Below are 288,358 nucleotides of genomic sequence, written 5' to 3' on the forward strand. Positions count from 1 at the left end.
ATGAAAATGTGCTTCTGCAGCGAGCACTTTTTCAAGCAAGATTATGCTTTTATGGTTCTTACAGCTTGACTATTTGTAAAACGATAAAGAAAAGCCCTACTCCAGGAAGAGAGAGGTTGCAATACTATGTACACTGCCTTACATGGGCAATTTTCAGTGCTAAGGGTGTCTCTGTCGGATGGAATTTAGAGCAGTGACGTCACTGCCTGCTGCTCTCCCAGATTTTGGGAAAAAGAAGTTTCAGTTTTTGTGGGATTTGAAACTCATTGATTCTTAGAAAGCGAGGTAAGAGAAATGGAGAGTTGCTGCAAAATGTCCGCGTCTTATTTAAGAACCAGTAACGCTAAAGTGCCCGACACAATGTCGCGGTGTATCCTAGTAAATACACAGTAGAACAGTAATGCAACGTATTGTTCTTTGCAAAGGTGAATCAGTTATACAGCTCGCCAGTGCAATGGAGGGTGTGGGCTTGTTGTGGTAAGGGGTACTTAGTTTTTATTCCCCCTGCGAGACGAGTGGCACTGGCTAAACTTTAAAAGACTAGGGCTGTGCTACAGGTTTTATGCTTAGTCATTTTTAGGTTTGAGTGTCGTTTTGTTAGAGTGTAGTTCCGATTGATTTCTTGTTATTGTTATTAATATTTGGCTCTTCAGGGGAACTGCAACTCATACTCGACGTTTTCCTAAACGTAGAGAAGCCATGTAGTTCAAGGCGGAAGTGAGTTGCTTGCAGCTTGTGAACTGGGCGACATGGAGATTTTTTTTAAAAAGAATTATTTATTTGCGAGGAGGCGAGATAGCGTTACCTTCTCCGAGAAAAAAAAAGTTTATGTTGGGAGTATGTACAAGTGAGCCCAGTATAAAACGCAACTTTTGTTTCCCGTTTATAAACTGCCTTGTGCTACAAATACAATAATTTTGTAGTTTGCTACAGTGTTACTATTCAAAAGAGAATCACAAATTATTTAACTGAGCCTCCGCCCTCGTAATGATTTTAGAGGACTATACTTGTCATTGTTTTTTTGCATACTATTACACTATGTAGCCTATAGGAACGTTTAGAATGTTGTAGCAGATGGGCTTGTGATTCAGTGACGTGTACTACAGGAACACCTTTTATTGCACTATGCTACAGGATGTGTGGCTCGTACCAAAAAGATTGTTGGCCAAAATAACACCTTTGCTGCGAGTGGAACAGTCCACTGTTTGAAGGAAGTAATCAGGATTCTGAACAAGTCACACAGATAAGTATTGGGTGGTGTGATAATGACATACAAATTCCAATAACCACCATGGTTAGGCAGTGTAGGAGGTTCAAAGGGACTTGTTTGCTTAATAGGCTTTAGAACTAATATGATAAAAAATATTGGGATGACACATTCAAATACATTTACAAATGAGCTGTATTACAGCACATTTGTCTAATTCTTCTGAAATGCAGTGATCGCAGCTGACTGCACTGTAGTGTTCTGAGGCCTGCACACTCAGTTGCAATCAAGTAGTACAGAGCTCGGCTGACCCTTCAGTGGAGAAATTACTACTTGTTGCTATATGCAGTAGGGTAGTGTGACCATGTGCCACGTTTTTGACTATAACATGATAGCAGTAAGTCTGAATCTTAACACAAGTCATCTGCAATTCCATTGTGAAATAGACCTACATGAAGACAGTTTCTGCGTTGTGGATTTCTAGCACAAGCAACCAGTCATGTTTGTGAAGCCAATACAGTGGCTTCTTTTAAGAAACAGCTGGATGAGATCAATTAGTTACTAATTCCCAAATGGGCTAAAAGACCTTCTCTTGTTTGTAACATCTAAGGGTGTTTTTGGGACACTGCTTGAGGGCTAGTAGTTTCAAATCAACTTTACTTGATGAAACTACCAAAGCTCCATCAGATGAGTGGCACTATTTTGCATTAGTTATCGGTGAATAAAATGTAATGGAATAAGAGCTGTCTAAAATATATTCACAGCATTTTATTTGAAAATGGATCTGTAGATGGGACACTAAGGTTCCCATTAATTTTAGGCATGCCATGTCAACACAGTTTTGAAGCAGCAGCTGAAAGAGAGATTTGAGGTGTGGATAATATTCCTTGCTTTTCTCGTCAAACCCCTTGCTTTTTATTACTGCAAGTCTTTCTAATGCACACCTTTGCAAATGGTGAGCAAAGGCAGGTGGAAGATTCTCCTCAGTCCATCTGCTAAGGGTGTGTATAACATGGGACTAAAAAACAACAAAACCTTGAAAATATATAAGGCACTGAGGACCAGATCAAATTAGTTTGTGTTTTTTAAATAAGACTTTTACAGAAAAATCACAGGCCCACAGTTTTTTTTTGTATTGAACCAACTCAGCTGTGTAGCTGTTTGTCATCTTGCTGTATGTACTGCCTCTTTGGGATAGTTTCCTTCTGTAACACTGACTGTCTCAGTTTGCATGCCTTGTGTCTTTGGCAGCCTACTAATGTCTTAAAGAATCCAGCATAAACAGGGCTTATTCAGTTACATTTATCATTAAACACAAACAAAGCATGCAAACATAGGCAAACGAAAGTGTTTGTGTTTGCGTGCCTTGACAGGTACTGTAAATTGCAATGAAGGGGGAGGGTGGGGCACATTTTAAAAGAATTCTGTCTGATCAATGAATTCTTACTCATTTTAAGTTAGTACAGATTTTTAGAAAAATGAGAACTGAAAATCTTCCACTTTAATGTGCTTGTAAAGTTTACTTATGTGTCTCTATTTTTACATAACTACAGAGCATTAAACATGTTTTCCTAAAGGACTGTTGATGACACTCGATCCCTCCTTTGTCTCTGAGAAATGTGTAATTCCTATAGGCAACTTTTACAGTTAAATCTATCTTTTGTGAGGCTGTTATTTCAGCTTGAATATTTGTCTGTGCTGTTAAATAAACAGCATCTGCAGGAAATGGTCTCTGAAGCCTATGATGAAGCATTATGGACTTAAGTTTAATTGTATGATAACTGGTCCAGACTGCACAAATTATTGTTAGAATGAAATAAATTAAGATGTGTTAGTTTGAACTTAAGATTTTTTTAAGTTCAAAAATAGTTCAAATTACACTTTGATATAAATTCCTGCATAGCTCTTACCCCAAGTGTTTTATCATCAAACTGAATATCAGGGCTTGTCATTTCTGAAAACTTGAAAAAAAACAAACTGAGATTTTGCATATTGGAAGTTCTAATTAGGCATGCAATTTTACTGAATATGCCTGTGAAACTTGACACTATAGTTGGTGAAGTAGTAAGAGTAGCACGTTCAGTGCTTCCCCTCTCAAACAGCATTAACACTTTAAGTTCTTTAAAGAGAACTTTACAGTTGACATCAGTGCGAAGAAACTCTTCTGTAAAGCACAGTTTGCAAGGCATGTGATAGTGAGGTATCGTGTTATAGTGTTCACATAAATTCATGTGTGCACTGTTGGGAATGCAAAAGTAGTACTGGATAGCTTGAAGCAGTCTAATATGTTTTGTTTTAACATCAAGCACAATGTTTTCTTATATATGAAAATGGTTTTAAAGCAAGTATACACGCAGCAGATAATTTTAAAGAGAATCGTCATATAATTTTTTGGGTGTCAATTAGTCATGTAAGTTTTAAAGGAATATGGGTGTTTGTTCGGAAAGAAGCAAGAGGAGCTTGGAAAGCTGAGAATTAGACAACAGATCCCCTCAGAGTCGGTGCTGTGGCAGGAGGAATGAAAATGATTACTCTGCATGTATCTCCAGTGAGCTGTTGCACGGCAGGCAGGAAGAGAAATTAATATGGGCTCATTGAGCATGATTGATTAGGAGCCAAGTAACAGAAAAGGGGCATTCCTGACAGTGTCGTGTGTCCGACGGAGAAAGGTATCACTTGGTTCTGTTCAGAAACTTCATCAAAGGAAGCTTCCATTTCTGCTGCTGGCACTTGTTTTTTATGAGATTGTAGGTATAGATTAAAATGTAAGGTCTTTCTTGTGGCCAGTTTTGACTTTTGCTGATGTGTGTGTAAACAAGACATCAAAGTGTTTGGAAACTTTGGTGTCAGAACTGTCTGAATTTGTGAAGTCAAATAACTTAAAACAAGATTGGCACATTCTGTCAGAAATGGGCAAATATTTTCTGCCTTGCTATCATGCGTGTTGTAAAGAGTTAAGAGATTTCTAGGCCTTTTCTGGATTAAAAACTCTGTCCAAGTTCCAGATGGCAAATGTATACTATAGAAGAGTCATGATGCTTTCAGTGATTATTCTGTAAGACAGATATCAATTTTCCTCATGTTGATATTTTTGTAATGGCAACATTAAACAAAAGTCGGTTTAGGAAATGCTGAATGCTTACATAAAAAATGTGGTTGGAATTCAAAAGGCTGCAATATTAAGATTTTTCATTTTCAGTTTTAAAGGGCTTGTCATATATTGCACACTGGTCTAAAATGTCGCACATCTTACAATGCAACACCCCAGCATTTTATCTGAGAGAGTTTGTTTTTACCTCGTGACTATTTAAATCCCAGGATCCATCAAGCTAGTAAAGGGAAACAACCACATAGGAATAAGAGCCCATTAATACTTCTAAGAGGGGGGAAAAAAACAAAGCACAGCAAAAAAAGAGATACAAAACAAGAGAGAAAGGCCAGCTCGGAAGAGATAGATGAAGTGTTTGAGTCAATAGCAGTTTGCTTTCATTAATAATTGCTTTTCAGTTTTGTGAGGTTCAGTTTCTTTCACATGTGTCAAACTTAAGAAGCCTGCATCAACCTGCCATACTGATGCATTGGAAGTGACAGGTGCTTTGAATCTTTCTGTTCTTCTGAGTTTGTGTGTTGTGACTAAAAGGTCATGTACTGCACATCAGCGTTTATTTCCTTGTATTTTAGACGTGAACGAGCCTAAGAACACCGCAGAGAGAGGGAAAGCCGAACGAGATCCAGAGCTATTTTCGCTGTGTGACGTGTGGAGAAGGAAGAGGTATGTAACCTAGCAGTGACCCTGTGAAGCTGCCACTGCCATGCACTCTGACAAACCTGTACTCAGAAATGAGGACTTGGGCATTTCACATTGTGCAAAGCCTTGTGAATCCAAATGCGTTTCTCTTGCAGCCTGTTAGTGGAGAAGTCAGAAAAGAGTCACATACAGTACAAAGAAAAACAGCCGATTTAACCCAATACTTTAGGATCTCAAAAGCCATTTTGGAAACATTTGTTCAGTTCATTTCATTTCAGTAAATTTCACATTTAGAATAATACAGAAAATAGTAAATAATATCTTCTTTCATATTATTTTGTTTTTAGTTGTTACATATCCAGATTTTGAAATTGGACATAATTCCCACTTGGGCTTTTTCCTTCTTTTATGCAGTGCGGTGATTGCATGTTTCAGGAGACTGATTGCTTCTGCAATCGTCATTCATATCTGACTGGGAGGTATTGGTCAAGGGAAGCAAACTAATGTTGAGCCAAATGATAAGATCTAGCACTGCATCTGCGTGGTGCGTAATTGACAACTATCCTATTTTGGTTCTCATGGCTTTTGAGAAATGGTTTGGTAGCGAATGTTTGTTTTGAGCAGTTATTAGAATCCCAAGATCAACAGAAAATAAACTAAAGAATAACATACTCAGAGGCATTAATACAACAAATAAGCATTGGAAAAAATATCTAGTATTATTATATAATTGCATATACCCACTGAATGACAAATGCACGTTCAGTTTTGTTAAGGGACAGATGAAAATGTTCGTGTTAAAAGGCGATAGTAGTAGGAATCATTCAAACTAATGCTGTAAAGAGTGGATTGTTCTTTTTAAATCAAGTGTGGAGTGGTTACTCTCAATCATAGTTCAAGAGTAAAAAAAGGGAAACTTTCACAGACTATTCCTTTTGCAGTTGTAATGGCAATATTGGTGAAGTCCTTCTTGAAATTTATTTCTAAACTGCTATTTCTGTGCTTCCTTTGCATACCGTTCATGAAAATGCAATTAACATACTGTATCTTCCTACTTCATGTTTTTTGCAAAAATGTGACTTTGAAAACCCGATTATATAAGGATTAGTTTGAATTTTATGAAGCTTGTGTCAATATTTAAAGCGGTTACACAAACCTGCACTCACACATGCTTGAATGGCTTGCATAGCTGCAACCTTTTTATAGAGGTCCCCTTTTTGGCACATTATAATTGCATTAATCTTTGTTTGGAAACACTTCTTAAAATCTGGTAATCTAATCCCAATTTAAAACTGGAGGTCAGGTCAAGCTTTCATTCTAGGTCAGCTCCCGGGGGATATTTTAGGGTTATTTTAATGATACACTAAGTCATATCGCAGTAGAATGTTGCAAAGAGAAATATAGAGCATTCCTAACAAAGTTGAAAAAAACAGAGGATAATGTATATTACTAATTGTTTCTCTTGAGATCTTGATGTGTGATCCCTCGGATTGAAAACTCAACTTTTATCTTGGAATCTAAGCCCAAAAGGTGAAGAATATTCTTTTTTACTAATTTTAACTGAAGATATATTAGTTTCTGGTCAGTATGCCAATGGACACTTGTTTTGTCGCTTGAAATACCAGAACTTTAACCTCTAAATTAAAATTACCTCGAGTGAGTGGTTCTTTTTCTAATTCATAGTTGGCATAGGAAAAAAAGTAGACCTGCATGTTAGTCAGGTTCAATCTTTTTGTATTGCTTTGAACTACGGGTTATTTTATTATTTATTTTTGTTTGATGTTGTGGTTGAAAGGGGTCCATAGTCAACAATAGTTAGAGGATGTTGTTAGAGATGATTATTCTGCCCTTTTTATTGACTTTTGAAAGTTTATTTAGATTCCCAGATTCAAATTTTGTTTGTAAATCTAGAGGCAAACAAACAAATGAAGTTTTTCCTCTCAGTGCTTTTTTAACTTTGTATCCACAATATGTGCTGTAAACTATTTGGCATTGGAGTGGTGAAACTTCCTTTAGAAAGAGCATAGAGGACTTATTTGGATTTATTTTTGAGTCCATTTCTCCATATTTGGAAATATTTACCTACTAAAGTTAAATGATGTGGGGTGGGTGCTGGGAGGTGAGTCAGTTCCCACTAAAAGCCTTTCCAAAGCTATTCGTAAGGCTTTAGAAGGGATATTCTAAACTCAAACACAGAGAAAGAGCTTGTTTCAGGGAGTTGAAGTGAAGTAAGTAATGCAAAGCTTTGCTACTTTCTTTTTTCTGGTGGGCCTAGAAGTGGTAAATAACTTTTTTTCTTTTATTAAAAAAAACTGTAGTCACACACTTTTAATTAAAGTTATATAGGTAGTTTTTCACCTGTCTGTTTCACACTACATCCCTGTTCCATCCTTACTTAGCAGTAAATAACATTTGTCATTAGGTGGTATAAAAACTGACTTATTTGATGTGTTTAAATGTGTATGGTTTCCTATTATCTCATTAGGCAAATCACATTCAGTTCAGTTTATGAATGCATTGCTTTTAATAAGGGTTTCCCTTTCAGCTTATTTTTGCTTTTTTTTAAATGAAGATCTTTCTTCTTTCATCTATCCCCCTCCTATTGGCTGTGGGCTGTCCTCTAGTTTTCCACAATATGTCTCACAAAGATGATTAAATCACTGATAAGACAGGTTGTAGCTTGTTTTGGAGTGTGCTTCATAACAAACACAGAAGTAAATCCGTTCTGAGTCCAGTGCAAAGTTTGAATTTAAAATATTTAAGCCATGCATTTATGTTTTTTGCTTAAAGTGGAGCTTTATTTGTGAGAAAGTCAGTAAGTCCCTGATTGTTAATTAGGTCTGGAATGTTTTCTTTGACTGCCTTGAAACCTGGGGGAACAAGCATTTAGCATTTAATTTTCTTCCTTTATGGTTTATAGAATATTGTTTCACAATAAATTAATACATGTCTTTATTTGATTTGTACAGTAAAGATGCTATTTCTTACATGCTGTGATCTTGTGAGTTTTGTTGTATATCTGGGTGGAGGTTTTAAACATTACAGTGTTCTATAAATATATCAGTTAAAGGCCTAAGTATTTAAATATTCAAGTCTTAAAGGCACATTGGGCAGCTTCAGTGTACAGTTGTACAGTGTCAATATCACTCTGTAGAATGTATTTCATGCACGTGGTGTATTAAGGGCGATATAAGTGCTTGCATAACAAGTTCATATTAAAATTATCTTGTTTTTTGTATTGCTTTGTTTAAAGATGATAACTGTATATTATTGCTTTTGCTGTCAGCATGGCCCTTGGGCTGCATTATTTGCTTTGTTTCAATCAAAGCCATAGGAATCATGCTACGATCTTGTGAGTAAATGGCCTACACATCCCCATGTTTAATATTGGGTTTTACAATTGTGGTTATTGCCTTATGTAAATAATACATATGTATAATGTATAGATTTTGTACTTTTCTACTGTTCATGCTATCTACAACATGAGGTGACCTCAAGATACTCAAAATAATGAAAGCTTTTTCAGTATTTTCTGTGGTGTGGTGCACGTCTAAAAAAGCCCGCCATTCATTCCAAAGTGAGTGCCTGTTTGTATACTAGATACAGGAGATAGTATTCCACATCGGAATGTGTGCTTTTGGAGTTTGTAAGTTTAGGTAAGGTGTAGGCAATTTTATTTACATTACGAGAACTCAAAGTCCTAGCAGTACATTTGTGTAATATATAGGTGTGTATGAATTTGTAGATGGTTTCCAAAGAATACATATAGTATTAGATCTTTATTGGTTTCCCCTTTGGCACTTTCCTGTAGTTCTGTTTTCCTATTTGAAATGTCATAATGCCTTCAAAGCATTCAGTAATAACCGAGGATAATCACGTGCTGCACATAAGACAGAACTGCTGTTATTATGTTTATAGGAAATGCTAACAGATATCATGGAGCTACTGTTTTATTTTGAGTTCCAGATTCACATGTCCAGAACCGTTCTTATTCCAGGATAAAGCTCAATCAATTAAGTTGTAATGAGAGAGGTCTACTTTTCCCTTTTAATTTACTAGAATATTGTACATGTATACTTGAATATTTCAGAGCTGGCAATGAGCATTACATATGTTCTTCAAACACTGTGTTTTACAACTGAATCTCTGAATGCAGTCTTTGGACGTCTAATATATCTCATAATGATTTTATTAAATGGATTTTATTATTTTTACTCTGCTTTAATTTTATTTTTTCTCCACCTCAGAAAAAGACCTGCTGTGCTTAAAGTCATCTTAGACAGAATTAATATGTCAATTTTCACTTCAATACTTCTATCTACTTTTGCATCATTTTTTCTTATTAATTCATGAAGACCCTTGTGTGGGTTTGTGGGTTGCAGTAACCCCGCAGGTGACTTTTTGAACTCTGTAGTTCAAATAATAACGTGAAACCCATTAGTGAAAACTCTGTCTCCTCCTCAGAGATCTGAAGAGTGCAGATTTCAACCAAAGTATGTTCAAAAGATGCATAGTAAACAAATAAAAATAAAAAAATGAAATGAAATAAAAAAAAAAACTGAACACCTTCCTTTCCAAAGAAATCCAATGATTTCTTTTCTTAGGCTTGTGGTATGTGCTTTGAAAACATTTACACTGTTTCTGAAATGTAGTTTTATGTTTTTTTGAAAGAATATATTAGCCATTTATTATACAAAGTTCCACATTCCTGGAAATATATGTTTTATTAGCAAAGTTGGACTTAAATTTGCTTAGTTCCTTATTTCTCCACCATAGCAATTGTTCTGTTGAGAATCTGTAAAGTATCTGAAGGTTTTAACTAGATTTAATATTTGGTGCTTTTCATTAGTTAAATGACCCCTTCTTTTGCAAGTTAACTTTCTCATTTTTGGGGGTAATCTGTATCGTCTTTCAGGCAGTTTTTACTGTAAATGTATTTTTCCAGGGTGACTTGACTTGACAGTTTCAAAGGCTTTTTCTTTTGCCAGCTATCAAGCCGTGCATAATTTAGTCTGTGGTGCGTGACTCACTTCACTGCCGAAGTAAGCTAACTTACGACTTCTGCCTGGTGTAAAATGTTTACTGGCAGTTTACATAATAATGTCTATCTGAATCCATGAAGGAAAGTGGCAGGAAAAGGTAGAAGTAATAGGATTTAATGTAGCTGTGAGGAATGATATAGCAGACTTTAATGATAGTGCAGTGTGATAATCTAATTACCTTTTGCTTGATAGTGCACAAGACGTGCACTCAACTGTTTTCCTTGGGGGTAACTTCCTGTTTGCTTCAAAGTCTTCGGTCTTGTTAAGCCCACACTGTTAGATTGGCCGCTGTGACAAAACTGCTGTTTTTGACGTCAGATGGCGGTGTCAGAAGCAAGTTGTCTGAAACTTGTTTCCAAGATCCAAAGAACCTGTCTTAAAAACACTTTCTTCCCGTTAAGAATCAAATTTCTGAATAAAGCGTAACTGATAAAAAAAAATCGAAACAATTAAACCTTTTCCAGATCCCAATTTGTTCTCACAAATTACCTTGAACATTTTGTTGAACAATTGTTTAATCTGTTTGCCCCTTAATATAAAGGTCAGTATAAAGGGGTTGGTATTACTGTCAAAAAATAAAGTGATGAGAACACATCTTATATTGAGTGACCCCTACGTTTTTACAGGGACTTGCTGAATATTATGAAATTACACATTTCTTTCAAATCATATTATTAGCTTGAGATAAAAAGCTTTTCTATCACATGACAAGTAATGAGATTTATATTTGCTTTTATCATAGAATAACTTCCCATTAGAGGCCCTGTTGAATTAATCATGGATTCAGTTACATTGCTTTCCATGGCTTGGTGAAAATAAGCACAGAGCCCCATTTGGTATCACCTAATGGAATTCTTATTTCTTAAGAAAAACACAAATCTACACTGGTTGTTGTATTGATCTTTACATCCTTTAAATGTCACGCACTTTTCATTTACACAAATAGTCCTTAAACAAACATGGAAGATTTTGAAAAATGTACATTTACATAAATATAAAAATGTTTACCTTCCTTCATAGTTTCACTGAACTTTGTGCTAAAACTAAAAGTTATTACTCCTTTTAGGTTGTGGTGACTTTTTTTCCCATTAGATGTTGCGGCTTTCTGAAAAATCATAATAAGTGTTAATAAGCTTCTTGAAAGTGTGACAAAAAAACACTATCTGTCCTTTCTTACTCTTTCTGCCAGTTTTATAAATATGCAGAAAATGTTTATCTAAAAATGTTCTTGGCAACCCAAATTACAAGTTGTGAGACATTCTCCAGTATCTCATTTACATTATTAAATATGTTTAGTGTCCCATACCACTTATAGTGACAGGGACCTATTATTTGTGTGTCATGTCTTTTCACATCGTGCTGTAAGTGCCTTAATGCACCATCCAGTTAGACATGATGTTATTTTTAAGCACCTGATATATAACTGACCTTTCAACCTCTTAGTGTCTGTGCTTAAGAACTCTTTAGTGATTCTAAACTTTCATTAAAGGAGAAAGTGTGATTATTTGCATTAATGAAATATGCACAGGAACCCCAGAAGTGACAAGTGCAAAGGCGAAGCACAGATTTGAAGATCATACTTAAAACATCGCTGTTTGAAAACGACAAAAACAATTTTTCTAGTTTGAAAAAGTATGGAACCGTCACACATGGTCAGCTTTCACTTCTTCTCCAAACTTTCAAAATGCCCTGGAAAGCTACGTGTTGGCCATTGTGCCATTTTTCATTTCCTTCAAGACTGACGGAAAAGAAGAAATGTATCTCAGTACATACTGAAAACCTGTAGCTTCATCGGTGGTATTATTATCATATTACAGTATCAGCATGAAGAGCAATAATATATCAAATATCTTTATTCTCATACCCAATTCATAAACCACTGTCGATGTGAAATATTTGACAGTAAGGTAATTTGCTGGCACGTGAACATCAAGGGGTTTTAATTTGTTCTCACCAACAGATAATTGTGAGATCTACATTCTTCTGCAAACATCTTACCTTTAACGATTTAATTAAAATATTTCCTGTGAGATGTTCTGTCAGAAATGAAATGTAATAGCTGTTTAATTAAGTAGCAGAGCAGAATTTGAAAGGTGTGACTGAAAAAAAGGTGCTATAAAACATCATAACAGTTTAAACTACTTTTTAGTTCTCAGTTGGTATATATTTTTCATGTTGCAGTGATACACATACCTAAATTGTACTCAGATATGTGCATTTTGTAAGCCTTTAAACCTTTATAAATTATTCTCATCATACTGGTAATCTCCAATGGAACAAAAGCATAAGCATGAGATTAATTAATTTCATCTACCTATTTTAAGCTGAAACCAGATTTTCTTGCTTTAATCAGGCATGTGTAATATAATATGTTCAATTATTGTTTGCTGAAAGGGTTCTAATGACAACTTTTAATTTCTGTTTGCCACATTTGTTGCTATGTGTGTACATCAAAAACGAAAAGTCTGTGCTTGTGGTCCTGAAGTTGATGAGTTTTATGCATTTGTTAATTATTTTGTTCTGCCCATTCCTGTTTTTTTTTGTTTTTTTACAACTAAATTACTTGTAACTGCCAATGCAGCCCAGACACAATCCTCTTTATAAAGGTTACATACCTTAGTGTCTACAAACATTTTTAGTCTCTTGGAAGTGTTCCCAAAGTCAGTATCAAACTTTGGCTACTTCTAAAGTCACGCGCGACAGATATTTAGAAATGGACACCCTCCAGCCTCTTGTACTAGACAAACAAAGAAAACTCTCTTTTTGAAATGTGGAATGTGTATTTATTGTGAGCTGAGTTTTTATATACTATAAATAATAATTATTAATATTTCCTTATGGACTTTGAATGTACTACAGTATGTGATGTCTTTTATGGACTTCATGCAGTGGATAGGTAAATAATAAAGGGAGTAGTAATAAGGTTAGGTGACTAGTGATAATTTCCATTTGCCTGCTTTCAAAAGTCATGTTCAACATCCCTACACTGTCTCTTTGGTGGTTACCTGTGCATGTTGTTCCATTAAGGTCTAAAATTAATCTGTAGGTTAAAACAATGCCCAAAATGTAAATCAAGATCATATCTCCATCTGATTGTCAAAGTCATGGCTCAGCTGTGGACAAACTTGAAAATGTTGTATGCATATAACTAGGTTTTCTCACCTGTTAGATGTGTGTATGTATCAGAAGAGATGACATCAGTGGTGACTTTAATGTTATGATATCAATTTTAAATAGCCAAGGCCAAACTTCTTCAAACAAGTGACTGTTTAGTTACATTCAGTCATCACTATGAGCACCTACATCTTTCCTTTTGAAAGCTGTCAATATTTTTCCTAAAAAAAAGCTGTTAAACAACATATCAGAAGGGCATCTGTGTTTTGTGCACATGAAAGATAGCGTAGACATGGTCCATACGCACAAGTCAGTGCATGAGTTCAAAATGTTGAAATGAAATTAATTCCTGATGGAATAATGCAGAACGTGGCTCATACCGAAGACTGTCAAACTTTGGTAAACGTGGAAAAGGCCTCTTAATATTCTGTGGTTTTCAACGGATGACCATAAACATAACCTCCTAAAATCAAATGGCGTAAGGAGAATATTCAGTATGAGAATTTCATATCTTTTAAAGTTGCTGGTTTAAATTTAACCATTGCAATTGACTCTATCCTTAATCTACCATAATTATTTCTATAATTATAATTAGTTGTTATAACTTGACATTTTGGTAGGTGAGGTGTGATGTTATGTCAGCCTGTAGACGCTGAAAGGTGTCAATGAGTATCAGAATGTTTAATAAGATGGTGTGATTGGTACACTGGCAAGACACAGATTCTTCAAGGAGCATGTGATATTACAGTTGCAGGAAATTAGATTGTGTTCCAATAACATTCAAACTAGGTACTAGCAACCAAACAAATTATCAGAGCCAGATGGTCTCTTCTTGTTTGTAATCTTTCTTAAACTCGTATGTACACAAATTTAACATAAAAACTTACAAGCAGTACAGGCTGTCTCAATCAGTTTCAGTAATTTAATGGAGTTTACCAGTGTTGGCAATGAGCACTAAGGAAACTAAAGCTAACTGCTTAAATGAAGTGCCATAAATTTGAAAAAGCGGCCTAATCCACTGACCTTAAGTCATAGCTGCATGCTGCTGTGGTTTGTGCAAAAAAGAATTCACCAGAAAATGATCTCTGTGATTATCTTCACAAGTGAAATAAAAATATTGAAGTACCAATGTATAGAGATACAGTATGCTTAATGGGATATTAAAAAGGTAAAAACAATGTGTTTTTAGTTGAATTGGACCTGTAATGCTCTTTTTAGCATATTTGCCTTTTGAAATCATTCCAAGATCATTGTTAACTTTTGTCTTTCTTTTTGGAGGTTTAAGGCTTTTGTGCTACATTATACAAGTAGCGTAATATGACAGGTATAATAATGCTTTTTTATTTTTCAGGAAAGCTTTGTATTATTTTTATACAGTGTCTAATAGTTTGTATTTGTATTTTCACTGCAGTTTTGTTAATATGGGGTTTGCACAAGGCAGCAGTGTAGAGAAAGTGGTTATGGCATTGGACCCATGTCTGGAGGGTTGTGAGTTCAATTCCTGTTAGTGGATGGTACAGTTGTACTGAATGTTGTGCTTTATCCCCTCTTGCTCCATCCCCCCAGTGGTACAAATGGAAGGGGGTGTCCCTGCAATGGACTAGATCTCTAGCCAGATGAGTCCTCTAGGACTTTACTGCTTTTGTGAGTGTTGCACTAGTACTCATTTGTGTAGATTAATCAATCCCTTCAAATTCAAATGTATGGGTGCCTGAAGGCTTCTTTCCATTTTGTTTTGAAATTTAGATTGTCTTCTGATGAAGACAGTGGCCATACTTGGTCTTTGATAATCTCAATTTTTGTGTGAATCTTGTGGTTTACCAAATGCTTTGAATTTAGGGTGAAACGGATCACTTTTTGAGAGCTGTGAATGAGCTTTGAATGAATGAGAAAGTGATTCAGAGGTGATGGTAGCTGTATTAATTGATTTGGAGGAGCTTGTGCTAGACGCTTTTGCATGTTGTGGCCACAACCCCTCAAGATGTGTATAATGCATTCTGGGATGAAAGACTACAAGACCTCTTCTTCTATTCTTTGTTTCGGTATTTCTAGAATTTATTTTAAAAAAATGTGGGGCTTTTTTATATAGAGGTATATATACTTAAGGTACATACAGAATATTTAGCTGTGGTGAAAAAAGTATTAAAATGTAAGTAGAAATTACAGACATGGTCAAATTGCACCTTTTTATGTATTACTGTAGTAGGTTTTTTACATGATAGTACAGTGACCAAGACTTTTTTAAATCAAAGCTTGTTTATTTATGCTTTTTTTAAAGCATTTTTCAGAGTGAGAAATCATCTTCTTATTGTGGGACCTGGCTTCTTACTGTCAGTGACAGTGCGGGCTTAAGTCAGTTTACATTCTGCCTCGTAATAAAGCAATTGAAGTCATCACAAGTTGCAGTCTGTATCAGTGAGAAGTCGTCCATTCAGAAGACAACAGGCCTGTCTAACGTGCATAAGAATCACGTGCATGCTGGTGGGATTAAAAGCCATTCAATCCTTGGTGATCCCAGAATGAGTTTGAATGCAATTACCTACTGACCTAAATCATTTCCTGGCAGTGAGAGTTGCTGTCCTTAAACAGCTTGTCGGCACCTGCAGTCACTTCCTCCCTTTTTTCTGCAGAGTTTAATCCCATGGGTTTGGTGTTGAGAGAACCTTTTTCTTTATATAGATTCATTTCATGGAATAACTTTGCTCAGCTCTTTTAAAATGTGCATGTTCATTTCCAGAGGGACAGCAGCGTAAAGATATATTTGTACATCCCTGTATGCACAGCTGTAAAAGAAAATGGAGACTTGTGGTGCGTGCATTGTATCTGGTACTTTTTTTGCGCACTATAGTTTGTACTGCTCTTGCATAGAAAACAATTCCTTAATTTTCTGAAAGATGTGGACATTTTTTCCACATTAAGATAATTGAGGTGGGGCTGGGTGGCAGAGAAGTTTAATTCTCTAGCCTTGGCTGTCATTATCTGATTTCTCTTTCTCATAAAGTTGAATATTAAACTGTATGCTCCTCTTACACTAGTATTCAATGGCCATTACTCCCTTGTCTTAAAAAAAAACACTTTTTCGGAACACTTCAGTATAATTTCTTTATTCACTCAGAAGAAGATCAGAACTAAATGTTCAGATAGTTTTGGAGCTGAAATTAGTGTCCTTGCAAACTTTTTTTGTTGAAATGACTCCAACTCTTTGCTTTGCCATCACCTATTTGAGGGATCTGGAATGTCCAAATGGTGGCTTACAAAGATTTAACCTTTGCAAACACGATGTGTGGAATTGGTATGCCCTCACATGTTAATGATACTGGAAGGGTAATGTTAATATTTTGTTTACTGTTGTGCTTTAAAATCGGGCTTCAAAATAAAAATAAAAACACTAAAAAGTGTTGGCTCATGGTGCACAACTGCTAACTGCTTGGCTGGGAAAACTCAAGAGCACCTTTAACTGCAAGTGACTTCAAACTGGAAAACACATTGGACAGTGACAGTTTTGTGTATTTGTGTACACAAATAGATTTATCTCTAAATGATACTTGATCCCTTATAAGTAGCTTAAAAGCTGCTGCTGTTTGATAGTTCTGTGTCATGTATTGGAATGTACTAATCCTTTGGTTATTGGCCTAGCTAACAAGTGAAGTACAGTACCTACTGTATGCTGGATAACTTAAAAGTTTTTGGTCTTTTTTGCACACTTATTGTTAGCAAACAGAGTGCAATGAAGGGAATTGTGCACAAAATATTTAATGGTAACAAAATGTGTCAAGGCCTAAATATAAACAGTATTGTCTCAGCCAGAATTTCCACCAAAAAGCAGAAAAAACACGACAAACTGCATACACAAAGTAATCAGTGTTCCTCATTCTCAATTAAACAGCTGCCAGAGCAGAGGAAAAACAAGCTTTTTGAGGGTGGTCTTTACTTTTGCTAGCAATGCCTATAAAACACCCTGAACCTGACAGCTGGCAGGGGGAAAAGTGTCTACTTGACATATTTCTTTTTTAGTCAAGTGAAAACCTCCAGTAAGATTTTTAGTTGAAAGAAAATCATTTTTTTGCTCTGTTCTCTTATTCTCTACTGAAGGCTACATACAAAGGTCTTGTATGTGTATATTGGACATACTGTACAGGGTAAATAATCCCCATTGCTATGTTTTTATTTTGCCATCTGTTCTTGAGCTTTTGTCTAAATTGAAACTATTTATCAGCTGGGTTCTTGTCTGAGATAGTGCCTGGTTATATTGACTGATAAGCAGTGCAGAGAATACACTGGGATGCATTAGCTCTGTTTCATATATAAAGGTATGGAGAGAGACACTGGGAGAGTTAAGGAGATATACTGTACATACATCTTTGTTAGAAAAGCACTGTACTTATTTAAATCCTGAAGTGTACAGTAGTAAACACAGTGTGTCATAAACAAAGCTTGTGTTGTAAGTGGGAGTTGCTCTTACACGTAAAGAGCAGGGCAGGAATCTTGAAATATGGGGGTTGCAGCACATTTCTGACACTGAACCCTGATGCAGAGAGTCCTAGAAAAGTGCCTTTCCCGGAAGACTTTCACAGGGATTAGTCAAGGTTAGCAAACAACATTTCAATGGGGTTCATGTCCAATGGTTGTCAGACCTTCTAAGGATTGTGATACCCAGAATATTGATGTGGTCGCCATGGCTACTAATGCAGGAAATATTTCATGTGAAGTGTGCATTGTTAGAAACTGCAGTCTGGAGTAGAAGACTACAACTATTCCATGTGCAAGTCCCAAAGCTGATCTAATGTTATCTGTTAGTACATGGGATGAACAACAAATGTATTGATTCTGTTAAGATCACACAAGAACTTTGTTTTCGTAGCAGTTTATTTAAAAAGTGTACTGCACTCACATGAGGCAGGCTAGTTATTCATGCCTATGACTTGCTAGCCAGCTAGTATTCACATGCATAATCAGCCATATCATTAACTTTATGTTGTAACCACCTGTTAATTGTTTTCTCTGTCATGAAAGTGTGCTGTTGTTTTATTTGCATTGCTTAACACTGCAGTGCAGTATCAATTCAGAGTATTAGTAGAAAATTATCAGTAGGCAAAGGTATAAAACAGTTCTCTGAAAAATGAAAAAATTCATATAAAAACTAGCCTTTCTCTCTTTGAGAGAGATACAGTATGTAACATCTTACTCTTACTGTCACGCGCCATTTTACACATATTAAAGTATTTATATTCGTTCTTTCTCTTAACATAGTTATTGCGGTTAACTCAATGAAACATCTGAGAGATCATTAAACCCAATTTATTAAGCAATGACTATTCTTTTACTAATTTTTAATTTAATTTGGACTTAAACCAGTGATATTTTCCTTAAGATGTCTTTGAACAGTTTTACTAGGATATTATTTCCATAAGTTATTATATATATGAGACTGTGGGCCTCTTCCTGTGTCCCTGGTTATACTGAAACAGGGGAATAAGTAGTTTTATAACGATGTTATCGGTTTGTTTTTGCTACTTTGTGCAAACAGACTTCCCACTGGCATAGATTGAATCATCTTTAAATTATTGTACGGTCCTCATGCTTTCATTTCTGTGTCCCATTTGCGAATGGTCGCTGTGGTCTGAATTTGGTAAGTAAATGCTTTTTAATTGTTTTTAATGTAATTTAAGTAAATATTGCTGCAAAATGAGGAACAGTGTGTGCATTAGTATCCTAGTAGCAAATGTTTTATAACCATGCCTGACAAACAGTATTAAAGGTTATTAGGTTTGGTGCATGTGCACTGTGTAAAGTTAATTTGGGTTGACCTTGACCAGTAAATATAGATTTATCCACAGCTAGAGAAAATTCAAAGGGAGTTATGTCTGTCTTTTCTTTTTCAGCTAGCAAAGAAGTTCTTTTGGCCTATAAAAAGGAAATTATTATTTGTACTATGAAGTGTGCTTTGCTAGCATAAGTATCTAGCATTTGTCATTATCCAGTAGTATGAGCTGGTTTGAGTTTGAAGGTTTGAGAGCTGGTTAAAAAATATATTTACGTTGATATGTTGGTTTGTAATTTTTCAGTCACTTATCTGAATTTATCCTAGGTGTTTCTGAGGTGTTATTGCACTTATTGCATTTATATCCTCTTCAGTTTTAGTTCTAGTTGTATTTTATAGAAAAGGCAACTGGCTGTTCTGTCTTCTAATGTCTGCATTTTAGCTCCATTCATAATGTACAAATTTCATTTCTTCTATAAAGGGGCAGTTCAGAGTAGCTCAGAGAGGGATATATAAACAGGAAAAGGCAGAGTCTCAGCCCTCAGGCTGTGGTTTATTCCATATACGGGAGGAGAGGAGAATTCCAGGCATAGTGGGCATTCCTCTGAGCTGGGAAGGAGAAATTTTAGCCTTGCAAAATAGAACTTTTGGTAAAAAGTAGCTAAAAAGTATTATAATATCATTGCAATGACAGGGGTGTTGAAATGTAAATTTGACTTTTATCTTCTTCAGGTCAGTGACAATATTGGCTATAACCTGCAGTAGGACTGATTGGTTTGTGTTTATAATCAAAGCAGATTTGCTGCAGGTTTGTTTGATGTTTATGATAAACATTACAAATGTAAGCTACTATTGCAAAGCAGACAGGAGCAAAACATCAGTTAAGTTCATTCTGACAGATTTTAGGCGTTTCTCTCCATTTCCATTGTATGTTTTCTGATCGAGAAATCACAGCTAAACTGTGATTTATTTTCATTACACAGCCATATTCACTGTTTTTCCAATAGAAGAGATTATTTGACTGAAAATTTGTGCAAAAATTTAAAAGGAGTTGTCTTTGGTTTAAGGTGAACTCTATAATAAAACACTTATTCAACAGGTTTATAAAAAGTAGCTTTATGTTCCTGCAGTATTTTCAGAACACCAATGGCTATGAAAAGAAAGGGTGTACTAGGTGTTAGTATACACTTTTCCATGAGAAATTAAAAAGGCGGTGATGTAGGTGCCCAGTGAAGAAATAATATTTTCTTGGGGAATATCTAAAAATATAGGGTTCAGGGTTCATAACCTCCCTCAGACGAGGGTTATGAATGATAAAAACCAGAAGGTTTATAGATACAGAAAACAAGTCTATAAACTTTTGGGATATATAGTGTTCATGAAGCGGTAAGTGAAAAAGTTATTTTTCTTTTCGGCAGTTGGAACACCCAGCTGTTGCTCAGCTCTTCTTTAGCACTCTGATAGTCCCTCTTGTGCTGCAATGACTAAGACTGCACCAGCATTCATCTGAAATGTGTGTTTGTGAGGCCATCTGACATTTTTCACACTGTTCCAAAGTGTCTATAGCAGAGGAGGAGTGATGAGGGTTTTACAGGTGCGCAGCAAGGGGCAGCTGGTGCACACCTGCATGACTACAGTCTAGGTGTCTCCAGTCATGCTTATGGAGAGATCCCATGCAGTTCCATAGCTGCCATGTAATCATTGATTTCTGAAGACACAGGGCAATTGTGCTGTGACAATGGCAATGGGTGGTTTTTTTTTAAGACTCTTCAGCCTGAAGGACCAGAATTCCCTTAATCAAACAGATTTTTCGGAACCAATCGAATCGGGATGATTCAGGATAGCCTGTAAGAGCAAATGGATTGGAGGACCGGGGCTGGAGACTCTTGTTCTAGTCCGAAGACTCTTGATGGCTCAGTCAACTGGAGCTCATAAGGAATAGATGAGAGAAGGAAAAACCCCATTTCCTGCCAATTACCATTTCCCCAATGTCTAATTCCAGGCCTTTAGACCATTATTTCTGTCTGGTCACGATAACATCTCTCTACATTCCCCTTTGCTGCCCACAATGCATGTTTATCCTAGAAGGAATTCTGACTTCCTTGTTCATGTTGCAAGGCAGTTGTCTCTTAAAGGCTGCAGGGTAAAGCCAATCATATGGGTTAATGCAGTTTTGCATTTCACTTATTGGGGTTTGTCTATGTAAATAGTGCCTAGTCGCTGGAGGGCTGGAGTGTCTGTATGTTTTCAAGGTCTTTTAAAGCAGCTGCACCTGAAGAACTAAGGATACTGTTGAATTGGTCCAGTTAACCCAGTAATCAGCTAGTTAAGCTTGTTAAGAGCTGGAATAAAAACCCATGAAGACACTGGGCATCCAGGAGTGGGATTGGACACCCCTGGACTATGTCATGTGAATTGTGCATTGCCATAGTTAAATAACGAGATCTGTTTGAACTGATCCAGCAATGTCGAGGCTGTAGGGCTTAACCTGTGCTCTCAATGAGCATGTGTACTGGGGATGGAGCTCAATTGCTAATATCAACTATCAGTGTAAGTATCAAAGCACAATTGTATTCCTTTTTCAATCATTGTCTGTATGCTGTAATCAACATTTTGTGATTTCTTAATTGTACCTCATTATATCTTGTGTTTTGTGGCGATTCAGATTTTTTCTGTGTTAATCATTTGTCTTGATAAACACCACCCAAAACACACACTTTACAATATTTTAGGTTGGCAAAATTAAAATGATTTGTTCTCTCATTTGTTCATTTTTTCCTTATTGTGCATGAATCTAATTTTGGCTGCTGGATACTGGAACAGTATTAGCTGCAAAAAAATAAGTTTTGTACTTCTATTTTTTGCTGCAGACTATCTCTGCAATGCATCTGTCTACACATCTGTGCAGGTCAGAACTCCAGCTGCTCATTAAAACAGATTACTTGCAGTTACTTGTGGTAAAGCCTTCATTGCTTGCTTTTGCATGAAAAGGTATTAATGGTAGAATAGATCATTTGAATTAATCCTAAAATAGTTGGTATGTCCATTTCACTTTGTTCTGCCCAGGGAGCTTTACTGCCTCAGTAACATTATTCTAAGTCATAATATTTGAAAGAATGAAAAGGGAGCTGTTATATGTGGAAAACGAAGTTAAAGGGCTTACAGGGATATGCAAAAGTGTGCACATAATTTAGTTGTTGAAAAGGTTACATTTCATTTTTTAATGTTTTGAATGTAACAGACATTTGACTGCCCATGTTCTGTAGTGAGGGTATAAGCATTCTCCAGCAAGCAAAGAATATGATCCAACATGTCTTACTTTATGAGACTGAGTGACCCTTCAATGAGGAAATGAGTAATAGAAGCACAACAGAGAACATTACTTTACTAGAGTTGTTTCTAGATGTGTGCTTGAACATATCACTTTGGAGATCTCATGTCATGTCCATTCTAGAAGGCTAATAGATTAATATATTCTACCAGAAACAAAAGGCATTAGTTTGCATTCATGAATGTGTACATATGTACCTAGACTGTTTGACAAGTATACAGTCATGTCACCTTACTTTACCTCACAAGCTACAAACTGGTCTGGTGGTAAATTGAACCTGAAAGCTATGGAAACAAATGAGACATTAACAGAAGTCAACTGATCAGCTACAGTATGTGGAGAGAGAAAAATCAATCATAATCATGTTGAGGGAAACCTGGTGAAATGCTCAGGATTCTCATGCCTATAACTTTGAAACCCGTCACTTGAAACCTACTGTAACTCTATATGACCTATACTGTGCTCTTTTCCTTTTTAAAATGGAAAAGTTTTTTGCCTTGTTTGTCCTGAAATCTCATTATTAATCTCTTGTGAAAATGTCTTTCAGAAAGTATCCAGAGGCTCAGAGAATGTTCCCTCATACCAGAAAGCATAAAGACCTTTTCAATGAGCAAATTGCATTTTTTTACTGATTAGCAGCCTTTGAAATTAGTTTAATGGCATAATGTACATGAATTGTCTGATCACTTAAGTTTTATTAGCAGTATCCCAAGTTTGAATGGAAAATGGCTGTGCTAATGTGAGTGTTGGTCTCTTTGACTTTTTGTTGAAATGGGCTGTTATGCTTAAAACTGTTTCAATTCACTTAATAGAGCCAGAACTAAAATGAAATTGCTGCCATTAAAATGTGGAATTTTGGAGTTGATGTGCATATTTTAAGGGCTTTTCAAAGAAAAAAGGTTTCACTACTTTTAAAGGCAGAATATTAGGTTTGCTGTTTATATCATTAGATTATATGTGTAATTCTAGGAAGTGAAGGAACAGATTTGCAGTACATACTATTGAATAAAAGTAATTATGGTAATTATGTAGGAGCCTGTCATCAAAGCATTACAATAGTATCTATAACACGCTATAATGGAAACTTAGTCATCAGTATTTCTTTGTAGATTTCACATTTTGTGCTAGCTAAACAGTATAATATAGCTAAAACTATTTTAGAAAAGTTAAAATGTGAGTGAGGAATAGGTATTGTAACATCTTTAGTTTTAATGTATAATTTTCTAGGAATGTTCTAAAAAACGTATTTCTCTTCTCGGCTTATTTTCTGGAGTGCAAGATGCCTGTGTAACATGATGATCCAGGGGTTTGGTTGTTTCATTTACTTCTCCAGTGATTTACTTAAAATTAAACGGTGTCAGTCATATCTAATGTTTGCTTTCACACTCTCGTTTGCTTTGGTTTTTGTGATTCATTGCAACAGGGGAAATTCTGACACTGTTAATTTAGCAGAAGATAAACACGTCCCTTGATGGAAAGATTGTGTACTCTGCATCTTTGTTCCCTTGGAGATGCAACACATCCCCTATTCACCTCTAGCATAGCTTTATATCCAAACAGGAGGTGATGCACACTAGAAATAGAAGACAAATATCAAAATTCATAATAGAATTTCACAACAATATAACAATTCCTCCAAATCCTTGGGTATAAATACAGGGCTCCACTCATTGCTCTGCCAAAGTCCTCCACCCCATTCACCACCATTATTGTAGCAGCCCTGGGGTGGGGTGAGGGTTCCACTGCTTCCCACTGCCACTGTCTACCTGGTCAGGCTGTAGCCCTCTTTAACTAAAGCAGGCAAAGCCAAAGATCGGAATTGTTTTCATTTGGTTCTATATTTGGTTTTATATAGCGCCTTTACAGGTGTCTTCTCAAAGCACTTCTCAAAGCAATGACAACAACAGTAAAAAATAAACAAGATATACACAATGAAAATACACAGTGAGAGGAGACAGTAGATGGGGTTACTGAGTACAGCAGGAGCAGATGGGTATATAACAGAACCATTTAAGTAAAGGCCCTTCTAAAGAAGAAAGTTTGGAGTCTGTATTTGAAGGAGTTTAGAAAATCTTCCCTAAGGATATCAGAGAGTCACCTTCTCTATATTCCCTTCCCTTTTGATTTTGGAACAGCAACAATATGGGGGTTTATTTGGTTTTTCATGTGTGATGATACAATTTAGATAGTATAGCACTTTTAAAAAGCTATGGTCTCCAAAATCTTGTGTCACACTTCTTTTCTCTGTTTATGGCGTTTCTTGTACTGTCTGTTATATGCTGAAGGCAAAAGCTTTGTTTTCTGCATGGTGTGTGTGAGGCCCATTCAGTTATTTTCTGTCTCTTCCCTCAGACAAGCATCAACCATGCAGACGTCATTGCCTTCTTATCATCATACTTTGTTTTACATTCTTGTTGAGAGGTGCTACTTTCAGATTTCACTGGCTTTGACGTGAAAAATCACACCCAACATTTTCTGCTTATGTTGCTTTTAGACTCTCTAAGCCAAATGAAAGCCGGCCAAATTGAATGCTTGAGAATAGCAGAGATTAATCAGTGATATATATGTGAATTTAAAATACAGAATTAATAAAGAAACCATGAGAAGTCCAATTTGCTCTTAGAGTTACAAATGGTCACACGGACTCTCATTGTCACTGTGGTCAAGTGCTAAAAATATTAGTCTGGAATTCTAATACCACACTTTTAATGTTTTTTAAATATAAATGAAATTAGAAGGCATAATAAAAGCATTACGAAAAGAAAAAAAACTAATATAGAGTAATGCTGTTTCTTAGGTCGACATAAGGCCTCAATCCTATAATTCTCTGTACTTCAATTTACATTTCCAGACTGGTGTAATTCACAAAATCCTAGCCTTCAGGTTCTAAGTAGCAAAAGGCATACTTGTATCCTTCCAGACCTTTAGTTATGAAGTAAAAAAGATACCTATTTCATTTTTAAATTGTTACCTTTACCCACTTCAACAAATGTTTATACAGTTTTTTAAAGAAACATTTAATAGTTTTCTTTATGTGTGATTACAAGGCAAAATGATCAATTTTGAAATGAATAGTTGTCTCTTCCATCTATGTTTGGGTGAAGGAATTATCTGTACATACACTCTGACTATTCACAGGCATTTTGGTGAATTTTAAAATATCTAACACTAATAACCATAATGCTTGAGCAAAAATTACTTTATTAGCGATGGAGATATTTTGTAGTGTTTAAACCTCAAAGCATAAGATCTTGTGATTTTCTGTTTCTGGATTACACTATTTCTCTGTTAAATTTAATTTTTAAGGGCTCTCAAAGTTAGATTGATATCAGAAAAGCTTACGATTGAAATTTAAAATAAGGTGTTTAAAAGCATTACTCCTCTCACCTTATTAATAAAAATGTTGCTACTGACTTTTTATTTCCATTTTTAAATGGTATAATAAAATCAGAAAGCACTTTTCATTATGGTCTCATTCTATGAGAACCGCATGTAAGAGGAGAGGAATAAGGGGCAAATCTCAATTACACTCCAAACCGGGCATGTGTAACACTAGTCTCAACCTAAAACACCATCAAATACGCATAATATTTAATATTATTTAGAAACTGTGATGACCTTCCTTTAAATGTAGATGAATGAATGTTACCCACCTGATTGCTATGTTTCATAGCCCACAAATTCCTAGTTTGACTGAGAACCGCATTTTTTAAACACCATTATATTGTAGCACATACAAGTTTTGATTCTTTAAATCTGCAAGAACTGGTCTTTAAGAAGGGTTTCTTCCATGGATGAACAATTTAATTGACTGGTTACAGAAATCTTGATGCAGTTATCCAAATACAGATCATAGAAGATATTGTACTGGCTTCAGACCTCTAATACTGCTGATGGAAATCCCTGACTGGGGATGTTATGTGAATTATTTCACTGTGGATCAATTTTTTAAAATAAACATACAGTATGTAATTTATAAACTTATATATTACCTATTTGTCTTTACATTAGGCTACATTTGTCTCTTTCCACATTTCTTGGTTTATTGCTGTTATTAAACGTAGAAGCAGCAGTGTGCAATACTGTATTTATAACCTTTTTTCAACTTACTGTACAATGTAATTTTTGGGGGAAGCCAGACCTCATCATTCTGCAAAGACATATTAAAGAGCAACTTGAGTTCTTTTAAGTCTTCAATTAGTCTACAGTTGTTTTTTAATTTGGCCCGTTACTTGTAAGAGTACTTTATTTTTCTGATTAATTATATTTTTTTGCGTCATGATTTTTTTTATTGCATCCAGAGGTACCACCCAGAAAGACTACCTGTGCAGCACTGGTTCCAAAGATACTGAAGTTTCTAAAAGAGCCAGAAGACCAATGAAATAATTAACATCGTATGCACACCACATACAGAGAATTTTTCAGATGCTGCCGGGGAAGCTACTTTGGGGTCTGGGTTTTAAAACCCAGACAGAATCAAAGATGAAGTGGTATTGGTCCCAACTTTAAAACGGCATATACTATCAGAGCTTTCACCTGTTGTGATGCAGAAGAAAGAATAAGACCATTAACCTCGGGATCAGAGTACTTAAAATGTGTTCATGGCAGCCAGATTTGCTTGCCTTGAAATTTCTCCATATCCGCAGAGGTGGCAGGCAGTTAAGTTGCTTTTTGTGTGTCTAGTCCTGTGGTGTCCTGGCATACCCAGCAGAAAGATTAAGTAAGTAATCTCGGCTAAAAACGGGCTTTGTATTTACACGCTATCAAGTGTAAAAAACAAAATCAGTATGAAGGCAACACGTTCAAAACATCTGCAAAGAATCTGTAACTAGCCCTTGCTCTGTTTCCCAGATATTTAGAGAGCAGGCCATGCCAAGGGGGTAAATTGCTTGTTAATCACAATCCGCCATCATGCATTTGAATTGTTCTCTAATACTCACTTTGGATAAAATGTGCAGCAGGGGTGTCTTTATCACCCATCATTGCTGACTTGCTCACTAAATATATGAGTTTGAGTTGAAGTTGAAATACAATCAGTTCCTCTTTCAGACCCCTGAAATGAAACACAATCACTTCCTCTTTCAGACCCTTAAAATGACACTTTCTTTATAGCCCTAGTAATTCACATTTGCATTCAATTGTCTCAATAACAATAGCAGTCACTTCTGACCTTAAGAGGGTGCATTATGTATAACTCATTATCTACAAGGCCTGCAATATCTGACATAGCGGCCAAATTTGAATTGATGTGACAAAAAACATTTGTTAGCTTTGTAATTGATCACTAAGGTGCAGTGACAATTTTAATGTATAATAAATAGGACAGGGTAATATTTTATATATGATCTTAATTTGCTTTTATAATCAAATTAAGCTCTGTATATCTATGCAAAGAAAGCCCTGACTAGAGCTTAAACATGAATTTTATGATTTGCTTGTATTTTAATAAAAGTTTTATTGAAGTTCTATTATAGTTCCGCATATAGATAAAACATTCTTATGCAGTCCCAACACTGAATGTGCCCTATTCGTGATTGTCAGGCTCAAGAGTTATGTATAGAAATTAATTAGTTCATAATTACTGATATCAGTCTTGCCAGATGACAAAGTAATGGCAGCAACTGCCCGCTTGACAATTTAAACTTGTATCTAATTTTTACTATAGACCTAAAATTATATTTAGACCAGCAGTTTTGTAAGGATGATGAAAAACGAAAGTTTCAAATTATTTTTATCTTCTGAGTCAGAATTTGGACATATTCTTCTTCTGCAGTGCGGTGGAGCTGGTTTTTGATTCTTCCACAGTAATTTAGGACCATATGTCCCCATGCTGTTTGTATATTTGTGTCATTATGATCTTGTTATTATGAATTGTTATGCTGTTCTTAACAGGATTGTAATACATCTAAAATCATGTTTATCTTTGCATGTATAAATACTTTGAATGCTTCTTACCTATAATTGATTATACAGAAATTAGGGGGTTTAACATTAATGGTTGTTTATGAAACTGGTACATCTTAAATAGCCAATAAAAAACAGTTGTGTTTTGCCATTTGGCATGCCCTAAAACTAAGACTAATTATGAATTTTCCATGCTGTGCTGATTGATCAGGTATTACCATAAAAACATCTGAATAAATCCCTATAATGATGCCCTGTGGAGTGTTTCAGATGAATTTTTTTCTTTTTAAACCCATTTGCGTACGCTAGCCAAAACATTGTGTTCTACGCCATTTGTTATACTGCAGATTTGTTTTTTTTTTAAAAAGCGTCTTGTGTATCCTGCTAGGTTTTTTTCTGAATAAAACGTTCTGTCACTGTTATTATCCTTTTAAAGCAACTTCTAATTAAGTTCTTTTAAACTTGTAGACCTAAAGGATGAAATCAGAATACTCGTGAATGTCCAGAATTGTGTTTTTCTTGGCCATTTTTTTATTTGTGTGGAAAGGTAAGTATACAAGGGAAAGCATTTGTCTCGCATGGTTTCCTGATATAACATTGACCTATTACACTTTTTCTCACAAGCCATTTGTATTCGAAGTAAAGGAGGTCAGCAAAGTCTGGAAGCCATATGCTGTGAAAAATTGCATCTCTTTGTAGAGGTCAGCAGTTTCAAAGAATGTTTTCTCTACGTTTCTGTCTGACTGTCAGGTTACCTGGAATCCCTGTGCTTCTACCTTGATTCATATCACAGTTCTGCACATCTTTTCTTTCTTAGCATATTATTCGGCTTCACCTGATTATTATCTACTTCAACTTGGAAAAGAAAGAGCCGGCGTGAAGAATTTATATGTATATATATTTTACATGAAGAGAGAAAAAATTGTCAGTTTTGCTGAATATACATTTTTGAAGTCTAGATCACATAAACAATATGAGAATTATGTTATATTTTATATTTTTTGTCTGTTTAAGCATCTTAATTACAACAAAATGAAGATGTCTGAGATTGTGTATTTCCATGAAAAGGTTAAACCAGCTTAGCTGAAAGGGAGTCTGGTAGTAGTATATCTTTCTCTTAAAGTGTAACCTTTCTAAGTAATAATAATTTGAGTTAAATAAATGCCTTACGTATTAATAAAAGTTATATACAGTAAGGATAATGATAGAAATAAAATAAAAGTGTTTAACAACAAATTTATATTTTGTGGTTTTATTTTCTGAAATCATTGAACAGAATTAAGAAACAGGCTTCTTGATGATACAGATTATGCTTCAGTACTTACAAAGAAAGGAACTTTTTAGATCAGAATTTATAATTTGCATGAGAAGACACTGATAGCTGGTCTGGTTAAAGTTTATCTGTTGTTTTTGTGTGGGAAAACAGATGGCCAAGAATTAATATTAGAATGCAAGCTGTTAATTTGCTGAATTCTCAGTATTTAACAGGTGGTCCATGGAGTCTGGGCTACAGCTGAACCTTTTTTACTAAGTCAACATATTTTTCAGTGAACCTTAGGACTTTAAGTCATAACGGATTCTTATCAGAAATAGTGCCAGAGGGAGGAAAGGTTATCTGAGTTCAAGTCCACATTTTGGGTTGTGTCCCCATTAGCACACAACAAAAATGTTAAGCATTCACACAAACCTTTTGTTTATTATCAAACATTAATTTTGAAAAAACAAACCCTAGCATGTTGCAAGAATTGCCAGATGTCTAAAAGTGATACTTCTTTAAAGCATAGCTTTCTAGTCAAGTGGTTTGAATAGTGCCTGACTGTGAGCTTAAATTTCATCTCAGACTTGCCTTGCCAGTTTAAATGAAGACTTCTCGAGCCTGAAGTCATATTTTTATGCAAAAATATCATTCAGTCATGTTTGTTTTTACTTTCGGGCTCCCCTTTTACATAGTACTGTCCTCTTAAAACTTTTTAACCAGCTAATAAATTGTACAATTTCCTACAGTATTACCAATTAACTTTTTTTTTTTCATTTTAAGAGGTTATAATATGATGTGCAGAACTGTTGTGGCAATTCTTTTTTATAGGTCAGAGACATAAAGTGTTCCGTATTTTGAAAAATAGAGCTTTAGGAGACAGTTTGTTTTGGTTGCAACATTGATTCACATTGCATGCTGTTCCCCAATAAGTATGATACTTTTAGCTGTACAGTGTAAAACTGTGTTTTAATTGTGAAGTTTTAACTTATACCAAGAAGTTAAGTTAAGTTACCATGGTTAAGAGTCTCTGGTTTAACAGACTGAAGCTCTGTAAATCTGAGAAGAATTTCAAATGAGAGGAGGCCATTCATCCAGAGGATCTCATCCAGTCATTTCTTGATATAAGCCAGGGTATCAACAACAACCAAAAACAACAACCTAACTAGGCTTCAACAACATGTGATGAAGCAGTTTGTGAGGCATATCAGCGACCCCTAAAGTGTATTTTATGGTTGCCTTGTAATTGTACCCAACGCAGAACCTTTAAAATGTGCAGAGAACTTTGTGCAAGGAGTACAGGCATTAATATGACTGTAATGCAGGATAAAGCATCCCATAAATTTCTACTAAAATTTCTGTTTTATCTAAAATGTATTAATTATTACTAAAATTTTTGTTTATCCTTATGTTCTCATTTTGGGCTGTTATTATATATTTTCTTATGATAACTTCATAAGTCCAGTGACGTTAATTTACTCTTGTATAGCAAATATTCTTACTTGGATTTGATTAATTATGATTTCAAAATAGCCTAATTAAAAAAATAATTTAAACCACATGTGTGCTTTCATTTAGTGTTGTTGGTAATTGTAAAGATGTTGCTTTTGATGTGTTTCATAAAACCGTCATGATTTTAAACACTTACAGTATGTTTTCTATGCAGACTTAAAAAACCTGAATTTTAGTTTGTTTAATGTGTAATGGGATATAAGTCTGTAAACAGGGGTCTTAACAGCGAAAGGCAGCAGCTCCACTTATTTTCAATCAGTTTTTTACCCGAAAATTCACAATTTGCATACAGAACATCATGGAACATATTGAACAAGTAGCTCCTGAAGATACAAAATTACTTTAATTGTGAAGAGCTTTTGTGTTAACATAGGCATTTTAAAGTTAATTTGATGATTCACCAGTAACCATTGTAATGATTTTAGAACTGTTAGAAAGGATTAGTGTGATGTATTGTGCCTTACAGCTGCATTTTGAACAAGCTGGATCCTTCTGATAGTAGCAGGGAATCAGAAAATAAAGAACTGAAAAAATCTAACTGAATGAAGGTAAAGAGATTGATTCAAAATTAATCTGACTTTCAGCCCTCTGAACTATGAAACATACGGAAAGTCTTTAGCCAATTTGGGTAGATGTTGGTGTGATTATTATTTCCAGTAAAAACACAGTATGCCAGAGGACTTCAGTGTGGCCCTGTCATTACCAGGAATTATTAAAACACGAATTGGTCAGTATCCCTGCATGTTTAAATAGACATGCAAGATATTGTGTTACCAAGACAGAAGATAATTTCACTGTTTTAGAAATCGGTTACTGTACATGGAATGAACAGTAATGGCAACAAGAAGTGGCATATTTAGAGAAATATTTTTAGTGGTATTTTTTTCTTCTTCATAATCCTGGCTGTAACACATTGAGCTGAACCACTGTTTTCAAGCGTGCATTGAGTGTAGGAGTGAATACATAGGCTACTCGCCAGGGTTTTGGTAAATATGAAAAGCAACTGTACTTGTCAACAGCAATCAGCACTTTTAGGAAATGATGATCCCCTTGGTAAACCTGTTTCTATTCACCATTTCTTTTTATAAATACAACTAAATACTTCGGTAACTATTACTACTACTTTAAGTAAATTAGTCTGTTGAGAATAAATTTAATTTTGTAATGACAAGCTAACTGAGACACACCCTGGAGCAGCTTGTGGGAAACAGGAACATTTGCAGGCAGGTCCAGGTAAAACACACATAACAACCATAAAGAAAGCTTGCTTTTATTTACAGCGCAAGGGAAAGATGCCAGTACAAAACAAGTAGGGCTGGGCAGAGGAAATGTTTTCCAGCAACAAAACCAAGTCCCAGTTTCTTCCATCTCTCTCTCTCTGGTGCAGCTTACGTAACAGAGAATCAGCCCTCTGTCTCTGCGGCAGATGTTGACTGACCCTGAAAGCCTCAACTTACTAGTTTTTAAACTTTCAACAAGTTGTCTTAAACTGAGGGTGTCTGGTTATTTCCCACAGTTTTCTGGGGAATGTAGTTCACACAAGATTTCTCCGTCTTGTCTGAACCTACTACTCTGTCACAAAAAGACTTATACCTCAAAATCTTTAAATTAAGTATTGTATCTTACATTGTGAGATGGAAAAGAAAATGCAATAAATGATGAGGCTGGGGAGGTACTCCAATATTTAATCTTTCCAATTAAATATCTAAAAGTTACCTTCAGCCAGTGATGCTGTTGTCTAGTATGAAAAGAGGGATGGTCAAGGTGTAACGATCACCTTGATGCGGGCAATAGAGGACATCGGTGATAAAGCTCATAGCAGAATTGTGGGGGCTTCCGAGTCGCTCAATCAGTAAAGGCACCTGCTGAGCACAGGTAAATCTGTATAATGGATTTGAGGCTGTCACTAGCCGACTATGACCAGGATTTATTTACCCTGTGGTGTCACAGAATTAGCCGCATGCCGCCAAGGGTAGGGTGCGTTCAGTCAGCCAGGACACACAAAATGGCGCACCATCTTCTGCTACACCCCATGTTTGCAGACATGCTATGCTGTAAATGGGGGACATACCTCTCCTCCAGTCAGCACTCAACCTCCGGTGTTGTGTCAAAAAATAAGTGGCTCAGTGTTGGGCAGGTCAATGAGTATATCTATACTTATTTTCTGCTGTGAGCAGTCGTGGGGATTGTAGTTGAATGCCAACGCACAATTTGCTATACCAAAACAAGTGGGTGTAACCAAACTAAATAGCAATTTTAAATAAATGGTGAGGGCTGCCTGCTAAACACAGGGAAGGCCAGACCCCAGCATTCTCAAGGTCTCCCGCCCTAGAGGTCATCTTTGGCATCTTTGGAGTGGAGAGGAATGTAAAGAAAAGGGAAAAAATTGATTGAAGGAAACACTTGGAGATTATTAAGGCCAACAAAGCTTCAGATATAGTCGGAAGAAGAAAAACTTCTGTTTCATGTGTATTGCATGAAACAGAAGAAACAGGACTGTTCAACAGGGAGCAGTTGCTTCAAAAAATAGGTTTTTGCAACTTGTGATACCTTTGTGCGTTGTTCACTTATTTTCCTTGAATACGTAGAAATGCGGAGGAACTCACTATCACATTTGTGTTCACTAAGGTTCCATCTCATTTATATTTACGGCATAGGTCTTGAAGTAGATAAACTAACAACTAATACATACCAATTTTGTCTTTCTGAATTGTTGTTTGCTGACTTGCTGACAGGACATGGTCTAGCTTCCATAGGTGCATGGAAGAGTGGACCTCGCGAGTCGAATGAGTTGGTAAGGTGTAGTGAAGACAATCCCTCTGAGAAAGGAGAGTGCAAAGCAAACAAGCAGCATTCCCTGCAGCTGTCCTCTGCTGTGAGACAGGCAACACCAGTGCTGGATCCACCAAATACCCTGTAGCGTTTCCAGAAAAGAACTGTTGCCATGAATTTTTCATGAGCAGTGAGATTGAAATGCATGAAAATGTATAAAAAGGGGAAAAAATAAGAATAGTTTTAGTACCAACTCAAATGACTCCTGCATTGTTTTACATGATGAAACATTGCTCTAACAAGGGGGTCTGATTAATTTAGTATAGCTAGTGTTACCATGGGGTTACTCACATCATTAGTGTCAAATGTAGCTTAACTAAAGGAAAGAGTTTAAGGCATTATTCATAACGTTTGAAGAAAATGGATCTTTTTTCCCTCCATCTCATATCTGTGCGTTTTTTTTGGTTTTAAATCAGCTGTATTAAAGATGCATGCAAGACTTTTCAGCTGTGACAGAAAATCAACACAAAAAGATGAAGTGTGTTGGAAGGTTCAGAGGTTGATACTAATAAGCAAGAACAGGTTACTGCCACACTTTGTTAGTTATATGCTATAGAACGTGGTTATAAACATTAATATCATTAACATTTCCACGTGTCGACCATTCTGGTAAACATATATTAATTCTTGTTTTTGTCTTATGTGTATTTCAACATGACTTTATCAATTTGTCACATCTGGACACCTTTTCCTTTCTATGGATCTTTCCAAATATATTATGATTGTATTTAGAACTTCAATTCACAATTAAATTAAAGAGCACAAGAAATTGAGTATTTACAATATGTATGGTATATATACCATACATACAATATATCACCTATAAGGCTCTGCATGGCTTGGCACCTCATTTCCTGTCTGAGCTACTGTCTTCCTACTCCCCACCTCGCAACCTTCGCTCTTCTAATTCTGGTCTCCTATCTGTCCCCCAAGCCTGTCTACGCTCTATAGGTGACAGGGCCTTCTCCTGTCATGCCCCAAAGCCCTGGAACTCTGTCCCTATGGATATCGGAGAGTAACCTTCTCTAAACTCCTTCAAATGCAGACTCAAAACCTTCTTCTTTAGAAAAACCTTTACTTAACTGGTTCTGTTCTTTACCCCTCTGCTCTTCCTGTATTCAGTACCACCATCTGCTGTCTCCTCTCTTTGTTTTTTTCTCATTGTGCATATCTTGTGTATTTTTTATTGTTGTTGTCGTTCTGTAAAGCGCTTTGAGAACCCACCTTTAAAGGTGTTATATAAAATAAAGAATGTTATTATTATCTATTATTATACAGTGCCATCCAGAATTATTGGCACTGAGAAAAATTTTTATTTTTTTATTTTTCTTTGAATAATTTTACCTCACTGAAAGGTTAGATTTCTCTCATATTTTCAGTATAAGATCAAGCTGATAAAGAACAAAGACATTTTTTCATAGTCTTTTTTACTCATCTTTACCAAGGGTGCCAATAATTCTGGAGAGCACTGTATGTAGTCTTGTTTTGTATGCAACTTTTAGAAGTGTGTTCCTTATAAATACAAATCAAATTCCAGTTATACTGTAGGTGTAAGCAGAATATGGGTGACATTTTGTTTTCATGTCCATAGAGTGCTTCTATGGCTTCAGCACAAACTGTCTGCATACAGTATCCCACACAGATGTGAGATAGGAAAAGGACACTTGTGTTACAACTTACAATTTATCAGATTCAAGAATGTAAAAGAACATGTGAGGTCCTAAAGACTGTCCTTTAAATCCATTTTTTTCCACTCAACAAATAGTTGGAAAATTGAATTTTCATTTTAAAAGTGCCTAAAATTAGATCTATTGTAGCCGAAATCCACAAGACTTATATTAACTTGCAATGCGGGTTTTTTTCATTTTTTTTCTTTTTGTGTTGAAGAAAAATTTAGTTTGACGTTCAGAAATTACCAGTCAGACAACAATTCTGTTTGATATATTTTTGCTACATAATTATTCTTCACTGGTGGTTTTCAGTTTGATCCTCAAAATGATCTGAATTATCTGATCCTTAATTATTATTTTGTATTTTATGTGAATCTTGACAAAGTGGGTAATGTTTTCAGTGTATTTTTATTTCTCCATTCTTGACAATGAACTAACAGGTTCATTTGTATCTGTTTCACATTGGTATTAAACATACTGTAAAGAGGATTTAGATTTAAGGGGCTTATGCAAACTATCAATATAATGTGATTATATTTGCACTCTGGAGGGCAGTTCAGAACTATTTCTAAACATGTGCTTGTCATTTTGGAGGTGAAATACACTTACTCTTCCTGAAAGGATCAAATGCGTCACAAGATTTAACTTTAAGACTTTAATTTGCTTCAATTCAAAATTAATGGCTTGAAAAGTATTATGCCATTTAGTGAATAATTCACTTTAACTGAACATAAGTTAGAGATTGGTATCATACTTGGTGGTCCACAGAGATGTTCGCTGGTGAATAAACATAATTCTGCCAGAATGATATGTGTATTTGTACATTTCCTGGCAGATTCCCTGGAATCTGTTAAGAAACTGCTGAATGAGGATCAATAACAATGGATCAGTAGAATTGCCATGGATTAATAGCATTGTGCAAGACATATCTAGAATTGGAGTATATTGTATTTCAAGTAGTGAGAATATTGTCCTTCACTTTTTTTGTAAAGTGAGTTTGTACAGTAGCTTAAATATGTCATCTCAGTGCTTCTGCAGGACATGCCTTGGTTCTTGTTCAATCTCCTCACTGTCATGAAAGCAAGGCACTCTTGGGATCATTAGTCTGCGTTTCCCCTGCAAGCGTGACTATCTGTGCTTTTGTTTATAAAACACCCTCGTCAGCCTTGTTACAAAATAACATTGAAGGGAGTCTTAAAAAATGGCCACACTGTCCACTCTATCCCTCAAACTATTGTTGAGCTCTAACAGACATGTAGGAGTATAAATAGCTGTTGATCAGTCCACTCAGTTGTGATAAGTCAGTTTTGATGAGTGCAGGAGGAATCAGCATGAGTTACTCGAAGGCAGATTACTCATTGTCTGCCAGGAAAGTTTTGAAAGCAGTGGGCGGTGTTATGGTGCATTTGTTACTCCTTGCTTCAGGAAGATTAGGAAATAGCTGGCATGCTTTGCCAGGAGAAAGGGAGAACTAAAGGGCATTTTTTGCTGTTTTTTTTCTGACGCAACAAAAGGGGAAAGATGCTTACTTTGCAATTGTACGAAACAGTTTTGTTAAGGCCTTAAAACACTTGATCTGTGAGAACTGTTAATACAGCAGACAGCTTAGTATTTTAAACTATGCTGTTCAGTAATTATATTTGTGGTGCCATTACATATTGATATTCTTTGAGAGGGGATACTGTAGTGAGAGTCACTTATTAGGAGTATTTATTGTGGAAGCTGTACCTTGTAACTTGTCACCATATTGTGAAATTTAATACTGTGGCTCTAGAGGATTTTGGAAAATGTCATTTTGATTCTTCTTAGAATACATTTTCATGATTATTAATAATTGATTATAAACACTTCAGTATTTCACACAATGCCCCCGATTGTCCAGAACTACAGTAAGTTGAACAGTAGACCTAAAATTGTACTTTTGTGACCTTTGGGAAATTTGATGTGCTAGTATGAAGAGTCAGCTTTTATCTGTGTCAGCATTGTTTGGGGAAAAAAAGACCATTCAGTTCATCACAAACAGCGCTAGTAGTAATTTGTGTAAATGTTCAGTTTTTCATTGTTAGAACTGGAAATACATATGACAGGAAGGAGAGTTTGGAAAGCATAAATAAATTAATGGAGTTTAGGAACTAGTGAAGCTAAATATGGTTCAAATCCATATTGGAGTGCCGTCAGTGTGGAGTTTGCATCCCAGCTTCCAAAGATGTGCTGACTGGGTTAATCTGAGTGTCTAAATTACCCGGATGTGCTTGTGTGTATGCGCCCTGTGATCAATGAGTGGGTGTAGCATTCCATATGTACTCTTGCCTTTATGCCCTGTGCTTCTAGGATAGGCTCCAAGTTTCTGCAACTTTTACGAGGTCTGGCAGTCTTTTCAACAAATATTCCATGAACCCGAACATAACTGAACTAAATGCTTTAACCCTGGCTCAGTTCAACCTGTCGTGAAACAGCTCATAATTTTAGCACCATGCAGTTCGTTGTGATCATTGGATCTAAAGCAGTCTTTTAACTGGTGTTGTGTTTAACTACATGGTTCACTCACATCAGCAAATTTAACAGATATAAATAGGCCATTTTAAAAACTCAAGAAGATGTTAATTCTGCAATGAAAAGTAAAAAGACAAAGAATTAGATTGGCTGTGGAGCCTTCTGGAGTTCTCTTACTTTTCAGTTTAAAAATAACCTCTTATAGTTCCTTTGCAGCGCTCGCCGTGATGCCTTTTCCCACTCACACCGTGTTAAACATATGCTCTTTGAGTCCTGTGAATATTTAACATTTTTTAAGTCAAAATTATAAAGTTCAAACCTGTCTTCTTACGTTTAAGTGTCATTTTAGATGGTGGTGGACAACATAAAGCCACCAATAAAGTAAATTAATTTTGCCCCTAGAAGTGTTGTCGATGGTGAATGCAGTCAGTAAAATGTTTTATTTCTTCAGAGTGCAGCAGTTAATGGATTTTGATCATGAATTCTGCACATACCATACTTTTGAGGAGCCTTGCTTTGCAGGCCATCATTTTAAAGAGTGGAAAAAATCTATTTTGATGTCCTACATTTTTCTCAATTTCATTTTTTGCTTTTGGATGCTTTAATTACCAAGAGGGAAATGAACTATTTCTTGGTTCAATCTTTAAAAAATAACGCCAAAGTATGCATTTCTGAACTGTTGAATGTGTGTGATGTGTTCTGGGAATATTTATCGTGCTAGGGAATATTGTGTGTGTTTTTTTGTTTCCACAATGAGGGGAAATTATTTCCTTTTTTCCTCTTTGTGAACTGGGTTCATAACCTGAGAAGATCTGCATAATGCTTTGAAACATGACTTTGTTGCAGATAACCTCACTTCCACTGCAGTACGTACCCTTAGGCCTGCCTGCATTTCTAATGAATTATGTTTAACTAGCATATAAAATAATAATAAAAAAACAGGTTTCTTTTACTGTGGGTACAGTGCAAAATCCACATCTCATGCCGGCTGTTCCTCTTCAAATGTACTGTGTGCTGACTCCTGCTGGTAAAGAATTATAAAAAAAAATAAAATGATACCATTGAAGTCTTATTATCAGCTACAGGCTTGTAGAATAAGTTTGGAAGCTGCTTGTCTAGTTTAAAGGGCCTGTGGGGACGTGTAGCTCTGCCAAGCATGATAAAATAACTCAGATCCTCATTGTTATGTATCTCTGGTTTTCTAATCCAGGTCTGTTGTCTGCTTGCATGGGGTACGCAGAACATTTAAGTGCAGATGGGATACACTTGAAGTTTTAATGCTGACTGGGTGTCTGCAGCGCTGTGATGGTGATAAAGAAGTTATGCCTTAAGTGTAGACATGATTTCCCTGTTGAGCCCTTCATTTGAAGGACTCAGCTAAATGAAGGACTTAACCCCTGTTAAATCTTTCATTTACAAAAGTGCTTTTTAAATTAAGGAGACTGTAAAAATTCAAATAATAGTGTTATTTAAGCTAAAGCCCATGCATTGCAGCACATATGTCCTGTTCAACATGTATTGTCATTCTCAGAATCTCTGAAAATTCCACATTGTATAAACAAGGTGTTTCTGGAGGGTATTCCAGTTTAACCTTGCCAGTGTGGGGGCTAAGTTATGGTTTGTGAGCCATGACACTGGATGTAAGTTTAAAAGCATTGCAAATATATTTGAAAAGCTTATTGAATGTATATAAAAAGGAGAAGCAGAGTCGTGGGAGAAAATACAGTGTTCTAACAGCCTTTCAGGATAGATGCAGACATTCATGTTGACGTTATTCATCAAATCAAAATCAAAATCAAATCAAAGTTTATTTATCAAATGCACAACAATATGGCGTGCAGCAGTAGTTGCTGGCAATGAAATGTCTTAATGAAATTAATCATTTCCCAATAAGAATTAAAATTAAATGGTCTGTAATAGCCCCTCTTTCAAAGAGTAAATTATGAAAACTATGTGCCGGTGTTGCATGGAATTTAAGACCAGGGTCACTGCTTACTTTAGAGTTTGATTTCCAAATGCAGCCGAACAATTCCTGTTCTTCGTTACTTTGAAATGTTATTCATGTTTTAAATTTAAGTGTGCTACTATGCAATAATCTGTGCTTAAAGTTTGCATGAAATATTATTATGTTGTGGTTTGTATTTTATTTTGTATATAGGCGTTGGACTAGCATGCCTCATCTGGGTTGCTCTGAGATGTTTCCGTGCCTGCTAAGGCTTAGCAGTGCAGTGCTGGCATGTGAAAAATGGAGTGCTCTGTGTATAACATATGGCATGGGCCGTGAGCGCACAGAAATCCTCTTATGCTATCCCTCCAGCAGGGATAATACCTATTGCAACTCCTGGCACAGGACCCTTCTGTAACTTTTTGCGCTGACTGTAACCACAATCTGGTTTAATCATTCATGTATTGGTGCCAGGACGATTACTGGAGCTATTATGGGTTGGTTCCATCGGCAGACCTGAATCAAAGCTGTTTTGACTCCCTCAGGAAATGCAAAGGGTTGTAGGAGTATGGAACAGACTGTGCAGCCATGTTGTTTCAAGACATGGCTGGATGAGATCCTGGGATCAATTAGTTACTAACTACCGAAGGGGCAGGATTCGCCACATGGCCTCCTCTCATTTGTAACTATTCTTATGTCTGCTCTAGTGCAGCACCTGTATGTCTTTACAGTACTTTGCAAGCATAACTTGCCTTCTTATGCCCAAAGTATCACTTTTTATTTACTTTATGAACTAACCTGTAAGGTTATTTAGCAAAGAGGGTGATTTGATGTGGTTTTAGAGTAGTGCCTCAATTCTTGCTTTGCACTAATTATTTAGTTGCTCTGTAGTGTACAACAAGTAACCATGGCAGAAGTGCAGCCATAAACTTGATTTCTTAATTTTGCCATGGTCAGCCTCCCTTTTCTAATGCTTGGTATGTGTGTTGTGAATCAGTTCTCGGTGTGTGTCAGTACTGGTAATTGTATCTGTTATCAAAATGGACCCTGGGTTCTCTTTGTGTATTAATAATACAAAGTTGTCATTGATTTTCCTTTTTGAAATTGTTGGCATTTAAAGTTAAAAAATAAATCAGGTAAAATTGATATACACTTCATTAAGGCAAACATGTAAAAGCGAAGCATCATTTTTTGGTAATTATTTGTTGCAGTGTTTTTATGAACAATGTAAGCAATCAATCCTATACAAACAGTGTACTTTGTTGCTATGGTCTTGAATATTCAGGTGAGTTGAACAAGTCATTCATATTTGGTTTAAGAAGTTTGTTTATTACACTGAGTGAAAGACTGGCCTTTGCTTGGAAGTATTTCAGCCTGCTGTTTACCTAGAGTCATTACAAAAGTAACATGCTATAGGTTTCAATACTCAATTGTTGCATTTCTAATTCCTCTTATTATATTTTAAGCATCTACTTTTTAGGACTGATTTCACACTTCAGCTGTAGATACAGTACATAGCTGATACTTGCTCCTTGAACGTGCAACACATTTTTATTTCTGAATTTTGCAATGCTGTTTTTTGGTAGAATAATCAGGAATATTACAAATTTGTTAATTTTATGCATTTCTGCTCTGGTTAGTTTTGACAAGATACCAAAAAAACATTTTCATTTTTTTTTACAATGAATTATTTCCACAATTGTTGTATGTATTTAAGGTGGAAAGTGTAAAGGAACCTTAAAATGGGAACAGCATTTTTCTTTCTAAATGTATGTGTGCCAGAAAACTATGATATCTAGCTTTCACATTCTTACAGAATATTTTCTCCTTTTTTGGAAGCAGGTTATAAAAATTGTTTTTGGCAAAGACACTGTCATTTGAAGTTATTTTTATGGTAAGGGGTAAGCTACTTAAAAAAGCCATCTACAGTGGGAAAAAAAACATTACATTTTAATGTTGTGTTCTTGTTGATTGTGCTTTTTTATTCAATAATTTTTTAATGAATTGTTCATTATTTTATTTAGACATCATAATCACTATTATTTTACATTTGTCACAGTAGAATATCCATTCAAATGGTCTTTAAGGTGTTAAAAACCAGGAAGCCCTTGAAAGGTCACAAAAGAGCTCTAGGTGACCCACTGCCACCCCACTAACTTGTGCTTGATACGTAAAAGGTTTGCAGGAACGTAGTATTTCAAGGGTGAAAAGAAAAGCAGATGTATTTACTTCAGGATTTAAGTGTTAGGGGGCTGATAAAAAATCAAGAAGATTGTTCATTCATTTGTTGTTAATCTCTGAGAAGGAATTTGTGATTTGCAATATATTAATTTTTTGAAAGTTAATGTTTGTAACCCCTCTGGGTGTTTTGTGTAATAAAAGATACTTTTACTATTGAGGGAATGAAAATATTGAAATGTTGCATGTTGTTTTTCTCCATACGTACAGTATTAAGAACAGTTTCATAGAATGATGGAAATTCTAAGCTGTGTATACAGTCCACTAGTACACTCTCTATAGAGTAATCTAGTTCTAGTAATCTCTAGTACTGCTGAGCTCCAGCCCTCAGGATTGTAAAGGTGTCTTTAATCAGGCTAAAGATGTTAATCTTTACTACTTAAGACAATTATTGGCTGAATTTGGTAATTAAGGTCTCAGCCAGAACAGAACAGGATCAGGGTTTGAGTTATCCCTGCGTAACATGCCATAGGATCACTTTTCTGCAGATTATACGGCTGTTAAACACACCTAGCCTATGTGCTGTATGGCAAGCATCTTTAGGTTTTTTGTCCTTATTTCTTAGAAAAAAAAAAGCTTTTGTAGCACCACTATGAATCTCATAAGTTTAAAATACCATAAGCGTTCATTTTAATTCTAGGCTTTAAACTTTTTATTTTAACACGCTGTTTGAATTTTTATTCCTTCACTGTAGTGACTAGAAGATGAAAATAATGTGTCCACATAAACACCTAACTCTTTCTCAGAAATAACTTCAATAATCGGCTCTCCACTTAATTACAGCCTTTAAAGTCTGTGCCTTCTCAGAGAAGCAGTGTAAGGTTTTCATGAATAGCATGAAAGATGATGAAAGGAGAGCCATGCTGCGCTCTGCGCTCTTTCTTGTCCCATTTGCTTTTAACAACACTGAGAGGCAACTGGGTATTGTGTTCAGTGTAACCACACAGTCTTTTCACATCTCCAAACTGAAAAGTTTTACTCAGATCAAAACTTAAACACTTAAACCACAGAAAGTAAAAGGGAGCTACTCTTTCATTATCAATAGGAGACCCTGTTAAAAACTTGTGAAAATCAGATTTTTCAAGCAGTGTTAACCTTTAATGATGTTTATCTATTTCAGAATGAAAACAAGAAATTAGAAAAGGAAGCATCCTGCTCATTATTACTTTCTGTTCTACTTTTTGATTGTCTGAATATTGTATAAAGATATGACCCAAATAGTATTATGGTAGAAAAACAAGCAGGGAGAAAGTATATTTTATGTCACAATTAACAATTATACTAGATTTACAGTACTAATTGGACCCCTGCCTTCATAAGAAAGGTGGGCATTTTTATACCAATGAGAGACAAAACTAACATGCTGCACACAAGATACTGATTCTTTACGTTTTTAACTAAAATCTAACACTGATCACAGAGTAATTGGGCACCCACTTCCAGGATTGTTTTATAAATTTGCTAGAAGTAAGTCCGTGATGGAAACTTGCTCATAATGCAGAGAAAGTTTAAATGATACTCTTTTAGTGGTATAATAGTCACACCAGTAATCCATCATTTAATAACTACAGAATGTAGAAATGACTCACAATGTGTTAGAGATGTATCACCTTTTAAAATGATATCTTTTACAGTAAACCAGAGGCACAAACTGTACCTATTAAAGTGCTGTGTTTACGGTTTCATCTTTTGTAGTCTATTTAATTTTCTTTTTCAAGTAATAATGAAATAATAATTACTTACTTTGCCTAATGTCTTCATTTTCTTTTTGGATAATAAATGCTGATGACCTAAGTTTAGCACTTCCTGTGGATGCAATAGCCTCTGGTTCAATTTGTCAACTTCCTAATGTAGTGACAGCTGAATCACTTGAGATTACATTCTTGCAATTTGAGTTACTAGTTTTGCAAAACCACTGAAGGTGTTGAAAATAAAGATACTAGAGTTCGCCTGGAAAAAGAAACCCAATGAGGCACAATAGTAGATCAATCAGATACCTTTTTTCTGTGAAAAGGGGAGTTTCCTGAAATCTTCTAATGACAAGAGCAAGCCTTTGTGTTTGTTTGATTGTTAAAATGGGATCTGGGCTATCTTTTAAATATCTTCCACCTTGTATCTCAAAATGTGTGTAAGAATATGTCAAGGGTAGCTTAAAGACTGAGTGAGTTAAATTGCAGGATGTATCAGCTGTTAATCACCAGAAGTCCCATTACCTTTTGTTGTGTGAAAACCTCAATGGTTCTTTGTGGGAATGCCCACAGTGTGAAAAAACACTTTATGCAGTTAGGCTACTTCTGTTCCTGTTCCATTTTGAATATCTATTGAAAGAATGTGATTTAGAAATGTACACCTGAAAAATGTTTTAACTTCTTTTTCTGTTTTCTTAGAGACAGAATTAAATAAGAAAAATCACCTATTACAGGGGAAAAGGGTTGTTCTGGTCTTAATGTATTATTCTATTTTGAGCTGATTAGAAGTTATTACATCTATAATTAGCTAAGAGGATGAGATGAAAACATGCTTTTAAGTCAGTCAATAGGAAAGATTCATGGGGTTCATATGCTTTCAATTTTTGTGTGGTATTGGAGAAAGAATGTCAAAATCATGCTGCATCTTCAACAGAGGAAATCGGTTTTACAGTCTCATTTATTATTGTATTTATTTTTGTTCTTACACCCACAGGTTTGGCACATGTACCTAGATTATTAGTATTATTTTTTATCTGACACTGTGTCTTACAGCTGAGAAGGATTATATTTAGATACGCTTTTGTTACAAAAGAAGCAAGCAATCACAGAGACTAAAGATGTCCTCCTAATCCAGCATACTTCTTATGCATTTTATGGATTATTTAGCATCAAGTCACCTCAAAGAATACTAAAAAAAAGGAACAGTGAGGCAATCAAACAAGACTGTGTATAATTATAATGTCAGAATACAGGATTTCAATGTATTGATATATCTGGAAAACATAGTTACAAAAGATTTTGAAACATCAAAATGCGAACCATGTTAAATGAGCAGCATCTTATTTTGATTTTGCTATCCTTAGTTTAACGATGAAGTCAATGAGTAAAATGACAGTAGTAAATCTTTGACTCGGAGTTTGAAAAAGTCTGTTCCCTTTTGTTCTTTATGGGTGAAATGTATCATGTCAAAATGGATATTCACATAGCTAGATATTTAGTCACCTAGCTTAGTGTCTCATCAACAATCTTAAAATCTATATAACTAGTTTTAGCATTAAAAGATTCACCTTTAAACCCACTTTTTCTACAGAGCAGTATAGTCTATGAAACTTTGCGGCGTCACATGTGGTAGAAAATGGTTCCAGGTTGCAGTAAGTGTGAGAAACAGAAAGAGAAGTTGTTCTAATCCTCCATCACCACCTGGCTGCAGAAAATACTGGATAAAAACTTTGTTGCTTCTAATCAGTTAAGGTGCTTAACTGCACAGTAGAATTAACACCTTCACACCTGCTGTTAGGGTTTCAAGGTCTGTGTCCTAAAAAGACACGAAGTTTGGAAGCCGAAAGGATTATGGTCATTTGGAATCATTTACTTCTGAGCTCCAGTACTCTGGGTTCCAACCATATTAGAGCACAGAAGGCCAGATTGTTCTCAAATATGCCTTCACTGGCTGAAGACTGGGCACATAATCACTTTAACAGCCAGGCGTTTTTGTGATATCCAACTATTTTAATTCTGTGTCTCATGTCTTCTTTCTCTCTTGAAGTTGTGTGATTACTGGAAAGGCATTGGTTTGCTTTCCTGTTTTGCTGAGTAGCTTTCTCAATTTATCTTTAGCTTGAAAACATGCATTCTTAACCCTTGTATTCACTCTAACCCTTTATGTAACAATTTTAATTCTAAAACTGTTACACCAGAGGTAATCATATTAGTTTTATAGTATGTACTGTTTTTAGGATTCTGTGTCATACTCCTTATTAATAAGGGCTTTGGCTGTCTTGGCATTCTATACAAATTAGAGGATCAGTAGAATTTGCAAAAACATGGGGATTCTGTGATCTCTTTTCTTTTAGTGCACTCATCTTGAACCTTCTGGTCTAGGAATGCTAGGCACTTTACCAGTGAAGCAAGGATGTATCCAATTCAATATCAAGTCTTTTCCTAACAAAAGAAGAAATATTTACCTTTATAGCATTCAAATTTAATCCCTTCTCTGTGAGATTTTTTAAAATAACAATTTCTCTTCTCCATGTTTGGTGATCCGACTCTATCCCATTAATTCTTATGGGAAAAGCCTCCTGCTTTAAGATGGATAGGCAAGGGTTCACTTTTACGTCCTGAACCACCATATTTACATTGTTCTTATGGGGAAAGGTTCCTCTTTATATGCTGTTTCGCTGTACATTGGGACTTTTTTAGTCCTTAGCCCAGACGTTTATAAGAACTGCCTAAAATAAGATGAGATACCTTTATTGGCCATATACAATTTCTTGTATTAGGAATTTGTCTTTTCGCATACCCCAGCTTGCTCTCCATGAGACACACAGACAGGGAGTGAATACACCCAGTAGATTCCAGTAATTTTGATGAATTAAACAATGAAGACTGAAGATTGTACAGTACTATACATGTATTGTGTTGACAATGCATTTAAAAAAACAACAACAAGCTGCCACACCAGTCAACAGAGCTTTTTTAAAAAAAATGTTATGGAAGAAAATAGAAAAACAAATAGGCCTTTTTGTTATACTGCATTTTTACAGCTGCGTTAGGAGTGAAAGAAGCCTACTGTTTAGTCGGAATGAAACAGGCATATTGTACTGAACTGGATTCATCCACTTAAATAGTTTCAATCTCTTGCACTTGTGGCATGCAGAAAGGAAAACCACATTGATTGAAATTACGCTCTTCCAATAATGAATGTTTTTTATAATTGACCGTTAGCAGTAGTAGTGATTTTTAATTAGCACTTATTTGTTTTCCCCACACAAATCAATTCTAATTCTTAGCCTCATTAGATGCATTTTATGTATTTTTCCAAATCCAAACCATACAGTATGTAGAAGGTTATTTATTATTTTTTGTTAATTTGCTAATTAAAGAATAATAATGCTGTACCCAGGAGGAGAAACGGTAACACTGTTTTACAGCTCTCTGTTACTTTATGCTTCTGTTAGGTTTTTCCTTTTTGGCATGTTTCACACAACTGTATAAATTCTCCAGCTCTGCTAACCTTATTGGTAATTTATTTTAAAAGACTTGTATTCTTCTATTGCATTGTGTATTGTAAAAAATATATTTCCCCAGTTTAAGTTTATAGTATAAAGTGTTCCTTTTCAGTGTGCTTTGCTGTCCTAGGCTCTTAGGAATCTGGAGGGCTGGAGGGCTCTTAAGCACTGTGTCCTTACTATCTTTTATTTGGACAAGTTTGTCTGACTTAAATGTTTGTCTGGGTTGAATTTTTACAAAGGCAACTATGTGGAAAAATGGAAAGTGTTAACTTTTGCTTCGAGAATGCTTTTGTCTCTCTTTTTTTTACAGCTTTTGTTTTTCAACAAGGCTGTAAATTTAATTTATGTATCATTTTCTTGCTGTAATGCCAAAGCTGTTCTCGAAATCTGGAATCTGGAAATCAGAGAAGATATTTAAAAAAAAAAACAATGATTTAATAAATGGAGAATTTAAAATGCCCACAACATTCAACTAAAATAAAAAAATAACAGTAAAATAATATTAATATAAATAGCATAGACTGACTGTGACCACTGACTGTGACAGGTAATTTAACTATGATTTGTTTCATGTGGTAAGCTCAGTACTACAATATAAGGGCTATAATGTGGACACATCGCTAGCAGCCATATCACTATTCATCTCACAACTGGCAACCCACTGAAGCTCAGCAGGTGTGAGCCTGGCCAGTACCTGGATGGGAGACCTCCTGGGAAAAACTAAGGTAGCTGCTGGAAGGGGTGTTAGTGGGGCCAGTAGGGGGTGCTCACCCCACGGTCTGTGTGGGTCCTAATGCCCCAGCATGGTGACGGGGACAATATACTGTAAAAAGGCGCTGTCCTACGGATGAGGCGTAAAACCGAGGTCCTGACTCTCTGTGGTCATTAAAAATCCCAGGGCATTTCTCAAAAAAAGAGAAGAGGTGTACACCAGCATCCTGGCCAAATTTCCCATTTGACTTTATCAGTCATGGTATCCTTATAATCCCCATCTATGAATTGGCTGCCGTCGCATCATCATCCAGGTGGGGCTGCGCATTGGTGGTGGAGGAGAGGCCCCATTACCTATAAAGCGCTTTGAGTGGAGTGCCCAGAAAAATGCTATATAACTGTAACAAAGAGACATGTTTGCTATTTAACCCCCGTCCTATACTCAGATTCTATTCTTTGCTTTTTCCATTGCGGTAAGTGGAAGATTTAATGCAGGGCATCTGTAAAAAAACAAGGAAAATATTAGAATCTTGATCTTAACTGTCTGTTTTATACTGTATATTCATTAATGAGTGGGACAAGTTAAAGTTCCCAAAATATTTATTCGAGATCATATACCCAGAGTGATCTCAAAGTGCTTTTGAAGCTGCATGAAAAGTTATTTCCCTGCAACTGATGTTGTATTTTAAAACTTAAGTCATAATGATGGATTGTCTTTCTTTGCTATTGATTACAAACCTTTCACTTACAGTACTAGACCAAATTGGCTTAACTTTCCTGTATTCCTTAATTTCTGTGTTTCTTTTCCTACAGCCTAACCTGCCAGATAAACTTTTTGCATATTACTGCTTTGGACATTCTGTCTTCTTTGTAGAACTAACACAGCAACTGGCTGTTATTTTGTTGTTTGACTTGAATGACTCACTTGTTGTTTTGTCTGGAAAGACTGAAATGAGCTAAATTTTTCAAGGTGTTCTGAGCATACAAGTGGAACAGCATACTGATTACTGGGAGCGGAGAAAAAAGCACCTAGGAAAAGGTAGAAAGTTTATAAGCAAGATCAAAAACAACACTTAGATTGAAGTTTGGATGCTCTGCTTAAGTTTGTACCCAGGAGAGTGGACATGCTTCTCTTCCAAAATTAGGAAGACCTACAAGGCAGACGAGACAGATGAAATGAGTTGAAGCTTCCAAGAGAAAGCATTTCTTTTTCTGTTGATCTCAAAAAAACAGGATGAAACTGAAGCTACTGAGATTCAGTCCCAAAGTACACATCTTTTTCATTGTGTCTTCAATTTCTATTTTAATAAAATCTTTTGTAGTTTTCAAGTGTTCTAAGTTGGCAGTATGCTCTGTCAAGCACAGCAATGATGTTTGCTGTAAAGCAGGTAGATTAACAGCATTTTGTAATGTTGTATGCCTGTGCTTGCATTGCAAATTCTGAAAAAAATGATTTGGTGATTTGGTTGTGTGCAATACTTAAAAGTGTATGTTTTGACATTTCAATCTGTAAATTCAAATAAAAATATAAGTCAAGATTTACCGCAGGACATAGTTTTTATTAAGAAGGAAATTATGTTTCTAGTACAGTACAATTACTTTGTAATTATGGGGTTCGGAACAAATTGGCAAAATATATCAATATTCATCCTCTAGATTAATCTAGATAATCATGGATTTTATAGTCTCCTGTTCAACAAGCAAAATTGATAAGATAGGACATTTTGAAACTAATCTTTTTTTTTCTTCCCACTACCCATGTGCATGCTCTGAATAACACAGTTCACATTTGGTTGTTAATATTAGTGTTAAAATGTTAAGATTAGTATTATTAACACCTTAGCCCTGGGACAAAGATCCAAAAAGTTAGTACCATCTATTAATAAGACCTTTGCTGCCTAGATTTAATTTTGTAACTGTCAACAAAAATCAGCATAAAATATTTATATTGCATCTTTAATGTATAATTCTTCTCTTTTTATCCTATGTAATTTCCACATGTTCTGCTTCACAGCTAAGGACTATATAATAACTGCATTAGCCCATCCAGCCATTGACACTGTCTAAAATGAAACTGGAATGCACTGTAGTTGCTGGTAGTGGAGAGCACACTGACAGATGGGGTCCTTCAATTTTTAAAGCTGTTTTCTTTGCTTCATTGAGCCTCAGCACATTGCATCATGTAGCACATGAACATCAAGACAAGGGAAAAAACATAGGATTACAAACTTTCATTTCTTTGCTTAATTTTAAGATATATTCACATACAGTGACCAAAAGTAACTGAAAGAGTGCCATCTTTCAGGCTAGTGTAGATATAAATCCTGCCATACACAGGTTTAAGACAGTTACCTGTATTATTATATTATTGCTGTGACATAATGCTGTTGTAGCTATTGTTGACCTTTGCTCTTCTGCTGCTAATTCATTCTGTTCATACTGAAAGGGCTGGCTGGTGATTCACAATTATTTCACTTGACTTTAAGCAATGTTAGCTTTTTTGCTTTCTTTGTTCTGGCTTCTAGATGTTAAAAAAAGCTATGATTGTGTTGTATAACAGTTATACAGTGACAAGCAGATTAGCTAGGAGCTCAGGACAAACTCTGTTCTCTTTGAGGAAGTGCTAAATATTAAACCCTTGTGAAATGATAGTAAGCAGACATCAAGTAATCATATTATTGAATCTCTGATTGAAGGTTTAATAGCATGTAAAAGTAGATAGGAAATCTACTCTAGGAGTGGCATTATCTGTTATAGTATAGACTGGACTGATTTTAACCTTCTGAATAGCACGTTTGGTAAAACAATGTAAAACTTTTTTTTAAATTTAATTTTGTTTATTTCTCAAGGAATACCTTTTTTCTTTCTGTTCTGACCATTACATTTTATTTCTTCCAAGGATACTTAGAAAATAAACGTAAATTATCACCATGTCAGCATTACCACCTAAATGCATAGACACATAAACACCTAAATTCAATATACTGTATATGACAGTGTTTTCTGATATTTGACTTGAAGATGGTCCTCACCTAAATGGGTAAAGTTACAGTAGGTGCCAAAATTGCCTTCCTTGTCATGAACAAAGTGGAAACTACTAGGATCTCTTTCGGATACTCATGAGTCTCAGTTAAACTTTAAATTTCCTTAACCTTGAATCAGTTGTTTTAAAACATCTTCATGTTTAATTCTTCCCTTTTCCTTAAGCTATGCATTGTATCAGAGACCCTATTGTCAGGCAGCAGTCTCTGGTGGAAAAAAGGGATTTGGCTCATTACTTGAAAGGAAGGGGGGGAAGGGAACTTAATTTACTGACCAATTATCCCTAATAAAGTGTCCATGCTTTAATTAATAATTACTTGAATTGCTGTAATTACATTTGCTCATTATAAAGTACTCTGGTGCCTTTGGCTTATGTGATAATTTAGTGTTAAAATGACCAAAATGAAAAAAAGAGGAAATCCCTGTTATTTCACTTGCTTTTAAGCTAATGTGTAATGTTACCAATTAAACACATTTACCGAAAATCTTGTGTACTGAGGTTCTACATTGTTTTAATACATTTCCAGAAAGTAAGTTGCCATTTTGAGAAGAGAAGGAAGATGTTTTAGAAAAGAAGATGCATAACATTGAGCTTAAAACAGCGGATGCAACACTTACATCTGGCTTTACTGGAGATTAGCATTAGTATTCTGAAACTCTGCACAGCAGAAATCTGCTATAGAAAATGTGCACAAGTTTGCAAAGGTTTTATTTACACCTGCAGTGACTGCAGATAAATGTCAACTATGTCTTTATCCTCCATACCAATACAATATGTACTGTAGGACCTCCTAGGCCTTTTTTCAAGTTCAAGTTCACATTTTATTTGTTATTCCAGCCATATACAAGTATCCAGTGGAACAAAATATCGTTCCTCCAGGTCCACGGTGCATATACAGACAGGACAGACAGGACACTGACATACACATTGTAGACAGGATACACATAGTGCAAAGTGCAGATAGTGCAAATACATAGTACAATATACACACCACACTGGGGGCATTTAAACCCTGTTTCTGGAATTGGAGTGGGTGCAGGTAGATTCCAGGGTGTTGAGGAGCCTAACAGCCTGCGGGAAGAAGCTGTTCCAGAGTCTGGTGAAGCTAGCCCGTACACTGCGATATCTTTTCCCAGATGGTAGGAGGGCAAAGAGTTTATGGGAGGGGTCATCTACTATACTGTAGCCCCTGTGTAAGCAGCGTTTGTGATAGATGACAGAAATGGAAGGGAGAGAGGCTCCAAATTTCAGCTGTTTCCACAATTCATTGTAGGGTCTAGTGTCATATCGTTTCACCAGTGCAGGTAATTACTGGTGCTAGTTGATGCCTTTAGTCAATCTATAGTATGAGCTTCTTTAGACATTTGTTTACCTGTTTCTGCTCTCAGTCTTAGTTTAAAAATGCTCAAATTCAAGTGTGTTGCTTCAACAATGTCAACAGGGTTAATACCATTTACAGATCCCATTCAGCTTTTTAAGACTTGAATGTAAATTTATACACAAGCCACAAATTGAAATTTGTGATTAAAATCTCAGCTGGAACAAAAAAAAGAAACGGCAGTCCTTCAGGACCATATTAAGGAACCAGTAAGCTAGGTTACTGGCTTAGCGTCCTTCATCCACAGCTGGGGTGCAGCTCTTGACCCAGAGCAACATTAGGAAATCTGTGCAGGAATTCCTGGAAGGAATACTGTCTGTTGTATGGGGTGATTTTCCAATGCTGTTTGCCTATTTCATCATCATGCTTTTAAAATATGATAAGAGGCTGTGTATGAATCAGATTCATGTTTGAAAGCATAACTGCTTCTAATGAATTCACCTATACAGTACATCTGTACCATACATCTTTTTTCTTTTTTTTTGCTTTCATGAAAACACGAGATAGACTCTTTGGATAAGCAATTTAGTTACAAATAAATGAAAGAAAATGGGACAAATGGTTGCAGAACCAGCATGCCCTGTGATCGTTACAAAGCAAAAGCAATTTTTATTTTATTGGCATGAGAGCCATCACCAGATCTTCTCATTCTTGTAGAATTTTTGAATTATCTCCTTAGCTGCCTCAGTATTGTCTTTGAAAGTTCTGACTCTGCTTGTGCAATCCTAAGTGTATTTTTTTCTTTACCTGGACTTCTCTGTACAAAGGTTTGCAGTCATAATATTATTTGCATTCCAAAAGGGTATGTGCACTGTGGCCTTGGATGGCACCCAACACACAAGCAGTACTTTCTGTGTTCATGGCAAAGAGATGAACCACATTCAAAACATTAATGCTCGGCCTGTTTAATGTTTTTGAGGGCTATGTAGAGTTAAATAAAAAGTGAAAATAATACTTAACAACACCAGTAATTAGTTGAGATCTTTCTGTTTAATTTTTTAAAATGTATTTTGTGCTTTGAAGGTCAAATACAAGTTTTGATGAAAAAATTAATGAGAACAATGATTTTCATTATATTTAAATGTGGTAATTAATTTACCTGAACATCATTTTAATGATTACATTTTTAATATTTGATTAATTTTCCCACCTTCCACTCCTGCTTACAAGCAAAGTCTGTCACTTTCTGTGTAAGCAAATGGTTAATGTTTTGTGTTGGTTATGAAATTGTTGTCTGCCAGCCCTCCTGTATAGTGCTTCATTGTCTGACCATGAGTGAGTAGCAGCTTATCGTGTGGACTGTGTGATAAAATCCAGATGCTTTTTTATTACCTTGGACTAAAGTTGTGCAAGAGAAAGCAACACGGGGCCATCTGACCTCACTGTAATTATCTGTGATAATTGACATGTCATTAGCCCATAATAACCTGGGTATATGTACCAATTCCAGAACATGAAATATAGGTTTAAAATAAAGAAGTTAAACAAGAGAAGAAGAAGAAGAGAAGGTGAATTCTGTGACACAACTTTGGCTCTGTTATTATCTGCAATCATGCAGACTTTAGCCAACCAGTAATCACCTTTCTGATTGCAGCTCTTTTGATAAATGCCCTAATTCTTTTATCTTTGTTTTATTGGCCTGTATTTCTCTTATGCACATGAGAGTACCAGTAGCAGTAATTCAAAGAGTCATGGTGACATAAGAAAAAACAAGGTGCATCCCAGTTTTTCCTTTTGATCTTTAGAAAAGCTATATAAACATGATATAAACTTGAATTGTTTTGTCGAAATGTTGTATATGCATTTGAGCAATTTAAATAACCAGATGTGATGATGCCCAACTTCTTCCTCATACACAAATATAGGGCCCAAAACATGATGAGCATATCAGCCACTGTCACTGATAAATGTCACTGATAAATGCAGACATAAAATTGTAACTAAGCTATTTATCAGGCTACCTTGAAAAAACTACTTCCTTGTATCATTGATCATTAATATACTTCATTTATCAGGGGTGCAACCCATTCTTTAGTTTTAATTCATGAGATTGCATCACAAATCTTCACTTTGAGCAGAGATACTTGGCCAGGACGCCCAATGCTGCACTATTATTTCCAACAGCCTTTGAACCCCTGGCATTTCACACTGCTACAATTCACATTGCATTACAGGATGAAACAACAGAGACAGTTATACAGACATTAACTCTTTAACTTTAATTTAAAATTAATTTTTGTTGAAATTAGAATGAAAAGCTAGTTAATATAAGTCTGTGTGAGACAGTATTTGAAATTCCTGACTGACTTACAAAAATGGAAAATGGGCTAAAACATTCCACAGCCTCAAAAGAACAGAACAGAAAGGGATGGTCCTCTAGGGTTTGGGGCTTTTTTCTCTAAACTAAAAAAAGGTCAGAGTCCAAAGTGCAAGGTGTATGTTTAGTGAGTGATCAATTCCCTGATGACATCACAAGCCAAACCATTCACGCCCTTAAAGGTGAGTAGTGGTAGTCTGAATTTTATTCTGAATTCTACAGGGATCCGGTTAGAGAAAACTAAAATAGAAGATATGTGCTCATGCATTTTAGTTTTACTTAAGATCTGAGCAGTCTGGACATGTGGCAATTTAAGAACATATTCGGATACAATAGGCAGCAAACCAGCACTGTATTAAACTATCTTTAGAAACGTAAAAGGTATGCATGAATTTTTCTGCAGCAGACTAGAAGAGATATGAATGGATGTGAGCAATTTAAGGAAGGATGACAAATAAACACCTATACAACATTTTAAACATGAGCTTGAAACAAGGCTCAGACCAAAGATAACACCAAAATTGCCAACCTGTGTGCATGGACTGATTCCAAGACCATCAGCAGCCAAAATAAAGTTGACACTGGATGGATAGTTTTGATAATCAGCATAACTTCAATATTGTCTAAGTGAGATTTTGTTGCATCCATTATTTAACATTATCGAAACGATTTTCATGCAATGATAATCATGTGTCACCAGCATAAAAATGAAAACTAATTCCAAAACTATCAAGAACGACCCAATGGTACTATATAGATTTACTTGATACGAAGAAGTAGAGAGGACAAGTACTTTTTCTTCCAAATACATCATATCCTGGAGGTTGAAGAACAGCTATTAATTAATTCCTAATGCAAGAAATTGTATATGGCCAATAAAGTGATTCTCTCTCTCTCTTAATAGATGTGGTGGAATATCAGGATATAAATTGAATTATAGCATGTCACAGATTATGCATGTGACAAATCTCACTAACCAAATCAAATCAAATCAAAGTTTATTTATCAAATGCACAACAATACAGCGTGCAGCAGTAGTTGCTGGAAATGAAATGTCTTTTCTGCGAGCTCACAAAAATCACAAGAATCACAAAAACACAAAATTGAGGTTATGAAAATAAGGTTACATAATAATAGATGTAATAGAAATGGAATGAAACTCAATATGAGTAGAGCTGCTCTGTGTCCATGGTGTATGCAATATACTGTATACAAGTAGTGCAGTTATGCTGAATACAGTGAAAACTGTGTGTCCATGTAGCCATTACAGGTGATTTGCTAAAGGAGCTGCAGGTTGGCTATTTAGCAGTCTTATTGCCTGGAGGTAGAAGCTGTTCCGTAGTCTGTTGGACTTGGAACGAATGCTTTGGTACCACTTACAGGACGGTAGGAGGGAAAACAGTTTGTGACTGGGATGACTGGGGTCCTTGAGAATGGACCTGGCCTTCTTCAGACATCTAGCTGAGTAGATATCCTGGATGTTTGGTAGCTCACAGCCTCAACCTCCCTCCATCCTACTTTAATTTTGACTGACCTATCATGATTTTATGCTTGGGTATATGCCTTGTATGAGACTGATGTATTATTGTGTCTGTGATAAAGTGATGCTCAGTTCTCTTTGTTTCGATCTCAGTTAGAGTGAGTCTTGTCAAGATGCTTATCCTTCTAAAACTGATGTTGTCATTGTCAGTGACATCCTATCCTTAGTAACCATACTAAGTTTTTAACAGCCTAAGATTAAACATAACACTTTTCATCTTATCTGAGATATCAATGACATATCCCTCACAAATATTAAATATACATGTAGGCTGTGCAGGCAAGAGCCTTATTTTAAATTGGTTCACTCTAACTCTTCTAATTGGCTGTGCATTGAATCTGAGAAGAGCAGTCCCATCCCACTGGATTTTCTGTTAAGCTGTGATGCAGCTAGTATTCGTTTTGGTGATAAACAATTTCTTAATATCAAGCACATTGGCAGTCTGAGCAACACTCAAAGGGAGCACATGGGTGTTAAGAACTTTCTTTCACACTACTATGTACTTACGGGCCATCTTGTATTAAGCCTTTAGGACTATTGTTTTATACCCTTAAAACCTTTAAATATTTTAAGACAATTTATAAACACAATATACATATGCAAGTTGGGCACCAACTTGTTATAGTACATAATCTCTAAGAATGGCACCCTTTTTGACTCCATTTCCTACTTTTCAGATTTATTCCTTGAGAGAGTACAGTATATTCCCAAAAAAATCTGATTCCTGGTTTATACTCTAATATGGGGGAACCACAACTGATGTTAAAAGAATCATGGGCTAATGACCATAATCATAAGAGATAAAGCTGGGGAACTTGATAGCTACCCATATTAATTACCCAATAATTAAAGCACGTGTTTTTTGGGGAAAAAATAGATTACTGTGCTTTACCACTTTAATATCATTACTGCTTTTCTGGAATAGAATTCAAATCAGACCTTGATATTAACTCTTGTTTTATAATGTAGTAATATACGGTGTAATGCCTTTTTATATGTTGGTTCATCTTTGCAGTTTTTCTCTTCCTAAATTGTAAATGTTAGCATTCACGTGTATTTTGTTTGTCAAAATGAATAAAAAATAAAAATCATTCTAGTGATTTAAGAATAATTAGACTCTTGATGAGTCTTGGCGACTTTGAGTATGTTCTGAAATCAAATGAAATGTAAACTGCATGAAGATATACAGTATAATCTAGTAATACATTTTGTACTAGATGGATGAATTATAATGCATGGTTTCTGTTAACTAAGAGGACATGGCCAGGACTGAATCAAAGCATGTACCCTCCCACAAATTGCAAACCCAGTTTTTGATGTTTCCTTCTTGTTTGACAGAGATGTCAAACACTATGAACCCACCCCTGAGTGCGGGTCTTGTATTTTAATCCTAGGAGGTGTGGTGCGATTAAGATTTAATCTGATCCTAAATTCTGTTTTTTGGGAGATTTGTTCTGATTTTTCTTAAATGTTTCTGCAAGGCAACAAAAAACCCCACATTTTAACTCTCGGAAACTAGAAGCAAGAGTACAGATGTGGATTTCAGTTTCAGGAGAGTAACGACTCCCTGCTGTACTTCATTCTTCTAATCCATGCCCTAAACTTTCCACCTGTAAATTTAAAGCTAGAGGTATTGAGAAGGTATTTCTTTTAGCTGTTGAGCTCACGAATTCAAGATATGAAATAGTTGGTCACAGCTTTTCAAACATGTTCTAGATGATGTGCTCTTCTTTTGGATGCTTGGACAAGTTGCTTTTCATATTTATTTCTGAAAATTACTATACTCAGGGATAGGACCAGTTGTATTTTAAGTAAGTATTTCACTGTAAAAAGGGAATGAGGCATGCTTTCCAAAGTTTTCCTGATCAGTTGTTTCTGAGACTTGTCACACCAGCTGCGAATCGTTTTCCAGTCTTTAGCAGTTATGACATATGCCCTCAAATGTCATGGAATGACAGAACAAGATGTTCTGACAATTTGTCAAAAGCTATTAAGTGGCTTATGCGGGTATCTGGTCGCATTCCACTGGATAAATGAAAGGTATGGAAGGAGAACAGAGTGCTGCTTTGGCAGCAGTGAGGCACTCATACACGCATGTTGGTTATTTCCACAAGGATCCCAGTAAAGGTGGCACAGACTCCAGTCTGTTCAGTGAAACTTGTCTTTTTCCCCTGCAGCTCGTAACGTTGTCTTGGCCTCATTGTTTCCCAGCATCACACATGAATTGTGCCCATTTCTGTTTCATGCTGTATGTGTTCCTTTTCCCCTGCCCTGTATTGCCTTGTATTGCAATTTCTCTTAATTCTTGTAGCTACTATTAGCAGATTAGTGAAGAGAGTGTTAACATAAGCTCTGTTGTTTTTTATAAAGTAGTGGAAGTTGCAAATACTAGAGTGAAGGGAGGACTTTAGTCAGAGGGATTATATACACCTGCAAAATCTGCACAGCATTAGTTGTTTATACTGTACATGTTGTATACTGGCATTGTCAGTAAGACCTATATGCATCTGAAGGTGTACAGAGTGCTGATATGTCCTGTATATGAATGAATGTGAGCTTGATGGTCTTGAAATGCACTCCACAAGTGAATCATAAAGGAAGGAACCGGTATACCCATTTCATTTAATTATATATAATTATTTTTAAGTTAATAATTTCAGTGCACTGGGCACATTTATTTTCTTTCATAACAGAAGGCACACATATCAAAATTTAAATGATTAACAAAGGTTTTGCCTAGACCACAAAACATATTAAAATCTTTGAATTTGTGGAGAACACCAAATGACTCAACTGATAAAAAAGAGAGTTTGTTTACATATAAAAATGCATGTCTAGAGTGCATTAAAATTGCTAGCTTTCAAAAATGTTAAGAAACAAAAAGCATTTAAAAAATACAGCACACAGTGTTTTGTTTGTAGAGCCACCCAAGAACCATTACAAAGATAACATTTATTTACTTTATTAGCTTTACTGTCAAATTAAAAAAACAACATGTTTTTCAATATTAGCAACTATTGCTGCATCGTTTTTGCAGCAGGGGGTAAAGCTGAGTACACTGGTTTTATTGACAGACACCTACAGTTCTCTGTACAGACAGTATATTAAAAAAGTGTGCAATTGCCAGCTACAGTTTGTAGACAAGTTGTTCTTTTCCTCAGGTCCAAAATGAGAACAGGCTTTTCATTCCATCAGAGCTTTCTGAAGCCCCAAAACTAAAGTGATTCTACACAGTGTCTAAGACTCTTGAAGGATGCCAGAATATTCGATTCCAAGGGCTATCGTTCTATTTGGTTTTTCTGCTCTCTTCTGGTCATTTAAGATTATGAGCTAACAGAGAAATGCCAAGTTTTCACCCTGCCAAGGAGAGTAACAGAATCTTCTGGTAAACAGTCAAAATCATTTGTTTCAAAAGCCGTGAAAGACACCACATTTTCTGGTTTATTCTATATCTTGATGTAGGGCAACCTTAGGTTTTATTCTACACATGTGGTTTCTGGGCTGCCAGAAAGCTGGTTTGCAAAAGCTCTTGGAAAATTAAAGCCATTACTGAATAAACTGATTTAACCAGATGACAAGAGATATAATTGAAAGGGGTATAAAGTAATAGACTCACATTATATGCATAGTGAATATGAAAACTATAGGTAATAGATTTTCATAAGCACATTTGTTCTCCCACAGCAGTATATGGTGTTTGAAAAGACATTTTAAAGTTTTAAAGTTTAAAGACATTCAGGAATGCATAAGAAGGTAGGATGTTTTAATCAAAAACAATAACATGATTGTACAAAGTTTTGCCTTCCCCCAGAGGAGTTGCAGTTTAAATCATCAAGAAAGAGTGTTAAAATTAAATCACAGAAAAAAAGCCCTATTCACTGTTCAGGAATAAAGTCTCAAATCAGTCTAAAAACTGGATGGTGTTGAAGTGAAACTCTTGGCGTTTGATAGTGCTAAACCAGATGTTATTTTGTAAAAACTGGATTGTAGTATCAATATTTAAATGGAGTGAGTAAGCAATATTTTTGCAGTTTAGATGGTTAGACATTTTAGGTTTTGCATACTGAAGTGTTCCTGAAGTACCAATTTATTTTGTTCCTTTGATTTTACCTGTCAAGTACTTGTGTTGGAACTGAATCCACAGTGATATCCTCTTGTCTGAAGTGTGCAAAGTTTCTATAATGAAAATGGTCATCAGGTTTGGGAAAAAAAATAGACGTGTGGAAATAGTAAAAATATAACACAAAATGCAATCTCCCTCTCTTGCAATATTGACACTATACATTTTTACTAAAACCTTTTGGATAATTAGGTGTTTAAACTATTATAAATGTAATATTCTGTAATACTGTTATATATAATATTGTATGAAATATAGAAAAATTAACTTTCTCTGGATTTACTACTGTAAGTATAAAACAGAATACCCATGAGAACGGACAGAAATAGACTACAATAGTATATATCGGGGTTAGCTGTGTAAATTTCTTTTTAGATTTTAAGGATGTCATTTTTCACGCGGAAGATCATTTCCAGTTAAAAACAATGATACACAAGGCTTGTAGTCTTTTGAAAATCACAACACTAAAGAAAGGTATCCTCTCTTAGCTTTAAATGGTCCCTGTTAAGTAAAGCCTGACAAAGAAAGCTATAGAAACACATGAATACCCACAGTAAATCTAAAATGTAGCACTCAGTACCCATGTAAGGTATGAGTCCTAGGATTACTTTTTGAAGTGAGCCCAAATGTTCCCATTTGAACCTTTAAAAGGCACCAGTTCAGTTATGTTCTAGCTGCATGACATACTTGCTCTGTCTTTGTCTCTTCTCCGTCTATCTAACTTTCTGAAGCCTGCTGCTCGGCCTCTTGTCAACCTGTTATAAATTGTGGAGATTAAAAGCAGAATGTTTGTGTGCTGGGCTCCATATAAGGAGACGTTTCAAACTTGTTTTCCCAAAGCATTTCCAACAAGTTTGATATGAGCCCAGCAACATTTCTAAGAGCATACATTGTCATAGATCACTCCAGAGTGACAGGAAGGATAATGTGTTCCCTCTAACCAACGAATGATATACTATCTTTATAGCTTCGTTTTGCACAGGTTTCTTGGAAAATTAAAATCATTACTGCTCAATATCCCCAGCTAGCCTGTCAGTTGAAGTTTTCAGAGTTTGTAGACATCTACAGCCTAGGGCCTGTTTCAGTTTGTTTTCTGAAACTCAGCTGCTTCTGTCCTCTAATTACTGTGGTATGTGACATAAATTATTTTCTGAATATATGCAGGAGATTTATTTTTTGGTAATCATATAACATCAGAACACAGAATGGAATTAGAATCTTGTCGAAGAGTGAAAATCGAAAATACACAAGAGCACAGTGATAATTATGGTATTAAACTGAAGAGTTCTAAGGTTGGAGGCATTTATTCTATGCTGGTCCAGTGGTTTGATTAACTGAGCTCTAGCCTAATATCATGCAATGTTGATTCTTTTTAACTGTTCCTTTTTGTCTGACAAGTATTTATGTGGGATGTTCTATGTTAGTCAAGAGAACTGAAATATGTCCTATTTTATAGAGTCATTTCTAGCCATGTCGCCATGCAGTCTACAGAAGATTATTATCTGACGAAAAGTCAACGCTGTATAACATGACACTTACACTTTGCTTCCAGAAACACTTAAATAAATGGTTTGTCCATTTTGTAGGGCATAGTTTTATTGCTGGGAATGCAAGTTATTAATATCATACTTAATTACCAGTAATAGTAAAATAAATGTCATGTGTAGTTTTGCCTGATGTTTGGACTACGATTGTACATAATGATCTTCACATCTTATTTGATTAAGTATAGCTTGAGGTCTTGTGCCAATAAATCATTCCTCTAAGTATAGGTCATATTGACCTACTTTATGAAGGTTTGAAGTCTTATTGGCTGAACAGTCTTTTGCATTGATTTAAAATTACATGTCCCCATTTGACAATGTGTCTGTGTGTGCTTTGTCTGAAGGCTTTTTTGATACCAAATTCCCTTCCACACTTCCATGCATCCCTCCATACCTATTAGAGGAAAAGAGGCATATATAACGAAATTAAGTGAAGACTTCTAGAAAATATCAATCACCGGAGTTCCCTTTTGACCTTCACACTGCCACCAGGAATCAGAACATTTCCCTTAGCAGAAGCATGTCTGATTGTATTTTTGTTCCCCTTTTATGCTTTTAACAAAATTTTGTTGTTTGACCAAATGCCAACAATTAAGAGGAGAAAAAAATGTTACGTCCATTTGTCTCATTTACTTTGTTTATTCTAAGTAGATCAGTGATCCAGAAATTTCACCAACTTTTTTTAAACTGTCAGCTTCTAAAATGAGGTAGATCTGTTTGTTCTGGACATCTGAAACTCCTGATGTAAGGAACAGCGTTCTGCCTGTGCTTCCAGTTGATTTATACCTGAGTGTGCCTTGTTTTATTGTTGAGCCTGTAGTAGTCCATTACATTGACTGTCAATATTGCTGAAAGGGTTTTGAATTCTTGTTTCAGGTTACCATTTTTTGATTACAAGGGAGCAACAACTAAGACCAATTGGCCAAATAGGGCCAATGTGCAATAAGAGCACCAGGTTAATATAGAAAGAGACCATAAAGTTTCACTTCACACAGTATGAGAATCCTTTGCGAACAGAACTAACTGTAAGTAAACGTTTTAACAAAAGAGACATTTTTTAAATGACCATTTAGAAAGTTGCTTCGAAGCCTAGAGAACTATTAACTGAGCAGGCAGTGTAGGTCACTAGCCTCTTTGCTGAAAGGTTTTCCAAAATGTGACCAGCACTCCTAAGGCCAATTTTAGCTAAAATTTAGGGAAGGTTCCTTATCCCTCTTTTCTTCTTTAGATGGAATCCCACATAAGATTAAGATTAGGATTTACTTTTATTGAGATGTTCTGAGGGTAGGTACATATATAATGCAAATTGTATAAGAAGTAATTTCTGGGGGAATTGTTAAACCACCATCCTGCAATGTAGTTCACTAACATGAAAAAAATTAGCTTCAAACTCAAGAAAAGCAGACTACAATAAACTTGAAAGCAAATGCAAAAAGTACAACTGTAATCTTTCATTATTAAATTATGAATTAATCGTTAATTTTAATCTTTTCAAATTCATAAATTCCTGCAGATATTTTTGTGTTTTTCTGTTTATACACTGTTGTCTCAAATTCATTTCAATTCTTGGCTTGTCTGAAGTGCTGAAAATAAATGCCTTTGTCTTAAAAAAACAAAATAAATCTGTTAAAACACGATTCTCTGTTTTTTATTGTAATGAGTTATGATTAATTAAAGTGAGGTATAGGTCTCTGCGTCTAATTGCAAATGTCTTTAATTTTCTGGTTCATTACATTTCAGATAAAATGTTTTAGCTGTTTAATCTAGCTTGTGCTGAAGAAACATCGCTTTTATATTCTTAAGTTAATACTACTCTATTAATGGATACAATTTGCAGATGATGCTAAAATAGGAGGATTAGCATACACTGATGGAGCTGCAAAGAAAATTCAAATTGACTTTCAAAATGACAGATTTCAAGACAGGGCAAACACTTAACAAATGGCATTTAAAGTAGAGACATGCAGGTGTTACATGCAGGTAGCAGAAAAATGATAGAAGATGCCCTATAAGATGGGAAGCACTGAGCTTGAAAAATCTATTTGGGTAAACAACATGTGTGGAAGCAAAGGAAAAGGACATATCATGCTAGGACCTATATTTAAAAGAACAGAATTGAATATAGTCTTTGTTAAAATTGTAGAATGCACTAGTAAGACTTCAGTTTAAACATTGTGTACACCATGTTGCAAAACCATTATACTTATGATCCAAATATTCAAAGTCAACCCATTGGGCAGTGCAACATGCAGCAAGGGCATAAAAACTGAGAAAGGAGACACTTTTTTACACAAAAAGTTTTCTTTGGGAATGTATATAAAGCTGTGAATCCAGGACTCTTGAACACATTAACCAGATGTTTCAATTACAAGGAATTTAACTTAAAGACACAGAGGTATTTAATAATGTCCTCACTGAATGGCTTGGAAACAAGTGTTTGAGTGACAAGGTCAGTGGGAACTGCTGGAATCTGTCCGTTTATTTCAGTTCTTTGCGAGTTTTTTCCTCTTAATAAACTTTGGACATTGGTGTCTCACATGTAGCACATTCCTTTGTTTTGTCACTGGCATGCAGTGCATGTGCCAGTCCTGTGGTTTTATTATCAAGAGAATGAAAGGGAAGCTCAAAGGTGAAGGTAGTGAAAATGAACACTGACCACAGGTAGAGTCACTGATGTCTCACTGATGGCCCCTAAAGCGCCCTCCTTGTTCTGTCTCCCCTTCATGCAGATTGAGCCATGTCTCATCAACCGTGGAATCAACCCCAAGCTGACGGTGAGGAGTACGGGCATGTGACAGCAAGGATGGAAACCACTCCTTCATTTGGCACTCCCAGCATCTCCGTGTCCCAGCAGCAAGCGCCAAAGAAGTTTGCACCTGTTGTGGCCCCCAAGCCGAAGTTCAATCCCTACAAGCAACTAGGAGAAGCTGCACACAGTGGGGCTGGAGGTAGGATTTGTCATTATTTCAAGTTCAGCAGCTCTTCATGCAATGCTGTCGCATTCGCTGGAATCCCGGTCTTCCCTAAGACAGATCTTCAGCTTTATTTTCTGCACTTAAAACTCTGTTCAAAATTTGATGCCGGAGCATTGTAAAGTCCCAGGATTATGTATTATGTTCTACTAGTATTCATAATGTGTTCAGTTTAACTTTTTCAGAGACACTAACTTTTACTATTTGAACCTGCAGCATGTTTACAGATTTTGTAATGCTACACATGCTTTATTCCAGATAGTATAGTTGATGAAATGTAAATCTTATCTCAGTGTTCCCATGAACTTTAGTGCCTTTTTATTAAGCTGTAGCAGGACTGCTTTTTTACTGTTTGGAAGAAGTCATTATGTATGTTCTCAGTGAATAGTCTGTCACAGAAAAGAGGGGGGTGGGACTGAAGTGAATAATGAGAGGCCTGGTCATTAAAAAAAAGTGTTGGCTGCATAAGTCAAGAACGTTTTTTAGGGGGTTGAAATAACAGAGGTAAAAAAAAACCTCATTATTGTTCATGTACATTATTGACATTTCCTTTTCCTAGACAGTTTCCAAATAACTTTGTATGCACGGGTGCGCGTTTGCCATCATTGCAGGGTGACCATAAGGAAATAAGTCTGGTCAGCTGTGAAGTCCTGGCCTTGTTCCATGCTTCACAGTTCACATAATGGTCACATTCATCGGTGGCTTTGGGAAGCACATTCTGCCAGTCCAAACCTGAGTATTCAGTGCACTGGAGGTTTTCAGCCCTGACGGAGCTGCCAGTTGCTTTGAACACGACAGGCCCACAGAGTGAACCTCCTGTTGAATATTCATAAACTGACAATTGTGAAGCTACACGGGCTGGGGAGGCTGGCGAGCCGTATTCAAGGACCTCTATAAAAGATGACATGTACACGGTGTACAACAAACATTGCCTACTGTAATTACTGTATAGTATGCACACACTGTAAACACCCTTGTTTGCATTACTGTAATGATGTTCCCTTGGCATACTTAGACACACACAGAAGAGGAACCGTTTGATGTTTTCATGTTTTTTTTCTGTTTTTTTATCTTACAGCATAATGTAAATTATGTTAATGATGAAAGTATAAGATATCTTTTGTATCTACTGAGATAGTCATCAGACATCTCCGTGGAATAAAAAGAAACACACGTCATTCTCCTCTAAATTCCCTGTCTGCGGACTGTTAGGCAGGTGTGGGAAGATTTCCATCATTACTGTGCACTGCATGGGAAGTGTTGGAGACCTGCAAAATCTGTGCCACACCCTTTCCTGGTTTTATTAGGTCCTTGTATGATTCCCTCAAGCTGAAATTCCAGACAGACTGGTCTTTTTTCAAATATATTAAAGAAAGAATATATTAAAGAAAGAGAATGAAGCAAATACAGTATATTATTTCAGTGTATTAAAGACCAAAGTGATGTTTTTGCTTTTTGAATATGCTCAGACTACCATTGCAATTAAATACAGTGTCTGTTAGAACTTATTCACACTTCCCTTTATAGCAAGTGATGTTAGACACATTCTAAAGGTTAAATACTTCCTTTAGAGCATTTTGTTTATAAATGGAAAAATGTTGTCCTTCATCAAATAAAAATAATCATAAAATGTTAAACACTCACTAACTGTAAATTAAATGTATAGTGTGCTATCAGCAAACCGCAGTGCATAGTGGACTAATTAAAAGCTTACGGTTAAAACAGTGGTCTTACTTGTATTACAAGGGCATTTAAGCTGGCTTTGACTCAGCACGGTAAGGTCATATAGAAGCTACATGAGATAAAAACCTTACAAATAGACTGAGATTATTTTCTTTAGCTTTGATATAGTCCTTAATGTTAGAGGTTTTCTTGACAAAGTGTATATAGAAGAAGCTTTCCAAACTAATGCTATTAGTTCTTTAGCGATTTTTTATCAGTAAATTCCTTTTTAAAATTATTCGGAATTTATTGGAGTAATAAAAGTTTCTCCTTTTTTTTCTCTAATTGGCTGATAGCAGCTCTATTAGATACTGGTTTCCATAGTTACAGTGTGGTTTTTCAAGCCTTAAAAGGCTACTGATTAGAAATGACTTTAACTTTATCTTTATGTTAAAATGTAGTATTAATTAAATAGCACTATTTTGGCACATTGCATAGCGTTAAAAGATAATTTAAACTCTAAAGGGGTTTTGTGCCTGCAGCTTCAGGATCTCTTTGATGGTGAATGAAAAAAAATCTTCTTCTTGGTTCATCATGTCCAATCAAATAGAGTGCTGTTAGATTTAAATAAGACCTAACACAAATAATAGAACCTTCTGATGAGTTTACTTCACTTTTTGGATGGTGTGTGAAAATTAATATGTTCTACAAGTAGGTGCAAGAAGTAAAAACAAGCTTTTTACAGAACTTTGCACATTCCTTAGATGAATAGCCGAGACAAAACTTGTGTTTTCAGCAAGAGCTGTTGTTTGCAGACCACGGTATCAAAGATTCAGCAGCATTGAATATCTTGTATAGAAAAGAAAAAAAAACTTTTGAAAGAGCTTGAAAGAAATGTTTATTAGCACAGTTTTCAATTAGAACTGTTTAAATGGATGGCAAGATGAAATATGCTTGTGTTGTCAGGTGATTGTTAAAAGGGCAATGTAAAAATATGCCTCACAGAAAAGCAATTGTAGGTCTAAAGCTCTCAGCTCCTGCCTGCCGCCAAGAGAATCTAAAGAACAAAAAAGAGCTGAGCTATGTGTTTTCTTCTCAAAGTAATGTAGGTCAGGGTCTTTTAAGGAGACATATTAATTGTGTATAACCCGAAAGGGCCTTCTGTATTCAATAAACTGGATGGACAAGGACTACAAGTCTGTTCTACTTCAGTCTTGCTTTAAAGATTTATTCCATAATTTATACAGGGAAATATTTCATTTCCTTTTAGTTTTCTAAGTGTGTAATTTCAAGTTTAAAGTTTGTATTTAGTTCTGATATTACAGAAAATATGGAAATGCTTAAATTGAAAAGTGTATTTTTTTGCATATCTTTTCTTAATTACATTTATTTAGATGCTGTTGAGTGTGTGTGATACTCTGTAACATTCAATCTACCTTTTTTTTGTTTATTTTTTACAAGGTAGCAGAAAGGCCTTTTGCCAGAAATGTTGCTGTTACATTCTTAATGTGTAACCTTGGGTTATTCATACACTGGCCAGCAGTGTATAGTCTTTTGTAATCCTTCTTTTTTAAATCCTTCCAAATGCTTATGTATGAGTAATTTATTTAAAACAGTGTCTTGTCATTTTGATCAGAAAACATAACAGCGGGGGTGGGGGTGGGGTTCTCATTAAAAGAGATGGCTTGTCTATACTGCCTGTTTAAAATGACATGACATCTTCTTTTACCTAATTCATAAAACTACTAACTGGATAAATAATGTGATTGTCTAGATGTGCCAGCTTTCTAAAAGTAATGGTAAATTAGCAGCTAGTGTCAAAGCAGCCAAGAACCATTAGTATGAAGTCAGAACACCCCTATGTGCTGTACCTTAGTTATTCCCATAAAGACTGGAATAAGTCCCATGGAGGGTATGCCTTCACAGTAACTGAAATAATGGAAACTACAAAATAGGTGTTTGGAGAGTATTGCACTTTATTAAAAAATAATTTTGTGATGTGCTTCCTTAAATAAATCAATATTCATAAATTGCTGAACAGTTTCTATAAATTATAAGATATTGCAGCAGTGTTTCATTGCTGTTGAACCCATGAGGTTGTCAAGGCAAGCTCTAAATTTATCTCCCGAGAGCCTCCAAAACTAAAACTTTGTCAGCAAGAGCGTCTAATGTTTACATTATCTGAAGTTGCTGTCTGTGCATTATTTGTTAATTATAAATGAATGCCCAGATTCTGCCTTTAATATATTAAACTGTTTAGAGTATACAAGCTTACATACAGCTTTGTTTGCATTACTGTATGTAACATTCAGTCGAAAAATCTGATTAAATCAACCTGTATAAAGTTTTATACTGTAGGTGTTTGGAAAAGACTTTGAGCGCACTGCAGAACATAACATGAATAACATTAATAATAATAATCACTATAATATGACTGCTTATCAAGAAAGGTAAAATGCAACAAATTGCCACAGAAATCACATTATTAGTTGGGAATCAGGGGATAGGGATTAATTAATCAACTGTAACATGCAATATTCTATAAAATACACTTACTTTTTCTTTAACTTGATACAAATGGTTTCACCTCTCCTTAGTTATTACTCTTTATTGCTAGTTTAAATGCTATACCTGGGCTTTGTAAAAAACAATTTGGAAGAATTTTCAATTAGTTTTACTTTATGTCTAAAGAGCCAGGGAATAATATCTCACCTTCTATTTAGAGCATGGTATCCTGTACTGTTTGGTATTCATACCATTCAGTAAGATGATACCAGATTCTTAAATTTGCTTTCCTGGACATTACATGATAAGATGTTCAAAACAACCAGCAGAATGCTTCATGTACTTTTTATCATGTCTCTATAGGATTGTATGGATATAATTTAACACCACACCTTGAAGGATAGTAATGAAGGAACATTCACTTTTATTATCAGTCTAATTTTGTTCCATTTCTTTGGAATAATTAGCTCTCATTATTTCTAAGTAGAGATTTTATATTACGTTTAATGGCACACCAAATTAGTTTTCCCTTTTATTGGTGTGTAATGAAAAACTGTCATTTTACTATGGATCATGTTGTGAATCACCTGTGTCAGTCTCCTGGGAAACATGTGATGTTTGCTAATGCTAAAGCTGAATCTTGAGGTTCCCCTCCAATTTCTGGGATTTTTCCATTTTCTAGCCATAGCTTTGTTTACACAGGATCTAGCTTTTTCAAGAATTTAATCGCTTTATTTATCAGTGGAAAAGAAACAAATCACTCCAGAGGACAACAGCAGCTTTGATTTAACGAGAATCCTATTCCCTGCCCTGGATTGGCTCCAAGAGCCTAAATGCAATGAATTTGAGTTTATCTCTGCTACTTATTTGCACAGGATAGGATGCCAGATTAATATGATTTGCAGCTGCCTCAAGCACATTTCACATTCCCTCTGCTCGTCCAGTTAAAATGTTGTGGATGTGTCTGTCCCATATGTCAGTGCATGCTCCTAAAAGGTTCAAATTCATGTCCCACCCCAAAGCTTTGCTTACCTCAAGCTAAGGTGAGCAAAAACTGTTATTGATCCACTGTTTTCGTTACTACTGTAACACACTGGATATTGACGCTTGTAGTCAATAATTTTTGTATGCTTCAATGTACAGTATGTCTCAATAATTGAAAGAGAGAATTAACTATAGGCCACTCAAGAGACTATGACAAATATCAAATCTTTTTTAAACAGTTAGTTTTGCTGCCAGATAATTTGCGAAAATAGTGCTGGGATTGGGAATGACCCAAGCCTTCTGAGTAATCCCAGATGGTACGGCAGCAACCACACTGTGAGATTTAAGGGCATCACGTGATGTACTGTAGTTCAAGAGAAGATTAATATATGGGTCACCTTTACCTGGTACATTAATCTAAGGCTGAGGCAATTCATTGATCTATTGATACGTTGAACTTCCCTTCCATCTTCCAAGTTCACTTTTTGTGTTGCTTTTTCTATACTAATGAGTCCAGTTTAATCAGTTTATTTGCTATGATTGCACTAGTACTTAGGCATTGTAATCTGTAGTTCTTTTATTACTATGTTGTATTTCTGTGTTTCACCCTCTCATATGACATTGATAAAATGAAGCATACAAAAAAGTTGCATAAAAATAAGAATTACACATTTTCACCAGGCTCTAGTTTGTTTCTGGGAGTAGAGATTATTCTGAGAAATACCCATCCGTGCACTTCTGGAATTAAAAGTTTGTGCGTTTTAGAAGTAGGAGTATCCTCAAATTAATCCCATCACTCATGCAGATGAAACCATTTGTTTGCATTTTCCTCCAGTGCTTGGGAATCCATGTTCACTGAATTTATAAGAATTTTTGTAATTAAGAATGTGTGATGGGGGGGTAGTTCAGAATATGGTATGCTCACATATGAAAATATAATTGTAGTAGAAATCATATTGATAAATAACTGCTGTTCTTTAGATTTTAGCAAAAAACTTGTACTTCATGGTCAAGAGAATTATATTTTTTGTTTATTTGTGAACATTAAGGTGATCTAATGTTTGCATCTACTGTATATTTCCCTATTAAGGGAAAGGCTTTTCTTGCTGTTTCATTTTACAGGCAAGATGCCAGGCTGAGTCACATTAAATAATTAGGTGTCACTTAGAGGAAGCAATAAAGCATTTCTTAGCATCAACAATAAAATATATTATTTAAGCTTCAACTAAATGGAAGTGTGCCTTTCTGTACATACTGTGTTGAAAGAATTGTATCTGAGGCTCATGTTCTTAATGTTTGTGTGTTAAGTTTTAGTTGGTCTGAAAGTATATAGGACATCTATTTACTCAACACAAGGTGTCCCCCAGAATAACACTCCAGTTAAGAAAAACATCCAAAGAAAATGGAGACGTTGTTTTGATTTACTCCGGTTAATTGCATATCAAAATGTCAAATGATTCTTCAGTATGCAAACTAAGTGATGTGTTGTAATGCAGAATACTGCTGGAATTCAATATGGCAGTTATGACTAATCATGCACGGGACATGTCTGAGCACTTTACTGTGCTGTTGCACTAGCAAAATGTAAGCTACCCGTCCTTCTCTCTAAGAATAATTCCTGCGAATGAATGCAACCTAGTGTGGTTTTTAATGGTTCCTCCGCCTCGTAAAAGTTTTTTAGTGACAGTTAGACTTGCCAGCAAAATTCGTCAAGCCTGTAGACTGACAGTAATCCCAGAGTTGTAATTTGAGGAGGTGGTGATGGGGGCTCAGTGCAACATGAATAGATTTTTTTAAAAACGTCCCTTGCAAGCAGAACCTGGCAGGATAATTAATAATAATTATAATAATTCCTTACACTTATATAGTGGTTTTCTGGACACTCCACTCAAAGCGCTTTACAGGTAATGGGGACTCCCCTCCACCACCACCAATGTGCAGCCCCACCTGGATGATGCAACGGCAGCCATAGTGCGCCAGAACGCTCACCACACACCAGCTGTCAGTGGGGAGGAGAACAGAATAACTAAGCCAATGCATAGATGGGGATTATTATGAGGCCATGTTACACCCCTACTCCCTGGGATTTGTAATGACCAAAGAGACTCAGGACCTTGGTTTTACATCTCATCCGAAGGATGGCGCCTTTTTACAGTATAGTGTCCCCGTCACTATACTGGGGCATTAGGACCCACATAGACTACAGGGTGAGCACCCCCTGCTGACCCCACCAACATCTCTTCCAGCAGCAACCTTAATGTTTCCCAGGAGGTCTCCCATCCAGGTACTGACCAGGCTCATACCTGCTGAGCTTCAGTGGGCTGCCAGTTGCGAGTTGCAAGGCGATATGGCTGCTGGCAAGAATGCCTGGGGCGTAAAGCAGGACCAGGGGTACACGAGGAATCGTCCCCTGGATGGGAAGCCAATTCATCCCAGGCTCATGGAGAAACAGGCAAGTTAGAAACCTGGCCAGCTTGGCCAGGAAGACGCAGTTAGAGCTGCCAGAGAATATCCACCCTAGCATAGAGACACCCAAAGCTGGATGTGAGTCTAGGACCTTGGAGCTATGAGGCAGCAGTGCTAACCACCATGCAAGCCATCCTCCAAAACATGGGTGTGTTATTAAAGCTGGTCCCCATGACAGTATCCATTTAAACCAAACTGCTAGTCAAATGTTATTTCAATAGTCAGCAAATCTGTACCTTCCCCTATCTTCCCTTTACACATTTAGTCATTTCAATATTTCAACATATTGTACTTGCACCCATTCTTTAAAAAAACATGTGTGTTGCAATGGTAATCTACCAGATCTTGTATTTTCTCTCTATTACTAAAGACCATGGTTAAAAGTATGACATTTTGCAATAATAGTTTTTTTTATAAAAAAAACCTGACATCATTACAAAAATCAAGGTGTCTGAAGGCAGATGAGCTGTCTTCTCATTTCCCCTATTTTTAATTTATGTGATTACAGTAAATGGTGTTTCCTGGAAATTGTCCCCACCTCTATAAATACAGCCGTAGAGGTTACTGTAATGAGTCAGTTCAGGAAACGGTACACTAGGCTACTTCCTAAATCAGACAGGCACTCCAGGGCTTTGCGGCCTGTACTTCTGCAAAGCCAGCTTGTAATATTTCTGAAAAATGTAAACTTGCTTCTCACTTTTTGCGTGCTTATACAAATGCATGTGTAAGTGTATGCATTTTTATATATATACCAACATTATCTTTCATTACTTTCTCAGACAAGGCCTAGTGTGCCACTGTAGGTTGCTAAAGTTGGGTACTGAGCCTTAAAAATGAACCTGATATGTTTTTTGTGGAGTATGCTGATTACATACTGTATCTTCATCTATCTATAAGGTTGAATGTCTTGGCTCTCTTAAAACTCCAATTCAGGGCTTGTCATTGTGTGACTGATAACCTAATTTTAAGTACTCGAGGGTCCTTATTTAGTTGAGCAGGTTATCTGCAGGTGTACTGTATATTTCATTTTAATATTTTAAAATGCTTTTTCTTCAACCAATGAAAACAGGATGTTAAAGGTGCATAAAATACAGAATATTGAAATAAAAGTGATCAGTATTTTTATTCAGATTTACACCATGAATTTCAAATCTGCACATTAATATGTTGAAACTGCATTTATTTTTTGCAGATGTTTATCAGCTCTCTGTGTCAGGTCTTAGTTGGGACAGAAGGCACAGTATCTTTTCCCATTAATATGATTCCACTCCAGTCCCAAGCTGGAGATTTCCGTAATTTAAGTGTAATTTAAATTTACCTGTAATTTACAGTAGGTGCTGTTCAAGTATCTATTTGTGGCAATAAGATCTTTTCTTACTCTGTGATATTAAATGTACAAATCTAAATCAGAATGAGAGGGTCTTCTTTTGTTTTTATCACAGTGATAAACTTTTGTTCAGAGTAAATGTGCACTATGGAACATGTTCATCTGTGCACTTTCCTTGGTTCATGTCCTGACTTTCAGAGATCTGAAGCGTAGTTAATTGAAGTTAAAAAGACAATTATTTATTGTAAAGATTTTAGAAATGGTTATTCTGCTGTTTTTATTTTGTTTTGTGAATATCTCTATTTTAAAAGTCACAATAGTCAATAAAAGTAAATTGATATTAGCAACCAAAGAGCATTTTAGTGAAAGAGAAACATACAGTAATATCCATAAAGCAATAAGGGTAATAATACCTGTATTGGGATATGGTTTTGGTTTTAATACATGAAGGAGAAGTATAGTTCTGCGTATTGATGAAAGCTAACTGTAGTCAAGGATTTTCAGCCACTTTTTAGATGGTTCTTTTAAGGGCAAAGCACATATACCACAGGTAATTGAACACTTTTATTTTCACATTAACTGCTTATGCCACCAGTCACACAACCATAAACCTACCTATTGTAAGCCAGCTGCTCATTATGCCCTGGTTGAAAGCTGGTAAAAGCTATTGGCAAAAAACAGTCAACACCCCCAGGCTTGACTTTAGAAAATAAAAAAAATGGTAAAACCGGTTAAGTGCATACATTTCTAGGAAAACAGTGGTGTTGTAGATATTGATAGGTGTAATTCCAGTCCGTATGTGTTTCTATTCCAGGCCGCATTAGAGGCAGAAATATTGTTTAATAAGACTGCTGTTGTTGCATAGATTTATAAGGTTGGGTAGATAGCTTAAAAACCTTTCTATACCATTTCTGAATCTCTTTCCTTCTGTATAAAAGCACTTCAATCTATCCAACAAAAGCAATTCCATTAGAAATGGCACATTTTCAGGCACACAACAAGACTGCTATTAAATAGACAGGCTGCAGAACTGCATGAGTAATGTTGACAGGTGAGGTCAGAGTTTTTACAAGTGCTGTAGCTGGCACCATTATAATCACTGCAGGTTCTTTAAAAACAAGAAACCTAACCTTGTTTGAAGGACCCTATCTTTAAAAGACATACAGGTTAGGCCTCAGTACGTCAAGTTCATTTCTTAAAGGGATTTCTTCCAAAGACTTTTGATGTATCTTTAACTGTTACTGGAGTTTTTCCCTATTTCTGTTGTTCTGTTGGATTTAAATGCTTAAAATTGTACGCCTACAATCAGACAAAATGACAACACAAAGATCTCAATTGACAATCATAACAGGAACCTCTGCTAAGAATTTTATGTGTTACTGTCGCCGTATTGAACTGCAACTACAGTAGGTGTCTGAAGTGTGCCTGAAGAGGACAAATTCATAGTGTTATGTAATGACAGCATCTTCTCTTGTTTTTTTATGGTTCATTAGGTACTGAATACTGTTTTTTTTCTCTCACTCTATTTTTGTCTTTCTCAAACCCCCAGTCTGATGTGTTTTATTTTTTCTTCAGGATATCAGCAGAGATGCAAGCTTTTGTCCAATTTCAGCAGTTGCAATAAATACAATGCAGTTTTCCTACAGCAAAAAGTGATGTGCTCTGTAACATCTGATTTATTGTGCTCATTGAGGCATTTACAGCAACTGTTCTTTTTAACAGTAAGAGGGGTAAAGTTATTATGGCCTCCTTTAGGGGGCACATGTTGTTTTTTTTCTCTTTGAAAAATAAAAATATCACCATCCAGTTTCAGATCATTCCGAAACAAAATAGGAGACATGCACAATGTCACAGAATAAATAAACAAGATCACAATTCAACAACAAAAAACATTTTATGTTTTGTACATAAAATCATCTATGGAGACACTGTTGTATCTTGTTTAAAACAAAATTTGTATTTCTACAGCTGTACACTGTGTTTTTTTTTAAATATACATACAAAATTAGTTTTTATTTATACAATTAAACTGTAATGTACAGACTTGATAGACTTGATTACATACTGTAGGAAGCTTTTGACAGGAGCTTCAGCTCAACTTGCTGATGTTTCACAGCTAACAGTGTCTGAAGTGATCTTATCATGGATCTCCGAGGGAAAGACATCCTGAGCAAAGGGCAAAAGTGGGTTTTGATGCCTGTGCATTAATTCAAAGTGTGAGGGAAAATAGGTGATCTAATGCAGATCAACTGATTGCAGATTTCAGACAGGGATCTTTTCCAGGATGACAATATCTCCATTCTTAGCGCATGTGTGATTTCTACTGTATATGTCAAGGCCAGTCACCAGATCTGAGCCCAGTCTAGCATTAATGGGATGCCTGAGATGGCGTTTTCCACCTCCATCTACCAGGCATGAATTATCTCAGATACTTTTATACTCACCACAGTAAATACAGGCAATATGGGCCACACATTGTGACTTAGCACCCTATTAAGTGACTTTACTATGGTGTTTCCATTTGTATTGTCAACTACTTGTAGCATGAGGTAATATACATCAATACAGATCGAATTATGTTGTATGTTTTGATGGATTGTCATTGGAATGATGTAGTACTTGATGTGGTCACTCCTTTATTCTTATTTTATTGTTATGTAAGTCCTGAGGAAGCTCAGGAATTTGTTAAATGTGTTTTTATGCTCTGTGCAAAAAATGCTGTATTGATTGCTTCCTGGTTTCTGTGTTCCACCACTACTGTATGTCTCAGATATACCTAAACAAACTGTTGAGTAAAAAATTTGTGAGTGAACAACATTGGTTGTAGTCATAAATACATCAGCACAATCTTGGAAATGAAAACATAATTAACTTTTGTATTGGAACAGTCAGCCTAATTGATGCTGACAGAATACAGTATGTTGTGTGACTCAGGTGTTTCAAATCACGTGGAATCTAATTTTCTTTCCAGTAAATGAATTAGAGCATTCTTAACAATAGATGGATTACTTTTAATCAAAACATATTATTTAACAACTGTACCTCAATTTGTTTTTCCCCCTTTTCCCCCTTAAATATGACCATAAGAATATGGGTCCTATCATGACGGATGAGCAACAGATGCTTACAGTTATGTAACCACAGAGAGCTGAAAAAACAACATCTGTGCTAGCCTGCTTCTAGGGGGGTGACCAAGAGTCAAAGGCTCATTTTTTACGTGTCTTTTTTTAAAACGGATGGCAGCATGAGATACCACAAATACTGGGGTTGTAAAAGTGATGAAGTTCCCTTGGGAACTAAATCGTTCAATAACATCGGAAACAGTTATGAAATTAGGAGCAAATGCAAAGTCTGATTTTTTTTCAGTGCCTGCAGTGTTTCATAAATAAGGCCCCCGGGGACTTGTGGTTTGATTCTCAGGTCTCTTCTTGAAAGAGACAAGAATATTGTTAAGACCTTTCTTCTATCCAGTCGAAACTATCGAAAGCAGCAGATCACACTTTGCTATCTAATGATATGGAGGAAAAAAAAAGTTTAATTTACATTAAAGGGTGTCAATTCATGAGACTGCACTCATGAAATTTCTTATTGAATATTAAAAATAAATCCTGAAAATAATAAGAGCAACAAAAGAATAAAATTCTTATTGTCCTACTGGACAATTCTGAAAGAGAGACAGTAGTGAGAAATCTTATGGTACTTTAATGTAAATAAGTGCATTCTGTTTGGGATAGAGAACTATAGGATGATTCTATAGAACTATAGGATAACTTTAGTGTAAATCACTTCATGTTATTGTTATCAAATGTGGTGAAACAGGAGCGCTTAGTGTGGGGAAATTTATATATATATATTTAAGGCCCTTTAAGTTCTTCATAGTGAGACACTTCTATAGAAAAAGTAGTTAGCTACAACACGTGTTTTAGTGCTTTAAACATTCTCTCAAGCCATATTTTTAAATCAAAATAGCTTGAATAGCATAGTTTGAATTTGCAATTTATTATGCACTTAGCATATACAGTATATGAACAGCTTTTTTTTATATGAAAATTTTAGAAACTATCTGTAACAGTAGGTTGGTCCACCTTCACTAGAGATTCCAAACACAGCATGTGACGGCATCGATTCCACAGGATCTTTGCAGGTGCCAGAGACCACTTAGCCAATAGCAGCTGACACAACTTTGTACAAGATGTAATGAGCAACATTAGGTGTGCCTAAATTCAGCTTCCTGTAGGTAGATTTTCATCCATTGCCTGCAATCTTTTGAGACTGTCCGAACTGAAGTGTTATTCAGGTTTGCTGTTGCTATTAATAATATTAATTGTTGCCATTAACAACATTTGTATCAGCTTTTTGTTCCAAAGCACTGCATACAAAGGTGAAAGCCTGATCTGCTACATCTTTCTAGTCCACAGGGTCCATGGGACGTACTCAGCCATTTCTACTATCTCACAAGTCTCTACTATTTCTACATTCACTGCCATAGAACATAACATTTTCTCATTTTTTATATGGCAGTGTACATATTTTCCACTATTTTACCCTAAGAGTTACTGTTATCCTGAATTGCTTATAAGCCTTTCCTTTTAATAAACTTATTTTTGTGTTTGTAGCCTAAACTACAACCATTTTAGTATCAGAGTGGCATAGAAAGAAACAGCTAAGAGGTGGATAATGATTCATTTTTTTAATGACCTTTAGTAATGCCAACTTGTGGTCTAGGGTTACACATTGTGTCTGTGGTAACAAAAAAAATATGTAAAAGAAAACTAAATAAAATTGAGTATTAAGTAACCTATGAGTTTCTGGCAGGTGTAATGATAAGCTTGCCACCAAAGGAAAAAACTTTGAATGCAGGGAAGGGTTTTAGACTGTTATCTACTTAATCATGAGCACCTGCTCCAGAGGCAGGATCACTGGTGAGCAATCTACACCCAGCTGTCGAGTAAAAACCTGGAGAATTTGGATTAATTTACAGTACTTTTTTCTCTGAGACAAATTGCAACCTTGCTCCTGTGAAGAGCTTTTGTCAGCATTGCATTTAAAGGCTTAATAGAGGATAGATCAGTCATGCAGAATGTAAACCATTTGTTCATGAAAGCATTCTAGGTGAAAAACACATATTCCTGAAGTGTCATAATTTTGTTTGCCTGAACAGTTCAATACATACTGTACTAGAAAAAATTATGAGAAGTGCCTGCATTCTTCTACGATAGTATCATGTTCAGTTGGTTCTCTTTTTGAATCGAAAGAACCCCTTCACTGCAAATTAACCATGCCTGTTTAGAAAAGCCATAAATATTGCCCGTTGTGAATTGCATAATTTAAATTTATGTAATCATCGCTCTGATTTTTAAAATAGTAAAGGATAAGTAAGGCCAATGTTATTTTTTTAGAAATGCTTCTCTAGAGGCTTCTTTCACTATTGTGTGACTACTGTAATCCCCAAACTCATTTTCTGTCATTTAATCCTGCATATTATAGTCATTGTACCTTTCACATGTTGCTTCTTAACTATTGGGCAACATTTCTAAGAGGATTAGAATTGCAATATTGGAGTAGCCACTTGAAGCCTTCACTGACCAAAGCTCTTACAATAAATACTTTTGCTGTAATGAAGCACTATAGCATGTAAAAAATAGATGGTTTGTCAGTATTCAAAAATGTTTTTATAAGGATTTCATTTTATACTTTGGATCTGGTGAGCTCACAATCTGGTAACTGTTGTGGATTATTGAGTTTGTAATAACTCCAGGGGGCGATATGAAGAAGCTAAATCACTGCAGTTTTGCTCTTCAGTGACAGTGAGTGTAGGTGGAAAGGCAGCAGCTTTTCTTTAATCTGAGGACCTTCCTCATTAAAAAAGGAAGTTTCTTGTGTTTACATAGATGTCACAGAACTCATACTGTACCTTTTGGAATGTCATTTCTTGAAATTCTGAGCATAAATTAATTTTTATTGTTATTTCAGGAACACTCATTGGGGAGCTTTCAGTAATGAGACAAGAATACATTTGTATTAAATACTGTATACACATATTTCAGTGGTAAGTGGAGAGGTGTGCATTACTGTGGTGCTCTCATTACAATACTGTGCAGTAGAGGATTGGTGGTTATGTGGGATGTTAAAAGCAACACCTTTTTTTCAATTTTTCTAACCTCTTTTAATATCCTGGATTCTTCACAAATGTGTTTTAGTTTCATAATGACATGCTAATTCACTTCTTTGGATGTTGAATGTATACTTAAATCTAGGAATTGAAACATTCATGAAACTTGTTTTGTTTTTTTTAGTATTTTAAATCCAGGCAGCTTTCACTTTTAAGCTTAGAAATGAGAAATTTCCAAAGAGTTGCAGGGAAGCAAAACTTAGTGGTCAAGGTTTCAAGCACACTTCTGCTGTTAAGGTATCACCACGTGAAGTGAATAGTCATTATGCTGCTAAATTGGTATAGGATTTGTACAGCACTTTTTACACAAGTTAAAGACAGTACCTGCAAACTCAGAGCTTTTACTAGACTGACTTAATGCTCTACAGTATTTTAATATAATTCAATGCATTTTGTGTGTTTAACAATGTTTTTATATACTAGTTATCTAGTGAGTGACCATACACTGTATGCTCTTCAAACACATAATTGGAAATATAAAAGAGTGAAACATGACAACAGTCACTGGCAACTGTAAGGTAATGATTTGGAAGTGTTGATAACACTGCATCTATACAAACCAGCGTTATGTACCACTCCGGTCAATGTTTTCAGTATTGAGTTGCTTTTACTCCATTAAGGTAATATAACATTTTATGTGGTTTTCATTGTTTCTCCTTTGAAATCAGAGAAAGTTGATACCACGCAATCTCATACCCACGATTATAAGTAGTGGTCCATATTTTCATGGTTTATTTTTTATGTGATGCCCTTTAAATTTAGCTTTGTTTCCCACTTAAAAACTAAACATCTGCTAAGTACGAGACAGGGCAAGCCTCTTTTTGATTAGCATTTCAGCTGCTGAGAGTTTTACCTCATTGATAGTTTGATCCCAGTACTTCTTTATTTTCGGTCCTGCAGTTTACCTGACCTTTAAAAGAGGCATCCTGCTATATAATGTGCTATATAATAGTCACAACTACTGTTTTTAAAATAAATATGGTCAATAATGATAAAAACACCCTTTGCTCACAGGGTAATGAATGTTTTGCCATACTAGGATCTAGTGGAAGAAGTGATAGCTTTCAATTGCTATTTAAAGGGGGATGCGTTGCTGCAAACAAAACAGTGAAAACGCAAACCTTAATATAATTTGTCAGTAAAAACAATTTAAAAATGTTTGCAGTTATAAGTACTAATAGTAGTCAGTATGGGGTAAATTGCTCATTCTGTCACATCCAAAGCACTATTCTGCACCTCAAAAATGATCAGGAAGGTGGACAATACATAGCTTGTCCAGCTGCTTGGGATTTTCACTCTGGATGTCTTGCTCATTTATGAAAGGATCAGGCATCCATATGCAGAGATTATGTTTGCTTTTTTATTTTGTGCGCTTGGTTTGAAAGTTCATGGGTAAGCACTTGAAATATAGAGATTAACGGAGATGCTAATGAAAGCATAAACCTGGCAGAGTGCCGGCTTCCTCCCTAACAGCCACGCCATCTCCACCCAGCATCTTAAGAGGAATGAGGCCAGCAGGATTTCACAGTGGTTACTCATTACATTTCTGGAGAACATGATCTAGCCTGATTGGAATGAATTGGGACATGTGAGGGGAAACCTATATCGGCTTTATTCGCAGATTTCAAATTAAAACGCAAACTGTCTTGTAGGACTCTCTGACATGAGGACAGTATTTGGATGTTGTAATCAAAGTTACAGACAGGAACCCACTTGCTCCCAGAAAAAAAAAATCCATTACCCAGAGTTTTGCTTTTGATTATAATCTATTTTGGAAGATTTTCAAACTGAAGAATTAAAGTCAAGGAAGATGAGTTGGACGAGTTGGTGGCTATGTGACGAGTGGCCTGAACAAAGAATGAACAAAGAATTCCAAGAGGAAGAAATAGTGCAACTTCTCCCAACTGAGATAACGTATCATCCATTAGATGTCCTGCAATTGCTAACTTTGCATTTATCTTTGTAAATGAGTGTTGCTTACTTAACTTAATTTCATAGCAGCTGGAGAACAGTGATATGCTTGTTACATGGTATCTGGAAACAGCAGGTTCAAGATGCTTCCAAATAAACCTCAGTTTTCATTGCACTGCTTACACGTCATTTTCTTCCAACACAAGTTACAAACTGAGCACCTACACTGTGGTGTTAATCCATCTCCCTCTATTGCAAAGTGAAACGAAGTTACATACCACTTGTTTTCTGATTAAACGTGGAATTAAATAAAAATAATTCCATACCAGCTGAATTAAATTTAAATACACAAAGTTCACTTTAATTTCCCATGCATTTAAAATGTTTCTTTATATAATGTTTACTGTTAAGAGCATTACAAATAGAATATGGATCCAAATGACAATTTGTGAAAACCGAGCAAGGGAGGATTAATTTTTATTAATAAAAGAGAGACATAAACTATTTTGTCTGGGAAGAATTTTAAAAAGTTTGTAATTTATCTGTACAATGATAGACCTTTATATACAGAAATGAGAATAAACTTCATATAGATGTTTTTTAATTAAAACATCATTGCAAAAAAACTTCAATTCCAAAGCTCCCACATCATGAAATACCAGAAATGTGGAGTTAGGGTGCACAGTTCACAGAAGAAGTAACACATGGAATAATGCATTCTTCTATTGCAGTAGTAAAAAAAAGAACTTGGTTTTCAAAGACATTTGCCCTTGGTAGTCACTTCTTGCACAAAATACTAAAATAGTTAAATCTCAAGAGTATTATGAGCATAAGAAAGGTCCCATACTACAAGAAGAGGCTGAAAGAAAGAAGCCAGGGTACCAGCTTTATGACCATGGCTGAGCAGCATGTTCCATGTTCCCAAATTGTCAAACAAACCTAGATTCAAACTTGTGTTTCAGGAGAATTTTGTTCAATGCTGGACCTGTGACAGGCAATTTACTGCATTGCTTCACATGAGAGGTTTCCCATTAAGAAAATTGCTGAGGATTCCTAGCTAGAGGACTCCATGATATGGAATAAAACATGTTGGAGGAATCAGAAAATGGCATTGGTCCAGTTGACTTGGTACACTTTGTACATACTGTACCAAGACAAAATCAATTAACAAGCTTACTTCAAATGGACAACATGTTGCATGATAGAATTAGGAAACTTTAATGGCTGTTTTGACAGGTAGGTCTTATCATTTGGAACAGAATAAAACTGCCACCTGGAATTGTGACCTGGCTTCTTCAGAATAACACTGGTAATGGATTAGAAATGTGTACTGTACACTATCCCATAGATTCCAGTAGAGACTGTACATTCATAACTTTGGTCAGTATGGTTATTTGTATCCTTTGTCATTATGTTGCTTTGTCTGTTTTTCATGTATGTTTTTCATTCAAGCTATTTTAATAGATGTTCTATTTAATTTCTTTTTAAATTTTATTTTGGTTTGCATGGTTTCTTCATCAAATAGGAAAAAAAATTAAAAAAAAGTTAAGGCATGGTTATGAGAATCAAATGGTTTCTAGTGGGACAAATTATTTAAATATTTAAGTTAAAAATAAGCATTTTTTTCTGTTTTCTTTTTGTAATACAGTATATGTAACTTACTTAAACCGGAAAAACAATATATATGTTTATATGTAAAACTATTATGCGAAAAGATTGATTTTCCATTTATTTTATATTACTTGCTTCTTGTAAGCAGTTGTACTATATTCTTAAATTTCAAAACCCTGTCTTAATTTTCTGTTTCTTTTATCAGAAGTCCACATTGACTCCCATGTATGACATATTGCTGTCTGAGCTGTTGACATAGACTTAATGATTAAATATTGTACATATTATTGGGTTATTTACTTAGTATTTCGTTCATGTGTTCACGTAATCAGTAAGCTGTACTTCTTTTATTAATTTCTTAGATTAAGATCAGACAAAAACCTTCAAAAATGAAATACATAAAGATCATGCATAGATTGAAGTACTTACCATAATTAGAACCTCCAATGACATGGGTTAAAGAAGTGTGTCATGAAGTGAAATTTAAATCTCCAGACAAGACCATGTCAATCTGCAGACAATTATTCTAGCTAAAAAGCCACATCGCCAAGGAGATTACCACTTTAACTCATTATTCCCCTTCACATGTCCTCAATAATACAGTATATAGACTGTCCCCATTTAGCTGTTGTTTCCATCTAACCTTAATTCTCTTTGCCACTAACGTGGGACTAAATTGTTTGATCGAACATTCATATACCTTATACATTCTTGGGGACATTAATAAATACACATCAGTATATTATTAAATATTCTATTTCCACAATAACTTTTGAAAGTACTACTGATCTACCAATACCAATGTGAACTTGTATCTAAGTTTTTTTTTATGTGCTATCATTCAACATGTTATTTAAAATGTACTGAAAACGTGGGACTACATTTTCTTTTGGTTCTACAGTGTGAACAAGAGATATTTTAAAGCCCAGTACTTAATCAGTGTTTTAGTAAGTGGCATTTGGTACTTTTTTGTTTATGAAACTTCAAGTTAAACATTTACTTCATTTTTTGTTTTTAGTCACACACAAACAGAATAGAAGAGAAAGGAAATTAGAATACATAGAGGTCAATTTTCTAAGTTCCTTATGTAAGGAGCTGGAAAATTCACTTTTGGCTCTCACATCTTCCAGTGGAAGGGAAAGAATCATTAGAGTTGCATATAATAAGCAGTGGTTTTGCATAATATGTATGCTTACATCAGTAAACGCTGTTATCAGAGAGAAGTTCTAAGCAAAAGGCAAGTTGTGCGCAGGACGAGATGTGCTTAATAAAGTGTAGAGAAACCTGAAAACAGCATTTTGTATTTAAAGAAACTCAGACTGAAAATTAAATTCTCAAATTTAGCCTATTTCCTTGCTATTTTACTGATCAACAGTCAGCCGACACATCCAGCTGTTTGTTGGTTTCTTTCCTTTATGTGCCACAAAGAGACTCCACAGGAAAATGACCAGTTAGGATTTAACGTACTTTCATGAACCACAGACATAAATATGTTACATAAATGTAACTGCTGCTCAAGAAATAGGGCAACAAAGATTCAAAAGCTTTTTTGTTGAGATTTGTTCAAATGTTTGCAAAAATTTTACTTCGTGTCTTGGGAAGAGATCTATATTGTATTCTTTTCCATTGCAATCTCTAGAGATTCACTTAAGTCTGTTTCCTGAAATGATGACTTTCTATTCTTTAATAGTATTAAAACTACTTTATACATATATAATCCCTGCATGGTATGGTCATATATTAAATGAACATATAAACGTGTTCAAATAATTAAGTCTTGATTGCCATTTAAAATCTTGTTTCTTTTTCTCGTCTGTTTAATAAATGTTCTCAGGTCTTACTTCAGTGTCAAATATTTGGATTATCTTGCATGAACAGTCTTACCGATCTGAAAATGTCACTTAATGTTACATAACATCCTCCTATTTGTAGTGCTACCCATCTCACCATTACAGAAAAACCACGAACCTTGAATAAATCTATTTTAATACATGTTCCTTTAATATACTGTATATTTTAAGTTAAAGTTGTAACTTTCAGAATGTTGTAAAGATATTTAGAACGTATATGTAAATTAAATAAAGTTAACATACAGTTATACGTTTTAGCTTTCTTCTACATACAAATATGCTTAATTTCCTATTTTTTACATGGATTGTTTTAACATGGGCCTCAACTCAAACATACACTTCTTCTTTCCAAAAATAAAGCTGTAGGTTTATAAGAAATGTATTTGAAGCTTTTCATTCACTAGAATCACTAAACATTCACTGATCCAAAACCAATGGAGAGTAAAACAAAGTAGTTATAAGTGAAAGTATGGATTTGGGTAACAGATACTCCATTCCCAGTGGTCAACACACAACTCATCACTTATAATTACAAAAGATTCCCAAAGTTATTGTCAGAATGATAATCTGATTCGGGACACACACACTGATGTTTTATTTAACAGAGATGACATGAGGTGTGAAATTCGCAAGTTGGTATTTATCTATGTCCGCCATTAGAAGCAGTATAAGCTGTAAATCTTGTAACTCATGGCTTACAACAAAGACAGATGCCGTCTTGCAGAATTCTGTCCAATTCTTCTTGTAGAATATGGATAAATGTGCTTTTTCACTAGTGTCTGAGCTCTAGACACCACATTTCATCCCATTTTAACACTGTCAAATTCTCATTGTGTAGCAAAGCTGTTATACATGAGAAGCAAGAGCTTGAATATTTTCATGTCAGGATGAGCCTACAGAACAGACAGCAGGTGAGACCACGGAGCCATAGTGTCAGGTTACTATCAATCACTAAAAAGGGAATTCTGTAGTTACTGGGCACTCCCGCCCAGACCATCACACTTGGACGTCCATGTGGGTTGTTCAGCTGTAAGCATGAATTAGCCTTTTGTGCTGCATGTCTGTCCTGCACTCTCTGACATCTATCAATGTGGTTGCACAAAATCATGATTCGTTGCTTAAGAGGCCTTGGCTCAACTGCTGGTGAGTCCACCTGAGGTGTTGCTCATTAAACCTTATCCTGTTGTGTCAGTGAACATTGGTGAGCCCTGGTCCCTGTGTGCAAAATAAGATTTTGCAAGTCTTAGTCGCCTCCACAGATGAACTGCTTATGTGTTGTTCATGGTGCTATGGAACTGGCAGTGCATAAATTGTCACAAAAATGGAACATAATGATAGTTTGATCTATCCATGATCTTGGCAGGGTGTTGTGACTCAAGGTCTCCCAGATCGTGGTCTGTTATTGACAGACTGAGCTTGGCTGTAACATCTTGCCAAGTTAGAAATGGCTGGCTGTGAACACCCCAGATGGTAAATGACAGTTTGCTGACTTCTCTTGGTGAGAGACATCCTCGCTCACTAATGAGGAGATTTCGTGTTTATTCAACAGTCAAAGTCACTCAAATCTATCACAATCAGACATAAACGATCAGCTAATCAAAATAATAGCAAAAGAATTACATCATTATCCAAATTCCATATGCTTTATTTTTAGAAACATACAAGGAGTTCTAAGTTTCTTTTGATGTTCAGTGTGGTGTGTAAGTACTATATACTGTATATATGTAAAATTGTTTTATAATTATATAGACCTATTGTTCTTAAATAATGTTATTTTGCATTTATGCAGATGGGCAAATACTTCTGCCTTCTGGATTGAGCTGAGTTGTCATCTCAGGTAAAGAGAAGAAATTGAAACAAGCAAAAAAGCAGATATCAACATTCAAATCAAGTACTGTCCTAGAAATTTATACATGAGTATCTTCACTGCTTTACTATCTTGCTGATTTAACAGCGCCATGTGGGACTGTCCTTGAGTGCACCCAGGCATTGGCACTTAGCACATGGATAACTAACTTTGAATTTAGGCAGTCTGTTCAAAATGAGTCTATACTATGTATTGTATTTTTTTTTCTCTCTGGACAACTGAAATGGGACTCGGTGCCACACAAGAACTCTACCAGTGGGTACATCTTGGCAGCCATGTAGCCGGTGGTACCTGATGGATCCTTTTCTGTTTTCACTTATCTAGAAAAGAAGCTAACCTGCCTCAGGCTGTTGTTCAGTGGGTCTTGAAAGCATATGCTTGTTGCTTTATAGTTGTGACTTTGCATTTAAGTCTGCTGTGCTGACCAGATCAAATGAGCAATGACAATGTTACAATAATGAAACAAGACCCATCTGTCTACAGTTATTGCTGATTTGAACAGACTTTGATATCCAAGCTAATTCTAAATGCATATTATACTTTTTGTCAAGTTTTCAGGTTCAGTAAACAGGTCGGTGGCATGCAATTCTGGAATAAAAAGCCATAGTTTCAACAATCAAATTTACCCTTGAAATGAGCCTCTGCTTTTACATATGTAATGTAAATCTCCAGTTTTTGGAGAAAATGCAAGGTGGAAAAATAACAAAAAAGCTGTCAGGGTTCTACTCTATCCATTTTGTTGGATGAATGCAATTATATAATCCCCCTTTTCTTCTTTTTAATCTTAAACTGAGTTCCTCATCCCACAGACATTTTCTTAATCCCATAGAAGTCTATTTAATCTATGCCTGTTCATTTGCAAAATTATTATCTGCAAAGACAATGATTCCAGTTCCTGCATTACAAGCCAAACGAAAGAATAAGACTCTCTTAAATTTCATAGCTAATTAAGAGAAGAGTTCTGTATTTTTTTTTACTAGAGGGTAAAAATAAACTATTTATTTTCAATATCTATAGCATACAGAAATCTGCATTAAAAAAGATTGCAGATTGAGAATAATATTGAAACTTAGAATGCAACACTTTCTAATGTTTTTTGTATTTTTAAAATACTGACGATAAACTGTAACTCTTTAATGTATATTGGACGTCTATATAATATAAAAAATAAAAACATAGAAAAATATTTTTTTCAATTAAAATATTATATAATTGCACTTATACAATATTTTGATAGAACACATTGTAATAAGGCTGTAGGTCCATGCTCTGTAGCTATCACTACAAATCGATTGTTCTGATTATTTTTTCTTTTTAAATCATTTGTGCAGTGTGCTGTAGGTCCAAAGTTCCATCTCGTACTGCACAACAGCAACAAATGTCCCAGAACTGAGAGTGCAGTTCCCAGTCTGGCTGTGGAGCTTTGCACTATGGTTCAGGCTCTGTTGTTTGGGACCCCTGCTGTCATAGTCCAGTAGTTATTTTTGTTTGCTGTGGTTTCTGTAATGGTGGTGTACAGGCAAATGTCAAGTTCCTAGCAATAAGTCATGAGGAAAAAAAAAAGAAAGCATTTTGTTTTTCCAGTTTTCCAGCTCTATAAAGCTCGTTGCTTTATTTGATCATCTTACTCCTCATTACCAGCCTTAAAATCATATATGTTTGTGTAATTGCAATATGCGCAATTTTCAACACAGCATCGCCTTTCTCAGCTAAAAAACAACAATATTTACATGTGTACATGCAGTGGTGGTTGAATTTTATGCGTGGATACTTGACCATAAGGTTATAAAACTTTTATAGCTTTTACAACTGTTCAAAAACATGTACTGTATTTGGCTTGAAATACTGTATTGCCATTGCTTTACCCATTTAGTGTGCAGGTATGTAATTCTCGTCCATCCCTCATTAGTTCCAATAAGTAACAGTGTGGAGAAATAGTTCAATTTTACTAACGGGTTTATTTATTATAATGTAATTGGAAAATCTCAAAAATGTTCTAGCTTTACTTAAGTATATAGTAGTAGGATTTGAAAAAAACTTATTTCTTTAAAAACAGAACGACAAGAGCATGGGGAGTCAACTATGTACAACTTGTACAGTTTCCATTCTACAAATAAGCACATTGGTTGAAAGTTCTAGTGAATTCACAAAAAAAGACTTTTGAGACATCTGTAATATAGACGTAGGTTTGCTGGAATTTCGGACACAAATGTTTCTGGCTTTCTCTCAAGGGGCATGGCTGCAGAATTGTGCGACTGCTCTAGCAGAAGTAAAAAAAAATACAGAAATGAAAAAATCAAGTGTCTGATTGCTTGGCTGATATCAAGAATGTGTATATAAATGTTCCAATTATCCTGAAAATATTTTTAATCTCCATACTAATACGCCGCTGGAGTCGTCTCCATCCCTTTGTCAGCTCAGGGGCATTAATTTGCCACTCTCTTATGTAAACACTCTTGTTCCCGTTAACCAATTACACCTCTCATGGTTTCTCAAATAACTTTAATTACTGATTAGAATTCCTGGATCACAAAGCAGCTACTTGAGAATAATTATACTTAATAAAGAGGAGAGAAGTTGTTGCATCAAATCGGTGTTCCTGCTGCTTCGCTTGTTAAAGCTCGCCTGGCGCTCCAGTCACACTTGTGAATGCAAATAGAAGAGGCTTCACACGCAACACGGGTGAAGGGCCTGCTTGCTGAGAGCACGACCTGTTTCAGCACCCAAATCAAAAGAATGTGAAGCCAGATCCCTCTGAAGCCTGAGGCTGAACCACGTGCATCCAAAGCCCTCAAAAACCGTATCGGGTACTCGCATTCAGATTAAGCCCAGTTTGTTCATGTGCTAGGGAGAATTTTAGTATTAACTGCTGCAAAAGAATTGTGTGGGGTGAAGTGTGTCGGAGGTAACAATGGGAAACTTAGACAAGGAAAGGAGAATGAGTTAGAAAATACATATTGTAGTGTGAGGCTGTTTTAGCTAAAAAAACAGTGGTGTGTAGAGAACAAACTTTTAAAAGTTGAAGTTTTTTAAACTTGTTACTAGTACAAGGAGGGCTAATCATTAAAAAAAAACTGATAAACTGATGGGAAAAAAATGCAAGACTGAGCAGGACTGTTTCTCCTAGTAGTCAGGGATTTCTGGTGTGAACACTGAACTGCTCACTACTCTTTAGCCTGACTGTGTCCCGTGTTACCAGGGCAACATGCAGTTTCACCTTCAGTCACTCTCAGCTCCCCTCTGGTATTGACAAGCACCTGACTCCCAGTGTATCTTCCTACCAAACATCCACCACAGAAAGGGCAACACCGCAATATCTTGGACACAAAAATAGGTGCTTACCAAGGAAGAAATCAGTAGCCTACCAACATGGTGGATGGAAGACTAAGTTATGTCTTGGTATTGTAGAGAATCCGGTTAGTGGTAGTTACACAGTGGTGTGTAAATTAGTTTTGGTGACTTAGTGTTACAGGTCTTTTGTCAAACAGTAAATACCTTTGTGGAATATTAGAGGGTTAGGCTAATCCAGTTCACCCTGCATATGGATTTTAAATGTTTTGTGTGATAGCATCGTTCCTTTTTAGGTCTGTGCATTTTAAAATATTATTAAATCCTTGTGATATTAATCATCGTGCTTAGATACTGCGTATTTTCCTTATGGTTATGGGATTTGTTCACTGTTCTTAAAGTACACTTGGTCACTAATTCCTCTGGTTTTAGCCAGTCTCTACAAGTGGAAGCCAACTTTTAAGATACAGGATGTCAGTGGTCTGATTTATGTGTGGGCACAGTCCATGTTATTGTGTCCTTGGTTTCTTAACCAAATATTTAGTTGTTTTTGTTTTTATGAATACTGAACTCAGAGCACATGCTTATATATAATTATGTAACTTAATTCATGTTTTGAAAGGCGGTGATGCTCTGTGTATTTACAGTTGTGAGAAAAAGTTTGTGAACCCTTAGGAATTATCTGGATTTTTGCATGAATGGCTCCTAAAATGTGATCTGATCTTTATCTAAGTCATAATAATAAATAAAGACAGTCTTATTTAACGAACACAACACACAACATTTTACATGGTCATATATTTATAGAGCACATGGTTTAAAAAATCAAGGTAATTGATGGAAAAGGTATGTGAACCTCTAGGATAATGACATCTTGAAACGAGGGTAATTGGAGTCAGGTATTCCAATCAATGAGTCCGGTGTTCCAATCAAATCAGGTTTGGGTTTGACCTGCCCTGCAGTATAAAACAATCACACAATTTTGGTTACCTGCACTTCACAACAGAATTCTGTTGAAGTGCAATATGGCCCGATCAAAAGAGATTTCAGAGGACCTCAGAAGAGTTGTTGAAGCTCATAAGACTGGAAAGGGTTACAAAAAGATTTCTAAAGACTTGGGCCTCCATCAGTCCACAGTCAGGCAGATAGTTTACAAATGGAAGAAATTCAGCGCTGTTGCTACTCTCCCTAGGAGTGGGCGTCCTACAAAGATCAGTGCAAGTTCATGCCGTACAATCTTCAAACATGTGACAAAGAACCCTAGAGTGACAGATAAGGATCTGCAGGCATCTCTTGCACTTGATAACATCTGTGTTCATGAGTCTGCCATAAGAAAAACACTGAACAAAAGTGGTGTTCATGGGAGGTTACCACGGAGGAAACCACTGCTCTCCGAAAAAACATTGCTTCTTGTCTCAAGTTTGCTAAAGACCACCTGGATGTTTCAAGCACTACTGGAACAATGTTCTATGGACAGATGAGACAAAAGTTGAGCTTTTTGGTAAATGAACACGGCGTTATGTTTGGAGAAAACAAAACACTTCATAGCAACACCAAAACTTCATCCCAACTGTGAAGCATGGAGGAGGGAGTATAATGGTTTGCTGACTCAGGGCCTGGATGGCTTCCAATCCTTGAGAAACCAATGAATTCCAAGATGTATCAGGAAATTCTACAGCAGAATGTCAGGGCGTCTGTCTGTGATCTAAAACTCAAAAGAAGTTGGGTCATCCAACATGACAATGATCCAAAACACAGGATTAAATCAACAACAGAATGGCTCAAACAGAAGAAATACTGTATGAATGGCCAAGTCAGAGTCCTGACCTCAGTCCCATTGAAATGCTGTGGCATGATCTGAAGCAAGCCGTTCAAGCAAGACATCCCAAAAATATACTTAAACTGAGACAGTTTTGTATAGAGGAATGGGCCAAAGTACCTCCTAACCACTGCACAGATCTGATTAGCAGCTACAGAACGCATTTGGTTGAGGTTATTGCCAATAAAGGAGCTTCCACCAGTTACTAAATATAAGCATTCACATACTGTTTGTTTAAATTGTTTAAACCATTTGTTCAATAAAGATATGGCAATGTAAAATGTTGTGTGAGGTTTGTTAAATTAGACTGTCTTTATTTATTATTATGACTTAGATGAAGATCAGATCATGTTTTAGGAGCCATCGATGAAGAAATCCATATAATTCCTAAGGAATCACAAACCTTTTCTCACAACTGTGTATACTAATACATTTGAGTTTCCAAACCCTTTATGAAACCCATTAATCCTGCTTTTAGTCTGTAACTTTAAGAAATGAAATGGCTTTTAATTTCAATGGCCTTGTCTTCACAGTAATGTGATATATACATTTTCATATATAAAAACTGGGATTTTTGCAGTGCTAAAAGAAAATAAAAGCTGAATTCCTTGCCATGTTTCACAGTCACAGTACACAGGCACTGTCGGGCCACACTACATTCAAAAGCTACATTTTGTGAAGCAATGAATGTCTTACCAAGAACTGATAAAAAGAACACATTCTCAAGACTACTATTCATCGGCTTCAGCTCAGCTTTTAATGCTATCATTCAAAAGAAACTAGTCAAGAAACTCAGTACACTGGGTCTCGACACCTCCGTCTGCAACTGGATTCGGGACTTTCTGACAGGCAGACCTCTCAGGCTTGGAAACCACGACTCTGGCACACTAACTCTGAACACTGGGGTCCCCCAGGGTTGTGTGCTTAGTCCATTGCTCTACTCCCTCTGTACCCACGACTGTAAGGCCAAACACTACACCAACTTCATCATCAAGTTTGCTGATGACAGTTGTAGGTCTGATCACAGACAATGATGAGAGGGCCTACAGGGAGGAGGTCAATCTCCTTCCAACGTCGTATGAAGACAACAACCTTACGACGTCAGCAAAACCAAGGAGCTGATCGTTGATTTCAGAAAACTGCAAAACGGACATGCCCCTACCCACATCAACGGGACTGAAGTGGAACGGTTAAGTAGCTTCAAATACCTTGGCGTCCATATCACCGAGGTCTCTCAACGCCACCTGTCTGATCAAGAAAGTGCAACAGCGCCTGTACTTCCTAAGACGGTTGAAGAAGGCTAAGATATGTCCCCAGATCCTCACTAACTTTTACAGATGCACTACAGAAAGCACACTGACTGGTTGCATCACAGTGTGGTAATGCAACTGCAGTATTGCTGACCGCAAAGCCCTACAGCGGGTGGAGAAAACTGCCCAGTCCATCACTGGGGTTGCTCTCCCATTCATCCAGGACATTTATGAAAACAGTGCTTGAGGAAAGCTCTAAGCATCATCAAAGACCCCACACACCCCAGCTACAGACTGATTGACCCTCTACCATCTGGAAAACGGTACCAGAGCATTCAGGCCCAGACTACCAGACTCAGAGACAGTTTTTACCCCCACACTATCAAACTATTAAACTCCCAGCCTCTCTCACCTACGATCTGAACCTCACCGTGCCCTCTCTCTTACCAAAACTCAAACACACATTGAAATCTACCTCTACCTCACATGTCAAGAAGCTCACTCCCCATAATTTTCTATCCTTTATTTAATTCTGTTGATGTATGACTTTGCACATCTGATGTTGTTTTGCACATTCTCATTGTCTCTGTCTTTCTTTTCTTATACAATTGTATTGTTGTTTTTTTGTACTTTTTACCGTCTGAGAGCTAGCTAAATAGCATTTCGTTATACCATATACCTGTATATGAGTATAATGACAATAAACTTGAACTTCAAAAGAAAACAGTTGCCGCTTTTGTTCTTACCTTTTTTTGCAGTATGACAGTTACATGATCACAGTGATACCTTGGTAACAATAATGCTTGTTTGTGCAGGTCTTTTTAGCAGGTCTAAACAGAGTGAATAAACAAATATTTACGTAATCAAAAATGAGGATTATTCATTCAAGAATAGGGAGGGTACTTCACAGCCCTAGGCATCAGGATTAAGTAAAATAGCATGTGCATGGGCCGAAAACAACACTGGCAAGATTTTGCGTGTACTGTATGAAATGTTAGATCTAATATTGCCAAGCTGCCAGTAGATCTTCAGTAACTCATTGTTTAGGAAAAGACAGAGCAGTTCATGGAAAATAAAAATCAAAGTAACAACATCATTACTCCAGTTTGTTGTGATTCAGAATCAAAGGTGTGTTACTTTCAGGGAAACCACCTTCATATTTGGTTCCAAGTCACAGATACAGAAAACCAAAGTGTTATGAATCAGTTGAGGAATTTATTTTGTAAGAAAACCCCCGGTTACTTACTAGTGAAACAGTGCAACGGGGTGTTTTTTTCTCTCATTATACTTTTAAAATTTAGATAAGTATAATTTGGAATTAGTGCTTGCAAGGTTTTTGTTTTTCTCTAGAAAGCATGTGTGTTAGATTTAATCCAAGCACATATTTATAGATTTTTGATAGACATGTGAGAGAGTGCTCATGAGTTTTCTGTTGCAGAAGCATTGTCTTTATCAACCTGTGTAGTGAACTGTTTTTTTCAGCTGTTTCCTCAGAAGTTTAGCTCAAGTCATTACAAACCCTTCCCATGAATTCTAGTATTGAAAGGTGTTGACAAGTAAGAATCTCTTACTTAACATTCACACCATCAACAGTATGATGTATAAGTTCAAAGGAAAAATGGAAATAGTGTATTTTTGCTGCAGCACTACTCATTTCAGGTCATTTCCAAGTTAAAGAAGAGTTAGTCAAAAAACAGACACATATAAAGCTTCCAAACTTACCTTTAGGTTTTGTTTTTGAGGGAAATTAAGTTTAAGATGAGATCTGTTAAAATGAAACTATTAAATCATTATTCACATTTTTGGATATAGATTTTCAGGAATCCCGACACTAAGTCTGTGAGTAAAACTCTTGTATATTTCCAATACTCCTGTTAGAACTCCTCATTCTCTACTTAAGCTAGTTAGGATAACTAACTGAATCAAGATGACTTTTATGAATTAAGTGGGGAAAAAGAGCTTTTCATTTCCAGCATCTGTTGCCCCTAGTGACCAGTGTGGTCACCGTGGCAACTAAAAAAGCCAGTTAGTATTCAGATAGGCTTCGATGGTAATTACCTGTTTCAGCCCAGCTGCGTACCATAGTTACTATTTATGAAAGACAGAAGAGTTTGAAATACAAAGTGTAAAAAAGTGTGGTTATGTATAGAATGTTGGTTCTCAGTAGATTTCCATAGTACAGGGATACATACTGTATAGCAATGTTTACAGTACCTGGCAACTTTTGACTAAATGAAGCCTTTACTTCATGTCAGGGTCTATCTGCATTCGTCAGATCTGGAATATTTTGAACATTGCATTTTAATTTCATCTTCTAACTTTTATACCTTTCATTTACTTGTCACCCTTTCATTTGATTATTTTCATCTTATACCATTCAGCTTACTTTTTTGGTGTATTTTTTTTTGTTAGGCTAAGACTGCAGTTAGGTGTAATTTATTTGCACCTTAGTTCATTTATTGTAGGAAGGATATGATTGTCCTGCATTATCTGGGGATGTTTTAGAATTAGGCCATCATTATTGTGTTGATTCATTATTCTTCAGATCAATTACAAAGGAGTGGTGTGATTGTCATTTCAAGGTTTTCAAGAGAATGCCCAAGTGGATTGGTTGTGCAGATTTAGGGTACCAATGATTCCTGCAGGGGCTTAATCACAGTATGAATCTTGGCAGGAATCAGTTGAGATACATAAACATTGCTCTACATAATACAGGGCTAATACAGCAGTGGTTCTGACAAATGAGGTTCGCACCTCTGTAGAGAAAATTTTAAAATTCTCTTGACTTTCTTGTGGAATAGGCATAGCGGGTTACAGCTGATACCTTCTGGGAATTGATTCTTTTTCAGTTATTCATACAGTTATTTTTTTTAAAGAAGTGAAGAAAATAGTATTAAATACATAAAACAAGATATTAATCATTTTACCTCTTGCAACTGCTTTGAAAATATTTTTTTTAATTGTGTGCTTCAGTTTTATTTCTTATTATCATTTGTTTGTGTTTTAAAAGAAAAAGCTGTATGACAGACTGTTTTGTCACATTCTTTTTTTCTTAAGGCTAATTTAAGAAGAGTGAGTTGACCTCCCATTTATAATTAACCTTTATAATGTTTTTAAAGGTGATGCCATGTACCCCAAAACACTCTAATGAGACACTAATAATTTAGTTATTTTTTCTCAGGATTTCAGGGTTTGTGAACTGTGAGGTGTGCTCTGTAGTCATTGTAGGCGTTGTACTAAGAAGTGTTATGAAATTTCCTGTCCTTTCTGGCTGAAGTATCTTGCATGATATTTCCCATAATTGTCATTTACAGATTCCTATTTCAGTTACTTGTGCAGTGAGTTAAAATCTTGAGTCCATGTTCTGAGATATCAGTCCCACTCAATTTCTGCATTTAAAACAGACACCTTTAAATGGTTTTGACTTTTAACATTCTTATATAAATCAAATGCTTTGCAAGGAGCTTTACCTATATTAATTAGTCAGTAGTGACAGACAAGTGTAAAAAAACAGGATTGCTACTAGACTAGATCCCATTTTGAGTAATCTCATTGGGGTTCTTAATACAAGTTGAGGTGGGAGTCTTATTATTTAAAATGATCACATGCGACAGCTCTAACTCCTGAACGGATATTGAATGTCATGCTCACAATCTGAATAATTTTATAATTCATCCAGATTTAATGTTTCTCCTGTTTCATAAACACAGTGCTCTACAAGTTTAATTACACATGTCTAAAGCTACGTCCGAATAAAGCCGGTCAGCAGACTCAGTTGAAATCAGTTAGATTCTTAACAACATGAACAAAAATAAAATTTTCTGAACAAGATTGATCAAAGTCTTTAGATTGAAGCAGAATTTTCACTGCACTTTATTAAGGGCCTTGAGTTCTGCAGCTTGCGTCTGGTTAGGTATTTAGAAGTACATAGTAAATTGATTCTGTATCAACTCATTCTGTATGTAGGGTGAAATAAAATCAAAATCCATTTTGTAAGGCGACTTCTCATTACTAGAAAACCATCTGGTTGGGCATGCTGGATTAGTGTGGACTTTAAAACTACAAATTCTCTTGGATTCCTGCCTTCTGATTGGGTAAACGCACTCTCAAAGCCACACATTACAAGCAATGTACATTTTTTAATTTAAAGAAACAAATGCGTAACCTTGTTTATGATTTAATATGAGTTAATGGAATCCAAAAAACCTACAGCAAATGAATGAAATATATTTTAGTTCAAAATGTTCCCTAACCTCCTCCTTCACCCTGTTTCTGTTACCATCTTGTCAGACATCTTGAGATCCATCTGTCTTAATACAGTACCTAATGTCTTCATCTTCTAATCTACTTCAGCAAGTTTCCTTTTAATTCTAAATAGAAATTCAGTCTTGTCCACTCATGAATTTTGATCATTCACATGTATTGCAAATTAAATGAAGATTATGAAGTCCAGACATGTTAAATGCAGATAACAGCTTTCATTAACTGACATATGCAAGGGTAAAGCCTTCAGATATCCTTGATGTATGGTTGTGAATGAGAAACATCTTGTGAGCTATCTGCTGATAATTAAATATATTATATGCTCTTGGTAAAACCACTTATCATACTTTTGTTTTAATCACACGCTTTAATATTCTCTTACTGGAAAGATTGAAAGCATTGTATTTACAACTTTGTTGAAAGGAATTTGATTCAATTTGCAAGATCATTGATAAAATGGTTTCACCTTTTCTGTTTTTCAGGCGACTTCCCACCACCTCCCCCACCTGTGGATGACCTGAGCAGTCTCCCATCACCAGTGGCACCCTTCCCAGCTCCTCCACCTGCTGATGGGGCATCTTTCAGTGTTCAGGTAAGGAAGCTGTATTCACGTCAGAAAGAACACAGACCAGGAGAATCAGGTTCATTCTCATTCTTTTTGAAATTCTCAGCTGGGAAAGAGATCATTTACACAAGTAATAATATGTAGCTCTTATATCAGACCGTTCCTCCCAAAGGCCCCAAACTGCTTTACAAGTAGGAAAGACAAGACTTCACTTACCATTACTACCAGAGTCGAAGCACAGAGCCCCCTGCAATGGAGCACAGCAGCTGTTACATGCCAGCAACGTACCAAAGAGGTGATAAGGTTCAGAAGTGAGAAATGTTGTAGCTGGTAAATTGGGCTAGTTAGAATGTGAAATTCCCTAGTGACATTTACCACTAGACCTTTGGCTTCATTAATCATCTGAAACATTATTCCTCCTCTAATGCCTTCTCTAATGTAATGCCTCTTAGCGTACCGGGGCATTCGTTTGGAAATGTTTGCCCAGAGAGAAGACCTTCTGCCTGGTCCACAGAGCCCCTTCCAACAGTGATCTTATTGCATAAAGTATTGTTTCCTTTTCCAAAAATTGATAAGGGGAGATGTTCCAACACCAGGTCAGGATGACCCGTCGAAATATGCTTTTACCATGATAAAGCACAAAGCTTCTATAGTGATTTGTATTACTATTTATTACATGTTAGAGGTTTCATTGATCCCGCAGTAATAATATATTTTGCTTCTAAGTGTTTTTCTAAAATTCGTGAATGCTAAAGTACTGGCTGTCCTTAAATCCTATGACCCACATTGGGTCTGTCTGCATGCTTTACACAAAAGGAATTTTTGCTATCTCTTTAAAACACTGTATTTTATTTATATGATATTAATGAGAACAGTAGTTATTTATTGTATTAATGCAAAAAAGGCTAACATTGTACAAACTGTACAAAATGTGCAGTGGTTTTGGAATGCAAAATACTTTTCACTGTGATTCATAAGATTGTATTGCAAAATGTAAAGGAGTTTGAACACTCTGAAAAACAATTGCATTAAAGCGGCAGACACGTAAACAGTATTAATATTTTTACGACAACTGTTTAAAAATTACATGGACTCTGACGTCATTGTTAAGCTCTAGAATACATCCGCATATCTGTTTTTTGAGTGTTTTTTTGTAGTCGGGAGTGACATATTTTTATTGTCCTATATTGTGTTTACCAAAATGTGCTTCACAGTGGCAGTAACTCTGTACTTTATCAGTCCTGAGGTGTTTAGTTGTTTGTGATGCAGAAGGTGATCCTCAGTGGACTAGTTCCCTAAAACTGATTTCCCCCTTGATTGGAGTCAAACTGCAGTTTGTGAAAGTACTATCTTGGAAATATACCACAACAAACACCCTGCTACCACTTTTTAAACCTAAAGACAAATTACAGTCTTTTTTGTATATAAGGAGATAGTGTTCTCCAAATGTACTGAAACAACTGTCAAAACCTTTTATTTGTGCTTTGCACCCAAGCAATTGGTTATTTGTGATCATTTGAGAGTAATATGTATAATAGTATATGCTTATATTTGGGATAATTCCATGCATATATTTGATCATACTCAATATAATGTTTGTGCAACCTAGTGATTCAAATGACATTAACACTCAGTAATGTACTGGGGACAAATTCACGTAAATTGTTAAAGTCAGTAATATTAAGTAGTAAGTATTAAGCATCTCAAATCATTACACAAAGGGTTTGGTGAGCTCAGTGGGCTACATAGTGCATTTATTGTCTCAAAGGGATGTGCAACTAAATACTGACTATATTATACCTTTCAAAGTTACTTAAAGTAAATGTGTTACAGTATTCATGTTCATTTGAAGTCTTTGAGTTGAACTCAAAGTATGGTTTGTCTAAAATTTTCAAATGTATGCATAGAATTAACCAAAAATGTATTGTATTTATATAGTTCTTAATATTATAATCATCAATTGCTTCTTTAAAGGAAACATGTTTTAACTTGGCTGTCCCAATAGTTTTAGAGGGCAGTGTATATGCAGACGAAGTTAGTTTGTAAAATGAGAGTTTTTAAAACTGCACATTTAATTGCCTACAAATTACAGTTAGGCAACACATTCAATCTTTGCAATTAAGCTGTTCCCTGGAGCCTCCCATGTAACTTCATAGAATCAAATGAAAGAGGGGAATTCAGTGGGTTCCAAGTTTTTAAAAAAAAACAAGAATGTGTATTTTTGTAACTTTTCATGAGCAGAACTACAGTAAATCTAAAACAAAAAAAGCAAATATTGAAAATATACACACTGAAATGAAATAAAAGTAATCAAATCAAAAGATTAACAGAAATATATATATATTATTTTAAAATGCATAAGTATACTTACGGAAGTATATTACAGCTACAAAAATGTGTAATTATGCCTTTCAGTCCAATATACAAGAGTTCCTTCCTGAGTGAATTGTGATATGAGACCTAAACGTTGCTTCATTATTCTAAGCATTAAATGCTTCTAAAAAGACTTGGTGCCTAAATCTTTTAAGGTTTTGTTTGAACCCCCACATTCTGCTACTCAAATTGAGTTTAAAATAACTGCTTGAATCACTCTGAATACTTGATTACTTAATTTATTCTCTTCCCAGTACAATTTTGTATATGTACAGGTTCACAATATTGGCTTTTGTTTAGATGAAGTCTATACAGTAAATGGATTAATGTTATTAGCAGTACCATACTAAAAATAATTAAACAAAAATGAATATTATAAAAATTACAGTAAGAGCAGCCTTCTTCTTAACCCATTATTTCATGATTTTACATATTATTTAATGGGTAACCATAGGAACCAAGAATTATGTGCAAAGAAATACTGAGATATTTACCTCAGTTGTGCACTTAATTGAACTAAATTTAACTAAATTAAGAATGACAGTGTTAAACACTGTATGATTTCCACATTGTTCAATTCAGAGTCTGAATTAAATCAGCAGAAACATTTATAGAAATCTGTTTATTTAGAAGAGAACCATTGTGCTTTTAAGATTCAGAACCTTTTTTACTAGTACAATGATTTCAATACCATACTCATATTCTCAAACTCATATACTGTAAAACCAAAACATACATTTTATTAAAAAAGAGGAATGCACAGTTATGGTGTTTCTTCTGTTTTCTGTATTATGTTGTTCGGTATTAGTTGAAAGCATTTATGTAAGTACTATACAATTTCTAATTTAAACAGTGCTTCCACCCATAATGGCTTCTGACAGGTAATCAAAACACATACCATTACAGGAGATGCAGTCTAACTAGCTTAAAAAGAAATAAGTTTTTTCACTGCAGTGGCAACATCATTCCTCAGTCAAAAACAAATATTTTCACTAAGATGAATCCTAATTCCCTTGAATGTTCAAACAAATCAGCTTCCAAGTCTGGGATTGTCAGTCCTTGACTTTCTGGTATTGTCTTTTGTGTATTTAGTTGGCTTACGAGATATGTGGCTCCATTTTTGGGAGCTCTACTGTACAGGAAGAGGGCTGTGTCTTTCTTCTTCCGTGTCTGTGTCCTTTTCAGTCGGTCAGCCCAGAGCTCCAGCTTGGAAAGGGCAATCAGCTGCACTTCCTGGAATTTAAAAATGCTCAGACCACTACCGTAGTTGTATTTGCATTTTTTTTTTGGAAATACACCTACTGTATTTTTAAAAAATATTTACATACGTTGGAGCAAATAAGGAGTTCATTTCTGTATTTAAAGTAGAAAGAAATCATCAAAGAACTAAGAGTCAGAGTATTGTGGTAAAAATGCTTCTCAGCTTTAAAAATTACTTTGAATTATTCCATTCTTTGAACAGAAATGACTTTAAAATCTTCTGTAACATTTTCTTCTTTCTTGAAGGCTAAGATTTGATAAACTTTGGACATTTGTTAGTCTTCTAATTTCAGTACAAACTGAAGGTTTGAGTACGATTTGAAGGTTATAATAACATTATCCCTTTATTTTTTTCACTTCATGTACTGAACACTCATCTCTAAATAAATGTATGCATTGAATTCGAAACACATGATGTTACGAAGGCTTTCAACCCCCATCGCCTTTAGATTTATTCAAGCCACTGCATGCCTTGTATGTATCCTTTACATTACATGGCATTGCCACGTTTTGTTGCAATGTGGTTTTGATACAAATACTGTAGGTATTAAGTACACAAAGTTCAGTATTTGAAATAGATGTATTCAGTGCTGAACAACTTCCTTAGTTATATCATAGACTCTCAGTGTGTTCTCAGTGTGGCCCTTTCAGGAGGAAAAAAAGTCAGTAGATTTAATAAAGGCCCATAGGTGATGATGTATTAAAAGTGCCAGGCAGTGTACTGGTTAAATGCCTATTAGGATGTATTGTGTGAAAGAAGTGGGTCTAATGATCTTTTAAGTGAATTTAAAGAATTGGTTTCTCGGAAGCCCGAAGGTTACATGTTCCAGTAAAACGTAGGACTCGTTGCATTCGTTGCTTTCAGCGGACCTCGCTTCTCATTACCATAATCAAAATGAGCTGGGATGCTCTTTTTCCTGTATGTCCCTTAACCAACAGAGGAGGTCACTGGAGCAGTTAATACCTTTACAAGAATTTAATAGGATTGACTAAACTATCATCTGTTCTCTACTTGTCTGTGGGGCTTAAACCTGACCGTTTTTAAAAGTATTAGCCTCATAAAATGCAATAAGACCAAAACCTCAAACTAAAAAAATGATCCCCTATATTTCTCTGTTCTAAATAATATCCAGGTAAAATTTCAAAACCATGTGCTCATCACCAGCGAGTATTAACAGCTTTATTTGACCCTTTTCAAAAATACAAGCTCTTTAAATCAGCTATGTTTGCTTAATATGACGTGTTTTGTTGTTGTTTTCATTCTGACAAAGGCATGGTGCTATTAGGGATCTCCATTATCATGCAATTCTCTAATTATTCAGAGAATAGCTGTGCAGCATCTTGTCTGAGGTCGAATGTGCAGTCGATTAGCAAAGAGCCTACTTTGCAACTGAGGAGATCAGCACATACTTAAGTGGTTGCTGTAAGTGTATTTTGAAGAACTTTGCAATCATCTACAGGAAACTCAAGTGCTGTAAACCCTTGAAACAGTGAAGAGGTCTTTACTGAGAAAATGTGTCAAAAAATACTCTGATACAGATTCTACACAAAAGACAAGCATGTCCTTTAGCAGCAACTAGGTTTCAGCTTTAAATAAACATTAGATGTCTGTGTTAAGGGAAAAAAAAACATCCTTTTTTTCCATACATGTCCTTTTTTGGTAAAACACTAATGAGCACTACGTGGAGTATTTTCACATTTCAGTACATTTCTTAGGGATTTTGACGGTGGAGGTGGCCTGTCTTTTCTAATCTTTTTGATGATGTCTTCTCTTCAGGTCAAAACCCCAGAGAAGACGCTAGAAGAGCGCCGTTCTAGTTTGGATGCGGAGATTGATTCTCTCACTAGCATCCTTGCTGATCTGGAGAGCAGCTCACCTTACAAGCCCAGGCCACAGCAGGTATGTAAATCACAAAGATTCTAGAACATATTGAGAAGTTTTCCCTCTTTGTGGAAAGAATCACTTCTTGTACAGCCAATATGGGACCTCTCCCACTTTTAAAAAAGGAACATACATATTATTCAAAGGTCATTTTTAATAATTATCTAAGACATTTTTTATGTTACCTTTACTGTTATTGCATTATACATTATACTCAGTTTAAAACTTGATTTTGAATTTCACACATACTGTATGTCCATGTACAGAGATTTGGACATCTCTTACCCTGAAGAGGTAATAATTGTTACAGTATACACTGAAATTGGTACCCCTGTGGGCTGAATGTATAAGCGCCATTCATAATTTTCCCTGCCATGGGTTTGCTTGTTGTCCAAGGGAAGTGCAGTAGGTACAAATGACATATGAGGTACTTTCCCTTGTGAATGTAGCAGTTTAGCATCTGAAGGTGATAAAAGAGGTGGAGAGGTCCAATTGCCAGCCGTCCTGGGGCAGTGAATCAAGGACAGGACATTGCAATAAGAAATACGCCTTCATACAGCAACTTCGACTGCTGGCACAGGAGAACTTAATTTTAAAACCATCCTCCATTTTCTGTCGTTAAATTTAGCTTCTACCAACATAGTGTAGTTCCCTTAAGGCATTGCATTATCTCTCAAATTAAAAAGCTACTTTTGCAGTTTCATTACACTACATGGAGTAGACCCACTACTGTCAGTGTCTAAGCAGTGTGCAAAAGGAATTACAATCTGCCATGCTCCACTGCTTATTCAGATCAACAAACATACTGTCGCTTCACAATGAAAGCAGGTTTTGCAAATGTTAGGCAATGTTTTAGGAAAACTTACAGAATATCTTATACTTTTGTTCTTTTTATGCTAGAATACAGTTTGCAACATATTGCAATAAATTACTTTGAAAATGTTTAAACTTTAAAAATGACAAATTCATAATTTCATCATACTTATAAAAGCCTGACAACGAAGGAATGCTTCATGCAGGCAATAGCATTACAATCAGTGAAATGGGAACAGATGGATGCAGATGAAATCAACAGAAGAAGGATCGTCATATTTCAAAAACATAATATTAAGGCTCAAAATGAAATCATCCCAAAGTCAGTTATGTCCAAGTGTGGACATATATGGTCTGCATGGTTAATGTTGAAATTAAGAAAGAAATCAGAATAAAGAGTGTGTTTAACAGACTCCATAAAAGGGCTAAGATTCAAAAATGGAAAAAAGAGTTTACTTGGCTACAAGTGTAGCGTCAAAAATCTAAAATATTAATGCAAAAGAGGCAAACAATAATGCAAGTTATTTTCAGTACTACACCTGTAACTGGACTGTAAAAGATAACATGGGGTTAGTAATAATAGATGTTGAATAGTGAATATGCTAAATTGTTTTTTCATACAGGTTTGTACAGTAGACAGTGTCAATGACATGCCCCATATTATAGAAGCAGGGTTGTGAGATTTTACCAGAAATAACCCTGAGATTCTACTGGGGACAAGGACAGTTAAAATTAAAGGTTGCCAGGGCCTGATGGTATTTTCCCTTTCATACTTCTTTGAACGCTGGCAGTACTCACTGATCAGAGAAGGAGACTAGGAGACTGTAGTCCAGTCAGCCTCCCTACTGTTACAGGTAATGTTATGGAAATGATTGGTAGAGCTAACATAGAGGAATACAGTACTTCCAAAAAAATTGTATTTTAAAAGACAACTAATATAGATTGAGAAAGGGAAAGCCTTGTTTATCTTACTAGAAATTTTCATACAAGCATCAAGAAGAGTTAGATTTCCAGAAAGCTTTTGATAACACCCTGTATTAAAGGTTAATTAACCTCTTGGTGCAGGTATGAATACCTCTAAATGGGCAGGTATAAGCAGTGGTGTACCATAGGTATCCATTTTATGATCTTCTTGCTTTTCCTGATATATTCAATGATTTTGATTTTGATTTTGACACAGTCGATAGTTTTGGGATTTCAAAACTAATTCAATTTTGAGATCATGCAAAAATAGGTGAAGTGTCAAACAGGAACGATTACCAGGAAAAACTGAAAAGACCTAAATCTTGGATTGGGCCAGCAACTGGCAAATAGATGTTAACATTTATAATTGCAAATTGATCAACACAGGTTATAGGGATATATAGTACACACAATAGCAGAAGGGTTCAGAGGTGCAGAAAGGAATACATGAAGGTGATAGAAGTGCTAATAGAGATGTTTCTGTATTTCTGTATTAAATACAATGCAAGGAAGAGATACAAAAAGCAAAAAAAAAGCTTAACTATGTAATAAAGTATTGCACTTAAATCCAGGGATGTTATACTCAGGCTTAAAAATGCACTAGTAACACCTTATGTAGAACACAGTTTTCAGTTCTGGTGGCTTTACCACATAAAGGACGCTAGAAGCATAGAGGCTTTGAACCCTTTAAGGGTTCAAAGAAAAGCAACAACAATGGTTCTTGACTTCAGGGAATTGTCACAGGTTAAGAGAGCTAGACCTTCTCGGCCAAGAACAAAAAGAGATTCAGAGGAGATGAGAATCAAATATATACTCTAAAATCTTAAGGGGTTTAGATAGACCCCCAGTTTGACCATATTTCATGCTCAATATTTGAAAAGGGAAATGGGTATTTAAGAGGGAGAAGTGGTTCTGTACACAAAGCTGAGACAATCCTTGTTTGTAACTGGAACAAGCCTCCTAGCCAGTAAACTGAGGCCCGCACTGTGGAAATCTATTTTCTTACACAGACTCATTTGATGATTCTCAGTAACTAAGTGGGAATTTGTTTTGGTTCTCACGAAGAAGCATCTTTCTTATACCTCTAAATGTTTGTGACATACAAGCTTTAGAATTTTGGTTGATTTTGGGGTTGCCTTTGCGAGTTGGACTTGATAATTTTGTTTTTTTTTTCTTCTGTCATCGATTTGACTCGTGAACTCTTTTAAAAGTACTGTAATAAAAAGTGAATAGCAGTTTAGCAAATTAATTTGCCAAACATACTGCACTGCAAAAAAAATATGCTTCTAGAATCTACCATTTTAAAGATTTATTTTAGGTTGTTAGACTAGGAATGTATAGAAATTGAAACTTCAAGGAAACAATTACAGTTTTAAAATGGCACCTTTGTATCTTTTCCCCTGCATGCTTCCATATATTGTTTGTTCTTAACATTGGTTTCTCTTAGTTTTTGTACAGACTCAATTACTCTGTAGCTGGGGAGGTCCTAATCACTTTGGAATGAGCACTGGGAATCAGTAGCATAGCCCTGAGGTTGTGCTTTTCTATTTGAGTGAGATGAGAAAGCTTTCCAGATAGCCAGATGGCTCGCCTCTCACTGCTCCTTTTAAACTTATGTTAACCTTGGATGTAGGTTGAACCTTCAGTGACCTGCTGCAGCATGCCACATTGCCAAGTCCTACCACTTAGACAGCAGTGATCAACCTGTGCAAGCCAAGCCTGGTTTAACAAGGTTAAGAGCATATGATCACCTGTGTTTTAAACATCTGACCACTATTTACTTCATCAGGTAACTGCTGTGTTTATTTCTGTTTTAGAAAGGTTTTTGCAGTTAAATGTAGAATGCAGTTGGTACCACCTACTTTTGATTTCCAACTTAATTGCATTCAAAGGTTCCCAAAGTGCTTTGTGTAGAAAACGAGAGGCAATGGACTCATTTCAATCACTGCCCAGTTTTGGCCCCACTACACAACATGTGTATGTTGGATTGCAGGAGCCCATAGTGGAATTTAGCCGGGATGACGGAGTTCTATTCTTAGAAACAATGCCATGTGATCGTTATTACCCAGAAGTAGTTAAGATCCAAAGGACAATCCATCCTTCAATAGAGTGTCCTCTATCACAATACTGGTACAACAGGTTTTATAAATTCAAGATTCAAAGGAAGAGTGTCACTTACTTGTCCACCAACATCATGATTTTCCTTATTGGTCACCTATCCCAGTGCTGTCCAGCCCCAGCCTTGCTCAGCTTCTGGGATCTGATGAGATCAGGCTCCAGGGTTGCAATATGCTTTATTTATGTGGATAACAATCCAATTTATGCTTATTTTCCTCCTTTAGTATCAGCAAAAGTAATATCTGATTTCGCAGTGACGGCATGCCATTTGAGATGAGATCCTTGTGTGCCTTCCATGTGTTATGCTAAACCGAGTACACGTGCTCAAGATAACATGAGCACTGTCATTTTTTGCATGCTTGCAAAGGCGTAGGGTTCACAAGGGAAGCTGGTTTTAAAAATTTGGTTTAGGCTCTGGGTTTGGGGTCACCTGGCCTGGGAGGTCTGGTGTACCTGCAAATTGTCAAGTTTAATGCAAGCAGTAGCTGCAGTGAGTGACTGAATTCCTCCAGTTAAGTAAGTAACCAGCTGGTTTAGCTCAGGAAAAGAGCAATCCAAGTGAAAACCTTTACCCTCCAGGACAAGGAGTGAACACCCCTGATTTAGTCAATTTGGGTGATAGTGCAAATAATGACACCTGAAAATCAGAAAATATTAAGGTTTGCTGAGTGCTGTATTTTAAGGTGCGAAATGACACTGACATCACGTAATGGTTGCAAGGGCAGATCTGTGTTAAGACAGAAACAGCTAAAAGTGTTAAGGTGGCAAAACAGTTGCATTGTAGTACTGCATAGACTAGATTTCCTATTTTTTATGCACAAGGTTACAATGCACCAATCGGTAGTGGCACATTACTTAGAAACAGAAACAGAAAAAACATTAAGTACTTTTTATTATTGATCTTCATTTTGAGCTGCACTGTGAAATAATGTAGCTCTCGTCATAAGGATTCAAAATGGTGCAGGTTTGAGGTCAGGCCGCAGCCGTGTTTGCAGGAAAGCGAAGGAGTAGTTCTGTTTTGATTAAGCCATGATGCTCCTTGACTTGAAGACAATTTCACACATGCAGTCAAGTTTTGTTTAATGAAACTCAGTGGTTACTGTGTTCTAATTTATACACCTGATAAAAAACAAGCATGATGCACATTCTGTATATACAAAAATGAAAACAATACTTCTTAGTAGGCTCACATGTCCTGGAGTATTTGAAAGATAAGCTACATTAGTAAAAGAAGTGTTTTTGATGTCAAATAGAACTGTACCTTAGTATTTTAGTTCTTTTCATTTGCTTAAGAATGCTTGTGTTCACAAAACCCAAAGTATCTGTCATCTTTTCATCAACGTTGTCAAAATTCTCATTTTTAATGCTCTCATTCTCATTTTTTATGTATACTACACAGAAAAATAGTTCAGGTGTGTTGCATGTCTTGAAAAATATCATAGGTATATAATATTTTATAAAAAATGTTTTGGTATTTCTGTATTGCATGCAGTATATTAAACAAATGTATTTTGTAATTTATTCTCCATATTATTCTAGTACAAAAATTAAATGTGTTTAATAAGCTCATGCTTATTTGCCTATTTAATGCTTATTTAATTCCTATTTAATGGTACTGACACTGTTTGTCACCTATCAAAATGCATGAAGCTTTGCATATACTGTACATGCTCGTATGTGTTCAGTGCTTCGGTTATGCAAGTGCTTGGTGAATAATTCCTAAATAAAATATAGTAAGCGAAGATTTTTGTACATGCATTAGTGAGAGGTACAAGCGGGAGAATGAACTCGGAAAGCTTTTGTCAGTGTTGTTTGAAAAATTCATGGGCACCTTTACAATCTTTAAAGAGCACTGCAGGTCAGGAGCATTCCTTCTTTGGCTTGGATTGGTGTCCAGGACTTTGTGATTTTGAACCAGGTCTCTTCTCTGTTTAACAGTACCACACTTCAGGGTATAGCGGATGATTTCATCAATGTGTAACCAGGCAGAAAACAAAGCATTGCTTCCAAACCTGCCCATTGATAATGCTGTTAAAATGGGTCACTTTCAGCATGTTCCTAAAATGTGTTTTCCCATAGGGCTTTTATAGGAGGCAATATATGCTTAGGGGAAGCAAAATGAAAAAAAAATAATTCCAAATAAGAAGCTGTGGTATAGGGGGTTGCATTTAATTCTCTCATTGCATTGCTCATTGCTCCCAGTGGAAGGTTTAAATGTATTTCTCTAAACCAACCTACAGATATATTTTAAATGACTTAAGTTTCCAATACTGAAATGATCAGCTTAGTTTTAACAGAATTTGTTTTTAAAGATGCTTTCAAACTGAAACTAATGAGAAGAACTTTGATCCAAATTCTTTTTCCTCCATCCACCTTCCCCACTAGAATTACCTTTGGCTGACCTCTTTGAATCCAGCTGCTTGCCTCTGACTTTCATGTGGGTTGCATTATTCCACTACGTGACACAAAATGTCACGCTCTCTTTGCATAACCTTTCAGGATTGATATTCCTGCACTGGCACAGCTGTTCCACTGTATTCTTCCACATGTATAAGCAAAGAGCAGTGAGTGTCCTCAATTTGCAGCTTCTGTATTCACTCAATTAAAAACCCAACATACCAAGATCAATTGCTTGCTCTTTATGGCACTCTTCAGAGCTTCTGGGACAGATTCTAGTGGTCTGTTATTTCCTCAACAGGAGTTTTGGGAATATGTACATTTGAAGTGCTGAATACCTTTAGATAAAGTTGTTATAAAAGACAGTGTGCTTATTATGCTGTCAGAAAAGCATGTTACAAAGGTACTTCTTTTATTAATTGTTACTATCATTAATTGATTTGATTGATACTTTTATTTGAAGTGACATGCAAACATGCACAGTATGTACAGTACCTGTTTATACACCTTGTTCCAAGGTACTACAACAGTGCTCCACCCAGGATTTGAAGCCACAGCCTTCCCATCATGTGACCGGTGTCCAGAACACTATGCCACATTCCTGCATATTTTGTTGGAAAAAGTCGATCAGTATGTCTTAATTTTTTAGATTAATGAAAGTCTCAGTTAATGGCACAAAGTGAAGTCATGAAATACACTTGTTATATACTGGAAGTCTACTGTATGTCCTTTATTATTAATTCATTTGAAGTAGCATTTTGAATTCACTGCAGGCTCACAATTACTATTTCAAGTCATATAGTTTGAACGCAAATATAAATTCTGTCCAGGCTTTCAGTATTGCAGAAGTGAAAAGGCCCTAGCCCAGTCTTTACACAAAGTAATGTATGGGACATAAGTACAGTTAAGAGCATTGTATAACATGGGTAATAATTTGTATGAATTTTTTGAAGTATTATATTATTACATTTTTCAGCATACTGTAGATTGTTATAACCATTTCAAATGTATTAGCTTTGTCTCACTGTCTTATTCCTCATACAATTGATATGGGCTGTGGATATTACTATGATGCGATGAAAAAAAAGACTTTGTATTATATTTAGATGTTGCACAATGGTGCTGCGCCCCTGGCTTCATATGAGCATTTGTTCCTGCACTCCAGCACAAGATGGACAAATGCAGAGAAGCCCAGTTCATATACAACAGAAAGAAAAAATCAGTCTCAGAGAGTGGAGGACGAGACAGAAGCAAATCTAACTACTGGAAAAGCTGCAACGTCATGTTTTTTAATTTTCTTTTTCCACAATTCACGCAGCACATCACCACTGCACCAGTCCTGTAGTCCCAGGATGTGTGTCATTACCCAGCTGCTTTGGCAAGTGCCAAATACAAGTGATTTGGGAGACAAATTATCCAAATAGCCTCACAATAGCTTGAATGATTCTTTGTTTTTAACTGATTACACCAGGAGAAAATTACTGTCACTATATCAGTAGCTCCACTAGAGTGGAGGTTTTTAACAGAGGTATTCAAAGTTCATGCTGTCAACTAAGATCAATGCAGTGGAATTATATTACAGGTAGAAAGTCCTGTGTTTTTTTTTTGTGAATCATGAACAGTAGACTACTTTGACCTGAAGCAAAATACATGCGAAAAGAGTTTCCACATCCAGCTCTGAGTGCGAATCCAGAAAAATTGATTTTGTCTGAGCCCTAGCGCAGGTTGAGCCAATTAACTAGAAGTGTGAATCAATATCTTCCGGCTCAGAATTTGAAATCGTCTAAAAGGTAAGCACAGCCCCTCAAAGCCTCAAAGATGGCAGGAACCCAAATTAATTTATGTTAAGATCCTCAGAGTGTGACATAATCAATTTCAGCTTCATTGTCACTAATAAACAGTGGCCCACATCACTGGCCTGTCCAAACATATCAGATCTGTGTTGAATAAAGTTAACAAAAGGGCACAGATATGTTTGAAAATATCACTCACATCAATGGCTATGGCAGCAGTGCTGTGTAGCCTGAAGAAAGGAGTGCAGTATAACAGCTCATTAAACACAGGCCTTTTATTGCTGTGCATTTAAATCCAGTATGCACAGGGGCTATCATTCCCTCATGGTCAGAAAAGGTTATGTTTTAGCTGTTAAGAAGTATTGTTGCTGAACATTTGGTGCAAATGGCAACAGACTACAAGTCCAGAGTAATTTAATGACAGGCTCTAAATAGATTGTAAATAAGATCCTTTAACAACATTTTTGTGTTATTTTATGTTTTTTTTTTATTTATGGAGTGCATTCAATAGAAAATTGATAGGATCACAGGTTACAAGGGGTCTCTACAACATTTTGACTTTAATTTTTTTGACCAATAAATGAATACAATAAGTCCCTTTAGGGCTTTGCATGCATGTAACATAGACTTAACATAGATGGCTTTGTATTTTTTAATTGACTGTCATTTTACTGAATTTGCATGAAAAAATAATACTTATCACTTAATAACTACTCTAATGTGTAAGACTTATACATATGGCTGAATGAAGTATTTTTCATACTTCCAGTCACTTTCCAGTCCAACCTTTTCATTTATCTTTTTAGATCAATGTTTATTTTATACTTATTTTTAATATGTTGAGGTTATTTGGAAATAAATATGTATCTTTTTATGACACAGGAAGTGTCATTCATTTTTGTAGACATTTTCTTATACACTTTTGTTTGCTATAAAAATACTTGTATCTTTTGTTTCATTAAATGTTTTTATCCTGCTTGGAAAGATCAAATTCAGACAAACATTTATTCTTTTTCAGTTAAATCTTTCACAGCAGATGGACTTAACCTCCTCAACTTTTTAATAAAATCATTTCAGTTTTCATGCTCAAATGTTTCTCATCAAGGCTTTCATTTATTGTTTAATTTGTCCTTAAAAGTAATGGACATCTGTGTATTCTTATTATTGTTTTATTTCTTATAAATAATGCTAAAATAAGAATTTCAAAGTAGTGTCTGCTAACCTTCAGAGAAAACCAGCAATAGAATGATTTGGTTTGTTACACATTTGAATATTGTTTGAATGTCAGTTGTCATTTAAGGTAGTCAATGGTCCACAAGGTTGCCACATATTGTGGGTACTTTGTAGTATTTGCATACAGCTGCTTGTTTCCATTCTGTAAATTATTCCTTAGCTTTCTTTTGAATGGCAGTGGTTATTTTATGTATTAAGCATTCCTAACATGTGCCATACCATAACAGTTCTTGCAAGGAATTGGCCAGCAAAAAGATGAGCATTGTCTCTATTGTACTTTCTACGTTTGTTCAAGTCAGAGTTTCAGAATTGGCTCAAAAGGGTTTACAACCTACTGTCCTAGTGAAACCTGGGGGTTTATGATGCACAGTGTAACTCTCAAAACCAGCAGAGTAGTAGTACAGTATTTCATCACTCAGTTAAACGAGAACCTAGACAGTGTAACGTTATGTGCTGGTTCTGAGTGGGACATACTGTATCTAGAGATACGATGAGCTGAAGACTCATGTTTTGTTGTACTAGACAATGGTTTTTTCCTAGCATTGAAACTGAATTCAGTTTGATTATCTGATGTTGAAAACCTAATAAGAAGAGTTGCTCTTACTTTCAGCCACTATATCTGTACTGGAGATAATCCAAGATAGGCTTGCTTACTCGGAGACCTTGAGTTGGGAGCAGTGAATTATTTAAACAGCATAATACTTTAAATGTGTAGTCAGTGGCTGCTATCTTCGCCAAGATAAATGGACTAAAAATGGATGGATGATGTCAAGACCTTTAAGAAGACATTGTTTTTAACTGCTTGAATGCTGTGGTCAAATAAAATATATGAACAAACCTCCAGTCTCCAATAACCAACTCTTCTAAATTCATGCATACAATCGCAATCTTTTTGCACCTTTTTTGCATCAAAGGAAAACTACAAAATAAGTTTAACTTTAAAGTTTAATTGGATGAATTTACATAAAACTTATGGTAAAAAGATTTTTAAAAAATTACTTAATCTTGATGTATAGGTTAACTTCTAAACTTCTGAATTGTTTCTTTATTTTCTAAGTCTTTAAAAGTCCTAAGTTAGAATCACAAGCTAATTTCTCATTTAAATTGTCCTTTGCGTTGAAAAGCTAATACCCTTTTGATGTTTTATTAAGTATAAAGACATTCATTCACTTTTGTATTTTATATTCAAGAAAGACACAGTGCACTAAAATAGGGTATTAGAGAATGTTTGGAGCACTCCAGTGTTTGCAGCATGCAAGATTATGAAAATAGTTTGTCATTAGTCTTAATGTCCTATTTGACCACAGTGCTGTGGAAATCTAAAATTACTAAGCACACCCTTAACTGCTCCAGAACAACAGAAAAACCTTTTATTAGAGAGGTTACACAAAACCAAATGTCACTGTGAGTATTGTCCTTATGAAGCCATATTCATAACTGAATATTTACTTTGTACTTTACTTTGATAAGATTTTTTTTTGTTTTGGAGCTGTTAAAAGTATGCATTATGTTTTTTTTTCTTTTTAATTGCTAAGGGAAATTAATAAACATGAAAGGAACATACTCATAGCTTGGTTGGAACATGATCTGAGAATTTTATTGAATGTGAGGCTTTTGAAATAAACCATTTCTCAGGCAGTTTCTTAAAGATGACAAAATGGAAAGATCACATTTTAAATAATTTATGACTGTTTTCATATCACATCCAATATTTTTTAGATTAATTACTAAACCATTTGCTGAGGTCTTTCATGGTCAGATACCAGTGCTAATGTGTCCTCAACTGACACACACTTGATCAGAAATTCACTGCATTAAGTTGGCGATTTACATAGCTGACAGTAGGGACTACTCTGGTTCTCTTGAAATCCTGAGGTGCAGGGTAGAGTGACACAAATTATATTTAGAAAGTCTGATTACAGATTAAAAGCCCAGAATTTGATTTTCTATTGGACATAAGATAGGAGAATCCCTCTGGTCAGTAGATCATAAATTTGGATTTTGTCATTTGGATTTTAGCAGTGAATGTCTACATACCTTTACTGCTATAAGAGACCATAGCTGTAACCACACAGATAACAAGCATGTTCTCTAAGGCCATATCTTTCAATTCCTGGTCCCATGTGACCTAACATACAGTGCCAGAGAGGTACAGTTACATTGGGTCAATACTTTTCTCTTCCATTGTTTTGTTTTCAACTCACATGTAAGTGTTCCTCAATGGAGGAGGATCTTACAGAGCTGGCCCCTGGTACAGATTCGGTTGAGAAAAATGATGAAGATCAAGATTAAGATCACTTTATTAGCCATATACAATTTCTTGTATTAGGAATTTGTCTTTTCACATACCCCAGCTTGCTCTCCATGAGACACACAGGCACACATACTGTATGGGGAGAGAGAAGCTTGGGGTCAGAGCGCAGGGCCAGCCATTTATACGGCTCCCCTGGAGCAGTTGGGGTTAAGGGCCTTGCTCAGGGGCCTCACGGAGTACGATTCCTCACCTGGCAACCTTCCAGCCACAGGCGCAGATCCTTAGCCACAGTGCCACCACTCCACCCCAATGACTCTAAGGTGTGTGTTCTGCTTTCACTTTCTAAATGTTTGCATCTAAACATGTTTTTCAGATTTGTACCCGTGATTGTGTATTCTATTTATACATGGAAATATACAGCACACATAAGCTGTGTGTTTAGTATTTCTGTACTGTTTTTGCAAAATGAGGACAGTCTGGATTGTGGACGAGAGGGATTTCTACATCCCATACAGTTTTTAACTGGCCGAACCCTGTTGGCAGTGCCTGTTAATTTTAGTCACAGGGCAGAATTTGCAAAATAGCAGTAGCAGTAAATTATATTCTTAACAAAAAAAATACCTTTTCTGGTATTGAACCTAGGCTAATGTATCCATTCAGTTCTCATTTGTCTTTGCAGTGCTCAAATATTTCTTAATGCTTCAGGTCAATTCTGTTGCATGCAGTGTTGGCACTATTTTTATAGCCTATTGATTTGGACGATGGGAATGAGGAGTGTGAAAGAGATCATCCCTAGGCTACGTGCTACAAAAGTTTTATTACATTTATTAAACATTAAGTTCCCCGATCATAGATTAATATAGCCGCAGTGTTAGTGTTTCACCGGCAGGCAATTCAAAAGTATTCCTTCATTTTATTCAAGAAGTATTGATATAAATTGTAGCTTATGAACACCCTTCCTCTCAAGTATTTTGGAGTGTTTCAGAAACACAGCAATATCTCTCAAACTAGTTATTTTGAAACGTCCTCAGTCGCATACTTGTCATTTCTAAGAGCCGCTGAACAGAAAAAGACAGGAAACTTAGTTCCCTTTCCATTAACGCAGAAATTGTACAGTATGAATTGTGGTACAGTGATGAGTCCAGGAGTAACATAATTCATACCTAATGTAAAATTAGATTTCTTTAGAAGATGCTAGGTGTAATTATAAAATAATTTTATAAATTTAGATACTGGAGAACTCTACTAAACATGTACATTCCTGTAGTTTACATTCACCAATGTGTTCATGTCCTTTGTACAGGTAAAATCCATGACCAGGCATACAGGTAGTTAGCAAAGGAACAAGTAATAGTTTATTCCGTGCCGAAAAGAGAAGAAAGAAAACACAATGTTTCGGCCGTGGAGCCTTCTTCAGGTATGAGGGTAGTTATACAGATAGTTATTTAATTAATGTGTCTGGTGACTGGTCCTTCGTTGGAGGACAGAATTAGAGATTTTGAATGCAGGGTTTATAGTGGATTTATTTGGTGATATTAGAACATAACAATAGTTACAAATGAAGTCATTCGGCCCATGTAGCCCATCTGTTAATTAGTATCCAATCGATCCAAGGATCTCATCCAGTGGTTTCTTGAAAGAAGCTTGTTCTATACTCTTGTGAAATAGAATCTGTTTTAAATAGATTCTTTTTTAAAAGAAAACAACATTTATGTGGTCTTAAAATGGGAGCTATAGTGTTCAGTTATACTGTATTAGTGGAAGCGCATGGCTTGCTGTCAGTTAAATTATAGACATTGTAAGGGAGAAAAGTACAGAAGTTTATATGAGAAAAAAAGAAGGTGGTAGCGATGGAGAGCCTTATGTTCTCCGATTTCACAGGTGCCTTCAGCAGAAGAGTAACTTCCTTTACCAGTTTGAGTTCATATGTGAGAGGTGAATATTGATCAACTGTTACGTTAGTCGGATAGATTAATGTCAAAAGTGGGTGGCACAGTGGAGCAGGAATTAGCATTCTTCCTCTTAGCACTGGGACCCAGGGCTCAATTCCAGACCGGGGGTTCAATCTACTGTACGTGGAGTTTGTTTCTTCTCCCCATGTTTGTGTGGGTTATTGCCATGTACAACAGTTTCCTCCCGCCATCCAAAAACAGATGAAAGTTAATTGGGTTCTGGGACAGCTGACCCTGCTGTGTCTGTGTGTATCTGTGTGTTCCCTGCGATGGACTGGTGTCCTGTCCACAGTGTATCCTGTCTTGTGCTGGTTGCTCCCAGCTCCTCTCCCACCCTCTATTGAATAAAGAAGTTAGAAAGTGAATGGATGGATAATGGCAAGAGGCGGCACAGTAGTTAACATTGCATCCTCTCCGTGCTGGGGCCCAGAGTTCAATTCCAGACCTGGGGTGCTATCTGCATGGAGTTTGTATGTTCTTCCTGTGTTCGCGTGGGTTTCCTCCCACAGTACGAAACCATGATGGTGGGTCACTTGGCTTCTGGGAATATTGGCCCTGTTCTGAGTGTGTTCACGTCTGCCCTACGATGGACTGGCACCTGCCTTGTGCCTGTTGCGTCCTGCGAAGAAGCTGTTCGGAAATGGATGAATAATGTCAAAAGTATTATGAAAGTGATTTTACTCCAGAATTTTATGCTGAGAAAGTGTTTCTTTGAGTGTAATGGGGATAATCTTGTTTTTGTTAAGTAGGTAAAAACTGCTTTATAAATCCAGGAGCAGGTTAAAGACACTAGTTTTAAAGTTGCTTTTTTTGTTCAAGTTAATAGTCAAATAGAAAAGCAGTACAGCAGTGGCATTAGTGTTTCTATTTTCTATGGTTAATTAATACAGGCTACTGAAGTATTTTTTGCTTTGTACTATATGTCTGTCTTTCAGGCATTGTGCCTGTTGTTAATATATAATTTCCTACATTCTTTCTGTAAGTAAAAAAAATGTGTGTGCTTGTGTGTAATGCAGTAGTGATAGTAGTAACATCATAAACATTTGATTTAGCAACTCTGAAAAAAGCACCTTAAATAAGAAGAATCTTTGAGGATCAGCAGTAATTTATTGTGAAAAGGTTTCTGCCTTTTTTCTTTTCTTTTTTTTTCTTGTAATTCACTTTCATTCTTGCTAATCAGCAGCAGGCTTTAAGAACGTTAAGTAAGGATTTAGCATTGCTGGCTGCCCTAGCAAGCAAAGGTCAGGGTAAGTTTTCTGGGACAGCCGAGGAGCAATATAGCTTTGATACTGCCCCTGACCTTTGAAGCAATTAAAATTCTAATTCTTTCCTCTTGCACCTTTGAGAGACTTAAAAAATTAAATACAAATTAAAGGCAAAAAAGCTATTAAAGAGAAGTCTGTTTGATCTGTACTTTGGGAAAGGGTAATGTACAGTATTTTGTAATGAAATATTAAAAGATTTCTCCTCTTTTAACAAAGTGAAGTTGCTTTCTTCTCCCAATGCAACTGAAAGAGGCTTAAGTCATAAAGAAGTTAGGAGAGTGTAGGCCAGGGATGTATGAATTATGATCAACAGGGCACATTGTAGTACAGATCCACTGGTTAGGCCTAAATATACCATGAGCTTTGCTACACTTGGAGAAGTGACTGATTTACTAAATTTTCAAATCAGTGTTTGTTCTCTGCTTGCTCATGTCCTGACTTACTGATGGGGTAATCAAAAATATTGTATTTGTGTTCTTTTTGCCCCCTTCTATGTGGTCATTCATGTACATATGTGTATACTGTATATCCCTTTTTAATGCAATGCAAAGCACACAGTAAAAACATTTGACCCTTACAACAACTCTACTTGCAGAAGGAAATAATATTCTGAACTAGTATCAACAGCCTTAGAGTCTCTTGTGAGTGCTGCATGTGATAAGGTTCTATCGCCTAATGTATGGAGCCTGGACTTTGGCAATTAGAAGAGTTAGAAGACCTGAATTAGTAGATGGAAGCTTAAGACCTAGACTATACTAATTCCTTAAGACCTTAAGATAACCTGGAGCTACACTGTTAATTTTCTCAAATGGGAACAGGAGACTCCACAGAGAGACAGTGCAATTTACAGAGACTGGAATTGTGTAATGATGCATATTACTTTTGATTAACACAGAAGATGCAGAATTATGGATATGTCTGGAATCCTTCCTTGAAATTTCCTTAGAAGATTTCCCCATAAATGTGTTAGTGTAGGTTAATCCTGATACAGCAGAAGCATGCATGAATTTGTCAACATCAGGTAAGCATTGTTCAATTGATGAAAAGAAACCCCTGTGACATTCTTAACACTTTAATACAGGGACAATTGTAACACATGGAGTTCTAACTTTCACCAGGGATTTGATTTCAGTTCCCTTAGAAACATCATTGAAGTCCACATTTTTTCGAAGCTAACGTTGGGTGCCTACAGTATATGCCCGGCATTGTCAACGTTGTGCTTAGGAAAGTTCTCTTGAATCCATGTGTTTATATCAGACATGTCTATAGAAATGGGTAAGTTTTTCCTCAGATATATACTCTTTAATATTGATAGCAGTCATGTATTCATATTACTCCACTACAGAAAAGAGTAATTGAGTGACATGCCTAGAAGCATTATAAGTAAGCTTCTTATACACTTATTCAGAAGATTTTCTGCTGCTCATACAGTACATCACCAAAAAACACAGATAGGCAACTCCAGTCCTTGAGGGCCACAGGTTCTGCTTATTTTCATTCAACATCTAATCTTAATGACTTAATTAAGCTAATTATTTGACTACAAAGTGAGATTACTTGGTTTATGTTTTAGGATTTAGTCAGTGGCTAATTGAAATGTACCTGTAAATCATACAGGACTCCATCCCTCAAGAACTGGATTTGCCCTTACTGTACCTGTCTTTATTTCTTGGGTGTTTTCTAACCTCTATCACTTATCATAAAGTGCATAGTAGAACTAACCATGAAGCAGCAAAGACGCACTGCTGTACAAAGCTGTATGGAAATAACAAAGACCCTAGTTGTTTTATAAGTGTCCAGATAATATCACTCATCTTTGTTCACTTATTTCTGCTAATTTGCTAAAATAATGACAAAGATGAATATTTTCATTAAAAGGTAACCATTTTCTTCCTAATAAGGAATAATGAAAGACATTTATACATTTCTATTTGCTTCTTAATAGCAGTGCCATCTGTTAGCAAATAATGCTCTTTCCCATCCCTGAGATTTACAGGAATGCGTTATGCCATAAAGTCTGTGCCTGAGCAATAAGACTTTGACAGGTTTGCCAGTGCAGAGGTGCTCTATTCAATTAAGGCTCTATCTCTCCCTGTCAGCCTGATAAATGCACACGTCATGTTCCAGCTGTGACACGTGAAAGTCCCCACAGACACAGCACACAAACAGTCAACCCTGCTGTTTGTCATTCTCATGTGTGAGGCTGGAGTACACTGGCAACCCTGTTCCATTTAATAGGAGTCACCAGTTAGCAATTTGTAGTTTAAGACTTCTTCTTTGATGTGGTAAAAGGAAAGTAAAAGCAAGAGAATAAATGGCAGATTCATTTATTTAGAGTCTGTTGCTGCAAGGGATATAATGATTACAGTTGTCCGCTTTTTTTAAAAATATCAGTGGCATGATACTCGTAAAAGCATGTCTATTTTTTAGTTTGACTGTCAGAGGATGTTTCTGCAAACTTTGTATTGTACGACACGGGTGTTTACAGTTTTCATCCTAAAATGTACTCATTTCAGTAACAAAAATGTACAGTTGGCCAGCTGCAGTTGATTTAATTTGACTGACTGGGTATTTTTTTCTATTTCCCCTTCAAAACTACAATAAAGTTAATCCAGCGGTCAGAAACATTGTTCACTGGAAATTGAAAGATCATTGGAAAGTGCATACACTTTCTAATGGACACAGCATGAACTAAATAATATCAGAAAGGGTGGTCACCACAGACCCCCAATATACAGTAGTTCTGTTTTTTATCAAAGTAAGATCTAGATTATTAACTAGAGATTGAAAGTACTGTTTGTTTTTTATAAAATGTCTGCTGTTAAAAAAACAGAATTGAAAACTGTACAGTATACTGAAACACATGCATGTATATGTATGTGAGGAATATGATTTGCTACTCTTTTCCTAGCATAAAAGTGGAAAAGTGACTGTTTTAGATTTGCTTTGGAGAATTTTGATGTTTCCATGTTTTTTAAGTTTTAGTTTTAAGTGAAAAATAAAGTGAAAATATTATTTTTCATCAAAGTAAACCTCAAATAAACATCACATAGACCTTCTTTTCCCCAGATTAACGTACAGTAAGTAGTATCCACTGTGCACTTCGGCACACTTGGATAGTACTGACAATTCAGATCCAGCAGACCAAATATCTATATGGCATAGAAACACAAGATTGTATAAACCTGGAGCTGGTTGACCTCTTTAGTTTTGTTTTTTAATTTCAGTTATTTATTATGATGGAAAAACACAGGTTTGAAGCCTGTGCCAGACTGTTATGTGGTAAAAGAACATAATCCGGTTGTCCTATTCTGACTTGAGGTGTAGGATCAATTTTAAATTACCTTTCAGCTGCAGGGAAACACTGACAGAAATTATAAGTTCATGCAGTAAACACAGGGAGCCTGGATAAATATTTATTAAGATGATTTGATTAACACATCACATTCCCCCAAGCTTACCACTGAATTGAGTTTAGACCTAAATGAGATCTGTGATGGATTTACTAGCACCATTTTATATGTGTAAAACATGTTTTAATATACAAGTATGAGCTCTTTTGGTGCATTAAAAAAATAATTTCCCTTTTCGAAATATTAGAGGTAAAATTAGAGGTGTTTTATGTGGTAATCTTTTGTACAGGTATATTTGCTAAAATGGTTTCTCAGAAAAAATGTAAATGTTCTTGTTTTAATTTTTCCATTTTAAGCTAATAACTGGTTGTTGTGTTGCATAATGAAACCCAAAAAGCAAGACACAAACATATTGACTTGAGTGTTTGAATGATTAATGAACTTGGAGAAACAGGGAAATACAGCTTGAAGAGATACCCAAGAAAACAAAAGTGGTGTTGTGGTGTTAAGTGAACTCTTAGATCTAGATCATATGGGAATACATTAAACGGCAATTAAGACAACACATTTTGTACTTCTAATTAGAACCAGTGACAATGTGCCTAGCAATGTCCTACTAAGATAATGGACTATCAGGGAAGGAATCTATGCTAAAGGATGGACAGAATTAAGGAATCTATAGGAGCATTTGCATCACATACTGTATTCACTTAGACAAAACCTTAAAAAATAGTATACGGAATATTAATCATAGTATAATCACGTACAAGTGAGCTCATATAACAACTTAATGCTATGGGAAATAGGAAACTTAATGTCACAGTTCAAGTGCCAGATGCTAAGATATACAGCACCAGTATCAAAGAGTAGGTCCATCTTGCCAAATGAGCAGTGGAGGTCACTGTCAAGTGTTCCCTCTGTCACAGTGGGGATATATGGACAGTCTGAGAATGTGGTTTCATTAATCTTTCTGAAAAGGTCATGCCCACCGGCAAAGTTACAGAGTTTGATTTTCTTATTTTGATTACACATGTGTATGTCATGATTTATATGTATGTGTATATATACACACAGGCATTTTACTTTGGATGGTTGAACGGGTGTGTCTGACTTTTATTTTGAAAATTATTAGGTGTTGTGTCCTTAATAATTTAACTTCTGAGTTTGCTTCTCTGTGCTCCTGTAAATGATGTCTAGCTTAATAGAGACATTAATGGAGTGATCAGTCTTGAGGGCCAGCAGCTTTTGCTGACCTTGAGGTCAGTTTAGCTGCAGGTTCTAGGTTCTGAGAGTGGAAACCAGCTGTAGGTAGCTGCGTGCCCAAGAGAGCCCTGAAAGTATCCCATCGTGACTCATTAGTCTAATAAGCTGCCCAGATTCGCACATGCTTAAGTTTTGAACAGGGTGAGCCAGTGACAATTTTTTTCAAGTTGGGACTCAGTGACTGCGATTTGAACTTGCCTGTTTTCATTAAAACGGGTTCTCTCTGAGCTGCAATGCTAAAAGGCTGACTGTTAACTACTGTCACAGCAGATTAGTTCTTTCCCCTGAAAGAACTCTCTCCTTGAGTTGGCAAGTTCAATGATTGGCTGCATCTGTGAGGCTGATGCAAATAACGTCATTGAGTGACCTGTTAACTGAATTTGACCTTATGAAATAGGAGGTCATGTGTGTGATGACCCTCAGGGTTGTGTCAATCTATAAATTAGGCCACAGTGCCCTTATTGGGTTCTATCCTGAACATTAACAACTGTCATGATGAATTTTTCCATGATGTGGTTGGTAAACAGAAACCTGAAAATGAAGGGAGTAATATGGCAAGGTACAATACTGTATACAATATCTAAATAATATCATAATAAACGTAGGGCATGCTTAGTGGTTGTCGATAGAGTTTAAAGAGATTGTCATGGTACTGTATTCAGATATCTGAATATGCCATGACATATTCTAATACACCATATTTTTATTTAGGGAACAATAGTTCCCAGTGTCCTGGCCAAATTTTCCCCTGACCTTCTAATAATCCCCATCTATGAACTTGCTTCATTACTCGGTTGTCTTCCCTACTGATAGCTGATGTATGGTAAGCGTACTGGCACACTTTGGCACATTGACAGTGGCGGAGGGGAGTCCCCATTATCTGTAAAGTTCATGTAGTGGAGTATATTATATAAGTGTAAGTAATAATAATAACAATAATAATAATGATTCTAAGTTATAATTTCTTTTTTAACCACTACTGTATTAAAATGTATATTGCTCATACGAGACACAAGTTTCCAGAATAACCTGAATTTGTGAAAATAGCCACTCTCTTTTCAACTACACTAACAAATGAACTGCTGTGTATTGGAGTATGTTCACCACCTCTGTGGTAAACAAACCACCATTCTTCTTCTTACTGTAGACTTCCTGAAATCAAATGTAGTAGATTATAACTGGAAGACTTCATTTATTAATTATGCTGAAATTGAACCGAATCTCTTTGGGTTTTCACTAACAACAGTGTGGCTTATTGAATCACAGTAATGTAGCTGAAGGTGGAGGAGATTATCAGAAAACGTCCCACACCCTGCACCCAGCTGAGCTGTTCTGGGAGAGCCTTCACATTTCAGATGCTGCAGCAGTAAAACCACAAGTGTAAATTCCTGTGATGAAAATGGCAAGAGTTCCTAGCAATGTTTTCATTTTATAAGGGAAGGAATTCCTTTATTATATATCTTACAGATTCATTTTCATTTGTCTTCTTCACCATTTTGTGGCTTTGCCGATTCTCCTAAACACAAACTTCAAACATTCTCCAGTTTTTCTTAATTTTAATCTACAGGGAAAAAAATCTTCTTACATGTGTGTAAAGAATTTATTTTATAGATGTGTCGCAGAGAACTGGTAGGAGATTAAAAGCAAAAATGATGGAAGCTTTTTGAACATAATGATTGCGGTCCAAAAAAGAAATCTCCTACACAACTGAAAGTCCTTCCGAGAATACTGTCTTTGATGGGCAATTTCTTGAATACCACCACAGATAATTACGATACAATTATAAACACTTACTAATACTCTGGCACCCTTTATCAGATTCAAATGGTTTCTATTATCCTTTAAGTGAAAATGGTAACATATTTTGTCTGATTGCTATTCTCGGAATGTGTGCGCCAAGTGGGTCCCTTAATGCCAATTCTAAATTTCAGTTTTAGTGTCGTACTTTCAGTGATCATTTTTTTCCGTTTCTTGAAAGCTTTTATCACTTTCTTCTCCAGTTAAAGGTCCTTTGACTTGTTTTTGCATTATATTAATATAAACTAATATTTTATTCATAGTATTGAAGATCAGATTCTTTCTTTGTTTTGTTTCTCTTGTACAGTGTGTGCTTCCCAGACATTAATAAAGCACAGCTGTCCAGTCCTGGTCCTGGAAGGCTGGTGTGTCTTCAAGGTTTCAAGTTCTCTTTAAAGCAATAGCCCCTGAAAAACTGAGAGACGGTGCTAAATTAGTATAGTTAAGACAGTATCCAGCTGGTTTAGCTCCTTAAGAGCAGAGTTGGAGTGAACATCCATAGACCCCCCCAGCCCTCCAAGTCCAGGCTTGGACCCCTGTGGTAAAGCATCGGGATTAAAAGTTGTACTGGTTTTATAAAGAGTTCTTCTTCCTTTCATTTTATTTCGCTACATAAGCTGCAGCTCAAACGTGATACTTCTAATGCAAAAGCAACGTGACTTGAGTGGAATATTCATCCTTTCAGCCTATATTCCCTGCAAGATATTTCTCACTGTATGTGCTGGAATACCAGCTGCATTTATCTCATAGCTCTAGTGTATGGACTGTAGGTGGAGGAGATGTTTAATGTCTACGATTCAGTGCATTGTGTTTGTATTATATCACATTGATTATTAAAAATTCACAAAACGTACATTCCCTATTAAAGCTTATAGGAATATCGTATGTGGTGGTCAGTTCATATTATTGGAATTAATGCCAAGAAAAACGTAAACAAGGGATGAATGGATGCTACTTTCATGAGCACTTTCATATTAACTGTCTTGAAACCATATAGTTTGATGGAAACTTGTAAAAACCTCATAAGGTTCAAAATATATTGAGATTAGATTACCATTTTTCTTGGCAGCACTCTCAAATACAGAAACACTTCACCACAGCAAGATACAACGCCTCATTCAAAATATTAACTCATACTGAGAACATTAAAGATATTTGTTTTATGGCAAAGATGAGAACTTGAAGCTGTTTTGAAATTCATTTAGTATCTGAAGTTATTCAATATTAAGAGGAATAATGTATAAAGAACACCCAGTGAATCTTGAATGAACATTTTTTTTCTATTACTTTTGGTTGCATGCTTTCTAAATCAAAAACTTGTGTTATAGTAGGATTAAGTGATTATTAAAAAGGATAGAACCTTAAAGCGTCTTCACTAAGCTTCCTGTGAAACTCCTCATGTTTCAGGACTGACGTTTCATCAAGAACAACACTTAAAATAATTATTAGAGGTCAGGAAAATGCGTTAAAAGTGTCTAAGATGATTGTGAGCTTTTATAACCAACCACTTGAAGAACCACTTGAAAATGTGTTTTGCTGAGATCCGTTTTCATACCAGATTGACATATAGTTTGACATAGCATGCCATTTTTCTACTTAAAGAACAGTTGAACAGATTTTAGATATACAATTTAATGTTCTCCATGAGCCAATTTAATGTGCTTTATCTGCAAACTAAGATAATCCAAAACTGCTAGAGGTCTCTCTAAATTTTCTCGAATGTCTTTAATCATATTTAATATGCATTATCTGGAACTCGTTTTAAATGAAGTGCTGATACCCTCAAATACGTGGCTGAGAGGAACTTCAGATGGATTTTAATGTCTGCGTAAGATATTTTACTTCCTACAGTCCATGCATTATTTTCTCCTCACTAGGCTCTGAAAAAATATTGGATAAAGTTTTAAACGGATGCCTCAACTGAGGAACTTCGTTATTGACTGCATTCTATCGGTCACTTGCAGGAACAATTAGCAGAGGAAACCATGAGGGAGATGCTTTAAACAACAGCTTAACATTTGCTCATGCCTGACCCAAAAGCTCTAGGAAGTTATAAAAACATTTGAGGTCATATTAAAGCTTAGTGCAAAAAATAAACAGCCTTTGTGAGAACTGAGGGGTTTTCCCAAGGCTTGCTGAGAAAATATCACACCACCCCCACATGGTTTGAAATGCAAAGTTAACAGGTTTGTACAGGCTTGGGTGTTGCATATCTTTTGCTATCCTATCATAATATGTTCAGAGGCCGTTTTAAAAATTACAGAGAATTTTTGGTTATCGTGAGGTCAGTCAAGATATGTGTCTGGGGAAACTTTGAAAACTGAATTGAGCTATGAACACCAAAGGCAGGCTTTTCTGTAAGCAGTGGGCTCACTCAATGACTGAAGATTCACCATGACAAGAATCGTGTCTCAGATGTTTCAGTCTCATACCCTGGAATGAACTAAGAAAATTAAAATCACCATCTGTTATAGCCAAAGGGGAAGGTTTAACACTAGCCAAATTTACATTTGCTAGCCGTTTTTAAGACAGATTTGTTGTAACTGAGTGCCACATTCATTTGAAGCAGTATGGAGAGTTTGTGAAACTCCATTGTACAGTAAATGTATTGGGTTTGGTCTTGGCATTTAAAAGTACTTGCTATAAGTGTGATGCTTGCCTGATCACTGTCTACTTTATGAATTAAATGCATAGCACTTATTTTCAGTGTATGTTGCATATGGATATATATTTACTGTAGGTAGCATTAAAAATACTTTTGGCATAAGCCAGTGCTCCGGATCATATCTGCAGTGCCATTTCACGATCCAACAATGGATGTTTTTTGTGAATGTAATTGGTGGAAAACTAAGTATGACAAGGTAATTATTTTGAGGAGCACATTTGTATTTTCAGTATAGAATTAAATTCATGCTAGGTTCTAATTTATTTATAGATAGACTAATGACCTGAAATATATGAAGACCATGAACAATTATTTAAATTTAACACCAAAGTAATTTAATGCTGCTTGCGTGTAATTATATAAATGTACAGTGCCTTCTGGAACTATTGGGATAGCAAAATACAAATTGTTGTTTTTCTTTTACACTTAAACAGTTTGTACTTGTAGTCAAACTGATACCTGGTACGGGTACAATCAAAAATCTGTTTTATTTTGGGTAATTTTATGCATACATTTGATCATATTAGAACAAAAACATTGTGTTCAAGTCAAGTTCAAGTGTAAAAGTAATATTTGAGGTAATCACTCCATGAGTATACCAGACTCTATTTTATAATCATTTTGAGATGCTTTGCCAAGCCTTCGCTTGAGTTCTTGCCTCTTCTTTGTGGTGTTCTAACTTTTATTTAGTTCATGATTTTTTTATTTAATATATAAAATGGATGCTCATTTGGACTTAAATTTGAAGATTGACCTGGCAAGTTTAGGATTTCTGTTCTCTCCTTACGAGCCCCTTGGGTGCACTGGCTGTATGTTTAGGGACATCATCAAGGTGCATGGTGAAACATGACCAAAATGTTCCTTCAGACATAATTATGCTGCTGCTATCAGTAGGTGCATAGTTGCTAAAAATGAGTGAGCCAGTTCCAGACATGGCCAAGCACGCCCAGACCATGACATTACCACATGTACTGTACGTTTCAATGAATGCTGTTCTTTGTATCATCTGTAGTTCCTTTCTTTCTCTATGCTTTAACCTATCACTTTTGGTATAATTATTTTAGTTAATTATTTATTTCCATAAAAGTTGTTCCAAAACTGTCTTGGTGCATATTTGTACTTCCAAGTAAATTGTATTTTTTTTTTGGTGCTGAAAATAGGTGTGGTATAGCCTTTGTAATTCTGTTTTCTCAGTCTTCTGTGAACAGTAGATTTTGATACCTTCACCCCTGCACTCTGGAGGTTGTTAATTTTCCTGACAGTTGTTTTAGGGTTTTCCTTGAGTGCTCTGATAATTTTTCTGTTATCAACTGAAAATGTTTTTCTTGGCCGACCCAGTCATGACTGATAACTAATAATACAATTTTCTTTCTACAGTATATTACAAATTATTGATTTTGGTTCATTCAGTTTTTCTGCTCTTGTTATGAATGAGTTTTTCTCAGTTTAAAAATTACCTGCTTTTATTTACAAGAAACTTTTCATCTTTTGGCAAATTCCAATGACTTTCGGCCATTTGTCTATATATTTTTCTCCTTCAAAATAAAGATGTTTAACCAAATTAATTTGTTTAATTGACTCAGAAGTGTTATTTAACTTTAATAAGTAGGATTGCTAATCATGTTTTTTTTATTATTGGGAAACAATTATTATTAGAGTTCATTGTAGCAATACTAGAATTGAATGCATACTGTATGCAATACAATCTGTCTGTTAAGATAGGTACAGGAACTAATGCCTTTTTTACTTTTCATTAAAAGTTTATTTATCTAATTCCTTACAACTTGTTACACATCCTAATACTGACATTGTTATTACTTTATTCATCTGAACCATTCCCTGCTAAAATCATTCTGGACTGAAAGAAAAGATGGTGTTTCATTTGTATAAATCTGTCATCATCTTCAGACTGCAGAGCATCACACTGTATTTGTGCCCTCTCTGTTCCACCACATGTACAGGAAATTTCAACTCTTTCATTTATTTAGGATGTTGGCAAAGCCTTTGTGAGCAGTTCAGGAAATAGGAGTATCAGTTAATTTCTGACCTTCAGGGTTTCATGACGTTCTAATGCAGATTGTTTTAACATTGATAAGACTTTACTTAAAAAAAAAGTTATTTCTGACTCACCATTCCCCACCCACATGTCTCGCTTTGAACATTTCTTTGCAGTGATAAAACAGGGGCTGTTAACTTGCTTCCCTACATTTAAAATTAAACCGAGCCATTTTTAAAGAGTTGGATGGCTTAAGAGTAAGAGTAGAGATATGGTGTACTATCACAGCACTATCACAACGTGTATTACAGGGATGTGTGAGCACCAGATAGGAATCTTTAGAGATCTTCTCTTCTTTTTGGTTATTCTGTGCCATCAATAGCTGCCCACCAGCACACATCCAAGAGACAGCAGAAAGAACAGCTATGACACTGTTTCAGGTAAATGATTATTGACAAAATTACTTAATTGTATTTTTGTCCAGGATTGTTGGAGCTTTATTTCGGACATCATCACATTCTGCACATCTGCCAGCATGACAGCACATGCAGCATCATGCTGCTGGAGTGTATATGCAGGACCTTCAGGGGTTAAAGTATCCCATCCCTTTGCTGGCCAGCCTTGTCACCTAGAATAGATTTAACACCACTGAGATGTACTTGGACATTGTCTGCAGTATCATTCACTGCCACAGAATCTTTGGCAAGCAAAGACCTTCCTTGGGTGCAAGTGCAATATGATACCTCAGGCTGTCTTTTGAACTCTTATCCAGTCACTATCGCAGTGCAGTGTGGCCTGTTTTGCTGCTAATGGACATCACACATGGTCGTTATTTCAGAAAACTGCCTACTGTACTTTTAAGGCAACCTTCATGGAAGACGAGTTACCATTGTACAGATTGTTGTGTCACTGTGATTTTATAAATTGATTTGGAGTGAAGTATTATGCATTAGTAATGCTGTCTGATGTCAAAAACATTTGATCCTGTTTTAAAGCAGGTCATTATGTTAAGAGACTGCATTTTATTAATTGTTTTGTTCCTTCAAGATTGATAAAGTCTCTTGCATAAATTAAATTTATAAAGGATTTCAGAAACTGAATCACTCTTAACACCATATTCACATTCATTCATATGGCATATCCAATGCCTGGGAGCAAGCAACATAAAATATGCTTATGAACATTAGGCATTTTAACAAATCTTTGTGAAGCATATCCTCTAATTGAAAAATGATCATGGCAATACAAGATCAAGTCTTTGTACTTATCCTGCAATAAAACCAGTAATTGAATTTTTGGCTCAAGGCAATAACCTGGAAAGACTGTCCTAGGTTAATGAAATCTATGGAGATAACTACTTTTTTATCAAGCAACCTTATAACAATTTCAAACATTTGGGAAAAATGTTAAAATTGTTATCATGGATTATCTTCTGGATAGTATACCTTCATCACATTATTGTCTAGCAAAGCCTGTTTTGTTAGAGAATCAGAATGAGTTATTCATTGGTCAGAAGACTTTGGTCTTGGTTATAATGCTTGTTTTTAATAATAGTAGCCCAAATGGCATTGCGCAATATGCAGTTTAGAGTACATTGATCCTTTTCAAGTTCAAGGGTATTAAAGCCCTCTTTCGTAAGCGAGTTTCACCATTTGTGTTTATATGGCTTTTCGTGTGGTTCTCCAGTTTCTGAAGAAAGGCTTGCAAGCTGGATTTGATTGGCTACTCTAAATTGTCCCCCTGGGAATTGTTCCCTCACTTACAGCCTGATCTCATCAGAACTCAGAAGCTGGTGAGTACTAGGAAGGGAGGCCTTTAAGATACTGCTGTAAGTGGTGTTGCTGGATTAGTCGGCACTCTTTCCCAAGGACTGTGATTTCCATACCTAAGACTCATGATGATGACTGGGATAATTGTCTTGTAGGGGGTGCCGTCCTTCAGATTAGACTTTAAAATGAGGTTCTGACTCCTCAGTTATTAAAAATCCTATGGCCCTCTTAGTGTTAACTATGGTGTCCTGGTTTAATTCTACCTCAAGCTTGCATATCCTGGACTCTCACCTTTCAACCTGATCAGCTGTACAGTATAGTGGGGTTGTCTGACCCAGGTGGGCGATTTTGTTCAATGGTGTATGAAGTGTATCCCCTCTTGTATATGCAGCATATATAAATGCAAGGGATTATTATATTTATTAGAGATTTTTTATAATTCCCAGATTGCAATAAATCGAAAAATGTGACCTTATAATAGTACAGTTCACTGTGATTTTAGAAGTGAATGTTACTTGTTCTGTTACATAGATTATTTAACTTATTAAAGTCCAGCACTATTTTCTTTCAACATGGTTGCCTGTACTAATAGTTAAAACCATAGACACCATGCACAGTACCAATAGAAAATCATTTGTGCTGCAGAGCATGAAATAGGCAGGCTGCAAGCTTTATTTTTGTTACTAGACTTCATCTGATGTCACAGTATCACAAGATTCCAGCTGCCTTAATAAAGTATTTTAATGGCTTAGAGTATGAAAGTATGTGTTCCTGTCAGGGACTCCTGGAGAATTCATGGGCTTCACCATTCTTTTGTGTGCAGTTGTGCATAGGTAAAATAATCTAATAAGTCTTCATGAGAATGTGTAGCACAGGCACTCTGAAAACCAGTAGCTAATTAACTGCTTTTGAGAGCCAGTTAGTTTGGAGTTATCATTTGGAAGCCACGTTTGAGTTAATAATAATAATAATTTAATAATTGCTTACACTTATAGAGTGCTTTTCTGGACACTCCACTCAAAGCGGTTTATAGGTAATGGGGACTCCCCTCCACCACCACCAGTGTGCAGCATCCACCTGGATGATACGACGGCAGCCATAGTGCGCCAGAACGCTCACCACACATCAGCTATCAGTGGGGAGGAGAACAGAGTAATGAAGCCAATTCAAAGATGGGGATTATTAGGAGCCCATGATTGGTAAGGGGCAATGGGAACTTTGGCCAGGACGCCGGGGTTACACTCCTAGGTAGTTAGTTGTCTATAGCTTTTTAACACATAGAATCACTCTAGGGAGTTTGGGTTTATTCATTGTCGTGGTTTTTACCTTTAATATTGATCTGCAATATAAGTGGTATGTTTTTTTATACTAGAACATTTTAGTGACATCAGTCATAGATATAACCTTGTTGTAGGCTTTATTTTTGCAAAATTGGCTTAATACGGTATACCCATGTTGCCTGGAAGTTTGCTGTTGCAGTGGGTATCTCTTTTCAAAAGTTTTCAGTAAAATAATATTTTGGCTTGTTGTAGTTGTTGTTGTTTTCAGTTGGTCATAACTTTTTTTTATGAAACTCCTGAGGTGTTAGCCAGCACATTCCTATAAAGGAATAGAGAGCAGCTGTTAGTTGTCCGTAATGTGTCATGATTGAATGTATGAATTACAGATAAGGTAATATCCGAATTGCTTAATACAAGATATGGAAGAGAATGAAAAACAAAATTGAAGTTGCATATACCATTCAGGATGACTGCATAAGTTTAAAAGCAATCAAAAATGCATGCCTATGCTGATTCCTGTAATGAGAATGAATTGAGCACCTAAGTATTATTTTTTATCGCATAAGACGGAAGTTGAGGTGGTGTGGCAGTCCTAGTGTTCTGTATTTTTGACAATCCTTCACTATGATTTTGCCACAGAAATGTATTCTCAGCTCCACAGGTTGAGCTGTGTATCATTACATTACCATGCCCTTGTTACAGCAGTGTTTTATGCTTTCCTGAAACTGAGACAGCATGCTAATTAATTTAGCTGTGCAGCATCATATAGATAAGTTCCAGCACGCATGCAACAGCTCCTGTTGGTAATTTATGCTTTGACCTGTGCCAGAAACTCTTAACGATTGTATGATAGTCTACATAAAGATAAATATATATTCATGTAAGACTTGCAAAAACATTGGTGTAGTCCTGAAATATCCCTGTTTTATGACAGGTGCAAAATATGCTGTGATATAATATTTTGTAAATGTCTTAGATTTATTTTCATGTTTATATGAGGTTTTAAGAAGTAAATGTATTTATTTAATCTTGGTGGGTTTAGGGTTAGAAATGCTGAGATGGAAAAAGTCCTGTTTTTAGTCTCCAGAGCTGAAGGGAATGTTCAGGGAAGTTCTGAAATTACATCTAACATCTACATGGAGTAAATCACTGTAGAGGAATGCCCTTGTCCAGATATGCTTCCCTTTCGGACTGTTTCTGTAAAGCCCCTCTCTCCTGTTAAACCTATTGAAATTTCTAATTTTGCTTTCTTTATCTCTTTTTCAGAACTATGGGACTACCCCAGTGACCACATCCAGTTCATCCACACCTGTCACTGGACACAAACGGATGGTCATTCCAACCCAGCCACCCTTGACAGCCACAAAGAAATCGACTGCGAAACCTCAGCCTCAGGCTGCCACGCAGCCCCCTGCTGCTTCCCCCACAATGCCCAAACCACAGCCCACGCCCCTGCCTCAGCCTGTCCCAGCTTCCTATACGACCGCCTCCACTCCCAGCCGCCCGACTTTCAATGTGCAGGTCAAGACGGCGCAGCCCAGCCCTCACTACATGCCTCAAGGGCCTCAGCCCACCCAGGGCGTGTCCCCTGCTTTCAACCAACAGCAGTATCCCCAGCAGCCAGCTCGTTCCCAAGCTCCAGTTCAGTACATGGCCACCCAACCCCGTGGTCCAGATTTTGCCTATGGACCACCCCAGCCGGGCCGTCAGCCTGAGCTGACCCATGGGTACGCTCCTCCACCTCCAAGAGCTTACCCTGATCTCCACTACCAAGGAGTGGGGATGCAGAGTCCTGCATATGGAGGTCACAACACCTGGAGACCAGAACCCCATTACCCGACTTCTGCCACTGGGCCAGGGTACCAACCTCCTGCTCCTAAGAAGACCTACATCACTGACCCACCACAGGCCATGGGCCCTTCACCCATGATTCAGTATGGATCAGCTCCTGGACTTCCACAAAAGGTAGGCCTCTGCCTCTCCTTGGAAATTCCTTGTAGACTCCTTATGATATACAGTATGTAATACATAAGCCCAATCCTAGGAGTCTGTATGGCCTTATTTGAATTCTTTATTTGATATGAAGTAATTTCAGTTACTGCAATATCTACTTTTTTAAACATTTTTGACTTCACTACATAACTTTAGTACTTAACGATCAGTGCAGCGATAGAAGTCGTGAGCAGTAGAAAAGCTTTGGACTGTTTTGGATATCCATCTCAAGAATCAGTGCTTGTTTTGTCCTCATTTCATGCTGGATTTTATCTGTCAGAATACATTTTTCTTGTTTTTGTTTTGTTTATGAAGAGGTATTTGAAGTGGAACTAGCTCTGAGTTTTTTTAAAGTTGCAGAACGTAAGCTGTATGCATATGAATGGATTTTTATTGAGAAGCGTCCTTTCCATGTGGAAGTATGTTTAAAAAGGCTGAAACAAAAGATAAAATATATATTTTATTAACAAAGTAAATGTCAATATATAAATGTACAGAACTAAATAGTAGTTCTGTGTAATCTTAACATTGTAAAACAGTTATACACCTCTATAATCAACCTACATTGACTGCATATGAGAAGGAAAGAGATTTCTTATAATGTGTTATCTTTGCAAGCATACTAGGTCTGCATTTGGTTCCTTAATAATATAACCTTTTCATCTACCTTGTTACAGTCTTTTTCTTATTCTGCAGTTAAAGGTGACATTTCAAGTTTTACATTTGTGAACAATATTTAGATGTCAGCGGGTTAATGAAGATAGCATTGTACTTTTAAGATAACAGTGATTTGGCAATAGAAACAGCTACATTTTTACAGATATGTGTAAAATAGGTTGTGATAATTTTTGACACTTTCAGGCTAAGCTTACAAGCCTTAATCGTTCAGTCTTTGGGTGTGGCCTGTAACAAGTTTTGTAAAGGATATTGTTCAGGTGACACAATAAGCCTGAACTGCTGAAAACCCAAGGTTAACTATTTGGCTCTTGTAAAACTCGTGGTCAGCATTCTCTGTTCAGTTATATCTCTGTCTTTGCCTGTAGGAAAATTCTAGGTCACAAAATCTGTTGTATAGAATTTCAACTAAATACTACCACAAGGCATTTTATTTATTTATTTTTATGTTTTCAAGAATTTATTTTTTGACAGTGTTCTTTAGGATTTTAAATGCTAAGTTTTACTTGTCAAGTTATGAGATCTGAGGCATGAGATTTATAACTCTTCTTTTTAACCTAGATCATAATATTAAAGTGGCAGGCAGTTGTAAGAAGTGGATGAAATCTTATATCCTTCTGACTGACTGATCTTGAGGAATGATTTTAATGATCTGTAGTGGAGTGATTTAAGATGCTCCCTGTGTCTCATTTACCTAATTAAAAAAGTATGGTAACTTTAGTAATTGAAATCATTATAATTTAGAAGAGCCTGAAGACTCTAAGAAGAAATAGTGAAATTGTATATTAATTAATTGTACCTCTAATGTTGTTTAGCATCAAAATATTGTGTGTCTGACTTCACAGAAAATTCCATTAAATTTTGAACAGCAGTAAATTAATCTGTAGACCTTTAGTTTATTCATTGACAGCTTCTAGCAGTTGGTCTTTTTAAAATATGCTTCAGTCTTCTGCAGTCTCTGGAAAGCATAAGGCCCACGAGTATCAGTTAATTCGAGGATTTTATGCTTGCACAAATACAAACAGTACTGTGCAGCCTTTGGGAATAGTTCATCTAGGGCTGTGTTTTACTAATCAGAAATTAAATACCAAATTACATTAAGCGTCTTTATGTTTAAAGAAACTAATTAATATAGTGTGAAACAAAAATCGACAATTTGCTAGAGCGGTTTCAGTCCCAGTATATTTACATTACCAAAGTAAACCTAGTCATTTGTCATCTTTCTGAATTGGCCTTGGATTTTCAACTAAAAAAGGAGGTGAGGTCTCCAGACCTTACTAACTAATGGAATAGGATAGCAACAACATTTATGTAACATAATGTTTAAGATGGGAAGTGATAAAAATGTAGGTTTATACATTTAAGTGTGTATGCAATCAGCACCCCAATTACCTGGCAAGAATATTGTTTTATAAAAGTAAAATGCTAGTTTTGGAAATATTTTCTATCAGCTAATGAGGCTGGCATTTTAGAAGATACTGTAGCATTGCATGCAGCTGCCAGAAAAGAGGCATTAGTAAAACTGATGTTTATTTGATGATGAGAGCACATCTTCACATGTTCTGTTCACTCACTACATTTTCATTCCAGCTCTTACACTCTGTCTTGGCTGGGCCGGAGAAAAACTAACGTCCTCTGTCTGGTATAAATGAAGAAACATTTATCTAGTTTTAAATGTTTTGAACTTGTTTTGGGGGTGGAATATTCATAGATGTTTGAAAGCAGGCAGTCAGTCAAAATAACCGTGTAAGTGGAGATCACATACTGTAAGTGGTACAAGAAGTTCAGGTGGGTAGCTGCGTCATGACCACTCTAATCTTTCCGTCTGTGTTCTCAAAGACGGTTTTCCGAACTCATACATCAGAAAGACTACAGAAAACAAAATTATCCTGCAGCTAGGATCACACCTTCCCCCTTCTTTTAACGACAGACTGCTTTTCTTCTAAATTCTCTCTATTCATTGTAGGTTTCATTTCACACCTCTCTACACCTATCCTGACTCCACACCTCTTAATTGGCCTCTCTTTCTGTCCCCTGCTCCCGCCTCTCGCTCCTCCTCTCTCCCAGCTTTTGTTCTCCTGCTACATTACCTTTGTTTACTGTCTTGTCTTTCTCATACCCGAAGAAGGCTCCACGACCGAAACGTTGTGTTTTCTTTCTTCTTTTTTCAGTATGGAATAAACCTATTACTTGTTCCAGTGGTACAAGAAGTTCAAGTAGGGAGCTGTGTCAGCATGCATAGGCTGCAAAAGAACAAGAAAAGGTTTGTTCCATGCTGAAAAGAAAAGAGGCACAACATTTTGGCTGTTGAGTCTTCTTCAGGTGTCTAGTTCACCATCTCTTTTCTTTTCATCATGGAATAAACCTTTGCTTGTTCCCTCACATGAGTGGTATGCTGATATAGTAACTGGCACCCAAGCTTAATTTAATTTCATTTGGGTTGGCAAACCATCACCGATGGCAGAGACACAATATGACGGGGTATCGGGGTATCTGCTGTTTCCGAATCAAAAATACGATTCCTAACCTAAATGGGAAGATGTACTGAAGCAGCCAGTTTAACAGTAGACACTGCTTCTAAAAATTCAGTAATTGAAGTGAACAAAGCAAGTGAACAAAGGGAACAAGAAAATATTACGAATACTCAAAACTGATGAGTCCAGAGCACAAGGTTGCAGAATTTGAGAGCTTCTCCTGGCATAACAGTATTCACTTTTTGGGTCGGCTAAAGAGAAGTGAACATCATTCAAAAAATCCCCATTTGGCTTCCACATTTGCAGAACTGGGACATGGAGAAGACACAAGTATATGGATGTCTCTCTTCTGGAGGCTGCAACAAACCCTATTTACAGGAGTGAGGACATTGCTGAGGGAAGGGGGAGAACAGCATTTGTTTATCTCATTTGTTTAGTTCTGGATCTCATCAAATCTGGAGGGCTTGCCTCACCAAATCAGAGTGACACAGTTCAAGTCCTGGATGTCTTGGACCCATAGGGATGCAGCTAGTGTGGTCTAAACCTTTTTGCACAACATCTCTATCATAACTATTTCTTATGTCGAGGTCCTTTAGGTGGAAATGTAGAAGGTGTCCAAGAAGGTGATCTCATGGTGTGTGTGTGTGTGTGTGTGTGGAGTGGGGGGTGGGGGGTGGGGGGTGTTGAGCTCTTTGAACAGTTCTGTTCTGCTTTTCAAACTTTTAAACTTAAAAACTAAAAAAATATATAATTTTTTAAAACTGTAATAGGGAAACCTGTTATTAAGAGTAATGTCGGTAAGTGAATTAGATTTAAGGTTTCTCATCTTTTAGGGAGGATTACCCTTTCACATTGCCTGGTTGTCTTTACTGTGATCCAGACACAATAATGATGTGTCATTGAAACCCAGTCCACCTGCAGATAGAGTCCCTAGCTGTGAAGCTTCAAATGGACAGGATTCTTAATCCAGTTTATTTTACAGTCTCTGTAGGGATTCAAATTAGGAGATTGTGATGGCCAGATGATTCCCTTTAAACCCCTCTACCAGAGAGCTAAAGAAAGAGTAACTTATGTTACTGAAAGACAAAATATGGTTACATATCTCTGTAATTGGCTCATATGACCTGTACCTCTGTAAAGAAGTGAAATGCTCAGCCTCATTAAGGCATCATATGAGACGGGATATGAAAGCTAATTAGAAGTTGTGTCTTTCTTTTGTTGTTCCCTTGCTTCAAAGATCAACTTAAAACATTAAAATTAATATAAAACTGCAGCAACTTTTAAGGTAGAGCTACAATTTGTAATGTGAATATCACCAAGGAAGAGTACTTGCCATTATTTACATTTCCTTATTTCCTTATCTGCCTGAAAAATTAAGCACACCTGAAAAACATTTTTGTTTATAATGTTTATTTCTGGAGAAAATTATTTTACCTAAATAAAAATACTATTAGTTTTTGTAACTTCCTTTTGCTGAAAAAAAAGATTTATTAAATTCCAGGATTGTTAACACTAAATTAAAAAAAAACTTTTTTCTCTGTTTCTCATCTCTGCCAAGTTTGCAGAAATGTCCTCAGTTTTGACTGATATTATGGTAGTGTTTCCTAATAGATTGTTATTGCCAAAGATGATGTTGTCTGGACACACTTTTCTGAGATATTTAATTCTGGTAGTGTTCCATTTAAAGCAAATGTTTTTTCTATTTGTTTTTTAATAACAGTTTTTGATTTTTCTGTACTTAGTGTAATAAAATTTTACCATAGTACTGTACTGTATATTGTCATTTGGAATTTGGCAGTATACTGTGTGCATGAACTTGTTGGCATTTATTCCTTTCTTTATTGTCATGACAAGTGTTATATGCATTGTATTTATGATCCTCAACAAATAATCCTAATCTAATTAATTTCTTAATATCTGAAATTCTTTAAAGAAATCTAGTTTTTTACAGTTTCTGTATGCTTTCTTTCTGCAGTGCTAACAAAGAACTCTTTTTAAAATTAAATGTAATATAGAGTCTTTATGTACCCACTCAATGTTGAATCGCCTGTTGTTTCATGCTTGTTTTGCCATTATGGGCTGCATGCATTCTGGACTGCATGGAGAGAATGAGGACCTGCACATACAGTACAGTATTGGTGACATACTGTATGCATCTTTTAAAGCCGTTCACCTCCTGATGCGATGTAAGATCCACAGTGTCTTACAGGAGAGTTGGTGCCAATTGGAGGAGGGACACATCTGCCACTGACTTCAATGCAAGCTGGCAAGTTCCTGTCAAGTTACAGGAGTTGCTGTGTCCAGAAAACCCAAAAGAACCACGGCTCACCAGTCCCGTCATTTCCCTAGCACCAGTTTTCATTTGTACCAGAAAGTCTAATCTCACATGGCAGCACATATCATAATTTTGTATCTGAATGTGATTTTATTTAATTTTCATTCTGCATTTAAAATGAACTCTGTGGAACATTATTATTAACATTAGCATAAACAGTTTGGATTCCTTGATGTCCTGTATTGTCCTGAATAACCCTGGGTGGACTACTGTTCACTATAAGACTGCATTCTATAGCATGTCCTGGGGCTTAATGAAGAGTCATAGCCCCTTTAAAAGATCCCTGAATGGGTTGCTTTGGTATTATTTTGCACCAATTAAAAACGGACTATTCCATTGTACTATACATTGAATATTCCATAGAGTAGTACCTCTTACCTGTTGAGCAGGGACATAGCTTTAAGCTAAGTACTGCAACACATTGTTGCATAAGGATACATCAGTGTTGTTAAAATATAATTGACACTTGTCAGTTACTGTTAGCCTACACTAGGCACAGTGTCATTGGGTATCCAGTTCAACCTTCAGTGTCATTGGATCCTGTCCTAGTTTGAAGTGTGGACGTGGCATTTAACATTAACTAGGCTTACAGTGGCTTAATTACCCAAATCCACATGCTTTTGATCTTTTTATGAAAATTAAGGATTTCATGGCTGATGGTTAATTTAACAATTTCTTTAAGTCTCTTGACACCCTAAATTGGGGAAAGGCTAAGCTGGATGATGATTTGTATTATTGCCGAGCTTGACTGACATTTGACAGGATTATTGCGATATTGCTCAACCCCTGAAAGCATTTTTTTAAACCCCCGGAAGGTCAGTTGCTGCTGTCAAACAGACAGAGCCATAATATTGTGATTTGTCTTGTCTTTCTGAAGTAATAATCAGTTCGCTTTTTGACCCAGTATTTCTTTGCTAGAGCCTGTTGTCTTGAGCAGTGCTTTGCAGACTTTTTCATCTCACAGCAAGATCTTCCCAAAAGGTTTTGAAACACACAAAATGATATTAAAATAATTAGCACTAATATTGTGAAAAATACAGTAACAATTATTTAGAACTGGAACATAGATTACAATTTTAAGGAGAAAATATAGACTTTTTTGACTAGAATTTGAATGTCAAATGTGAGCATTCAAGTGAATATATTTTTTTAATACTTGGTCTGATGCTTGAATAGAGCTACAAAAATATCCTCATTTTGAAAATCCCACTTTTTAAAGAGTAATTCCACTGCACACCTTCACTGTTTTGTGAAGCAACGATCTACCTGGTCTCCAGTTAGTAACTAACCATGAAATTCTTGGTTATTCTTTTCATGCTACGGGAGAGACTTGAACTTTGACTTCAAGCTGGTCAAATGGAGTGAAACAGTCCATAGTTCAGCCTGATAATACTGTTTGAAGTTGCTTTTCCCTCATTCACTCTCACATTAATGGCTGTTGCCTTTACCTTCAAGTATTGTACATAAGAGCTTATGCTCCTAATTTTGACTCATAGTTTCTTTTACTGTACCTTGCAGTGCAACTTTGTCAGGTGTTTTAGATACAGTAGGTGTTTAACATTTCAAGATTATGTACATTTCTATCAGAATTGTGCAAAATTTACATGTAAACTATTGTTGAAGAAGACCTTTTTTTTACATTAAACCCATGTGATTTACATGATATTCCACAACAGGTGTTATTCATTATTTCCTGAAGAGGATACTGCTGGGTTGGAACACTGGGTTGGTGCTTTAATAGTGATGTGCAATTTTGTGATTTGCAGTTGAAGTTTCTCTATTTGGACAAGTTTGACATGTACTTTTTTGGGTTTTTTTCTATATTTCCCTGAAACTCTTTCAATCCCAGAGAAAATTTGGAAATGTGTACTGGGACACTTCTAAATTACTTCTCTGTTTACTTCCCTGTCACGATCAGAGATTGAATTTGAACATCCGTCATGTAGGGATTTATAATTGTGTGTCCAAAGTTGCACTAATCTCTTGAAACCCACCTGGGAATGTATACTTTCTTATGAGTTTTGTGCTTTTTTCTTATACTGTTTTTGTTTTGCCCCTATGAAACACTGGATTTTATTGTGGTGAACATTTTTGGAATTTTCCCAGTTAAAATACAAGGACCCAAGCAAAACATCCCTAAAACCTCCCATTTAAAAATTGAAAAGTGTATCTTGCCAAGTAGCAGGATTTCGATAGGTCCTACAAAACAGAGAACTATTTTCTAAAGACTAATTTATTGTAAATGATTATTATCTTTACCTCTTTACTGTGTCTACTGTCTGCCTTGTTTTGTACTAAAAGGACACTTGTGCTTTGTTTAGGAAAGGATTGTTCCTACCAAAGTAAATATGTAAGTGTCTGTATCCTGTAAAATGGACAAGATACTCAAACTTACATATGGAAGAAGCAATCCATTTTAACATCATAAGGGGATGTACTTAAAATATAAGATCATAAAAATATTTGCAAGTGTGAAGTGTGAAAATTAGGCTCATCTAATTCATTTGATTAGTTCATCCAAGGATCAAACCCAGCCTTTTCTTGAAATAAGTGGGAGTATTGGCTTTAACAACATAGCTAGGTAGATTGTTCCCTGCTCCTTTTCTCAGTTTTAAAAGTAGTTCCCCTTGGTTTCCATTTGTGCTCTCTGGTTCTTGTTTCGCTGTTAATTTTGAAGAAGTTGTAAAGTTAACTTTGCCAGCGCCTTTGGGGGCTCTGAATAATTTTATTGGGTCCTATTGTAGTCTTCTCACATCAAAACCAGAATGATTCAGTTCTTTTAACCTGCCAGAAAGGACATTCCTTTGAGCCTGGGAACAAACCTGCTTGCTTTTCTTTGTAGTGATTTTAAAGCAGCAGTGTCTTAACCAAAACTGTGCACAGTATTATAAATGACTTCTTGCTATTGCATTGTACAATGTTATCAGCTCTTGATTTAAATTCTACACTTTTATGCATCCTGACATTGTTAGGCTCTTTTGTTGCTTCAGTACAGAAGATTTATTTATTAATCTATTATTTATTTTAATCTATAAAAATTACTTTTTTAATCTTTGAAAAACTTCTGAAAACATAACTATACATTCCATTTTCTTGTGTCCGTTACTTAATACTCTTAATTCTCTTAATTAGAAGACTGATACCTGTCAAACAGTGGAAATTGTGGTTCATTTCTGGAAATATTCTCCAAAACCTCTCTCCCTGGGTATCCATGTTATGGCTGTGAGTGTGGTGAAGTCCTTTTAAGTTTTTGGGAATTATGATCTCTAATATGGTTAGATGGGACATGGATATCACCAGTTCACAAAGCAAGCACTGCAGAGAATGTACTTTTAGCACCAACTAATAATAACTTCCTGTCTTCATTTTAATACAGTTTTACAGTGCTGCTGTTGAGAGCATTCTTTTATAACTGACTTCTCCAAAGGCAAACTACAGTGCGTTGTTCACTCTGCGAAAAGGGTCATTGGCTGTCATCTGCCCTCCATTGATGACTTGTACAATTCCAGAGCAAATAAGCAAGTGGGAAAGATTGCTGATGATGCCTAACACCCAGGTTTTACCCTGAGTTTCACCCTGGGTTTCACCCTGTTTCATAAAAGTCCCTCTGGAGGACAATACCTGTCTGTGAAAACCAGAGCCACTTGGTAATTGAACAGATTCATTCTTAGGACTGTCTTTTTGCTTAACCAGAATTCTTAGTTACTGTACTGTATATATGCACTGTCTTAATGATGTCTATTGTCTTGTTGTGTATGGCACTGTACAGTATATGTAGAATGTTTTTACAGAAGCAAGTACACCAGAGTAAATTCTTTGTACATCAAAAGTGCTTGGCGAATAAAATAATTATGACTCTACTGTTCGTGGACTGTACAACATTAATTATGCAACTCCTACCTTTGCTAAATTCATATTGGTTATCCTATTGCCATCTATTTTAATTCTATTAATCATTTACTGTGCTTGTAGTATTTTTGTTGTTCTTAAATTCCCAGCTTTGTGATAGTGTTCTTCTTCTGATACATGCGTGGCCATGTCCATGTTGCCTTCTCGTGTTCACATTAAACCTTCTGCTATGCAGCTGTTTTTTGTTTTGGTCTGCGCATTGACTAACTGTGTCAGGACTCCAGTACAGATAAGATGAATAATGTGATCACTAAAATCCTGCTTAATTCAATAAATTAACAAAAAATGGTGTGTATAATTAACCCACTAATCTCATGAACGTTACATCAGAGTGTCATAGAAATGAGCAACAATGGAGACTTAACCAGCTGAACTGTAAGAATGTTTCTGTCTGAAATCCATCTTTGCTTTGTTGGCAGCTCCTTTAAAGCGGGTCAATAATGATGTTTTTACATTTGAGTGTGTGTGTCATTGGCTGCTGCCCATCCTCTTCATCATATTTTCTGAGAGACTTAACTTGGAAGCATGCCTCAGATGTGTTTTTTTGACATAATCAGGAGTGACTCTATTAATGAACTTAATAAGCTTGAGCACTCAAATAGGGGTGGAAGTGACAATGGTTGTCTGGGAAAAAAAAAGACGTCTTTTGATGGAGTTAAAATGTGGGCCACACAAGAATCAATGTGATGACATGATTATCATTTATCAAAGAACTGTATAAGGCGCGTTGACATCTAATTAAATTTTAATCTCTCAAACACAGGTTTGTGGTGATTACCTTATTAAATAAATGTTGCACGCAATTTGTCAATTGGAGCTTAGCCATTATAACCAAAGAGGTGCAGATTTTCTGACTTGAAATGTTTTTTGAAGTAAAGGGTTTTTAAAAAAATCATTTGAATTGTGTGATGGGGTTGCTAATTATAGGAAAGTTTAAAGCTTAATCATGAACATGTTTTATGTGATTCCTTAATTAAATGTGATTAATTTAAATTTGCTTGGGTACTGCAGATTTACGTTTTTTGAGCTGTAAGAAAAGAAACTTCTTTGCTAGTACATCCTTATAAAGTGCCGTTAAACATTAATGTTGTCAGTTCTCTTGTAAACAAAGTCTGAACATGCATTACCTAAATTCTGTAGTCGCCTTTCTTGAAACAAAGGAAGTATTACAAGTTTCCATCTATTTATACTTTTTTTTCTGCTTCATTTCTTTGCATCTTTTAAGGATAAAAACACACTCCTTTTATGGAGTAATTATGAAAGCACAGAATATCTCTAGCTCAAGCATAAATGTTTTTTTTCTTTTTATTATCGATTCACTTGACTTTTTAAATGTTCATCTTTATTGAAAATTTGTCATTATCAGTGCAAGGTGATGTGTTTCACTCTTTATAAGCCAATCCTTACTGCGAAGGAGAAGAGAGTGTTTCAATGTTGAAAAGAAGCAGTGTTCTACCTTTTCTCTCCTTTTTTGATTTATGTGTGGAATTGGACTCTTAACTTCTTTCAATAAACAAAAGGTGTTTTTAGCCAAAATCACAAATATTGAACCTGCACTGATTCCAACTGAATCACCTGCTTGTTGTTATAAGGTGCACTCTGTACTGTGTTTCTTTGCTTATTAAGTGTTGTCTTGCTAAAACTTCAGAAAGCCACTTTTTTCTCAGACATGTTTTGGGCAAGTAATGAGGGCCTTTATATTGAGTAAATGTTAATAAATAATGGATTTTAAGTTTTAAATCCAGTGTTGGTAAAATGGCTACAAATGGAGTATCCTGTGATCCTTATTAATTAAAATATCTGAAAATATTACCAGTAGTTACACCTTTTTTGTTATCCTCTCAGGGAACGTTAAACTTATTGATACTCTGTAATTGAGATAGTCTCTAGGACCGTTTTCTTCTGCTGGCTGATTATTGTGCAATACCAGAAAAGGCATAGTATAAAAAGCCTCATATGCAAGATGATGGTTTAGGTACAGTCCCTTCCTCCTTATTCAACGCAATATGTGGGCAAGGGTAGCTCTAAAGCTGGTTCAATTTAGGAGGTTTACAAATGTTGTACTGCAAGGCCATTGGACCACAGACTGCATTTCAGTGGCCTCTGACATTCTTTAACTCAGTAATGTGTGAGTCTAGCTTCTAAAATATAGTAATACATTTAAGTACCTCCTAAATTTTGCTTGACTGATTTGACAGCCACGCCCACATCTGCTTCTCCTGAATCTAGGTATGAGTGGATTACCATCTTGCAACACACCTGCAAAAAACTGTTACTAGCCAATCTTGTTTTGTTGGATATTGCTGATATAAACAGGTATTGTGTTATCATGCATTGATATGAGAAGAATGTAAAAATTCGGTAGGCCACAGTATGATGTCCTTGTTTTGCCAAATGAATGTGACTTATGCTAATCTGGATCCAACGCAACAACCAGTCTTGTTTGGTTTTTATGATTTTGGTAGCTAAATAAGCCTGGGCCTGGTCAGACTGGGGTGGGAGACCTCCAAAGAAAACCCAGTTGCTTCTGTAAGTGGTATTGGTGACCAGTAGGTGCCATTCTTCCCTTTGTATCAGAATTTTCAAACAAACACCCCAGTATGGTAATGAGGAACACAGTATAGTAAGACATGCCATCGGTTCATTGAAAGCAACTGTGGAACTGATGTCCTGAATATCTGGTCATTAGCACTGTTCATAAGAGCAGTATCCTGGCCAAGTTCCATTCTGGGTTCGCGCAATTTGGCCTCTGTAAATATTCCCTTTAATTCTGTCTCTCTACCTGATCTGGTTGTAATGTGGCGCTTGAGTGTAAATGAAACACGTTAAGCACTTTGGGATCCTTCAGGATGAAAAGAGTCATATAAATGCAAGGAATTGTTATACAAGGACCACTGGCCATCACAGAGGACAGTCACCACCCCGGGCATGAGCTCTTCACCACACTGCCCTCAGGCAAGAGATACAAGACATACGGACACTTACCACTAGATTCTTCAATAGCTTCTACCCACAAGTAGTGCGATTGGCGAGCACATTTGGCCATGCCCCTCGGACCCCACCTACGCCATCTACCTCATTGTCATTTTATTTTTTGCACATCTGCAGGCATCATTTACATGTCTGCATTGTTTATATTGGAACTGTTTACTTCTTTACTTGTACATTGTCTACTGTTTGTTTGTATACTGTCTTCATACACTGTCTGCACTTGTGTTTTAACAATCGAGAGACTTTCTGTAAGTAAGAATTCCATTGTACCAGTACATGTACTGGTTACATATGGCAATAAAGTTCAAGTTCAAGTTTTAGCTCAGTTACTTGTTATCTGGATCCCACATGGAGCTCATCAAAGGCACATTTTATACCTCTAAATGTCACTACAGCATGTGTTTTTTAGTCATTACATGACTTATACCGTACCTTGGATGAGAAACTGCACTTTGTTGAACCACAAAACATTTCATTGCCATATCAATTTAGAGATTAAATTACCTGTTTAGACGTCTTGTTAGCAGATTTCATTTCCCAGACAAAATAAATGTATTTTGCAGCCACAGGTAGTTTACAGTCATGGACTCCCTGCCATTTCACCGTTGACTTGTTTAGGTTGTTTATACGTTTAAGCAGGGTTTTTAGTAGTTAATTCACACACTGCTTTAGTGGGATGGAAAGCACATGGTTAACATGGCCCTATTTGTTTGTAAAGTGTGAGGAAAGGATTACAAAGGGCTGTAGTTTGTGTTGTTTTGGTTTATTTAAGAAGCATTTGAATGCACACTGCTGCTGTTTGCTAGCAAAGACAGCATTAGCAAATAAAACAACACTAATGAGACCTCAGTAACATTTTGAGGCAAATTACTTCTTATTGAAATCAGGATGGGGAAACGGCTTTGCATTTTAATGTAACATAAGTACAGATTCAATTTCTCGGTGGAGAGAGGGCTCTAAGGTACAGTCTGTACTCTCTACCCAAGTAACCGTGGTTACGCTGAGGGGGTTTGTACTTTAAAGTGCAATTTAATTTGACATCGCAGAATTTCTCTTGGTCGTCACAGAAAATGGAAAGTTTTGACTGCCGTCCTTGTTGCTGTTTTTCTTTCGCCCGAATGTGGCAGTGACGGTGCATGTACTTATGATCTTTAATGCATTTAAGTCACTCTAATCATGTTTTGGTTGATTTAATTTTTTAACATCTTCTTGGTAGTGTTGCTGTTTGTTAAGCCACTGTTTTCAATTACTTGCGGCTGTCTAACTTAATAGGAGGACTGAGTGCAAATAACTTATCTAACTTTTGCTTCTTTCATTGTAGAAGATGAGTTTCTGCATTTACTGCAAGCACCCATTTTTAAAACAAATACTACTGACTGAAGCAAGATAGAAGTCAGAAGTAATGACTTGATTTTGACCTGGTCGTGCCAAGAGTGTGATTATCCTGCAATACTCAGGAACAAGAAGGGAAGCTAAACAAATCTTGTATAGTTAATCGTTCAAGTACTGTAGGTAGCTGCATCATCATGCGTAGGATGCAAAGAAACAAGTAAAGGTTTATTCCATGCTGTAAAGACAAGAAAATAAAACCCAACGTTTCAGATGTGTCACACTTGAAGAAGGCTTCACAGCCGAAACGTTGCATTTCTTTTCTTCTCTTGTCAGTATGGACCCCTTTACTTGTTCCTTTGTATAGTCAATGCTACTATATCTTCACCTTTTCCCTAAGTATAAAATGTAATCAGTGCTTTGTCTCAGTAGTAAACCGTTCCTCAAAAAACATGATGTTTTAATTGACAGGCCTTAATATGTGACTGTCATGCAAAGCATTCTCCAAAAAAATTGTTGGAGTCTTGTGGTGTCTCAAAGGCTATGATGCACTATACACTGTGCAGGAGTAAGCTATGGTGCCACGTCTGCAGAATTATCATCACTTCTCTGCAGATACTGTATAGTGAGACTGGTGTTTGTGCGTCTTGAAGTGCCTTGCAAAGAATTCAGACCCTTGCATAGTTTTCAGATTTATTGTTTTAAAGCTTGCAATCATGAAGTAGCAGTTAATATCCATTATATATGTAACCTAATCTACACATTCAAAGCAAAAAAAAAAACAAAGAAGAAAACAGATTGTTAATATGAAAGAAAAATGGAAAAGGCATGATTCTCTAATTATTCAAAACCTTTGCAAGCTAAGTTAATTCAGGTGCAGAAAATTACCTTAACAAGCCAACCAATTTGTTCACATGATTTCATGTTTGTGACAGAGCAAATGACCTTGTCTTCTGTGGTCAAGATAACATGTAAACAGCTTTCAATTTAAAATAATTTCCATTTTCAGTGATAAAATCATATAATTTGCAGTGTCCTGTACTGTAGTTCCAATATCTAGGTCACACAGGCTAGTCTCACATAAACAGTTCAACAGTTGTTTAATTTGTTTTGTCTTTTGTATAGGCTGAATTTGCACATTTAAAACTTTTAGTAAAGATTATATTTGCTTCATATGCACATATTACATATTATGAACATTGTTTATCATAATTTGATTTAATGGCAAATTTACACAAATATTGCATTATGTTAAATTAAAATCTAGCATAAGGGAAGCTGGTTTTCTTTCCATTTACTTCCTACATACAGTATAATTACATTCATACAATAAGGATTTTCAGGTTAAGTGAATATAAAAAGAAGTTGTGCCACTGACCCTTTGATAACTGATAAAAAAGTAGTAAGTTCTGTATTGTTAGTGAAGTAAGCAATAACAGATGTGAAGACTGGCGTTGTGTTCTGTGGCTGGATGAGAACTAAATGCACAAGAAAAAAGCTGTTAAAGTCCCTTATGTTCAAAGGCCCTAGATAAATTTTTGTAGTAAACACCACAGTGAAATTGATGTGGTGTCATTCTGTTTTTCTTAATATTAGAACCATTCTTTCTCATTTTTCTCAGCGAATCTTAAGAATGTAGGAAATTTACAAACATGTTCTTATTCTGTTTTCAATTGTATTTGATGAAATGACAACGAACATGTTTAATATCAGTAGCCTTGTTCCTGCCAAAGTGATACAAGAGGGTTTCATAGGTTTAAGACATGGTTGGTCATAAAGATAGTGCTGTTACACACAGTGTTTTTTTTCTCTCGTGTTGTATGTGCATGCTTACTTCCTCAGGCTGTTTCTCTTGTAAGCTGTAGACTTTAAAATGTCTGCTTAACAGCTACACCTTCTGGCAGATGAAGCTTAAAGCATCCTGTCATTTTATGCAGTAGCTTTAGAATTCCTTATAGATGAACTTTCTAATACTAGCCATGGTCTTTCAGAAGCAACCCTTGCATACTCCATGATAATTTATATATATTTTAGTTCATGACTTTTGAATGAAGTAAAAAATCACAAAAGCATTGCATTTTGATTAAAAAGCATGTATGTTATATATTTTCTCCATGTAGTACAGGGATTATTTTGATAGTAAGCTTTTAAGGTTGTATACTCATAACCATTCTATGACTACAATTGTTTGCTTGGCAAATGCATGCTTTTGTCTAATGAATTCCTTCTCAAGCTTGGTTCTTGGGGTCCTAGATGTGATATTAAATGTTGCATCCCTGATATAAACCACCAGAATTTTGACCTAAATGGGCAATCGCTTGATTCCAAACATATCGAGGTAATTTGAGTACTGATGTTACATCATCAAAATGTTTTTTGAATACAGAACAGAGAGTTTTTATGGTGATTTATTGAGTAGTAATTATTTCAAATCTGATTTATATACAGGACATGCATTGCCATGAACATGTGTGCATTGTTTTCAGTAGGAACTGCCAAGTTACTTGACCGTTTTCAGTTATTTTTTGGCAGTTTGTTAATTAAGTACACTCTCAGCTGCATCCCGGTTTTCTAAAACGTTGTAGTGTGAGGTTACTGAAAAGCTGAAACACATCAGCATGTGGAGAACAGAACTTTATTTCCCTTAATTATATACATGAAGGGCTAGCCTCAGATTAAGTGAAGAACTGAAATATAGTTCAATACTACCGCATTTAGTGACCAGCAGGATTATGGCGTGAACATTTCTCTCCTCGTCTCCTTTTCAAATGTTCTGCAGGGAAGAAGGACATACACTATCAAGCATTTGACCAAGATCATACACGTAAATAAGGACTTGCATGCTGTCTACATAAAATTGTCTGGAGACAAGCCATTTAGAATGAAGTTGCCAGTGCGTTTCGTACTATGCTAAAAATACCACTACCAAGTCCATTTGTGTCAAAGTGTATAGTGACTGCAAAGAACTGTTGTTTTTAATGCCTTAAAATTCAATGTATTTTGCCCTTTCATTGCAGAGATTTTTCAATTAATGTATTTAAGATAGAAACTATACTGTACTTACTAGAGAGAAAGTAAGTATTTTGTGGCCTCACTTTTGGATGATTTCTAGATTATTCTGAGGGCTGACCTTGGCTTGAATTTGAGGATGTGTTTGTTCCAAAAAATGTAATCATTTTGAATGTAATCAAGGCAGCATGGGGTTTGTAGCTTTTCAGTCATTTCTGTCCTAGTACTGTGTGTTGATAAACACTTTAGCCTACAAATCAGAAACACGTGTATTGAAAGCAAAACAAACTTGTTTGGGTGACACATGGAAACTTTTTAAGGAAAAGAAGATGTCTTTAGTTTTTGGGGGGGACTATATGTGTTTTTTCCAGATGAGGGTGACTGGCGTTTTGCTGATCTTTGTTGCTGTAACATTTGAATGTTGTGCTGTAGTTTAAAATTCTTGCTCTTTCTCAATAAGATAATTTTCACAATAGACAAAGTATTTAATTTTAAACCAGAGTTTTTCCACAGCTTTGTTTTTCTGTAGGAGTCATTTTATTTGAAATTAGTTTTAAGTGGTGAGAGAGTTCTTATACTTGGAACTTGGAAACACTGTTTTAAGCCATAGTGTTAGCTTTCTCGTAGTGTTGCCAGTTTTTGCCTCACTCTTTCATTGAAAAGACCATATTTAATTGCACAGAACAATTTATTGGGTTACAGGTTTTATTGATTCCTCCATATATTTTTGAACTGGCTTGCCTCCTGCTGTGTGCCACTTTAGGAGCACCTCAGACCAGCTCACTAACAGGTACACTGCACTGCGTACTAAACACTTCAGCTTCTGTTTCTGTAGATTTTCTCTGATGGGGTTTGATGATTGCAAATACAAATTTAGAAGGTTTGCCATGTGCAGGACAGACAGGCAAGATAAGAGATGTTGTTATGTTGTAGTTAAATGAGCTAGAAGCGTAAGACATAAATCCCAAATAGTGTTCTTCTTTTAATGCGGAAATTGCCTTTGTTTTTACCAAATGCAAACACATCAGTTTTATTTTATGAATCTTAAAATTTCCTTCTAAACCAATTGAAATTGAATTCAAAGGAGAAAAACTAACCCTTGGCTCGCATTTCTGTAAGAAATGCAAAAAAGACATTAGGCCCAAAATGTTGTCTGAAATTTTTTATCCCTTTTAAACCCAGAAAGACGTCTTTGTGATTTGTGCTGTAAAGGAAAGATTTTTGTGGATTTTTAGTGCCTCTCATGCATCCCATTTGTTAAGTCACTGGTTTATCATTTACGTTCCTAGATTAAAATAATTGGCATTAAGGATTTCCCCCATTTGAAATAAATTCCAAATTTCTGAAGTTCTAATGCCTACATTTTTTAATCAGCAAAGATAAAACCCTGTTGGTTTTATATAGATTTACAACTGTGAAAAATATTTAAAATCAAACCCGGTGTTCTGAAACATATTAAAGTGTTTTAGGCTGGAATAAAAGAGTGGCTTTGCAGTAACCTTGCTGAGTACAGTACTCTTTTTTCTGGAGAATATTATTGCATTGTACATAAAGAGCATTTATTTCAAGGTTCATTTAATCTCACGAAATGTGCTTGCAAGTGATTTATTATAATGCTCTGCTTGAGCACTGTGTGTACAGTAAGTAACAGCTGTTTTTGAGAAAGTAAAAAGTAGAACACTTTTTAGTAAGTTTTCCCCCAGTAAACATGCAGCACAGTGCAGGGAAGCATGCACAATTAAAGGGGTATGGATTAGAAGCATTTCTTGTATGCAATACTCATACACGTAAATAAAGCTCTCCTAAGCTCTCTTTGTTTTTCTTCTCACATTTCTCATGTCTCCTGATAACTTAAGGTCCAGTATTTGCAAATCTCTGGAAGCACCTTCAATATGAAAACAGGTCTTCTTTCATTACTTTTCACCCTACAGGGGGAGCAAAGACATATAAACTCTAAAATGAGAATTGCAAATTTTAGTAATTGAAGAGTTTGGGCTGACAGGGGGTATAATGTTTATACTACTAAACTGTAAATTCAGAAATACAGAAAATATATAATCTTTCCCTGTCCTTTGAGAACATTCATGTCTAGCAGATAGTTCCAGAGGGTTTCTAATTTTTTACAGGAACTACAAAAAAATAATATGTCACAAAACAAGAGGAACTCTGGCTTTCAGAACTTACCATCAGACTATTAAATAAGCTCTGAAAGCCCTGTTGTACATAATACATTTTGTCAAAAGGCACAGTACTGTATATCCATCTGCATCTAAGGCTACAACTGGAAAATGAGAAGTTGTCAAAAGTTTCGAAAGTACAGGCATCAGAAATAAGCTTTCATGTTGTTAATTCCAATTACTTATTTTTTCTACTTTTTTATCTACATATTGTTATTTGAAAGTATGGTGTTTGGATTCATTGTTGAAGAGAAATATAACAATATAACAGTGCAAGAGTTTCCTTGCATGTTGTGTTTGTAGCACAACGCTGGTAGCTTTCTCCTTCAGAGTTAACAGGTGACCGAAATGGGCCTGACCGTCTACCGATTCCAATTTGCATTATTTTGCTCAATTTTACCGATGGAAACACTGCAGTTTTGGTTCAAACTGATATGAGCAAAAGCTGAAAGCTCTTTGGCAGAGGGTCCTCAATTTTTGTTGCTGTATGAACACCTTGTATTCATAGACCAAGAGAAGAAGCAACAAACCACAGGGAGCCCTGGCAGTGAGAGAGAAAGCAGTACTCTCTGGCTGAAGCTCCATCTCATCTAAAGTGTTGGGAAAAATGTAGTGCAAATGTTGTTCATCTTTTGGGGGGGCAAAAAATATATTAATGCAGTAAACAAGTTGTTCTGTGCTGACAGCGTTTTGTTATTCACAAAGAAACAGCTTAAGGGTTTCTCTTGTATGTTAAAGCAAAGTGCAGTTTACTCAAAACTTTCCTTTTTTATATCTATAATTATTAAAAAAGTAATTACGAGTTAACCTCTATTGTCCTTTGTGTGGACACACAAAAACCGGATAGTAGAATACTAGCTAAAAAAGCCAGAAGTCTATTTTACTTATTAGTGTGAAAAATTATTCTGTGCTGTCACAAAAGACATGTGGTGTGCTTTATGGTTTCCAACAGGCATCACGGTTAATGGCAGCTAGTAGGAAATGCACAAATGGCGTTTAAAGGCAGAATTAGTTTGCTGTAATGCAGACATTTCATCAGTTTTCAAAGTTATGATAGTGTGGCCTGGCATGCAGTCTAAAGACTCTCTTTTTGAAGAGCAAAGCTTTGATTGTGTGTAGATAAGAATCTTTATCTTTAATCTTTTTTTTTGTTAAAAATCCTTATGTTTGAAATTTTGGGGGGGGAGGGAAGCTTTTTCAAATAGTTCTGTCGTGCATCTTGTAATGCTTCTGTCGTTTACCAGCCTGGTTTTCTTTTGGAGGAGCACAAACTGAATAACAAATTAAATAACAGGCTTAACAAAAGGATTAAATATACACTGTAGCATTTTGTGCATTTCGTTATAGTTTTTGAAAAAAGCCTCTATACCTAAATAAAATAGGACGAGGAAACTGTGCTTTGATGTCCTGTATAACGGTTGAAGTACAGTGCAGCTTTCCAATGCTTATATCAGGTTATACTATTTAAAAACTGAACTATTATTAGAAGGACTTTATGTGAACACTGCTGGTACAATAAAAAAGAAACATTTTTTCACTTTAGTATATCTACTGTTGCTGAAGAGCCATGAATACTGGATACATTTTAGACCAGAGAGGCATGTGATTAAGCTCTTCTAATATACTTTGCATGTCACAGGAATCTGTGCCCACCATTACTCTAATGATAAAGAAAGGGTTAGTGTGACTCACTTTTCAATAGTATGCTACTGTATCTAACCAGAATGTTTATGTCATGTGCCATTGCTTTTGCTGCAAATGAAACCGTTCAACAGGAGATTGAACACACGTTATAAAATGTCCCATAATGTCAACACTACAGAACTTTATAAAGCCAATGTGTTGACAGTTTTTTTTCCCTTCTGATCTGTATTCAGGGCACATCATTCCATCATTCCTTCAATTACTTTTACATATACTCGTGACTAGTTTACTGTGTTTACGATCATCTTTACAGTTGCGGGCTAGTCAGATGTTTCGTTTTTACATGTTGTTTACAGAATGTATTGGAGTTTTGGAGACAGGGTTGTGAAAATTGTCTTATCTGAGTCTTGTTCTGAATTCACCCAAATCCATAGGTCTTAAAATTTTTTTTTTCCATTTTGAAGCACTTCAGTGATTGTAATAATGAAAATTACTGTATCATTCCGTTTTGAAATCTCTATGCACAGTGAAGTAATTGATGGAAAAGGCACACTTTTGTATTAGAACTTTGATCTCCAAATTATACAAAATATATGTCTGGCAACATTGCTGTTCCTATACTGCTATATAGTTGTTGAAAAACTGCAAATACTTTAAATACTTTACGATATTTTTTCTCATTCTGTAATTGTTGCATTCCCAATATTTTCTCAATATTTTATTTTTCTACATATATCAAAAAGTCACTGAACCGATGCTAAATTATAGTTAAAAATATTTTGCACTGGTAATTCATTAAATTCAAATGCAATTAAAAGTGTAAAGCTTTCTCATTGAAAATTAAATTAATTTGATTTTTACTAATTGGGGAGCATCCCAAGTCATAATTACAAAAAATATCTGTTTCATTTCAAGGTAAAGAAAGCTAAATACCAGAAAAAGTATACAAGGTCCCTGTTATCATACTGTACCAGACAGATAAAATAGTCACCTTTCTGGTAAAGGATAGTTCCACAAAACTTGCATCAGAGATACATTTATAGTAAGTTACTTTATGCCCTGATAAGAAAACATACAACATCATATTGCAACTTACATATACATGTTTGAAATTTATAAACTAGTTTACAGAATGATATTTTAATTTCACCTCGATAGGTAATTTAAATGTATCTGTCTTCAAATACAAAATTATAAGAACCACTGGCCAGTTCAAATGATTATAAAATATATGGTCCCCAATGGATTAAAACATTATCTCTGAAAATGGCAAATTCTTCAAATTCTGTTTTTCAAAAATGCCTGTTAACATTCTCACTGTATCTTTTTGACTGGTGACCAAACTGGTCTCTTGTTTCCTGTACAAGCTGCGTCTGTGCAGCTGTTTCTGAGAGCCACCTGTGCGACTGGATTGTATTGAAACAGCTCAAGGGTTATTTCCTGCTCTATGCTTCACTGACACAGGCGTTAAGCACAACATGTCAGATTCACCACACAGCGAACATTAATAGAATCAGTGGGACAGGCTGATAGGGGTGATGCAGTATTTCAAGGAAGGAAGTAGAAGTATCACTGCGAACTTTTATGTAATAATCAAAATATCACAAGAAGTTTTTTAGGTCGTGTGTGACTATCTTTAAAACCATCTGAATATCTGAAATTGTCTTCCGTTATGAGATCTACCATAAAAAAAAACTTATGCATGCACTCTCACACAAATATAACTGAAAGCTGGTTCTAGGAAAAAAAAAATATTTTTGTTTCATTTTTGTTATAAAAATAATGGCATGATAGATTGTTAGTATCATAAAACTATCACTTTTAATGTGTTAAGATTTACTGTTTAATGTGTTGAGCTTTTTCTTCTTATACTAAAGCATATGATGTGTGCTATTGCACAGCTCTTTGAGTTTCTTGAAAAACTATCATTCTTGTTGTTATTATCATTATCACTACAAATAATATGATACTATCATGAGATCTGCAGAAAACATTCTCCTTTTTTCAGAATGCAAAAGAAATAAAATGTATATTGATGGCACATGGATAACAAACTCCAGTTAATTATTAAAATATTTTATTTTAGGCATTTACTTGGTCCTGTTCTGTAATAGTTGAGTTGTAAATATAGAAGCCAAGATACTCTTAAAACAAAGGTAGTAGGTTTTATTTTTACCATCTCGTTCTTTGGAAATGAATGACTATCAGAATGATCACTTCTTTCTGAAATGGCATGCACTGCAATTCATAAAGCATGTGGTTGCTGATCTAAGCGAAGGTTTTGTATGTAGTAAAAAAAGACAATGAATCACTTTATGTTCACTGAATGATTCATCTGCAGCACTAAATATTTTCTTAACCAAATGATTTTCATATCCTGGCAAATAATTTCAGTAACACCTGTGTTGTTTCTGAAAAAGACAATTACAAAATGTTTACATGCACTTGATTGTCCTGAGTTGTCAAAAATGCGTTTGCATCTAAAGCCAAGCACCCATATTGCTTTCCCTTACTGATACAATATATTACATTTCCAAATTGCTCTGCATTTGACATATCCTGGAAACATGAAGACTCAATGCAGACTTGCACAGGATAGCAAAGATGAGTAAATCCTAGCATTGAGAGACATCACAAGCAAATAATCATTTAATATACTGATTTGTGGGGATTTCCCAGGTCATTCCCCATCTCAAGATGCTGGTTCATCTTTAGAAAATCAAATTGGCATTTGTTCAAGACATTTCGTCTCTCTTTTTCTGACCCATTGGAGAAACTCTATTTACCGGTTACCTGCTCTGGACCTAGTTTCTAGTTGCCAGTTTCCCATGTGTGTCACCAGAATGCATGCTTTGCAGTGAGCTCATTCTGCACTCATTTTTAAGAGTCTGATACTGCTGTGTTTCAGGGCGGCTCTGTGGTTCCTGCTCCTGGGATGACACCCCCTCCTGGCAACGCTGCTGGAAGACCTGAGGATGAGCTTGAACGCCTGACCAAGAAGATGCTGTATGACATGGACAACCCTCCATCTGAGGAGTACTTTGGTAAGATAATATCTTAAAGCAGTAAAATGTTAAATTGATTGGTTATTTGGATTCACAAAAAAGAGCCAGTAGATGTGCAAACCTGGAATTGCCATATATGTATATAATGTACAGAATCAATTTTGTTGCGAAGCAATATAGATCACCACCTCAGAATGACAGATTTCTTTTTGTATCTGAGGAATGCTGATTCTAAGTACACCAATGTATTGTTCTTGTAGATTTATAAATACAGCAGTTGGGCAAGCAAAACGTTAGTTTAACAAGATTAATCAACTGAAGAAAGTTCACACTTGGTTGCCCATACAGTGTTTAAACAGGCAGCATAAAATCACAGTGCAACACATACTTTAAAATAAAGTCAGACCAACAAGCACAATAACATAAATAATGGCTAAGGTTAAACAAAATTTGCAGACTAAGCATCGTTTAACAGAAGGAAGTCATTCTCACATTACATAGAGTATGTGACGTTGGAATTTAAGTGTAAAAGTGTTTGACTACACTCCATTGTGTCAGGCTTAAGTGGATCTAGATTTGGCATTGAGGCAAATGGTATCTTTGTAAGAGGGTGATTATGTATGTGTTTAAATCTTGCAATAATGTTTCATTTACTTTAGGTTTATAGGATAAAATACTGCCATGTTTCTGGCATCATTCCAGTAAGTGATACGTAGTACATGAAAATATTTACATTCCTCTTCCTACAGAAGCAATGGCACATTGAACTAGTGTACTGTAAGTCTGAAATGTGCAGTGCATGTCTTAATATTGTAGTCTGCTGAAATCCTTAAAAGTTATTAGAGTTTTCTGAGATACTATCCTCAGAAATTATACTGCTCAGCTCTAGTACTGTACACATTCTGATTAATTTTGCAGCACACTCCCATCAAAATGAGCTACCATACTCTGCAGTGCAGTCAACTTTCTGGGAGTTGAATTAAAATATTATCAGTCAACATCAATGCAGTTCCTTAGTTAAGTAAAGAAGTAACCAAAGAATAATCAATGTCTTTAGGTCCGTTAAAGAAAGAAAGATAGATGTCATTTATTAATTGTAGTAGTTCAGGTGGGTAGCTGCGTCAGCATGCGTAGGCTGCAAAGGAACAAGTAATAGGTTTATTCCATGCTGAAAAAAAGAAGAAAGAGAACACAACGTTTCGGCCGTGGAGCCTTCTTCAGGTGTGCTCTCACGTGAGAGCACACCTGAAGAAGGCTCCACGGCCGAAACGTTGTGTTCTCTTTCTTCTTTTTTTCAGCATGGAATAAACCTATTACTTGTTCATTTATTAATTGTATATCTGAGACCTACTGTACTGTATATGAATTCAATTGGTGTGTCAAGATTCAAGCCAGTGTTACTGGATATGAACTTAAGAAAAAATCAAAGAAGAGGACACAATTTGACCCATCTTGCTCAGTTCAGGATTTAAAGAAAAAATCCATCTACTGTAGCTGTGTCTTTAAAGAGTCCAGAGTGAATTCCTGCCTAGTTTCCAGATTTGACCCTGTACCCTTGTTTAACTACTGAGTGTGAAATAGTCCCCTAGGTGACCCTGTCTGTCCAGAGCTGTTCTGATCCATAAAGAATTGTTCTTTTGTGAGCTCTGTGACCCCAGTTTACTAGTTTAAATACTCATGTAGGCAGAAAATTCCCCAATATGTCAGTGTCCTTCTGGTTCTGTCCTGCCATACAGATCTGATTTGTTCCAGAAGGCCCTACTCTTTGTTCCTAAACAGACCAAACATGCCTGTCCACCCGATCAGGGGGGACCTCAGACTGGGCACCTGTAAGGCAACTATCACTCCTATATACATTACACTCTTTGTAACTCTAAAAAATGTGTCTCCCATTATCACTACCTCCCTTTTACTTGGGGAGTGGGATCCTTGGTCCTTCCATTTCTGTTAGGCTATCAGAACTTAGATCTGTCCTCTCATGAAAGGCCAGGGGGTGGTTGGACAAAGCAAGATCTGAGGATGACACCCCTCTGTGTTGTGCATGACCTTGCAGCTGCAGCGTAAGATAACCCAGTTATCTCTCCCTCACTGGTCTGAAGCCTCCTGGCCACCTACACGTGGTGTGCACACAGTTTCCTTGTACCAAATGCCAACTAATTCCTGCAGCTCTACTAACTGTGATACAGCAGAGGTTCTCAATCAGGACCTCCAGGTCATGGATATTGGACTAGCTGACGGCATACACAGACATTCAGAAAGAGGGTTTTCTTGCAAACCACACACTACGTTGTCCTCATATTGCTGTGACTTTTGCCTATTAATTAAATTCCTTTAAATTCTAAAATTATATTGTTAAATACTATTATTAACCTAGCTCAAGGCAAGATGTAGATCATGGGTGGTTAATTCTGGTCTGGAGGGCTTGTGGGTCAACAGGTTTTTTAGGTCTCTTCAGCAGCACCTGAAGAGCTGGGAGAAGATGTTAAATTAGTCCCATTAAGACAAAAAATTAACAGATTTAGGTAATTAACATCTGACTTGGAATGAAAACCTGCAGACACACTGGCCCTCCAGGACATGGATAAGACACCCCTGATTGAGTTGTTTGTGGTGATGGATCATGTTGCTAGGAGTGACACCTGAAGATCTCAAAAATACTTTAGGCTTGCTGAGATTAGGCCTTTAAGGCTAGAAAGGACACTGCCAACATTTGATGGTTGCAAGTCTTAGCAGATCTGTGTGAAGGAAAAGATATCTAAAAGTGTTCAGTTGGTTTTGTGGCAAACCAGTCGTATTGTAATGCTACATAATATATTTATCCTTTTTTCTACAGGTAAAGTAGTCAAATAGTCAGCAGTGGCAGATTATGAAAAAACCTACAAATGCATAAAATGTTCATTTTTCATGATTGAACTGCATTTGAGCTGTACCATGAAGAAGTTCTCATAAGGATTCAACGTGGTACAGATTTACGTTCAGGCTACAGACACTTTTGTAGAAAAGCAAAGGAGTAGCTCTGTTTTGATTAAGCCACAAATCTTGATTTTTTTTTACTTCACAATTTCAGATAGGCAGTCAAGATTTGTTAAATGAAACTCAGGTTTACAGTATGTGTTCTAATTTATGTGCTGATAAAAACAAACAAGATTAAACCTAATTTTAATTTATACTTTTACATTGATTTGTTAACCCAAACAACCTAACAGGGTGTTTTACATTATTACAAGCTCCAGGCTCTAATGAGAACTGTATGTGTATTACGGCAACTGTGTGAAGGTACAAAGTGACAGAAAAGGGTTGTTGTGGATGACTGTAATCAAGACCAATTAAAAAAAATAACTTTTTAAATATTCTTAAATGACTTTTTACTGGAAAAAATGTCTAACTGAACTATTTGACATAGTATTTCACATAGCATGGTGAAGTTAGATCAGTTTATGTGTACTGTATTTACAGCTGCTATTTCCCACTATTGTGCACACAATACTTGTCATTTTTTTCTTTGACCATACTGGGATTTCAGCTTATTGAAATAAGGATGTGAATAAGAGAAGGCTGGAAAGAGACCCAGCCTCTAGTAATTTCAGTGGTATTTTTCCAGTACAGTATGTGTTTTTTTTGTTTGACTAGCTTTTTCAGAGAAGAGGTGAAAGCAGGTGTTTATTCCACTTTTGCAGAAGTAAGAAATGATCTTACAAGAACTAGACAGTGGATTTTTTTGTAAAAGAAGCTTCTTCTCCTAACTTTCAAATAAATAATGGAACTATTCCAACCACAGCAGTTGTAACATCACTTTCCATTATTGTGGCCACACACAATGTAGACAAAAGCAAAGGGGAGCCATATATTGACATATTCCTTTAAAAATGTATTTTATCTGAACATGACTTTTCTGCCTGGTCAAAATGGCATTTGTTTTGGAGACTCTCCCTTATCAGAGTTGTTGTTTGTCAGACATTCCTAAAAGTCCTTATGTACCCACATATTAAACATGATTCAAAAACCAAAGATCCAAACTGTTATACAGTGTAAGAACCAGACATAAATCAGAATACCTGAAATTCCGTCTTCTCAGCTACTGCGGGACCAGGCTAAATACAGTTTACAACCAAATACTTCACCATACTCTAAATTTCTCCTCATCCTCCTCTTCATTGCCTTTATTAGTTCCATTCCTGGCAACTGTCAGTTTCCTTAATAATTAACATCTCACAATTTTTGTCACTTAGAAAGTTTTCGTGTATTTTGATAGGAGTACTGATACATGTTTAGAGAACTTTTGAAGCTTGCATTTGTCTAAATATATTAAATAACGTTTAAAATTCAACAAATGAGCCGTGCAAGTAGTAGTATTTGTTGCCTTTCTCATTGTTTCCAATGTGTCCATTTAAATCAGCTGTTGATAAAAACATTGTGCTTTTTATTTGTTATATAATTTTCCAAAGTAGGATTCACGAGTGTGTCATTGTCTTTTCTGACCTAGAATCTTATTAAGCTAAATTATAACCTGGATGCTCCAATCCTCTCCATGGTTAGAGGTTGGATTCCCATTTCCCATTAAAGTGTGGATTATATATTCAACAGAATGACAGGAAATAAGATATACTCTAATTTAGTGTACCTTAAAAAGTAACAAAAGATATAAAACACTTGGTCACACAGATTCTGCTAATAAACTTCTACACACAGTCTGTTAAGATGTTATTAATGGTGTTATAAACAGTCATAAGCTTATAAATCATTGCAACGGGGTATAGTCATAGTCTGGGGTTTTATTACTAAGATCAAATTAACTTACAGTACATCTATGGCTATTTTAATCTGTATGTATCAATATTAATAATTTATAAAGGGTTTACAGCCTATAAAGTTAAACACTCAAATGATTGGTATTTTTAAAGGCAGTACAAGTTCTGTCTGTGAGAAAATGACTCTTTCAGTTTTTCACATAACAGCAAAAGTAACCATAGGCAGTATTCAGTGCCGCAGCAGTGGTATTTTGCTATTCTAGCTTCTAAAGCTTTCCTGCTCTCCTTTCAGAAGACATTTGTCAGAGACAAAGCCATACTGTGCATGCTTATGCTTTCACTATGCTGGCACACAAATATTTTTGTGCCTCAGGCAGCAAAAGTAGGCCAGAAAACATGCTAAATCAGTCATATGTAAACGAAGGTGTCAGGGCATTGTCTAAAATAACATCATGTCAAGCATTGCAACAGTAAATCCCCAAGCTGGACAGAGGGAGAGGATGTACAGTACAGATCTGTTTTTTGTGAGGACTAACTACTTCATGGGCCCAGCCATGCTCACAGGAAGAAGGGATTCTGTAGGAGTACATTTTCATGCAGTAAAATTAGTTGACTCTGATCTTTTTAATAGAATGATGGTGTTCACTCAAGCATTACAGCAGTACATATATTCCCCAGTGACTAATTTACACATTATCTGTTTTTATCATTTCATGTGTCAGATTAAAATAATTAAATAAGCTATAGAAAATAAGAACACCGAAAGTTTTTTTTATATTTTTTTTTCGGGAACCAGGGGCTATTAATTACTAAGATTAATCAGAGCTATTTCATGATCTCTTTCAACTGGACTTTATCTGTCCTCATAGAAAAGACTTTATTAGCTTTGCTAACATCTTTGATGAGCTTCTAATTAGAAGCCACGATAGTTTTATTCATTTTTATGAGTCTGAACTTTATAATAATACCTGAGGCTATTTCATGCACTAAGGATGATGATAATAATATTTAATAATATTCACAAACATAAGAATTTCTTACATTTATGTAACAACTTTCATCTCAAACAGAAAAAAAGTATTTTTATAGTTAAAAATTCCAGTGACCAGATAAGGTTTAATTACTTTGTTATAAATGCATCTGTACTATGAGCAGGTACAAAAATTGACATATATTTTTATACAAATAAGGAAAATAAAACTTAAAATAAAGCGATACTAGGAAATAGGGTTGGGAAGTGAAGGAATTTATTTTTCATATTTAAAGCCTTTATCGGCTTTTGCGAAATGGAAAAAAAAAAACTTTTTGAAGCAATATCCATCAGGCATGTTCAGTACATTATCTGAGGGAGGATTTTACAGTACATCTGTGGAAGTGAGGAGTGTTGGAAATACTATGGCTCACAGTTAAAGTGATTCAGGTATTAAAAACACATGGGGTGGCATTCCTTTCAAAAATGTTGGCACATGGCACCATAGTCTGGGGACTAGATTTCCCCTCTCTGGGGTTTCTTGTATGCTGTGATAGGAACAAACATGTAGCTTGTCAGAGTTTTTCCACAGTATTTGCGGGAAGTGCCCACATAATTTATATGACATTTCTCATGAAATCTTTATGAAGAGTCTTGGCACATGTACAGGCATACATTTCAACTAGAATGTCCATGTGACGTAACAAAGATTAAATAGGTCAGGGCAGCTTGAAAAAGTTTAAGCTCACTTTGAGCTGTATTTGCATTCAGGTATCTGTTTCTTTAAAATGAATTAAAGCTTTACAATTTAATATATTAATAGGATTTTCATTAGACAGCTTTGTTCGTTGTCCTAGATACTTTTGGATGAATGTATTTGCATATAATGCCATTGCCTTCAGCAAACTCTTAAGGAGTTTGCTTTTAAATCCATTCCCACTTGCTGTGTGTCATCACAGGCAGAATGCCTGGAGTTTTGTTCAGCAGTAATAACCTCTGTACAGGTCAGCTCTTTTTGCAGCACATGAACACTATACATATATCCCTTTATTCAATTAAAATGGAGTTTCAATCAGAATAAACTGAATATTTACTGCTGAAGTGTACTATGGTTCAGTCTGAATTAGATACACTGACATTCAATCCTTATACAGACTTGTCCGTTTCATGTGTAACCAGAATTTCGTTCTGTGCTGTTATGATCTGGTATCAGAATTTCACAGAAGATGTGGATGTAAACGCCCAATGGAGTGTTTTTGACATTGATTTTGGCTAGAGTTTTTTTTTTGTTGTCATTATTGTTTTCTGATAAATCTGTGCACTATAGCTCAAACACAAGTAGCTGTTGTATTAAACATGTATTGAAGAGGTACATTTTCCTGGAAGTACAGTAATTCAGAAGTTGTATCATTCTCTTTTTTTCTTTATTTTAAATTGTAAATGCTAATGTAATTAAGTTCCAATAACTGTATTGTGAATCAGTAGCCTTTAAAAGAGTGAAATTGTTTCTTGACTGTAAAGAAAACATAATAGGAATCTGGGAAAGCTGTGTGTAGTTTTCGCTATGGCCATGTGGAACCAAAACAGTATTTGAAAAAAAATATATAAGTAGTTGCATTTTAGTCCCTGAAGCTCTAGTTGCAGTTCATGCAGTCATAATTGAAACCAAAAGCCAAGAAAATATACCACTTTACTTGAGAAAGAACAGCTATGACCAGACACCAGGAATGAAAATCCGTTTTTAGTCTGAATGGGTGAGATAGTTACCACCACAATGCAAACCTAGCTTTTCTTAGGTGACAATTTTTTTTTGCATTTTTTTGTAATAGAAATCAGTATATTCAATTCTGTTCTTTTTATACTGTCCAGTGTATGCATTCACTAAATTCTGATTAAATTGTAGTGTGTTGCAGTTCAGATTTTTAAAAAATGAAATTTTATTTTCCTAAGCGCTTCCCTCTCTTTTGCATTTTTATTTTTTTGTTCATGAGTTTTTCAAGGTCGCATAATTGCGTGAATCATAAATTGTGCATTGATCGACTGAAATCAAATGCTGAGGTTTTCTGTTGAGCAATACACACAGAGCTCAAGTTCCCAATTATTGCCTACAAGAGGGAGAATTCAGGTCTGGGAAATGCCTTTGTTGTTGTATATTCTGTACTGTTAAGAGACAGGCAGCTCTTCCTGACATTGTATTACAGTATAAATGGTATTGAGTCATAGTGTCTTTTGTGTCATCTGCACAAACGCTGTTAAAAATCCTTTGCACCAAACCTTAATAAAGAGTTTGCCAAGGTCTTTTATTGAAATCTTGCATTATCGCTTAATTTAAATAAAAAATATATTTGCCAGAAAGGGTGCTGAAAGGCAGATATATGGGTGGCGAGTTACCAAAGAAATGTGTGTAAAATGCATTTTTTTTGTGATTGAATCTTTAAAAGTATTGTGATGTGGAATGTCTGTTGCATGATCTCTGTGGTCATTTCTTTTAGAGAAGCCGGCACACTTTTGGAGCCACAGTAGCTCTGTTTGAGTGTACATTTAGGCAGAAAAGGGATAGTGGAATTTGATGGCAGGAGATGGTGATTGGGTAATGCAGTCATTCACAGTGATTGTATCCACTGTGCTCTCCCTTTATCATGTTTTTTAGGCATTGTTGTCAGTGTGCAATTCAACCCAATTATCTCTGTGTGCTGCTTGACCTGTGCCTCTATGCTTTCTAGTCTCTTGCCTCACATCAGCATGCCAGCCCTGTTCTGCCGAGGTTCGCACAAGGTGAGCCCAGAAGCTCCTTGCTAATGTGCCTCACTGAGACATCTCCAGTGAGCCTTGCACACTCAGCTGCCATGGAAGCCCAGCTGCGGCTCTTTTGACGCACATGTTACTCTGTGTCATCTGTGTGTGCGTGACTGTCCTGGGGAAATATAGTATGTGCTGTACCCTGCAGTTCTCTGATTTCCCTTCCATTCTTACCCTCACCCCTCTTCCCCCGGCACACATGCCCATGTCGCTTCTGACAACTCATTCCCGAAACATGTAACCCATATCCCCGTGATCCTTTCCTTACTGGAAGTCCTCACGGTTTAGAACTATTGCTTCATGGCACACAGCTCCATACTCCCTTCCACCTTTGGTTTGGCAGTGCTGCTGATCGTTATTCCTTGACATTGGGGATGGCATTAAAGAAGAGTCTTATAGAACACAGATACTCAGAAAATAAGATGACAGCAACTCCCTTTGTCATCTTTTGCATTGCACAATCCAGAAAATGATACAGTACGTCTGTATAGAAGTGGATCTTTAAAGAACAAAATACATGGATTGAAAACGGAAAACAAGCTGTGTATTAATAGAGTCCTGTAGCGGTTTAGCCTGCAGGGGCATGCTTAATGCACTTTGGTGGGTTCATCCTGTACTATTTAACTTTTCATGACCTATGCTATCATTTATGTCAATAATTCATGTACAAAATTAAATAAGATTTTGAATGTTTTGGAGATGGAGTACAGGTGGGTTCTGATATTTTACATATCTGTGTTACAACAAGATACGAAAGAGTGAATTTTATCCTGTTTTATATTTTTGTTTGTTTTTAATCCAAGGTAGATTTTCTACATGAAGTCTAGAGATATCTCACATAAATCTTCTATTTTTGCCTTTTTCTTCAAGCGAAGTATTTTTATGTCCTGTTTTTTTTTCTTTCTGAAAGTATACAATATGCATTGTCCTCCAGTGCCACTTAGTGTATCATTTACGGTATCTTTGTTGTTGCTTGAACTTACATAATTGCCACATGCTGCTTGTTCCAGATAGTGTGTCATATACAGTAACTTTGTTATTGTGTGAACTTACATAATGGCCACATGCTGCTTGTTACTATTTTATTTCACCATATACTGAGTTGTTACAGCTGTTTGCTCAGCAGATGTTTTTGTATTGGATTTATTTATTTATATACAGTACAAGTCATAGGTATCTGTTTCTAGCACATGACAAAATTATTGTTTGCAACTGCCCCCACTGTGTTCCTAATTTAACAGTTACAGTAGGTTCCAGAGTATGCTGTGTAATAGCAGTATTTAATGCATTTTTCCATTTATTAATTGAATTTTTGTTTATCAATTATCAATGGTTTAATTTGACTTCTAAAATAATGTGCTTTGAAAAAAGATATCCATTAGTGCTCTGTATTTTTTAACTTCTCTCCTGAGCCATTAAGATTGTTCCCTTTTCATTTTTTTTTTCATTTTGATGTGTCTGTGTTAATGGTTGTATGGTTGTATGGTTGTTGTATGGTTGTTAACGCTGCCGCCTCACAATTCTTGGGTCATGGTTTCGATTCTGGACTAGGGTGTTCATGTGGGTTTTCACTGGGTGCTCCTATTTTTTCCCCACCTTCTGAAAGCATCTTAGCTAGGTTAATTGGTGTCTCTGAATTACCCCTGTGTTTGCACGTGCACATCTCGCCCTGCAGTAGACTGGCGTCTTATCCAGGGTGTTGTCCTGCCTTGTGCCCTGTGCTTCTGGGATAGGCTCCGGGTTGCTGAAGCCTCTCTTGCCAGGAAAACGCGGCTTTCTGATAATGGATGGATGCCTTTTATAATTTTATGAGCCGATGTGTTAGAGGGCAGCCTATCTAATTCTTAATTGTTTTTGATTCAGGCAGCAGTTCCTAAGGAAATATGTATGCAGTGAACATCACCACTGTAGAGTGGGCTTTTGGGCTGACCAGGGTCATCTTGGTGTCTTCTTAAACAGCCAGGATGGTTTGGGGGTGACTTGCAGAGACCCCCGTGAAAACTACACTGCTCCCCCAATCACTTTAAGACTCCTTGGAACTTGCCCCTGTCACAGATGAATGGCTCTGACAGGTGAATGTGTCAGAGAAGAATCTGCCGTTTTAAAATCGGGGCGTATTTAAATCCAAAATAATAATTAGTCCTTGCAAGAAAACTTCTATTTATAATCGATTTAATTAATGTGTTTGTTTTCAAGTTAACCAGCACGTACATAATAAAATGAGTGTGCTTTATAGACCTTAGTGTTTAACTATCCAGTGGAAAATGAAGAAGAAAACACCAGACATCTGCCCTGCTACTCAGCATAGTCGAGCAATAATGCCCTCGTTCCTAAACAACTGCTTCTTACTGTTCCTCGCTGCTGCTACAAATACATTAGAAATCAATTATTTATGGAACCAAGTTGAGACTTCTTTAATCTTGTTCTTTTATCCAATTAAAGTGTCTAACCACACTAAGTCTTCCACATCTTGCCTTGAATGCTTTTTATTTTTGGTTTATGTATAACAGGGAATTAAAGCTAGAGAGGAAAGGAGAATAAAAGAAAGAATGTGTAAAGTGAAAATTAACTTTTTTAGCTAGTTGCAAAGAATCTATTTGAAGTTTTAATATTTAATAGTTATGCACCCCATTCCAAATGCAAAGGGACATATGGGAACAATGTGTTCTTTCATGCAAGGAATTCCTGATGCCTGCATGAAACAGCAAAAACTATTAAGAATAATTTCCATAGGGCAAATACTCAGTTTAACTTGTTTTTTTTATCCAGAGTAATTTAGAAAAATGTTGCATTTGACCTATTTCTTATACTTATGCAGGAATCACTTAAGACTGTTGACAAATATCGACTGTAACAAATAATACATTATTCCATGTACTGTAGCACATGTCATTTTCATTTTTTGCATAAATCGAGCTTGAGAATATTGCTAGAATATTGGACCATAAACATGAAATTAATTGTAGTCACAGTTCTCGTCAGTTTTGTTTTTTGTAATGGTAAAAATGCTCGCTCTCTAAAACATATTAAATTTGGCTTTGTAGAAGATAAAGGTTTGGAAATGTTTATTAAAAACTTTTGAACAGAACTCACCATATGTGATGGAAGTATGTCATATTTGTTTAAGACTCAACTGTTTCATCGTTTAGCTGATCCTCAATACAGGCAGACATATGTTGGGTTTATTAGATCTACTACTAAAGCTGTTACTCATTTATCTCCAGTTATGTATCCCCACTAAGCCCAAAGTAGGGTACATTGTATTTTAGTGTCACAGCACAGCTTTAATTGAAATAAGTTATAGTATTAGACAGCTTACATTTAATGTGAAATGGAGCAATGAGGAAATGCCTTAATTAATCTTTTCAGTTTTTTCCACAAAAGATAGCATTTAGTCATAGTCTTAAATAATGTTAAAACCTCTTCAAGGTGAAGTTAAAGACAGACTGTATTTTAACCTTGTCACTGATATGAATGTCCAAAGTGAAAAGGGCATGTACAGTAATTATATTACTTTAACATAGTTGTGCCGATTCTGAAAAGTAGAGGTAATTATAACCAGCACCAGCCATTGGATAGTAAGACATATACTGTAGATTGAAGATTACTTCGTTCTAAATATCTTTACACAGATCCATAAAAATAAAATGTTGGACTTCTTTCAATAAGAATAACAGCTTTATGCACAATCTTATCATACACAACATGCTTTTTGCTTTTTGTTTTAGATGCACTATTAGGAAATACTCATTTTGTATCTATGGAGAGGTTTTGAAAAAAAACTAAACTTATACTTTTAGCAGTATACTTGTGGATTTAAAAAAAATCTGTTCTGTTCATGTTCATATTGAATTTGAACAACAAGGTCTTGTTATTAAGCACAGACTAATCAATACAGGTCTATCTACTGAAGTGAGATTCAGAGTAATAAATAGCTTCTGTTCAATTTAACAAAAAGGGAATAGCAGTGATATTATCGTAGCATTAGATGAAGCAGGTCTGGTAATACATTTCAAAAGTTCACAGTTATGAATTTTTAAGGTTTTAGCTATGGAGCATTCTTTATGTACAACTTTTTAATGTATCTGTCATTTTATATGTACTTACATAACTGAATGAAGTAGTGAACTCTGTGACCTCCATCACCTTTTGAACTTCACCAGTTCCTTACAGAAATGTCAACTGCTGCTGCAAGGAATGTCAGGACCTCCCTTGTAACCTCTGTACCATGTTAAGGACATGTTACTCAGCGCAGGCTGAGAGTCTTTACTAAACCCAATGAGACAGTGTTCTGTCATGCGTTCATCCTCCTCTTTAAAGAAGAGCAATCCAGAGAAGTTGCAATTTAACACTAGGGGAAAGAAAATTCAAAGCTCCTAATGTGTGTATCTAACACTGTACTGTTGATAGACCTAATCTTAACTTTGTACTAAAATTATTTTATATCATTTTAATATCAATTCTCTGTAGATCTTTGCAAAGCGTTTTTATTTTATTGCACTCTTTGCTAGTTGAGATAGGGTTTTCCTAATTTTTTTATCAAATCAATGTTTTCTTGTAGCATTTTTTTTTGTTTTATACATTGTTTTTGAACTGTAGAAAAAGTCATTGGTGGTTTAGTTAAAAGAAAAGCGATCACATTCAGGATTGCCTAAGTCAAAAGTGTTGAATTCCTTTCTAAGAAGGCATCAGAACACAGCCTACAGGGCAGCAGCAATGTGTTTTTAAAGAATGATCTCACACTAGTTTTGGCAGGACATGCAGGAAGAGCCTATTGCTATTCGAAAGTGCCCCTGTGTGTGCTGAACCTGAGACCTGTATCACTTACAAGGTGCCTGTAGGAAAAGGATTTCCGACAGTTTTCCTTTTCGCTGTCTACAGGCTAGACCACTTAGAAAATGTTTGACTTTCTTTTCCTTCCACTTAAGTGAATTTCTGAGTAGAGGCCAATTATTGGTTTATATTTTTGACAGTTTGAATTAATGACCTCCTTGTTTAATTTACTTGAGATTTTATAAACTTTGTGATATCCATCTAAGATAAGCCTTCTCATTATTCAGGAGCTTGCTGAGGCTGTTGCACATTGTGTCAGTCGATTCATTCTAACGTTTGACTGTAAATCTCTCAGTTGCATGGCAGATTTAATGCACTGGATTCAACATCAGATTCAAAGCATTTAAGGTGCAATGTTAGCACATGTAAAAGGTTAAAGATTGGCTTATGCAAATTAATTTACCCACCTGCATCTGTAGGTTACTCAATCTTTAGTTGAAAACCTTGCTTGCCTGGACAGGCTCCAGCTCCCCTGCAGCCCTGTATTGTATAAAGCTCTTAGGAAATGGTTGGATGTAACTGACTTGAATTCAAGAAAAAACCCTTAACCAAACCAAATTGGCAGTTGAAGTCTTTCTATTGAACATTCAACATCAATACCTGGGTGCAGAGAATATACTGTATGCTTTGTATTGTACTGCTCATTTTTTGTCTTATGTAAACACGATACAGTTCTAGGATGCTCCCATTTTTGTGATATATCCCTTAGCTGTGCTTGCACTGTACAATGCAAAACTAAGCTGAGTTGAATTAAAAGTTAAGGCAGGCAAAAAATAAAACCAAACTTAAATTAATTTACAATATCTAAAATTTACACTGAGAGGATCTGTCAGAAGATGTTAAAGAAAACATTTAGAGATATCTCTAAACTTTAAGATACCGTTAATTAAATTGGTAGTGTCATTAATTGGGTTGAAGATATCTTGCAATGAGTTCAAGACATCTTAACTCAATTAAAGATATCTTCAACTCAATTAGAGATATCCAAATGCCACGTCTTCATTACATGCAATCTGGCTTTCCCTCTTGTTTAAAAATATCAGTAATGTTGCCCTTCAATACCAATGTAAGCTGCTCTAGACTAATAGTTATCAGTGCTGTTTTCTCTTCGTTTAAAATAGATCTGTGTAATATTTTTGTAGAGATGATACTGTATGTAGCACATACTGTATAATGATTTCTAAATTATATAGAATGGTTAAGACAAATTATGGCCCTGTTCTTTCTTGTTTGTGTACTGATTTAAAAAAAAAGATTATTGTCCTTTCTTTCAATTTTGTATGTCACACTGCCTGGATTTACAGTATGTATTGTTGTATTGTATCTGAAACATTACTTAGGATGTTAATTTATGAAACAGGGCAAAAACTCCATTTCACTTTTTAGTTTTTTTTCTTACGATGTATGACCAGTAACACCACTTACCGTACATGTACTTTACTATAATATAATATTCATCTGCTTTGCCACAGCACATTTGAGTATATTCTGAGATTAAATATTTTCTAAACTAGTAAGGGAAAAATAATAATGGTACTATAATTCAAGAAGAGCAAAATCATCCATAATGCTATCCTAAGAAAAGTCTTTTTGAGACTTCCCAGCTGTGCGGAAACCTTGCTGGTTGGCTGGTAGCCTGCACTAGCTTTGAGAGCTGGGCAGTTTCTGTGTTACTTACTGTTACACGTAATGCAATAGGCCTCACTTGGGATGGGTAAAGCATCAACCAGGGTTTCTTTCTTGAAGCATCTGGGGCCCCAGCCTCCTTGCCCAGTGTCTGAGCTCCTCTTTCTGTGTCTCCGCCAGGCCGCTGTGCCTGCTGTGGGGAAAATGTGGTGGGAGAAGGCACCGGCTGCACTGCCATGGACCAGGTGTTCCACATCGACTGCTTTATCTGCATGACCTGTGGCCGCAAGCTCCGGGGAAAGCCTTTCTACGCAGTGGAAAAGAAGGCGTACTGCGAGCCCTGCTACATCGTGAGTACAAACAGCGGCGAGTTTTCTTTTCTCAGAGAGAATCGTGTCGTCTTCGTCAGGCCCCCTCCCACCTCCCAGTGTGGATTCCAGGGAACGAAGTCAGCAAGATCGCTACAGACATTACACCCGTACAGGGGGAAATGAGGCTGGGGGCCGTGCTCGCTTTCCTCCACAAGCTTGTCTAAGCATGTAGCCCATACACAGGGGTTTGCCACGACTGGTGATGCAGAAATACAGCTCTTACCGGTAACAGTGTCACGTCAGAGGCGTTGGCCAAGCCATAGGGACTGCCCTTGCACTGAGACTTGGAGAGTCCATCACATTTTAGAAATGGGCTTAGTTAGTGTGGTCAAGAATGGTCACCCTTTGCAGGTAAATGCTCTCATATAGCATTACATTGGTAAAAATCTGACTATTTACTTGAAACTGGTTATTCAATTTCTTTTATTCTAAGTACAATAAACTACTTTTGGTCTACGGACATTAAAAATCTTAATCATCACAAATATTCCAGTAGTTAAGTATTTCAGCCCAACAATATGTATTGGTTACCCTGCATGTTCTACATTTGCTTAAAATGTCCAGCTGATGTGGAAGGACTGCAAGCCATTAACAAAGTTTATTTTATCTTTAGGCAGCTGATGTGAAATGTGCACAATAGCATCTCTACTTTAAATTAGATGATCATAAGACATTTCACACCAGGTGATGGTCTGTGAATATTAAATACAAAGATTAAAAGAAAATAGTGGTAAGGCATGTAAAGGGTTCATCCGTCTGATACACACATCTTTCAGGAAGTATATCTGATAAGCATTCGTACATTGGCAAATCACACTCGAGATATTAAGCAAATATTAAAATCAAATTAAAATCCAAGATAGCATTACTTCCCTTTGTAGATTTGAAATGAAATAATGGCCTTTCCCACCTCTTCCTTTTTTGTCAGCCAAAAATATCCTTTGAAAATTATTTTCTTTCTACAAACAATGAAGTTCATCAAAAAAGGGAAATTAAAATCAGTTCCAGTAACATAAGTTGCAAGTACCATTTTCTGGTAGTTGATGAGATGTGACTTTTTCTAGAAACTTGTGAAACTCTCCTTTTTTTCCCTCCGGTAACCTGATGGTTATGCAATGTAGATATCCAGTAATTCTAAAGTAAGGAAAGTCTTGTGGTACCAGAATCTTATTTTACTAATTTAATATATATTTCTAAAAGCAATAATTCAGTTATATTTACAGTAAGTGAATAGTCACTAACAAGATTTACTAAAGGCAACGTGGGTAAAGAAAAATTTGTTAAGGGGCCTACAGTATCAACTATTTTAAAGGATCCAATACTAAAAAACATGAATTTACATGATAATTAGTAAAGCATTTTGTTTATTGCTCTACAAAATTTATCACAACTGACCAGTTTTTTTTCCTTTTCACTAAAAAATGTATTTGCATAAAAGGATGATAAAAAATATTTTTCTTCATAGTATTTCTAAACATATCCTACCCCCAAAATCTTGTGATTTTATAACTTTTTTCAGTTTTGTTGTCCAAACACTATAAACACAAGACAAGAGGCATTTGTAACTAGACATGGAGCGAATCTGCCTCGTTGTCATTTGAAAGGATATGTTCTGGCAGACCTTGTGCACTTTGGTTCCAAGTTCTTCTTTGGTAAGAGGAGGGAAATAGTATAGTTGTTATTTCAAGCATCTCCAAAAATACAGAGTGGGGTTGCAGCTTGAACTGTGAGAAAGCCTCCAGGGCCTCTATGATGCTCTTCTCTAGGAATTTATTCATTTCTCTCAGCTTAGGGTCTTGTTCTGTCTTCTCATCTTATCCGTTGATAATCACAAAAACAGAAACCAATGTGTAACTGCAACTGAAGAAGTCTTCTCTCAACAATCTCTCACCAGCCCTGCCTGTTACATTGAATCCAAAATCAATCTAAATTCAACAGAATATCATATCTGTGTTAATCAAGGGTCTGTGGACTGAAGAGTACTTTCTCAGTGTTCACATTTCTCAGTTCTCAGAGTTACATAATTTAACAGGTCAACAGTTAAATTGATCACAGTGGAATTGGTCCATATCTTTTGAACCCGGGATTTAATGTTAACCTTCAAAACATGCTGAGGAATTAATGTTAATTATTTGGATATTAATATTTTTTATATATCTTATACTATGTACAAATAGCAAGTAAGTTTTCTGCAGGAAAGAACAGCGAGATCTCCTGCATGAAACCCACGTTACTATGGTTGTGTTTACACGGTACTTATTCTGGTAAGTATTTCACAATCTGAAGAACATGACTGTGAACGCCAGGAAGAGCCAAGTGGCAAGAGGAATCAGGAGAGCTGACTGCTAAAAAATAGACCAGTGTGTTTCAGAGAAATTAAGTTCCCACTCATAATGTTTCGGTGTGCTTAGGGATTTTTGTAGTCTGTGATTTGGCCAGCTATTATCATCCTGCAGATGTTTGCTCACACTCAGTGATATTCAAATGCATGGGGTTAACATACTGTTGTAGGGAAAAAAAACATGAAATGGTGTCAAAACGTCACTTACCTTATTTCTTTTGGTTTTCTCCTAGTACTGATACAAGAACTTTTAACATGGACTTTATTATACCCTAATCCCTAACTTGCACATCTTGAGTAAATGAGTTGTTTTGAGTTGCTGTTTTTAGATCTGTAATATAATATTAGTGCTTCCCTATGGTCATCTCAAACTGAAAGATAAAACTCCTTCTGTAAGTTATTAGAATTGAAGTAAAATTGCACAGAATTTAAATCATTACACGGAAGTATTTAGTGACTGCTTAGTTTTTCTGATGCAACATTTACAGAAAAATTATAAAAACATTAGCTTTTTTATTTCATCCTTCAGGTAAGCTTCAGCTTTGCTGAATGTCACAACAGTAGTCTGTAGTCTGTAAAGAAGATCTGTTATTCTTTTCATTTTTTTAACTTGAAAGATTTAGCTTTCGAGTAGTTTTTGTGTATGCAGTAAACAATGTATACATACTGTATAGTTTTACGTTTTCTTCTTAAATCATTTTGACTCAGCAGCACTCACAGTGATTGTATCAGTCTGTGCTGGATGTTCTCCAGCTCTGGTACATTCACTAAAGAGTGTAAGATAATTCAAGAACTTTATTTATGCATTTCATCAGCATAAATGTTCTTCTGGCGTAAGATCAAAAGGATGGAAAAAATCAGAAAAAGGATCTTCCTTAATGAAAGTTATTTCTTCTCCTTTTATTCCCTTCCTCGGGGTCATACGCCTCTGTGTGATTAAGGAATGTGTGTAAGACTTTTGTCTCTGAAGAGACATGTGAATCCTAAGTGCAGTACAGGAAACTAGAAAAAACCTTGAAGTAAGTCTAGGAATCTTAAAATGCTCAAAGTACATACGTTTTTTTTTTCCACGAAGAAACAGAATTCAAATAAAAAGCACAGAAATAAATTAGGTCCTGAAAAATGACATCTGTCTTGTGACCTAACTCCTGTTTAGCAAATGGAGATTCTTTGCAAATGCATTTGACACAAAGTTTTTTAGTCGCGGATTCTTCTGTTTGATTCTTCAAACAGGAGGTTTGATGGTTTGATGTTTTTTTTTAAGTTCGTGATGTGAATTTAATGCCTAGTCTGATGGAATTTAATTGTTATTCTCTCCACATTCCCATTTTCCAGGTGGTGTTTCCTTAGTGATACAAATAACAAAAGTTGCAAGATGGGGACAGAAGATAAGTTGCAGGATTTATTTCATATACTGTAGTGTAGGGTGTTTCACTCCACTACTCATAATTTTGTGGATGATGGGGAACGAGGAGTAAAATTGCAATATATAGAACTACCAATGAAGATGATGCAATATTACTTGGAAATGCAGGAAAATAAAAATGCATTCTAATCAAATTAGATTTCACCATTCTTATCCTGTCTTCACAGCCTTTCTTTAGTAAGCAGAATAATGGCAAAATATTTCATGCTGCTGCCAAGATTCGGTAATGAATAGAAAGCACATCCTAAGTTATGTTAGGTGCAAACCAATGAACTGACATTAAGATTTGTTAAAAACAGCTAAGTCGCTCTCTCTTTGCTCTATATACTTACAGCTTAATAAATTGAAGTGTCAGCCAAAACATTGATTTAATAAATTATAGAATATGAAGAGAGGGTTACTTACTCTTTTTTAAAATAATGGTATAGTACTGCCTAGTACCATACATTATTTAAAATTTGTTGAAAGGTGAGCTTCAATATTTATGATTTTTTTAGATTTATATTTTTAGTGTTCACAAAAAGTGCTGGATGTACAAGACAAGGCCCCCCTGTCTATTCCTAAAGTAATTGCTCTACAGGAAGCAGCAGTTATATTCCCCCTGCTGTGCTTGACTACAATGAGCCTGCACTTGCCTTAATTCATTGGTAATGCTGTTACATGTATCGAACTCTTCCACACACACTGCCAGCTGTCATGTCTTTCTATAATAACTTTAACATATTTTATTCCATATACAGTTCAGTTGTTTTAATCATGATGGTGTAGTTCCCTGATGACTCTTCATCTTTTCCTGCTTTGGACAAGTTATGTGACATTCCTTGTCCTGGACAGATTTGGCATGAGCACTAATTTACAGAATCTGAAGTTATTGAAGGCGCCACACAAAATCTGCCTGACTATGGCTCTTTAGAACCAGGCCTAATGATCACAGGCAAAAAGCTAAAGATATTTAGTAAACTTACTGTACGTTAGAGTGACATTGAGCATTAGTATAGTAATAGAGTACTAAAGCATTGTAGTAAAGCTATCAAGTTGTGTTCCATTTATATCATATAGTTTATGTAGTTTAAAGTACATGCCCGTTTGTTCCAGAAGAGATTGTTTTTTATTGTTGTTTTTTTTTGCTGAACTCAGATAGGTTCCAACATTTCCAGGTGATACTTGAAGGTATCCTGTAAATGAGTGACATGGCTCTGAAATAATTTCTCATTTTAATGATTTAATGCTTTTCAAATGATCAGAAAAATATTTTTCCCTTCCATCTTCTGGATAAGCTTTCTTTAAAATGGCAGCTGGATTCAGCCATTTTTATTCCTCTTAGAGATAATGCTTTACATTGTACTATAAACTTTTGTCAAGTATCAAATCTCACGTGCATCTTCATCCTTGATATTCTATCGTATCTACCAGTAGTTATACCCCATTCACTGACTAGATAAAGATTACCTGAAATAACAAGTCTTTGTAATTTTAGTTTCCTGTTTTTATCTTTAAATAAGCCCCAAGGTAGACTTATCACCGATCCTGTGAGTAAATGCAAGGGCTGAGTGAGTTATCTTAATTATCAACGGTACAGCTTTTGCATAACATGATTTTGTTCTTGCAAATATGACAACTTGTTAGATTATTGTTCCTCCTTTTTTTTAATTTTAAGTAATCATTTGAAAAGGGTTTTTAACTCTTTCTTTCCTTTGGCTAAATCTGCTTTCCTTAGCCTGTGTGCATTTTTGCTCTTTTTCACAATTCTTTGAAATAACTGTCCACATTCCCAAAAAGCTAGCCAAGCATTTTTGATCTGTGAAACAATCTGCATCTTGACTTTAAAACTTGGCTGTGGTGATTTGTTTCTTCTGGCATTTCACGAGAACTGGAACAAAGTTCAGTTTAGCTACGGCATTCAGTTAATCCATATTGTACATTTCGATGTCAGTGCACTTACATTCTGTAAGCCAAATTCGAATTTAATTTCAGTTTGCTACTGCATTTGAGTGTGCCTGTTCATTTTATATGCTTGTGGCCATTGATGTTTATTCTACTTTTGGGGACTGAGTTTCAAGAATGACATATTTTCAAGGATACTAAAAGGTCATGGCCCTTCGGTTTTAAAATTTCACAAGAACAGTGAAACAATGTGGAAACAAATTGTAGTGAGTAAAGGTGTCAGGAATGTGTAGCAGTAAAAATAAGCTTCTTCAAGTTTAAAATTGAGCGTTGGAATCTTAAGTGATGTACAGTATCTGTAATTAGCACTTTCAATAATGCACAGCAATTAAAATCACAATGACAACAAAAACTGTGGTACTCTTAAAGCACTCCTGAAAATAGGTGTAGATTTTCTTTAATAAGATTGTACTGTAGATCACTGTGTTAAAAAGGATTGCTTCCAGTCCTGGCTAAGACTTGAGTTTTAAATCTTAGAAACTATTACACTTTAGGGGCATGGAATTATATATTTTCTGTTTTGTATCATTAACACTGGATTTAAATTAGAGGATACTTTATTGTGCTATTTGCAAGACTAACTCAAAAACATACTAGGGATTTCAACTCTTAGTCTTTTTTATGGGGCTTTACAAAGATTATGAGGCTAAGATGTTACCTGCATTAGTGATTTTTTGTCCAAATGTCCAAACTACAGCAGCGAAAGGGTATATTTTGAATTTACTTGATATGAAAAATGTCTTTTTTGTAAATAGGTTGGCACTCTCGTTGTCATTTAGAGCTGGAAATGCAATGAAAACATCAAGCTGATATTCCTGAACGCTGATATTCAAAGACATCAGTATTTGTCTCAAGCGTGTCTGGGTTAAGTAACCCTAGTTCTTGCTCTGAGCTAATTATTATAGTGCAGATGTGTTCAAGGTGGAGTAATAGTGGACTTGTAATCTTGTAGCAGATTTGTCAAAGTTCATTGCTACATCGCATCAAATTATTGTTTCCACTAAATTAAAAAATACATACACTGTAAATGCCATATCAGAATGTTCACTGTTACCCTTTGAGTAATTACTGACTTCAATGTAGATCTAATTACATTCTAATGTACAAGAATATGGACCAACCTAGGGGGTTCACAAACATTTTCTTGGTCCTGTATATCTCACAGCCTTAAATGGTCTCTGTTCATGGCTGTTCCCTTTCTTAGCACTTAGCACAAAACTGATTTTACAATTGAACGTACACTTTGGCTTGTGGCTATAGGCCTACTGAATGATCAGATTTGGCATTTTTGCTCCTGTACATAAATGTTTAACAACACAGTATTTTTTCAGGCGGCTAGTAATGTTAGAAGCCTTTTTATTCTGCTATGTGGTCAAGTACCTTGCGGCAGGCTTTGGTGTCACAAACTGTTATCGGTATTTAAATACTCACAAAAACACTATTTTGTAACCTTGTGCGATTTTGTGTTCAAGGCCATGATCGGTATCTCAAGATCCACAAACATGGCTGACTAGTGAAACTAGTCACTTTCTTCAAGTGACTGATAAAGTGGTCACTTCAATTCATTTCACTTTACATACTGTACATTAAAAGTGTTGTGCTTAACTGCTTTACTTTTTTCACTTAAAAAAACAAACAAAACAGGTGTGTATCTACCTATTCACACAATTTTGTGCTTTCAAGTGTTGACCCCTGTCATCTTTGTATTTTCTGATGGGTCAGTGTTGTTTTGAGAACACTTTATATTCATATTAATTACTTTAAACACATGCATACATAAATAAATTCTTTGTCAGTGGATGAATTATTTACATTTTCCTGACCAGTTCATGTGAACAATAATTAACCCGTATGAATCCGCTTCTGTTTAATTCAGGGATTATTTGTGCTTCTTTCTCTGCTTACTGTAATGCTACTTCTTTGTCATAGCCATTTTACTCATGAGGAATTTCAAAAACAAGATCAAGAAAGAACAGAATGGATTTCATGCGACCCTGCGGGAGGCTACCGAAGGCAGTGATTCTCTTGATATAAAGGGTGACCTCGCATTAAATGCTGGCTGAGATTTCAAAGGAATGCAGTCATTGGAATAGATCTGTTGTAGGATGTGAAGAATAGCATTTGCCTTTAAAGGATTTTCCCCAAAGTTTAACAGGACATTTAAGATCTTTGTTACTAATATCCCCTTAATTAAAAAAATTACTGTAAGTTTCGATCATTTGTAGTTACCTTGGATTAATGGCACATCGATCGTGATACACTTTTGTTGCTCAAAGCAGCATTTGACACACATGACTTTGCTCTGCCAGAGCTACTCCTTGCTGACCCTATAATGCTGAAGGGTGTTGTGGTTTTTGTTCTGCCTGAACTTTTAACTGCCTAGTTAAAACAACTATTTGCCCGTTGTTAAAACATGGTTACTCCGCTCCAGTCCTTGAGTGCTGTAATGTAACCAGGCTTTCATCCCACTTTAGAAATATAATCTAATTACTGTTTAACTGGACTAATTTAACACCTTTCCCCAACACTTCAGGTGCTAGTAATATAAAGACCACTGGGATTGTATTTGTGTCCAACTGTGTTATGTTGTTGATGATTTAAATAAACCTAACAGGCTTCTTGGGCCGTGGTTGTGCTACAAGAAAAGCTGCGCCCACCCTTATCACTACCCTGTCATGTGACAAAGTCTATTTCATTCATAGAATTTGCTTTGACTTTGCCAACGACTTCACACTTAGTCATGTGGCAGATTGCTGACTTTCTGTTCAAGCATTTAGAGCCAAAATCAGTGTGAACTCTTGGTAACCATCCATATGACATACATACGATCTTGAATTCCACATTAGAAAAATCTGTCAGTTTATTGACAGCATAACATAGAAACACAGATGTTCAATAACTACTGACAAAACTGGAAAAAATCTGTAATCAAATGAGTCCATTTTTGGCTGGCCTTAGTGGAGATGTTAAATTGTGAAGGGTAGTGATCTGGTATAGATTTTTAAAATAATGTTTTACACCCAATAAGTAGCATTTATAGCACTGATAGGAATTTTTGTGCCCTTGTTTAATATCGAGCAGGGACCACATTTTTAATATATCCTTACTCGTTTGAACTTTAATGCAGTCATTAATCTGATAAATCCTTTCAACATGAAATTAACAAAACAGCTTAAAATTAAAAGCTGTCAGTAGCATTGATGAATATTACAGTGGTTTAATGGTTTAAGTGAATACAGTGAAATGTGTTGATAAAATTGGTAAAAGGCCAAAGTTTTTTAACAATAGATTTCTTTTTCAAAGTGTTAGATCTGAAGTAGATTTTAGCTTAAAAAGCAGAAGTATGAAATCCACCTAAATATGAGACACATTTCTTGATTCCCATAATCATGAAGAAGATATGTGGCTTTGATTTTGAGTGGTGATGGGACTGTGCTTAAGATACCTGTACAAATCACAAACTTGTAGAAGGAGACCTGAAGAGAATACCACCTTTTTTCACAGTGGGTGGGTGTGCCATTATTACACTGGGCGTATAGTGTGAAATGCCTTGCACTCCATTCTGTAAATACAAGTTGTGATTGTAATTGTTTCTTTTTTTGCAAAACCACATCACATAAACAGTGTGTGATTAATTGGAAACTTTGCTGAGACTTTCTCTATATATTTTTCCATTGTCAGCTAAACAGCAACACCTTTGAAACCATACTGTCCTATTTAGGAACTTAGCCATTGATGATGTACTTTAATAATTGTTGGCAACTTGGCAAACATTTTTATAATCATATAATTTTTAATAATATTGTAGTCTAATAATTTAATTATTTAAATTAATAATAATTTAATTTCTAATAATGTTATAGTCTTCAATGTTAAGTTCAAATATATATTTTGTTTTCTGTGTGAAATGGCTTAATTAAGCATTTTTAAAAAGTGTTGAAATCATATTTAGGGAAATATCACTGTAGTTTCCATAGTAACTTGAAACAAAGTATAAACGAATCAACCTTGAAACTCCCGTTTCTGTTTAGAGGCTTGTTGAGACTGCTGTCATATTAGTGGGGGATTCTCTCTCACAAATGAGCACAGGGAAATCGGAAGTGCAGACTAACCTATTTCTTTGTGTTCAGGAGTGAAGGTTCTAAAAAGACATAGCCTGGTCATATCTGGGGTCTCCGTTCATTCTGCAGAGTTGCTGTCGTCTTTCGTGTTAAGTAGCAAGTGTGATCTCAAATTTGCAAGGAGATTGTTGATTGCTAATTTATAATAAATCAGTAAAAACAGAAAACATGGTTTTTGTCTACTAAGATCTGATTGTATAATGGTGTGAATACATATAAACTCTAAATTAATATTGTAGCTCTTACTTTGCTCATTGGTAAAAAAATTGTAATCTTTTTTTTTTTACTTCGGTTAATGCCAGCTTTCTGATTTTTGACTTTCAACTACTGTAGTTACAATTGGGAATCTAAATCATCCCTCAACATATTGGTGTATCACCTTTTCTCTATACTGTTTTCTAAACAGAATTAAATTTTACAATGGAACTACTAGTATTATTCTTGTTGGCATTAATAATAATACAAACCCCAGTAGTCAGTAGCATGTATTGTCATCACCCTATAATTTGCATTTATCTTTGAAGTTGTTCCATTTTTTAAAAGATATTCTAAATGTTTCCTCTTGTTTTTATGATGTCAGTTAGAGAGCGACATTATTTCAGTGATTCACGTACAAAACAATTTTAATTGTACTATGTATGTTCATTTGTATCCAAACATTTTATTATGCTCTTATATACTGTATGCAGTATATAAAGCCCGTGTCACAATCAGCTTGCTTCCTTCCTGTTTTCAGGAAATCTATAATGTATGAAACTAAGAGCTCTGTGAAAGCAACATTCCTGTCAAGGCAGTAAAGCAACACATTTCTGCTTAATGCTTAATAACCATGTCACAGTAATTTAGTTCCTAGTATGTTTTTCTGTATAATCTGTATACTGTTCCATTATGAAAACATCATAATTAATAATTACATAAAACTGTAAAGAGGCATTAATAGAAGCAATGCTCTTCCTTTTCAAACAATTCTGATGGGAGGTTAGGGCAGTTAAACTGTGCTATGTTGTCTTTCACGTCAACGGGCACAGATTGCTCATATTTCAGAGAACAGCAAACTGCGAAATCCTTTGAACTGCAAGTATTAAAAGCCACAGCCAGGGATGTTACTGAAAAGTCATTCTGAATCTAAATCCGCAAAGGCTCAAGCCCTGGAAAAGCAGCATACGGTGTATGAGACAAACAGAAAGTTATATCAAATAGAATAAAGTCATTTGCCATTTTTAAACAGTGTAGTGTAGAATATTTTTTAATTCCTAACATTATATTTTCAGTATGATGTACTGTACATATTGCATCCTTGAAATTATTTTTTCTGCTTCAATTTGGAGCAGGGGACAAACTACAAAATTGTGATAGAGAAAATTTGATTTGGTGACACAGCAGTAGCTCATGTAGTGTATATGCCGGGCCATGAAAACTATTGCAACCGTTCCTATGGTATCCCAGTTTGTGAAATTACAAAATGATGCATACGCATTTTTAAACTTAAGTATTTAAACCAAGGAACTGAATATATGTTGGAACAAATTTGGAAACAATTATGCCACAGTTGTTTTTGTTTAAATGTCTAACAGCTTTGCACACCAGCGTGGAGCAGGTTTTGCCCATTCTCCTTGACAGATTTGCTCAGGTTCTCTCAAGTTTCTTTCAATTCCCTTCTGAACAGCAGTTTTCAGGTCATTCCACAGATTCTCAATAGAATTGAAGTCAGGGTTTTGCCTTGGCTACTCAACTGTTCTCACTTTACTAATACGGAAACCACTCCAGTGTAGCTTTGATCATTAGTTTTTGATCACTGTCCATCTGAAAGGTGACTTTTCTCTCCAGTTTTAAGTCTTACCAGTCTAAAGTCTTACCTCTAGTATTTTCGGTTATTTAAACAGTGATGTGATTGAATTGTTTTAGTTTTTCTGTATTTAAATTACCTTGGAGGTTATGGCGATTTCCTTTTCCTAACATTTGCACCCAGGTGGTATGGAAATGGCCTAAAGGCTGAGATTAAGATTGTTAATTAGGATATGAGCTTCTTTAAACGCCAAAGCAAGTATACAACTGTCTCACCCCGTTTTTTCTGAAAGTAATGCCTAAGAAAGACACCAACTGTTATGCCATCTTAGCTATACTCTTTAAAAAATATCAATTGATTGGCTAATGTTGTAACAATTAGACCTTGGTTCTTGATTTATAATAGCACTTTTTTTTATTTTGATATTTTTGAATCAAATTATGCCTTTGTATGCCTTAAGGCTCAAGAAAAATAAAGAGCAGCTTCTGGGACCACATTGTCTTTTGCATTGCAAATTAATTTAATTTGGATTGTGGTTTAACTGAAGGAAAAACTGTTAAGTGTGTTTTTTGTCTGATGTTTTTAATTTTCACCTTAAAATACCCCGTTTTATAGAGACTTAGTTGCAAACAACAATAGTGTTATTCTTCACCTAATGCCAAAACAACAGTCAGTTTTACAGGTTAAATACATCAGCAAAAAGGCTTGAAAGACAAATTCAGTACTTAGTTTCTCTACCGTGACTGTTGAGTTTAATGTAACTATTGCTATGCTGCTTCTTTTGGACACAATATCAGCAACCACAAAGTCTTGGCTTTCCTACTAATAATTTTTGGTAAATAATTGAAAGTCCAGAGTCGATGCTATCTTTCATGTCACCACTGCATGCAGTTTTTGAAATATACTGTGCTGCAATACATATTTTTGTCTATGTTTGCATAGAGAACTCTGTGAAACATTGCAACTTTAAGAGCTGAACAGTACAAATGGGAATCACAGCTCAAACACAGTGTTTTGGTGTCCATTCAATTAAATACAAGCAACAAGAAAATTAGCAAAGATCATTAGAGGTCAGAGATGACTTAAACACACTGTGCTTGCCCCCAGTCCAATGAAAAACCATGTGACCTAAATTTATTTCACCTCAGGTGGCCAGTTGTTTGTTTAGTGTTCTGAGTAAACATTTAGTGAAACATAGGAAGCTAAAAGAAAATGCATTGTGTTGGAACAGAATCCCTAGGCATCTGCAGCCCTCTAGTGGGCAAATTAACTGCATTTCTTCTCCTTTTCTCATTTTTTGTTATTCTCTACATTGAACACAGCAGTAGTTTGTTATGGTGTTTTTTTTTACCTGCATCAGACATTTATAACAATCATAGTTTAAAAAATAATATTCACTTTGATGGTGAAGTCAGCACTGTATTACTTAACATATTATTCATAATGATTGGATAACACATTTTTTTTATGTTTCTTGTTATAATTCTTGTTACCACTGTTTCTGTCTCTGGTATGCTAGAGTGATTATCTAATTTAGTAGTTTCTTTACCTCTGAGGGCACATTTTTGTCACCTGGTGATAGATATAAAGCTAGTTACACTTGTCCGAATAAAGGTTCTTCTCTCACGCTCCTGCAATGACAGGCATACAAAACAGCTGACCTAAGAAAAAAGCTTGCATCGGGCTGCAAGTTCTTGAACATCAAGTAATAAGAGTATTTTAAATGTGATTAATGACTATTCTTCTTCAGATAGAACCCACCCACAAGGAATGGTAAGGTAGCAGTGTGGAGCAGTGGTTAAGCTTCTGGATTCTGGATTCTACCACATTGCTGTGGTACTCCTGACAAAGGTTCTTCTCTCAGAAGGGCACTATTATAAATGAGAATGTGTTCTCCATTACTTGGTAAATCAAAAGTATGAAAAAAAAATGCCCTTGTAGATTTTAGGTAGGTCATTTATTTTTTTTTTGTGATGGGCAAGAATTCTTCTCCCTCTATGCCAAAAGTTTACTGTTTTGTCGAGACGAGTTAAATCTCCTGCTGGAGTGCTACAATAGTGATAGAAATCCAGGGTTTTGGTTAGCCAGTGTATAACCGAACCCCACATCTTATTAGTTTGGTGCTCACCAAGCATTTAAGAGGTTCCTGAGAAAATGACTTGAAGGACAGATCACATCAAACTGACTAGTCCAGTGCTGGTTTGAAAGCTTTCATTGTATTTTCACACGCCAGCTGAGAAAAGCTTTACTTGTTCCACCTGACCTATCATATCTGCAGAGTCTTTATGTATATATATGTTTTCTAAAGTAAGATAAATCATGTGTGTGATATGTAAACTTTTAGTAATGAACTTAAAGAATAGATTTTACAATGTCAGTGTGGGAACCCTTTTCCTTTATAAAATGTCTAGCTGCTCTGCCTGCATTTTAGACTGCTTTATGTATCATTGTCCTGTTACCAGGGTTGCTTTTCCTAATTGTGATGCCTGTTATTCTCATTAATACAGAGAAATTGGAAGCGTGTTCAGATTGCTTCTCAGAAGAGAACTGGGAATGGATTTATGTTGGTGGATAACTGTATTGCTGCCTCAGCGAACTTTGACCGATAAATGCTTGATGCCTGTGAAGACTATAAATTTCAGTGCAAATATACCCTGCAGTACCTTTGGCATTGAACAACCACAAGGTTCAGTAATTGATGTGGTTCGGTAATCATACAAGTGTCATTTAATCATCTAACCCTGTAGCACAGCACAAAGGCCATGAATAAAAGCAAGTACTGCTGTTGCTGTTTACATGCTGTGGTAGTGTATGGAAATACAATCATTTTGCTCAAAGCTTTGCCAATAAACTATATCCCTTGGCAGCCAATTATAACAAAATGCCACTCCATGACTGTAGCTGTAGTTATCTTCCTGTGGAACTTGTATGTACTGTATAATATATGTAGGAGTAACCAATGCAAAACCGCTTTGAAATTATGTTGTATTTTTGAATCTGTTAATAACACTGAATGAATTAGATGATACCTTAGAAATTTGAAGTAAAAGAGTGGGCAAAATAAGTGAACTTTTGTTTTTGCTATCAGCATACAGATGTTGTTTAATTTATCTCCAAAGTGCAACATTGGCAATAGCAGCAGAATTCATTGCTGGAGATATAAATATAATCTTTTTTTAATATGCCACACTTCATGCCATGTCACATAGTTCACAGAACTCTGCACAATGGTAAAATATAAATTGTTGCAAAAATAAATGTTAAAAATAACTAAATAAATAAAATGATTAATAAGACTGTAACATGCAAATAGAAAATCAGAAAGCCCGATTATAAAAATAGGTCTTAAGCCTAGATTTTAAAATAGCCTCTTTGGGTGAACCTCTTTCATGATCTGGCAGAGAATGCCACAACCACAAAGCCCTCACACGAAAATGTACTTCTTCTTTCCTTCTAAACCTCACCCTTGGAGCACCATGGTCAGTCAACCTCTAAGCATGCCAAGGTTGCTACCCAGACATAACTCAGACTAGAATTTTGGTGCCATCACATTTAGTTCTTTCAATGTAAGTAATAGGATTTTAAAATCAGTTCTATTTGTCACTGGAGCCAGTGTAGAGATGTCAAAACAGGAGTTGCATTGGCTCTTTTTTAAATACGTTTTTTTGTTGTTTTTTAAAACAGGATCTAGTCATCATAATGCTAGCTTGTAAATTTAGCAAAAAGTCCATTGTGGGTTAAATTAAAGCATGGTCTGTTTTTTCAGTAAGATAGATAAAGAAATATTTAACTTTGGCAACATTTCAATATATAATATATATTTTTACAGTTTTTAATGTGTGATTCAAAACTTAATGTACAGCCAAAATAACACGGCTTTATCACATCAGTTTCTAAAGTGACTATTAACTATTAACAGTTATGTTTGGGAAAGTCAAATTGTTTGTGAGAATCTGCAAACAAGACTCTAGAATATTTTGGGATATCCAAGTTTTGATGTCAGTAAACACTCAAGTAAGAACAATGTTGAGGTGCAGTCATTGGATTTTAAAGACGTATTATTATGTCATCATCAGCACACAAGTGAACATCAACACAGATTATAAATAATGATCTAGAAGTAACATATAAAGAGAATAAAACTGAACAAAGAACAGAATCCCAAGGGACAACATGAGTAATATTTGCTAGACTTGGACTCAATGAAACAAAAATCTCTGATTGAAAGATAGTTTAGGACCACCTATATTGTCATTTGAGTGAGCTAATGTACCAGAGCACCACTAAGGTTCAGAAAAACCAGAATGGAAATGATAAAAGCATCTTAATCTATATGATTCAGAAGATCATTTGTTACTCTATCAAGGGCTGTTTCCGTGCTGTAATTGGAATGAAACCCAGATTGAAATTTTAGAAAAAATTGTAAGGATTCTGGAATTTATTCAACTGTATAAACATCTCAATTTACAAAGACATTTGCTAGAAAAGTGAAGATCCGAAATGGATTTAAATCTGTTCAGAACTGAACTGTAAAAAGTTAGGTTTTTCAATAAAAGAACCAATTTTAGCAGACCAGAACTAATTGTTTCCAGTGAATTAGTTATGACTGCAAGGAAATCATCACAATAGTGACCAAGAACCTCCATCAGAAACGTTGCTGGAATATGATCTAAAAGGTCTAAACTAAAAGGTTGGGGTTTCATTTTCATTATTGTCATAAAACTATGGAGTGATTTAAAAAATATCTATCGTAATTCATTCTTCTAATCTGTCTAGCAGATTGCATTCTGGGCCTTGGGAAGTAATTAAGAAATTCTTTACGCCTAGACAGGTGAAGGCACCTCTGAATTACTAACAGGAGACAATGGTTTTGACAGTTTATCTATTGTTGACAAGAGCACCATGGCCAATTACCACACCTCAGTGTCATGATCAGTACAGTATTTAACTTTATGATCTTTTGCTTTGGTTCCAATTCTTTTCAATTGACAGATGATGTTCCCCCAAAAATACCATATAGGCGAAACTAATTACAATCATGAGGCAGCAGTGTTAACAGTAAATCAGGCAAATGCAGTTTATTTAGACCTGGGTAGAAATACCACAATAAAAATATGCTCTTAATACTAATAAGTTATATTCCTGCATGTCACATTTGAAGGCCTTCAGCCAGGATGTAAGCCATTCTTCCTCTTAAGAATGGTCTGTGACTTTTGTGTTGTGAGGATGGCTGTAGAAATGTTTTAATCAGATACCCATTTCCTCCCACACTCCTCTGAAGGCACGTGTAGTCCTTTGCTCAGCAGAGTCATTTGAGGTCAATTACTGACTGTAGGTTCAAGATGTTTACTGAACAACAAAAAAAGTCTGTTCTTTTAAACAGGAAAAAATGTCTTTCCCCCTGTTGTGAATATTTATTTCTATCTCAAGTCCATCCAGCAAGATGTTTTTTCTCAATATTCCATTCACAAGCAGATTGCATTCAGAATTCCATTTTAAAAATGTATCAGTCCTGAAAAATGTATAGAGGTTTTTGCTCTTATTATTATTCACTTTATTTTTAAGAAAAAAATATTAAGTGGTTCTATTTTCTCCCTCATTTTCTGCCACTCAAGTGTGATAACAACACACTGATGGGGAAAAAATACTTTTTCCACAATCTGCTTTCAGTTTTTCTCTTCTCTTGGTATTTATAGGCAAACACTATTTCCATAGTAATAAGAAAACACTTAAGTGCCCACTTATGTTGCTTTCATTTCAAAATGACGGGCATTGCAGAGCCTTTTGCTCCCACTCCTATGCTTTTCAATTTTTAACAATATTTTCCTTTCTGTTGGTTTGACGAAGCACCGTAATATTTTAATGATGATTTCATATGGAGTACCTTTTCTCTTTTGATACCAGCTTTAGGGATGTTTCACTCAAACATTATGGCAATATGTATTGGCCAAATGAAATTACTGAAATGCCGTCTGCACTAAATTCAATATATATATATACTGTATATATGAAAAAAGAACAAAATGTCAGAAATGAATACTATCTACACAGTTGTAAAAGATGCTGTTAGATTTCTCATTCTCAGCCCTGTCTAACAGAATACTTGCTTGTTAACCCACAGAATACCCTGGAGACATGTAACATCTGTATGAAACCGATCATGGAACGCATCCTGCGAGCCACAGGAAAGGCCTACCACCCACACTGCTTCACCTGTGTGGTGTGCCACCGCAGCCTGGACGGAATCCCCTTCACCGTTGACGCAGGGAACCACATCCACTGCATTGAGGACTTCCACAAGTGAGACTTTCCCCCCTTATTCTTGACCTTTAGTCTCCAACTCTTTCTGGAAATGTGCCTGCGCACTTGTTTTTGTTTGTACTGTATGATTGCTTTTTACGTTGAGCGCCCAGCGCGCTGAATTTGTGGAGTTTATTCCTTGACTTGTCAGTGAATAAGCAGAAATGAGTAGAATGCAGGTGTTAGAGAAGTCAGTGGTCTCATACTGGCTGTAGAAATCGTTTTGGATGGCTTGGATACGACCAGTCGCTCCACTTCCCTGCGCTTTTTATTATTTTGCTTCTCCATTCAAGAGGTCTGAGCCTCCTCCTCAACTCACCTCGTTTCCCCTGAGGCCACAGGTGCAGAACACACCCTCACAATGACACAGACACCACAGCAATAAGGAGGATTTTGGACAGATAGTAAATTATCACCTGCTTACAGCCATTACTTCAGTACACATATTTCTACAACTGTTGTTTCTCACATATTTTATGCAAAAGTAGTTCCCCAGGAAGTACCTGTCTAGATTGGGTGACCTGCATACAGGCTGGCATGGGTCATCTTATTTTGTACTTTAACACTGCAGAATCAGTTTAGTTTTCTTAAGGAATAAGCATAGAATGAGATCCACATCATAACTAATCCATTTAGGTACTTACAAATCCAGGAAATTTACTCTGTAGAAGCTATTACTCTGTAGAGTACTATCTTTCAGCTGCACACTTTCCACGACCCCTGCAGCAATACAGGTGACATGAGCATTGTCCAGACTGACTGAGATTCTTTTAGCTACCCTGCTGTTGCCATCAATAACATTGTAAGGAATGTTATAGTTTGTTGTTTCGCAGACTAAACTTCAGAAATACATGTAACAAGTGTGCTTACTTTTGTTATTTATTCTGTAAGGTTTATTTCAAACAACCGAAAACACTTTTTAGTCTTACATAGTAAAACCCCTAGGTTTATTTGAAACTTTTGAAGATTTTATTATTATTTATTAAAAATATATCAGATATCTATCAATTATCAGAAAAAGAAAGATTTGCTTAGAATAAGCAGAACATGCTCTACACTAGTGAGTACTCTCTCGGATAAGATCTAAATTATTTTTCGGTTGTAGCTTTATATGCTGAACATGAAACTATCCCAGAATGGGCAACATATTTTTAAGGTTCCTTTTTGGAAATCAAATTCTGTTTCAGAAATCTTCAGGAATCTTCCAGTGATGTCCACCTTAGTTTAAAAAAAACTGTATTCAGCTACTTAGCCTTCTGGCAATGACCTTCAATCTATCGGAAGTTGTATTTTGTCTTCAGCCAAGTACATGTTGTGCATTTCTGAATTTGCTCAGGAGAGTTTATGTTCTCTTTATTTAGCTAGAAGGATCGTCTTCTTACAATTCCCAGCTTGGAATCATCTTGCACTTGTTTTATTTGGGGATTATTGCAGAAATATGTCTTTCATTTTGACAATTTATGAATTCCCAATTGATTAATTGAAACGCTAATATAAATTTTATTCATAAACGAGGCTGTTGGAATAATTTCTAAGTACACATATGATTTGACTTTCTTTCTGCTTGGAATCACATTTAATTCTTGCAATGAACACTTGTTTAACAATTGTGCTGTGGACATACTTGTGGGTTGGATCTCCTGTGGTCATGAGCAGCAGAAGTCCCTTCTGCAACACCCCACCTTTTTTACCATTTAACACGGATACAGCTGATAAAGTGAGATTTCTGTGTTGCTTTTTTGGGAAAGCAGTTCATTTGAATTGTCAAGAGCTGGTCATAACTTTAGAACAAGTGAAAATGTTGTTTATTTTCTCTTTTTTCATATTAACGGAAATTTAATATGTGAAAATTAGAACAATTCTTTTTTTATGGGACTGTTTTAGTGTTTGTGGTTCAGTCTGAGTACATGTTAATTGACACTCTGACCAAGTCTGTTTTTTTAATGTGAAATTTGTAATGGTTACTTATTGTGAAAACATTGCTTACAGTGAAGCACTTCACAGACTGTTTTTTTATGCTTTTAATATGCAGGTATCTCTTACAACGAACTACAGGGATCACACATATTTTGAGTTTTTAAATGTACAAATAATAAAATGTGTACCAGATTTTGTTTTGTGCAGGCTTTAGAGACTTTAACAAAGAGCAATGTTATGGGATTGGTGGTGCTACAGGATACTAATGTGAGATGGCCTTTTTGAACAAATGTGTCATTAAATTTGGGACCCATATAAAATGGACCATTAAAAAGTTGTGCATATGGAAAGTATTCATTGGAGGATAATAAGATAACCTGTGCACACCAGATGGTGCTCAGAGTGCCCTTGGGGTGTAAATCACCAGGAAACCAGCCAAAACAACCTCTAGTGTGCACTGCAATTGTCTATGGAAACGTTACTCATGGTGCCATTTGTACAGTATGTGTACAAAACTGCATTCCTCCACAGTGCAGTTTTCATGATGCAGTTAATTGGCCCACTTCTATAAAACAGTGTATATTTCTCAAATAACATAATCGTAGGCAGTTTGTTGTATGTACCTAAGATTTTGTAACACTTCTCACCTTCAGACACTAATGGTTCCCTGTAATAATAGGACTGATCCATTTTTCCCTTTTGCTCACAGGAAATTCGCCCCTCGGTGCTCTGTGTGTAAGGAGCCCATCATGCCAGCCCCTGGCCAGGAGGAAACAGTTCGCATTGTGGCCTTAGACCGAGACTTCCACGTGCAGTGTTACCGCTGTGAGGTGCGTTTAAATTGCAAGGTTACCACTCTTCATCATGAGTGCAATGTATGTAGATAGCATGGCACGTTGGTCTTTACAAATCCACAGAGTGATTTTTCCCATGTTTTTTTAAAGCCACTCTGATAGAAGAATGATATCACTTTGAAACCTACAACATAATTTATTAGCAGGTGTAGGAAGTGACCTACGATTCTAAGATTAAGGATAAAAACAGAGTTTGTATTTTATTCCTTAATAACAACTTTGTCCCCCATGGGGCTAACATACTGAACTTCTTTTTATGTACTGTATCTGCTAATTCCATCTCAACCCACCATCTCATGATCAATGCCAACAAGAGAGCCAAAGCCAATTTCCTTATTTTCTCATTTACAACCTGTACCCAGAGCACATAATTCCTATTCGTAGTCCTCTAGTCTGAAAAACTATACTTACTTCAAGATGGGCTTATATTGCTTAAGCTGTTTGTCAGTAACTGACTCCAGAGCTGCTTTCTGTGTAGAGGACTACAGTATGTCACCTTCTATGAAGTTTGCTGTTTCCACTGTTCAAGCTCTGTGCATCTTACAAAGTTTTTAGATCTTGGAGCCTTTTGGATGTTTCTTAAGGAATGTATATATTGTACTCACAGAAAATTAACACTAATACCGGGCTACCTAATTTTAAAGTGCACTAAGCACTATAAGTACCCCCTTGAAAAATGTATTTTCTGTTCTTCCTGCAGGATTGTGGCTCTCTGCTCTCAGAGGGTGATAACCAGGGATGCTACCCTCTGGATGGGCACATCCTCTGCAAGAACTGTAACACCGCTCGCATTCAGGCACTGACGGCCAAGGCGACGACTGATCTCTGAAGGAGCCTTACGTAGAGCTCCACATCACACTTCACACCTAAAGCGGACACAAATATAGCATTTACACATTCTCACATTTTAAAATAAAATGTCACATTTACACTATGAACCTTTCCCATTTAGAGGTTGAATAGTTCTTAATTTACAAACCTGTGTCACTACCCACAAGGACAAAGGTGTGCTTCTGACAGTGCTTATATAGCTACACTGATTAAAGCTTCAAGTCAAGCACCTGCTTTACAGTATGCTTAACTCAGCAAACAATGGTGCAGCTCTAAAATAGCAGTGCTAGGCAAGAGGCTCCCACATTTTTAGCTGTTCACATTTCAAACCATGGACAGCTCACAACAGAGATTAAGCAGAATATTTTGCATTGTTGCTTTGCTTAGGTGAGGTTTAAGACTAAAATAGGATCTGCCGTGCCTTGTCTTCTTATTTACACCTGAGACACTTTTGAAACAAGATTTTGCTCATTGCAGCAATAACCCAAAGAGTTCTCAGAAGACTGTTTCTTGTATTTATACGCATACTGTATTCTGAAACAGTCAGGTTTCCTTATACATAATTCCACAAGGTTCAAATGTGCCCAAAGTATAAAATGCTTTTTAGTGCCACCTTTAAAATCAATGATACAGCTACTGTGTGATCTTACACTTCCACATAGCCAAAAACTAAAAAAAGCTCTTTACTTCACCGTAAGAAGCACACCAAATGCTGGGAGTGACACCTTAGTGCCTTTAGTTTGGTATTAAAGGGACATTTTCACAGTGCTTAACTTGCAGTGCATTAACTGTGCCTATATTTTTAATTGCTTTGTGTGGAAAAGGTATATACATTTTGTAAAAGAAAAACACTCTCACATTTATATTTATATATGTTTATGAATTTCTTCACAATAAGGGCTTGGAATCAAGCATTGAGAGTTTACAATGCAAAATGGATAATGCCAGTGGAGATTGAATGGTACTTTATTACATCTAAGGAAACTCTCTTGCTTGGCAGTGTTTCAGATACTGGCTTGTTCTTTTTTCTAGATAATGAACACTACTATTAAGGTGGTATTTTTTGCAAAAAGAGGGCCCGGTCATACTAAAGCTGTTGCTAGCCTCTGTGTTTTGCTTTTTAATAGTATATAATTATATGTTGGGCTCATTCCAAATTTTTCATTTTCTCTTTTCAATCATTTAGTAATGCTTAAACAATCAACACAGAATAACAATAAAGAGATATCTGTTTTTCCAAAGATAGACCATTTCACCAAAGATTTTACTTGAAAACTCTATTGAATATGTGCAGTATACAGTATTTGCAATTTATATCTGCATTATATACACACATGCAGTATACTGTGTGTACATTGTTATCTTGCAGCAGTGATATTTATAAAATGTGCTGCTCACTTAGCCGGGAACATAAATCAGACTTTCATGGGAGAGCAGTTTCAGCTGTTTTAAGGTTCATGATCAGTAGAACTAATGCATTTCAGGCAAACCTTTGCAATAATATTCTCCACTGTAAGCATTACAGTTTGAAATAGCTCAGGCTACCACACTGTGCATGAAGCCTTGTTTGTTTCCCCATTTCTTATTTGTATTATGTGTACTATCCTTGAAAAAGATGTAGGGGAAGCCATTTTGAAAATAATTTGAGGAAGAAAGTGTGTTACACCAAAAGGCACACTTATAAATGTAATGAAAAAATATAATGGTCTATCTGGCTAGGGTATCAGACTCACTTTTTTTGTAAACTTTGATAATGAAGTTAAGAAGACATCTCTTAACACAAAATCTCCCAACTCTAGAAAGCCTTTATACCAAGTAGACTCAGGATAAAATCATTTGAAGCTTAGATAGACTGGTCTTCCTTTTAGTAATGTTCCTGAATTAAGAAGTTAATCAGGTTCATGTTTTTTATCCAAGATGTTCTCACAGTGGTGGTGTACCAATAAAGTTGTTTGCTGTGATAATGATAGGATACAACTGTGGTCTAAGACATTTACTGTTTCCCAAGTCACTGAAGCCATATGCTGACTACACACCAAGGTATCTCTGATTAAAACAGTCAGTTTCCTATGGACAAATGTTCTAACAGATTGAGACAATCCCTTTTCTCTAATAGTGCAATATCTGACCAGTTTTCTGGGACGTGTTTTTCCCCCAAATCGTCAAACATTCAGACAATTTGTTTCATTAATAAAACATGTTCTTCGCTGGCCCATAGTTGTACTGTGATTCCACTCTGAGGATCTGCAGTACATTTAATTCTATTAATGAACAGCATCCTTTACCCATATATACTGTATATTACATCTGAAATAGGATTCTTTTGGAATACTACCAAATGAGCTTCAGTAGGACTAAACCAATAAGTCTTTTGAAAAAGGCTTTTTGCAAAGCATGTTCAAGAATGCTAGAAATTAATGTTTTTACAATTGATTGCATTGACACTTTATTAAAAAGCTATGCAGGCTGTCTTTTTTATAAAGGAAATGTTTATACCACACAGATAAAAGTATAATTCTGTTTCATTAATTTTGTATGTTAATTGATGTTCTACCTTATAGCATTAACAGATAAAATGAAGTTAAATGCTGTAACTTTCATTTTTAAGTCAAAGGCTACATTTTGCATTATTAAAGTTTTCTTTATCTTATTTTCTAATCAGTCCTAAAAGTGGTGAATTATGTGTTTTAAATCATTTTGAATTAATACAAATTTTTCTTCTGGCCATTGTAAAAGTTAATTTGTAAGAGCCACGTATACTGCGATATACAGATACCCAAAGCTAAGTACTAAACACCACTAAAACTACATGTACTGTATGTCATTCATGATGCAAGTGTTAATTATTAGGAGCCTAGATTAAAGGGGAAGTGTAACCCTAACCCTAGATTCGGTTTTCAGTTACCAAATATGCTTAACTTTGCAAGATACCGAAATACATTTCAAGCATAATTTTGTTTGAGCATTTCATTGAAAAAACATGCATAGAAAATGTTAAACCTATTGTTAAAAACAAGTACCAAGCTTAAGGACAGTGTTTCAGTACATCCAAGTGTCTATTTTATTTCCAAACAGCTAATATTGAAGTGAAAAATATCAGTTTTTCAATGTTATCATGATTTACAAAATATTCAAAGACCATTATAAAATGACACTGAATTAAACGTTTTATATTCTTAGTTTCCCCATAGAATGCTTCCTTAAAAAGCCAAGCACTGAACCTAATTCAGTCTTTTAAATAAAGTCAGTTGGCAATAAAACTTTTTCAACTATAAATGTTCCCAGTCATGTCTGGAAAAACAAAAAGAAAGATGTGACAAGATGTACTCTCTGTGTGTCTCTGTGTGGTAATCAGTGGTAGTTTGCTATGGTTGTGACAGAAATCAGCTCAGTGTATATCTCAGTGTTCAGCTCCCCTCTGAGTCTGGTCCTAGATGGTCATGCAGACCAAATGTAGGTGCCTTCTCTTCAGTCCCCTTTGAGGGGTTAAGAAATTTGCTCTGTCCCACTGGTTTTGTAAGTCACCTTAAATCATCAGCAGTACATTAGGAAATGAAAGTTGCTCCCATTTTAACATTTAAACCTTCTGTAAGGACCTAAAGCATCTGATGATTTAAGGAGACTTGCAACACCTGCTAGACTGTTGCCCTTGAGGACTAGACCTGGGGAACCCTGCTCTAGAAACTATCAATACATTGATAAAACATATAACAATAAACATTGGTAGTTAAATATTAAATCCTCCAGTTCATTCCTGTGCAGTCTTTGATCCAGTCATCTGTTTATTTGTGTTTACAAAAAAAATACATCCTGCCCTGTGAAATGGATTGGAAAGTCCAGTGCTTGACTGTCCTTAGTATATAACTGTTTTAAACCACCTACTGTAGTAGGTCTTGTGCTTTCAGAGTTATGGAACATATCATTTTAGGCCAAAAGAAGTTCAAATATCTTGAGTATAAATAATTCTCATTTAAATTGCAAAGCTTAATTCTTGTTATACACATCTTGCTAATTTTTAAGGAATTTTTATTTTGTCTCTTTAAATCCTATTTCATTTTGGTTGGACAGTAAGTTATACATACTTGTAATGTGTATTGGAACTCTGGTAGATGCAAGTATTGCCTTTTTGTGCAAGGGAATCCCCTACAAAAACAGAAACAGAACCATAAAGAGAAATTAGAATGGGCACACAGATCTGAGTGCCTGTTCCAGCACTTTAAAACATGAGAGATCAGCACAAAAAGAATATGGAAATTATTGCAACAGACTATCTGTAGACTTGCAGACTTTAAGTTCATCAACTGAGAAGCCTATAATATGTCGTCAAGATACACAGAAATTTGGTTTACTGTTTTAATCTTATGAACAGATTGTTTAATTATGACAGACACCTTATGCAATAGTAGGTAGTTCTAAATGATTTTCCTTCTTTACTTTCACTTTTTGCATTTTTTAAACAATTATATAGATATTGTAGTTTTGTTGTCAAATAATGAATAATCACTACTATCCACCCACTGTGAGGAATGAGTGTTGACAATCAGAGAGGCAATAATTTGCTGCTTAATACACTGTGATAAGCCTGGCTCTGACAATGAATGATAGTGCTGGGTAGAAGTTGTAAATTTACTCTTACAATCTTCAGTGTACAACATTCTTAGAGATACTGATTCATCAGTTTATAATGATTGTTCTACAGGAGTTCTCAGAGGTTTTGTTCTTTAAGGGGCCTAGATATGTTTTTGTTTAGAGTGACATATTTACATGTAATTTAATAAGGATATCATTCCATTACCATGGGGGGCAGCCTCTCAGTCACATTTACTTTTATGTTTTTTTGTTTGAAAATTATATTTTCAATATTTTAAAAATTACCTTGAAAGGCATCTAAGAATAGCCTAAAATTCTTTTTTTTGTTCTTTTCACATTTCTCTAGTTCACTGTATGTTAGAAGATTGAACTCTGCTTTATTCAGTGATCCCTCTGCAAACAATATTTGTAATGGCTGCACTCCTTTTAGATAGTAAAGGTCAGTTTTTTTTATTTTGATTAATATTTTTTTCGAGTGAAATAACTTTTTAAGCAGATTTTAAAGGCATTCATTTGACATTTATATAGTATAAATTTGAAATCTTATTGTGGAGCAAAATGCAACATTGATGTTCTAAAAGTATTTGTAAACATTTTAAAGTGCAAATTTAGTAAGAGAGCATAGATATTGATAGATCAGTTAAATTAATATATTTTGCACTTTAAAATAGAACATTCAGAGCTTAAGAAAGGAAAGAACTTTGGAAGATGTCCTGTTCATGCTTAAAACCAGAGACACAATATCAAAAATCACTTTACTAGAAGATTTACACTGTAATTGTCATATAAAAGAAGGGAGAGGTCTGTCTTTGTGCTCACGTTTTTTTCCTAATGATCTGCTTCTCCTGTGTAACCTGCGCACATTGTCGGGCATACTGGTTTGTGAAAATGTTTCAAATTCAATAAAAATCTTGCTGCCATTTAATTTCTGAAACAGAAAGCCTTTGAGTCTTTCCCTAGTTAAGCAGTTTTATACGCTGTTTCTGGGACAAATAGAAAATTTTCAGATTTCCAGAAATATGGGGTATACAGTATATTTAGAGTTAAAATGTAATCATGCTCTCTGTTCAATTGTGAGCAGTGCAGAGAGTATGCCCAGACCTTTTCCTGTGTATCTGTTTTTAACACCACCTCTACAGGCAGTTCATCCTTTCCTATTATGTGACCATGGGCAAGGATTCATTTAAAGTCATTTGTGATGGAATTTATTTTGTCAATTGCTTCTTTGGTTTTCCTTTCCCCTTTAATAAATACAAGCATAAAAAGTGTGTGTTTGTGTTGTGTGAATTTAATAATAAGGATAAACTACTTTAAAAAGCATATCCACAGTGTTGGAGTTGGCTAGATTATTGACAAATTCCTTTATTAATTACACCTTTAGGGCAAAATGTTTATATATACTGTATATATACTGTATCTTGTTAGTGTGTAGTAATTCTGGAAATTGTTTTAAATGTTAATTAGGTTTCTAAAATCATATTTAAGTAATGATCTGTCTCATAAACCCCTTCAGAAATAAGTGAAGAACTTCAAAGTGTTAACCTGAAGAAGGCTTCACAGCCGAAACGTGTTTTCTCTCTCCTCTTTTCAGCATGGAATAAACCTACTACTTGTTCCTTTGCAACATACTGTATTAGGACGCATGATGAAAAGTACAGAATTAAAGTCATGAGTGAAAAATAGCTGAACAAGGTCCTTGGATATGCTTCTAGTAACCAAATTGGCAAGATCCAAAATAGAAAAGTGCAAATGTCCTCCTCTCACTGGAACCTCATATTCTGGTATTATTCATAGTGTCTCAATCTTGCAGTTAATGAATTGCTCTGATTTAACTCTATACATACATTAGAACAGATAACGCTGGCAAACAGGCAAATTGCATTAGAATGTTTCATTTCTTTTATTTACTGGCTTTAACATAGGGAACATTACTTGCACAAGTACAGTATATACTGTACTATAAAAATGTGAATTATGCAGTAACAAACTATATTTTTCTACATTTCAACATTCAACAAGGTGTATCATTTTCAAATCCATTATAATTAAGATTCTGTTTGACTATGCATGTGCTCTTGGAGTATCTATAAAGATAGTAACTGCTGGTTTATGCTTTAAAGCATCTAAGTCCTTAATGAAGTCTCCTATCATTTGTCACCTGGCGGGGCTAAATAGAGTTCTTTCAGGCCTCTGACGTATGTCATGCTCTTCCGCCCAGGAATCTGTCTAGATTTCTCAAAATTTAAAAGAAAAGAAAAGATCAAGGACTGCTCTGAAAAGTTTAATAATTCTGAACAGCTGTCAGAAGGAAATCCCAGAAGAATATGCCATTTTAACATTTCATGGAAAGAAACTTATGTACAACAGAAATGTTGCATTTAGCCTCACTTGTTAGAAATGTATTGTACCTTTAACTACATTTAACCTTTTCTTTCTAAATTTGTGACATCACTTGAAGAACAAGGAAGAGGAGCATCTGTACTTCCTGTTACAGACCTTAAGAGCTCTTCACTTGAAACTGGTAATTAAAATTATGATCACAACTGTTTAACTTATACGGCTTGGGTAAACCTAATTAAACACCCAGTGAAATGGTATACTAGTAACGCTGCACAATGGAAATCCCATTTAAATTATGACAGAATAATTAGACACTGGGAATTTAAAGTATGTGCTAGAAATGCTATACTTATTTTTTAAAAGTGGCACAGTGAAGTGGAAAGGTTTATTAATAAGAGGAACCTCTCTTTAAATTATTTGGTTATGCCACTGCACATACTGTAGATAGAATTGTGATGCATTCCTTTCTTTATATACAGTATCAGTACCTCTTGCTTTTACCATGAACAGAATAGCAACATGTCCATTTCTTTGTTCATGTCTTTTTCATGCCAATAATGCTCTATCAAAACAATAGCTTTAATCATCTTTTACTACAGACAATCTCTATGGGCGCTGTTGCAAAGAATATTTATAACATTGCACTTGTATTACAGTATCACATAATTACTCAGAACTCAAGTAAATTGTGAAGAAAGACAGATCTAAAAGATCCATCTGCATTTTAAGATCAGAATATTAATAGATATACTAGCAGCGGTATATTTCAGATTGTAGATTAGATCATTGATTAGATCAAAGCCATAATAGGGCTTTATTTTTTAGGTGTTTATATTGACATATTACTTTCAGAATAATATAATCAATAAAAGCAATAGAAGAACAGGAATGATACTGTATATAGTTAGAAAAGTGTAATTTTTATGTTAAAAATCTATAAAGCCCCTGCAAGATCTGATTTAGAATATTGGGTAAAGCTCCAAGTGCCAGGATATAGATTATTGCTGGAATAGGGACTGACCTGGAAGAAAGGAAGTACACTGATGGTCTAAAAGAACTGAATCTTTTTAGTCTTGAACAGAGACTATGAGGGAACCTGAACCTGAAGTACTCAGAAAACTCAAAGCCATTGACTTCAGACTAAGAAGTGCAACTAGATGACACGAGTGGGGATTATGGAGACGAGCAGTTAAAACTGAGAACGGGACGATTTTTTTTATCTTGGGTGTGTTTGTCATTAAAAGTTAATGACCGGCTGTTTTATGAAATGTTTGGATGAGATGAATAGGCCAAAATGGCTTCTTCTCTGCTGTGACCTTTCTAATATTCTTAAGTACTGTAAGGAAGCATAAGGAACTCAACCACAAAGACCAAGTACGAGCTGGGAATTAAGTAGACCTGCTTTTTTGTTTCTAATGGCTGAATAATCAGATATTGTATACACACAGTCATCTTCAGGAGACAACATTGTGCTAATGATGTGTTTGCAGGCGCTAAAGATTGCAATTGAAGTGACTATTGTAATATTTTGATACATGTATTTTTAGACCTGCACACTCAGGTGTTTTGCCTTTGTCTATCCATGGTTGTGTTGCACATTTCATTTTTTAACACCTTCTGCTGAAGTTGTTAACTGTCTGAATTGTTTCAGAATTCCAGCTTCTGACTCCTATATTGTTATGAGCGTGTGTTTATTTCCAAGTAACCCTGATTTTGTAAACTGCCGTTTATTTGATTCCATTGTCCTTGTACCTCCTAACATGTTTTTTTTAACTGAAATAATGAGATGTTCATTCACAAGGATTCATTGCGGTCGCTGTTGTACTGTATTACACATATGACTTTTTGCAATTACCGTTGTGTTTTACCCCCTTAATAAATTTCAGAATTACACAAACATGTATAAACATGTATCAACATTGTGGCACTTGTGCTTGCAATGTTGTTAATGTCTTTAATTGTTGTCACACTTTGGGGGGAGTTGTCAACATTGCTGGGCTCCTCCAGTTTGTCATCTAGCTATGGAAATACAGGTCTTTGAGTTCTGCCAAAGTTCCAAGGAAATTTTCAAAAAACTTAGAAAAAACATTAAAGCTGCTCTTTCTTTGGAGGGTTTGGCTCCCCTTACCTTTGTAATAAATTACTGGGTGGCTAATCTACTAACCAGCAATGATTAAATTAAGAAAACAAAAGAAGAAGTACAGAAAATTTGCCGAATCTACCCCAGAACTCCTTGGACTCCAAACAAAACACTCACATCCTTCCAAGCCAAGCCTTATGTACTCTAAGCGGACTCTTAATTTAACTGACCTCTGCCCAACAAGCAGTACCTGTGTTCAGTAAGCCCCCAGGGACCTCCTCCTTTAACGTCAATCATCCATTACAAAGCAGAAGAGAAAATCAAATGCAGAGCCAACTGGACTGGAAACCCAGACAGTTACACAAGGTAAAAATGTGTCGAATTCTCAGCCCATCGACAATTTGGCCCCATATTATGTCATATTGTCTTGAGTTTAGGATGAATGATTTTCTAGAAGTGGATGAGAATAACTGGGTGGGCAAAATGGACTCTGGATGTTCTACTTTTTCAATGCTATAGGTAGAGTATCTGATGTTTCTTTGCTTTGGACTTAATCTTACCTTAAAGCTTCCTTCTGAACATCCGTTTTAAATGCAGGGATGTGTACAATATATTTGAATTGTTGAGGACCATGATTTAGATGGAAAAAAGCAGGAATAATCTGTGCCTAGGATGTTTAATAGGCTAAGCTGTATAACTTGACTTTCAACAGGTGATTTTTACCCTCAGCAAAGGTATCAGAACTGTTGCCCTTTGTGTCAAGATTGATAACAGGTAGCAGAAAAATAGCAAATAAATTCCTGACAAAAAACGTGCCCAGGAGCAATTTCATACAGATAAAGTGACAGGAAGAAAGAAATACTCCATGGGTTTCTGAAGCCGGGCCCAGAGCAAGGGATATTTTCCTGAGCTCTTGTCTTAGATTTAAAAATATTTTCCCCTGGAGAAAACGGGCAAAATACAAATAAACTTCAAGACCTGAGGTAAATATGTTTTTTCTCCCAGGCCTGTTATACATTATTTCCGAGACAAACGTTTGATTGATTGGCCATTCAGGAATCAGATTCTTCCAGTTCTATGTCAGACGGATTTGGACTTTTTCTGTTGTTTGATGTGCTGAATGTCCTTGATTAACCCTAAGAGAAGACTGTTCTAGATCAGTGCTTCACAGTATTGAGTCCATAGCTGAGAAATTGCATATGTAAAGAAATAACCTAAAATTAGCAAATAATCAAATAACCTGGCCTCTCTAAAGGTCATCTTTGACCAAACTGGTGGAGAAGCAGGTATTCAGTTCTCTGATCTGCTGTGAAGAACACAACGGACGTTGTGGATCACCCACATTGCTGTACTTCAATGTTGGATAACGTACCGTAAATCACCTCTTCGATGTAAGATACTTGGGGAACCTTTGAGATAAAAAAAACATTATTAATTATTAAAATTAAAATTACTTAAATGAACTGCTTAAAAATAGAACAAATAGACTTAACATAGTTGTTCAAAAGTGCTTAGTCATAGCAATTGCAGTACTTGTTATGTACAGTACAGATTGTGTACTGTATACCTGGGGTCTGCAAGCTATGACATGCAATCTGCCAAAACTGGAATTTAACAAAACAATGTTGTTAAATTTTATTTTTTTACGAGGAGTGATCTGCAACATACAGTACATACTTGATACAGAACCGGATTATGTACAGTAAATCCCAGAAGAACAGACGTGTTGATGCGCCTATGGCCTCCACAGTCTTGTTTAACTGTGGCTAAACAAAACTTGTGTGTACAGTATGTGTAATATGCACGGTTTAATAAATGCTTTCAGGTGAACGGTTGGTATCATCTCAAATTAATCCTTTAAAAAAACGCACCGCCAAAGAAACAGCTTAATTGTTTCAAAACGATTGGAAAGAAAAATATGGTTTTGTGCTACGAGGAAAAAGGACATTGCCTGCACATCATGTTGCAAAACTATTGTAGAATGCACATCTAGTGCTTTGAGACATTTTAACATAACACATGAATCACATTATCACATATGGATACTGCTGACAGAGCTGAACATATAAAGAATTATGGCGAGTCATATCACAAAAATAGACAGCCGATGAAATTTACGAAAACCATTCACAGACGGCGATTTTTACTTTTTAGAGTGTGCCGAAGATCTGTTTTAGGGTTTTGCCAACAAAGGTGATAATCTGGCCAAAATCAGAGACGTACTGTACTTTGCTCAAAAGCGTTCAGCGGCGTACAGTACAGGCAGTTAAAAGATTAAAACTGGTTGTTAAGTAAAGGCGTGTTTATGATCTACTTGGCGATTAAATACATTTTTATAATACATTTATAATATATTTTTGTAAAATGATTGTAAGCAGCTAATAGTAAATGGCACGCATTGTTTTTCAAATTTAACCCCTAAAGTGTCGCGATACAGAACAGGCTTATACTGTATGTACTGTACAGTATACAGTATATACTGTACCTTGGACTTCAAATATGTTTTTAGATCAGTATTTTTGCATCGTAATTACTCGGACATGCAAGCTACGTTTCCAAGAGCAAAAATGAAAAATTGTAGTTTTTGTCTGTCAAATCTGAAACTTGAGCTGGTGAGTCTGATCTACAGGAATGTTCACTTGCAACTACTTAGCAGTCAAAATTTCCCTTAAAATGATAATTGCGGACTATTTTGTTAATTAGGTAGAAAGGTCTCCAGAATATTAACTTCATGCTTCAATTTAAATAGAAAAAGTCCAAACCAAACAGAGCTTAATAAGCTCTTTGTCTTTGAGGAAACATAGCTGGGATCATAAAGGTCATTTTTAAAGGCACTCAACTTAAAGATCTTACTCTGCATTTGAAACTGGGCCATGCAGCTGCGGATTTGTTTTACTGTCAAGACTGTAGCAGAGACCTACTGTATACAGAACAGACCTGGATATTTAATTACTGCAGCATACCCTTTAGGCCATAGAAACACAAAACTTGGGAAAAATCTATTTAATTTTGTTGCATACATGCTTGATTGAATGTACCATTGTGGTTTTGTTCAAGATTAGAGATTCACATTAAGAGACCACTCCTGAGGCACTTAGTTCATCTGAGGTATCTTTGAACCATCCTCACAATTTGTCTTATCATAGTTTATTTATGTTTCTGAAAGTAATTACTGCAGAGGTAGAAAAAGAGCTTCAGTGTTTTTGACTTTGTGTAACACTGTGGATCCCAACATAAACAAAAACAGTAGTTTTAGGCATTGTATTCTTAGTGAGTCCCAAACAGAAACAACGGATTTCTTTAATATTAGTTTAAAAACCTAACTGCCGTATTTAGTTATATAATTTATTTTTGTATAGTTTCTATTGTCAATTGTGATATTGTTTTTCTATAACTATAGGAATAATTTGATGCAATTGTGCTTGCAATAAATAACAAAACTAGCATTGACCCCGTTGAGCTGGAAGGCTTTTTAACCAATGTTATTTCTACAGGGCTTATATTCTAGAAATTTCTAGAAAACAAACAAAATACCAAGATTATGTTGAACTATCAGCTAAATCAGATAAATTATCACACAAAGGCATATTGCTATAATTAATTGTATTTGTTGTCTGTTTAAACTTGTACAACATTGTTTTTCCAACAAGCTTCTGCACCGAATCCTACTTGTCTATGGACATGAAAATCACTTTTTGTGGATTGACAGTAGGATTTACTAAAGACTGCAGAAAAATCCAGCGTAATTCCAGAGAAAAATGTGAATATTAAAACTACTATAAATTAATTATACAATTCCAATTAATCAGATTAACAAGTTAGAATATATTTGGATCATGTTTTTTTTTTAATTTGTCCAGCACCAGTCAATATTATTTAACATACCACAACTTGTGGTCTATCCAGAATAATTAAAGATTATTAAATGAGCAAATGTCAAGCTTTATCTTATGGCTCATGTATTGAAAGATGTTGATTTTTGAGTAATTCACAAATGACATGGGCTTGGAACTGTACATCTGTTCTTCTCTAGATGAATAAACAGAAACCCTTCTTGGGAAAATATGACACTTTATTAAACAGTGAGCCCCCTTAGAACAGATTGTCAAATCAAAGTGTGACGTCTGACAAAAATATCCTCATTGCCGGTGGAAAACATGAGGCTTCTGCAGCATGTTGTCAGTGTGAATACTGAAACAATACTTTGTTTTTGCTTAGTAGATGCCGTTATCCAGAGTGGCATCCTCTTGCGCATGCGCATACAATCAATGCAATAAGTGGATAAACCTTTTTTTATAAATAGAAAGTAGATTCCCCCCCCCCCCTTGAATTAAAAACACAATATAATTAAATAAAATAATAAATAATCCTCCTTTGACCCATCAAGCCATTCACCTCTTTACACATTGCAAATCCTGAAGTGCCATAATGGAAGACCAGCGCACCTCTCGTTGACATGATCACAAGCCTGCCTGCACCCAGGAAGAGCTCTGGCTGACTGATCCGCACAATAACCCACAACAGAACTGTTCGTGTGCTGTTTGAAGAATCCCTCTCGCAGCTGGGTGGTGACATGACCCAGCCTTGAACTTCCACCATCTAGATCATAGAGTCCAACAGTACAGGCTGCTCAGCGCAGTCAATTGAGCCACCTGGGAGCCTCATTGTTCATTATACAGTATATTTTGGAAATTATATCTCAACATCTGGTACGATATGTCTCTATAGACGTACTTCATAAAGAATACAGGAAGGTAGTATTTTTAATAATGATGTGCCATCTGTTTAATTAACAGCAAAATAAAGCGTGTCATGTTTGATTTGCAAGGCACTTGTTATAATTTGAAAGTGATGCGCAATGAAAAAAGGTTAAATACATCCCTGTTACAGATGCAAGTAGAGTTACACATATTTTTCCAGCTGTGCATTTTACCTTCCATCTTAGCAGTTAGCATCCCCAAATGTAACCTTTATATTGATTTGTGTGTATTGTAAGCTCATGGCTAAAGCAACAAATATCAATCCTGCCCAAGCTGCTGATTAGTAGTCGCCTTTTTCTAAGAAAGGGAAACATTTTAAGCCTTACTGGGTTTCCTAGACAAATTAACAGATTCATTCTTTTGAAAACTTTTAATAAAGCTTCGGACCACCTGACTTTCTTAACCCTTTCACAGCAATTACTATCTCTAACCGTTGGTCAAGTGGCTGTACTGCTTTATCTGTTCCTTTAATCCTGCACAAATCCCTGCTCTGCATACCCTAGGGCATGAGCACTTCTTAACCTTTTCAATCAAATCTTGATATGTAAACTTGTAAGCCATTCAGATTAGTATATACTGTACTTTACATTCAGCAAAGGATTAGCCCACAGATATGGCTAAAGCCTCAGATGTTACTGAATAAAATTGCAGGAAATCAGAGCTTGATCTTCAAATGCTGTGGTTTAAGTTCTTCTGCTCAAAATCATTAGTAATGTAGTTCTAATCATTATGAATATCCCACCTCACACTATTTAATCTTTTAAAAACCAAGCATTGTGAAAAAAATGTTTGTCTATAAAGGAGGAAATACTCAAAAGGCAAGTGATTTAGTAGTCAAAGTATCGAATTACAGCACATGTGCTTAAATAATCCATTCATTACAACAGTGAGGAATTACTCAATAATGAGAGATATTCACACCATATTACACTTTAAAATAAAATGTAGTTTATCGAGGTTACACTCTATTATTTGTTAAACATGAGCATTTCAATTTTCCGGATTCTTAGTGAACTTTGATGCCACAAAGAATTCATTCTGCCTGCCTCTGGAATGTGTGTCATATGTGTATGGATATTAACATAGATATTTGTTTAATCAATGGTATTGCTTGGGGGAAATGTTTTAGGTTTTTATTGTTGTTTATCAAAACACATTTAAATCTATAAATATTTGAGAACCTTTTTGAGAGACAGAAGGGTTTTTTTTTTATAAGTTAAATACCCTGGGCTTGCAGCTATCTATTTACAAAGAAAAGGAAGAAGGAAACATATCCATGTCGGCCCAGTAACTTTTTGGCAGAAACGTGTAAAATCTCTCTTTGAAAATCTAGGGCTGATCATTTGATCACACGCTAAAAATTCCAACCATAAGAGCTATTAAAGCTGAAAATGCATATCCTCTGGTTCAAGTACAAAAGAAACAGAAACACTAGTGTTATAAATAATTCAGAGAAAACTTGCTTAACGTTTGCACATGTGAAATAACCAGTGTTTTTCAAAGATTCTTCTCCAGTTTTTTCAGTGTGTACCGTATATGAAAAGGACTCTCTGTTTATGACATCATAAAGGGATTTTTTTGTATAATTTGCATTTTCCTGATAGTTCAGTTCTTATTTGTTATGTCTTTATCAGTTCTTTGAATGATTCTCTGTTGTTCTCTTTATTTGCATTTCAATTTGGCAAGCTGACACGCTGCTTAACCAAAAAAAAACAGTTTTAAATTCAGTCAAACTTTCCTGTTAGGATACTATCAGAGGAGGCAAATTAGCCTTATTTAACCACTTCCCCTGTTACATGATTAGGGATTTGACAGGAGTGAACCAAAGTATTATGAAAAACTGTTTTTTGTTCCAGTAACAGCCCATTGTTTCATTTATTGGAATAAGCATATTAAGGTGTATGGCATCCAGGAAGTTAGTGGCTATAAAATAAGGTGATCATTTTCTGACTTTTTTAGTTCTATACTTAAAAAGATCATAAAATTAGGATTTCACATTGTGACGAAGGTAGTCTAAGATATAAGTAATGGTTTATTCCATGCTGAAAAAAAGAAGAGAGAAAACACAACGTTTCGGCCGTGGAGCCTTCTTCAGGTGTCCTGAAGAAGGCTCCACGGCCGAAACGTTGTGTTTTCTCTCTTCTTTTTTTCAGCATGGAATAAACCTATTACTTGTTCCTTTGCAGCCTACGCATGCTGACGCAGCTACCCCCTGAGCTACTTCAGTCTAAGATATAGGCACACAGAGGTAACTAAATGCTTTCACTTTATAGTGATTAGGTTTAAGAACAATTGTTATTTTTTAATTAAACTGAATCTTTTAAGTCATTTTCATGAATGCTGCATGGATTTGAAAATGTGAAGTAAAAATCATTTAGAAAATTATTAGAATAGTTTCAAAGAGCACACCGCAGTAATACTATTAAAAGTTTTCCTCCCTGTGTTTCAGGGGTCTCTATTTGCTAGTTGGCACATTTGCTGTCTTTGCTAATTACTGGAGACACTTTCTACTGTCTTTTCTCCTTTTCCCCAGTTTAATATCCTGTACAGTATGTTTTCAGGAGACCCATAGAAACACTAAGCACTGTTGCAGACAGTTTTGTGATAGATGTTCTACTCTTACTTCAGGGATTTCATATGAGATTTCAAGGATTACATTCCTCTTTTCAAATCTGCTGTGCTCAACCAATGTTTCATAGATTTGCAGACTTAAAAAAAGTTTAATAACAAAATGAAATAACTGCATACTCAAGATAGTCCTTAATAGTATAATGGCACTTGTTTTTAGGACAACCAACATTTTCACTGCTACACAGTAACGCCTCTGCTTCAATACGATTCTATGATTTCGTATGACACAATGTTTTGTATCTTCAGTTACATTTCTGGCCATTTTAATTGAGGCTTTCTAATTATACCATCGTTTTTGAAAATGTGCATCCTTACTTTCAGAGAGGTTTATTTTGTCTCTTCAAGCACTGGCAAGATTGTCTTACAGGACTTGACTTTGCTGCTAGAGCAAAAATCACTGGAGAGTTTGATGCAGAAAATCAGATTACCTGGATATAGGCCAAATAAAGTGCTGAAAAGGTTGTGCTCTGTAGTCGTCAGATAAGTAGTGTAAGCATTAATGAAAAACAAGCACAATTATTTCATTATTTAATTTTTTTCCCCTTACCTAAGCTTCAGTCAACCTTCATACACAACACTGTTCAACAGAAAGACTCTCTTGAAATATATTAAGGCAGACATCTGCTAAACATACAGTAAGTATTGACATTAAAAAAATAAAGTTTTTAGACCATGTTTTTCCACACTGAAGGTATCTCAAAGTAATCCCCTAAGCACCTAGTTTAATGCTTCTCCTAATTTTTTTTGAAGAAAAGGAAATGTGATCACAACGTGCAGAGACTCCAGACATCTGGCAAGTTGAGGAGGCCAGATGCAAATTAGTCCACCAGAATTTTAGAACAGACACATGTTTTCCAGTTTTCAATAAGTTTTCTTAAGAATGCTTCTCCCCAACCGATGGCTGTTCAAATATCTCTGAATCCAAAGATTTTCATTCATGTTGACTGTTGTGCAACTGTGTCCTCAGGTAGTTTGAATTACAAAAACAGATTTTGTGAACTATAAATCATCTGCGTTTTCAAGTGCACTTTGTTCTTCAAAACTTGGAATGTGTTTTTTTTCCAGATTTAATAAACATGGGAGGCATGTGACAGGAACTCCTGAATTTTTTTTCTGCTGCAAATATTTATTTCCCAAGCTGTTCCATCCTCAGATGACCCTGTTTTTTGTACATTTTGGTTTATTCCACAGATCAGAACCACCCTACTTAAACTCAGTTCCGTTGAGGGTGTATTACATGGATTTAAACTCTTGTGGCTTTAGTGGGATTTCGGAGGAAGGGTCTAACTAAGAAAAATTGGAATGTTACAGAAATACACCCACTGAAGTTTCTTGCCCTTATGTCTTTATTGTTACATTTATGTTTTCTCTTCCTTTTCTGTTCCACTGACAACCAACAATTTCTTAGCAATCATATTTATTAAGAAAAGCAGGTAGCTTGTATCTGGTCATTCCCAGAAGCCATTTGAAATCAATTGAATTCTTTCTTGGCACATGTACTAGTGTTATTTGTATTTTCCAATAAGCTTTCACAGTTCTTGGCTAGTTCACAGTATTGCAGCTAAATCCCATTTGTGATGACAGAGCAATCTTACTGTAGGTCCGAGATGATATACAGTAAGCTTCCCAGTCATTTTTAAAGCCCTTTCTAAAGGGTCATTTCTGCATTCCTCTGTCATTCAACTTCTTCTTTAATTTTCTTTTGGGTTTTCTACCTAATTTTTTCCTAGGGTTTCTGATTATTGTATTGGCTATATTAGCAGTTTTTGTCAGCATATGTAGAAAAGAATACAGCTGTGCTTGTATCAATCCAAAGATGAGCAGCAAGTTTAGTTCTCGTCTTAGTGGAATATTTTACAAAGACAGATTGAATTACCGTGATGCCTTTAGTATTGAACAAAGCGGACCATAAGGAGTCTTGGATTCATTTATCCAAAAATCCTCAAAGGTATTGACAAAGTCTACCCATTGAACTCGTGCAGGATAAACTGTCATACACAAACTAGAGGATACAAGAAATACATTTGAGACTGAGAACAGGGATCACATTATTAGTCAAGGGGTTGTGGATGTCTGGAACAAGCTGCCATGTCACACTGACGAGCTGATACCCTGGAATGCTTCAATAAATGGCCTGACAGGATCCTCGATTCACTCATACTAGCCACCAAACAAGCCAAATGGGATCAATAGTCTCTCCTTTTTTAAAATTTTATTATGATCATAATGAAGTATTTTAACAGTCTCTGAAAAGTCTAGAAATGCCAACTGCCAGCTGGTTATGAGAGGAAACAAACATCAGTAGCACTCCGTGCCCTGCAACATACAGTGGATCACACAGAAGCTAATGAAGTGAGAAAAGTGATAGGGAGTGACAGGTTGTTGCAGGAGCTGTCTATTCTTGCATTAAATAAGTTATATATATAAATATTAAGTATGTTTTCACAAATCCTGCTCTGCATTATAGGACCCATTCCCTTTTCTTACCCTCTGAATAATAAAAACAGTTACCTTATAAGCTGAATACAGTTAAAATATCTCTTTTTCATTACAGGTTGCCTTAAAATCTTTGCTTTCCTTTGTTTAAATCTGTGTTGTTGTACTACACAGAAAATATTGTTTTTGCTTTGTAAGACTGCAAACTTTAACATGACAGTCTAACAAAGGGATATTTATACCAGTTCTCCGGCTTCCTTCACAGAATCTCCAGAGTAGCATCTTATGACTTGAACCCGTGGAGGGGCATGGCTTGCCAGCTATATTTCAAACAGCCTTGTGGAAAGATAAAGAATGCATTGTATACACATGGCACTTGTAGCAGCATCCATTAGTGTTTGAAAAGGATTTACAATGTCAGGAGTGGCACCAGTGCTTAAATCAGACATTGAAATTGCCAGATGATTTCATGAGCTTGCAACTGTAACGCTGTAAATGTTATTTAAAGTAGGGAGAACAAATGTTTGAAGAAAAATACGATTTATTTAATGTTTCCTAAAAAAATCAGAAAGAAAGCCTTTACCGAACCATAGTTGTTTTCAGAGTTGTTACCCGTTAAAAAATTAATCCTGGGATTATCCAGAGAATTTTGCTGTATGAATAGTCATTTAATTGATACTGTATGTGTGTATCCTAGCCTGAACGTACCAGCTGTATTAATGGATAGTGCATTGACAATAACCTAGTAACCAATATTAACCAATAACCAGCAACTAATAACTAATTACTCTAGTCCTAATTTACACTGAAAGCACAACTGTGTTTCGGGTTAATTCTTTTATACATCTGCACCATTCTGAAAAATAAGTATGAGCTATCCTTGTAGTCCACTTTGGTGAATCATTAATTAACTTATGTACAGTTATTAGAAGCCTATCATATATTATGTCTTGGAAGATTTTGTGCATAAGAAAAAAGCAAACAAAGAAGTATTTTGCATGTAATTTCACAATGCAGTAGTGATAACAGTTTCTATGCTTTCAAATATTAAGATGAGTAATATAATAAATGCAATTTGTTTCTTCTGGGAGTTATTGTAAATTAATGTGTTTTTAAAATAGTGTGTTTGTTATCTGCTACACATTTTAGTTGCTGAACATTTGATTGATATTTTACACCATGTGGATTGGTCCCTAAGGGTTTAAAAATAACAAATTGTGGATCCCAGATAAAGATCTTCTCAGTGGAAAGAGTCTGATTTGGGACGGTTTAGGCATCTGTTTTGGAAAAGTTCCAAGTAACAAAAGCTGACAGTTTCTGTGCAACAACCCATGACAAAAGAACTTAAAATAATAATGTTCATTGTTCCAAACTACAATGAAGTTCTGTCTGTTGTTTGGGTTTTTCAGGTGCTTCTGTGTTATCTGGGCAATAACAGCTGTCACTCTTTGATTTCTCCACCTCTGGGAAAAAAAAAATGTGGCTTTGCCTAGTGAGTCAGCCCAGCTAATGTGTATCTTGGCAAGCTGCTGTCTTTGATTAGATAGTATTTGGAAGGATTTTGATTCCTTCTATATAACATGATACAGTAGCAACAACTCACTGTTAGCATGCAAATCTAAATGCCAGGTCTTGAATGGCAAAAAAGCCTTATCATCAGATTAAATCAGGAGCATAACACACTAATATCTGCAAAGAACCCCTGGCATAATCTGTCAACACAGAAGTGTTTCAAACCAGTTTTGCCTCTTTTGAATATTACCGTTATTAATTAGGAAATCACTACCCATTATCATTTATTATCCCATTATCTTGCAAAGATACCTGATAATGCTTTTATGTTAGTAGTTAGCGTGACAGTTATTATGCTTCTGTAACCAGAGGACAAGAAAACTGCCGTTTAGCGGCTCTATTGTCTTGTTCCGATCTGCACTGCCATATCTGGAGACGTGCTTAAACTGCCGGTCCCTATGGGTTGGAGACAAACTGCTGAAAACAGCTCTAGCTCTATTCTATACATAGCTAACAACAAAAGATCAAACTCCCTTATACAGAGGCTTCATGGAACCAACTAGCTCTGCTGTTGTTTGATTATCTTTGAGTACCAAATGGGAAATACGTGTAAATCTTCCACTTAAATAGAATAGGAGTGTAGAAGCTGAGTCTATATTACAACCAGTATACTCGTGTTTGAGAGGGCAAGACATGCTAGTAGATACTCTATTGATTCCTTCTTAAAGCCCCAATGTCTCAGACCAGTTACGGTTAAATCTCGGTAACTAAATAAATTCATTAACATTCTAGAAACATTTTACAAATTTCAAAATAATCACAAAATTGTGAACTTTGTAAAAGTACTGTAAGCTGCCATGTTCTTGCCACGGGCGAGATTTAGAGTTCCCATGAATTGCAAAGTGATACAGCCTCACAAGCCTGCTTCTTTGCAATGTAGGAAGACTGTGTCACGTCACCAGGACTTTTGTTGCGCCGTTCTGAACCACGGAACATGGTGCTGCACACACCTGGAAATTGTATTTATTTTGTGATGGAAATTGGAGGTTTCACAAATTACTGTGTACGTTTTACTTTTAATGTGGTTTGAAATGCTCTCGTCGATTCTTTATAACCCCGAAAAAGTGCTGCAGTTCCCCTTTAATATACAAGGGCTAACAAAGTAAGGCCCAATAACACTGGGATTGAGAACTATGGAAAATGAATCCTTTAGGAATGGTTTCATATATTCAAGAATTTTGAGCCATCTTTTTGTTGGCTAGGCCTCAAATGTATCAAATCTTTCCAAGGGTCAGTAGTACAAATGTTCTTATTTTTTTAATATGTAGACTGTACAAATAGAATATTTTCGATTCATCATCATATGTTAAGCATATTCCATCAAAATGTTCTTCATATTCTTCTTCAGCATAATCATATCTTAAATATGTGTCTTGGTTTGCCTTTCTAAAAACATTTAAAAGAAAATCAAATTTTTGACATAACAAAATCAAAATTCAAAATAAATAGGCTTATAAATAAACAAAACATTAAAAACAGATTTGAGATAGCCAGTCAACATTTATTCTGTGTGCAATTAACCTTTTCATGATCAATTTGGATGTTTGTTTTGAATCAATGTCATTCCGGAGTGTCCCTTTTCAGCGGAGTATACTAGGTAGTTGGCCAGAATGTCCTGGTACATGTTCATGACATGTTCAGAGTTCATTACTCTCCCCATCTTAATAAGGGTTGTGGAACCAACCCCTGGAAACAACTCCAAAATCTAATACATTTTGGAATTTTCTAATGTGGACATGTGTTTTCTAAAGATGAGCTCACATTTTTACATTATATGACGGAGTTGTCCCAAAAATTCAGTTTTCATTTCACCATGACCATAAGATTGTGGCTTCAATTATCATTCAGATGTAGTTGGGCATATTCACTCTCTTTTTGTTTTTCAACCTGGCCATGAAATTCTGAATGGCAGTTTTCAACACTTTATATCCTGAAGATGCCACTTTACTTTGGAGACCTCCAAGTGTTGTCTTTGGATTTCCTCCTGAACCACTTCTCTCCTAGCTCACAGATTTACTTGTATCCTCTTCCTGGCAGGCTCTCCACTACACCATTACCTCTAAAATCTTTAACAATATATCCTACCATAGAAAAGGTTCCCCAACTTGTGACAACTTGTGGACCATTCAAATGCAATCCTCTGACATTAGCCATAGTGATGCATGCTACTCCTGAATGCCTTCTAAGTGTTATTCTGCTTTTATTCCCAAGGGAAACAAGAATTCTTTGATGGCATTTATATAGTTCTGGAGACTTCCATTGCACTTTCATCAGCAGTATGAATAAATCTGAAGGGCTCCATATATATTTAAACAATGATACAAGATTAGAGCAGCACGATGACTCACCAGTTTGTGAGTACTTGCCTGTATGACTTTACATAAGAAATACTCGCAGTATTTCTCATAGGTTTTCCAGAAAACCACAACTTTTACAGGGAGTCTAATCATTGGCCCTGACATGTTAATGTTTTATACTGTATATAACCCAGTTAAAATCCTATTCTGCCCATTTATTTGACATTTTTCATGCAGATCGAGGAAAAGTTTAACTGAAGACATAGATGTAGATCCTGACTTTTAAACAGTGTCTTTGTCTTCCAGGGGAAAGATTCAGAACAGAATGCTAGTAAAAAACAAAAGTGCCGCACTACAGAAAATTATCTTGACCTTTGAAATTTCGATGTGCATCATTTTCTCCTTAGAATTTTATTTCTTGACTATCAGTTACCATGACAACAGCTTGCCACAGTGAACACATCTATGGTTTCAGTCACACTGATCAGACATACATTAGTTAATTAAAAATCTGGGAAATGTACCTTTTTGGGGTCATAATTAATTTGTCAGTGAAACTTAGCCAATTTGGGTTAAATGACTGTTATGAGAATAGACTTCAAGTTCCTTTGATTTTCATGTTAGGAAGTGTCCTTTATCAAAAAGTGTTAATGAGGTTAGGCTTAATGATTCAGTCCATGGCTAGGAGGATCTGGATAACATCTATAAGTATGTTTTTGTAACAGAGGAATATTTTTTTCTGGGTGCTTTATATCTTATATTGATTAGATTTGCATATGAAATTCATAACCTCTAATAAGTTTCAGTAATAAAATGATTAGCTTAAGAGGTACAATGCTCAGCATTACCCAAGGGTAAAACGTTTGTATTAAAGAGCTGTCCTACTTTTAAAAATGATAAAACTCTTTTTGTGTAACATTATTTAATCATTTGCACATTCTTATTAAACTTGTAATCTTACTTAACTTCTTTGCAATTAACTGAATGAAGACTTAGAACATATACTAGCATTTTGTAAAATATTCTAAAATATATTATGGAGACACCTTAATTCAATGTAGATTATTTAATTTTCAAAATAAAGCGTGTTCTTTCTAAAAAATGGGGAAAAATAATTTTAAGGAAGGCTATACTGTATCGTCAAAGTAAATTTAAGGTTAAATATTCACTGTTGGCAAATGTACTCTTTTAACTGTTTTTTTTGCATGCTTTCACTGTGAGGTCAATGTTCATTTTTTGCTTCATGTACTTCAGTAATCCCAGCAACAGTTTCCTAGCAACCATTGTGCATTTATTTGTTCATATTATAGAACATTAAGATCCTTAAAAGCAAACTAGTTAAGCTGGCACAGTGGATTGATCAGCAATAGTTATAATTTAAATTGCCAGACTCCCCATCCCTGATCACTTAGCATTCAGTTTCACAGCTCCTAGTAAATTGCCTGGCCTATCACACTCTGATTAAAATACTTTTTTTTCAGATATAAAATAACATTTTATTGAGTAATATCGCTTTTCTCAAAATATTTTTTCACTTCAGTTCACCCTTTATTTCTTTTCCAAATGAAAGGAAACAAATCCAACTTAAATAATAATATAAGAATGACATCAAACATAGCACAGTCCAAATAATTTCACAAAAATCGCTTTCATTATAAATAAAACGGCTTTTAAGTTTGGATGTCTATAATGCGTAACTGGTAGCATTTCAGGTGTTGAAAAAGATATCTTACAAATGCGTCACTTCTCATAGCAGGGAAAATTTGTGGGTCTTTTAGCCAACTTTACGACTTGAAAATTTTAAAAGAGCTAGGAACCTTTTTCTGCACAGGCCGTTGGGTCCCCAAAGCAGCCAGTGCACCCACAGACCAGCACAGGTCACGTAGTTTACAAATTAGTTTAATTTTACGTGCCATTTGGAACTAGAGTAAGTGTCTAGGTCTCTCAATGGAAAAGAGCGAAACAAACAAAAAAAGATATCCAGAAGGGTCATGCAAAAAAAATCAAACGGAATCTCCGCAGTCCCCATTTAATGAGAAGAGGAAATAGAAATCCCCCATTTCTTTCGGACTTCAGAGTCTTGTCTCTCTCCGTCGCCTGCACGTTGCAATCCACACAATAAAACAGTCCTCTGCCACTACCACTTCCAAATCGGAGTAGTCTGGCCATCCAGACCTGGCTCCTCCTGCCACACCAAGGATGGAAAGAAAACACCGCGCTGTGCAGTTCTTCAGTTTTCTCTGCACTTCCAAACAATATGTTCCATTTGACCTCCCCCACCCTGGTCATGTTCAACAAAACAGTGCAGAGGAGGACAGAGTGCTCAGGGCCTCTAGACTTCGTTGCCCAAGGCTTATATTTCTTTGACCAGCTCACACGAGCTGAAATCCCAAGGACTGCACGAGACGCGGGAATGTCTGGGTGATCAGGTACAGTAAGAAGGCAGACATGGCTACTTGCAGAATCTGCATGTGTAGCGGAGCTAGTTTGGGCAGAGTGATGTCATCGCCCTCCCTGCGCGTAGCAGGGACCTCAGCCATCTGGGCTAGGGGAGGTCTCCTTTAGCTCACTCGACTGGTTCCCTGTGGCGTTACGCTGGAGACCCGGGTTCGCACCCAGGTGTTGCGGGACGAACCAGCGGGGTGGAGCGGAGAGGGCACGAGCCCTGCGCGGAACCGCGATGGTCACACGTGCAGGTAGCCAGGTGTCATGCTGCACTGCCCCTTCCTTGCTCCTTTGTCTTTCCTCTCTGTCCCATGCTTCCAGGTCAGGCCCCAGCCTGCTCGGCACCCCCACACATCTACTGGGTCGCCTCTGACTGTGTGATCATGGAGGGGGGCCTAGTGAAGGAGTGTGTCTCTGCATCCTGTGCAGGTTGCTGTCTACTCTAATGTTTGCAAGGCAGCAGGAAGGCCTCACGGTAAAAGGAGAAAACAATGGACACAAAACAGGGAAGAAAAAACACTATACTCAACAAAAACACTTGCCATTATGCATAACTGATGCCACTTGCACAACTGAAGCAAACATAGCCTCCATGTCCCTCTTACCCCACTTCTGTCTCTCTTTGACACAACAACCACATTATGAAGACTCAGATTTGCATTAAAACACATTTGTACGGTGACAATCTGACATTTGTTCAGTCCTACACAGCCTTCTATGAGCTTACTGACAGTTTATTAATAGATTTCAGTTAGTTCTAAATTGAAATTGCAATCTCCTGATCTAAAATATTACCCTGATATCTGCAAAGCAAATGGATATTGTATCAGTTGCCATTTTTGGTTTAAATTGTTTAAATATGTTTTTTCTGACACAGCCTTGCCTCGGTCCTGCTGTCACTGTACGTTTTCAACACTGAAAGTCAGAGAACGTAAATATATACAGTAAATCTCATTTTCCTAGAGCTTTTTCAGCTCCAATTCATAGAAATGTGAAAAAGAAATACACACATTAAGGTTCTGGAAATTGAAATAAGATTTCCTGTTAAGAGTTTGTAATGTTGCATACTATACACTGCCTATAAAATGTTACTGTATATATATATTTTTTCATACATAATGATATAGGAGAATGTATTTTTGCAGAAATATTTCCAAAGATTTTATGGGGTATTTGCTTCTTTCTGAGTAGTTCAACTTAGGCAGCAGTAATGGATCATAAACACACACAGTGAGTCATGCTTATAACCACAACTTAGAAAATGTTTCAGAGACTTAAAATAACCCCTTGTGTCTCTTGATGTGCTTGAAGTTTTTTTCATTCCTCACGAGTTTTTTTTTTTAAAAAGCACTTTTTCAACAAGAGTGCTTTTTTATTTATGATTCATATGCTCTGTAAGCAAGCTCATATCCAAGCCTTTTGTTAGTGAATCTTTTAAGCAAGTACTTTTCAAGTTTGACTACCATTCACACACTGTAATCCAGGGGTGTTGAGGTCTGGGCATGGAATGCTGGTGTACAGGATTTGCAGGTTTTCTAGGGCTCTTTTAAGCAGCAACAGAAAGAAGCCGCTGTGAGAAGCTGTTAAATTGATCCACTTTAGCCACTAACCAGCTCGTTTAGCTTGTAAAAAGCTGTTACATTGATCCACTTTAGCCAGTAACCAGCTGGTTTAGCTTGTTAAAAGCTGTTAGATTGATCCACTTTAGCCACTAACCAGCTGGTTTAGCTTGTTAAAAGCTGTTAGATTGATCAACTTTAGCCACTAACCAGCTGGTTTAGCTTGTCAAAAGCTGTTAGATTGATCCACTTTAGCCACTAACCAGCTGGTTTAGCTTGTTAAAAGCTGTTAGATTGATCCACTTTAGCCACTAACCAGCTGGTTTAGCTTGTTAAAAGCTGTTAGATTGATCCACTTTAGCCACTAACCAGCTGGTTTAGCTTGTTAAAAGCTGTTAGATTGATCCACTTTAGCCACTAACCAGCTGGTTTAGCTTGTTAAAAGCTGTTAGATTGATCCACTTTAGCCACTAACCAGCTGGTTTAGCTTGTTAAAAGCTGTTAGATTCATCCACTTTAGGCAGTAACCAACTCATTTAGCTTGTTAAGAGCTAAAAATGAATGAAAATTCACAAACAAACCCGCTTCAAGCCCGCCAGGGCTAAGTGATTACTATGGAAACGTTTATGTTTACGGTGGCATATACAACTTCACCCCAGGTTTGGAGTTCTGTTCCAACTTGGGGCTCTGGTTTGTGTGGAATCTGTATGGTCTCCCCATGTTGGTGTAGGTTCTTGTGGGGTACTTCATTCCTCCTAAGGATATGTTTGATGCCCTAAATTGTCACTTTCTACACGGGGAGGTTTATACATGGTTGTTCCCAGTAATGGCTGTGAAAAAGCAAAGCAGTTAAATGAAAAAAGCAAAATGATGTTTCTTCTATCCCGATATTTCTGGTGTTCTACTGTATAAGTACTGTAAGCACAGCGGAACATCATGTAAGGGCAGTAATGAGGACTGACTCACATGTGGTTCTACTGTAGAAGCAAGCAGTTGATCAGCGCCCTCACAAATAGATGATGCTGAACTGTATAATAAAGTACAGTGTACTGTAAAATCCAGTGCAGTCGTTGTAAATTGTCTGAAATAACTCTGTAAGGATTCAGTGAAGCCAAATGAAAAAAGCAATGAACAACAAAGAACAACAGAATATGGATATGAAGTACAGTATATGAAACGTTTTACAAGACACATGAAAATATATTGCGAAGTCACACAAAATGGAGGCACTCCATCCATCAGTGCTCAAACATTGAAGAGCTTGGTCATACACAAAGCTATTATATATATTCTTGAAACTAAATTGTCTATTGCCGCCAGAGTCTTTGAAGAATCAAACTTTTTCCTGTTGATTTATGTTTGTTACAGCTAGTGCTGCTGTTGCTTCTGTATGACAGTGCAACTTTTGCTGTTATTTCAGTAGAAAGCACACATTGTTTTCTTTTCCCCTTGCCACACTCATCGTTTTCATTCTTCTTTATCAGTATTGTGAAGACATTTTCTAATTAATTTTAAAACTGAAAAAGACAATCGTAATACCTAAATATTTGTGTACACGTGGTGGATTGGAGTACAGTTATGCACATTCCACTCACTGTAGCGTTTTATTGAGTAGGAGTCATGCACGTAGCTGCAGTTATGTAAATTCTGAATTATATTTTTTTCCATTGGAAATTATATTTAAGACGTTTGTTAGCTTTGTGTTGAAAACAGGTGCTGAAGAGCTGATTTTATTGTTCTCATAAGAAGAGAGACAAAAGACTTCTCAATTGGCAATGGCAGTCTTGATGGAAATACAGTATGTGCTTTCTCCTTCTCCAAATTGTGTGCTGACATCCTTGAACTGCTGCATTTTAGAGGAAAATCCCATTTCTGCTGTAAATAGTGTAGTTTTGATCTCATGTCCATTCATGTTGACCAGTGTCACTATAGGAGATGCTGTCCTTTAGATCAAGACCACTTAGCAGTTAAAGATCCTGTTGCACTGTTTTAATGAGCAATGTGGTTAATCTGAACTCCTTGCTAAATTTGCCTTGCTCAATCTGATCTAGCTTAATTTCCTCCTTAATTTCACATTTCTTCATGATCTGCTATATAATACAGCAAGTGACATGCAATAACTACCATGTGTCACCCAGGTTGATATTGTACTTCTGTGGTAGATGAAATGATCTCTTTTTTTCCCAAATGAATTTGCTTTGGGTCCTTTGGGTTGAAACACTATAAAAAAAGAACTATTATCATTTTCACTTCACCATACCCTTACTTGGTGTGGTGCTGTATGGATAGTTGAAAAAAAGCACAATACACTTTAGATGTTAGAACTTGCAATCAATATTTGAAATATTAGAAATATTTCAAAAAGAAATTTAAAAAAATAAGAAATTTATGTAGACTGTTTTTAGTGTTTTTCTAAAATAGAATTCCATAGTTATTGAGCATGATGCATATAATATAAAGATTATAAAAAATGCTACTGTGTGCTTACATGAAACTTTTCAGTGATGTTTCTTCTTTCGTCAACTTGTTATAGCCAAATTGTTCAAGCCAAAGTAATTCAGAAAAGTTAAGCCAAGGTTAAGGCTGTGGGAAGCATGGAAGATTTGACTCAAAAACGTTCAGAACAGCCAGTATAAATAGTTTACTAAGGGAAAAAACAGAAAGTGGAATCTGGCAAACTTCGATGTACCATGGCCCACATCCTCTCCTAATTTAGCTGTTTCAGCCTCTTCTGTAAACAATCCTTCAAAACATTTTAAAACAACATTGACGTGTCAAAAAAAGAAACCCAAATAAAGCATTCTTATTTTATGTAATACTTTTTAATATATTGCTACTCTGAAATTTCACAGAAAAAAAACACTCTTCTGTGAAAGAAGTAGGAAATATATACAATTGAATTGTTCGTATAAAATAAGTGGAAAATAAGGATGTTTGTCATGCTCTAAATATTTTCTATTAATAATAAAGATCTAATTAAAATTACTTTCTGAACAAATGTTATAGACATAAAAAAGATTAATGAAAGAATGGACTGTAAGCAGGCATTTTCAATAAATAAATACATTTGAATGAATAAATACTCAAGGACCAGACAATTACTTAGACTGTGGAAGCAGATGTAATTTCTCTAATATGCTTTTTTATACAGCGAACATCATAAATGTTACTATGGATTAATGAGCTATGGTACATTGTAGTGACAGACTTTTTAAAATGTGAGATTATTCATACTGTGGTTAATCCAGAGAAAAAGTTTCAAAATTCTCATTCATAAAAATAAGGTTCAGGGAAAACATAACTCAATTGATGTTAATGATTATAGAAATGGAAATTAAGAGTTATAATTACAGGGCGAGTAAATACAAGCAAATACATGCAATGTGATACTAGTATGAGCAGTGACCTTTTACAGGATGTTTGATGCCAATTTCTGTGTTGAAAAACACTGACAATCTAAAAATATGTAATATTTTTTGCAATTTGCAATACAACAATGCAAAGTACAATATCATTGAGTATTGCGTATCTACTGTGCTTATTCAGATATTAGCTTTTAATCACAGTAATCAGTTTATGTCTCCGAATACAAAGTTATTACTAAACTGTTTCTAAGCATATGTTAAAACGTTTTATTGCATGGTTTTCCTTTTCTGTCTGCCATTTGAATCAGTAAAAACATCATCGGTGCAATGAAAAGTTTTATTATTAATAATGCTTATTTGCAAAAATTATATTTAGATACCAACAGAATATGTTGGTATCTATGTAAAAGAACAGTAGAGTGGAAATACAAGCAAAGGAATGCAGTTTTGTGAGCCCCAGACTGGCACCATCATAGTGAATTAGAAGGATCTCCAAGTGTAGAACACGTGTGGAATTTGTTCTTATTAGTGCCAAACTTGCATTTCGCATTTTGTTTGGCTAATGAATCATTCGTGCAATACCCAGTAGTGTATAGAAAAAGTAGAAAGAAAAACACCTTACCACATGAACTATGTAAAATAAGATATAGAGCATGTACTGAAATAAATTTTAAATTCCCATTCATATTTTAAGATATTTATTATGATGTTATGCCCCATAGTTAATTTTAAGATAAATATTCTAATGCAATGCATTGTATTATTATATACTATATAATGAAACAGACATGTTTTGCGGACCAAACACAAAAAAAGGCCATTCACATTTACTGTATTTAGGTAATAAGTCTGCTTTTATGTAGTTTTGGAAATTTGAACACAGTTGAAATTGACCATTTGAGTCCATGTCAGCCTTTTAAAAACATACTTTTGTGGGCTGTATAATATGATACTCTTTGGTGGTCTCCGTTATGCTGAAAATTGGCTTCTCATTTTCAGCATCAGAAATATACTTTGACAGTTCTTCACTGTTAACATGAAAGTTAACTGAATAATTTGGGGGTTGTGTCAACAGTTACTTTCCCATTCTACACTATAAAACCTAATTATTTATATAGAGGGGCTATGATATTGTTTTGATTAGTCTACCATGGTTATATTAAGGTTTGCACTGTTGTTTTGAATAATGTAGTTTGTTATTGTATTATTACTTTTTGTACATTTTAAGTTAATTAAAAATTTGTAATTAATTATTTTTTTTAAATGACACAGACTTTAGACAGGGAGGCACAGACGTTCTGACAGTCAGACTTCAAGTGGTGGAGTTCAAGACTCACGTGGCTTGAAAAGAAATAGAATGGATTGATACACAGCTGGCCGTACAAAGAGTGCCATGAGCAACATCTGCACATCTGAAGACTAGCCTCGCTGAGATGGGAGGCGTGACGTTCCTCAGCAGACAAGTGATTTTTTTTTTTAAAAAGAGAGAATTTTTTTTTTTTTTAAAACAAGATGGAGCGAGGTTACATTGCATAAAAGCTCAGCAGCTGCTAGACTCCCGGGAGACTTGCCATGGCTGGAGTAGATCTTCCAGCTTCAGCTATGCCAGAGAAGTGTTGGTGCTGCAGTGGCTTACATAGTAATACTTGGGAGGGATCCAGAGTACAGTGTGTTCTTGGCAGCAGCCTGGTTCTTGCTGTGACATTCGTAAAATGCTGGGCTCTGCCAAGTCAACTGAGTTGAGGAACTTGGTCCTTAACTCGCAACTGCGATTATTAACACCATTCCCTCTCCCTCCCCATAATTCCCCTTCTTCATCTCGGAACTGAAAGAGGTGGTCCAGATTGTCTCAGTTTTTTCCTGCAAAATCAGACTGACAGAAATCAGACTAAAGACCGCCAAAATGATTTCCCTGAATTCACCATCCTTATTAAAAAGTAAAGGGCATTTGTTTTTCTTGGCACAGATTTAACATTTTGATCCCACAAACTATTTGGCAAAGTTAGTCCACAAAGCTGTAAACAAGTTGCAAAGACAGTATGCTACTTTAAAAACGAGACTAAAAAATCTTCCCTGAGGCTGAATTCCTAATTCCTGTAGCCATCGTGGTGTTTGTCGCTATCTGACCAGCTTCCAAGATATTATAGGATGGTCTTACTAACAAATCGAACTCCCACTGTTTCTTTCTGCTTAACAAAAATATATTGAATGTGAAAAACCATTATTAAAACCAACACCATATCGTACATTTTTATATGTTGCCTGGGGTCCTTCAATTCAATGGACCCACTGTGGACATTATTACTTAACATGATTTACAAAGGCTTGCTACAACAAATTATTAAGAATACCATAATCACGTCTTACTTCAGTATCTGCAAAATGTGGCCATTATCCTCATTGTTGTATACTCTGCTTATAGCATTAATCTTTCCCTGGTACAATTATTACATTTTCCATCAAGCACCCTGAAAACAGTTTATACATGTCATAGATTCTGTGTAATACTATAAATTGTTTATAACCAACAGTTATTATAATAATTTGAGTTATTAAGAAGAAAAACAGGAATAACTATATAGTAACTATATATAGTAATAACTATATTTGTGTTACTGTAGTGTATTAGCACACAGGTAATTTGAGAAAACTATTTTTTAAAAATAATACAGCAGTCCTTCATACGTCTGTGCTACATGGAAAAAATATTGAAAAAGACACTGAAACAATTGGACAGGGCAAAGCAATTTAATGCACTTTAAAAAAAAGCACAATATCTTATTTCAATTTCAAAGTTCTTAGAAGTGTCCAGAAAAGAAAATGCCAATAGATACAGCAATTACAAACAGGCAAAATGGCACATCACCAAACATCTGGAGGAGCGCTTATCTAACTGTGTACAGGCATTCTGTATTGTGATCACATGATGGTTGAATAGCTGAACTGAAGTTCAACAAGCTGCCTAAAAGGTAGGCCCAACACAAGGACTTATAAAAGTTCTAAAAAACGTATAAAAGCTTTTTATAACTTATAAAAGTTATGCAGCTGTACCTAAATTAGCTTGCACTGTTTGCTTTGCTGTTTCCAGTGACAGTCTTATAAATTATCCATTTATTGCTCATGCACACTTTCCTGTGATTTCTGACATAAGATTTTCAATTAAAATACATTGCATAGCTTTTTTGTGCTCTTGTAAAGCTTTCACAGTACGTAAACACAGTACTTTGTGTAATATTTAGAAAAAACAGAAATATCTATGTAAACGTTTAAGATTACAACATTGCTGGCTGCAAGTACAGTATACAAAAGGTTTCCATTAGGTTTGAAGAGACAACCATTCCCAGAACCCTGTAATTGAAATTGTTTTCTTTCAGGATAAGTATTATTAGCTCCCAATGCTTTTGAAAGGCCAATAAAATGTCTTTTTACACCTTCATAAGCACAGGAACTGCTCATCACATCGGTCTTCTGTTGTTTTTAACCCTTGGTCAATAGCCTGAATATCACAGCACTATTGCTAATGATGCTGTCCCTTTGCATTTACAGTCATTACAGAAATTCCATTTAATTAATATAGCAAAACAAAATCCAGACATCTCACTTTATCCTTTGTCGAACTGCAACAAATTGTTTCTTTTTGCTATTGAATTGCAGTTATGTTAGTGTGGAGCATTTAAATAAGATTCTGTAACAATTGCAGCTGTTTTAAACAGTAACCTTGTTAAAATATTAGTTACATTTTAGGACCTGGAGCCCTATTGACAGGACCAGAAGTTCATTTTAAATAACATTTCTTAATAAAACAGATACAGAAGATTAAAAAAAAACATCTAATGTAATCATCTATGTAATATAATAGATGACTGGTTGTGGGGGACCCTGTTTGTATAAACCTCAACTCAGGCAATCACTTAATACCACAGGTGAAGAAATATGTACTGTATGTGCACTCCAGACACCTTGACATATTCCATATTTTTTATTTTTAAACTGTCACACAAATTTCTAAGATTCCCTTAAAATAACCAGAGTTCAAGTCTGATTCAGTGCTATTCAAATGATGGAACAAAAGGATATTTGTTACACAAGAGCTGCCTGAAGGCAAATGCAGATTTAATTTATTTTTTATATTTCTGCTTTTCACTTCTAAATACTAGGTCATCAATAGATCTCATTCTGCAAGAACAGAAACTGCTCATCAAATCAGTCTGTTGTTCTTTGATCCTTGCTTTGTCGTTTGCCACTGTGTAGCCTGATCTTGTCAGATCTCAGAAGCTAATCAAGCTGGGACTTAGTCAATACTGTGATGGAGACCTTCTTGCAGCTTTGAGCCATGTGAGTAGTATTCAGTAGTTGGTGCTCTCCCCTCTGGACCAGAATGCACAAACCAATACTCTGGTAGGATGACATGGAACACTGTACTGAAGGGGGTGCCATTCTTGGGATAACTCATTATACTGAGGCATTGTTTACTTGGTTTTAAAGCTCCAATTTCCATATTGCAAGAGCAGGGATGTTAAGTCTCTCACTGTTTCGAATAGGATGCTAGTCCTGTGTAAGCAATTCATTGTAATTAATTTTAATGGGCAAGATGTTTGTCCACATCACAAAGAAATCAATGTTGCCATGTTTGATAAGAAATCCGGGGCTAAATAGTGTAAAGAGCCCGTTATGAGAGAGTCCAGTTGTTAGCACTCCTTAAAGCATTCACAGTCATTCAACTTAAAAAAATAAATTATGCCTTTTCATGCTTTTCATGGCTAGAACATGTCTGAAATCATCAAATTGTTCATACTACAGTAAAGGATTAGACTAAGGTTGTGTTTTTACAAATTGCTGTGGGTGGAGGTTTGGAGATCTCCTTGATTGGCTGCATTTTTTTATAATACTAGTTGCCATGGGAACTAGATTACTTTTTTAAATGATGGTGTAGACCCATTATTTGAAAGAGAGTGCTGCATGCCCTTCTTGAAGAATGCCAAATGTGAGTTCTGAGAGTTATTACTTACAGACTGTAGTTGTTTCTGGAAATTTGGGGATTTCTAGAACATTATCTATTACTCATTGCTTTATCATTCTAGAGACCAGATGCCAGGGTAGAAAGTTGGTTGAGATTTAACCAAAATGTCTTCAGGCTGAAATTGCTGCCAAAGGTACTTCCACCAATTATTGAGTTACGGGTCTGAATATGTATGCAATGTATGTATTTCATTTTTTCACATAATGGATTTAATTTTTTTTCATTTTAGTTTTGGCTGCCATTTACTGTGACTTATTTTACTTCACTTTGAAGTCCAGTTTGATCCTTCAGGTTTTGAATAAAATATGAATGGTGAGAAAGCAAGTGTGAGACATTTTGTAATTTCACAAAATGGTACACAATAGGAATGTTTGGAATACTTTTGCGAGGCATTATATAAACCTTATACTTTTTTATATACACTCTTCATGGCATATCTTCTTGAACCTTCTTGCACATATAACTCCAGAAAAGAGGCTTACTTATTTGTTTTTTCTACAGTTGTGTAATACGAATGCTAAATGCATTAATCTGAAGTATCTTTTCAGGGGCAACATAAGTACTTTTCTGTTCCATATGCAACATAAGTTGCACTGTAAAAAGAGAACTAAATTTATAAAGGTTGAATAATTAACTTTGGGTTTGTCAGGCTTCCACATTTATGTTCTCTCAGTCAACCCAGTATTTCTTGGCAGTATACTGTGGCTAGTGAAAGTTATTAAGCGATATTGCTGAAAACAATTCCCTGTTGACGTCACTGAGTGCTGCTCTATTCTATTTCAGCTTCAGGCTTCATTCAGCAGAATTTTTCCTGCCTTTTCTTAATTAGTGCTGCGATGCCTTTAATTTAAAAAAAAGGTGAATGAATCAGAACTATGATCCATCCTGCACTATTTCAGAGAAAGCTACCCATGTGGGCAGTGCATGTTTCATGAGGCAGTAATGTAATTCTGACAAAGATAACCTACTGTGGTGGGATTCTGGGGCTAAAGTCATTCATCTTGCAGGACATAGGTCTGTAGCAAAGTATGCTGTCTGTTTGAGAAATAAGAATCACTAGTATTCTCAGGGTCCCAGTTTAATAGATACAGTAGATATCCTAGAATGAGCGCTCTTTCAGGTGACGGTGAAAGAAAAATCATACAAGTACTGCAAAATTGTAGAAGGAGTAGCCATATCACAGTTCTGTCTCCTGTAGCATTGGATTAGATGAAGAACTAATTAGTACTCAAACCCATAAACCTTTCATAGCTTTCACATATACCTAGTGCATAGAACGGCACTGTAGAGTGGTGAAGTTTAGTGCACATACAAATAGGAAGGCAGTAAACACTGTTACACGGTTTGTTGAGGGTACCACTGTTACTTTAAAGATGAGAAAACTATTATATTGTGAAGCTGTTCTTTACACATGAGTAATATGTTGTGAAAGTCAGATCCTATGCCCAGTGAGACTTTACCACATATTAAAAGAGCTTTGTACTTTTATACCATCGGCAGTTTTGCAGTAAATAAGACTTACATTTCAGGGACGCTCAGCTTTCTCTACAGAGCTACTCCCAGAGGATACAAATAAGTTACAGTACCAGATGACTTCAAATACAATCATAATTTCAAGACATTCTCAGAAAGAAGAAGCATTTCTGTTCTTCACACACAATACAGCATCTATATTTCAAATGGTGTATTGTACATGCTTATTCATGGTCAAAACATAATATAACAATTTAGAATAATAGACAAAATATTGTGATAAAAGGCCCTTTTGTTCAGTAACTCTGTTCCAATGATGTTCTGAAAGTCTTGTGCAATCAGAGCGTTTTCAAAAGTATTCCCAATGCTTTTTATGTGCAGAATGAGACTAGAAGCACACATCTTAAGCGTCATTCTCAATTCCTTTGTATCATCTTAAAAGTAGAATGTAGCTCTTTTCTAGCATTTCTGTGTGTGAAGAAAAAAAATAAGGCATGTTGTATAGTACTTTACAAACACTAAAGCTTATTCAGTTTAATAAATTCAGCATCAAAAGTTGGAAGAAATTAGAGCTCCACATAGCAATTAAATTACCAGATGAGAAAACTGGGCTGAATGTCCTCTTGCTTCCATCTTTCTTGTGTTCCTCAGATATTATCAACATTTCCAGGCACAAGGATGATGTAGTCTATTGAGACAATAAATCTGCAGTGATGACAAACTTATAGCCACTGAACCTGGGTGAATAGCTGTAAACCTGCATGCCCATTTACAAACTGACTCATCAGTTTGAAAGCAGTTCACTTGTAAGTTTTGACATATCAACCTTTTGGTGTAATCTTGGCAGCCTATCTTCTAGAGAGCTCACTCTTCCCCCGTTACAATGACTCTACTTGTTATACAGTGTATTTTAGCATGACACAGTAGCAGAGCTGCTTGTTACTTGTTAAATATTAGCTTCAAATTAGCACGTCTAGTTGCCTACATTTGCATCTGTCATTATCACAAATAATGTAAATGTGAATTAAACAGAACATCTGTGCATGACATGGTGCATGAACCTTTATGGTCTAATTTCTTGAACCTTCTACACTAGATGCATCATAGTTACATGGTTTGTTACTGAAGCCACTGCACCTCACAATTACTGTAGCTAACAGAATCTGATAAGCCAATCAACAGTTCCACCCCTGTACACATTTAAATGAGCAAATATGTTGTTAAGAAAATATAAAATAAATAAGCCCCTCTGAGTATCAGACTTTCTTGCATTTTTCTGCTTCCACCGAAACTCTAGGGGAGGTTTGTGTGTGCAGTGGCTGTGGTAGTGGTGGGGGTCAATTTTCAAATCAGATTTTCCAAACGGTAACTAAATAACTTCAAGGTCTCATTTATGATGTGATTTTAAACAGTGCCTTAGAGCCCTCTTAGAAAGTAGGTCATGGGGCTATTTTGAGAGCTCATCGCACTCCGTTTACACAGGCAACCAGCCAAATTCCAAATGAAATATTACAAACTGCACTGGGTAAACAGACATGGAATAAAAAAAATCAATTCACTGCATAATCTGGTAAACTATTAATTGTTGTTTTAAACTTTAAAGCTCTGCTTTAGGGACAAGATCAGGTAATGAAAAATGGCCAAAATAAAACCCATCACTTTTTTGTTTGTGTTCTGGGAGCCTGAGTTACTGATGAATGCTGTTCTTAGTAGATTTCCTTTTGTTTAGCCACTCCATTGCCTCCTGGATTACCTTACACCTTTAAGGAAACTGAGGTGTTCTCATTTTCTGTTTGAAGCAAATCCTTGTGGAGATTTTGATAGAAGGAGGATACGGAATGAAAAGGAATGGCATTTATGCTGATTACAGACTGGGATCACGTCAAGAATTACTGAGTGCCTGAAGTTTAAAACCTTGAAATGAAACCCAAAAGGAGACATCCTCCTCATTTTGTTTTTTTTTGTCACGTTTGTCATTGCAGAAGACATAATGACTGCTATACTTTTCCAAGAAACATTTTTCCACCATAATAAAGTGCTTTAGGAATATTCGTTTTGCATTTTCATGGAAACCGCAGTAGAGTAGTCAAAGAAATGGATAAAGCTAAAGGGTTTTTTATAGGTAGGGTAATAAACAACTTCTTTAATTCACCCAGTAATCCCATGTTGTAAATCACAAGAGAAGAACATTCTCCAAACGCAGTGCAGAGCAGAGCAGCAAAGAAATTTTGGCAGGCTCTACGCTGTAATGTAATCCTATAGTCATGAACAGCACAAACCGATTTAATTTAATTTGGATGTCCTCAGATAGCACTATTTAGTTTTCCACATTTTTAAATGAACTGAGAAAAGCACACAAGGATAAATGTCCTAATACTGTGCCACTAAAATGTTTCAGCCATATTTCTTTTATAATAAAATGACTACAGACATTTACAACAGGAACCGAAGCTGTGCAATGCCAGGACACATTAAATTTAAAATTGTTCCCTCTGGTTACTTAAGTAATGTTCAAGAAAATAAGCACTGCAGTTTCTTTTGCAATTTTGTTTCCTCTACCACTGGGGCAACATAAACGTCAGATTCCTGAAATTAAATCGGTTGAGTCACTGGCAGTGTGAATCCGCGCATGAACCTGTTCAACCAATACTAATAAGTTGAATAGAATCTTTGAGCTCTTCATCTTAGAACGGGAATAAGAATGGGAGTAAGTGATTTTGTTTCCCTGTCAATATTCGGTACAAGATTCACATGAGATGGGGTTATTCTGTATAAAAAATAACAAAACACCTAGGCCTCAATGTGATATATGTTAGGGCCTGAGTATGCTGAAACTGCAAAAAGCGTGCAAGATGCCATCTTTAATGTTTATCCTGCTGTATCTATCATTATCAAACTAGTTACCTCTACCTGTCTTCAGAATTGATGACTCATTGCATGAACTGTGAATGCTGTGTTTCCATCTGTCCAGTTTCAGAACAATTAGTAATGCTTCATAAATGGGCCTCCTAAATGTAAAATGCTTACTTTTTAAATTTTAAAGAAAATGCAAAAGACTATAAGAGCAGTTTAGTGACGTAAAATGTGAAAATTCACCTGTGACCCATTTTGGTGCTCAAAAAGCTTATTGAATCTTCAGAAATATCTCAGAGATGAGCTTTATAATGAGTACGTAAGGATGTGGCCTATAAGGAAAGGCTGAACAAAACAAAATGGATTAAGGGAGAACTAATAAAGTTTTTAAAATCTTATAAGAGATACAAAAGGACATTACCATTTAAAAATGATATCAGAGAATAAGACTTGTAAAAAAAAGTCATTTTCGGGACAGCATGGAAAAAAATCTTAAATTGCTATGTGGAACAAAAGTACTGTAAATCTTTTCAGGTTTGATGGATGGAATGTGTTCAGTAATACAGTATATGTGTTTTTACTTTGACATGCATCATTACCTGAGTGCAGGTAAATTAATTTGATTAAGTATAGTGCAAAATGATGTTTGACTAACATTTGTTTTTCAGATATTGTCAGAAATCTTGCTCTGCACACGTAATTCTTGGTATTCTCTACAGATTATCATTGCAGTTCCCTGCCAATTTTCTTGTGTATTTTGAAATGTTAACATACAGACAGATTTAAAGATTAACCTGAAATGTACAGCCCTTGTGAAGGATGTTTGTGATGAGTGTAACAGACTAAAGAAACAAGCTTATAAAAGTGGATAATGATATGTATAATTTTTGAAAGCCTTCTGTACTGTATTTATCCCTAAAAGGAGAGAAACTCATGGAAAGAAAAATTGTATTTCTGCTATAGTGTAAATGAGATCCATCACTGTATCACTGGAGAATTTAGGGGTGATTACCTTTAGTACAATGAAATAGTAACCCAGACATTTTCCTTGTTTAAATTTAATCTGTGGCTATTTTCATGCACAAACTATGGGTAAACACTGCCATCTGGTGATAAAAAATATAATCCTACTGACACCATGACTTTCTTCTTGTTTTGAATTGTTCTTAGCTCAGCTAATATCCCTTAAATGTCAACTTCAGGCTGTCACACTACACAATTTGCTACTACCTCTTACTTTTGTTTCACACTTTAGTGAGTAGCAAATATTAAGATGAAGGTTCCCTACTAAACATTAAATTAGGATTTGACCATTGAACTTTCTTTCCTTACATGCGCTTAACAAATATGGGATCTAACATGTTGTAGTCAGAACTATTAGCGGTTCTTCAAACAGCAAGTCTCTTTGTTGTACTCTAAGTATGGTAGAAAGATTGACCTGAACAAGCAGTGACTGATGTTGTTGTTGTTAACTCTAGCTCTCTCTGAAAATCTGTCTATTTAATTAGATCTTTGGCTATATATAATGTAGTTGTTTTATTATAGTGGCACCTTTTCAATTGACATGATACATTTACCATGGTGGTACAGCGGTTAGCAATGCTTAAAAGTTAACTTAAAACTTAAAATCACCCTATATGACTGAGTCCATATTTTCTTTTTGAATAGTCTTCCATAGTTTTAGGATTTAGCAACAAAAGGCTGTGTCCCCCAAAGAGTGTAAATGACCAGTGGGATCACATAATAAGCCATAAAAAGCTAAGCATAGTTTGCAAAGATGAAAGTGCATTAACAAGACATAAGCTGGTTATTTGGGGAACCAAGCCATGTGCAGCCTTGAATGTAATCATGAATTTAAAATTAACTCTATACCTGAAAAGAAACCAGTGCATAGACTATCAGACAGGAGTGATGTGATGAATATATAGATATAAGATCACTTTATATACAATTTTGTGCATTAGAATTTGTCTTTTCGCATATCCCAGCTTGCTCTCCATGAGACACACAGGCACACAGACGGGGAGAGAGAAGCTTGGGTTCGGAGCACAGGGTCAGCCATTAATACGGCGCCCCTGGAGCAGATATGAATTCAAAGTCTATAGCATCAGCATGCCACAGTGGCAATCACTGTAAAATCCTGTCTCAGAAGAATGGGTGCTAGAAAACATATACTATACTTAGAGTTCTCAGAATTGTCTTTTTAAATAGACCTTCAAGCCAGCAGGCTCTCTGCATTGAAGCTTCAGCAATAAATGCAGCACATCAGCCAAGAGATCTATGGCAAAGCTTTGACCTACAGTAAGTATATCCAAGAGCAAAATAGGGAAAATCTTTTAAGGTGAATTTACCTCAGTCAGCTAGAAAAAATACTCAAATAGAGATCAAACCCGAGCAAAACAACATCTGCTGGTCAGGTGCTTCATGTTAAGCAAAGGATTGGAATAAGCCCAGAATAATTCTCTGGGTTAGCTGCTAAAATACAATATGGAATTTTCTTTACAATTATTTTAATATCAGGAGGTAACAGAATCCTTGATGATCAAATGAATTCCTTTTTTTTTCCTAAGGAATATTTTAATGTCTTACTGTGCTGTATGTCAAAATACTAATATGAAGCAAATATAAACAAAAGTTTACTGATGACTTAAGCTGGATTCAGTGTTTAGTTATTCTGATGGATTCCTAGAATGATAATTTGTGCTTCCAATGCTTTCATTAGGCATGTAATAAACTGCCGTAATTGCAGTTATCTGAATACACCATGATTTAAATACAGTTCTATGGTATTACATAAGCAGTCATTGTTGCTTTAACTGTCAAGTGTATATTTGCTTGACATAGAATTTGTTTTACAAACACTGCTTTATTACTGTTACCTGAAGTTTAAAAATATTATAAATACATTTAAAATTGTAAAATAATATTTGTAAATAAATCTCCAATAAACAGTATATATTCAATGTCTCATTTAGTAAAATTATCCTCTCAGTGTATGACAAAGGTATTTATAACCTGGAGGTTACCAGCTCAAAATCATGCTATGTTACTTGATCACAACTTCTACAGTATGTGGGCTCCCAGTACAAACACGTGGCTGAGTGTGCAGGCATCAGGCACAGGATTTGCTGCAGTGAAATCACAATTTTCATTTTTTCGAGTTGGTGTCTATCCATAGTGTTAGAAAGCTTGAGATCTCCAAGCAGACCACACTTTTGTGGAAAGTAACAACAGGAGCGTTACAGGAGCATAAAGGCACAAACTTCCAGATTCAGAGACAGTTTGTTCCCACAAGCTGTCAGATTACTGAACTCTGCACCTACCACTGGCTCACACTGGTGTGTTTTGTCTAAGATGTATGTTATTTAACTTGTTGTTGTTGCTGCCGCTGTTCTGTGTTTATGTTCTTGGTGTTTTCTTAATGTCTTTGTATTGGAGCATGCATGCAAATAAGGCATTTTATTGCACTTTGTTCAATAAACTGAACTGAACTATATATCAATTACACAGAACGCAACATTATGTGTCTAATTTGCTGTTGCTGTTCTAACATAAGGCTTTTGTGCTTGTGCTAAGTTCAGAAATAGCATTATGCAACATGCTTAATGTAAATATGTGCTAAGCCTATTCGATTTAATGTACTTGACTTTAAGTTCATATGTATCTGAACTGAAAAAAATAAAGTGGTGACACATTGTAATGCAATAGACACATGATCTACAGTAAGTTTATTTTACAAGAATGATAGAGCTTTCTACTACTTTGTTTGATGTTTCATTAAATAAACTATACAGTGCATGTAAGCTCATACATTTGTCTTTACTATAATAATTATTACATTTGAGAACACAGTCAGTTTTTCTGAGGGGCTGTATTTACATGGTAGCCAAATTATTTGCAGCTTCCTTATACTATAAACATGACACATTGTAATGAGAGGAGACATTACTGGAAAGTTCCACTGTGGCAGCACCACAGTTACAAACTTACATTAGGCACAACATGCGGATGTTAGAAACGTTGAAATCTAGACAGGGGTGATGCAATGGTGTAATTATGGAGCTATTGTGTATTTTGAGTATTTGTGTATTTGAGAAAAGACCTTCTCAAATGCTTTCTCTGCCTTTAGGTTAAAAACCCTTAGTAGATTAACTGTATGTACTCTTTCTTGTTTGGTCACCAAGGTTTCCTGTAGTTACGGAAAGGCATATTGTTATGAATGACTATATTTGTTAAAGGCTGAAGCCAAGCTATAGAAAACTCCTAACTTCTTTAATGTGAACTTGCCGTTTGGCAGAACAATAGGGGTCAGTGCAATGAGGGTGTATTAAATCATATTACTGTGCATTTTGCAAAGACACTCTTAGGAAAGCCATCAGCAAACATAGTCTGCTAACTTTAAGTGTGTTGCTGTTTGAAGACGTCCCTGTCACAATTAAGCATAATTAATGTAGCTTCACACCTGACATTGTCATAATGATAGGCTGCTAGAAGTGATTCAAACATTCAGCATTCGTTGATGTATCTACTGATTAATGCATTTGTTAAACCAAGACTTTTCTTTTGAAATTGTGAAATGGTTTTACAGTGCGTAGGAGTAATATGAAGGGCCTGGTTGTGGTTTGAAGCTTGGTTTTATAGCACAATTAAACTTTCTTTGAGGGAATAGGATTATATGTGGATTTACCTTTTACATCCTTGTGCTTTGTCAACACCATACCTTCTTATAAAATCATACACAGGCCTGTGCATCACATTCAAAGAGATTAGTTCAAATGGGCAGTTGTTTTCTATGGTTTCAACAGCTTTTTGGAAATACCTCAATTCTACTTTGACTTCCTGTTCAAGAATAGCTCTCTTAAAGGATATTTTTATTAAGACGGCTAAGGCATGCAATGATACTTCAATGAAAACAGTGTGGCATTAAAAATCTTTTTAAAAGTATTAACACAATAAAACACTGACAGAGAAAGATTGTATGTTGCACTGTGCTGAAGTCATTCACAGAAGTATAATATGTAATATGCAAGTACTGTATGTATCATACACAGAGATTCTGTATATAATGAGGCAAGTTGGCATATCTGAAATACGATCACTGTGAGAGGACACTGTGAGCTACTTTTTTAGTGGGAACATATAGTCTATAAAAGCCTGAAATAATAAATCAGACCTATTCAGGGAGTGCAACATTCTGCAATACAGGCAGTTTAGTACAGCTCAATTGTTCCCCACCCTGGTCTTGAAGTACCCCAGTGTATTCTGATTTTAATTTTAATTGAGCTTTTTGGACTTCTTAACAGTTTTTAACTGTGTTTCAGAGCCACCCAATTATTTAAACATACCCATTTATTTAAACTTCATGTTTAGTATTGGAAGCAGTTTGGTTTTCATAAATTTGGGGTGTGTATTATAGGAATATTAATTACAATGTGTTGCCCATAATTAACAATGAGGAGCAATTCAGGTTTATTGGACAGGGCAGACTGAGTAGAATTCTTTTTACTAATTTTCCTGGCAACAATATATCAAAATATATCATGGCACAATATTTGTAAGACCAAAGACTAAGGGTAGACCAGATTCAAAGGTCTAATCAAGCTAATAATTCAATTAACAAATTAAAGAAACCCAAATATTTTACATTTCAGTTGGAATGAAAAACTGAAAAGTCCATACCAGGGTTGGGAAACAGCGACATACTGTAACAACTGATGTCTACTGGTTTCAGGGGGTTTTGTAGGAAGTAAGGAATCAACAGCTCTCAGTCTCAGTGGACATTGTCTGTAGAAAAGAGGCATTCAAGTACAATTTACCCAGCAAAACACTATAAGTGTTGTCCTGTCAATTTGATTGAAGAAAGCCAAAATCGTCTCTCACTGTGGTTTGAATAAAGCTATTCACACATAATCAAACATAAACTAAAGACTTTTTAAGGTACAATTGTGGTCAGCTTACTGGTACTTATACTCATGGGTGCCTGTAGCAGAAAGCCACCATTTGGATCATAATAGGGCTCATATTTGGCAAGATGAGAGTGTTACCATGACAACATTTATCTCTCTATTATCTAATTCTCTGGCTATTGGCTATGTGTCTGGGAGTAGGGGGATACCTAAGAGACAGCAATCAAATCCTGGATAAAGAGTACAGCCTGGGCCTGCCTAGTTGGCAAAGCTGTAGAGTCTATATGTCTCCAGTCCAAGTTTTAATACCTGATCTAAACTGTCCACCCTTTCAGCATTATATCATACAAAAGTCAATGACTGTGCTGGGTTAAGACAGAATCACAGCTGTATTACAATGTACTTTTTTGTGTGCAGATGTTTTTTTTTTTTCTGATTGAAATGCATATTTTCAGAATACCAAGTGGCTTCTAATAATAATAATAAGCTTTATTTTATATAGCGCCTGTAAAGGTGGCTTCTCAAAGCTCTTAAGCACTTTTCTAGCAGAAAAAAAAACAATTCATAATCTGCAAGGTCAACAAACTGCTTAAATCCATTTATATAATTTTTTAAATCTTTTATACTACTTCCTATATAATGTAAAATAATTTTAAAGAATATACCACTACAAGACATGGGTTAAAATATAAGGAATGATTTTGAGGAAATAGGTTTTGAAAGCTGAACTGTGACATTATCTTGTTTACAGTAAATAACTGTCTTGCACTTTCATGTCAAATCATCTTGCTCAAAATAGATTACAATACTGTATGTCTTAATTATAAGATTATTTTGTAAATTAATATAAGTGAGGTTTCCCATTTCAGGAAATCAACAGAAAAGTATTCTTTAAGAAAAATAAGATCTAAGATAAATTAAATAAGACAAGTATTGTACAGACAAAATATCCAGTTTGGTAGTCATCCACCTAAATGTACTGTATAATAAATAAATTCTATAGAAAAGCAATGCCAATTTTTAAGTAGTCATAGATAGTTTTACCTTAAGACACGTAATGATTCTTTTTCCCAAACAAATATTATTGATCTAATTCATGCTATGCATCTTCATTGAAATTTAATCCCCAATAAAATGAACTCATGCCTGATTTTTTTATGTATTCCATAGAAGTATCACCTGGGTCACATTGACTCATCATCTTTTCTGATCATCCCCTCAGACAGAATTTCACCTAGAACATGATTGTTCAACACATCATCCCTAAATGACCATACTGTATGACAATAAGGTTCTCTTATTTCTCTTGCAACTGTCTAGGATGAACCTAAGGCAAAAAAAAAAATTGTCGCTTACATTTCACACTGAAGTCAAATTATTTGATCAACAGAGACAAGAAGAGGAAGTTCGGGTCACATACAGTATCTAGATCTGAATCATAAACAAGATGCAAATGATTCTAACTGTAAGCTCTTAGCAGGCGTTAAGGCAAATCTTGCACTAGGAATATAAAAATGACAAGTAGAGGCTAAGTGCATGCTGAAAAGCAGAAAGAATGAAAATACATGAGTTTTTCAGCATGAACTTAACCTCGACCTTTGCAGCTCCCAATTCAAACCTCAAAGAAAAATTACTCTTTCTTAATAAATACTGTTTAAGCCATATGAGTATGATACTACACAATTTTCAAATGTCATTATATAATGAAATACTGTATATTGGTAATGGAAATGTTTTCCCAGTGTAATAAAAACATTATAATTTAAAAGACAGCCTTAGGAAACTATTGCAATATCAGTTCCTGTTTGTATTTTGCTAGGGAGAGAGTGATTCATTACACCTTTTGTAGTCGTGACCACACCAGCCCTCAAGAATGTTCTGAAGGCCTAATTTATTGGTGGTCTTGTTTGTGTGTGCAGAGATGTCAGCACTGCACACTGTATTACTTTATTTATTAAATCCTCTTCCTATCTGTCATGGAGCTCAAATCCATTTTAATGTCAGCTCTCTGAAGCTTCTGTATTTTTTAAATCTATTTGTACTATTTATTAATTTCTGCAAACATTTGATAAAAATACGTAGTCTATCATTAAATGGGTGGGAGAACAGTATCTGAAAAACGAATCCATCAATATCTCAACAGCTGCGAAGCACAGGCTGCTTTTGTATCCAAAAGCTTTGCTTCCGTGGTTTATGTAACATACCTCCCACTACACACACTTTTGTTGTCATTGCGAAGTGTAATACAGTATCCAGGCAAGGTACCTGCTACATAAAAAAACAAGGAAATCACGTGATAAAGCGCACTTGTCAGTTTAGAAGGATTTCAATGTAGTGTATTTCTTTGCTTTACTTGCTCATTAAAATTATTTTTAATTATTTATTGTAGTGGTAAGTATGATGTTTCATGTAAAAGTGTACTTTAGTGTGTTTATAAATATAATTCGCCAGAGGTGGTTTTTACTGTTTGTTTGCACTTTTAGTGTTTGTTCTCCTTCCGCGTTTGAAAAAGTGACTGTACAATTGGTTGTTTTTAACGGTTGAGCTTCTTTTTACAAAACTGTAGTTTAAGAGCAGTGTTATTTAAAGGAATATTGCAGTGAACGCGTTCATGTAGTTTCGATTTACACTGTCGTATAATTAAGGGGCAGGTTTCCTCAAAGTTGCTTACTGATACGTGGAAGCGAGAGGATGCTATTCCTCTTTTCGTTTTCTCACAGTTGAAAGTATTATTAACATTATAGTTCTCGTTGTTGCTATTATTTATTAAACGACTTTTAACTGAGATAATATGATTACAATGTGATATAATTCCTGGATTTTAATGATATTTTGATATGCGTATGTTTATTTGTGCTATCCACAACTGAAATCTACTGTAATTGTTTTAATGTATTTGGAATACGTTTCAGTATATTCCGAATTGCCAAGGGCTGTCATGGTGTGCTGTCAATGTTACCTGCTATACAGTATGTCTCACACAAGCTTTTTTTTTCATTCTGAGTTGGCCCTTTCGCTCTGAATTAATTTACTTAAAAAGTCTTTCGTAAATTGAATCATATTTTCGCACACAGCTCTGAAGTCTCTGTTTTCGGTAGTTCATGTTGTTAACATAGTGTTGGATGAAGTTGTTAAGTGCCATGAATTCAGGCCCTTGTCATTAAGTAACAACATTAGAATTGCAATTTTAATATATATGTTGAACAGGTATTCTTCTGTGCATGTTTTATTGCACCACATCAATAATTGTGGTGGCCGATAATATGTACTTTATATCTGGTGGCAGAAGTCTGAACATCTACTTCCCTATTTGTTACACTTCCTTCTATGTTTTACTAGACAGATTTAAGGGTGACTGAAAATCTAATGATATTGACAGGCAAATGTAAAGTATATGAATCCATCTCCTCTTAGTATTGTTTTTCTACCTTAGGGCAAAATGTCTGTTGAGGCGGAGGCTGGATTCAAAGCAGTTGAGCTCGGAGCCACCCAAGACCCAGAGCAGGACAGACCTGACGCCCAACTGCCAGTGACCACAGAGAAGAGTGAAGACCCACACCTCAGCAGTGGGGTGAAGCCGGGGGACAAGATAAACATGTTGGAGCAGTACAAACTGAGAAGATTTTTTGTCCTGAGGGTAATGTGATTTAACAAAAAACAACAACTCACGTGATTGCAATTATTCCTTCATTTTGTTGTGCTACGAGTAATAAGTAACAAAGAGATCCAGCTCTGAGTGAGATCCTGGAGCCTCTTAGAAGCTATGAGTAAAAGCAGACTGTTACAAATTGAGCACACTGTGGAGGTTTTCGGATGTGAAGCTCTTAAACCATTATTACATATTTAAGTTTCATAGCAGGATTTCACCCCCTTCCCTGGCGAGTATTTGGCAAGTCCTGTTACATCCTGCATGAACTTAAACATTACCTTTGTTGAATTAATCTGAAGTTTTCACATGTGTGAGGGTGGTGTTAAAATTAAAAGATAAGCTGTGCTAAGACTCTCTATCAAAAGTACCAAACATTAGCTTGTTTGATAAAACCTACAGCTAACTAACCATGTCTTGAGTGTTTCCTTGAACTCAATTGCATATGAAACATATACATATAATAGGCAAACCTTACTGTAGTTTAACCTTTGCCTAATTGTTGTATTTTTATTTTTAGAATATTTGAAACTTATCTCAGATGGTTTTGCCTTTCTTCAGTCTTTGCGCACTGTGAGGCTGGAAAAACTAGCTTTCCCTTCCTTAATAGTAGGAATCCACAGGTATACTAAAAAGTATGTGGACCATACTACCAGTTTAAAATCAGAATATGTACGATAGGCCTAGATGCATCTCCTAGATGCACAGATCACCTTAAATTACATTATTCCTGATTTAAAACATGTGCTAGTTGCTACTCTCTATTTCATTATAAATGCTGCCTCCTGTATTTTCTTTCTCAGTTTATTTGTGAAGGAAGACAAGCAAAATATTAAAACTGTTTTAGTATCTCAATTTATAGTTACTCAGGGGTGTCGTTATTTACGTGCAAGTTCAAGACTGCTTTTTTCCATTAAAGCTGTAATAAGACAGCCAAGGATTGAACACCCCATCATTTAGACTTCCTGTCTGTAATAAATATGATTGGGTTTAATCAGATACAAAGCAAGTGGATTTCCTGCAAGGCTGTGCAATACTAACTTAATTAGTCTGGGATCAAATTTATTGACATGTCAACACCTTGTCAGGAGGAGCAGTGCAAATTTATAACAGTGTACAGATACCAAGAAAAAAAGGATACTAAATGACACAAGTGGTCCTTCAGTGAATATTAAAGTAACATCAGTTCCATTGCATGCAATATTTTAAAAACAGCTATATTAATTTGTAAAGCACACACTGAGGGCTGTAGGCATTTTGTATCTAATTTTAAATCAAGATTTGTGTCCATTTTGGATGGTAATCACCATGTAAACTGTCACAGTGATGGAAAAATGTGGTTGTGCAAGGAGTATAATTTTGTTGAAAAACTAATACTCCTTAGAGAAATGCACATTTCATGTATGAAAACAGGATTGGAAGGCCTTGATCGAGAGAGAACAGGAAAAATAATAATGAATCATTCACTTAAAGATTCCTGAACAATATTTAAATTGTCTTTGTTAACAGTATAGCCCTTGCATCGTACTGTACATACATGACAATCCAAATATGGTTTTATTCAGGCATTAAGGTCTCAGTGGCAGCATTTGATTTCATACATGATAACACTGTTCCTGGCACCAATTAAGGCTGAAAGACATTATTGAATCTGTTTAAAGCTATTTTGCCTGTTTCTTCTGATAAGTATTGTATCCAGAATTGTATACACGTCGGTCCCTGAACAAAGAACGAATCTGAATAAAAAGTGAAAAATTCTCCTGACAGATCTAAAAAGAAAAATCAAAATAGCTCCACAAATATGAAAAAATACAACTCTTTTCCACAAATCTAATGATAAAGTCCCTTTAGTGCCCAATATTTGGTACATCTTAGTATATGAACACAGAGGAAAAGATGGAGTGTAGGCTGTAAATCATCCTCTCCTGTCGTGTCTGTCCTGGTATATTCTTTCTCTAACTTTCCATTGCTTTTTAAAAAAATAGCATTGATGACTTGGACAGTGTGGGAAATTTCTGAGGAGATTCCAGTCAGTAGTAAATATATAACATTCTGTAGTTCACACTTTCTTTGAAAAAATATTTTTGAAGTTGTAACACAATTTGCTTGTGGAACTGCATGGTAAAATTAATTATACTGTATTTCTTTGAAGGTTCTGACCCCTGTATTTTTATAAGCCTCACTATTACAGGAGAATTTTGTGAGAAAACTGTACAAGATTCAGAAGAGACTAAAACAGTTTTTGGCCTGATATTTAATTTGTATTGCATAATTTTTTTTACTTAAAACAAAACAGCCCACACTATTTCAAATACCCAGTCCAGGCACCTCAGGATTGTCTCTTTTAATTAATTCACATGTTTGTTTGTTTTTCCTTCCCAGCCTGGTGCCCTTGATCAAGCAGTTGAGGATATAAAGTCACTGGTTGACAAGCAACAGGATGGCAGTATTCAGAGTGTCTGGCTCATGGCAGAGTGAGTTTTTAACAGTTCTTCTTAGTAATTCAAAAAGTTTAAAATATTTAATATTTAATTTTTTTAATTATGTCAAACTCTAAACTCTTACACAAAGGACCTGGAGTTCACATATTTTTGTTCTCCCTTGAACATTTTGAACTGTCATCCATAATTTGCAATATCACCTTTAGTCAAGATTTTCTTTCAGTAAGAGGTTTTTATATGGTGGAAAGACAGTGTGCTCTACCGGAAAGGTATTACGGTAATGCATTAAAAAATACTAAACAAAACATTGTGGGATAGAAAACACTTATGTATTGAACTAAAATGTAGGATGCGTTAACATAATGCACACATTGGGAATATTCAGAATTGTTTTCTCTGCTTATTTTAATGATTGATTTCTACTGCTCATTATTTGCTTCATAACACATTATGCTTCAAAGTGCTAGGTGAAAGGAGATATCTCTTATACACAAGTTAAGTCACATAACAACAGAAATGATGTTCTAATAACAAGTTCATCAGTACAGAAATCAAATGGAAATCACATGCTTATTGGAGGTATGAAGAATCTGCATTAGTATAAAAGAAAAAAATTACAGTGCACCTTTTAGATATTGTACATGCACAGTGTTGTTAGGGAGAAGACAGGCAGCATGATTTTTGTTTCCTGTGAAAACACTGAGGAGAGTTGCTTCCTTTCTAAAGTTTGAAAGCTTTAAAGAAACTGGAAGCTTTAAGTACATAAGAACATAAGATGTGTTAATAATGGGAGGAAACCCATCGAGCTTGCATGGTTTACATTAGCTAATTGATCCAATTGTAATCCTTCTAGAAGGACCAATGTAGCTGGGTACCCTGTTCCAGACTTCCACAATTCTTTGCTATCAGAATCTAATCTTAAATCTAAACAGTTTCTGTTCATTTCAATATTCATCTGAATGTTGTATGGAAGAAACATTATAGCTGGTAATATTGCTTCTTCATCCTGAAGATGTTAATTGTGTTATTTTATATGGATCATAAACTGCGTACTCATGAATCATCTTGTCATTTTCATGTAAATATTAACTTAGCAGACTTATGTTTTTTAATATGTCCTGTGTTTTTTATGGAGTGTTTGTTTGTAACCTGAAAGAAACAGACATACTCTAAGTGAAGTTCCTCTTATTGGTTGTACAGTGTGGTTTGTATGTCAGTATCTTTGAGCTGTGAACCTGTAACATTTATTGTCAGGGCTGTCCTTGCCGAAACATTGTGGTTGCGGTTTAGAGTTTGCTGTTTGTCACATCTAAACTAAAAACTTTGGAAATAACAAGTAGAAGTGTTGAGCTTTGAATTCCACAATGGCAACAGATACAATTTTAGTCTCCACCACTTTAGCTGAAAGCTATTTTTATGAGCACACTGCATGTTAGCACCATAATAATTTTGAGAAAGTATTGGCACTTTGGAGAATGTGACAGACCCTACCTTCAACATAGGCAATCCAAAGGGTTTGTATGCACAAAAAATGCACAGTGGTCATAAGAGGTGAACTCCAGCAGACTTTATTATAGACCTTTTTGAGTTCCTGTAACAAAAGAATGGCATTCATATACTGTATTGATATACAGTATATGCACATTGCAAAGCGGCCTCTACTGGCAAACTGTCTGTAACTGCAGCCCTTTCTGATACAAAGAACGTGACAGTTGTTTATACTGAAGGATTATTATTTTTACAACTCATCAGTATATTTTGTTTTTTGAAGCTTAAAAATGACATTGAAATGAATACTGAAACACAGATAGAGGATACAAGTGGAATCTGCATGGAAGTTCTTTTAAACAGGAATGTGGAACAAGCTAACCAGTTATGTTGTTCAAGCTGATGCCCTAACGTCTTTCAAGAAACAGCTGAATGAGACCACTGGACCGATTAATTACTAGCTTACAAACAGCCCAGGTGGGCTGAGAAGCCTCCTCTCCTTTGTAAATGTTCTTGTATTATTAACAAATTTATATTTTGAGTTAGCATTGTAGCATTGACAACTGACCTCTTTGTATTCTCAGTGTAAAAAATACATATTGCAGCTGCTCTTGAATTATTGGGTAATTCTGTATTCTAGGAGTAACCTACAGTATAAACCTTGTGTTGGCTTGTTATGAGTTACGTAGTAGTGCTAAACAAATAATTGACCAGTTTCTAAAAAGCCTAGGTTGATAGGCATTTTATCAGTTTAAATGAACTAATACAAACCTATATGTCTTATTAATAAGTTCTGTATTAGGCATGCTTTGGTCAATGACTAGCACTCTTTAGCTATGTTTCATTAAAAAAATTACATGCAAGCATTTTCAAATACATTTTAGATTTATGTTATGAGTCTGTTCTTTATGTGTAATGTACTAACACTTAACTTATTGTGGATACACAATATATAAACATTTTGTCAGTTATACATTAAATGCCTAATATATGCTTTACAAGTACCACAAATAGGACCTACTGTACAGTATATTAGATTTTAAAATCAGTTTTATGTTCAAGTAATTATTAACATTTTGTATTAATAATCAACATATATGTATCATAATAATCACTAAACATTAAAAAAACATGACCAAATTATATAATTATACAGTCAGACAAGTCATTTTACTGTTGTCTTGTTTTAGAATTCATCTAATATCAACTCATATAAACCACAGAAAGTATCGCCATTGTTGCCTCTTGGAACCTTGAACCAGTTTTTGCCAGCTGACCTTTGGGTAAATTAAGAGAGACTGTTCTTTGCAAAAAAAACTCCAGCAAGGCCTATAACCAGACATCTGACTTGTCACATGCAAACTGGTTGACCTCTAAGCAGTCCTCCCCTGGTCAAGGTCAGGTCATTCTGTTTGTGAGATCAAAGTCAGTGAAGCTTGGCCCCTGGATCCATTGTGCCTGTTTGGTAAAGTATCCACACTGCCTTAAGGCTTCAGAGCAGTCAAAGCAGTTCATTTTCTGGAGCAAATGTGTTGAAACATACCCTAGCATGAAATGGATCCCCCCCACCAACTTAAAAGAATCCATAAAAACATTCATTAGCTGTAAAATAAAGAGGTGGTGTGTAAAAACAAATAAAACAAGCTATGACTCAAGGTCTCATGGGATCAATTAAAAAGACAAATTGCACACAGAAAGTAACAGAGAAGCTGTTGAAAAAAGGAATTCACTTTTACTTAAGGGAGTATCTCTTTTGTGTGTCTTTGTCCCTAAACAGCCTGTAAATGCTATTAGTATACCTGTCAGCCTAAGTTAATGTGTGTTCATCCTGGTAACAGTTTTTCTGGAAGCAAATATAGACATTGAGGCATTTCTGGGCATGGGTCATGTTACTAGCCAACTGTGACTGGGATTCCCCAGGCAGGGTTAGGGTTAGCCAGGCCGAGTTCCCTCAGCTCCCAGTAAACCATGGACCTCTGTGACATCCTGGGTGTCTGCAGACTCACGGTTATATCAGTGAGGGACGCGCCTCTTTTCTAAATCAGCGCTGAACCTCCTGTTCATCATATCAGTAAACATTGATAGCTGTGAGAACCATTAGCTTGTGTTTAGCTTGGAAGTGCACAGACTCCAATTCATGTAGGTCTTATACTATAAGTTATAGTCACTTAAAAAAGCAAAAACTTTCCATCTCATTTTTCTTACAATATATTCACATTATATCCTGTGATGCTTGTATAGAATAATCTATTTATTTGCAAATTAAGGTGTTATTTAGAAAACCTTTTAATTTCTATTAAGTAGAACTATCAGTTGTTCATAGACTTGTCTTCACTTATATACACTTCACTCATATACTGTAAATCAGTAGAGGGATGTGAACTGTATGTTCCTTCCTCTAACCTGGCCAGAGCCATCCATTGCACATTTCTGACAGACTGCAAGGTTACAAGCACCTGTTTGGCCACAGTGGTCACCCATTCAGCTTTAGTACCTTGCCAATCCCAGTTACAGATTGCTGAGGAACAGGTGAGGTCTGGACCACAGGGCTCACTCCACATTCCAAACAGAATAATTGAACAATCTCAAAATATTTTCTTTTTGCCTTTGTGCCTGTGGATTATGGATTTGTATGGCTAAGCTTTTTTGCTGCCCACCTGTGTACAACATGGCACAGGGAGCCTTTGTCTGCCATTAATAAAGAGAGAGAAGTTGGGCAAAAGATCTTAAGATTGCTGTTCCCCAAGGCAAGTAGTAAACATTTGTACTGATCAATCTGCATATTTATAGATCAATCACAAATGTTAAAAAGTACATCAATGGTGTATTTTAGGAAAATAAATGAAGAAGAAGAGACATAAGCATTGGTTCCCTTTTTTAACTTTTTTGCGCTTGTAATCTTTTACAGCTTATTGACCTCTTGTTTTCTTTTGAATTTCACCATCTTTTGTCATTGTTCATTATTTTAAGAATGGCAGAGACAAGAGCAATCTAACCCTAGTTATTGTTCAAACACTTAATTTGTGTATTTTATCATGTATTTCCTTTTACAATAATGTAGAATTCACATTTCCAGACAGTGTTGTCAAGTTAGAATCAAAAGTGGTAACTCAAAGGCTGTCAGGTCCCATATAGGACCCACATATTCATGTGGTTTGGCACCAAAGCAAATGAATAGAATAAATTGCTTTAAAAATGTATAAGGGGTAAAGCAGCAATTGGGTGAGCACACCCTTCACCTAACTTGTGGCCTAAATACTGACTCCACCTTGGTGTGCTTTTGTTATACGAATTTTTACTTGGCTGTATGAGAAAAGGTTTTCTGTAATGCTGTTAAAGGAAGGTGGAGTCGTAAATCGTTGTGTTTGGCTAAACACTGCTAAACCCAGAGGCCCTTCAATTACAGAACACCCCTGCACTAAGATATGCTACAGGGAGTGTTACTTGGCTTCTGTGTTGTTACATTGGAAAACAAATCTTTTGAAAGGAAGAAATTAAACAAAACAATAATCTTCTATTGAACTTCTTTTTGCTGTCATTAAAAACTCAGAATCTACAGTCAATGATTGTCAGTGTTGGTCTGTTTATCTGTTCTGGTAAGATCCATACTCTATTCAGGTAAAAAAAAGTACTGTATGTGAAAAGGTGCTTTGAATCTTTTTTTTTTATAAAACCCTGTAGTTATACTAACACAGTTTCTGCTGAGTAAAGCTGTGATAGTTAGGTACACCTTGGATTTAAAAATGTTTACCACAAAATGGTATTGCTGTATAATTGTAACACTCAGTGTTTCTATATATTGAATTAGAAGTGTATAAACCAGCCTGTATTAATTTAATGTGTAGCAGAAAAGACCTGTAGAAGACCAATTATTCTTTCCACAGACTAAAATAGAAAATAATGAAAGAGGTGGATGGTGCGTTAGTAATAAATGTTCAAGTGGAGTAAGTATGGAGTAATCACTGTAAATATGGTCACACTTACTGTATATTAAGGTGCTGCTCAATAATATTTTAATACCATGATACAGTATTTAGTATATGGTTAATAAAGTTTAAATATGTTTCAATGACTACTCAATACCATATAGTCTGCATAAATGGTTATCTTACTACTATATTTTAATATTCTCTCCATACTTTTTTATGAACACTTCTCTTTTTTCTTAACAATCTGTATTAATAAAGTAAAACATAAAGTGTGTAAAAAATTCTAAGCAGCTTTAATAATGCTTTAATAATGTAAAGTTTTACTACAATCTGGGCCACACAGGTAACACAAGTTCTTGTGTTTGAGATTAATTTAAGTTAATTTTCATTTCACATACTGTAATTATAGGGTCGATCATTGGAACAATGAGAAGGAGCGTATCGTGCTGATCACAGATAATTCTCTGCTCATCTGCAAGTACGATTTCATGATGTTGAACTGTGAGCAGATGCAGAGGGTCCCACTGAACTTCATTGATCGCGTCTGCCACGGGGAATTCACCTTTCCCCAAAGGTCACTCATGTCGTAAGTATTCGTCCCATTCTGAAGGCATGTGGTGTGGGGATGTATTAAAAAGGAAAGACATGAACAGTACGGTAGGACACATAATGTTTCTGTGTTGATGCCGCCTTAAATCGCAAATGCCTAAAGGAAATTAAATGAAGAGGTTTGTGACGAAACTCACAGGCGGTTTACAGAGATAATATGATAGCAGAGGGCAATAAATAATTTGAAAAGAATGGGACTTCTGTTCCAGGGTAAATAAAATGTGGTCTCTCATTCAGTTTAATTGCTATGATTATGAAAAGTAACCCACAAAAGAAGCAAGGGAGGAGTCCCGTGTCATTTTAGAAAAATTCACCGGTAACTGATTACATTTAGTACAGAGGGTAAAATAGAAAATATTCTGCAACCACAGAAGGTATTTTATTTTTTAGAAAAATGTAAAGCAGTATTTTCTGACTTTCATTTTGATGTTTAAAAAGTGGAACGGATCCATCCATCCATTTTCTTAACCGCTTCATCCAGTAGAGGGTTGGGATGCATGGTGGAGTCCAGTAAGCATCAGGCACAAGGTAGAATATACACTGGATAGGGTGCCAGTTCATCACAGGACACAAACAGTCACACTCATATGAGGGCCAATTTTTGCACAAGCCAGTTAACCTATCAGCATGTCTCTGGACTGTGGGAGGAAACCAGAATATCCAGAGGAAACCCACGCAAAAATAGGAAGAACATACAGTACAAGCCTGAGACGTGAGGCAATTGAAATTGAACCCAGGGCCCCAGGGTTGTGAGGCAACAGTACTATCCATTGTGCCACTGTGCCGCTCAGCAGCTACCATATGATACAATCTTAAGGTTATAAACATGAGAAGGCCACTCAGCCCATCGAGATTTTTTGCAGTTAGAACCTTATTGATCTAAGAATCTCATCCAGCTGTTTCTTGAAGGAAGACAAGTTATCAGCTTCAGTCACATGCCTGGGTAGCCTGTTACATAATTCCACAACCATTTAGGTAAAGAAGTACCTGCACTTCCTCTTCTCAGTTTTAAGTGCACTTCAGAGTAGTTTCCTCTTGCATACTGTGGTTCGTGTTTCAGTTTTCATTCTTTATAAGTCGGTTGGGTTGACTTTTTCAGTGCCTCTAAGGATTCCTCATAGTGTTCTTCATTCAAGACTAAAAAAGTTCAAGTTACTTTTAGCCTGTCAGTGTAGCAAATACAGTTTTTTGGTCATTTCCAAACAGTTCTGAAGTGTGTCATCTTTCTAATAAGCACACCTGAAGCCAAAACTTGTGAGAAAATCAGCAGTGAAACTAAGATAACTATTTATTATAATTTACCTGAAAATTATTCCTCTAACACAACTGAGATTTAGGATGAATATCCATGAAGTGTAGATATGAAGATAGAAATTACTTTATTTACTCTATCTTGAATGTTTGATGGAAAAGGTACAGTAGCATCACACATTATATTGAAATAATGGCTGAGAATAATACTTTCATAAAATAATTTATATAATCAGAAATGCCAAATGCATTTACTGTAATTGCATTTATTTTCCTTAAACCAACCTTCATTTCCAATGCAGCAAGGGTATGAATATATTCAGAGCTAACTGTAGGGAGATTTCCATTTATGTACTTTTATTTTTTTAATCCACGGTGTGGCTCTCACCATCGAATGGGAGCCAGTAAGCTGCTCTATTTAAATGCATTGTGACTCAGGTTTGCTACCAAAAACATGCAGTTCAGAAACAGAAGACCTTTAAAATCTTGATCTTCTCCATTTTGAAACATTGAAAATAAGCTCACCTTTATTGTTTTTAAGCATTTTGTCTTGAAATCAAATACAAGAAATCATGTTCACTTGCAGGGGGTTTGCATAATAGAATATTGAGTGACTTTTACCCCTCATGTTTCATTACTGAAGTGCTTTATTAAACAAAAAGCAAGAAGACTTGACTTTTGAATACAGTACATCTCCATGTGTTCTCTTTAAAAAATCTGTTGGCTGCATGAAAAGAGCCTGTGACCAAACGCCTGTTTTTGGAATATACAGTAAGTGTTCCTTGCCAAGTGTCTCACAGACTCCAGGTGCGTACAAGTTAAGATTATGTGCTGCTGGCTGTTTCAGTGCTGTCAAGATACACAAAAAAACAACGGTTTGTTTCTTTTTTTCTGAACGAATGTCAGGAGTTTCCTCATGCTTTATCAGGGAAGCGTGTGATAGTGGTGACAGATCACTATTCTTTTTCTGGGGCTGGCAAAGCAAGAACCTGCAGCAAGTATGTTTTCGACTTTATAAATAAGCATCTCAAAGAAACTGAGATTGAAAAGTTTATCCAAGTTCTTCATTGTTGACAGTGTAGCGGAGTTTTGTATTTTACTTCCATCTGTGTTTACATACTAAATGTTCCTCATTGCCAATTTCAGTTTTGGACCAAGTAGTTCTAGGTTCTTCTGCAGCCTCATGGTCTTTCTCCTGGCTCACACCTGTCAGTGAGGTCTCAGAAAATTATCCCTGTGGTGTGTCTGAAGAGAAAGTAACAGTTTCAAAATGTTTTTTTTTCCCCTGCTTCAATCTGTCTAGACAATGTAATTACTGTGCTACACAGCAAATTATTAAAATAAATATTTTTCAGTGTGAAGCGCCTGTTGCCCACATTTTAGGATTCCTTTCCCCCTAAAAGGACCTACATCTTTCTTCTTTAGTGATGTGTAAAAAATATGTTTATCAGGCTGAGACAGAATCATAATGATATGTAAATTGAAAGGGAATGTGCTGTGCCTTTGTATATAAAGGTAGTAAAACAGTAAACAGGAGTGGCGCCATGAAACAGATCTTGAAGGCACTTCCGCTCCTGCAGCAAGTTACTGTATTCGTTTTTTAAATAACATCATCCTAGTGGTAATTAGTATCCATGCATCTGAGAATGAAGGAATCATCGCTGAGCCTTTGAAATGCTCAAGTTCATCATATCTTGCTTGATTTTAATATTAGGTTGATTAGGTCATTAATCTGCAGTAGGTGGCCTGTGAACTTAATCAGCAAGTTAGTTTTAACAGCAGGAGGTGCTGTTGACCATTTTAACAGCAGATTCAGTTTGCAACTAAGAAGACTGTGATGCTATTTGTTCAGGAAGTAATGAGTGTCCACACCTTATATTATATACATGTAAATAAAGTATTTAAAAGATATCTCTACGTTTAATTAAAATATATTTAATTAGTAAAAATATTTTAAAACATTGTTAATGCCCTGTTCATACTGTATATCTAGTGAATAGCATTCACCAAAAAACAACAAACAATAGTGGTTCCTATTTTGGTGCATTTTCAATACCTTTCAGTGTGTGATATATAATCTAACCAAATGCTTATTTGGCTTTTTTTGTTTAATTATAACAATTTTCTGAGCTATGCACACAACAGTCATTCTCTTATGAATGATGTAATTTAAAAAATATTGTAAAAGGCTAGTAAAACAAAGAATGAGAAAAAACAGAGCTTACATATTGTTAAACACTGTGAATCACCTCACACACCTGTTTGGGAGCACTGAAGTGCGGTTGTCAGCCACCGGCAGAATTCCCTCTCTGTCTAAATGTTTGTCTGAATATACTCACAGGGTTCTACGACACAAGTTAACCCTTTGTGTTGAAAAACTCTGTTGTTAAGTATACAGTGGTGTGAAAAAGTGTTTGCCCCCTTCCTGATTTCTTATTTTTTTGCATGTTTGTCACACTGAAATGTTTCAGATCATCAAACAAATTGAAATATTAGACAAAGATAACACAAGTAAACACAAAATGCAGTTTTTAAATGAAGGTTTTTATTATTAAGGGAAAAAAAAATCCAAACCTACATGGCCCTGTGTGAAAAAGTGATTGCCCCCTAAACCTAATAACTGGTTTGGTCCACCCTTAGCAGGAACAACTGCAATCAAGCGTTTGCGATAACTGGCAATGAGTCTTTTACAGCGCTGTGGAGGAATTTTGGCCCACTCATCTTTGCAGAATTGTTGTAATTCACCCACATTGGAGGGTTTTTCGAGCCTTAACCGCTTTTTTAAGGTCATGCCACAACATCTCAATCGGATTCAGGTCAGGACTTTGACTAGGCCACTCCAAAGTCTTCATTTTGTTTTTCTTAAGCCATTCAGAGGTGGACTTGCTGGTGTGTTTTGGATCATTGTCCTGCTGCAGAACCCAAGTGCACTTCAGCTTGAGGTCACGAACAGATGGCCGGACATTCTCTTTCAGGATTTTTTGGTAGACAGCAGAATTCATGGTTCCATTTACCACAGCAAGTCTTCCAGGTCCTGAAGCAGCAAAACAGCCCCAGACCATCACACTACCACCACCATATTTTACTGTTGGTATGATGTTCCTTTTCTGAAATGCTGTGTTACTTTTACGCCAGATGTAATGGGACACACACCTTCCAAAAAGCTCAACTTTTGTCTCGTCAGTCCACAGAGTATTTTCCCAAAAGTCTTGGGGATCATCAAGATGTTTTCTGGCAAAACTGAGACAAGCCTTTATGTTCTTTTTGCTCAGCAGTTGTTTTTCGTCTTGGAACTCTGCCATGCAGGCCATTTTTGCCCAGTCTCTTTCTTATGGTGGAGTCATGAACACTGACCTTAGCTGAGGCAAGTGAAGCCTGCAGTTCTTTGGATGTTGTTGTGGGGTTTTTTCTGACCTCTTGGATGAGTCGTCGCTGCGCTCTTGGGGTAATTTTGGTCGGCCGGCCACTCCTGGGAAGGTTTACCACTGTTCCATGTTTTCGCCATTTGTGGATAATGGCTCTTACTGTGGTTCGCTGGAGTCCCAAAGCTTTAGAAATGGCTTTATAACCTTTTCCAGACTGATAAATCTCAATTACTCTGTTTCTCATTCGTTCCTGAATTTCTTTGGATCGCAGCATGATGTCTAGCTTTTGAGGATCTTTTGGTCTACTTCACTTTGTCAGGCAGGTCCTATTTAAGTGATTTCTTGATTGAGAACAGGTGTGGCAGTAATCAGGCCTGGGTGTGGCTAGAGAAATTGAACTCAGCTTTCCAAAGATGTGATAAACCACAGTTGATTTATGTTTTAACAGGGGGGGCAATCACTTTTTCACACAGGGCCATGTAGGTTTGGATTTTTTTTTTCCCTTAATAATAAAAACCTTCATTTAAAAACTGCATTTTGTGTTTACTTGTGTTATCTTTGTCTAATATTTCAATTTGTTTGATGATCTGAAACATTTCAGTGTGACAAACATGCAAAAAAATAAGAAATCAGAAAGGGGGCAAACACTTTTTCACACCACTGTAGTTTTGCGAATGATATATGGATTGAGAAGCAATTGTGTAACAGACATTGTGACTGCAGTCAGCTGTCTTAAGTGATATGTGGTTGGTGAAAAACTTTTCACATTTTGTTTTGAATGGTTTTGTTTGAATGTCCATTCTAATTGCCCTGTATTGTAAGGAAATAGCTTTCACACACACATATATACAATATACTATATACATCTTTTCAGATTAAAATGGTTTCTGCACTAAACTGTCTTAAAAATAATTAAACTGTAATGAAATGAAAGGAAGACTTAAACGCAAATGCTTTCTGTTTTAATCCCTGAAAGGCATTGGAAATATAGTAGCTCAACAATGTTGTCAACAATGATGTTACAAAAAGTTTCTACCTTGTACATTTAACATAATAATTCACACTATCTACATTATCCAATTATTTAATTGTATTTGTTTGTTTATCCTTTTTATATACTGTATTATATACCATCCTCTGTTATTTATAGTGTGAAAAGTATTCATAATTGTGAACTAAAGAACATGGGAGAAGAAGTATTTAACTGTTAAAATGTAAAATTAGAATTTGCTTCACCTGCAGTTTTGGGAAATTAATTCTGAACTGTGTGTCTTTTTTCCACAAAAAAACATGCAGAAACATAAGGAAAAATGTATTACACATACAGTAAAATGTATTAAGAAGTCTTAAGTGAAAATCCTGGGATATGCTTTTAAAGGAGCAATACATCAAAACAGCAGAAAGATTTTATTTCAATTCCTTCTTAGTAGATGTTGTTTCTTATGGATGTCAGTTCATTAATCAGTGGCTGATGGACTGAAGATGAAAATCTTTGCTTTATAAGCCTGTGTCTGTTGCTAGATCCATCAGAGGCATAACTGATAAGCGCAACTTCACTGAACCAAGACCAAATTTGTTTGATGTTTTTTTGTTCTGTTAGAGTCCATTAGTATGGTATGAAGCAACAAAAATGACAAATGGAACTTTAGCTGTTTAGACAGCTTCCTTGTATTTTTTTGAATACAGATGTGCACTTTTATATGTGCAGCAGCTCCCTAATCAGCCATGACACATATTCAGAAAAACAATAGTTTTTTTTTTCTTTTTTAATTGTGCAACCCATAATGGTTCATTCATCCCCTAAGGTGTGGGAGAGAGAACTAAGAAATACAACCTGGTCACACCTGCTTCCATCTTTTTTTTTAATGAAGCCATTACTCCATAACTCTCAAGGTCATTACCTCAAGGGCTGGAGCTAGAAAATGCTGAGGAGAAGAGAGGGGTGTTAGCAGGCTCTTGTTATAGCATAGTATTGAGCAATCAGGAGTTTTGTTTATTGGCTTGCAGACAATGTGGGACATGCGCCATGACAGCTGAAGCCTGCTCAGATATTTATCTTGTTTGTTGACTTACGAGTGCACAGCTTTCACAGTGGCATAAGAATTCCTGTCTGTCCTTACTGAAGAAGTGTGTGCATTTTCCTTTTTTTAAGGTTGGGGAAGGAGGCAGGGTGGTGGTGGGGCATGTGTTTGTGTTTGGAGGTGGGCTTTCAACTGTTTTACATTTTTTTCTTTAGAATCCCACAGCTGGCTAAACTTTTTTTTTAGTACAAACTTTACAGAGAGATTGATTCTTTGCCTTGTCAGTGACAGATTTGATTGATTATTTTTTATATTGTTGCGGTTGTGCTCTCTCCCTCTTTCTCCATCGATCCTTCCCTGTCCTTCTCCTTCACTCTGTATCTCTCTTTTTCTCTCCTGTCTTTTTCCACTTTCTCTCACTGTGTAAACAGTGAAAGTCCAAGCACCAGCCCTATGTACATGATTAGTGCTTTCAGGATGTTTGGGTGTATGAACTAGGCCTGCCTTGCCTGTCCAGGCTGGTTTGCCCATAGCGATAGCTTACTTGTGGAATTTTGTGGTTTTGATACAATGGAAATCACTGGGCGTTCAGACAGAAAGGATGTGTACTGTATATAAACACCTCCCCTAGCATGCTTTCCTCAGGTGAAATAAGACCTTTCGATATCTGAAGCCTACATTTTTGTGTGTATGTATTATATGTATATATAATTATGTATGTTTGTCAGTGAGGTCCCCTTTTGTCTTGTCATTTCTCAGTACAAAATGTTTGTAATGAAGGAGTGCTCACTCTCCCATTGTCATCTTGAAAAAGGTTGTGCAAAGAGAGTTGGAAATTGCGACATTATAAATAACACTCCTCCCTGCGTTTGAGATATATGATTAGGAATTATTTATAACACAAGCTCGGCAGGATGTGCTCTTATCTGGTCACAGCAGGGTCTTGAGTTTTTGATCGTTCAGACCGCCTTCTCCTATAATTTAAATGATCTAAACATTAAATGGTGGTCTTTGGCTTATTTACTAAGTTCAGGGAAACTGAGAACTGGGAGCGAGTCCTGCTTCTGCTTTTTATGTGATATTAATGACAAATAAAAGCAGAATATATCATACGTACTGTACAATATTGACAAAACAATGCCTAAACAGCCTCGCTGAAAAGCTCTTTTCCCAAGTGTTTATTGTGAAAATTATTGCATTTCAGGTTTTTAAATGTTTATTAAGATGCAGACATAACCAAGGCAACCAGGTAACATAATTACCTGCTGTACCATAAATTGCCCATATGAAAATGATGTCTTGTCACTAATTTAAAAACCTAGTATACACATCATTATCATACCAGAAAACATTCTGCACAGATCATTATGATTTCAGCTCACAGACAAGTGAAAAATGACCATTTTACTGTTACCTTTTTAAGGCCCTTTTTTAATGTGATGTTTTCAGTAGTAAAAGACTATGCCGGAGGAGGAGGGTGGGGATGGGACTGCTGTGCTCAACATTCTTTAAACCTCTTAATCCTTCTCTTTAAACAAGCAGTCACGACAAAAGCATGTGATCAATTAAAATCCCAAGAAAAAACTAAAACTAAGAAAAAAAACACAAAGAAAGTGATTTCTAACATTTTATGAATAAATATCTGTAAATAACTTGTATTGATAATAAATTGTTTTAATTTTGTTTTGGTTTATGTCATTTGTAGATCTACATTTGGTGATGCATTCCCATATTTATACATTTTAAATTGAGTGCCTTTACGCTGCTCTAACCAGGTCATGATGCTCAATTGTCAGGCAATTATTTCTCTCTGCCTCTTGCTCTTGGTGAGCTTAAATGGTTGATGGGGTCCACAGCGCATCCTCTCATCCTTGTCATGAACCCTTGGCAATGAGTAACATAGGGCCAACACTGACAGAGTGAAATATCTTGTATCTTGGCATCCACTAAGGAAAGTCTGGTCTAGTCATATAGGCTTCAGTAACTCACTTACATTAGGGTATGTTTTAGTTATTTTTGCCCAGGACTACAACACAAAGACTTGGCTTTTTAGTAGAAAAAACTTATGTAATAAAAAAAAAATAGCTTGCCCAATCTCTTATTTTTCAGCATGCACCGTACAAAATAAAAATATGAAAAAGGCCTTCATTTGTTCCAGGACTTGCAATTGCAATTGCAAAATGAGCTTCAGGGCTCTTCTTCCTTTATTGATATTTTGTATTGAACTTCTTTTCAACAAACATAAGTAACAGACAAGGATTTGATTCATTGCTAAAAACACACACAAGAAATGAAATGCAAACTCTAAAATGCTTCCTCAGAAATAATGGTTAGTTATTTATGAAAAGTCTGACTTTTTGCACTTTTACTGCATGAATATTTCTGTGAACTAATTGCTGTCCAGTTACATTATGAAATGCAGAAGTTCTCATTTTCTACTTGTATTTGATATATGAAATCATGCTGGTTTTAGCTATTTTAACTCAATTTTTTATACTGTATATATTGACATTACTTACTAGCTTAATCGCACTGGGCCCTATATACACATAAGCATCAAAGTGCTGAGGCAATAGTGAAGAGTACCTACAGGTAAGAGAGTACCTACAGTAAGTGTTTTGAATATAGGGTGTACTGTCTTTAAAAGGGTATTAAAAACAAAGGAAAGGGTTTGGCTTTATTTGTTGGTTTTTCCATTATTATTTTTCTTATAATACAAAATTGCCCGAAGCAACTTTTAATTGTTGTTTACTTTGATTTTAAAAGAGGTTCTTGTTTTCAGCTTTTTTATTGAAAACCTTTAAAGAAATTGGCAATGAATGTTGTTTTTATTATTATAAACTACTTCACTCCATATTGTAAATAAGGGATTTTTCTGTTTTTTCATCTTATTTACTAGTATAAAATTATAGTAGTATATTCTTATTTAGGACTAATTTAATTAGTGTACTCGACACTGCTGAGAAACACTTTATCATGTATATCTGCTGATCAGAGTATAGAGTTTAAGAACCCTGTCTATTTATTTAATCTGTAAATTCAGTTTTAGAAGACTTGCATAGTTTTCAAATTTAGTAGTTCTGTTTCTTCAAAAAATGAGCCATTCCTAAATCCTAATAGCAAGTTAGTACACTAGAGTTTAGTATGAATGAAGAAAAGCAAAAGCAGAAGAGCAATTGCAAACATTCAGATTTACAGTAGAAGTGTATAAACCTGTTATTTCTCATGAATCATTGTATTGATTTATTCATTTTTGTATGCAATTGTAAATAGTAAATTTACCATTTCTACTAAAACATTGTTTTTTATTTAGTATTATGCTGATTTATTTAACGTTTATTAAAATTAACATTAATTTGAAGAAGAAAACACACACACACTAAAACATTGTTATTTAGTAAACTTAAACCAGTACCCAGAGACTAGGTATAATGAAACACCCAAAGTATTTGAATGTTGAAATGCAAATTTACTTTTTTCTGTTTATGGGCAAGTTTAGACTTAGTAAAAATGAGTACACTTCCAGTTTTCTGGAAATTGGATCTGTAAGGGGGGTGGGGGTTGCAGTAGGGTTTGTGTGATGAAGAGGGATCTGATTCAACTAATCCAAATAAGATTTGAACCTTTGACTTTGTAGCCCTGAGGGGACTACAGAGGCAATGCATCCACACCCTGAAAGTGAAAAGAAGAATCCCCATTTCTCAGTAACCTTTAAGTTTAACAGACCCCTGTCAACAGCAAGGGGTGCAGCAAATTATCAGCAGATCTGGCACAACCCATCCAGCCTGCTGCTTTTCTGGAAAAGCTACCAGGTATAGGATACAGTTTTGGAGAACACTGGCAAACATTCATGCCTTGTGGATAAAGTATAGGCAAATTTACAAACTTAGTGCTAAGCAGCAATGGACAAACTGTAAATAGTGCATTGTATAAGAGCTCTTTGTAATGGAATGATGCCAGTGGAATTTCAGTTACTGAATATGTTGTGTTTAAAAGCTTGCTCTTTGTGCCAAGCTATGAACTTTCCTCTGAGGCTTACTTAAACTTAAATTGTAAAAAGAAAATGTGCCCAAAGGTGTTTTTTTTCTCTTAATCTTATTTATTAAAAAAGGCGGGGGGGGGGGAGGGAGTTGCATATTTGTACAATTGACAAACTTGAAATTGCCTTCAAGGGTAGTAATTAAACGTGGAATCATCTTTTAAAATTGAGGCAAAGGTAAGTATTAATCCATCCATAAGCAATCTTTAGCTAACGTCTAAACTACTCAAGTTAACAGACCAAACAGACCTGTTGATAAAGGAGTATTTTACTTTTTTATTTTTAATGTCATTTGTATGGAATTATAAAATGGGTGTGTCAACTATTAAGTTCTGCCTAATGGAAACCTCTTTTAATCTGGAGAGCTGTAAAAATTTTACTGTCTGAATTTGAGTTCATTGGCAAATAGCTGTGACACTAGTTTAAGTAATCAAAGAGTACTATTTTTACAACTCACGGTAATTACTTATGATCAGTGACCCTCATTAAGAGTTTTTTACAGTATGATTCTATGATTTACTGCTGAGTAATAAATAAATTCTGCTGCTAATAAATTCAAGAAGACTTGTGTGACAGCACATTCAATGTGAAAGACCTAATACAAAAGGGAATAACTAATGAAATCTCATTTCATTCATTCATTTCTTCTCTTTTTCTGAATCACTTCACACTCTTTCTTTCCACCTGTGCAGGAGAGAGGGGGAGGGACTGCGGGTTTACTGGGACAGACTGAGGGAGCCTACATTCACCTCTCGCTGGAACCCCTTCACTACTGACTACCCCTTCTGCACCTTCACTTCCCATCCAGTGAAGGACGCGAGTGAGAAATTTGCAGCCATGTGTGAAGTAAGTGTATCAGATGCATCAGACGTACTTTTAGCTTTTTCAGAGAATGCTCTTTTAGGTGATTTGCAATGTAATATATTGCACACTATATACAGTATATCTGCAAAAAAGTGAAGGAGACAGATACTGTACAGGTAGAAGGTGACAGACTGAACCCTATGTGTTTCTGGGGAAGAGCAGAGGGTGAAAAGCATCCTGTTATTTTTTTCAAAAACAACAAAGTGAACAGGTGCAAGTAAAAGAAGTCCAAAGCTATTCACACTTAATCCTTTAACGCAGTCCATCTATCCATTGGTGTCCATCCTGGTGCTGGAGGGCTGATGTGTCTGTAGGCTTTCTAGGTCTCTTTGTAGCGCCAGTATTTGAAGAGCTGGGAGAAGAAGTTAATATGGTCCTACTAAGCCAATAATAAGCTGCTTTAGGTGAAGAATAGAGTTGAAATGAAAACCAATAAATACAGTGGTCCTCCATGACCTGGATAGGACACCTCTACTTTAATGAGTAAAGCTTGTTCTTAGTTAGTCTTTTTCAACTCTACTTATTTCTCCTGAGGCTGAATTTAGCACCTTAGTGACTGATTGCCTAACTAAAGAAAATGAGGCGTGTGTCTACATTTTCGTGGTTGTTAATTAGCCAATTAAGTAGCTCAAGGAAACCAGCGCTCCAGCCACAAGGGATAAGGTTGTGGCAGCCTTGGACTGCTTCAGGTGTTTACTGTACATATCTTCAAGGCCTTCTTGATTCTTCCAGAAATACATTTCCACCTCTAATTATTAATTATGTAATGTTAATAGATTAACCAATTTTAGCATATCATGGGAGGTTGTGATTTATCTGTCAAATGCCGGAGCTCACATGCCATATTTGTACAACTAGTTACTGTAAGTCCTGAGTACAAATGTCTAAAGCTGTGACAGGATTAATGTAGTGTGAAAAGTGTCTTTCTGAGCTTGCCCATACAAAAGTGGTATATATATCCAGTGCATAAGATACTACAACAGTTTACAGCACAGATCACAATCCAGTCCATGTTTTTACAGCAGGGTGGACTGTGAGAATGCAGTCATTCGTATAAAGAAATCACAGCCAAAACCTACAGAATTAACATCATTTCACCCCACCTAATGTTAATTATGAATCTGGAGCTGCAGTTTCATTTGTGAAGTACAGTATATCAGTATTTTTAATCAGTATGTTTAAGATCGAAAATGATGTAGGTGTTTATTCTTGATTGCATAATGATTCTTTAAATTTAAAACAGCTCAAATAAGTACAGATATAAACTCTTCTTTTATTCTAGTAACTTGTATAATTCTAGTTGTACCAACATCCATGCATTTCAAAATACAGATGTTTCAGCTACAAATATATAAAAGTTCAGAATAAACCCTACAATCCTATTAAACCCCTTTTAATACCTTTGTAATGTTTTACTCTTTGGTACTGTTTGTAGATGAGAACAAATTAAAATGTGTATTACTCTATATGCATTTTAATTATTGGATTTAAAAAAAGTAAATTTTCATTTATTTGTTTTATATTTTCATCTAGAATTGTTCAAGTACCAGAATGCCATACCTTAGTGGGTGATCTGTGTGGTAGGAGTATTGGTGTCAGTTATTACTGACAAGTGAACTGTTTAATTTGGTAGTGGCCAAAGGTAGTGATGACTGATATTTCTTGGAATTCTTTTCTTAGGAATTGAAATTAAATCATGTAAGAATCATCAATATAACCAGGAAGTGAGTTATGCTGCCTCACCCTTTTCTCTTTGAAGAACAAATACAAGTTATTAAACAAACCTATATTTTACAAGTACAAAGCTAACATATTTTCATAGAATTTTGGCTCAAAAAGTAGGTTTACATTTTGGGTAGGGCCACTCAAATGCTGTGTAGAAATGTTCCATTCATACAGTCCTGCATACTGTAGATGGGCAAGATAATACAGTAAGTATATGTGAAATGTCTAATTATGAAAAATCACAGAATGGTTAATACAGAATGGGGTGACAAATTTCAAATATACATTTGATATTTATTTAATTATAATATACATTTGTTGAATTCTATGATGTAATACGTTACAATATATAAAACTAGCATTGATTACAGTTGGAGTGTATTTTAATCAGAAAGAACAAGATTTATTACAATGCAGGATTCATTATTTACTTTTTCATTTCCTTAATAAATCAGATGGTTCTAGTTCAGAAAATCCACTGAGTGCTTCATCTTTCCATTTAATGCTTTTGTTTTACTTCTTTCAAAATGGTCGTTTTTTATCATATTTTAAAACAACCTGCAGAGAACTGAAGGAAAAATTGGTCTGGTAGCAGGGCATTTGCCTTTGCCACAGAAGGAGTCAAATATCATAATGTCTTGCACCTAAACCAACCTTCTGATGGTGCCCCTGCATCTTTCCAATGTGCTAATCCCACAGCTACAGCATTTCAGAGAGCAGCTGGTCCAGGCAGCTCAGAAGGCTCATGAATGGAAGCCAGTCCCAGGAAAAGCCAACGGAGTTCTAGTGCTAAGTCAGCCCATCCTCATCGAGACCTATGTGGGTCTCATGTCCTTCATTGGGAACCAGAATAAGCTGGGCTACTGCTTGGCTCGGGGCAACATCGGCTTCTAGGTATCCTGTTTTGGTGTTTTTCCTCTCTTTTATATACAGCGTGTCCTGGGGTGACTATGATTCCTGTTTCTATCACTGGGTTACTGTAAAAAAAAGTCACTAAAATACACTTTAGTTTAATGCATTAACACAATTGGTAGATGATGTTTTAAATTACCGTTTAAATATTGTAATGACTTATCAGTTCCAAACAAGCACCTGCTTGCAGTCATGACTAAAAAAAGCCACCAAAGTTTCAACCAGCAACAGAAAGAATGGTGTTCACCTCTACACTGAGTCATGTTAGAACATCTCATGGAAGATGTGCACATGAACACTAGCAATGGAAGATGAAAAGCACCCTGGACTTGTACTGCGAGGCAATGCTATACACCATTGAACACTTACACGTATATACATACAGAATGCATTGCATACTAATGCAATAAACTGGATCTCATACCTGGATTTATGAGATATAAACTCATTTTGTACTGTACCAAACCCACACCACATGAAGAACTTAAACAATGTTAGTAATTTTGTTCTGTGGTTTCCCAAAATAATATGTACAGTTATTGTGGCTCAAGGTCATAATTGCACACTGTAAGGTCTTGAGTCAAGCAGGACAGGTTGCATCTCATTTAAGTAAAATAGCTTTACATCAGAATACTGTAATTCAGGTAGATTTGCCAATGCTTATAAAATTCAACTAAATAATACGAAACTACCATGAAGGGGCACTTTATAAATTAGATCATTACTGATTGTACGTATCTCTGAGAAGCTTGTGTGCATAGACTAAGTTTAATTTACAAATAACATTTTTCCATACTTCTGTTTTTTAAAGGAATGTGGTTACAGTACATTTGTTGCTGTATGTATCATTTTTAATATTTAATAATGACTTTCAAGCTTTAAACACGTAATATATAAGATGTTTGTATGTGCTGATCTTAGTGGATTTACAATGTTAAAAACATTCAGTATGCCAATAAAGACAGCATTGAATAAGTAATGTATTTTGCATGAACTTTTTATGAGACACATTTCTTCCATGTGCAGACTTCTCACGGCTACTTCACATGTCAATCTGCGCTTTGAAAGCCAGAATACCATGGAAGTATATTGTCATTTGTGTGGAACAGTTTGTAGAGTGTGATTACTGTAATGTGGAACACTGGAAATTCCCAGAATTATCACCTTTCTGTTTTAGTTCATTTTGTAATTTGTTGTAGAATTGCTGCACTGGTGCTGAGGTGTTTTTTACCCATGTAGTTTCAAATTGTGAATGTTTCTGTATTTGTCTTTACTTCAAAGAAGAGCTGAGGAATATTCTTATAATATAAAACAAATATGGCTGCCCACTCAAATAACTCATTTTCATTTTATTGTATTTTATATACTAGAGAAATATACTGTTTTATATACTATACATTTTGTGTTTGTTTTGTTAACCATTTTTTGCCTTGATTTGTTATTTATCCCCACAATCAAGAATAGCACATTATAAGCAGAGGAAAGAGGGATGTCTTCAGTAAATACAGAAGGAGTACATTTGTAATATACAGTAGGTCCTGTCCAGCAGTGATTATACAGTAGCTGGCATTATGTGTACAGGGTAGTGATCTCAGGCTTACAACAGCATACAGTACTTCTGATTAGATATTAGAATGCATCTCGCTATACCAGTGTGATCATTGACAATACTATATGCTGTTCCAGCTTTGATAAAGATCAGTTTGTACAGCAAAATATGCAAACTTTCCCACCTCTAAGGAACTAGAAGTATAGTTTCTAAATTTAGTGGTAGAGCAATCCACAGAACTCTTTTCATATTCATTTTGTTTTCTCTGTCTGTTCTATTGAAGCCAAAGATTGATTGTTAAAATTGAGTGAGTGATTCTCATTAATATTTGGGAAATAAAAATTATAATAAAAGTAGATATCCTTACATTCATTTTAATCCATACAATTCTATTTTCCTAGCTTAGTAACAATTTATGTGCCATCTATAATAAAAAACATCATTGCAGCACAAGTATGGCAGCAGTGTAAAGTAATGGTTAAGACTTTCAACCAAAGGTTTGTGGGTTCAGCTGCTGGGTGGAACTCTGTTGTTTGACCTCTGAGTAGGGTACTTTAATCAGATTGCTCCAGTAAAGCTAAAATGTTTCAAATGTTTTTTTTTCAGAGTGCAAGGTATTGTTTTATTATACTTAACCAATTCATTTTTATTTTAAAATTAATGTGTGTATCACAGCTATGTCACATGTTCATAAGTACTTTAAAGGCCAGAATAGCATGGAAGTTTAAATTAGTATTTAAATCATAAATAATCTTATGAATCTCTCTGGCTCTTATTAAGTGTTTACAGGTTAAAAATGGTACATGAATTGTACATGAGGTTGTATGCCAATTGGAATATTCAGAAAGGAAAATATCACCATCTGAACAGTACTTTTTTGTTATTAATTTTGTTGTGTTTTGTCTAAAGAAGTTATTTAAGTTGCCAACTCACAAGTTTACAGTGGAAAGGTACAGTTATTAGCACTGAACCATAATTGAATCAGAGGTCCAGACCCTAGGATTAGCAGAAATGCTTCAGCAATATAGATTGCACAGATAGCAAAAAGTGCATTGCCAAATCAGGTTACCAATAGTGCAGCTGACATGTTCAATATCTGTTTAAAAGACAAGCTATTTTTTAAAGAAGGGTTTAAAATTGTTAATGACTGAAAAGAGTACCTTGGTTTTTTTGGTATAATTTTCCATTGTGTTGTTGAATACTTGCAGGCTCATACTTGTGTCAACAGCTCATTCAATGAAAATTCAGAAGACATTTGTGTGTATCGTGTTCTGACATATTGTAGCACAAAATGTGATATCTCACTGTTAATGCCAAGTCTTACTTGTTCATGTCGACGTTTATTCCCAAAAGATCCCATAAACAAGACCACGTGACAACTGTTTATTGTGAAGCCCGCAGAACATAATGTTATTTTAATAGTTAAAAACATTTTCTCTATTACACTAGGTATTGTTAATATAGTGGTAGGTTATCAAAGAAGATTAATTTAATTCTTTAAGTCAAATCATTCAATGCTATACCTGGCTCCTGTTAGTCTTCAGAGTTTGAGTGTTTGGGACTTGGAGTTTACTGTGAGGTTAATGCAATTCAGTGAGTCAGTGTCATCCAATACCTGTTGTAGAACCACATTTTTATCTTTAAAAGCAGCTTTAAAAGTAGTTTTTTTTAAAAGCTCTTAACAGGAAAAATAAAAAAGATGACTAAATTATTAAGCCCGGTGGAACTCCAGACTTAATGAACTCTACTTCAGAAATGAAACCCCGAAGAGAGACAAAGTGTCAATGATCATACAGGTAAGAGTTGAAGCATCTAAGAGCAGTGTCTGAAAGTCCAAACAGTCTCAAGACAAGAAAGTAAGATGTCATGATTAGCAGTCTCAAAAGCAGCATCAAGGACTAGATGAAGAATAGGAATAAATAAAGAACCGAAGGAGATAAGTGTAGTTCCTGTGCTGTGAAATCAGATGAGAAGGGTCCAAAGGGGTTATTTGCAATGAGATGGTTGTTTAATTGAATTGTAACAGCACATTCTAAAGTTTTTACTAGAAAATTAAGTAAAAACTAGTTTGGATACATGTCAGGAATTTAGGTTGTCCAGACCCATATTTGTTTTTTAGGCACAGGGTTAGCTACAGCCATTTTAAAGGCCATTGGTAGTCCAGTGCTCAAGGAGCATGTTGAGGATGAAAGGAGAAAAGGGCAGAAAAGCAGGATTAAAAATAAAACAGTAGGAAAGGGATCTATTAAATAGGTTCCTGAAAATCCCTTTCCTATTAAATAGTTAACTTTAAACTGGACTATATTGCTCCTGGTCTTCTGACAAACCAGGGTAGTTTCAGGTTAAGTCCTAATAATTGCCCACTGCTGCTGGATTAGTGCTTTTATACAACATGCTTTTTCTATCACCTTGAAGGTTAAGTAGATACCATGTGCAAAATTTTGAAATTACATTACAAAATGTAGGTTTAAATATCTCATAGTAGAATAAGTAGAACTGTTTCTCTGTTCTGCATTTTCTGACCATTCCACTCAATGACTTGTTCTAAAGGATAGCTGTTGGATCTCAAAGGAAAGGATTTGCATAGCAGGAGAAACCACACAGTTGGCAGCTTTCTTTAACAATCTGCACTAATATTTTGTCTTGACTACAGGACCCTTCTGATGGATCTGATTTTTGAAACAATTATCAAGGGCTGTCATTGAATGTAATGAATATTATTACATGCCTTTTTTCACACCAGAATTAACTGAATGATTTAGATTGTTTTTTGTTCACCAGCACCCACTGTGAGGGTTCTTCCTAATATTCAATCTATAACACAGTTATTCAGTCCTGCTGGTTTGCTGGAAACAGTTAAAATAAGGGTTATATTTGTAAATGACATTGTTCATTTGCTGATTCCAAAAAATGTGAGCTCAAAATTTAAAACAAAATGAAAATTGATAACTAACTTGCTCTACCATTGGGTTTTCCAGAGGTAGTTAGAAATTATTGCTTGAGAGAGCTTAAGCATTCTTTTTTGCAAGTTAGAAAATTTATTTTAATTGCAATTATTTGACAATTACAGTTTAAAAAACTAGTTTTCAGTTGATTAATCCCAACAATTAACAAAAACAGCACTGAAGAGTAGCTTCAAGAACATCTTTCTTCTCCTGTTTAGTCATTTTTTTTGTGTTATCACAAAGTGGTGATTAATCAATGAAACATTTTACAGTTGTTTTTAATGCATGTGTAAACGTATGTGTTCATTTTGTGTCAGTCTAACACAGGGCTTCCCAGTTCAGGTCCACCTTATCTCTGCGTTTGCCAGGTTTTGTTTCATCTTGGTTTTTGATTATTTAAATTCGAGCTTTAACTAGTTATTGATTCATTAGAAGTTTTTAAATCATTCTCAGCTCTGTAACTGTAAGATATTTAAATTTACATATCAATGTTTAAGTAGCTTGAAAACTGCAAACCTTTTGAAACTGAGCACAGTTATACAGATATACTCACATTATAAGCGCAATCAAAAGGTTCAATCACGCAACTTGAATCAAAACCAGCTGACACCAGAATAACATACCAGGTTTGAAAGACCTGCTTTAATACATCGCAGGACACACAGCCACCCAGAATCATGCAGCTCTACCCAAGAGTAGCATTCAGCAGCATTTGCATGTGGGTATGTTCTTCCTCCAACATAACAGACAAACACACGTGACTAGAAGACAAATATTGTTCTTTTATGGTGGTTAAGAATTAAAATAAGAACATCTTCCAGAAATAAAGAGAAATTGCTTCCCTTAGGCTTGTGTATCATCTTCTCAGTCAAGTTTAATTTTTTTCTGTTGATGGATTCTTATTCTTTTGCCACTCTCATTAATTGTATTGTGTAGTGCCTCAGTGTTTCATTCCCATGGAGGGCCTAATTGCATGTTTTCAGTAATTACATGAAGGTAGCTGTTAATAACTCTGAACATTTCCCATGATGAAGAGTGGTGCATATTTGCTACTTGCACGGGAAGCGCAAAGAAAGTGGATTAAAATGCACTGTAAAATGTTTAGGTAAGGAAAACAATTTGTTAGAGTCCGATGTCATCAGAAATGTTGACCATGCAAACTAGACCCCATAAAAATAAAACACTGTGGTTTCTTGATGCTTCCCTTTTGAAAAAAAAGTACATTACGGGACAATTAAGAAACACAACTCTAGGTGCTCAGGGTGAAATGGGATCTATGTCACCTCCATCTACTTTGCATTGTTTTTTCCTGTTATTTTTTTCTTTCTTGCACTCTTTTTTATTTCTGACTCCCTATCACTCTTTCTATTCTAACAACATCACATTGCTTCTGCAAGCACACTTCAAAGCTGAATGACGGGAAGGAGCGATGCAACAAGGCACAGAAGATCATATCTCTGCAGAGCTCAAAGCACGGTGTGCCGCAGCTTTTCATGGTGTCTCTAAAACAGCACCTGGAGAAGATTGGCACTGGCTTAATTAATACTGTAGCTGGTTTAGCCCATTTAGACCTGAGCCCCAGACACACCTGTCCTGTCCAGTATAAGGATTGGATACCTCTGGATTGAATACTAATGTGCTCCTACACTACCTCACAATGGGTCGCAAACAACATGATATGTTCCAGAATTCATTTAACCTAAAAATATCGATGAAGGTAAAGTGGAACTAACCAATACTGATAGTGTGTAATGTGATGCTTTGCAAATGTGATGCTTTGCAAATGATTAAAGCCACTTGGCTTCCCATCCTGATTCATCATATTCAAGGTGTGGTGTATTTTTTAGCCACTGATTGGCCCGACATGGTTTATACCTTATATAGTGATCTTTGTAAAAATGAACTGCCTTTAATGTTTGAAGAACCAGACACATTATTTTTCACAAGATGTAAAAAAGCCATATTTTATTTTACTCCTTTCTTTCTCTCTCATTTCTCAATTTTACCTGTATACCTTAATAAAGTCTTGGGGCAATACTTCCCTCATTGCATTTAAATAAGTACATACAAAATGAATTACACCTTTGTAATTTAAATAAGGCACTTGCTGTTTTTGTCCAAACATGTTGTAAAACGTTTTTCAAAGTATTATTTTGCTTCAAGGCAAAGCAATGAAAACTTCATGCTGTGTTAAGACGTACATCAGTTTCACTGAAGGAGAGGTTCCTAAATTCATTATTTGTATTGTACAGAATCCTCAACGGCCATCAAATGTGATGGTTATACAGTCTTCATCCGAAAAGTACTGTATTTTTAAAGTTTTTAGAATGCATCTCCACCTGTTAAAATTCAGATGACCTGAAGTTGTGATAAGAAGAAAATATGAAGCTTTGTAGCTATGAAGCTATCAGAATATGATAGCATGCTATCTGCCCTTCACTTCAAATGTGTCAAAAACATATCTTGCTTTTTTTCTGATCATTTGTTAAAGCTGTGCAATCCGTTGTCCTGAACAATATTTTGTGTGATTGAAGATATTAATACATCTTCTTAAAGTGTAGATATTTTGTAATGGCTGTCGAAAGTGTTCTGAATATATTTTCCTGAAACGTGATACATCTCACATAGATAAACTTTCTTGGGACTGTATAAAATCAATCAACAGGGCAACGTCAGTGGCATAGGGAAAGTTGCTGCCGGAGTTAAATTACAACAGATACAAAACTGATTTATTGTCCTAAACACTGAGAGTGAGGGGCATGTAGTTTTCACTAACATCAACTCCTGGCCCAAGCACACTGGAGCTGCAAAACGTCCAACCCTATACAGTTCCAGGGGCCAGAACTATTAAGTTTAACGTGGGCATTTTGCAAAACTGTAACAATTCTGGTTCTGGCAACATGAACTTAGGACTTAAATTGAAAACAAACACTATTAAAGAGAGTATTTCCTCTATATCTCGCATGCTTGACATCTGTAAATAGGAGAATTCAAACTTAAAATCAAAATAATGTTCCCACTCATTTAATGATTTTGTAAACTGAAGTGTGATGAGATACTCGAAAGCAGCAAGCTGGCATGACTGGTGATATTGACAAGACCATGGACAACTAATGATGTTCTATTAACTGAAAAGCACAATGCGAAGCTGTTCAGGAAATTGAATAGGAGTTATTTTAGTAAAACTGATTATATTGTGTGAAGCCATAAGCTCTCCTTGCCCTTTTCCCATTTTCTTATGCAGTCAAGTGAACTGAATTGCACTGAAGATATGCGGCACAAAAATTTGGATGTATAATTATGTCCATTACTGAAAACAAAGCACATGTGTGCCAGTCTCATTTAAAGCATTGCCTCAAGGTGAAAAATAAGGAACATCTTATACACACATAGTAATTATTGCTGACATGCTATAGACACCTGCCAAAATACAGCAATATTCATTAAAAAATACAGCTGTGCAACCCTTGTTTTCCTGATAGTCAAAAGTGTTTCTGAATAGAAAGCAGAAAGTTAGATAATGTTCTTTTAGTGCTGATGAGATAATGTCCAGTACCTATATTTACTGCAAAATTAAATTGTATATACTATATTTGTCATTTCGCTATTACAAACAACATTATATGAGTGGGGTTCATGACACTATAATTACAAGAAAAGGTACTTGCGCAAAATTGTTTACTTTGAAAAAAAGGGTTCATTTGAAATACTTTTTAGTGGCTTGGAAAACCATATGTCAAGTGTACAAATATTGTTAATATGTATGTGGATTCCTGTTTTTTTACATTACTTGGTTTAATACACCATTTGGACTGCCTGTGTTCTTTAGGACTTCTTCTTATTACTGTAGATGCCATTTTCATTGTTTTACAATATTTTATTGTTTTTTTAAGCTACATACAGTACTGTACCATACCTTCACAGATACATCCAGAATAACCAATAAGAGATAGAACAACCATGGGTATTTGCTGTAGAAAATAAATTGGAGGCTCTTACATACTGGAAGTAAAATTTCTCTCTTGGTTCTTGACCAGTAGCAAATTATGGGTCCTGTTTGTCAGTTGTTCTTGTGGTTGTCCAGTTCCCGTAATTTATCACTGTCTATATTCTTACTACTATGTCTTCTGTCTCACAGAATGGGTAAGCTTACTTGCTGACCAGTATGGAAACCATAGTATTTAGTACATTTTTAAAACAAACATCTTTCATTAAAAATATATACTGTATTTATAGTTAGGATATGAAAAGAATCAATATAGAATACTTCAAAGATTATGTATCATACAGTGAATTCAATTTTTTGTTGTTGTTTTTTTTTTCCAGAAAAAGAGCTGCCTTCAAGAAACGGGCAGCTCTGTGTAATATGATTCCAGAAAACATAATCTCTGAAAAAAGTAAAATGTAATCTTTGAATATGGTTTGTAACATACCCTGGTTACACAATTGCCAAAAGGTGCTGAAAGACATAAATCATGGTAGCTTATCTCCCTAATCAGTCACAGAGGCAATTAAATGAATCCCTGGAGATGTCTGTCATTATGAATTGCGTTTTGGCTTATGTTTTTATGCTAACCTCTCAGAAAAGAGGCAGTCCTAGCCAAATGTAATGTTTGTTGAATTGTGAATGTATCCAAGTTACAGAGCATTTTTTCTGTTTTTGGTACTTGTAATACTGCATGTAGTGTTAATTATAAAATATTTTTAAAACATGCCTTATTTTTCTGTTTTAAACTGAAAACTGATGCTAAAATGTATGTGACAGTAAATTAGTTTTTTACATATTCTCTATTTTTGAAAATATTTTGCAAATTGCACCCACAGTATTTTACATGCTCCAAACACACCTCTTTTCACACAGACGCTAATGGAGAATGAATGTTTACAACTGTAGCTAAAGCAGTACAGGCTAGCTAAAAATGACTTCATTTTGTTCTCTGCAATACTGAGCTCTGAAGAAAATTCCAGTGCCTGAAACTAGCATTTAGTCAACAGACTGCTTCTTTAAGCTTTAAAATGCTTCTGACCCTGTATGACACTAAATCAGCTTGGGATGCTTTAGGCAAGTAACATAAGACAAATTCTCTAAGAGGACATCTCTATGTGGCATTGAATCAATGTATCTCTGAGCTTAGTGTTCAGGGAAACCATCGTCCATCCAGATAACTAGTCTAAGCCAAAATGGTCACAAGGTGGTGGATTGTGGTTACTGTCAGGTCATCAGTCACGTGACTTGCGTTTTTTCCAGTGTCTTTCCTGCTTGTTTGTATAGTAAACACACCACACCTGTTGAAAGAATGTGGGTTGCCTCTCTGAGACTTTTCCAGCGGCATTGCTTGCATTTTCAGAACTTCTTTCTCACTTCTCTAACTCCCTCTCGTGCTCTCTCTCTCCCCCTCTCTCCTCTCCATCTGTTCCTTGCACAGCTGTATCTGTCTGGAGTGCCGGCCTGCTCTCTGACATGACATGGTGATAGGGATACTCTTGTTTTTATTTATTCCACCCCTCCTTCCCCCTTGCCTTTGCCTTCTTCAGCTGTCACTGTTGTGTCTGGAGCGTTGCGTTGAACTTGGAAGGGTAAGGGATACTTGGAAAATCCTCAAAATTGTTAGCACTCTCAGCAATGAAGTGTGGAACACACCCTGGATTCTTTTCATGGAAAACAATAGCTATGGAGAAAACGTCTACAGCATGGTCTTATTTATTTTGTTTAGCTATTCTTAAATAAGTGTGCTAAAATTGCCTTTTTTTTTTGCAGTGATGCGCAACACCAAAAGAACTTTAAATTCCTCCCCAAAAGCTGCAACAGGACATCTGGAGGACTCTAAAAAAAGGATACAGTATGTAGATCATGTAAAACCTGAAGCATTACCAAACAGAACAAAATGGGCAGAATTGCCTCCTCTCATTTGTAGCAGTGATGATTTTTATGACATCAATGAATTTAAGTACAGACTTTAAGAACATAAATAGCTATTAATATTAATAGCTAATAAAAATGTTGCAGTCTGTTTGCTTTAGAGCAATTCAGTAGTTTATCACTTTACTGTATCTGTACTGTGATCTTATTTGTTCTCATACCACTAATACTACTCCAATGACATTCTTAGAAAGCTAGAGACAAATAAGTTATCACTTGAATCTGTATCTCTGGGTAACCTATGAAAGGATACTAACAGGTAAACACATATCAAGTATTTGCATATTGGAAAGGCTAAAATATCAATCATCTTGTTTACAGCTTTCTACATGGTTCCATTTCTTGCCTTTGTGCGCCTTCAACTTCAGGCCAGATTGTATGGCTTTCTCATTAGCGTTATTTAGTGTTGATCAACTGTCCATGTATATTTAGCATGATGTCTTTTACACATTCACAGGTCCCAGAAAAGCATACAGAAGTATGCCATGAAAAAAGAGTTTAAGTTAATTTTACAAAAGATAACTCTTCATTTTCAATTTACCAAAATATAAAGGTGTACAGTACATCATCCATGATACAGGCCCTTTATTATTCATTTATACACGGAAATGAGCAAATTAGGATGAGCACACTGATTGTATTTCAGGATTTGGCTATATTTAAAGAGTTAAGGGAAGATTGTGTATGGGGTGATTAGGGCTCTGGATGTGTAGGTTTGCAGGTTCCAAATCCCTGCTGTTGTATCATTTAGTAAGATGCATGACTTACAGTAGGTCCTTGTAATAAGGAGTCCAGCTCTATAAATAGGTACTTTGGATAAATGTGTCAGCCAATTTAAAATAAGATGTATTTTCTAATTTAGATATCTTGTATAGAGAAAAATAAGACAATGTAGTGAGAGAGCACAGGGCACAATATAAAAGTAGTGGAACTGGATGAATATCAGTGTGATCAAATATCAGATGACCACGGATGTTGTTATGCACTGAGATTATATAGATGGCTCTGGATAAAAGACAAGCCTTCTGTGCCTTTTTAGTACATCCGGAAGTTCACCAAAGCTCCTCAAAAAATAAATTAAGCCTCTTGAATATAAACAGTTGTCTCTAAGCACTAACACAAATCCATTGAAAACCTAACAGGAAGCATCACAGTTTGGTGTGAGAAGTGCATTTCCCAACTACTTCACCCTTAAAAGCTTCCATTTTCAGACTGTTTTAGAGTTTTTCTCTCTTTTCTCTAAGAATGTTATGTGACATTTTGATGACTAAAGTGCACAGCAATGCATTTCTGATTTAAAAAAAATAATGAGAAGTTTTATTTAAAAAGAAAATCAAAGGCAAGGTTTGTCTAATCTACTTTTTCTTAATATTGTACATTAGAATTGTGCACTGACAGGTTTTGTGCTTTGTTTTTGGCTGGCAGTGTAGCGTTTGCCATTCAAATTAAAAAAAAAACTTGGCCAAGCTGACTGGAAGGATATACTGCGTAGAAGGAAAGCAGTTTAGAAGTGCAGGCTGAAGCACAAAAACAAAGAATTGTTTCCTGCTCTTATTTATTTTCTTTCTCATTCCCTTATTTTCCAATAGGGCAACAGTTTTGGTTAAAGTTCTCACTGGACACATGTGATAGTATTGTGTCACTGCAAAATAACCATTCATTTGCACATTTAATGTGGAAGTTTGTAATAAGTGAACTTGTAAGAAAAGGCACAATGTACAGTAAATGTTACATGAGACCATTTGTTTCTATACCAAATAGTTATGAAGAAAACTCTGTGTGCTTTTCTTGAGAAATAATTTACTATGTAACTTCACTGTATCTTAAAGACCTTAATTGAAGTGACAATGTACTGTAAGTGTGGTGTTATTTACAACAGTCCCTAAAAAGTTTAACTCTTTTTTATAATGTGTCTTTGGTATAAAATTAGCCAACAATATGAAAGTATGAGTTGCTCTGCTTTTCCAGTATTACAGGACATTAGCCTTTAGCCTTTATAAGACATTAGTCTTTTGTTCTCTCCTTCCTTAGCAAGGGCTAGGTCTTTCATTTTTTTACCAGGAGCAAAAATTGCTAGGAGGCAAAGCTTTGAAACTGAATCTTTGAAGTGGGAATTTGCGAAACATTTGAAATGGCATGTTAGTAAGAGATTTTATTTGGCACAGACTGTTTATCCCTATGAGTCATTAGTAAACGGTGATTTAAAGCTTGACAAAAACTACTGACTTCAGCATTATAAAAGGGTGACGCAAACACTTCTGTGGAAAACCATCTTTCCTAGAGAATGTACTAGTTTGGTGTCTGCATGGTTTTCTCTTCAAATTAATCTTTAGGATCAACAAATAAAATTATATTGCATACCTTTTCACATGTGTATGAGATTTAGTGTTCCAGATCTTGGTTCAGATCTTTGTTGACAGTTGCCATCCTTATAAAGACACCGTTGTAATTTCACACATACTGGAACACATACCATACTGCTCTTATAGTGCATATTACTTCCATCCTGAAGCAGAATATCTCTCCCAGAAACATGGAAGATTGTATCAAGAAGACAGCTTTATTGTGATCTTTAGACCTATATTTGGGTCTAACTGATTTTTAGATATGATTTTTTGTTCTCTCTCATGAACAGTTTAATCATTTTCATATACACTCTACAAAACTCCAACAGAGTCACTGAAGACTTTTAAAACTTTAAAGTTAACTTCAAAGAGCATTGTAGTTCACATGTTCTGTAAAGTTTTTATCTGTTTGCACTGATCACATACTGTATAGAGGGTGACATTTCTACAGCATAAAAGTTAAATCAGTTACCTCATTATGGAGTCACAAATGTGTTGTCATACTTGTGCAACAACACATAATCTGGGACATTTTGTGCTCAGTAGAGTGAGGGAGAAGTTGTCAGAAGTTATCTTCTGAAGCTTTTGAAATTGCAAACTCATGTACAGTACATATTGGTAAACTTATTATCTCAGGATGGAAACAATTATAAGAGTACACTGAATTATGTGAATAAACAAGATCACTTAAGTTGAGATTTAGAGCTGTTTTCATAAACCTAGACTTGAGCTGTAAGATGCATTTTTTTCATATTCAAGGATCTATAGTTCACCTGTCTGAAATGGGTTTGTAGGACCAATTATAAAATTTGTACCTCAGGATACCTTGGCCACAAAAACAACATTTTTTATTTTTTTATTAGTGTTGAGTTTCTTGCATCATTAAGCACAGCAGAAAAAAAAACTGTGTAATACTTGCAAGACTTTTTGCAACACAATTCTTTTAGTCGGGGTAGCTTGATGAGATCAACTTCTGTTTCGAATTAGAAAATGTCTCTAATTCAGTCATCAAGTCTTTTACATATTCTCAGGGCTTCCATTTTAAAATAAAATATCCTTTTCAATCCTAGAGATCCTTGTAGCTATTCCTGGGTTCAATCAATCTTTATTTTGGATCTTTAATATTTGAAGCCTTATCATATAATTTCGCTTTATGACAAATTATTTCAACGGTAGGAAACTTGCAGCATGTATCTGAGGCCCTGAATGTTCTTGTCAGATAAGGCTACAAGAGAGGCCCTAGGATTTAAATAATATAGTACCAGGCAGACAGGTTGACACCAAACTTGTAAATGGAGATCTGTAACTAGATACCTACCCAGACAATCTTATTTTAACCCCTCATCGACAAATGTGTGGTACAAACAATTAAAAGATTCATTCTGCAGGGCTGTGCCACAGTCACTGATGTCCAAACTTGTAGTCTATGCAAAACCAGAATTCACCACTAAAGATGTATTTGCTATCGAGTCCACTTGAGGTATTGCTCTAAAATATTCATAGCACAAAGACATTGGTCCTTGAATAAGTGGGATGTACAGTATGAGTTAATTTGTTTTTCTGTTCTTGATTTTTCATCAAGTTTGACCTTCAAGCAGTTAAATCCAATCCTTCTTCCAATCAATTCTTATACAACAAAGTTACTGTGAGTGTATCATGGTCAGTCTTGAATGTAAAATTAGTCAAAACTACTCCAAAAACATTTCCTCCATTAGACACAGTCTGGATACTTTATTTTTTAAAATACATGTTTAAAAACACGGACAGCACCCCAGGTCCAATTTGAACCCAGGGCCCAGCACTGCGAGGCAGCCATGCTACCCTGATCAGTAAACATAAAGCATAGAGAGCATTTACAGTATATTTTTTTTATAATTTCACACAAATTATATGTCTCATTGATTGGTCTGATAAAGTACATGGCCTTTATTTTTAAATAAAGAAAATATAGTTATCTTGTTTGTAACTAACGAGTAAGGCTTCTTTTAATGATTGGGCAAGATTCAGCTAATAATGACAGCAATTATCACTTGCAACAAGAATAATTGCTTTAGCAGATTAAGTCAAATAACAAATGTTGCTATTGCAGTATGTGACAACAGGGGGCGATACCTACCAACATCTTAAAGCCAATGCTCTAGAGGCAGTGGAAAACGCCACTACAGAGTAAAGAAGTGAGGATGTTTGCTTAGTGCTTTTCCCCCCACCAGGCTCAATTTATTTATCCTAAAATTATTTGTATATCTAAAAAAGACTTTGATCTTTGTTAATAACTCTCCTTTTCCAAGAAAGTGTAACAGGATATTCCCCTTTAAGGAGTATATAAAGAAAAATATTTTTTTTCTAAGAGAGATTTCCAGTGTTTTTATGATGAAACGGCAGTAATTCTAGTTCTGATAAGAATTTTAAACAAATAAACTGTTACTTTAGGGTTAATATCAGTATATTTGATATTCTGTTTGACCTGTTTATATCTACTGTACTTTAAATCAGATTCCCATGTTGTTTCCCATTGTACCATAAGCATTAATTATATTTACTTTTCCTGTAGCAGGGGGATGTTGATGAAGTAGAGAAAAACAGTAAATTTACTGAGGCAGCCCACTGATATACTGTAATATTCCTATCTATATTACTGTTGACCACTGAAAAATGTATTTTTCACTCAAGTAAGACTATTTAAACCCAAGATGAGCCTAGTGACAATGTGGTTATAGATAATTCTGAATTTTCTTTTGCTATGGGATTGTAGAGCATGTTGCCATCTACATAACAACAGAAGAGTAGACTTATCACAGCCAATCACATTGGGTATCACATAGGGAACCCACGGTATTACAGATCAATCATTATTATTTGGACCCATGGGTGTTCTTTTCTATTTTGAAAGTACCATATTTTATATTTACACTCTGGATGTAGAAATAGTTATGTTAGTCTCACCTTAAGTACAAGCCATACTTTGTGGTTGTCATAGCAGCAAAACAGTGTATCCAATATTTGTAACTTAAAACCACATTTCAACTGACAGTTCATTACACATGGATGAAATCTTTAAAGGCATATTTGTGCACTCTTACAGTACTTAGAGTATGGACATTACAATGAAGTCTGGAATAATGGCCACAGGGATGTGTTGTGTGGTTTAGTACAAATCAAGAGCTGAGAGAGATCTTGGCCAAACCCTGTTTGTCCCCTGGTTTGATCTCTGAAAGGAATGTGATGGCCTGGCTCTCTGGAACGTTCTAGCCCTGATCTGGTTAAACCCCACAATACTGTCGCTTGGCCACTGTGTACCCAGCAGCCCTTTGCAACTTGCAAATATTTTCTTGAGATGGATGGCACGCCACGAGCAGATGTATGGGAGAAGGAGATAAATCCGAGTGCAAGGAGATGTCAGTTCAGTGACAGCTGGGGGTACAGTTTCACCAGATGTCCAGGATTTTAACCTTCGAGAGACGTGAGCAGGCAGAGCACAAAACAGGGACGACGAAGGCTTTATAGTATAAGTGCACAACAAATATTTTTACAGAGAGGAGCTTATAGGAGGCGTAAACCAGAATTTCACATGCCGGTCTCGTTCATCTGAAACATTTTGCCTGAGATGATTTATAACAAAAAATAATCTCACTAATTTGGGAATAATGTTGAAAGATATTCCTATACTACTGGGCTCATTTAAATACCTTCGTGTTTGAGAACTTTTTTTTAAATTTGATTGATTTGTATCATAGCCTTACATGAGGCCATACCATGTACTTCACGTTCATACCATGAACTTGTTTGAAATGCATTATTTTTAATAAGGATTTTATTTTATTTTTGCAGGATTTTATTAAATGTCTTAATTATTTTTAATCCTAGTTTTAAAGATTGTCTTTAAAATTTTACATGAATTAAATAAACGATAAAAATAAAAAAAATAATGTTCAACACTTGTGAATATTCACTACTGTGCACGCTGGAGGTCAAAACTGCATTCTGTTGGCTGAAAAAAGGGAGATAACATTTCTCTGTTGAGAAATGGTATAAAATGAAATTCTGTCCTGTAGCAATAGGCTGACACTGAGGGCTGAGCTGAGGTGAATTCTGCCCTGGGAACCTTAACTGTTGTCAGCTGGCTGGTTGCCTCCGGAACTGAATGTTATCAGCAAAAGCTGTTTGCATTCCAGGTTCAATGTGTGAAAAACAGTAGATGGCTTGGCATTGCTTATACCTTGGAAGGTGCATGTACTGCCTTCATCTCACTCATGCTGGTCTGAGATTAAAGGCTGAAAAACAATTTGCACTACTACTATTTTACAGGGGATTAAAGATGGAAATCATTACAATTTATCCATGCTGGCAATATTTCAGAGGTGATAACAGGTTTGAGATTAAGTGAACCTAATCACAAGACTTCTAACTGATTGCTCCTAATCACATGGACACAATCAAACCCCAATTGCCTTCAAGATTTTCACATAGGATTGTTTTAACTCTGCCTCGGACCTTGATTGTAAACCTATGAGAACAGACTGGAATTTTGCCTCTGTCTGACAAGCTCTATGACAATATTAGCCCAGTTCTTAAGAGTTCCCTGCAGTTCACGATAACATAACAGAGAGCACAGTGATACAAGTGTCAGCTGGACTGGCAGAAAGTGACTGACATTGGTGACCTTCTCATGCTGCCTAAGCTACTCTGTAGTTTCACAATAACTGCCATGAAGCCCTCCAGCAAAATAAAATCTATTCTAATCCCTTCAGCAAAGATAAGCCTACAAGTGTATAATTCTGGAAAACAGCTCCTTTTAGACAGCTGTTTTTTCTACAACAGTCACTATCAAGAAGAGCAAATATATCCTAGAGGCTGTGGATGCTGATTTGTCCTAAGAAATTCTTTAAAAAACTAAAGACTGATACAAGAAAACTGATGTGTTGCAGAAACAAAATGGCATCCTTGTATTTGTATTATTTTTCAATGTTTAAAGTGACCAAATTAAAAGACATTAACCTCTTGATCCTCTTAAAAATCAACGACTTTTTCAGATACATTTATTTTGAGTACTTTCGATTCTTTGAGGTGAGCATTGAATTGAATTCATGGTTAGAGGTCATAAGCAGAAAAAGAATGTAAGCATAAAAAATAGAAGAAAAGGTTCTTGTTTTCAAATATGGGATTAAGAAGGGTCTTATATGAAACCATTTTCTTCCACCTGTGATCCTCTTTTGCCTGTAATAGTTGAGCATTTTAGTGCTTTTGATCTCTTTTAATTAATAGAAATCTTAAATCAAGACATTATCATACACAAGATGAGTGAATCCTATTTAGCATCATTTTCAAGTGATCTAAGCACACTCTCCAAAATGTACTGTAACCTAAGTATGTAAAAGTATTTGCTTCAATAATTTAAAGTTTTTGAAGCTGCCAGCCTGTGGGTACTGTTGAATATTGCTTTATTTTTCAATATTTTGTAATGAAACATAGTGGAAGTTTAAGTGTTGGGTTCTATAAAAGGTAAAATGCTTATCTGTGCAGCCATCTAAGGAGAATAATTTTGTGCATTTCTTAAGAATTAGAAAGGCGGTCAGAGGTTAATGTCCCAAGGCAGTCTAATGAAGGGTGTGTGGTTTTAGCTGTGAAGTAAACTGTCTTTCTCACAGAGGCTCATCTCAAGTCACTAAACGATAGTCTGCTGTAAACCCAGCTTGGGAAGATTCATGATGCCTTAGGGTTAAAAAACTGGTTGAGCAACTAGGTTATTTTTCTGTTTCTGCTTTGTTTTTCAAAATTGGTCTGTTTTTTTGATCCTATCTGTTTTTTTCCTGTAGCAATAAAAGGAACAAAGTTTGGGTCAAAGTAAAGGAAGTATGGAAGAGAATATGTAAGAAATATGGTCCCTGAATGGTGATAGATTTTAGAAACAAAAACCTCATGATTACATATTCCTTTGAAATCTGAACAGTCTGGAATGCAGGTCCACATTTTGCAAGGCGAGCTGAAAGTTGAGCTGTTTCTTTTTTCAATCTGCACATCAAATCAAAAACAAGAATTGCTAAGGGATAGCAGATCTTTAAATATTTCTGTTGCAGCATTTTTATCACTAGAGGACTGTATTGATAAATTGTATCAATCAAATTCATAAATAATTTATGAATACATTAAAATGCTGCATACAGCTCTGTTTCCAAAATAATTGATGACCTAATTTTCATTGTTGTGCTTCACGTGCTTCAGTCAGATGCCTACTGCTTAGTAAAGAGGTCAGTTTATCCTTCAAGCATGTTTCTCATATGCTTATACAATAGCTTTAAGTAGTTAACAACTGTTACTCCTTAGAATATGATTAAGCTACCCTGAAATCAATATACAGTAAAAAGTGTAGGCAAAATTATATTAAAAACATTGCAGATCTGTTCTCTCCTAATTCAAATAAATTTTGAAATGGCTTCTTCCAGTGTTTATTATATTAAGCAATTTCAAGTTACTCAACTATACTTTATTTCAGTTTACACTTATGCTATTAAGATTTGTTTATTTGTCCAAATGGCTTATTGTTATATTGTCAACTGTATCATCACAGTGTCTATGTATGTGTTATTTGTAGTTGTAACTAACTTTTTAAGCTGCGTACATATAAGTACTGCTAATCAATTATGAATTAGTATCAAACTACGCTATTTTGATTTTGATTCTTTTTCTGGTGTGTAACAAGCACGATACAATTCAAATGAAAAGAAAACTGATATCTTTAAGTTATCTTCTGATATCCAAAGACATTTGCCCTGCAAATTATAATCCAGGTAACACAGTTTTCACAAAGAAAGACAAATTTGTGAAAACCTGAAAATAACTGAAATACACACAAGCCTTTTTTTGGCATCAGTCTTCATTACAGGAAGAAAGGGTAATGGAAGAGATTATAGGGAGTATATGGCTTTCTTTCAGCAAGTGTAGGTATCTCCTCCACTTATGGACTTGTCAAAGCACAATACACAGACACTCAGTCGTCTTTTTTGGGCCCCTCCTAGCTAGCCAGCCTATCCTGCCCATTGCTGCAATAAAGGCCAGCTCAGCAGTTGTTCCATGATGTCTGCTTGGCTCCAGGATGACCTCAGGTCATCTGAGAAGGAACTACAATACATGGAGCATGATGCTCGGCGTCAGGAATGTGTCGAAAGCAAAACAAAATGGATTACTTGTGCTAACTTCATTTTACACGGCCAGTCCTGGCAGCTGCTTAATTGATTGACAAGTGATGTTATCGGCCTGGAACCTGGGTCCACCGAACACCACCGCCCCCACTCACCCTGGCTCAGCTTTCATCTGTAGCTATCGCTGTGTGAATTCTTTAAGCCAGGCCAATTAGAAAAACAGATTACAGGGCCTGTGGAGCTAATTGAGCACAGCCTTCCACTTAGAGATTAAAAAGGTCAATTATATGATTTGAACATGCTGGTGTTCTGTAAATATTAAATTATCATTAAAAGCTAAGCATTGCCCCTCTGTGTTGACGATGACTCAAATGGGAAGATTAACAGAAAGAAATCAGTGACATTTAAGCAAGTCTCTTTAGCCCATCTTCTGCTTATACCGTACTTGCACATTTGGAAAATGGGTCTTAATAGACACCTTAGGGTCCAATGAGTCATATACCTTATATGTGTTATATACCATATAACACAACTTTCAAAGAATCAAACTCATTTTCTGCACCAGGTTTGACTTGGTGAGAAACCTTCACTACATATATATGGTTAGATGACCCCAAAAATGAAAATTGAGCTGTTTTTATGTACAGATGCAGTAAAGTGAATAGTATGGAATATGGAATATGGAATATAGGATGCAGCGTTTCTGCTTTTCTTTTTGTTCCATTTTGGCCATTCCTGACCTTTTAAGCTCTGCGCAGGTATTGATGTCAGGTACACCAATGTTTAGTCTTCTCCACAGATATTCTCAGAAACCTTCAGCTCTACTGGATAGGATTTTAACCCTGCGTGCTGACGCTATTTACGTTATTCTTTGGCAGCAGTGGTGATGAATCACAAGGATTTTTCCCCTCTTTTGTAATGTACAGTAGATGTTATGATGGTATTGTCCTGAAACTTGAATCTGTCTAAGCCTGAAAGACCTTTAAAAAAATCTTGTAAAATGTCTGCTTGCATTTAAGCATCACTCAATATTTACTACACGCTTTATTTTTAAAAGTGTATCCAATGACAAAAGATACTTTAGAATCTTTCTTAGATTACGAGGGGAGGGGGGTTAGCTCATGGATACAGGATAAAATGTCTGTGGACAGCTTCTAAACATCATTATGTGTCATACATGCGTGTATTTTAATAGGTCGACTGGCAGACCAATCAGGCTTGTCTTTCTGTTTCCCAGATACCAGTCTCCTAGTAGCTAAACACAAGTCCGTGAGTTTTACATCATGGACTATTTTTCAAAAAGTTACAGAAAGATATCATTACCTAAGAGCACTGCTGAGACAGCCCTTTCTAATCCACTGGCACCTGTTGTTTTAAAAGGTTTGCATCCTATACACAGTTAAACTCTGGGCTCATAAAATACTTTCATCCTTTTTATTGTACATTATAATTAAAGTCCTGGCTAGGAAGGAAGATGTTTTCTCAGAATGCTTAACAGATGATGGCCACTTCAGTGAAAAAAGTCCATAGGGACAGAATCTGAAAAAAAATGACACAGATATAATAGAAAACCTTTTATTCATTTTTTTCACATAG

The 288,358-nt window shown here is 35.7% G+C and overlaps 2 protein-coding genes across 5 annotated transcripts; both read left to right on the top strand.

Annotated features, from left to right (window-relative positions):
* Nucleotides 1–208: 208 nt before the first annotated feature.
* lpp (LIM domain containing preferred translocation partner in lipoma) lies at nucleotides 209–201,106 on the top strand. 3 transcript variants are annotated; one of them, XM_088913330.1, is made up of 11 exons: nucleotides 209–285; nucleotides 4,889–4,979; nucleotides 64,635–64,853; nucleotides 98,335–98,444; nucleotides 103,828–103,950; nucleotides 134,110–134,808; nucleotides 158,287–158,422; nucleotides 173,540–173,709; nucleotides 191,470–191,648; nucleotides 194,275–194,395; nucleotides 195,120–201,106. In XM_088913330.1, the coding sequence occupies exons 3-11, from the start codon at nucleotides 64,643–64,645 to the stop codon at nucleotides 195,246–195,248; spliced, it is 1,878 nt and encodes a 625-aa protein (XP_088769456.1). In that variant the 5' UTR covers nucleotides 209–285; nucleotides 4,889–4,979; nucleotides 64,635–64,642; the 3' UTR covers nucleotides 195,249–201,106. The 3 variants fall into 3 exon arrangements, with proteins under 3 accessions (XP_088769456.1, XP_088769457.1, XP_088769458.1); XM_088913331.1 differs by lacking the exon at nucleotides 209–285 and adding an exon at nucleotides 406–477; XM_088913332.1 differs by lacking the exons at nucleotides 209–285; nucleotides 4,889–4,979 and adding an exon at nucleotides 7,136–7,183.
* A 41,741-nt stretch (nucleotides 201,107–242,847) lies between these two features.
* On the top strand, nucleotides 242,848–267,843 carry tprg1 (tumor protein p63 regulated 1). 2 transcript variants are annotated; one of them, XM_088913743.1, is made up of 6 exons: nucleotides 242,848–242,968; nucleotides 244,011–244,214; nucleotides 246,606–246,697; nucleotides 252,491–252,667; nucleotides 264,059–264,212; nucleotides 266,655–267,843. In XM_088913743.1, exons 2-6 carry the CDS (start codon nucleotides 244,017–244,019, stop codon nucleotides 266,847–266,849), a joined length of 816 nt encoding a protein of 271 aa, XP_088769869.1. In that variant the 5' UTR covers nucleotides 242,848–242,968; nucleotides 244,011–244,016; the 3' UTR covers nucleotides 266,850–267,843. The 2 variants fall into 2 exon arrangements, with proteins under 2 accessions (XP_088769869.1, XP_088769870.1); XM_088913744.1 differs by lacking the exon at nucleotides 252,491–252,667 and having other exon boundaries at nucleotides 242,862–242,968.
* Nucleotides 267,844–288,358: the final 20,515 nt, after the last annotated feature.

This window comes from Atractosteus spatula, chromosome 4, assembly GCF_055471065.1.
Source record: "Atractosteus spatula isolate fAtrSpa1 chromosome 4, fAtrSpa1.hap1, whole genome shotgun sequence".
Classification (NCBI taxonomy): domain Eukaryota; kingdom Metazoa; phylum Chordata; class Actinopteri; order Semionotiformes; family Lepisosteidae; genus Atractosteus; species Atractosteus spatula.

Excerpts from the sequence above, each read along its gene's own strand:
- lpp (XM_088913330.1), top strand. The coding sequence starts at position 64,643 with ATGTCTCATCAACCGTGGAATCAACCCCAAGCTGACGGTGAGGAGTAC. Across the intron at positions 98,445-103,827 it reads GGGCATCTTTCAGTGTTCAG|GTCAAAACCCCAGAGAAGAC; the intron begins GTAAGGAAGCTG and ends TCTTCTCTTCAG. Across the intron at positions 194,396-195,119 it reads TGCAGTGTTACCGCTGTGAG|GATTGTGGCTCTCTGCTCTC; the intron begins GTGCGTTTAAAT and ends TTCTTCCTGCAG.
- tprg1 (XM_088913743.1), top strand. The coding sequence starts at position 244,017 with ATGTCTGTTGAGGCGGAGGCTGGATTCAAAGCAGTTGAGCTCGGAGCC. Across the intron at positions 244,215-246,605 it reads GAAGATTTTTTGTCCTGAGG|CCTGGTGCCCTTGATCAAGC; the intron begins GTAATGTGATTT and ends TTTCCTTCCCAG. Across the intron at positions 264,213-266,654 it reads AATTTGCAGCCATGTGTGAA|CTACAGCATTTCAGAGAGCA; the intron begins GTAAGTGTATCA and ends CTAATCCCACAG.